The following is a 268565-nucleotide window of genomic DNA, read 5'->3' as shown; positions in this document are numbered from 1 at the left end:
AAAAAAAAAAAGAAGAAGAAGAAGAAGAAGAATACAGGGGCACCTGGTTGACTTAGTCGGTAGAGCATATGACTCTTGGTCTTGGAGTTGTGAGTTTGAGTCCCATGTTGGGTGTAGAGATTTAAAAAAAATTTAAAAATGGGACACCTAGGTGGCTTAGTCGGTTGAGTGTCTGCCTTTGGCTCAAGTCATGATCCCAGGGTCCTGGGATTGAGTCCCGTGTTGGGGGAGCCTGCTCCTCCATCTGCCTGCTATTCCCCCTTCTTGTACTATCTTTCTCTCTGGCAAATGAATAAATGAAATCTTTCAAAATAAATAAATAAATAATAAATACAAATCCTTTATCCCTAAAGAATTCACTCTCAAGGGTAAGAGACCCACACAAATAACACAGATAAAATGTGGGAACTTTTATGTAAAAATATTGTGAAAGGCTTTGAGAATGCTTACAAGGGAGCAGTTAATTATGGGCTATTAGGAAAAAATGGAAGAAGAAATGTGCCGTTCGCACTTGGCTTTAAGAGCAAGATGATAACAAGGGATGGGAAGTGGGTAGAGAGTGGGTATTTCTGGCAGAGACATGAAGGTGTCTGGACTGAAGGTGTGATGGTTGAGTGTTTCAGGGGTACTCAAAAGTAGGGCATTTAAGGAAATTATAGAAAATGAGAATAGGATGGCAGGGGCGTCTGGGTGGCTCAGTCAGTTAAGCATCTGCCTTCAGCTCAGGTCATGATCCCAGGGTCCTAGGATCGAGCCCCAAGTTGGGCTCCCTGCTCAGTGGGGAGCCTGCTTCTCCCTCTCCTTCTGCTGTTCCACCCCTGCTTGTGCTCTCTTGCTTGTGCTCTCTCTCTCTCACTGTATTTTTCAAATAAATAAATAAAATCTTCAAAGAAGAGAGAGAGAGAATAGAATGGCAATTTTTGGTCAGATTTTAAGGAGGTGGAGATTAGAGAAGGTAGTTTAAAGAGAGTCTGAAGCACTCATTTTACAGAATGAGAAAGGGAGTTCACTAAAAACAATGATACCAGCCATCAGTTTTGAACACTGACTATATGCCAGGCGATGACCTGAGTAGACATGGTCCCTGCCCTCAGGGAGCCTCCTCCAGTCTAGTAGAGAAGGCAGACAACAACTAGGTATACTCTAGAAAAGATACAACACTATCATTTGGGCTAAATGCCAATGAAGAAACACATGGTACCATGACAAAGAATAATGGTGAGGGATGAAGGCCAGGCTGGAGAAGGAGAATGACTTCAGACCAAGACTCAAAGGATAGGAAATAGACCATGCCAAGAGCAGAAGGAAGAGCTTCTGCTAAAGCCTCAAAACAAGAGTTTTGCATTTTCCAGGAATTGAAAGGAGGCCAGTGTGTCTGGAACACAGCAAGAACGCGGCATGAGATGACAGTAGGTGTGTGGGTGGAGGCCAGATCACTCGGGGTTTCTTCTAGGCCCCAGGAAGGAATCTGAATTATATTCTTAGAGCAAAGGGAAGTTGAGGACTGGTATTAAGCAGGGGAATAACATGACTGGCTTGGTGTTTAGCATTACTTTAGTCACTAAATGGTGAGTGGATTGTGTCAGGACAGTCAGAAGATGTAGGGAAATTTTAGAAAAATAGTGCTTCTATCAAATGAAATACTGAAGGATTTTAAGAACACAGTGTGGTTTGGTGGAGAAGGTGATGACAGAGGTTTCGGTTTTGTTGACTTAGGGGTAATAACACTAGTTATTTCTACCATGGCTCCAAGTTGGACTAAGACAAGAGTTTCGGCTTCAGTATAGAGAATTCCAGAATTCCAGTGGATACTGTAAGGATATGTAAGGATAAGGAGGGTCAGAGAGGTAATGCCAAGAATTGGGTACACAGGGGCGCCTGAGTGGCTCAGTGGGTTAAGCTTCTGCCTTCAGCTCAGGTCATGATCTCGGGGTCCTGGGATCTAGCCCCACTTCAGGCTCTCTGCTCCGCGGGGGGCCTGCTTCCCTTCCTCTCTCTGCCTGCCTCTCTGCCTACTTGTGATCTCTCTCGCTGTGTCAAGAAAATAAAATATTAAAAAAAAAAGAGTGGGGTACAGAGAAGTCAAGGTACTATCTTTACCCAGACCAAATTTTATAGGGGGATCAAACAGCTCACATCATTCTGTCAAAGATGTTCCACCTGGACTGGAGTTTAGGAGAGATGTCTGACTGAACCGGTACAAGCCAGGTTGTAGCAAACAGCAAGAAGTTAATTAATGTTTACCAAATGAATAAGATTGATGTGGTAATTATCTATCTGACAGGGATAGTTGAAGGTACAGGCATGGATGAAATTACTGAGGGAAGAAAGAGAGAATATGAACAAGAAACAACGAAGGACAACTAGTTTCTGATTGAAATTAATCTGACAGAAACTGAATGGTGCAGCCACAGAAAAATTTGGGTCGGACTCTGAGAAAGCCTAAAGCTGGAATTTTTTTTAAGATTTTATTTTTTTTAAAGATTTTATTTATTTGACAGAGAGATAGAGATCACAAGTAGGCAGAGAGGCAGAGAGAGAGGGGGAAGCAGGCTCCCCGCTGAGCAGAGAGCCAGACACGGGGCTCGATCCCATGAACCTGAGACCATGACTTGAGCCGAAGGCAGAGGCTTAACCCACTGAGCCACCCAGGTGCCCTTTTTTTAAGATTAAAAAGAAAAATTATTTACTTATTTGACAGAGCACAAGCGGGGGGAGTGGCAGGCAGAGAGAGAGGGAGAAGCAGTCACCTCACTGAGCAAGGAGCCTGATGCAGGCAGGGCTCGATCCCAGGACCCTGAGATGACCTGAGCCGAAGGCAGCCACTTAACCAACTGAACCACCCAGGTGCCCCTAAAGCTGGAATTTTTAATAAGAAAGGGAGAATATCTATTAAAGAAAACATTTAATTTCCGTCTCTTATGCCCAAAGAGATTTTAAAGAATAGACAGAGCTTACCAGATAAGTTGGATCCCAAGCATTTTGGGACATGATTTCAGTAGACTGGTATATAAATATTTTCTTATTTTATTTAGTTACTTATTCAGTCATTCTAAGATTTTTTTTATCCATTTGTCAGACAGAGCACAAACTGGAGGAGCATCAGGCAGAGGGAGAAGCAGCCTCCTCACTGAGCAGGGAGCCCAATGTGGGACGCGATCCCAGGACCCCTGGATGTGACCCAAGCCAAAGGCAGACACTCAACCGACTGAGCCACCCAGGCGTCTCTAAACATATTTAAAAAAAAAAAAAAAGACTTTATTTGGGGCACCTGGGTGGCTCAGAGGGTTAAGCCTCTGCCTTCAGCTCAGGTCATGATCTCAGGGTCCTGGGATCGAGCCCCGCATCGGGGCTCTCTGCTCAGCGGGGAGCCTGCTTCTCCCTCTCTCTCTCTGCCTGCCTCTCTGCCTGCTTGTGATCTATCTCTGTCAAATAAATAAATAAAATATTTTTTTTTAAAAAGACTTTATTTATTTGACAGAGAGAAAGAGATCACAAGCAGGCAGAGAGGCTGGCGGGTAGGGGGGGCGGAGGGGAAGCAGGTTCCCTGCTGAGCAGAGAGCCTGATTCGGGGCTTGATCCCAGGACCCTGAGATCATGATCTGAGCCAAAGGCAGAGGCTTAAACCACTAAGCCACCCAGGCACCCCCCTAAACATATTTTAAAATTAATTAATTATTTGAGTAATCTCTGCATCCAACATGGGGCTTGAACTCATGACCCCAAGATCAAGAGTCCTGTGCTCTGCCAACTGACCCAGCCAGAGGCCCCAGTAGATTTTACATAGGTTGTACCAGGACCAAGTAGGAGTTTAGAAGCAATAGGATATTGAATAAAACAGCATTCAATCGTTGGGAAATTGTTTCTTGAACGAAATGGCTAAGTAGGGTCTCTATAAAGAACTGTAATTAAAGGGGAGTGAGAACAAATTCTTTGCTTACAGTTTCAGTGGCTTTAATTAAAATGTATTTATACGGATGAGCCAGGCCATTTCACATGCAGCGTGTATCTAACATATTCAGGTTTAGAGTTCTAGCAAAGAAGTCCAAAGATAGTAGAGTAGATCCGTTATTCCTCTGTTTTTCTAGAGGAGAGGCAGTATAACCCAGTTGTTAAGATTGACAGCATCAGCACTAGACAGACCTGGTTTTGATTCTCGCTCAGCCACTTCCTAGCTCTGTGACCTTATGTAAGTTACTCAACCTCCCTAGGCCTAGTTTTCTCATCAGCACTACATGGAAAAGGAAAGAACCTACTTCAAAGGGTTACTGTGAAAATTAAGTGAAAAAATAAAAGCCTTTATTTTATTACTTTTTTAAAGGAGAGAGAGAATCTGTTTTTTAAAGATTTTATTTATTTATTTGATAGAGAGAGATCACAAGTTGACAGAGAGGCAGGCAGAGAGAGAGAGAGAGAGAAAGGAAGGGAAGCAGGCCCTCTGCTGAGCAGAGAGCCCGATGGATGCAGGGCTCGATCCCAGTATCCTGGGTTCATGACCTGAGCGGAAGGCAGAGGTTTTAAGCCACTGAGCCACCCAGGCGCCCCTGAAAAAATTAAAGCCTTTAAAGGCCATTCCTGGCATATCCCATTGCGGAAAGGCATACCAGAGACAGTATAATATCCAACCCTTATTACATGGCAGCTACTGTACTGAAATGTTTTCAATACATTCTCTAAGGTAATCCTTTGCCATAGATACTATTTCTTATGTGAATTTCACAAATGGGCACACTGAGGTTTAAGGAATTCCATGTAATTGGACAGCAACACAGATTCCCTCATTAGCACAATCCCTACAGGTGTGCACAATTTGATGCAGGGCTCTGCACGCACACACACTCAAGGATATTTACATCCCACTGCTGGCAGCCCCGCATCTCCCCGCACGCCTATCTGGAATTGGTGATTGCCGGAATAGCACAGTGGCGTGAGCGGAAAAGGCGGGCGGAACACCCACCCGACCAGCACGAGTGTGTTCCTGAAAAGCGTGATGTAATGCGAAGAGCACAACTCTTGTCTCTAACTTGCCCTGGACCTTCAAGTAAGTCATTTCACCAAAGTCGTCGGGCCTCAATGTCCTCATCTGCAAAATGAGGGGGGCTGGCTGAGTTCTAGAATCCTGGGAACCTGAGCTGTTCTCAAGACTACCACCTTGTATAGGCAGTTCTATGCAAATACTCTCGCCCCCATGGCAACGGCCACCCAACTCTCCACCGCGCTGGTATGCGCTCTGCTCTAGCCAGCGGTACTATTTCCATGGCAAATTCCTGGGTGATTAGAGGGCTTGAAAGGGGGAGGGAATCTGTCGGTCAGAAATCTTAAAGCCCCTGGCTTTCAAAGGAATTCTGGAATAAATTGTCTGTGGGTGGTGCGTATCTGCTAAATCAGAAAAACGGCATCAGTGTTTAATTCACAAAATCCCCCCTTTTAGCAGGTAGAGGAGCTGTCTTAGCCGAGATGAGATTTACAGGGTCACTTTGCCACTAAGTGTTGAGTCAATCAGTGGAGGAGACTGTGGCCCAGGTTCATTAGCACATCCGCAAGAATGGCAAAGGAACGCTGCCAGACAGTGTTCAGATCAATCTGGGCTTTTGAGAAGTGATTCTAGTATTCATTTCCAAAGTACATAGACTAACAAGACTCTCTTATTATTAGGGACATTATCAGAGCTTCATCTTAGAAGCACCGGGCCTCTGGGGCAAAGAGACAAGTATAAAGGTATGAGAGAGGGAGAACATCTTTTTTCAGGGAAAGCAGGAGACATCCATGAAAAGGCTACCCTATATCTGCCCACTGTCTATTTTCAAGGCTTTGAAAAGTTGTTTTCTGGGTCTGTTGCTGGTAATGGTGATGATGACAATGTTGAATTCATGGGGAGGAGGAGCTCCTGCCTTTTCCTCCTCCACATTACTTCCTTATATTTGAGGCAGAGAGTAGAAGGGAGTACTGTCCTTTTACAACTTGGATGTAAATGAAGTGGATGTTCAATAAAATACCAAGTTAAAATAACTGACTTTCTGAGAGGGTGTGGTTCCAGGGGAAATGCTATGTGCACTTCCCCAGGTTTCCATCTGAGGGCAGCAGTGCGAGCCGAGCCTTTGCTGCCTCAGATACGTAGTGTAAGGGCGTCGAAGAGAGGAAGAGTGCCGAAGTCCACACGGGAGGCGGAGAGCCAGCCCGGTGAGTTCTCAGAAGAGGGTTCTCTGGAGTCAGAGACAGAGTTGTGTCCGTGAAGCTAGGGGACTCCTGGAATGAATGGATGGTCTCTACTGAAGACCGAGCAACACAACTTGCTGAGAGATGCGGGAACTGTGACATTCAGGGCAGATCTGGCGGGCAGCAGCTTAACCTGTGGAGTTGGTACTTGCTGGTTTTTCTCTGGCCGCGAGAGGGCAGAATGTGAAAAGATTTCAGCTTTCTCACCCTCTCAAATTGGCTTATAGGGCCCTGCTGGAATTCTAAATTTCAGAAAGGATAAATCTTTTTTTTTTTTTTTAAGATTTTATTTGTTTATTTGGCAGACAGATCACAAGTAGGCAGAGAGGCAGGCAGAGACGGTGGTGGCGGGGTGGGGGTGGGGGAGCAGGCTCCCCGCGGAGCTGAGAGCCGGATGTGGGGGCTCCATACAGGACCCTGAGATCATGACCTGAGCGGAAGGCAGAGGTTTAACCCACTGAGCCACCCAGGCGCCCCAGAAAGGATAAATCTTGATCTTGCTAACATGCATATTTGGTCAAGCCGTTTCCTTGCTTACACATTTTCAGTGGCTCCAGAATAGCGTCTGAGCTGATGAGAATGGCATACAAAGCTCTTCCTTAATTGTTGTTGGTCTTCCTTTCTAACTCTACCGGTTAGTACCCCACGCCTCCCACCCCTGCCCCCAACCTGAACAGACACAATCCTAGAGGAGTAGTGAAGTGGAAAGGGAAGGGTGTTGGAGCTAACCACAAGCCAGTAAATCAACCCAGACTTTATCATCACTCTCACATTCAACTCCACGAATTCCTTTCTATTCTCTCTCAAATAAACTCTGAGAGCAGAGACCATGTCTACCTTGTTCGTTCTTATATCCTTAGTGACCAGCACTCTTACAGGAGCTCATTAAATATTTATTGGCCCCTCTCTCTCTGCTTGCCTCTCTGACTACTTGTGATCTCTGTCTGTCAAATAAATAAATAAATCTTAAAAAAAATAAGCATTTATTGATCAGAGTCATAAATGAATGAATTCATTTACCTAACTGTTACCATCTTAAGCCACATTACAATCCATCTCTCTCTTGGTCTACGGTAGGAACCCAATTAGTCTCCCCATGTCTCCCTCTGCTCCTTGCAATCTGTTTTATACTCTGCAGAGAGTGATCTTTCTGAGATGCAAATTTGCTTAAAATTTTTCATGGTTCCCATTGCTCCCTTGCTTCCCATTGCTCTTAAAGACCAAAATCCTTAATATGACCCATAATATAAGTGTAACATAGCAGTTTGGGTTTGTGCTAGCTAAGGGATCATAAGAAAGTTCCTAAATCTTGGGTTGCCTGTGTGGCTCAGTGGGTTAAAGGCTCTGCCTTCAGCTCGGGTCATGATCCCAGTGTCCTGGGATCGAGCCCCGCGTCGGGCTCTTTGCTCGGCAGGGAGCCTGCTTCCTCCTCTCTCTCTCTCTGCCTGCCTCTCTGCCTACTTGTGATCTCTGTCTTCCATATAAATAAATAAGTTCTTTTAAGAAAATGCGTGTGATAATTTTTCCTACTTCACTACTAATACACATACAATAGCATAATGTTCAGGTCTATGTTCAACAAATGGTAACTACAATTTTTAGGACCTGAATATTTTAGTCCTTGCCAGCCTCTTACTATCCCCTCTCATTTTTTGGCAGCCTCATTAAGCTACTTTCCGATTCTGGGATGTGTCATGTTCCTTTTTATTTCTACCCTTCTTTCTGGTCCCCAAATTGAGTTTCCTTCCTCTAAGAAAGCTTTCTTGGCACCTGAGCCAAAGGCTGACGCTTACCCGAATGAGCCACCCAGGCACCCTCAGCAAATTTCTATAAGTAGTAAACTCTAAAAATCTTTGTCAGGGCTCCTGGTTGGTCCAGTCAGTTAAGTGTCTAACTCTGGCTCAGGTCATGATCCCAGATCCTGGGTTCGAGCCCTGCATTGAGCTCCCTGCTCTGTGGGGAGCCTGCTTCTCCCTCTTCCTCTGCCTGCCTCTCTCCCTGCTTGTGCTCTCTCTCTGTGTCCAATAAATAAATAAAATCTTAAAAAAAAACAATAGTTCAATAAATACGTTCGATCGATTCCACTGCACTTCCCTTTTCCATGTTCTTCGTATACATTGTTGCTTCTTTCTGTTCTAAACCTGATGTCATGACCGCTATGTCCATAGTACATATTTCCTTCCTGAGAGAAACCTTCCCATCTACAGCCTCTGTGGAAGAGACAGCCTTAAGTAGCCACAGTTCATGTACAGTTCATGGAGGTCCCCCTGCCTTAGCTGACTGGACCCGAATCGGCATCTGAGGCAACAGTGGACAGTCTAGAACCTGGCCAGTAACTTAGAACATGACTGGCACCAACAAAGGAGTAGGCTGATCAGATTCTCTCTCACCGTTAGAAAAAGGAAAGAATGAGATTATTCAGGACAAGAACAAGAGCTAAAAGGATACATCAAGAGAGACTGTGAGATAAACGTTGAGTTCTGAGGGGTTGAGGCAAGCTATAGCTCTGAGGAAATAGGAACGTTGAGGAAGAGAACATCGATACAAAGCAAAGAAGGAGGAACGAGTTAGTACTGGTGAAAGGGGCTTGGGGAAAGAGCAGAATCGCCAAGTCATGCTAAGGATGTAGCTAAGGACAGCCTCAAATGCTGTCTGTTGAGCTGTTTGTTGACCTGGGTTTCCATGGCAAATACCTTTAAAAGAAAATTATTGGGATAAATGGAGTGAGTTGTCCTTTGCAACACAGACTGCCTAATGAATAAATCATCTCTCTGATTTAGGAAATCATCCCAGGCATCCTTCAGGGTTGAATTTCTGGCTCCCTTCTCTGTTCTCTTTCTCTACTTAGAGAAGCATGTGTCACGTTATCTATAATTATTGGTTTGTGTATCTACCATGTGGGTATGATCCTGCAAACTCTTTTTTTTTTAAATTTTATTTATTTATTTGATAGAGAGAGCACAAGCAGGCAGAGCAGCAGGCAGAGGGAGAGGGAGAAGCAGGCTCTACACTGAGCAGGGAGCCCGATGCAAGGCTGAATCCCAGGACTCTGGGATCATGACCCAAGCTGAAGGCAGCTGCCTAACTGACTGAGCAACCCAGATGCCTCTGGCCTGTGAACTCTTTGATGACAAGGTAGCTTGTCTGTTTCTCTGCAACATACTTATCTAGACACGCAATAAGTAAAACCAGGAACTGATCTAAGTACCTTACTTATTTTATTTAATCCTCATGAAAGTCCTCTGAAGTGGATACTATCATCTTCACTCTTTCATGAAGGGGAAAATGAAACAGACACAGCCTCACCAAAAGTGCAAAGTAGAGCATACAGAAGAGATTCAAAATAGGAATTTTTATTTCAAAATCCATGAGCTTAACTCCTATGGCCTTGAGCTAAAGGGTTTTGTGGACAGGGAATAGTATTTACTATGAATATTTGAACATTCCTATATAGGGAACACAGTACTTTCACACGTATTCTATATGAGAATATCAGGAGTCTTTTCACTCTTTGTTAGAAACTAGCCAGCAGTGTAGCCCTGAAATACCGAATACCCAGATTCTTCCTACAGGGTTAGAGAAAGGAAGTATTGGGGTGCCTGTGTGGCTCAGTCATTAGACATCTGCCTTTGGCTGGGGTCATGATCCCAGGGTCCTAGGATTGAGCCCCGTATCAGGCTCCTTGCTCAGCCAGAAGCCTGCTTCTCCCTCTCCCAGTCCCCCTACTTGTGTTCCCTCTCTTGCTGTGTGTGTCTCTCTGCCAAATAAATACATAAAATCTTTTTAAAAAAAGAAGAAGAAGAAGAAAAGAAAAGAAAAATGATATATAAAGGCACATAAGTGGTATTTTGTAAACTCTAGGAACCCTGGGAGATGCTGATACCTGGTAGGCTGGATAGATTCCTAGGCTAATGTGTAAAGAAAGGATTGCATTCAAATATGAGAACCTTTCCTCTGGGGCAAGACAGCCGCTTTCTTAGCTATTCTGAGAACTAAATCTCTTCATAAAACCAACAGCTGAAGGTGTCTATATGGTGCGGTGGGGAGGGTGGGGCGTGGCTATTCCACTTCCTACTATTGTTTTTGAACGAGTCTGAGTTTAGGGAGCTCTTGCAGATGCCTTTATTGGCAGCTTCAGCCAGGGCTCCTCGGTTGCCATGACGACAGGAAGCCCAACCCTGGGGGTTATTCATTGGTGAGTGACAAGAACCCCACGGAAAGGAAAACTCTTCGAGGAAGCCTGGGTTTGTTTGGAGGTGGTGGTAGAGCGAGGTGTTACGTCCTGGTGGAGGGTAAATCCAGATGCCTCCCGGCATGATGCCCAAGCAGCTTCCTCCTTCGCGTATGCACCTCGGAGATCTGAATGCATAACCGGGGGAGAGGCCTGAAGGTGGCAACTGTTCAGCTCGAGAATGTTCTTACGTATTAATGGTGCTGTGTAAGGACAGGAAGAGTCTTTGGTTTTCTCTGAAAGTGAGGGAACAGCAGGAGATGCTCATACCTGAGTAAAATTCACCGGGGAAGAGAGGGATGTTTGTGTTTGGGCTGAATTCCTGGTGACACAACCATATGGCTTTTGCCCACTGGCGTCCTCCAGAAGGTATATTCCTTTCGTAGAGCAGCTAAAGTACATAAAGGACTGTGTTTCCCTCACTGTCACCCTTAATCCCTCCCCCATCAACAGCCAGAATGCTGAGGAACCCCTACCTATCCTTCCAGCCTGAATTCCTGTCCGAGATCAAGGACCTCGACCCTTCTCCCCATCTCTGATTTTGTCCCTCGAGTAGGAGGCTCCAGGGGACCACAGCTGACTCTGCCCGGCACAGAGGGTTGACTCATCCTGCAGGCGTCAGAGCTGTTACCAACAGTTCTGCTGATCTGTATGCAGCTCCAACTCCCTCTCCCGTTCAGAGTTTCGGAGCCGTCTTGTTCGAAAGTAAAGAACAGAACACAGATGGCTGGTAACAGGATCCCACAGAGGCCTCCTTTCCCACTGAGCCCATCCTGCTAATCCTTTTATAGAAAAAGAGAAACTAAATGGTGAATGGAGCAAAAAAGGAGTATCAGCTTCTGCACCCTTCTTTGGGTCTTGGTAGAAGGCCTCTGAGAACAACCTCCAGCTACCGCATTACATTTCCCAGGTATATTCCCTTCCTGGTCCTTCTTTCTTCTTCCATTTCTTTTCCCTTCCTTCCTCCCACTTTCCATCCCAGTTCCCTGTTCTCTGTGGCAGCTTTGAATCTTGTGGAGTGTTTTGCTGAATGCCTTGTGTTTAACCAGGAAATTTGAATCCATATATGTATGAGAAAATGAAATGTACTAGAAGTTCCGAGTGGCTGATTTTACCAGCTTTATCTCTTGGGAATCCCTTTAATTTCTTCTCTTCTGAGGTTAGTATAATGCATTACAAAGAACATGGGGTTTGGAGCCAGAAAGAAGTGGGTTCCAAGCCCTGTCCTGGAAAAAAAAATACATTAAATAAATTTTAGCCATGCCTGGCTGGCTCAGTTGGAAGAGCATGTGACTCTCGATTTCAGAGTTGTGAGTTCAAGCCCCACCTTGGGTGTAGAGATTACAAAAAAACAAAAAACAAAAAATAACAACAACAACCAGAAAAACGGTTTAAGGAAATTTTTTAAAAAGATTTTACTTATATAGGGGCACATGAGTGGCTCAGTGGGTTAAGCCTCTGCTTTTGGCTCAGGTCATGATCTCAGAGTCCTGAGATAGAGCCCCACATCGGGCTCTCTGCTCAGCGAGAAGCCTGCTTCTCTCTCTCTGCCTGCCTCTCTGTGTACTTGTGATCTCTCTCTGTCAAATGAATAAATAAAATCTTTTAAAAAAATATTTTACTTATGTATTTAAAAGACAGCAAGAGAGAGAACAGAAAGGGGGGAGGGGAGAGGGGAAAGCAGGCTTCCCACTGAGTGGGCTGCCTGATGCAAGGCTCCATCCCAGGACCCCAGGACTATGACCCAAACTGAAGGTAGATGCTCAACAACTAAGCCACCCAGGAGCCCTTAAAAATTAAAAAAAAAAAAAAAATCTCCTCTGTCATTTATTTACTAGCTGCGTCCTCTTGGGTAATTCACCTAACCTCTCTGAGCTCCGGATATGGCATCTGAAATTGTATATAGTAGTATCTACATTGCCAGTTGGTTTATAGATTAAATTAGTGGCAAAACACAGTATCCAGAACGTAACAGAGGTGTCCAATACATGTTAAGTCTCCTTCCTCCCATCTCCTGCCGCTATAAGTAGCAGGTCCTTACTTTCAAGAAACTGAAAAAAAAAATTCCCGTTGAGAAAGTTAGCATCCTTGCTCAGGTGCTGCTGATACAATTGAAGAAGGAAAGATAAGTGGGAAGTGTGAGTGTTTTGCAAGACTAGAGGACTGGGGCACCTGGGTGGCTCAGTGGGTTGGGCCTCTGCCCTCAGCTCCAGTCATGGTCTCGGATCCTGGGATCGAGCCTTGCATCGGGCTCCCTGCTCAGCGGGGAGCCTGCTCCCCACCCCCCACCCCCCGCCTTCTTGTGATCTCTCTCCCTCTGTCAAATAAATAAATAAATCTTAAAAAAAAAAAAAAAGACTAGAGGACCAAGACTTTGCAAAAACTAACATGTGACTACTCTAATGTTAGTTTCCCCCAATGTAAGGATTCTCGGTGAAGACTGCTGGCTTCCCCACATTGTCTCTGCAGCATGGTTGACACAAACTTATTTTCCTTGGAAGGTAAGATTCTGGGTTGCTGACTGACTGACTTTAAGTATTAGCCCTCTATAGGTTTCACCAGAACAAAGGATCCTGCTCCTCTTCACTCCAGGAAAGGAGGAGGACTATTTGAAGTTTGTGTAAATTCTTGAGGAAAGTTAAGTAGGGTACCCTTGGCACTGAGACTATCGGAAGTACTTGTACAATCAGATGAAATGCCGCTGTTAAATTTATGTGATTACCGAAGACTCAGCTGACACAGGGCTGTGGTCTGACGTGGTAGCTTTGTTCCACATAATAAACATGTGTAACGTCTATTATACTAATGTGCTGTGCTCTAGTTGAAACGAGGAGGAAGTTGATGACGGGCCAAGACACCGTACCTCATTCTCTCTGACCAGGAGCTCTCTGACAACACGTTTTTCCTGTCTCTCTTTGTAAGTGGTAATTAGGTTCTCAGCTGAGCTGTCAAGAGTCTTGACAGGTTTCACAGGCAGCCACCATCTGACAATTTACAACTGTGGGCTTTTCACAGCTGGCATGTTCCCTCCCAGGGAACCAAAGTTTCTCATCCTAGGCTCCCCCTATCATTCAAAGCAGCTGATCTGGGAGGAGAGCTCGCTTTCTCAGTACCCAATTCCAAAGCAAAATGTTGTGGCCAGGGGTGGTGATGGGGAAAACCTCTGTATTCACTGTTGTTCTCAGTGGGAAGGGCTGACTCTGTGGTCTGGCCGGAGAGTGGGAGTGACTGAAGCCAGAAGCAGCATGGGACTATGGGAATTTTACACGGCTTTTTTTTTTTTTTAAAGATTTTATTTATTTATTTGACAGACAGAGATCACAAGTAGGCAGAGAGGCAGGCAGAGAGAGAGAGGTGGAAGCAGGCTCTCCGCTGAGCAGAGAGCCCGATGTGGGGCTCGATCCCAGGACCCTGGGATCATGATCTGAGCCAAAGGCAGAGGCTTTAACCCACTGAGCCACCCAGGCGCCCCAATAAATAAAATCTTTAAAAAAAATAAATAAAGTCGCTGTTTCTTCTGTTCTTCAGAAGCTCAACTCCTGTACACCCCCAAAAATGGAAAGCCAGGACTTGAACAGATACATCCGTGTTCACAGCAGCAGCATTCACAGTAGCAAAAGGTGGAAACAACCCAAACGTTCATTGGCAGACAAACACCTAAACAAAATGCAGCATGTACATACAATGGAATCTCATTCAGCCTTAAAAAGGAATGAAATAAATGAACCTCAAAGACATTTTGCTAAATGGAATAAGTCACAAAAGGACAGATGCTGTGTGTGTTCTCTTACACAAGGTTCTCAGAGCAGACAAACTCATAAGAGGCAGAAAGTACATGGAGACTAGCAGGGACTGGGTGAGTGGAGGCAGGATGGGAAGTTGTTGTTGAACAGGTACAGAGTTTGAGGTGCTCGGGTGGCTCAGTTGGTTGAGCATCTGATTCTTGGTCTCAGCTCGGGTCCTGCTCTCATGGTTGGGAGTTCAGGCTCCGCATTGGGCTCCACACTGGGGGCCGTGGAGTCTACTTAAAAAATTTCAAGGGACACCTGGGTGGCTCAGTCATTAAGCGTCTGCCTTTGGCTCGGGTCATGATCCCAGGGTCCTGGGATTGAGCCCTGCTTCGGGCTCCCTGCTCAGCAGGAAACCTGCTTCTCCCTCTCCTACTCCCCCTGCTTGTGTTCCTTCTCTCGCTGTGTCTCTGTCAAATAAATAAAATCTTTAAAAAACAATAAAATGGTTAAGTTTGGGGGTGCCTGGGTGGTTCATTCGCTTAAGGGTCTGCCTTTGGCTCGGGTCATGGTCCCACCGTCCTGGGATTGAGCCCCGTGTTAGGCTCCCTGCTCAGCGGGGAGCCTGTTCCTCCCTTTCCCTCTGCTGCTCTCCCTGCTTGTGCATGCACACACTCTCTCTGTCAAATACATCTAAAAATACAATAATAAAATAAAATGGTTAATTTTGTTGTATTTTGCCAGAACCCCATTTGGATCAGAGTGGTTGAGGCAACACAGTGAAAGTCCTGAAGACGAAACTAGAGCATTTATGAGCATGGAACTAACTTTGCCTGAAGCCAGACTTCACTCTGGACTTTTTAGTTTGTGTGAGCCAAAATATTCTCATTTTTCTTAAACTACTTTAGGTCTGATTCTCTGCCACTTGCAACTGAAGAGTCCTAAATAATTCAGGACTGCTTATGTGCTAGTCTTTCTCATTAAGCTATGATCTCAGGGGTAGTAATGGTATTTTATTCAACTGTATATCCACAGAGCCGAGCAAAAGGCACATAACTGACGTAAATGTTTGCTATCTATCAACTCACTATCCCATAAACATTTATTGTGAGTCATCAGTATTGTCAGGAATTCGTTTAGGTGTGGGAGAGGGAAAGAAGAATGAGTGAATAGGGGCCGCCAGCCTGGCTCAGCACGTAGAGCACAAGACTCCTGATCTCAGGGTTGTGAGTTCAAGCCTCATACTGAGCATAGAGCATACTTAAAAAAATAAATAAAATAAAAGAGTGCATGAATAAAAACTGTTATCCTGGAGTATTTGTAAGAACACTCAGCTATTCTGTGGAAGCAACTCCAAAGGCTAGTGTGAGAGAGAACTCTAGGAAAAGACGCACAAGAATGCTGGAGTTCCAGGAGCTGGCTGTCACCCTGGCACTCCATGCCTGGCTGATGGGCATCTTCTGGGCTCCTGCACGTGCCGCATATTTTCAGGATTGGCTAAGGCTTCGGGAATGCCTGGAAGGTGCTCCCTCCCCAAATAGTCTACATACCAGATTTATACCTGGTCCTGTCGAAGGAACCGTTTTTTCTTCTGCTGTGCTTCTCTGCGTTGCTGGAGTTTCAAAAATATATTCTGTAAAGGGGATTTGCTCTGCCCATTTCTCAGAGTCACGGCAAAGATCAGAAGACCTCATCAATCCATGAAAGTGCTATTGTATCCAGGTGATGGTGGTTTTCTTTTACCTGAGCACAGCAAGGGTTAATACATTCGACTCTAGGTACCGTTCCCACGAAACCGTATCACTTGGCCTCAAGAGCAGTTCTAGTCTACTTGTAGTGAACATCTGTTGTTTTGGTCTGTCCAGAATGGCTCCCTCTTCTGGCAAAAAGTTCCTTTGGGGGAATTTCCTTTCCATCTATCCCTTCCATCTACACCAGTTCTATGTGGTTCCTGTGGAGCTGTTCCTCTGAGCCTCTTGCCACAGGGTGGTCCCAGAATCCCAGCTAGGGTGATCAAAATGTCTCATCCTTCGGTGAAGCTACCAGCCCACAAAAGAGCATAGGACACTAGGCCTAAGCTGGGCCACCTAGAGCTGTTCCTTTGTGTTTTATATACTCTCATGAGAGAGTAAGAAGCTTTCCTTTGCCTTTGGGGTCAGTAAACTGGGACAAGGTAAATCTGAACTTCTGTGGCCATTCCTCCCACTCCATTCTGCCCACTGCCCTGGTCCAGCATCCTTCTGTGGCATGAAATAAACTAAGATGGAACTCCATCTTGGAATGATCTATGTGAATTCTGTTTAAACCTCTCATGGAAACGTGTTTATGGTCCACGAGCTCCCAATTCTGATCTGTGCATCCTCATAGAGGGACAGAGTCCCACATTTGGGACAGAGTCTCAAATGCCTTCAATTTCTACATTTGCCATATTGTGACAGTATTGAGAATATTTATGAGGAGGAGAAAGGATGAGCTTCATGATAACCATTTATATGGTGCCATTTGATAACTAGACTAGACCTCTGTCCCCTGCTCGGGGGTTTTGGTAGCAGGTGGGAGACAGCAGGTTGTGTAGGAAACATCACATAGCAGGCAAGTTTAAGTGGATGTATAAACCTGAACTTTGGGACAGGGGCTCCGGTCACTAGTGATCAGAACACAACATATCAGTAAAGGAGGCATCTGATTAAAACCAATATTAGGAACCTTGATTTGGAGCACCTGATTGGCTCAGTCAGAGCATGTGACTCTTGATCTCAGGGTTGTGAATTTAAGGCCCACATTGGGCACGGAGCCGATTTAAAAATAAAAACAGTTCCTTGATTCATTTCCCGTGTGTAGACAGTGGCAACAGCAGCATTCATTGTTGGGGAATATTGAACTAGGTGGCAGCAGTGGAAAGCACCTGAACCACCAGTTTTACTCCCCACAAAACAGAAAATCTTAGAACAAAGTCCAGTCTATAGAGAAATATAGCCAAGCAACTGGGAGCTGGGAACGGTATGTGGAGAGACAGCAAAGGGGGAGTCAGACATGAACAAAATTCTCTTAATTCCTGAGGCACTGGACTTTTCTGGTACAGGGTCTAATAAACCCCCCCTCCCTTTTTCCCCTTAAGCTGATCTAAATAGTCACTTTCGACCCAAAGACTTCTTACTAGCATAGTATTACTACCTAGTAAATATAAGGCTAAAGAAGAGACCCAAAGACAATCCCAGGCCAATAAAATAGCAACTTATTTTATGTTTCGATTGCCAGCTGTTTGTTTCATATCCTATGTGGCACAACTCTGGTAGGAATTAGTACAGTGTCTTTTTTTGTTTTGTTTTTGAATCCTGGCAGATGTCAGCCAGAGAAGGGCATGACAAAATCACCAATTGGTCCTGAGGATAAATTCCAAAAACCTCTCAGTCCACAAACATGCTGCCCAACCCTTCCCACATTCACAGATGTCTCAGACAATCATGATGCACTGATCACGGGGTGCCTGCCAGCGGGTGGTGTTGGAACAGTGGAATGAATATTTACATCCTTACACGTACACAACAAGAGCTAACACTTGAAATAACCTAATGCATACAGTTCAACATGTGTGTCTTGTTTGTTACTTCAAAAAATCTAGCTACATTACCCTTTAAGAGAGATCCTAAGCATCGTCACCTATCAGATTGTGTTCAACCTTCTAATTCTTAATTTCCAGAATTCTCCTAGTGAACATCTGAGTCCTAACCATACCCCTACTTACTAGGTTCATGAAAATTGTATTTGTCTCTCAGATTTTTTTTTCTTTTCATCTCTACCTTTAGTCACAGAAACATGTTTTATAGTTCCGTATAGTACAAAACTGAAGGTAATCAACTAAGTTCTTACTCTACCTCCCACCTAGGGATGACATATTTTTTATTTTTTTAAGATTATATTTGTTCATTTGAGAGAGAGAGAGAGAAACAACCAGGGGGAGAGGGAGAAATAGACTCCCACAAAGCTGGATATCCCAGGACCTGGAGATCATGACCTGAGCTGAAGGTGGGTGCTTAACCATCTGAGCCACCCAGGCACCCCTAGACATTACATATTTATACAATTTGCATTTCAACTTCCATAGGATGGGCAGAAGTACAACACTGATACCACCTCCTCTAGGAAGCCTTCCCTGACTGACTCCCCCACCTGGGGGTTGGATTGGGAGAGCTTTCATGTGCTCCCAAAGCATCCTGAGCTGACTCCTGCATTTGCAATACAATATTTTCTCTGCTTACTCACTTGTTTCTTCCAATAAGATCTGATCCCTTTGGGAAAAAAACTTCCCCACAAAACAGAACTAACACTTTAAATGGGGTAGACACTTTACATTTTTTTTTAAGATTTTTAATTATTTACTTGACAGACATAGATCACAAGTAGGCAGAGAGGCAAGCAGAGAGAGAGGAGGAAGCAGGCTCCTTGCAGAGCAGAGAGCCCGATGTAGGACTTGACCCCAGTGTCCTGGGATCATGACCTGAGCTGAAGGCAGAGGCTTTAACCCACTGAGCCACCCAGGCGCCCCTTTACATGTTATTTTTAATCCTAAATACCCTTGAGGATGATAATGGTTATTTATTTATTTATTTTTAAGGATTTTGTTATTATTTTTTAAAAGATCTTGTTTATTTATTTATTTATTTATCAGAGCGAGAGAGCAGGGGGAGCAGCCGGCAGAGGGAGAAGAAGGTTCCCTGCTGAGCAAGGAGCCTGATGCAGGACTCAATCCCAGGACCCTGGGATCATGACCTGAGCCCAAGGAAGACGCTTAACGGACTGAGACACCCGGGCGTCCCAAGATTTTATTATTTTTAAGCAACCTCTACACCCAATGTGGGGTTTGAACTCACAACCCTGAGATCAAGAGTTGCATACACTCTACTGATTGAGCCAGCCAGGCACCCTTGAGGATGGTGATGTTAACCCCACTTTGCAGATAAGGAAAGGAACGCTCAGCCTGGTTATGACACTGATGCCAGGGAGCTCAGCGATGGACACCAGGAATTGATGGAGGTGGGACCCCATGGTCAAAGCCTGCTGCTATAGGACCGCCACATCCTCTCCTTGTTATCTTCAGGCTTGGACTTCTTTTAGACTCTGGAGCAGCTGCTTTAGGTTATTCATGGCTTGTTGCAGATGCTTAGCTGATAGATACCTGAGACTGAAAGGTTTCTGGGTCAGAGTGTTATTGAGCTGAATTATATTCTACTCTCCTTAGGGTACATTGGCCCAGCATTTATCTATTCCTGTGGGTTAAATTGGACGAATCCGCCGGCTCCACATGCAGGGCACTTTTCAAAGATGTTCACATCTTTGTGATGTGAATGAACTCGATTATGTGGGAGCGCAGAGCTCAAGGAACAACTTTGTACATGATGAGCTTTATTTTCCAGCCTGTGGAAGCCCTACTTATCTGAGACAGCCTTTTGTAGACATGTCTGGGTGAGGTATGACAACTAGGCTTAAACCTGCCTTAGTTGGTTGCCCTGGGGGCCCAAAGTAAAAAATCTATAGATGAATGGATCACCCAGGATGCATGGAATGGGCTGCCAGTAAAGTACTGATTTATTTATTTGTTGACTGTCAGTTTCATGGAGTGCCTCACCCCTGGTTTCTACAGAGAAAATTCTAAGACACATGCTCCTTACTAACTACTCTGTTATACGCTCAGCTTCCATGGTTTCTGCCTTCTACTGTAGGGAGATGGAGGTTTCCATAAATAATCACAATGTAATTGCAAAAAATGTACACGCTAAAGTTGGATGGAGATATTATCATGACCAATGCAGTTCCCTGCATTTTAATAGGAGTCAGGTAAAACATCCGAAAAAGTGTTTCTTCTTTGTTTCTAAATGTGCACTCGCACATGTGTGTGTGCACACACACACACACACACACACTCTTTGGGATTCAAGTTATCTGTGCATGTTATTTGCATCATTCTTATAATTATAGATTTTTGAACTAAAAGGAATCCAGAGATCATTTTAGTCTATTGCGCTTAGATAGGAAACTGAGGTCCAGAAAATTATAAATGAGGGTCTGATTCTGTGCATCATTTGCTAATAGGTAGTTAAGCATTGTTACTTAAATTCTTTTTAAAGATTTTATTTATTTGTGAGAGAAAGAGAGAAAGAGGGAGAGCAGGAGAAGTGGAGGGTCGGAAGGAGAAGCAGACTCCCTGCTGAGCAGGGAGCCTGATGCAGGACTCGATCCCTGGACTCCAGGGTCACGATCTGAGCCGAAGGCAGTCGCTTAACCAACTGAGCCACCCAGGCGCCCTGTTAACTTAAACTTTTTAAAAAAGATTTTGTTTATTCATTTGAGAGAGAGAGAGACAGAGACAGAGAGAGCACAAGCAGGGGGAGAGGCAGAGGCAGAGGGAGAGGGAGAAGTAGATTCTTCGCTGAGCTGGGAGCCTGATGTGGGGTTTGATTCTAGGACGTGGAGATCATGACCTGAGCCAAAGGGAGATGTTTCCCCACCTGAGCCACCCAGGAGCCCCTTTTATTAAATGTTTTTTTGCATGCAGATCTAATCTCTTTAATAGGATTCTTCTTAGGAGGGAAGGGGCAGAGGGAGAGAGTGAGAATCTTAAGCAGGCTCCACATCCAGTGTGGAGCCTGATGCTGGCTTGATCTCAGGACCCTGAGATCATGACCAAGCCAAAATTAGGAGTTGGATGATTAATTGACTGAGCCACTGAGGCATCCCTCTAATAGGATTTTTAGTTCCTAGTATGGGGAAGGATTTGAGAAAGGGAACCAACAAGCAGTGAAAAAAAAAAAAGGCGCTTAAAATTCATATCGAACCAGAACTGTAATTTTAGCTCTCCATGCTGCACAAAATTGCTTAATTTTTTTGCACTTTCTTCCTCTCTGTTGGAAGGAAGAAATGATGACATCATCATCTTCATCATCCTTTTTTCAGGGTTGTTGGTAAGATTAAGGGGATAATGAATGTAAAGCACTGGCTTCATACAATTCTTGGCATAGAGTAATTCTATAAACACTAGTTCCATTTGCCCCTTCTGTATTTTACTTAAGCCTACCATATAGTAGGAATTCAATAAGTATTTGTTAAGTTGAGTTGAACACGACTTGGTCTTTTACTGAGTGACAACACTGAAAAGACCGTTTGATCGGACAGATACCAGATCGGTCAGTGCACCCACCTGCACATTCACAAGCTGCCTTTTCAACCATAGACACATGCATGACAACACATATACAGATATCACATATGGTCAGGCATCTCTTACACACACAGAATATGTGCATGGCATCAAGCTGTTATTGACTGGTGGTGCCAGGAGTAGAATATGATGGAAGGATAATATGGTTTAGATTCATGCACAACTGGGGTCACATTCTAGCTCACCACTTATTAGTTGTGTCACCTTGGTCAAGGGACATAACTCTCTGAACCATAGTTTCCTTACCTATAAATTGGAGGTAATAATAATAGAACCTACTGCACAAATTTGTTGTGAGAATTAAATATGTCAGTGTACAGAAAAAGCTTATTCTTGGTTTTGATACTGCTTAGGTAACTTTTTTATTGAGGTCAAAACAAGGTTGGTACCCATTCTTCACCCCATCCCACAGTTAATGTGCCTTCTTCTTCTTCTTTTTTTAATGTCCATTTAAAAAAATTTTTATTTCAAGTAATTCTACACCCAACATGGGACTTGAACTGAGGACCCCAAGACCAAGAGTGGTGTGCTCTACCAACTGAGCCAGCCAGGTGTCCCTCACCCCACAGCTTTCTGACCCCAATTTGTAGGCTCAAGGAATACCTAAATGAGATCTGAGAAAGCCTTTTGTGGAGGTGTCATGTGAGCTAAATCTTGAAGGATATTAGCCAACTAGAGAAGGCCTTTCAGGCAGAGGAGTGCAGCACCACATCCTGAAGATAGGATGTTAGCAGTTAGCAGAAGAGTAAGTAATAGTTCAGGATGGTGGGAGTATCTGAAATAAAGTTAGAGAGGTATGCAAGGCTCTGTCTGGATTTTATTTGGAGGGTTTTGGGGACCCATGGAAGAGTTTTTCTGGTTTTTGTTTTTGTTTTGCCATGGAAGAGTTTTAAGCAGAGAAATGACACATTCAGCTTTTAGAAATTGCATTTTAGGAAGATTAAAACCATTCACCTCAGTATAGAGAATGGGGCACCCTGGGGTGTGAGGAGAGTAGTTGGAAGGCAATTACAGTACCCCAGATTAGAAACAGTATGAACCACCATAGCAGAGGCAGTGGGGATGAAAAAAGGGGTGAATCAGAGAAATGTTCAGGAGTTAAATCTCAGAAGGTGCAAAATCTGCAATTGTTCTAAGCATTATTTTCCTAACATCGATGAGTGTAATTTTCTTATTTAGATACAATTTCAGAAATTAAATAACTGGTATGTTTTGTGGTATCAACCAATGATACTCTACTGTTGAACAAATTTGACAGGATAAGCCCACCTGTATGTATGTACGGGTGTGTTGTGTGTGTGAAATTTGAAGAATTTGAAGAGGGAGGTCTCTTAGTACCAAATCATAGGTAGATATCTGGAATAATAATTTTTTAAAAAGACAGCCGGAGTCTCTTAAGATATGCTATGTGCTGGGGAATCTGAGAGGAGTGGAGCTACAGTTTACGGTAGAGGTGGTGTTAAGAGGGAAAATGAGGTAGTAGCAGACACAAAATATTATAAAAGGAAACACTACCCATACAAGAGCAAACCTTTAGATTTACCTACCAGTTTATAAGAAATGTGGGCAATGAAGCAAATGTGAAATGACATTGTGAGGATGTAACTGGCAAGTCCAGAATGTGAAAAATTCTACAAAATCTATAATCTGATTTCTTAGACAAATAAACTGCATACAAAAAGGAAAGAAAGAGGGGCTCTTGGGTGGCTCAGTCAGCTGAGCGTCTGACTCTTGGTTTTGGCTCAGGCTGTGATCTCAGGGTTGTGGATCCAGCCCCGAGTCAGGCTCTGTGCTCCGTGTGGAATCTGTTTCAGATTCTCTCTCCCTTGCACTCTCTCTCTCTCTCTCAAATGATTAAATAAAATCTTAAAAAAAAAAAGGAAGAAAAAGGAAGGGGAAGGTGTTGTACATGAAAAGTGATTTAAGAGACATATCTATTAATCAAATGCAAAGTGTAGAACTTCAGATCCTGGTTCAGACAAATAGACTGTAAAATGACATTTTGGAAACGTTAGGCAAAACTGAATATGGATTGGGTATTACATATTAGGAAATTATTGTAAAGGTGTGATAATGGTATTGTGGTTATGTTACAACCAAGGTATTTCGGGTAAAATGTTATGATGGCCTACTAGAGATTTACTTAAAAATACACTTAGGTGGAGGCAGGTGGCACCTGGCTGGCTCAGTCGGTTAAGCTTCTGACTCTTGATTTTGGCTGGGGTCCCCGTATCAGGGTCGTGGGATTGGGTGTTGCATGGAGCTCCACTCTCAGTGAGGTGTTTGCTCCAGATTCTCTCCCTCGTGCCCAGTCCCCACACCCCTGTGGTCACTCTCTCTTCTTTCTTTCACAAACAATTAAATCTTAAAAAAAGTACACAGGGGTGGGGAAGGTTGTGGGAGAATAAGTGAAACAAGAATGATAAAATGTTGATAATAGTTGAAGCTAGGTGATGGACATCTGGGGGTTTATTATTAGATCCCATTCCTTTTGTGTATGTTTGAAATTTTCCATAGAAGATTAAGAATAAATATTATAGGAAAGCCTGAATCTCTTTCCATTCCTAAATGTATGAAATAACTAGAAGAGAACATTCTTTTTTTTTTTAAAGATTTTTAAAAAAATTTATTTGACAGACAGAGATCACAAGTAGGCAGAGAGGCAGGCAGAGAGAGAGAGAGGAGGAACCAGGCTCCCCGCCAAGCAGAGAGTCCAATGCGGGGCTCTATCCCAGGACCCTGGAATCATGACCTGAGCCAAAGGCAGAGGCTTTAACCCACTGAGCCACCCAGGCGCCCCTAGAAGAGAACATTCTTGCTGTAACTTTCAGAAGAAAGGATCAGGATTGGAAAGGCATCATTTAAAGCATAAATGGAGGAAGAGAGGCTCCAAGGACAAGGAGGTAGAAGGAAAAGTGGTTTTGAGTGGTGTTGAAAAGCCAAGGAGGAACACAGTTTTAAGACGGAAGGAGTATAAACGATATCAAATATTGCAGATGTCAAGGAGGATTAAAATGACCCCACTAGGCACAGAAAGTAGACGGTTGTTCTTGACCATTGTAAGATCAGTTTCAGCGGAGGTGAGAAGACAAATTTTCTAAAAAGCTTGTCTTTGAAGGGGAGGAGAGATGAAGATGGTAATCCTTCTTTTCCCTCCAAAGAAACTAGGGCATGTTTTTATGCTGAGGGGAAGTTGCCAGCTGAGAGTAGTTGGCAATACAGGTGAAAAGAGGACTCACTGACAGAGTCCTTTTACTATGAGAAAGCATATTTGGAACAAGTTATATGTATAACCCACTGAAGTGGATATCTTGTTTCACTGATCATAGCCAGTTTACTTCCCTAGTTTACTGTAACTTCCAGTTGTTCTGGAGTACACTTTTACTCATAAGTCTCACACAGCAGATCTCTTCATCTCACTGCTTACCAGTTGAAGAAGCAAGACTTTTTTTTTTTTTTTTGTAACTGCACTTGAGGCACACCTTTTGGTTCCTGAATAAAACTGCTCTTTTTCCTCTAAACAAAAGTCTTCACCACAAAAATTTAGAAGCTCTCTTTCCTGCGTTAGGATTCGTAGGACTCTTCAGTTTATTTGCAGCTCCTGTTTCCAAAACTTACCATCACTCAACCTACTAAAGACATACACTAAAACTTCTCAAGAATTTGTCTCTTTCCTACCATTACCAACATGCGGGGTGGTTTAATCTGTATTCTCCTCTCATTACTGTTCCAGAAGTTCTTACAAGCTTTTAGAATCTCAAAAACTCAACTACGTACTGATGACACTGACCAGTTTCCCTCTGAATTCCACGGAGTAGTTGAACCAAGGTAAGAACTGGATATCCTACATGCCAGGGCAAGCTTCTCATTCGCAGGATTATGGGGAGGGGGGGCGCGGATATTTTGGAAGTGAGGACAGAGGAGAGCTGATAAACTCTTATTTCGCAGATTTCAGGGAGAACTGAATGCACCTGATGCCCACGTGGCAGAAGAGTTAGACCTGCCAAGTGCGGCCAAGCTAGACTGAGGCTGGGACTCAGGCAGGGAACCGGGAGACTCCGCCCAGTACAAGTACTCGCGCGCTCCCGTGAGAGCGCGCACGCGTACGCAGTCGTGTCTCGCGCAGGGTCGGGCCTGTCAGGCGGGAAATCTCGCGAGATCGGAGACTGGGATGACTGTCGGGAGGAGGGGAGTGGTGTTGGGGAAGGGGGGGGAAACCTGGGCAGCGGCCGGGCTCTGTGGCTTCAGGGCTCGGAGAGAGAGAGGGAGAGGGAGGGTGGCAAAGATAGTGAGTCGGTGCCGCCGCCTGTCTGAGGAGAGAGGAGGGGTCCCGCTTGCCTGTGCCCTTCGAGGGCCGAGAGCGCGAGGCACCCGCGAACCTCTGAGGCCTCCCGGCCCCTGGGGACCCCGCCCCGCCGCCGGCCGGCCGGCCCGCGGCCTCTCTTCCCTTTGTGAGCGCCCCCTTCCCAGGGGTGGTGGTGGTGGCGGAGAACTGTGCGTGGGCCCGCCCGCCAAGGGGCCGTGGCGGGGGACGAGAGGGCCTCGGCTGTGTGAGGACGGAAGGCGGCCGAGGCCCGGGTCGGTTCCCCCGAGGCGGCGGCGGCGGCTCCCAGCACTTCCCCGCGCCATCTTAGCTGAGCCCAAGCTCTGAGGGCGCCTCCTCGACCCCGGTCGTCCCCTCGCCCCCTCCCCCCCCCGCCCCTTGTCGCAGAGCTTGGGCTGGGCGGCTTGCTGGGGCTGGGGGGGGGGGCGGCGGTCGGTCGCCAGGCCCCCTCCTCCTTCTCCTCACTCCTAGTCCTCCAGCGTAGCGGCTACCCGAGCGCCGCAGGGGGCTGCCCCTGCCTACTCCGCCCCAGACCTGTCGGCGAAAGGGTAAGGGCACCTCTGCTTTGGGAAAGGGAGACATGGAGGGGGCGGGGAAATTCGGCCCACTCTGGCCTCTCCGAGAAGGGAGGTGGGGGTGGGGTAGGGAGGGAGACAAGGAGGGTCTGTGATTCTGTGGGTGGGGTGAAGAAGCTGGTGAGCTAGGCGCCCTCCAGTTTTGAGGGGCAAGAGCAATTACATTCCTCTTTCCTGAGGGTCACCGGAAGGGGTGGTGGAAGGGGATGTTTCTAGGAAGGTGTGGCTCTCTTGGGGAGACTGGGTTGCTGTGCACCCCGATTTAAAGGCGCGAGGTCCCTTTCCCTTCTGATCCTTCTGCTCCTCCCTTTCCTCCTTTGTAGTGTCTGTATTCTTGGGAAGGGTAGCCTGCTGAGTGGCTTCCACCCCGGCTAAGGAAATCTATACTCGTATAGGGGTGATGGAAGCGTTTCTCTCCCCCTACCCTTCCCCCCTTCCCCATCCTTTAGTCTACTGCAATGCTGCAGAAGTCCAAGGCAGTTTGTTCATACACAGGCCCATGTATACACTGAAGGGAGGGGGAGCTGGAGAGGGAAGTAATGGCGCTTCCCTTGGAAAGGTTACCCTTTTCCCTTTGGTTTTAAATCGATAACAGTACGGGTTTATAGTCTTCCCCTGAGATCTGTCCCTGGGAAGTGTATCTGTTCCTGTTGTTATTGTTGGGAGATACGGCCTCTCGGGAGGGACCCTGCCATGTTTGAACAGTTTTGATGTCTCTCTCGCTCTCTTTTAAACACTAGATTGACATTTTTTTGGGGGGAGGATGTTGGGTTTTTACTAGGATTCAAATAAAATAATTTTGTACACTTTCTTGTCCCTTTTTCTTTCTGTGACTTTAGTTCTTGAAGAATTATGAAAGATTAATGCATACAGACAGGCAGTCTAATGGACATTTCTCCCTGAGCTGTGAATTTTTAGGGTCCATACCATTTTGTATAACATTAGAATTGGAATTTTCTGAAAATGATTAGGTTACAAACCTTTCTGTAGGAATGCTTTTTTTCCTAAGGAAATGAGGGAACAGACACTAATTTGCCTAATTATGCTGTGATAGGATCTGTGTTATGTAGTCAATAAATCACTTTTTCACTTCTTTTGCTTCGTGTCAAATTTGTTTAAAACAAATCATCTTACTGTTTTACAGTAGTACTTGTTGGTTTTGTCCTTAGTAGAGTAGAAGTAAATAAAAATAAAAATTTTAACATTCTGCAAGTGTGTTGCCAAGTGCTTTTTGTGATCAGAGTAGTTTTGAAGTCTGTTCATACTTCTTTAAGTATTTAGATTTACTGATGAAGTGAGTTCAAAATGTTTCATATATGAATGTTCGAAGATTATTATTATTATTTTTTTTTTGCAAAGCAACAAAGACTAATATATGTATAGATACAGACTGTTTTGATATTTTACTAACAAGTTGTATTTGATGTTTAAGCTTTGCTTAGTGGGTGACTTATTTTAAAATACTTCCGAATGTCATGTATACTTAATGTTCATCAGAGCTTTTTTCGTGTGTTTGTTGCATTTTATGAAACCTGTTTCAAGACCGGGATTTAAAGATGTTAGTTTTAGTAGTGTTAGGCATTAATTTCTGTCCTCTCATTTGATGATTTTGATATTTCACTAATATGTTAAGTCAGTTTATTTTTCCTCAGAAAGTAGAATTCTTCTTGCTTGCTTTATTCCCTTTTTATTTTTATCTGAATTCATTTTGACTTAAACAGTACTTCTTATTTGAATCTTTTATTTTGTGGCACAAAGCTGCATGTTGTGGTGTGTAGAGTTTCTCTTTACATGGGAAATTCTGCCATAAAGTCTAATTCTTTATGTTATGGTTTGTTGTTGATAATTCATATATACTAGTATGTATAAACCCAAGCATACTGCTCAGCAAAGAGTGCCTGTTTTTGTCTTGGGAAAGATGCATGCAGAGATTTGTCAATAAAGGCTACAGAGCTTAAGGATGTATAGAGAATATAAGTAAACTACTTGCTGTATTTCAAAATGCATGCTAGAACTAAGAGATACTCTTAAGGACAACTAAGAAGAAACCCTGTTTTCCATAGCTTGTAGGAGTGCTAAAAGTGGTAACATATGTTCTTTATCAGTTAGATAAATTCATTATTTGGGAAGAACTGCCTGAGGGTTATTTCAGCTGACCTTGATGCCACTCTTAGGATACTGAGAGCTGTTAAGTTTGGGTTTGGTTGATTCCAGTTTAGTTTGGTACTTATGTTTCTAAATAGTTCACTACAAAATGGCAGTGTACATCACTTCCTGTTCTTTCACAACTGACTCTTTCTCTGGATTCCCTTTTAATGACTTAACTTTTGGCATTCTGATATCTGATGTGTTAATTTGGTTATAATTCTCATGTTTTATAAATGGAAGAATTCCTAAGAATCAACTGGGTTTAATAGCCTAAGATTATCTTGACAGTAACTAAACTTCCTTGCAAAACTGAAGGATAGTTTCTCAAACATACTTAAACTATGAGAGGTTTTAAAGAAATGTAACAGTGTACAGGACCAAAAATATGAGTGAACTGAATGGAAGATAATTATTGTATTTTCTATAATACAGATTTGGGAAGAACTGTGGATATGGCAATTAATTGATTATGTTTTAATATTAAGTGGGCTTTCTGTATATCAAGGCACATGCATATTTGGTCCCATGTTATGATGCAATTCCATTAATAGAAAAGAAGTTGACCAGAAAGACTAGGTGCTCTTTTAACATTTTAATTAATTAATCAATTGCTTTAAAAGTAGGCTCCACATGGAGCCCAACATGGGGCTTGAACTAATGACCCTGAGATAAAGACCTGAGCCTGAGATCAAGAGTCTGACAGTTAACTAACTGAGGCACCCCAAGACTGGATGCTGTTATCTAAACATAAAGAGTATACTTTATTTTTGGTATGTATTAGCTGTTGTTCAGGTCAGGATCATATATGAAAGAGTCTTTTCTGAAAAGCTTATTTCTGTAGTCGAATCTTGAATAAAATTGAAATCGTTCTGTTAAAGGGAGTGCCAGGTTATGTTTGTCTGCCTTTAGGTTTCTACATTTGTTCATGGCTAGATTATTTTTTTATATTCTTTAAGATTTCAAATTCTAAGATGTAAGTGAAAAAGATATAAACCTGTATTATTTTATTCCATTACATTCCATTTTTAGATTAAAGTATTTTAATATTTACTCAGTGATATTTAAACACAGCTACCCTTTTTTGTTTGTTTGTTTTATTTTTTATGTAAGCTATAGGCTGAAGGAGAGATTTGAACTCATGACCCCAAGATCAAGAGTTGCATACTCTACCGACTAAACCAGCCAGGTGCCTCTAAACACAACTACTTTTTTTTTTTTTTTTAAGACTTGATTTATTTATTTGACAGAGTGGACACAAGCAGATGGAGTGGCGGAGGGAGAGAGGGGAAGCAGGTTCCCCACTAAGCAGGAAACCCTTATTCGGGGCTCCATCCCAGGACCCTGAGACCATGACCCGAGCCAAGGCAGATGTTTTTAACCAACAGAGCCACCCAGGTGCCCCAAATATAACTTCCTTTAATTGGCCTCTAACTTATCTTTAAAGTTGAGAAGGGGCTGATTTTTCCTTTCAATAAACTTATTCAGTATAATAGTGTTATGCAGATTTAGAAGTAGATTAATTAATTCCATTTAAAAAGATATGCACAATTTAGTTTCTTTCTTTCTTTTTTTTTTTTAAAGATTTTATTTATTTATTTGACAGAGATCACAAGTAGGCCGAGAGGCAGGCAGAGAGAGAGAAGGAAGCAGGCTCCCCGTTCAGCAGAGAGCCCGATGTGGGGCTCGATCCCAGGACCCCGGGATCATGACCTGAGCCGAAGGCAGAGGCTTTAACCCACTGAGCCACTCAGGCACCCCCCCCTTTTTTTTAAAAGATTTTATTTATTTATTTATTTGACAGACAGAGATCACAAGTAGGCAGAGAGGCAGGCAGAGAGAGGAAGGGAAGCAGGCTCCCTGCTGAGCAGAGAACCTGATCCCAGGACCCTGGGATCATGACCTGAGCTGAAGGCAGAGGCTTTAACCCACAAAGCCACCCAGGTGCCCCTCTTTTTCTTTTTTAAAGATTTTATTTATTTATTTGACAGGCAGAGATCACAAGCAGGCAGAGAGGCAGGCAGAGAGAGGAAGGGAAGCAGGCTCCCCGTTCAGCAGAGAGCCCGATGTGGGGGCTCGATCCCAGGACCCCGGGATCAAGACCTGAGCCGAAAGCAGAGGCTTTAACCCACTGAGCCACCCAGGCGCCCCCACAATTTAGTTTCTGAGAGAAGCACTGAGAAATAATGGAATGGAACAAAATATTCTGATTTGCAGCCACTAATAATAATAGAACTGGCACTTAATATATCTTAATTTCACCATTTATTAGTTGTGTAACTTCTTTATGTAACTTTTTAAAGACTTTCCTCACCTATAAAGTGAAGATAGTACTTGCTTTATAAGATTGTTAGGTATAAATGGGATGACTCTTAAGTACTTAACATACTGCCTGATACATAGTAAGCTGTCAGTAAGTTGTTGCCAATCACATTAGCACTAGCTACTTAGTAAATGTTTACAAATGAATACAGGGAGTCTAATATTTAAGACTGAAGTACATTCCATACTTTTGATTTGGATTAATATATTTGGAGCTCAAAATATATTTTTGAAAGAAATGATTAGAATTTCTAATCAAGAGTAGCTTACAAAGTTTGTACTTATTGTGGACTACTACATAGTTATTGTGGATAAAGCCTATCTTAAAGAACGAAATTTTCTTTACCTTTGGTTCTTGATTTTTATATTTAAGAGTCAGTTGATGTCACTCTTCTTCTTCCTGGAACTTTTTTCACCTTCCTTGCTTTGAAGGCATCCAAAGTACTCCTGCTCTCCTGGACTTATTTTTATAGGTATCCTTTGTGTGTCCTTACCATGAAGTGCTTTGTATTCCACAATGCGTTAATTAACAAACATTAAGGGATGATCATATGCCAGTAAGACATAATCCCTGCCCTGGAGGAATTCTGTCTTTTCATTTTTTCCACCTCTTGAATATTTTCTTGAAGTAGGTACTTAGGAAAGTAAGAACTCCAATGGTTGTCAGTTCCTCTGACCCAGTGCTTTTCAAACTTTAGGTTGTGACTTATTAATGGCTTGTGAATTCAGTTTAGTAAAAACAATTTTTTTAAATGAAAAATAGTGGGGTGCCTGGGTGGCTTAGTTGTTGGGCGTCTGCCTTCTGCTCGGGTCATGGTCCCAGGATCCTGGGATCAAGCCCTTCATCTGGCTCCCTGCTCCTCGGGAAGCCTGCTTGTAAGTTTCCTCTCTCACTGTGTCTTTCTCCATCAAATAAATAAATAAATAAATAAAATCTTTTTAAAAATGAAAAGTAGTAAGAAATAACAATGTGGTATGTAAGGGTAAGCATTCTAATGAGAAACTTTTTTTTTGTTTTTTTTTTGCTGTATTTTTGTGTGTTCTGGATACACAGTTAAATTTTCTTGAAATTTCTTTTTCAACTCATCCTTTTAACTTGTTGTTTATTTATTTATTTATTTATTATAGTAATCTCTACATCCAGTGTGGGGCCCGAACTCACAGTCCCAAGTCATGCTTTACCACTGAGCCAGCTGGGTGCTGCAGCATCCTTTTTTCTTCGAATGTTTCTGAAGTATGATATTCTTGTTTGTTTTTTTTCTTTTTCTTCCAGTAAGTCTACTTTCAGTCCCTCCGATTCTATTCTGTAGTCTGTTTGGTAGTTATGTTATACATATTTACCTTTTTTAGGCCTCAGCCCTTGTTAGAGTACTGAGGACTCTGTCTGAAAGATCCTGGTTAGAGGGATGCCTGGGTGGCTCAGTCAGTTACGCATCTGTCCTCTGCGCAGGTCATGATCCAGGGTCCTGGGATCAAGTCCTATATCGGGCTCCTTGCTCAGCGGGGAGCTGCTGCAGCCTGTGCTTGTGCTTGATCTCTTGCTCTCTTTCTGACAAATAAAAAAAATCTTAAAAAAAAAAAAAAAAAGGATCTTGGTTAGGGTGCCAGCAATTTTGGGTGTGATGGTAACTTGGGTTTTTTTATATTGGTTTGTATATTCGGGAACCTGTGTTATCATATACCTGGAGTCATATCCTCTGTCTATGAGTACAGTTTCTTAGGAGTCACAGAATTTATTTTTCGGGCACCTGGGTGGCTCAGTTGGTTAAGTGTTGGGCTTTTGATTTCAGCTGAGGTCATGATCTCAGGGTCCTGGGTTGGAGCCCCACTTTGGGCTCCAGGCTCAGTAGGGAATCTTCTTCTCTCCCTTTGTGCCTCCCCCCAGCTCATGCTCACTCACTTGCTCGCTCTGTCTTTCTAAAATCTTAAAAAAAAAAAAACAAAAAACTTTTTTTTTTTTAAGATTTTTAAAAAATTTATTATTTATTTATTTGACAGAAATCACAAGCAGGCAGAGAGGAAGGCAGAGAGAGAGGAGGAAGCAGGCTCCCCGCTGAGCAGAGAGCCCGACGCGGAGCTCAATCCCAAGACGCTGGGATCATGACCTCAGCCAAAGGCAGAGGCTTTAACCCACTGAGCCACCCAGGCGCCCCCCCAAAAATTATTTTTTAAAAAAGGAAAACTTTATTTGAGAAAATGTCTTTTATTTTTATTTGGGCTATATGTGGATTTTAAAAATATTGCAACATATTTTAATAGGATTTATAAGGTGACTGTTTAAATATATTAAATAACTACATTAAGTATATTTTTAAAATTTGTGTGTTCAGTACATGACATCTTACCATATCCTCATATTTTGGTTGATGTTTTGAGTCCAGTTGTAGTAGTTAAGAGTTTCTAGTTCATATTTTTTTTCTTAAGATTTTATTTATTTATTTGACAGAGAGACCGCGAGAGGGAGTACAATTGGGGGGGGGTGGGAGGGGCAGAAGCAGGCTTCCCGAGGAGCAGGGAGCTACGTGGGGCTCAATCCCAGGACCCTGGGACCATGACTTGAGTCGAAGGCAGATGCTTTAATGACTGAGCCACTCAGGAGCCCCTTTAGTTTGTATTTTTGGTGGATTTCTTCAAATTTATTTCCACCGAGATTGAGAATTTCAGAAAAAGTTGATAAATAGCATTTACTAAACAGTTAAGTCAAGGTTTTTCATTTAAATTTAGCGTCACTCAAAATTGAGAGAGCTTTCTTTTTGCTGAAAGCATCCATGTTCTTGATTGTAAAGACTAAAATTATTTATTTACCTGTAACTGTACTTGATAACTGTACTTGATAACCTGAAACTTTACTCTTTATTGTTGCATAGGAACTCTGTATAGTGTGTGTGATAGTATTTGATATGCAGTGTTTGAGTAATCTCACGCTGTGCATATGGTAGATGATGACTGTGATGTATGGACCATCACATTATAGGAGTATGGTATTTGTTTTGTTTTCTGTGGAATTCAAGGGGGTTCTGAGTCCCAGAGGATCAATATAGCATGCTCATTTTCAGGTTCTTTACATTTTGGGTGGGGGAAAGTCATAGGGAGTGGGAGAAAGAAATCTTAAGCTGGCTGTGGCCAGATGCAGGGCTCAGTTTCACAACCCTGAGATGTGCTGAAATCAAGAGTTGAATGAATGCTTACTGAGAAACCCTGGTGTTGCTTAGATTCTTTACTTTGACATATAGTTGTTGGTGCTAATTTTTCTATTATCTAAAAAAGCAGAAATAATTTGAAAATAGAGTAATGAAAAGATCCTTCCTTTTCAGTTTAGGTACTAACAAATATTTTTGTGTATTATGTGTGAATGTTCAATTCTATAAAATAATGCTTTAAAACTTTAGAGTAAAGGGATTTTAGGAAGGAAAAGATGTGAAAATTTTCTGTTTAGGAAAGAAATGTCCTGTAATAAACTTGGTTATTAACAATGGAAAGTATACGGGGCCCCTGGGTGGCTCAGTGGGTTAAGCCTCTGCCTTCGGTTGAGTCATGATCCTCAGGGTCCAGGGATCGAGCCCTTGGGCTCTCTGCTTGGCGGGGAGCCTGCTTCCTCCTTTCTCTCTCTGCCTGCTTGTGATCTTTCTCTCTCTGTCAAATGAATAAATAAAATCTTAAAAAAAAATAGAAAGCATAGAATCTGGATATGTTTTTGTTTACATGACATTTTGCTTGAACTAATTATACATAAACATACAAATGTATAGTAAAGTGATTGGAGAGAACCACTGTTCAAGAATAGCATGGCTTGGAAGAAAATAAAAATACTGACATAATGAATTTTGTTTTTGTAATAATGTATTAGATAATTCCATAAGTTAGAAGAATAATTTTTTTTTAAGATTTTGTTTATTTATTTGACAGAGATCACAAGTAGGCAGAGAGGCAGGCAGAGAGAGAGAGAGAGAGAGAGAGAGAGAGAAGGAGAAGCAGAAGCAGACTCCCTGCTGAGCAGAGAGCCAGACGCAGGGCTCAGTCCTAGGACTCTGGTATCAGGACCTGAGCTGAAGGCAGAGGCTCTAACCCACTGAGCCAACCAGGTGCCCCTAGAAGAATAACTTTTATAAAAGTTTATTACTATAGTGAAAGATGTTATTCCAAAATCCTAAACAATGGATTGTTACCAGATGAATTTTTTCTTTCTCTGGCTGAATACATATAAAGTAGATGCTGTTTACTATTTAATAAGTAAGTAAATAAGGGTGGTGGGGGTTTCTTGGTTTATATTTTACTTTGATTTTGCATTTAGTAGTTTTAGTATTGGAATTGAATTTGATTTTGTGCCAGTAAGGAGGACCAAATGTGATTTTTGAAAAAACATTTTTTTAAATCAACAGGAATGGACCTACTTTGAAAGTTGTATGTTTTGAGAACTTTAGGTAGGAATCAAAAAACTTTTCTTTATCAGATTTGAAATGTAGATATTTTATTTTATTTTTTTTTAAAAATTAGTTTTTTTTGTTTATTTATTTACTTGACAGAGATCACTAGCAGGCAGAGAGGCAGGCAGAGAGAGAGGAGGAAGCAGGCCCCCTGCTGAGCAGAGAGCCCGACGCGGGGCTCGATCCCAGAATCCTGGGACCATGACCTGGGCCGAAGGCGGAGGCTTTAACCCACTGAGCCACCCAGGCGCCCCAAGACAGAGGCTTTAACCCACTGAGCCACATAGGTGCCCTGAAATGTAGATATTTTAATAATGTGTAATTCTTTAAAAATTTTGGATAATTCTGTTGGATAATTCTGTTGGATAATTACCCTTGATATTTTACTCTAAACAGCTAAATTTAACAGGCATCTAGTTAATTTAAAAGTCTTGGAAGTACAGATTTTCATTCAGCCCTCCAGGTGATGGTGTGGAATATATTAGGGTATGAATGGTGAAAGATGCACCTGAAATATGTTTTATGATGGTCTTTGAGGTGGTACATCCAGTCATTAACAATAAAATGATTCTATTTTTGAGATATGAAATGTTCATTAAGTAACAACAACAAAAAAATACTTTTGACAATTTGTTAAGGTGCACTATTATTCTACTAAATTATATTGGATTAAAGTTAAGTGGAATAGTATCCCAAAATTTAGTATCCATTATTTTACTCTATTTGGGTGGCACTGTGATATGAAATTAAAACATTTTTTGAAAGTGTTCTTTTTTTTAATGCTCTTGAAGCATAGTCATTAATATGGAAATCAAATTCAGTTTAATACTTTTGATATACTCAGGTTATAACTTACGTTTTATTGGTGTAACTATGAAAACACCAAATCAAAATACTAATTGATGAAATTTGAATTTAAACTACCAGAATAGGGTGCCTGGCTGACTCAGTCTGTAGAGCATGCAGCTCATATTCTCGGGGTCCTGAGTTCGAGCTCCACCTTGGGCGTGGATCTTACTATAAATAAATAAGTAAGTAAATAGGTTTGGAAGAAAAAATAAAGACTACCAGTTTAGCCAGTAAACTATATAGTTTTAGCTTTATCTTAATCAAAAGGAGATTCAGTAATAACACATGTATTTATTATAGATATTTGAGTCCTAAATTCTAGGCACTCTGCTGATCATAATGACATCTATTTATCATACATTTTGAGTGCTGTTTGCTAAGTATCGTGCCAGGATTCAAAAAAACAAGTAAGGCTTGATCTTTCGTTCAGTTTAGTAGGGATACAGACTTGGAAAGAAGTACATATGATAAAGTAGTGCAAGATTTCTCAACCATGGCAGTATTGACATTTTAGGGAGGATAATTAATTGTTTACATTATACAGTATACATATAGCGTGTCAAGCAAAAAAATGTCCTCTTAAAAGCCACTAACATTTTTGAACTGTTACCATAACACTACCTGATCTCTCCTGACAAATATACAACCAAAGCCAAAATTATTATATTTTGCTTATTTGCTTACAAACCAAGTCATCCTCAACATATCCTTTCCCCTACCTCTAGTATACCCCAACCCCATCAATTTCTCTGTTTTAATCTCTCTCAAATCCATCATATCAGCTCTCCCCCTCAGACTTGTGTAATAACCTTCTAACCAGTCTCTCTACATACAATCTCTTCCCATTTATTCTCCGTATCTCCAGAGTAATCTTTTTTTTTAAAGATTTTATTTATTTATTTATTTGACAGAGATCACAAAGAGGCAGAGAGGCAGACAGAGGTGGGGTGGGGGGAGCAGGCTCCCCGCTGAGCAGAGAGCCCCGTGGGGGCCCCATCCCAGGACTCTGAGATCACGACCTGAGCCAAAGGCAGAGCCTTAAACCACTGAGCCACCCAGGTGCCCTCAGAGTAATCTTTTTAAAACATAATCCTATCACACATTTGCTTTTATATTATTTTCATATCAGTTATGAGCACAGCAAAAATAACCCTTCAGGAAAAAACTGTTAAGGGAGCACCTGGGTGGCTCAGTCGTTCAGCGTCTGCCTTCAGTTCAGGTCATGATCCCAGGGTCCTGGGATCGAGCCCCAAATCCGGCTCCCTTGCTTAGTGGGAGGCCTGATTCTCCCTCCCCCACTCCCCCTGTTCGGGTTCTCTCTCTCACTGTGTGCCTCTCTGTCAAATAAATAAATAAAATCTTAAAAAAAAAAAAAAAGGAAAGAAAGAAAAAGTATAAGAAATGCTAGTAATGTTCTGTGGTGTTCTGCATGGTCGTTACATGACTGTATATATCTACAAAAATTCAACAAGCTTATACTTAATATGCTATATTAATTATGTCTCAATTAGTTAAAAAGAAGGAAATAAGATGACCCCAAAGTTAACTTTTCACCTTCATTTTACCAAATATCCATCCCAAACCACATAAATAACCTATAGTCACAAACCATTAGTAATCACCCTCTTAGATATTGATCTTTCATGCTCTCAGGTATTTAATATCCTTTTCACTTTACTTTTCTTCAAGACCTACATAAAATCTCATTCCCTTAGGGATCATTCCACCTAAATATCACTTAACTCTACCTTCACTTGTGCTACAACAATTCTTGTACTTCCCATAACCTTAGCATTCATTATACCAGTGGGTGTCAATCAGACGTGATTTTGTTCCCCAGGGGACATTTGGCAATTAATGTAGACAGTTTTGATTGTCACAGGGCAGGGAGAGAGTGCTACTGGCATCTAATTGGTAAGGCCAGAAATGCTCCAAAATATCCTACACACAGCACAGATCCCCATAACAATTAATTATGGTTGGTGGGGGATTCTGCTTGTTCTTGCTCTGCAGGGTCTCAGATTGATGGAGGCTCCCTCTTAACACATGATTCCATGATCTCCATGGTAATAGAAAGGAGACTGTTGCTAATAACTTACTGGCTCTTAAAGTGTCTAGAAGAGGGTCCTGTAATTTTGGCTTATTAAATTCATTGGCCAAAGCAAGTCTTACGGTCTTAATAGATTTCACAGAAGGGTTAAGGAAGTGCAGGCTTATTGTGTGTTCTGAAGAGAACTGAAATGTTTCAGCCATAGTAAGTATTTGTTGAATTATATATGTTATATATGTTGAATTATAGCTTATTTAGTCTTTTAAAAACTGAATTATGTTAGGGTGCCTGAGTGGCTCAGTTGTTAAGTGTCTGCCTTAGGCTCCAATCATGGGTCCTGGGATCAAGCCCTGCATCAGGCTCTCTGCTCAGCGGGAAGCCTGCTTCTCCCTCCCCCACTCCCCCTGCTTGTGTGCCCTCTCTCCCTGTGTCTCTCTCTGTCAAATAAATAAATAAAATCTTAAAAAAAAAAAAAAAAAAGAGTTGCATGCTGTATAGACTGAGCCATGAGCCAGCACGGTACCCCAAAAGCTGCTGTTTCGTATTCATTCATTCATTTTTTTTTTTTTTTACCATCTTCTTATATCTGCCTATATCATAATAGAGTTATTATTAGGATTTGAGTGTGAAATTTTTATCAGTTATTTGTTCATGAAATACTAGTGTATGTGATTTTTTTTCTGTTGCTCTTCCTTAGTGAGAATTTCCTTTCAGGTGTAGGAATTGCTAGTCTTGGGGCGTGTTGGTAATTAGAATGAGAGGAAATCTGGCTGTTGGGAATAGAAAAGTCAAAGTAGAAGACTTGAGGCAGGATTTTGTAAGAAAACTTTAGGAAAGATTAAAGGAAACAAATCTGATATGTAAAACTGTCTTCCTGTCTCTGCTGAGGGAAGGAGAGATCTTACCTTTGGGAGGCTAACAGTACTTTGATTTGAAGTTAATGGGCAGAGCCAAGGCTCTCTATGATGGGAAAGGCCTGTGAGAAGTCAGTCAAAAGCATTTCTGTCATACAAACTATCCATGCATCTTGGGACTACGGGTGTCTTTGGGAAGTCATAAGCTTCTGCTTTAAAATCAGAAGGGCCTTAATGGAAAAAAAGTTAAATTATTTAGAACAAGTTATAACTGTACATGATATAAAATTCAGAATATTCAATAAGATATACCATAAAAAGTAAGTTATCCTCCCATGTCTAATCCCTTCCCACACTGTACCCCAATTTCTTGTGTATCCTTTCAGAGGTACTTGGTATTAATATGAATGGTGGATTAGGCATCAAGGGAAGACCCTCCTAATATGTGTGTCTGCAGAAAAGTAGTACACGTTTACAAGCACTTCATCAAAAACTCTAAGGAAAGACATGAAAAATTTATAGTTAATAGTGTCTAGCTGGTTCAGTTGGTAGAGCATGTGACTCTGGATCTTGGGCTTGTAAGTTCGAGGCCCACGTTGGGTATAGAAATTACTTAAAAATAAATCTTAAAAAAAGAAAAATTTATAGTTAGTAAATTAATTGTGTGGTACACATTGAAAATTTAGGATATGTAAATGTTATTGGTATTCTCTTAGTAATTTAGTGTGTGCAAAAACATGCAAAAAATTTTCTAAAAGCATAAATCTACTGGTGATCTTGGTCCTTTCTGAACCTGTTTTCTTTTTTAATATTTTAAGTGCCAAAAATACATTAATTCATTAGGTTGATTTTCAGGGAGCAGGACTTTGAGCTTAGAGAGAGCCTGTTTCCCTGTTTGCAAAATACTGTGTTAAATGCTAGGGGATAAAAGGTGTTCATGAAAGACACATTAGAATTCACAAGGAAAATAAATATTCATTTGTGGTCCTAAGTGTCTTCCTTGTAATGCTTAAGACTATTTATCATCCCCTTCCTTAAAAATTTTATTTTACTGTCCCCTTACTTTAGACGTCTCTTAGCACTTGATACTTTTCTTTATTTATCTCTAGTTCTTTTTCTCTGTCCTCTATTCACTGCCTCTCCCAGCTTCATTACACCCAACCAAGAGGTCTTACATTTCTTGGATATTCATAGATGTATCCTTTTCAACACATATAAAATGAACTCATCTTTTTCATCTCCCCTTGCAAAAGGTTCCCCTTGTTTATCTATTTCAAAGTTAATAATTTGGGGGGGTTTTTTTGTTTGTTATTTTTAGTTAATAACATTTTTTAAAGTCAGCTTTACCAGGACGCCTGGGTGGCTCAGTCGGTTAAGCAAACTTCTGTGTTTGGCTTATGGCATGATCCTAGGGTCTTGGGATCGAGTGCTGCATTGGGCTCCCTGCTCAGCGGGGAGCCTGCTTCTCCCTCTGCCTGCTGCTCCCCCTGCTTGTACTCTCACTCTCTCTCTGACAAATAAATAAAATCTTAAACAACAAAAAAAATAAAGTCTGCTTTTTCAAGGTATAATATACTTGCAGTAAAAGTCACACATTTTTAGTGTTCAGATAACCATCAACTTAGTGAAGATAAAGAACATTTTTCTGTCCTGTGGAAATTCCCTAGGCCCCTTTGCAATCAGCCTGCCTCAGTCTATTCCTAGGCAGCCACTGATGTGATTTCTATTACTCTGAATTAGATTGGTCTTTTCTAGAGTGTCATAGAAATGAAATCATACAGTATGTATTTTTTTGTTTTCTTTCTCTTGGCATAATGTCTGTGATATGTATGTTGCTGCATGTATCAGTAGTTCCTTAGTAATATTCCAGTGTTTGGTTATACCATAATTTATCCATTTACTTGTTGATTGATATTTGAATCATTTCCAGATTTTAGCTATTAATAAGTAAAGCTGTTATGAACATTTGTGTGCAAGCCTTTTGTGGCCATTTGTTTTTATTATGGTTGATAACCTTCTAAAACCTTGCAAGCTAGAAACTTTGGGATTGTTTTTGATTCTTTTAACCTCTTTCCTCACTTGTATTCATCCAGTAGATTATGAAGTCATGGGGTTTCTTCCTTTGGAATATGTTTCATCCCTTATTCTCTTTTCCAAGGACCTTTAATGTTCTTGTGAGAAAGTGCTTTTTATTTTGTGAAGCCTCATTTCTGGAGTAGAAGATGTAAGGGTGATTATGCAGATGGTGCCCTTTCTGAGTAAGGTTTATAGTCAGGTGGGGATGCAGACTGAAATTGGTGAGAGGATGATACTGACTTTGAAGTTTCAATATGGGAAAAAGGGATGTTGCTGTTGGATGCACTCCCATCCCTGTAAACACTGTTTTAGTGGGTTGAGAATAATACTTTAGTTTGTCTCGGTTTTTGTTTTGTTGTATATTCACAGGTATGTATGTTGTGGTAAAAAAGTAAGTTTAATATCATGGATGTTCTCATTGCTATGTAACCTTAAGCAAATTACTTAATATCTGTGGGCCTCAGTTTCATCATCTGTAAAAGGATAATAATATCTGTTATATAGGGTTATTAAGAGGATTGGATGTGTTGTTACATGTGTAGCTCTTAGAATAGTACCTGGCATATTGTGTTATATAAGTATTAGTATTATTACCTTAATTCTCCATTACGTTAAAGGCTGTCTGGGGCCTGTGGGTGGCTCAGTCTGTTAAGTGTACAGCTCTTCATTTTGGCTGGGGTTAATGATATCAGGGTTATGAGATCAAGCCCCGCTTTAGGCTCTGCACTTAGTGTGGAGTCTGCTTGAGATTATCTCTCTCCCCTCTTGCTCTCCCTGCTTGTGTTCTCTCTCTCTCTCTCTCTCAATAAATAAAATCTTTAAAAAAGATAAAGGCTTGGGGCGCCTGGGTGGCTCAGTGTAATTAAAGCCTCTGCCTTTGGCTCAGGTCATGGTCCTGGGGTCCTGGGATCGAGCCCCACATCGGGCTCTCTGCTCTGCGGAGAGCCTGCTTCCTCCTCTCTCTCTGCCTGCCTCTCTACCTACTTGTGGTCTCTGTCAAATAAATAAATAAAATCTTTAAAAAAAAATAAAAAAGATAAAGGCTATCTTTTCCTTTTGCATTTCAGTTCCTCTTACATATCGCTGTGATTTATCTCCTAACACTCCACTCTCCTGTTACCTGTTCAAACCTACAAAGGCACTGTATCATCTGGCAGCTCTTTATGTATCTTTCTTTCAGTTGTGGTAAAATACACAAATGTAAACTATACAAATGAAGTTTTACAAATGTATCTACCTCTCAAATTAAGCTATAAAAAGTTTCTAACATTCCAGAAGTTTCCTTCTTGTCCCTTCCCCCTCAACAACCATCCATCCCACATCTGTTTTGACTTTATCATAGATTACTTTTGCAAACACGTCTTTTTAAAAATTGAAGTATAGTTGATTATAACATTATATTAATTTCAGGTATACAACATAGTGATTTAATATTTGTATAGCAAAATGATCACTATAATCTTTTTTTAAAAAGATTTATTTATTTATTTGACACAGAGAGATAGAGACAGGGAGAGAGGGAGCACAGCAGGGGGAGTGGGGGGAGGGAGTAGCAGGCCTTCTGCCAAGCAGGGAGCCTGATGTGGGCCTCGATCCCATGACCCTGGGATCAGGACCTGAGTGGAAGGCAGACGCCTAATGACTGAGCTACCCAGGCGCCCACAAATAAATCTTAAAAAAAAAAAAAAAAATCCCTCTCCAAAATACGAAACATGGCATTGAGTATAATCTAAGGAGGGACAATAAAATCTCAAATCAGTTTTAAAAATTTTACTCAAGGGGTGTCTGACTGGTTCAGACAGTTTAGTGTCTGACTCTTGTTTTTAGCTCAGGTCATGATCTTAGGGTCCTGAGATCAAGCCATGTTGGGCTCTGTGCTCAGCGGGGAGTCTGCTTCCCTCTTTCTACCCCTCCCCCTGCTAGTGTGTGTGCAAATTCTCTCTCAAATAACTAAATTTTAATTTTTTTTTTTTTTTTTTAACTCAAGAGGTGCCGGGCTGGCTCAGTTAGTAGAGCATGCGACTCTGGATCTTAGGGTCATGAGTTTGAGCCCCATATTGGGGGTAGAGTTTATTTTAAAAGTAAATAGGACTAGGGTGCCTGGGTGGCTCAGTTGGCTAAGCAACTGACTTTAGCTCGGGTCATGTTCCCATGGTCCTGGGATCAAGCCAGGCTCCTTGCTCAGTGGGGAGCCTGCTTCTCTCTACTTGCTACTCTGCCTGCTTGTACTTTCTCTCTGTCAGATAAAGTTCTTGAAAGAAGATAAAGTAAATAGGAGTACCTGCGCTCCTACTGAGCAGCCAACTCTTGATTTCAGCTCATGTCATGATCTCAGGGTCTTGAGTTTGAGCCGCACGTCCCACTTTGCACTGTGCAGGAAGTCTGCTTGAGATTCTTTCCCTCGCCTCTCCCCCTTGCAACCACTTATGTGCTCTCTTTCTCTAATAAATAAATCCTTAAAAATAAGTAAATATTTTATTCAGTTTTTTAAAATTAAACAAGGCTTTGAGATGACAAATGTGTACCTTCAGCTTGCATTAATGGAAGAAACCACACAATGTGTGTATTCAACTTAATTTCCAGTATGTAACCACTCCTTTTCTGATAATCCAACTGTTTTCTCTAAGACTTCTTATAGAATAACTACATCAGTTTTTTCCCTATCAAACCTAGTGGGCATTGTGAATCTTACGTGTGACTATTTTTCCTACCTTATTTTGAACAAAAGCAGGAACAGACAAATTCTCAGTCCCTTTCTTTCATTAGTGAATATGAAAATTTGTTAAGAGGGTAGCTCCATGTTACATGTTCTGACCAACAAAACAAAGAAACACACACCACAAGAGAACACAAGGAACTTTTTGGAGGTGATGGATGTGTTTAGTACCTTGGTTACTGTGATGGTACATAAGCAAGTGTGTGGTTATGTGCAAACTCATCAAAATGTATACACTAAATTTGGACAATTTTTCTTTAAGATTTTTATTTTTAAAGATTTTATATAGAGAGAGCATGAGTTGGGGGGGGCAAGAGCAGAGGGAGAGAATCACAAGCAGACCCCACGCTGAGTGAGAGGCTCCTTCATAGGAATCTCATGACCCTGAGATCATGACCTGAGCTGAAACCCAAGTTGGTTGCTCAACCAACTGTGCCACCCAGGCCCCCTGCCATTTTTTTTTTTTTTTTTTAATTTTAAGATTTGAGAGAGAGCAACATGAGCATACATGAGCAGGGGAATAGGCAGAGGGAGAGGGAGAGAGAATGAATGTGGAGCCCCATGCAAGGCTTGATATCACAACCCTGAGGTCATGACCTGATGAAATCAAGAGACACTTAACCCAATGAGCCACCCATGTGCCCCAAGGCAGGGTTATCTTTCATTCATCTTTTATTATTTTTTTTCATCTTTTATTATTTAAAGAATATTTGTTAAATGAGATGCCAGTTGTTCCTTTATTTGCCTTTCCCATCTAATCATTTCTGAATCCCCAGCATCTAGGTTGGTGCCTAGGAATTGGTGAATTCCTGGTAAATATTGAGTGAATTATGCTTATTTTGGTTTTGATATTGTCTAGTTAAATGAAAGCAAGTGGTTTAAGCTTGATAGAAGAATGCTTGATCTTAACAGTACCTTTCCCCCCATGAGTTACTATGTATATTTGGACATTGGAACATGGAGCATTATTAAACTTTAATGATTTGCTATGATAATTATTTCTTTCAACATAATGATAAAAACTGATATTTATTACATTTTTTATGGATGTTTTGCTTTTTTGTGTGTGATTGTCCTTAAGAGCTGTTACAGTAATTGCTTAGAATAAAATGGATCTCTCATTTGCTAATACTCTGCCATATCATAAAAATTGATTAACTTTGTGGGGCACCTGGGTGGTGCAGTCAGATGAGCATCTGACTCTTGGTTTTTGCTCAGGTCATGATCTCAGGGTCATGGGATTGAGCCCCACAGTTGGCTGTGTGTTTAGTGCAGAGTCAGCTTGGGACTCCCTGTCTCCCTTTGCCTGTCACCCTGCTCTTTCTGTCTCTCTGTCAAATAATTTTTTTATTTATTATTTTTTAAAGGTTTTATTTATTTATTTGACAGAGAGTGCACAAGCAGGGGGAGTGGCAGAAGGAGAAGCAGGCTCTCCACTGAGCAGGGAGCCCGATGTGGGATTCAATCCCAGGAACCTGAGCTGAAGGCAGACACTTAACTGAGCCACTCAGGTGCCCTAATAAATAAAATAAATCTTAAAAAAAAACTCATTAACTGTGGAGGAGTAAGTATTGTGAAGATTTAATATTTCTTCCATTAGATTATAGAAATGAAAGTAAGTGCTGGGATGTCATTTTAATACATAGCTCTCAGAGTTAAGAGGTTGTAAGTTTGGAGATTCACTAGAATTGGGCATTCTTTTTCATATTTTTTTCCAGCTTTTTAATTGATACACTATAATGTGTTTAAATTTTTTTTGTAATAATCTTAAGCTTACAGAAAAGTTGCAAAGTTTGTAGAATGTTCAAATATGCTTTTCAGCCCTAATCTTATATAACCGTAGAATAATTACCAAGACAAGGAAGTTAACATTGGTGTAATATTATGAACTTAACCTTAGTCCTTACTTGAATTTTACCTCTTTTTCCACTAATAACTCTTCTCAGTTTCAGGATCCCACATTATAGTTTGTTATGTGTCTTTGGTCTTCTCTAATCTGTGATGGTACCTTGTCTTTTATGACCTTGACGCTTTTTTTTTTTTTTTTTTAATGTTAACACTTGAGTACTGGTTAGTTATTTTTAATATGTCTCTCAGTTTGGGCAGGTTTAGTGTTTTCTCATGATTAGTTTGAGGATATGTATTTGTTAAGAATACTGCAGAATGATATATATCCCTTCTTAGTGCATTATGTCAGGGATATGACACATGATGTTGATAGGTCTTATTACTGTTAATGTTAACCTGGTTCATTTGCTTAAGTGGTGTTTTCCATATTTCTCCACTGTAATTATTATTTTCCCCTTTGTAATTAATTAATTAATATCCTGAGACTACATTTCATGGTACTTACATCGAAACCCAAGCTGACATGTGTATGTTACATATTAATTAAACTGCAGACTTTATTTGGATTTCACCAACTTTTCCATTAATCTGTTCTCTTTCTGTCACAGTCTCCTCTGGAATGTGTTAGTTTTTCAGTACTTTGTATTCTTACTATTTTTCATACCTTTGATAGTCTGGAGGAGTGTTGACTCCGTATCTTGAAGACTGTCTCCCATCTAGTTTTGTCTGATATTTTTCTCCTGATTAGCCTGAGGTGATGGGTTTTTGGAAAGAATACCATGGATGTGTAGTGTCTTCCCCAGGACATCTGTCAGGAGGTACATGATGTCCACATGACAACACTGATGATATTAGCCTTCCTCACTTGGTTAATGTAGTGTTGCTAGGTTTCACTGCTGTGAAGTTACTGTTTTTCTCTTTTCCTACTGTTTCTTTGGAAGTGAGTCATTAAGTTTAGCCCATATCCTAAATGGGGAAAAGGCTAATGCGATTGTGATTTGCATTTCCTTGATGTCTCTTGTGCTTATTTGTGATCTGTATTTCTTTTTTAGCTAAGTGTCTATTCAAATTATTTGCTCCTTCCCTCCATTTTAAAATTGGGCTGTTTGTTATTATTTAGTTATGAATCTTTATATATTCAGGATTAAGCCCTGTACTAGGTACGTGTTCTGCAAATCTTTTCTCTTGGGCTCATTTTTTATTAATATTATCTTTAAAAGAACAGACATTTTCAATTTTGATGAAGTTTGGCTTATCAGTTTCTTTTATGGGTTGTGCTTTTGGTTTTATATCTAAGAAATCTTTGCATAAACCAAGATCACTAAAAAATTTCTGTTCAGTACTTTCATATAGAAGTTTTAAATTGTGAGGTTTTACATTTAGGCTATTTATTTATTTTTGTTTTGTTTTGTTTTAAGAAACTTTATTTTCCATCAACCTGACTTCCATTTTGTTTGCCTTTGTGGAAGAGCAGCTTTTAAGACCACTCATTGATTGTTCCTACCTGTTCAGTAGCCTGAGCAGTGGGAGCTGCTGAGCAGACTTCAGTGCCAGGCTGAGTATTCCAGTCTTCAGTAGGGAACTGCTGAGTAGGCACAGAGGGCACCTGCATGCCTTCAGACTGGTCTGTGACTTTAGGTTGAGTTGTAGTGAACTCAGGATCTCGAGCCATCCATTCACCCTGAAATTCCTCCTGGGTCACAGTCTTTTCAGCTGTGGCCTGCTTTTCCTTCTCAGTCTCTTCCAGGTCTCTGTAGAAGTAGATACCAGGCTTGACTCCCATGGATGTTAATTGGAAGCGATGCCACACATGCGCAGAACTTCCTGGGCCAGCATCCACATCAGACCATCTGAGTGAGCTCCCTTACTTCAAGGGATGGCAATGTCCACATAGTGCAGAGGAGAGTTGTAACACAGAATGGTTTGGCAGGTTAACATAAGATGCCTCTGTGAGAGTCTGGTGGTCAGCCCTGGGATCAGTAACCACCAAAAGTCTTGGTTCCCAGAAGGCTGCCTGGATCTGGTTAGTGAATGTTTCCAGAGTGAAGCAGCTGGCCATAGGAGTGTCTCCAGTAGCAGCAGCAAACATCAGCTGGCCAGTTCCTGGATGATATGACACTGACATCAGCTGGGTTTTCAGTGGTAACAATGGCATGAGCTGCCAGCAGAAGCTTCTCTCAGGTTCTCTTTAGATTTATGGTATAGATGCCACCACTCTTCCTTTTGTAGATGAACTGTTCTATTTGGAAGTCAACCACCTGATAAGTGGGTTCCTGCTACAAAGAATTTGAGGACATCCCCCTCTTTCATTCACAGGACAAATTGAGTTGTCATTTTGGAGACTCTATGACAGTATCAAATCTTCCAGTCTACCTCTAGGGTATATCTCTCCATTTATTTAGTTTATTTTTTATTTCTGTCATCAGGGCTTTGTAGTTATCAGCATACAAATCTTGTACATATTTGTTAAGTTTATCCCTAAGTATTTGAAGATTTTTGGTGTTATTGTAAATGTTACTTTTTTCCCTCCAAATTTCAATTTTGTTAATAACTGTGAAAAATATAATTGATTTTTGTGTATTGACTTTGTATTTTGCAACCTTGGTAAATTGACTTATTACTAAGTTCAAGTAGCTATTTTATAGATTCTTTGGGATTTTCTAAGTAGACAGTTATGTTTATGATTAAAGACAGTTTTATTTCTTCTTTCTAATGTGAATGCATACCCTTCTCTTCCTCCCCCGGCTCCTTTTTTTTTTTTTTTTTTTTTTTTTTTTTTTTTTTTACTTGGTTTTTTTTATTAATAAAAATTTTTTTTTTTTTTTTTTTTATGTGAATTTTTTCCCTTTTTTTCCCCCCCCCCCCTTTTTTTTTTTTTTTTTTTTTTTTTTTTTGCCTTATTGCACTGGCTAGATCACTCAATATAACCTTGAATAGATGCGGTGAGAATGGATATCCTTGCATTGTTCTGCATCTTATGTGGAAAGTATTTAGTCCTTCATCATTACATATGATATTAACTTTAGGGCTCTTATAGATACTCTTTATCAAGTTAAGGAAGTTCCTTCTACTTTCAGTTTTCTGAGAGTTTTTGTCAGGAATGAATTGAACTTTGTCAAATGCTGCTTTTTTTTTTTTTTTTCCTCTGCTGAAATCATATGATTATGCTTCTTAAGTCTAATATAGTGAGTTATATTGATTGATTTTCACCCCGGGGTTGAACTCCACTTAGTATGATGATACATTATTATTTTCATAAGTTCCTGGGTTCTACTTGCTGATATTTTGTTCAGAGTTTTTGCATTCATATCCATGGGAGATACTGGCCTATAGATTCTTGTTCATGCCTGGTTTTGGTATCATGGTATTGTGGACTTCATAAGTTGGTAAGTGTTTATATGCTAGACAAGTTTATGTAGAACTGATGTCCTTCCTCCCTCCCCCCTCCCCTCCCTCTCTTTCTTCCTTTCTCTCTCTCTCTCTCTCATGTCTCAAGTATCCCAGGATGTAGTTGGACTAGACATGTTGGGTGAAGGAACCAGGAGTTAAATAACACAGTAGATACATACCTGATTTGAAGAGGAACTGCAGCATATGCAACACTGGCAGAGGTGGTGGGACTATTTTACATTAACCAATTCAGGACTACATGAGATAGGTATCATCCAGCATTGGATATAGCCGCAACGGTTTGTGAACTATTCCTATCTGTAACTTTAGGAAACTGGTGTTTTTCCTAGGTCATTTTAATATTACTAGAGTAACAGATAATAAGGATAATAATACACACAACTTCCTACTAAAATCCTGTTGTAGCATAGACACTTAAGTGGTACAACGTTAGAAAACTTCGGAACAGCAGCTCTTGGGGTGCTACAGCCTGGGTGGCTCAGTCATTAAGCATCTGCCTTTGGCTCAGGTCATGATCCCAGTTTCTGGGATTGAGCCCCACTTTGGGCTCCCTGCTCAGCGGGAAGCCTGCTTCTAACTTGCGTGTGTTTTCTCTCTTGCTGTGTCTCTCTCTACCAAATAAATAAATAAAATCTTTAAAAAAAAAAAAAAAAGAAAAGGGAAACCTGGGTGGCTCAGTGGGTTTATAAGCCTCTGCCTTCAGCTCAGGTCATGATCCTAGGGTTCTGGGATTGAGCCCTGCATCGGGCTCTCTGCTCAGCAGGGAGCCTGCTCCCTCTCCCCGCTGCCTGCCTCCCTGCCAGACTCTCTGCCTACTTGTGATCTCTGTCAAATAAATAAAATCTTTAAAAAAATTAAAAAACAAAACAGCTGCTCTTTTTGTATACCCTCCAAAGTGTATCTGGACTTTTCTTCAAATGGTCTTCAGGGGTCAAATTCACCTTCACTACATCTGAGATTCCATTCTGTCCCAAGATGTAAGGAACACAGAGGAAGACATAATCTTTTATTACATAGACACTCTTAATCATGGTGAAAATTGGATGCATTCACCTAAGATTCTTCATTACTTTCTGCCAAATCCACCAGTCTCGTGGCCCAGGTTGTATAGTCTTTCAATTTGATTGCCTTGTAAGCATTGTCAACTGACAACATGTTTGTGAACCTCTTTCTACTGTTTTTTTTATCTGTATCAGTGCCAGAGCCAGGGCATGGATTTTTCTGGGAGACACCAGCAACGTTTACCCCATACAGGTACACTAGAGTCTCTATGCCCCATAAGTACCCACCCATGACAGTTAATGGGTGAACTCCCAGCCTTTCCGCCATTAGGTAATGGCATTGGACTAAATCCAGATTGCAGCCACTTTCAGTAACAATTTTGGGAAAGCTGCTTATCTTCCAAGCCATGTAGGTCAAGATATCTTCTGGATTGGGAATAATAAGCAACTTGCAGTTTAGGCTGTATGATAAATGTAAAGATGTTCCCTTTATGCTGGGCCAAATTAAGAGGGCTTTCTCCTATGAGAGAAATGCTCCATGCATTTTTTAATTAATTTTTATTTTTTATTATTATTTTTTTGCTCCATGCATTTCTCCATGCCCCAAGTGTGATAATAACCAGCTTGGAGTTTGCAGTCATGTTATAGTCTTTGTCAGAGAAAATTTTTGGTACAAGGAAAGGGCTGCCATGTTGGAGATCCATCATATCTCCCTTCAATTTGTCTTCGTGACATCAACAAGAGCAAGTTCATCTGTCAGGTCGTCCATTAAGAGACTGACAGCTCAGGCGTGCCAACAGCATCAGCTCCAACAAACTGTAATTTTATTCTGTGGGGGGGTATGGTCTTCCTTGTAAAGATTCTGAATCAGCTGATCCTTGAGAGTTGCCATATTGGATTTAGAACCATAGGAATTGGGGTACACCTCTGGGCAGGCAGGTGGGCGGGAGGACAGTGTTGGATTCAGACTTGATGGCAGCAGCTTTGGTACCCTACCATATGTTATTTAGAACTCTTTGATTTCCAAATATTTAGGAATACTCTTCTAATTTAATTTCTAATTCTGTGTTGTCAGAGAGTCCATTGTAGTTCTTTCTATTTGTTGAGACTTGTTTTATGGCCCAGTGTATGGTGTAGTTAGGTTAATGTTCCGTAAGCACTTGAAAAGAATGTGTATTCTTTGTCGGATGGAGTGCTTTATAAATGTGAATTAGGTCAAGTTATTTGAGTGTAAGTTTCTGTGTACCTACTGATTTCCTGTTTGCCCAACTATAGAGTAATGTTGAAATATCAACTATAATTATTCATTTGTCTTTTTCTTTTCAGTTTTTCTTGATGTATTTTGAAATTTTATTAGGTACATACACATTTAGAATTGTATATTTTTATTTTTTTTTAAATTTTTTTTTAAGGATTTTATTTGAGTGAGAGGGAGAGGGCATGAGTGGGGCGGGGGGAGGGATAGAGGAAGAGGGAGAAGAAGACTCAATGCTGAGCAGGGACACCCCCTCACCCCTGATGTGGGACTCCATCCCAGGACCCAGGGATCATGATTTGAGTTGAAGGCAGTCGCTTAACCAACTGAGCCACCCAGGTGCTCAGGATCATTATATATTCTTTTTTTTTTTTTTTAAGATTTTATTTATTTATTTGACAGAGATCACAAGTAGGCAGAGAGGCAGGCAGAGAGAGAGCAGGAAGCAGGCTCCCCACTGAGCAAAGAGCCCAACGCAGGGCTCCATCCCAGGACCCTGGGACCACAACCTGAGCCGAAGGCAGAGGCTTTAACCCACTGAGCCACCCAGGCACTCCTCATTATGTATTCTTGAACTGTCTTTTCTCATTATGAAATAATCCCTTTTCATCTTTGGTAACATTTCATCATTCTTTAAACAGTTGTGTTAAAATATGCATAACATAAAATGAACCATTTTAAAGTGTATAGTTCAGTGGCATTAAATGTACTCACAGTGTTGTGTAACCATTGCCCTTATTCATTTCTTTTTTTTTTTTAAAGATTTTATTTATTTATTTGACACAGAGAGAGAGATCACAAGGAGGCAGAGAGGCAGGCAGAGAGAGAAGGGGAAGCAGGCTCCCTGCTGAGCAGAGAGCCTGATGCGGGGCTCCATCCCAGGACCCTGAGATCACGACCTGAGCTGAATGAATGCAGAGGTTTAACCCACTGAGCCACCCAGGCGCCCCAGCCCTTATTCATTTCTTGAACTTTTTTTTTTTAATCCTCCAAAACAGAATCTATGTATTCATTAAAGCACAGCTTCCATCCCAACCCCAACTTCCCTGGGCCTGGTAACCTCTGTTCTTTCTGTCTTTATGAATTTACATTTTCTAGGTAGCTAATATAAGTGGAGTCACACAGTATTTGTCCTTCAGGGTCTGGCTTATTGCACTTAGCATAATGTTTTCATGGCTCATTTGTGTAATTGTGTATCTTAGAATTTTATTCCTTTTTAAAAGGTTGAAAACTCCATTTTGTGTGTGTGTGTGTGTGTGTGTGTGTGTGTGTGTGTGTTTATCTCACATGTTCATTTGTTTGTTCATCTATGTTTTTAAAGATTTATTCGAGAGAGAGAGAGAGATGGTGGGGGTAGAGAGGTAAGGAGAGAGAATCTCAAGCAGACTCGGCACTGAGTGCATAGCCCAAGTGGGGCTCAGTCCCATGACCCCGAGATCATGACTTGAGCTGAAATCAAGAGTCGGATGCCCAACCGAGCTATCCAGGTACCCCTGTTTATTCATCTATTGATAGATTTTGGGTTGTTTCTATCTTTCGGCTCTTGTGAGTGTTGCTGCTATGAATAGTGGTATACAAGTATCTCTTTTGAGCCCCTGCTTTCAATTTTGGGTATGTACTTTCGTATTTTTCTTCTTTTTTTTTTTTTCCTTAAAGATTTTGTTTATTTATTTGAGAAAGAGTGATAGCAAGAGGGAGAGCACAAGCAGGGGTGGGAAGAGAGAGAACCAGGCTCTCCACTCAGCAGGGAGCCAGATGCAGGGCTCTATCCCAGAACCCCGGGATTATGACCTGAGCTGAAGGCAGGCGCTTAACCAACTGAGTCACCCAGGCACCCTACTTTAACATTTCTTATAGTTCACATCTGCTTTTAATGAATTCTCACAGTTTTTGCTTGATAATTATTTAACCTTAATTGAAAGAAACCCTTTGTTTGATAGAATTGTAGATTCATATGCAATTATGAGAAATAATACAGAGAGATCTTATGGACTCGTCACCAGGTTCCCCCAGTGGTAACATCTTGGGTAACTATAGTGTAATAGCCCAAGCAGGAAATTGACATTGATACAGTTCACTTGACCTTATTCAAATTTTACCAGTTTTGCCTAACTCCTTTATGTGTGAGTTTGTTTTTTGAAGATTTTATTCGTTTGATAGAGCATAAGCAGGGGGAGCGGGAGAGACAGAAGCAGGCTCCCCACTGAGCAGAGAGCCCAGTGTGGAGGTCAGTCCCAGGACCTGGGGATCATGACCCAAGCTGAAGGCAGTCACTCAACCCCAGCTGAAGGCGCTCCTCTATGTATATATATTTAGTTCTGTGCAGTTTTATCACATGTGTAGATTCCTATCACAGCTGTCACGATTAATACAAAATAGTTCCATCACAAGGATCACTTGTGCTGCCATTATTGTCACAGCTACCTCTCTCCCTTACCCACCCCAACTTCTGAAATCACTTGTGTTCTTCATCTCTACAGTTTTGACATTTAGAGATTGTGTGGAATTACACAGTTTATACTTTTTGAAATAAGCTTTTTCTCACTTAGGATGATTTGCTTGAGATTCATCTAAGTTGTTAAATGCACCAATGGTTTGTTCTCATTGCAAAGTAGTAGTTTATAGTATGTATGTACCATGTTTTGTTTAACCATTTACCTACTGAAAGATGTTTGGGTGTTTCCCAGTTTTTTTTTACTTCAAATGAAGTACAAGCATACAAATGTTATAGGTTTTGTGTGAATATGTTTTGCTTATCTGGGATAAATATCCAAGAGTTCAGTTGTTGGGTCCTATACCACACATGTTAGTTTTGTAAGAACCTGCCATCCTTTTCTAAAGTGTCGGTAATAGTTTACATTTTTACTAATGAGGGGAGCTTGGGTGGCTCATTCAGTTGAGGCTTGGACTCTTGGTTTCAGCTCCAGTCATGATCTCGGGATTGTGGGATCAAGCCCTGCTTCAGGGTCTATGCTGGGCATGTAGTCTGCTTGAGGCTCTGTCTCTCTGCCTCTTCCTCTGCCTAGCATTTGTGCTCTCTTTCTCTCTCTCTCTCCTGCAAATAAATAAATATCTTTACATTTCTACTAACAATATGTGAGTAATCCAGTTTCTTCATATCTTCAGTAGCATTTTTTTCAATTGTGGGAAATACATGTAGCATAAAATTTATTTTAGCCATTTTTAAGTGTATAGTTCTGTGTGGGGCACCTGGGTGGCTCAGTTGTGAAGTGTCTGCCTTTGGCTCAGGTCATGATCCCAGGGTCCTAGGATTTGAGCCCCAAGTGGGGCTCCCTGCCCAGCGGGGAACCTGCTTTTTCCTGCCCCACTTCCCCTGCTTGTGTTCTCCTCCTCTCTCTCTCTTTCTCTTCATCAAATAAATAAAATATATTTTTTGAGATTTTATTGATTTATTTGACTGACAGAGAGAGTACGCACAAGCAGGGGGAGCAGCAGGCAGAGGGAGAGGGAGGAGCAGGCTCTCTGTAGAGCAGGGAGTCCGACATGGGACTCGATCCCAGGACCCTGGGACCATGAGCTGACGGCAGATGCTTAACCATCTGAGCCACACAGGTGCCCCTAAATAAACTCTTAAGAAAAAAAAAGGTGTAAGTTCTTTGGTATTAAGTGCATTCACATTGTTGTGCCACTTTCTCTACCAGCCATTTCCAAAACTTCTTATCTTTCCCCAGTTAAAATTTTGTATCAATTAAAAAATTATTCCTCATTTCCCCCTCTCCCCAACCCCTTGGAATTATATAATATTTGGAAGGAATCATACAGTATTTGGCCTTTTGTGACTAGCTTATTTCATGGCATTTGGTGTTATAATTGCTTTTTAAAAAAGAATTTTAGCCATTCTGATAGGTGTGTAGAATCACCTTCAATTTTAAAGTAAATTTTTACTGTATCTGGTAGTCTGGATTGATCTTTTTTTTAAGTACATGAGAGATATCATGCCATTATGTTTTTGACTTGCACAATTTCAGATGAGAATTCAGCAGTCATTTTTGATTCTCTGGGAAATATGTCTTCTTTTCTCTGACTAGTCTTAAGACTTATTGATTTTTCAGTAAGTTTACTGTGCTGTACCTTCATCTTCATTTGAAGTTATCGTGGAAGTGTTTATTGAGTTTCTTGAATCTGGGATTACAGTTTCCATCAAAATTAAATTTTTGGTCATTATTCTCATAATTTTTTTTAGCTCACCCTCTCATGTGGTACTCCAATTGCATGTATGTTAGACCACTTAATATTGCTCCACAGTCACTGTGATCCTATATATATTTTTTCTTTTTTTGTCTGTACATTATATGGTTAGTTCTTATTTTCATGTCTCCATATTAATGGATCTTTTAAAAATTTATGTGTTTTCTTCAGCGTCACATATACTGTTAGTCCCATCTAGTACATTTTTAAATTTCTGAATTGTTTTTCATCTTTTGAAGTTCCATTTTGTTCTGTTTTGGTTTTTTTCCTTTTCTCTCCTCATTATGTATATATTCTTTTTTAAATGCTTATAGATATTTAGAATAACTGATGCCTTTTTCTGCTAATTTCCCTTTCATTCTGAGGTCTGTTTTTGTTGATCAGTTTTTCTGCTGGTTATAGATAACATTTCCTGGGATTTTTGGTATGTCTCTTTTTTTTTTTTAATTTGCATTTTTTAAAAGATTTTATTTTTAAGTAATCTTTACACCCAATATGGGACTTAAACTTACAACTCTTGAGATCAGGAATTGCATGCTCCACTGATTGGGCCATCCAGGCACCCCTGGATTTTTTTTTTTTTTTTTTTTTTTTTTTTTTTTGGTAATGGAAGCCTTCATGAATTTGCATGTCATCCTTGCACAGGAGCCATGCTAATCTTCTCTGTGTCATTGTAATTTTAGTATATATGCTGCTGAAGCCAGCAGTTTTTGCATACCTTTGAGTGTAGCATGTTGTCACTTTTTTTGTGTGTGTGCTGAATTTTTTTGTCTTTAAAGAATGTTAAACTTTCTTCTGATGGGCAGTTACTTGTGGATCAGCTTAATCCTTTCAGGGATGTTTTTAAGCTTCATTAAGGTAAATTTAGAATAGTCCTTATACTATGGCTAATTTAGCTTATGATCCTTTTGGGGTTCTCTACTGAGTGCCATAAGTCTTCAACAAGGACTCTCCATTGTGGTTGAGTTAGAACTCAGACATCTTCCGGCCTGTGTGACTTCTGGGAGTTTAGCTCCCTAGTAGTTGTTCTTTGCCTGGCCTTATCGGAGTTTTACGCTATGTATGTGGAACTTAATTTGGCAAAATATTGGAAGGCATTCCCTAAACAGTTCTGGAATTCTTTCTTTAGAAAGTCTACTTTCTCTATTTCAGTTGGCTTGGCCCTCCTATACTCTTATCTTTGTTGTCTCAGATTAGAGAGTGCTATGCTTTACTTGGAATCCCTTTGTCTGTGCTACATTCTGGAGTGTTTCTAGGTAGAAAGCCAGTAACCATAGAACCTACCTTGTTTCACTTCTCTCAGAGATTGTGGTCATGTGTTACCTGAAAAGGAATTTTATATTTTTCTAGTTCTTCAGGTCTTAAGACAGGAAAATAAATCCTGTCCCAGTTACTCTGTCATACTGCTCAGAAGCAGAAGTTGATCCCAAATTTGCATATACCAAGTCTTAAAAAAATTTTGGTTTAAGTTTTTTCATAATATTATAGCCAATATTGTGATAGTCTTCTTCTTCTTCTTCTTTTTAAAGTTTTATTTAAGTAGTCTCTACCCCAACTTGGGGCTCAACTTAGAGCCCTGAGACCAAGGGTCATATCCTCTGACTGACCCAGCCAGGTGCCCCTGGTGATTCTATTCTTTTTTTTTTTTTTTTTTTTTTTTTTTTTTTTTTTGGTGAGACTTTATTTATTCGGCAGAGAGCACAAGTAGAGGGACTGGCAGGCAGAGGGAGAAGCAGGCTCCCCACTGAGCAGGGAGCCCGATGTGGGGCCTGATTGGGATCATGACCCAAGCTGAAGGCAGATGCTTAACCAGCTGAGCCACCCAGGCACCCTGTGAGATACTATTCTTGATTACATTGTGACAGCACATACTTGACATATTTATACTCCTTCTTTTGCCTTTTGGAAGAGTTAGTGGGGTCAGTGGAAGAATATAATCCATACAGAAATAAGTGAATGCAGAATGTGTAATAAAATAGCTGCAAAGTGGTGTGGGGATTTTTTTTTTTTTTAACAGTATCTTGGTGTGTTAGTGGAGTTGATAAGAATTTACACACAAGGGAATAATTGAAGTAGACTTGGAAAGGTAGATAAGATTTATAGGCAGAGATGGTAGGATAGCATTCCATATGGAGAAAATAGCACTAGTATACATGATGCCATTGGTGAAAAATAAGTTAAGAAATGTCTGTTGGACCCAGATGGGGAGAACCCTGAAAAGTCCCCCTAGAGAAGATTGTAGTAGTGGGAAGTTTTGGGTCATTTAAAATTTTTGAGCAGGAGGATTGCGTTATACTTTCGAGGTGCTTTAGAGATCTTAAATGAGTCAAGAGTGCTGTATCCATTATGGTCTTTGTTTGCCTGCGGAAGAGCGACTGTGTGTGTCTTAAGGAGAAGAGAAACTTATTGTAAGGCTACCAAATTGCTCATAGACTCAAAAGAAAGGTCGGAGAGTCAGCCTGGGAGTTCCTGGGATATTGATATCAGGAATGAATTGACAGTCTCTCTCTCTCTTTTTTTTTATTTTTGAGAGAGAGAGAGTGTGTGTGTGAGCGCATGAGCGCTCAAGTACGTGAGGGGATGGGAAACGGAGAGGGAGGGAGAGTCTTAAGCAGGCTCCACACCCAGTGTGGGATCCCGTATGGGACTTTATCTCATAGCCCTGACCTTAGTCAAGAAATTAGTTTTAGATTTAGAGTTTTTAAAGTAAGCCTTTTGTTTTTATTTTTAAAATTTTAGATTTACAGAAAAACTACAGCCAGTATAGAGAGTTCTCATGTACCTTTCACCCAGCTTCCTCTAATATTAATGTTTCAAATAACAATGGATATATTTGTCAAAGCTAAGAAGTTAATATTGATACAAAACTATTAACTAAATTATTGACTTTATTCAGATTTATCCAGACTTTTCCCCTGATGTCCTTTTTCCTATTCCAGGATGCAGTTCAGGATATTACTTTGCATTTAGTAAATTTAGATTTTTAATTCCAATTCTGTTAGTAAGGCTGACCTTAGGTAACCACTCAACCTTTCAGGCCCTTATCATCTATAATGTAAATATTGACTTAAAGGATATCTAAGGTACCTTTTATAATTCTGCTGTTCTGAGTCTGTTTATATGTCACATAGTATGCTCAGTTTTTATTTTGAAAGAGATTTTAAGATCTAATCAATATGTCAGATCTTGTTGACAGTAAAAAAAATTCAATTTTTATCTTGTAACTGTACTTAAGTATTGAAGGAAAACCGTATATTGAGATTCAGGAAAACTTAGAAGAGCTTTTTCTTCTATTTGAACGAAAGAATGACAAAAAGGCAGGGGTTGTTTTGTTTTGACTCATTTTCTCTGCAAATATTAGTTCACAGTTTCAGTTGCGTAATTATTGAAAGGAAATATGTGTATGTTAAATTGTGTTTTTCTGGGGGGGGGATATTAAGGAGAACACAAGGCTTAGAAATGTAATTTAAAGGTGGATCTTACTATAGTGGAATATATAATGGAGATTTTTAAAAAATTAATTATTTCTTTATTTGATAGAGACACAACGAGCGAGGGAACACAAGCAGGGGGAGTGGGAGAGGGAGAGAAGCAGGCTTCCTGTTGAGCAGGGAGCCTGATGCGGTATGGGGCTCACTGAGCGGAAGGCAGACGCTTAATAACTGAACCACCCAGGTGCTCTTGTAATGGAGATAATTGAGAGCAGATATATCCTAAATAGTCCAAGTAGTTTATATTTTGTTGTTTATTATTGCTTCTCAGGTTTAGGCATAATTTGATGTAGATTAAATTGTTTATATTTTAAATTGTTGCCCTTTTTCACTTCCAGTCTAGGTTAAGGAGAATATCCTATTAGAAATAATCTCCATACAGTTGTATTTTATCTCTTAGATTCTCTCTCTCTCTCTTTTTTTAAAGATTTTATTTATTTTTATGTATTTGTCAGAGAGAGGACAAACAGGGGGAGTGGAAGACAGAGGGAGAAGTAGGCTCCCCGCTGAGTAGGGAGGCTGATGCTGGACTCAGTCCCAGTACTCTGAGATAATGACCTGAGCTGAAAGCAGATACTCAACCAACTGAGCCACCCAGGCATCCTTCCTTCAGATTCTCCTCTTCACATTCTCAGAAATGTTGAATACAACCTGCCAGTAGTCTTGGCTTACAAATAATTGACTCTGATTCAATAGTAGGTTCAATTAAATGACTTCATTACTCTTAAGGACTTTGAAGTATAATGTTTGACCATTGTACTAGTCATTTTCTTAAATTATATCTTGTAATTGTGTTAATTCATTATTTAGTCTAGCAACTTTCAACCTTTGGTTTGCAAAAAAAAAAAAAACTTTATGAAAAATTGTAGGTTTGATGAGGGGCCAGAGGTATGCATTTTAAAAGCATACTTGGCAGTTTTTACACAGTTGGTAATATACCATACTTTGAAAAAAACATAAGTGTACATAAAATCTTTTTATTTACTGTCAAAATTCTTGTATTAAAACCATATTTTTCATTGTTTACCTGATTCCTGTATTCACTCTAATATTTCTTGAATGCCTATCGGAGTCGTTGTGTTAGGTACATCAGTTTCAAAGATTAATAAGAGAGCCTCTGCCTTTAAGGAACTCACCTAGTAGTAGGATGAGATAGATCAGTAAACAGTTAAGAACAGTGAGATGAGATAAGTGTTAATTGAATATAAGTAAACCTTACAGAAGCATTACACACACACATAAAAGCAGTTAATTGTGCCTGGAAGAAGAATAAGATTGGGAAGTTTCTCACTGGAGATGATAACCAGAGATAGAAGAAAATAGAGGAGTTTAGACATCATCAAAATAAAAAGCCTCTGCACAGCGAAGGAAACAAACAACAAAACTAAATGGCAACCTACTGAATGGGAGAAGATATTTGCAAATGACATATCTGATAAAGAGTATCCAAAAAATACATAAAAGAACTGATACAACTCAACACCCAAAAAACAAGTAATCCGATTCAAAAATGGGGAGGAGGAGGGGTACCTGGCTGGCTCAATTGGTAGAGCATGTGACTTTTGATTTCAGGTGTCATGAGTTCAAACCCCAGCTTGGCATAGAGCTTACAAAAAAAAAAGAGAAAAGCGGGGCGCCTGGGTGGCTCAGTGGGTTAAAACCTCTGCCTTTGGCTCAGGTCATGATCCCGGGGTCCTGGGATCCAGCCCTGCGTTGGGCTCTCTGCTCGGCAGGGAGCTTGCGTCCCTTCCTCTCTCTGCCTGCCTCTCTGCCTACCTGTGATCTCTGTCTGTCAAATAAATGAATAAAAAATCTTTAAAAAACAAACAAAAAAAGAAATAATGGGCAGAAGACATGTACAGACATTTCTCCAAAGACATACAGATGGCCAGCAGACATAGGAGAAAAGATGCTTCATCAACATCACTTATCATCAGGGAAATGCAGATCAAAACTCTAATGAGATATCACCTCATACCTGTCAGTACAGCTAAAATAAAAAAGACAAGAAATAACAAGTGTTGTCCAGGGTGTGGATTAAGAGGAACCTTTGTGGACTATTGGTGGGAATGCAAACTGGTGCAGCTGGTGTGTAAAACAGTATGGAGGTTACTCAGAAAGTTAAAAAATAGGGTGCCTGGCTGGCTCAGCCAGAGGAGTATACAACTTTTGATCTTGGGGTCTATACACTCCATGTTGGGTGTATAGATTACTTAAGTGAATAAAACTTAAAAAAAAAAAAAGTTAAAAATAGAATTACCCTATGATCCAGTAATTGTACTATTGAGTATTACCCTCAAAATACAAAAACACAAATTGAATGGGATACATGCACCCCTATGTTTATTGCTGCATTATTTGTAATAGCTAGATTATCCATGCTGCCACATGTTCATTGATAGATGAATGAATAAAAAAGAGGTGGTATATATATACAAAATAGAATATTAATAGCTATAAAATGGAATGAAATCTTGTCATTTGCATCAGCATAGATGGAGCTAGAGAGTATAATGCTAAGTGAAATAAGTCAGAGAAAGGCAAATACCATATGATATTACTTATGTGGAATTTAAGAAACAAACATGCAAAGGAAAAAAAAAAATGAGAGAGATAAACCAGAAAACAGACTCTTGACTATAGTAAACAAGCTGATGGTTACCAGAGGGGAGAAGGGTGTGGGGATTTAAGGAGTACACTTATGATGAGCCCTGAGTAAGGTATGAAATTGTTGAATGTTGTACACATGAAACTACTGTAACACTGTACGTTAACTATACTGGAATTAAAAACTTAAATCAAGAAAAATAAGAAAATAAAGTAGAGGAATTTGGCATGAAGTACTTACTGATTATGAGCAATATGTTCTCTATACATATTTCATTTAACCCCCGTAATACCCCGCCGACATAGATATTATCATTTCCCCTATTGTAGAGTTGGGAAGGCTGAGGTCAGAGAGATTAAGTTTCTTCCCTATAAGTTAACTTCCCAGATTTAGTATGTTGTGTAGATCCGGTTTGGAGACTTAGACAATATAATTCTAGAACCTGTGTGTTCAAGGCTCTGTGGTAAAAGGAGTGTGACAATAAACTGAGAGGCCTCTGTTATCAGAGCACAGGAAGTTGGAGTTGAGACTAAAGAGGTAGGTAGAGTCAGATGATGCAGTTCCATAAATGTTAATGATATTGTTTCAACTGAAATACAGTGTAAAGGCATTGAACATCTAGAGAAAATGACATAATCAGATTTGCATTTTGAAAGGTCATTCTGGTTGTAGTAGATTGGATTTGAGAAGGGCCAAGAGTGGATGCAATGACACCATTTAGGAAGTTGTTACAGTAAGGTAGCCCGAGTTAGGTATGGCGGTAGTGTGGATGGAATAAGGAGGGGATTGTGGAGATATAGTAAAGTGGGTCAATTTGAGAAAGTTTTAGGAGGACAAATCTACAAGACATGATGATTGATTGAGTTTTGAGTGAAGGAACGGGAATTGTCAAAAAATAATTCTTAGGTTTCCGAATTGCTGAATTGGATATATTAGGTTGGATACATTCACTTTGTTTTATATAGGACACACAAAAGGTAGATTAGTTTAAATGATTAGATTATGTTGAGTTAGAAGTGCCTTTGAGATATTCAAGTGGAGATGTCAAATATGTAGTTTTATAGTAACTTTGAACTTTCTATGTAAGAAATAAATTGGCTGTCCATTCTTCTGTCTGTAATGACGTAGCTGATTGGTACTTTTCCAGGGCTTTATCACAGTTGTTATCTCTTGAATTACTGTTGTTGTTTTTTAAAATATTTTATTTATTTATTTGACAGAAATCACAAGTAGGCAGAGAGGAGGCAGGCAGAGAGAAAGTGGGGGGAAGCAGGCTCCCCGCTGAGTAGAGAGCCTGATGTGGGGCTCAATCCCAGGACCCTGAGATCATGACCTGAGCCGAAGGCAGAGGCTTAACCCACTGAGCCACCCAGGTGCCCCTTGAATTACTATTAATAAAAAAGAATGTAAATAGAGTTTGTCTTTCAGTTATTTGAGCCATCTAAGTGCCCCTAAGAACAATCTGTTTTGAATATTTAAGTAAATATTTCCTTCCTTTTGTTAATGAAGGAATTATTCTTGGCTTACCTAAAACTACAGTTATCCAAGTTACTATAGGTGTTCGATGGGAATAGTTATACCAGAAGCAAAATGTTTTTTATTTCTTCATCATATTCATTCGATGCTGCACTGCTAAATCACCATAACATTACTTTATGCATTTGGACATATTGGATATTTTAACTATTGTCTTTATATTTTCTTGGAAAACAGAAGATGCAATGACCAGTAATTCTTTAAATAATTTAAAAACTATTCTAAGATTATTACATTTGTTTGTTGAGCTTTGATCAGTAGTTTCCCTTTTTCAGAAAATGTTGCCATTCTTGAAAGTATTGTGGTACTGAACTAACAAGACTAAATAAGCTTTTGATGTAGATTTTATATCTCCTAGGTATTATAATATTGATATTTGTGTTACTGATATTTTCAAAAAGATTTTATGTAAAAAATGATTTTATTTTTAAGTAATCTCTATACCCAGCATGGGACTTGAACTTACAGCCCTGACATCAAGAGTTGCATGCTCCACCAACTGAGCCAGCCAGCTAGGTGCCCCTGTATTACTGATATTTTTAAAGTTCTCTGGAAAAAATGGTTTTAAAAGTAATTCATGTATATATGTAGAACATTTGGAAGTTAAAAGCCATCACTGCTTTTACCACCTAGAGATATTACTGTTTTGGTGTATTTCCTTTACTATTGCTTCTGTGTATTTTTAATGTATAGAGATTGTATAGCATAATAGTTAAGAATGGACATCCTAAGGGCACCTGGGTGGCTCAGTCAGTTAAGCCTTTGGCTTAGGTTATGATCCCAGAGTCCTGGGATCAAGCCCCAAATCAGGCTTCTTGCTGAGTGAGGAGTCTGCTTCTCCCTCTCCCTCTACTCTTCCACTTGCTTGTGCTCTCTCTCTCTCATAAATAAAATCCTTAAAAAAAAAAAAGATTCTCTAGATTCTCAAGATTCTCTAAGAACTTCTAGAATTAAATCCTGTGGGTTCAGATTTTTGTTGCGCCGCTTAAGAGCCATGTGATTTTTTAAAAATATTTGAGTGTCGGTGGAGGAGTCAAGATGGCAGAGAAGTAGCAGCTGAGACTACTTCAGGTTGCGGGAGATCAGCTAGATAGCTTATCTAAAGATTGCAAACACCTACAAATCCAACGGGAGATCGAAGAGAAGAAGAACAGCAATTCTAGAAACAGAAAATCAACCACTTTCTGAAAGGTAGGACTGGCGGAGAAGTGAATCCAAAGGGACGGGAAGATAGACCGCGGGGGGAGGGGCCGGCTCCCGGCAAGCGGCAGAGCAACGGAGCACAAAATCAGGACTTTTAAAAGTCTGTTCCGCTGAGGGACATCGCTCCAGAGGCTTAACTGGGGTGAAGCCCACGCGGGGCCAGTGTGGCCTCAGGTCCCGCAGGGTCACAGAAGGATCGGGGTGTCTGAGTGTCGCAGAGCTTGCAGGTATTAGAACGGGGAAGCCGGCTATAGAGACGGAGCCGAGGAGTGAGCTCACAGCTCGGGCTTACCTTGAACCGGTCGCAGGCTCGGTGAGCTCGGAGCGCGGCTGGAGGCCAGGCAGACAGGAGTAATTGGACGCTGTTCCCTGAGGGCGCACTGAGGAGTGGGACCCCGAGCTCTCGGCTCCTCTGGGCCGGAGACTGGGAGGACGCCATCTTAATTCCCGTCCTCCGGATCTCTACGGAAAGCGCTCAGGGAACAAAAGCTCCCGAAAGCAAACCCGAGCGGATTACTCAGCCCGGCCCCTGGTAAGGGCGGTGCAACTCCGCCTGGGGCAAAGACACTTGAGAATCACTACAATAGGCCCCTCCCCCAGAAGATCAACAAGAAACCCAGCCAGGACCAAGTTCACTTACGAGGAGTGCAGTTTCAATACCAAGGAGAGCAGCGGAATTCCAGAGGAGGAGAAAGCAAAGCACGGAACTCATGGCTTTCTCCCCATGATTCTTTAGCCTTGCAGCTAATTTAATTTTTTTTTCTTTTTCAATTTTTTTTCTCTTCTTCTGCTAAATTTTTTAAAACTTTTACCCTTTTCTTTTTTAACGTTTTTTAACTAGTTTATCTAATATATATATATTTTTTCCTTTTTATATTTTTTTCATTATTGGTTTTCTTTTTTTATTTGTTTCTTTTTTCTTTTTTTTTCTTTCTGAACCTCTTGTTATCCCCTTCCCCCCCCCCCCTCACGATTTGGGATCTCTTCTGATTTGGCTAAAGCATATTTTCCTGGGGTTGTTGCCACCCTTTTAGTATTTTACTTACTCCTTCATATACTCTTATCTGGACAAAATGACAAGGCGGAAAAATTCACCACAAAAAAAAGAACAAGAGGCAGTACCAAAGGCTAAGGACCTAATCAATACAGACATTGGTAATATGTCAGATCTAGAGTTCAGAATGACGATTCTCAAGGTTCTAGCTGGGCTCGAAAAAGGCATGGAAGATATTAGAGAAACCCTCTCGGGAGATATAAACGCCCTTTCTGGAGAAATAAAAGAACTAAAATCTAATCAAGTTGAAATCAAAAAAGCTATTAATGAGGTGCAATCCAAAATGGAGGCTCTCACTGCTAGGATAAATGAGGCAGAAGAAAGAATTAGCGATATAGAAGACCAAATGACAGAATAAAGAAGCTGAACAAAAGAGGGACAAACAACTACTGGACCACGAGGGCAGAATTCGAGAGATAAGTGACACCATAAGACGAAACAACATTAGAATAATTGGGATTCCAGAAGAAGAAGAAAGAGAGAGGGGAGCAGAAGGTATATTGGAGAGAATTATTGGAGAGAATTTCCCCAATATGGCAAAGGGAATAAGCATCAAAATCCAGGAGGTTCAGAGAACCCCCCTCAAAATCAATAAGAATAGGTCCACACCCCGTCACCTAATAGTCAAATTTACAAGTCTTAGTGACAAAGAGAAAATCCTGAAAGCAGCCCGGGAGAAGAAGTCTGTAACATACAATGGTAAAAATATTAGATTGGCAGCAGACTTATCCACAGAGACCTGGCAGGCCAGAAAGAGCTGGCATGATATATTCAGAGCACTAAACGAGAAAAACATGCAGCCAAGAATACTATATCCATCTAGGCTATCATTGAAAATAGAAGGAGAGATTAAAAGCTTCCAGGACAAACAAAAACTGAAAGAATTTGCAAACACCAAGCCAGCTCTACAGGAAATATTGAAAGGGGTCCTCTAAGCAAAGAGAGAGCCTAAAAGTAGTAGATCAGAAAGGAACAGAAACAATATACAATAACAGTCACCTTACAGGCAATACAATGGCACTAAATTCATATCTCTCAATAGTTACCCTGAATGTTAATGGGCTAAATGCCCCAATCAAAAGACACAGGGTATCAGAATGGATAAAAAAACAAAACCCATCTATATGTTGCCTACAAGAAACTCATTTTAAACCTGAAGACACTTTCAGATTTAAAGTGAGGGGGTGGAAAAGAATTTACCATGCTAATGGACATCAGAAGAAAGCAGGAGTGGCAATCCTTATATCAGATCACTTAGATTTTAAACCAAAGACTATAATAAGAGATGAAGATGGACACTATATCATACTCAAAGGATCTGTCCAACAAGAAGATCTAACAATTGTAAATATCTAAGCCCCTAACGTGGGAGCAGCCAACTATATAAACCAATTAATAACAAAATCAAAGAAACACATCGACAATCATACAATAATAGTAGGGGACTTTAACACTCCCCTCACTGAAATGGACAGATCATCCAGGCAAAAGATCAACAAGGAAATAAAGGCCTTAAATGACACACTGGACCAGATGGACATCACAGATATATTCAGAACATTTCATCCCAAAGCAACAGAATACACATTCTTCTCTAGTGCACATGGAACATTCTCCAGAATAGATCACATCCTTGGTTCTAAATCAGGTCTTAACTGTTATCAAAAAATTGGGATCATTCCCTGCATATTTTCAGACCACAATGCTCTGAAGCTAGAACTCAATCGCAAGAGGAAATTTGGAAAGAACCCAAATACATGGCGACTAAACAGCATCCTTCTAAAGAATGAATGGGTCAACCAGGAAATTAAAGAAGAATTGAAAAAATTCATGGAAACAAATGATAATGAAAATACAACAGTTCAAAATCTGTGGGACACAACAAAGGCAGTCCTGAGAGGAAAATATATAGCGGTACAAGCCTTTCTCAAGAAACAAGAAAGGTCTCAGGTACACAACCTAACCCTACACCTAAAGGAGCTGGAGAAAGAACAAGAAAGAAACCCTAAACCCAGCAGGAGAAGAGAAATCATAAAGATCAGAGCAGAAATCAATGAAATAGAAACCAAAAAAACAATAGAACAAATCAACGAAACTAGGAGCTGGTTCTTTGAAAGAATTAATAAGATTGATAAGCCCCTGGCCAGACTTATCAAAAAGAAAAGAGAAAGGACCCAAATAAATAAAATCATGAATGAAAGAGGAGAGATCACAACTAACACCAAAGAAATACAGACAATTATAAGAACATATTATGAGCAACTCTATGCCAACAAATTTGACAATCTGGAAGAAATGGATGCATTCCTAGAGATATATAAACTACCACAACTGAACCAGGAAGAAATAGAAAGCCTGAACAGACCCATAACCAGTAAGGAGATTGAAACAGTCATAAAAAATCTCCAAACGAACAAAAGCCCAGGGCCAGATGGCTTCCCGGGGGAATTATACCAAACATTTAAAGAAGAACTAATTCCTATTCTCCTGAGACTGTTCCAAAAAATAGAAATGGAAGGAAAACTTCCAAACTCATTTTATGAGGCCAGCATCACCTTGATCCCCAAACCAGACAAGGATCCCATCAAAAAAGAGAACTACAGACCAATATCCTTGATGAACACAGATGCAAAAATTCTCACCAAAATACTAGCCAATAGGATTCAACAGTACATTAAAAGGATTATTCACCACGACCAAGTGGGATTTATTCCAGGGCTGCAAGGTTGGTTCAACATCCGCAAATCAATCCATGTGATACAACACATTAATAAAAGAAAGAACAAGAACCATATGATACTCTCCATAGATGCTGAAAAAGCATTTGACAAAGTACAGCATCCCTTCCTGATCAAAACTCTTCAAAGTGTAGGGATAGAGGGCACATACCTCAATATTTTCAAAGCCATCTATGAAAAACCCATCACAAATATCATTCTCAATGGAGAAAAACTGAAAGCTTTTCCACTAAGGTCAGGAACACGGCAGGGATGTCCGTTATCACCACTGCTATTCAACATAGTACTAGAAGTCCTAGCCTCAGCAATCAGACAACAAAAAGAAATTAAAGGCATCCAAATCGGCAAAGAAGAAGTCAAACTATCACTCTTCGCAGATGATATGATACTATATGTAGAAAACCCAAAAGACTCCGCTCCAAAACTGCTAGAACTTGTACAGGAATTCAGTAACGTGTCAGGATATAAATCAATGCACAGAAATCAGTCGCATTTCTCTACACCAACAACAAGACAGAAGAAAGAGAAATTAAGGAGTCCATCCCATTTACAATTGCACCCAAAACTATAAGATACCTAGGAATAAACCTAACCAAAGAGACTAAGAATCTATACACAGAAAACTATAAAGTACTCATGAAAGAAATTGAGGAAGACACAAAGAAATGGAAAAATGTTCCATGCTCCTGGATTGGAAGAATAAATATTGTGAAAATGTCTATGCTACCTAAAGCAATCTACACATTTAATGCAATTCCTATCAAAGTACCATCCATTTTTTTCAAAGAAATGGAACAAATAATCCTAAAATTTATATGGAACCAGAAAAGACCGCGAATAGCCAAAGGAATATTGAAAAAGAAAGCCAGAGTTGGTGGCATCACAATTCCGGACTTCAAGCTCTATTACAAAGCTGTCATCATCAAGACAGCATGGTACTGGCAGAAAAACAGACACATAAATCAATGGAACAGAATAGAGAGCCCAGAAATAGACCCTCAACTCTATGGTCAACTAATCTTTGACAAAGCAGGAAAGAATGTCCAATGGAAAAAAGACAGCCTCTTCAATAAATGGTGTTGGGAAAATTGGACAGCCACATGCAGAAAAATGAAATTGGATCATTTCCTTACACTACACACGAAAATAGACTCAAAATGGATGAAGGACCTCAATGTGAGAAAGGAATCCATCAACATCCTTGAGGAGTACACAGGCAGCAACCTCTTTGACCTCAGCCGCAGCAACATCTTCCTAGGAACATCGCCAAAGGCAAGGGAAGCAAGGGCAAAAATGAACTATTGGGATTTTATCAAGATCAATAGCTTTTGCACAGCAAAGGAAACAGTTCACAAAACCAAAAGACAACTGACAGAATGGGAGAAGATATTTGCAAACGACATATCAGATAAAGGGCTAGTGTCCAAAATCTATAAAGAACTTAGCAAACTCAACACCCAAAGAACAAATAATCCCATCAAGAAATGGGCAGAAGACATGAACAGACATTTCTGCAAAGAAGACATCCAGATGGCCAACAGACACATGAAAAAGTGCTCCATATCACTCGGCATCAGGGAAATACAAATCAAAACCACAATGCGATACCACCTCACACCAGTCAGAATGGCTAAAATTAACAAGTCAGGAAATGACAGATGCTGGCGAGGATGCGGAGAAAGGGGAACCCTCCTACACTGTTGGTGGGAATGCAAGCTGGTGCAACCACTCTGGAAAACAGCATGGAGATTCCTCAAAATGTTGAAAATAGAACTACCCTATGACCCAGCAATTGCACTGCTGGGTATTTACCCTAAAGATACAAACGTAGTGATCCGAAGGGGCACGTGCACCCGAATGTTTATAGCAGCAATGTCTACAATAGCCAAACTATGGAAAGAACCTAGATGTCCATCAACAGACGAATGGATAAAGAAGATGTGGTATATATATATACAATGGAATACTATGCAGCCATCAAAAGAAGTGAAATCTTGCCATTTGCGACAACGTGGATGGAACTAGAGGGTATCATGCTTAGCGAAATAAGTCAATCAGAGAAAGACAACTATCATATGATCTCCCTGATATGAGGGAGAGGAGATGCAACATGGGGGGTTAACGTGGTAGGAGAAGAGTAAATGAAACAAGTTGGGATTGGGAGGGAGACAAACCATAAGTGACTCTTAATCTCACAAAACAAACTGAGGGTTGCTAGGCAGAGGGGGGTTGAGGGGGGTTATGGACATTGGGTAGGGTATGTGCTATGGTGAGTGCTGTGAAGTGTGTAAACGTGGAGATGCACAGACCTGTACCCTTGGGGGGAAAAATATATATATATATGTTTATAAAAAATAAAATTATTAAAAAAAAAAGATTTGAGTGTCAGTAACTAAGAGAGGGAGAGAGAAACAGAGGGAAAGGGAGCCACCCACATGCCCCTTAGCTATGTGATTTTAGCAGATCACTTAATTTCTCTGAATCTTGAGTTTTAAAATCTGTAATATGAGGATAATAAAAGTAAATATTACTATTTGTTGTGTACCAGGTACTTTATTTACTTAATGAAAAATCTGAATCCTCATAACATCTCTACTTAAGAGCTACTTAATAGTGCCTTTAAGGGAATAAATTAAGGGGGTGCCTGGGTGGCTTAGTCGGTTGAGCATCTGATTTTTGATCTCCACTCAGGTTGTGATCTTGGGTCCTGAGATGGAGCCTTGCCTGGGGGCTCTCTGCTCAGCACAGAGTCTGCTTGTTCCTCTCCCTCTGATCTTCCTACACTTGTGTTCTCTCTCTAAAATAAATAAAATATTTTAAAAAAGTAAAATAATAAATTAGGGGCGCCTGAGTGGTAGTCAGTTGGGCAACCATCTCTTGTTTTTGGCTCAGGTCCTCATCTCAGTGTTGTGAGATTAAGCCCGGTTTTGGGGTCCTCACTCACTGACTGAGGAATCTGCTTGAGCCTCTCCTGCCCCTCCCACTCATGCTTGCTCTCTCAAATAAATCTTAAAATAAGAGAGAATAATTAGTTAATGGATATAATGTACATAATATAGTGCTTAGGATATAATAAATGTTATTTATACATATTTTAAAAATTGCATTTGTACAGTTTATTAAAGCTTTTATTGTGGCCCCATTCCCATGCCATTAATATTCTTTAAAACCAGAATTTTTAAAATGACTTAAAAAATTTTGTCAGTTTCATTTACTCATGTCTGTAGTGATAGACCTTGAGATTGTTTCTGGCTATTTTGCTCTTGTAAATAATGCTGTTGTGAACATTTTTGTTTTGATTATTTTTTTAGTTTCTAGAGGTAGAGTTGAGTCAAAGGGCTGGAGGGTTTTTATATTGATGCCTGGTCCTGAATTGCTTTCTAGAAATGTGAGTCAGTGTACATTCTTTTTTGTCATACATTTTTCAAAAATATTTTATTTGTCAGAGAGAGAGGGGAGAGAGAGAGCACAAGCAGGGGGAGCAGCAGATTACCATGTTTTAAATTATAATTGGAATTGATACTTTCTCATTCTTTCAGTGAGCTTTTAGTTATTAAACTATTGGACTTTTAGGTTGTTTCTGGTATTCCCCTTTCCCCAACTTTAAATTTTTGAAATTTTATTATTTTTGTCCTTTAAACATTTTAATGGCCAGGAAATGGTATAGAATAACTGCCAAATCACATAAATTAACTTTTTTGTTAATGTTTGTGATCCCAGAAAGAACACTCTTATTGGTCAATTTAAACTGCGTGGGAGTTTACATAAGTTACTGTCTGGACCCATCTTTCCGTGGTTCAGAGAAAAGGGCAGCTTCCTTATTTGGCATGTTTAGGCTCTTCTATCTCAGGGAGTGGCCTCTGGTCTTGGTCTTGAGTGATAGAGATACTCTAGTAAAAGTCAGTCTGTTTCCCTTGGTGACCTCTGGCAGCTCTTTCAGGTCAGGTTGCACTCAGTCCAGTTTGTCCAACACACTCCTCAGATTTTGCCTGCTGTTTGCAACAATAAAGAAATAATCTCAGGCTGGAATAATTAATACAGGTCTGTTTATTCCTTAAAAGCTCCACACAGGAAGCCTCATCTGCCCAAAGAAGTCCAGAGCACACTTGTTGACAAACTTGCTTTTTTTAAAAAACAAAACAAAACAAAACAAAATAACATTACCGCAGATCTTTCTCTTTCAGCAGCAAAGTATGAAGATGTTTTTTTTAAGATTTTAAAGTAATCGCTACACCAAATATGAGGCTCAAACTTAAACTCTGAGATCAACAGTCATATATATGTTCCACCGACTGAGCCCCACTATGAGCCCCTGGAGCATGAACTCCTTGCTGGGTTTTTCACACTTAGCCTCATAATGATGGGCTGCAACGTTAAGCACAGAACTTTTACCTCCTGCACTTTTGGATCCTCCCAAGTGGGCAGCTTTGTCATGCTGGTGGTAGCCTTGACCTGTAGAGGCACCCTGGCATTGTTGCCCTTTATTTCCTATCTTTTTATTTTGAGAAATACAAAATTATTTGGAAAGTTGCTGGACTTCTATAATGAATTCCCATTGTACTCCTTAAGAAGATTCACCAGTTGTTAACATATATAACATACAACTCTTGCTGTATTACATAGACATTCACTTGATATCCCCTGAAGTGTTTGAATTAGTTGCAGACATGACTGTAAATATTGAAGCATGTATTGCCTGAGAACAAGGACATTATCTCATTATCTCACTAAACACAGTAAAAGTATGACAGGAAATATAACAATATGATACTCTTATCAAATATATGGTGTATATTCAGATTATTCCAGTTTGTCACAATAATGTCTTTTTAAAGATTTATTTATTTATTAGATAGAGAGTGAGTGTGTGTGCAAGCTTGAGTACAGGGGATGGGGGAGGGGCAGAGGGAGAGAGAATCCCAAGCAGACTCCCCACGGAGCGTGGAGCAGGACACAGGGCTGATCTCATGACCCTGAGAGCATGACCTGATCCGAAATCAAATGTCAGATGCTCAGTGACTGAGCCACCCAGGGGCCCCAGTCATGTCTTTTAAGGATGGATTTTCCCCCCCAATTCAGGACCATATATGGGAATTAATTGTCGTATTAAGGTAGGAAATGTTGGGGTTTGGAGCTGATGGCCAAGAAAGAATTCTTGAGATGTATTTGGTGCAAAAAGGTATTTTTGTTTGTTTTGTTTTTAAGATTTTATTTGAGAGAGCATGAGCAGGAGGAGGGGCCAAGGGAGAGGGAGAAGCAGATTCCCCACTGAGCAGGGACCCCAAAGTGTTCCTCAGTCCTAGGACCCCCAATATCATGACCTGAGCCAAAGGCAGATGCTTAACTGATTGAGCCACCCAGGTTCCCCTAAAAGGTGTTTTTTTTAAAAGCACAGGACTGGGACGCCTGGGTGGCTCAGTGGGTTGGGCCGCTGCCTTCGGCTCAGGTCATGATCCTAAGTCCTGGGATCGAGTCCTGCGTCGGGCTCATTGCTTGGCGGGGAGCCCGCTTCTCTCTCTGCCTCTGCCTGCCACTCTACCTGCTTGTAAACACACTCTCTCTCTCTCTCTCTAACAAATAAGATCTTTAAAAAAAAGCTAAAAACTTAAAAAATAAATAAATAAAGCACAGGACCTACGGGCAGAAAGAGCTGTGCTGGGGTCATGAGGACTGGTGGATTATATACTTTCAAGTTGGGAGGGGGTTAGGAGTAGCATAAGTCTCTAAGGAATTTTGGAAGCAGGGTTTCCGGGACTTGAGATGGCTAGATATTGTTAGGAAAAGACCTTATTACTGTCTAATAAAATCCTAGTCATGAGACCCTTCAGATATATATCGGTGGGCCATAGGCTTGGGGAATGATTGCCAACATATATCTTGGATGGGTTATAGAGATAAAGGAAGTTTCAAAAGGAATTTTTATATGTTAAAGAAGACTTACAGGATCTTGGGGATTGGGTTAAGATTGCCTTTTGCCCTTAGGAAAGTATAAACATTGAGGCAGCTGAGCTTCTAGAGGAATGTCACTCTGCCTGTGTCAGGGACTTGTCAGTGGTCTGTAAGTAATAACGAAATTTAATCTTTCTTTTGCCTTTGCTTCCCACATCAGTATGTCTTTAGTCTTCTTTAATCTCTAGAACATCCCTGGTCTTTTTTGTCTTCATGATATTTTGAAGAATTCAGATTAGTTGTTTTGCAACTAATTTCCATTTTGACAGAAAATCATCTTTATTAGATTTTCAAATTTGTTAGTTTGGAATTCTAGATATTTAAATAGTTTGATAGTCTTTTTTCTTCATCCCAAATCTTTGACCCAGTAATAGTTTTAGAAGAATGTTTTTCAGTGTATTCAAGGAATTTTGAAAAATTTAAATGAAAATCTTTCTCCTTTGCAAAGTTGTAACGCTTGCAGATGAAGAAAATGAGTCTATAAATCCTAGCACTCACTTATAACAGCTATTAACAGTTCAGTGTCTTCCTTTCCAAACCTGAGGGAATGAGAGTGTATGTGTGAGAGAGACATTACAAGAATTTCTTGGGGCACCTGGGTGGCTCAGCTGGTTAAGGTTAAGCGTCTGCCTTGGGCTCAGGTCCTGATCCAGGTCGCGCTCCCTGCTCATCAAGGGAGTCTACTTCTTTCTCTCCGTCTGCCCCCCTACCCCCTGGGAGCCCTGGCGGGCTCACTCGCGTGCACTCTCTCTCTCTCTCTCTCTCTCAAATAAATAAATAAATGAATAAACCACTCTGTCTTTTAAAACATGAAAATAACAAAAATAAAAGAATTTCGTATAGGGTACCTGGCTGGCTTAGTCGGCAGAGCATTCAGTCTTGATCTTGTGGTTGTAAGTTCAGCCCCATGTTGTATATGGAGATTATTTAAAATCTTAAAAAAAAAAAAATTTTTGTATTGTAGCACTGTGCTGTAGCTTGCTTTTCCCTCCTTTAATAATGGTTACATTATTAAGCAATGAAAGAATGGAAAAGTAGAAGTGCCATATAATCTATTAAAGGGAAACAACTGGAAAGAGAGGCTCATCTCATCATTCTGCATTTAGATTCTTACCATGTACTGTAAATAATTCTTAATGGTCATATGAATTACTTTTCTAGTTCGTAAAAACTTTGTGGGAATGGAAATATTAGAGAGGTAAGAGCTTGTGGAAAGTTGCAAATTATGAAAATATTAAACCATTTGGAACTAAGTTTCATGTAAATGCTATGGCCAGAAAATGAAATTTTCTTACTCGAATTTTAACATTTGTTTTTAAATAGAAAAAACATTCACCATTCAAAAAAAAAAAAAAAAACTACAAAATAGTGTAAAGTCTCCCTGTCCTTTTTGTGTCTCAGGCTCTTAAGTCCCTTCCTCAGATGCTGGCCACCAGTGCTATCAGGTTCCAATCGTCTTCCCAGAGATAGTTTTTATGTGTATAAGAAAATTTGTACATGTCACAAAATACTTTTGAAATGACCTGATTATTTTAGTCTGACTCCCTCTTACAGTACTAACATTTATACAGTCATACCTTAGAGAAACTGTGGGCTTGGTTCCAGATCACCACAGTGAAGTGAGTATTGCAGTAAAACGAGTCAAATGAAATTTTTGGCTTCCCTGTGCATATACAAGTTATGTTTACACTATATTATAGTCTGTTAAGTATGTAATAATATTACGCCTAAAAATGTATATACCTTAATTTAAAAATACCTATTACTAAAAAAGGCTAACCATTATTTCAGCTTTTAATATTATTGGGTGGAGGGTCTTGCCTCAGTGTTGATGGCTGCTAACTCATCAAGGTGGTGGTCACTGAAGGTTGGGCAGGGGGGCTGTGACATTTTCCCTAAAATAAGACAACGGTGAAGTTTGCCACATTGATGGATTCTTCCTTTCACAAATGATTTCTCTGTTAAATGCAGTGCTGTTTGATAGCATTGTACCTGGAGTAGAAATTTTCCAAAATTATAGAGTCAGTTTTGTCAAACCTTTGCTGCTAGTTTATCAGCTGTATCTGTGGTATATTTTAAATCCTTTGTTATCATTTCAGCAGTCCTCTCAGCATCAATAGGAGTAGATACCATCTCAAGAAACAACTTTCTTTGTTCAGCCATAAGAAAGCAAATCCTTGAGTGCTGGGGTGGTTCAGTGGGTTAAGCCTCTGCCTTCAGCTCAGGTCATGATCTCAGGGTCCTGGGATCGAGTCCCACATTGGGCTCTTCTGCTCAGCAGGTAGCTTGCTTCCCCCTCTCTCTCTGCCTACTTGTGATCTCTCTCTGCCAAATAAATAAAATCTTAAAAAAAAAAAAAAAGGCAAATCCTTGGGGTGCCTGGGTGGCTCAGGTCCGTCAGAGTCCTGCATTGGGCTCCTTGCTTCGAGGGAAGCCTGCTTTTCTCTCTGCCTGCTGCTCCCTCTGCTTGTGCTCTCTCTTACTATCTCTCTGTTTAAAAAAAAAAAAAAATAGGGGCGACTGGGTGGCTTAGTTGGTTGGCTGCCTTCCGCTTAGGTCATGAACTCAGGGTTCTGGGATCAAGCCATGCATTGGGCTCCCTGCTCAATGGGGAGTCTGCTTCTGCCTCTCTTTCTGGTCCACACCTCCTGGCCCGCCCATGCTCATGGGTGCTTTCTTTCTAATAAATAAATAAAATTTAAGAAATAAATAAAATCTTAAAAAAAAAAGAAATTAACTCCTCATCTGTTAAAGTTTTAAGGTGATTATAGCAACTTATTTAGCGCTTCAGGCTCCATTTCTAATTTTAATTCTTTTGCATCTTTAATTCTTTTTCATCACATCTGCCATTACTTCCTCCATTGAAGTCTTGACCCCCCTCCCCCAAATCGTTTATGAGGATTGGAATCTACTTCTTCCAAACCTTGTTAATGTTGATATTACCTCTTTCCATGAATCACAAATGTATCTACAAAGATGAATTCTTTCTTTCTTTCTTTCCAGAAACTTCTCAATTTGCTTAGTTCCATCAGATTAATCACTATCTATGGCAGTTACAGCCTTACGAACTTTTTAATTTTTTTTTTAAGATTTATTTATTTTAGTGAAAGCAAGTGTGTGAGTGGGGGAAGGGGGAGAGGGAGAGAATCTTCAAGCAGACTCTCCAGTGAGTGCAGAGCCTGATGCAGGGCTTGATCCCACGAGAGCGTGAGATCATGACCTGAGTAAACCCAAGAGTTGAGTGCTTAACACAGAGCCACCCAGGCATGCCTGTACAAATTGTATTTTCAAATCTTAAGACTCATAAGTTGAAATTATTCTTTAGTCCATGGGCTGTAGAATGAATGTTGTATTAGCAGATATGAAAACAACATTAATCTCATAGTGTATCTCCATGTACTTGAGTGACCAGATGCCTTGTCAATGAGCAGTAATATTTTGAAAGGATTTTTTTTTCTTTTTCTGAGCAGTAGGTCTCAACAATGGTCTAAAAATGCTCAGTAAACCATATTGTAAGCAGATGTGCTGTCATGTAGGCTTTGTCCCATTTATAGACCACAGGCAGAGTAGATGTAGAATACTTCTCAAAGGCATTAGGCTTTTCGGAACAGTCAGTAAGCTTTGGCTTCAGCCAGTAGTCACCAGCTACATAAGCCTCCAGCGAGAGTTAGCTTGTCTTTTGAAGCTTTGAAGCCAGGCATTGACTTCTCCTCTTTAGCTATGAAAGTCCTAGAAGGCTCTTCTTCTGATATAAGGCTGTTTAATAAACATTGAAAATCTATTGTTTTTAAGTATAGCCACCTTCATTAATTATTTTCACTAGGTCTTCTGAGTAACTTGCTATAAATTTTACATCAGCACTTTCACCTTCTACTCTTAGTGGTTTGGAGACCGCTTCTTTCCTTATATATGAATCAGCTTCTGCCAACTTCAAACTTCTCTTCTGCAGCCTCCCCAACTCTCTCAGACTTCATACAATTGAAAAGAGTTAGGGCCTTGCTCTGGATTCGGCTTTGTGGGAATGTTTTGGCCGGTTTGATCTTCTATCCAAACCACTAAAACTTTCTCCATATCCTGTTAGTATCCAGAATATATAAAGAATTTACACAATTCAACTCAAAAAACCTCCCAGATAATCTGACTTAAAAATGGGCAGAGGAACTTTTTTCCAAGGAAGACATAGAGATGGCCAGTAGACATGTGAAAAGATGCTCAACATTACTTATCATCAAGGAAATGCAAATCAAAACCACAATGAGATATTACCTCACACTCATCAGAATGGCTAGCATCCAAAAGACAAGAAATTGGTGCACCTGGCTGGCTCAGTCGGTGGAACATGTGACTCAGTCTTGGGGTTGTGAGTTTGAGCCCCACATTGAGTTTAGAGATCACTTAAAAAAAAAAAAAAAGACAAGAAATAACAGGTGTTGGTGAGGATGTGGGGAAAAAAGGAACCCTTGTACACTGTTGATGGGAATGTAAAACTGGTGCAACCACTGTGGAAATTCCTCAAAAAATTAAAACTAGGAATACCATATGATCAGTAATTCCACTACTGGGTATTTAGCCAAAAAAAAAAAAAAAAAAAGAAAAAAGAAAACACTAATTATAAAGATACATGCATCCTTGTGCTTACTGCAGCATTATTTACAGTAGGCAAGATACGGAAGCACTCCCAAGTATCCATCAAGAGATGAATGGATAAAGAAGATGTGGCATACATATATAATGGTATATTACTTAGCTGTAGAAAAGAATGAGATCTTGTTATTTGTAACATCATAGATGGACCTAGAGGGTATAATGCTATATGAAATACGTCAGAGAAAGACAAATAACATGATTTCACTTGTACGTGAAATATAGAAATGAATAAACAAGCTGACAAAAAGCAGGAACAAACCCATAAATACAGAGAATAAATTGGCAGTTGCCAGAGAGGAGTTTGTGGTGGAATGGGCAAAATGGGTAAACCAGAGAGTGGGTCATATAGGCTTCCAGTTATGGAATGAATAAGTCATAGGGACAGAGGATATAACATAGGGAATATAGTCAGTGGTATTATAGTAGTTTTCTATGGTGACAGATAGTAGGCAGCTACACTTGTGGTGAGCATAGAATAATGAATAGACTTGTTGAATCAATTATGTTGTGCCCCTGAAACTAATATGTATGTCAACTATACTGAAAAAAAAGGGAACAAGAGCAGTATATCAAAAAACCAACAACCCCAAAAAGGCCTTTCTTCGTATCAGCAATAAAGTGGTTTCCCTTTCTTACCGTTCATGTGTTCACTAGAGTAACACTTTTAATTTCCTTCAAGAACTTTTCCTTTGCTTTCCTTTTCATAACTTGGCTTTTTGTCACAAGAGTTCTCGCTCTTAGCCTTTCTTTGCTTTCGACAAACCTTCCTCATTTAGCTTAATCATTTCTAGCTTTTGATTTAAAATGAGGTATGTGCAGCTTTTTTTCACTTGAACACTTGGAGACCATTGTAGAGTTATTAACATCACGCACAGGTAATCTATGCGAGGATATCTCAGAAATAGGGGTACTTGGGAGACTTACTATTTTTCTTGTGAATCCTTTCTACCTTTCAAAAGTTTTGTTCCCCAAATACATGTATCTTTTTAAAAATTTTTAAGGAGAGATAAGGTAATATTCTTTTAAAGAAAGTCCTTAACTATACAGTCTTATCATTTTATCTGTGTATTCTTGTTCCAGTTAGACTGTGTAAAGGGACAATTTTTCTTTCTCTAAAGGGATTAAATGTTTGACTGAGTTGGCTATTTTCTAAGCCTGAGCCCTCTGATTAACAGATGTAGGGAAAAGGGCTTAATGGTATTGAAGCAGTTGCTTAAGACCAACAATGTCCTTTTTGTGAAAATCTGAAGGTTCTTAAAAGATGGAATAGCATGACCTCATCACTGTTCATCCAAGGAGCATTTCTCAAGTAATACTGAATATGCTCTGATTACCAGTACCCTTCCCCCATCATCTTTCTGTTGCTTTGACTGATGTTATTGTCAGTTATTTGACTTTGTTTTACAAATGTGCAACAGTTGCTTGATTCTGAAAATCATAATTTGATCTGAGTTTTTAAAATAAATTATATTGGATTTTTTACTCTAGTTTCTTTGGGCTTTCTTAGATAAATGTTTTGGGATTGAATAAAATGGTACAAAACCATAAAAATTGTTTATATCTTTTATATTCAACCCTAAATAACCTAGTAAATGATAAGCTTCTTTGGTCTGTTTTTTGTGGAACCAGATACAAAGATGATCTCATTTGCTCTTTATAGGATTGTTACTTTCATTTTACAGATCTTTTAGTAAGAAGGATATAAGTTACTGTAATGATATTTTTACCCTACTAAGAGATTAGATATTTTAAAAATGTAACCTAACAGCCTGTTTGTTTTTTTTAAAGAAGATTGCATGTATAGTCTCATAATATCTTTAAGAACTTACTATAAATATATCTTTTAAACCTGACTTGCAGTTTATCTAGCTGTATTAGTCCTGTATGTTGGGTATTCATGTACCTAGTGCTCATTTTTAGACTACTGGAGAAATTATGGAGTTTTATGATTAGGGTTGCTGTGAAAGCTCCTCTGTGCTGTTCCTTTTCCTGTATTCATGGCAGATTTTTTAAATGACCAAGACTCAAATCCAAGTGCCTTAGTCAGTTTTAACATTGATGACTCTGTTGTAGCAGTATTCTGAATGGGGGCAGGGCAGCCAAGATGGTGCTAAGTTTTAAAATAGAGTACTTTAGGGGCACCTGGGCGGCTCAGTGGGTTAAGCTTCTGCCTTCGGCTCCAGTTGTGATCTCAGGGTCCTGGGATCAAGCCCTGCATCGATCGGGCTTTCTGCTTGGCAGGGAGCCTGCTTCCCCCTCTCTCTCTGTCAGCCTCTCTGTCTACCTTTGATCTCTGTCTGTCGAATAAATAAATAAAATTTAAAAAAATAAAGTACTTTACTTTTGGGAATTTGAAGACGTATAGAAAAGCAGTTATGCAATGGCTACTATAAACTCTAGCCTAACAGTGTAGTGGAATGTTTCAGGAGTTTCTAACATTGCTGGAGTTCTCTTACTTGCATTCATCTGATTTTTCATTTTTTTCTGTCTTCTCACAGCCTAAAGAATACGCAAATGGTGGATATTTTTTCTTTATCTTTTTTTCTGGTTGTGGAAGTTGAACATGTGATTATCTTTGGAATTTTGGAACATAAGGAGAGTATAGACTTTGAATGTTGTCCATAATACAGGCTGTAACTACCCAAATATAATCTATACCACTTTGTTGTATTGCCTTCTTTGTGAAAACTACAGTATGTATAATTTTTGTTTTCATTCTTTTTATTATAAGATCAGACAGATCCAGAAATTTGGCAAACATATAGCTTAATTAATTATAAATAGAATTACATTGTAATCACTATCTAAGGCAAGAAATGGAACTTTGCTAGCCATTCTAGATGTTCTTTCTTATGTCTCAGCCTAATCACAGCCCCTTCTTTTTCCTAAAGTAACTACTATCCTGACATTTTTATAGTAAAAACTTCTGGGAGTTTCTTTATAGTTTCATCATCTAAGTGTGCATTTCTGTACCCATTATTGAGTTTCGAGAGTTCTTTATGGATTTCAGATACAAATGCTTTTTCAGATACAGGATTTGAAAAATTTTTAGCAGCCTTTGGCTTGACTTTCATTCTTTTAAAAGTGTCATTTGCAAGAGTAAAGGTTTTTAATTTTGGTGAAGTCCATATCAATTTTGCCCTTTTTATGGATTACACTTTTGGTGTTGTATCTAGGAACTCCTTGACTAAGGTTGCAATGATTTTTCTCCTGTGTTGTTTTCTAAATGTTGTGTGTTACGTGTTAATTTTTTGCATCGAGATAAATGGACCGTTTTGAGTTAATTTTTCTTTAAGGTATGAGGCAAAGTTCATTTTTATGCATATGGATGTCTAATTACTGTGGTGCCATTTTCAAAAGAGATCTTTTCTCTATTATACCTTTGTCAAAAATCAGTTGACCATATTCGTGAGGGTCTGTTTCTGAACTTCTCCTTTGTTTCATTGGACTGTGTGTCTATCCTTTCATCATTACTACACCATCTTGATTATTGTAGCTTTGTGTTAGGTTTTGAAATCTGTTAGTGTGAGTCCCTCAACTCTATACTGCTTTTTAAAAATTGTTTTGACTAATTTGGTTCTTTGCCTTTTCATGTACATTTTAGAATTCCCTTGTTGATATCTACAGGAAAAAATGTTCTGTTGAATTTTGCCTGACGTATTGAATCTATGAATCAACGAATTTTTGGACCAATTTGGGTAGATGACCTTATAACAGTATTGAATCATATAGTCCATTAACATAGTATATCTCTCCATTTAATTTTTTTCCCTTTCTCTTTTTTCTTTTTTTAAGTAAGGTCTACACCCGGTATGGGGCTTTGACTCATGACCCTGAAGAGTTCCACGCTCTGAGCCAGCTAGGCACCGCATTTATTGTTCTTACTATATAAATTCTATCCAAATATTTTTAGACATATCTAAATATTTTTCTTCTTTCACTGTTCATTTTTTTTAAGATTTTATTTATTTATTTGACAGAGATCACACGTAGGAGAGAGGCAGGCAGAGAGAGAGAGAGAGGGAAGCAGGTTCCCTGCTGAGCAGAGAGTGCTATGTGGGGCTCGATCCCAGGATCCAGGGATCATGACCTGAGCTAAAGACAGAGGCTTTAACCCACTGAGCCACCCAGGCGCCCCTTCTTTTACTGTTTTTATATTCCTTGGGATTTTTTCATGCAGACAGTCATGTCAACAACTAGAGAGTTTTTTTTCTTTCTATTACGTATCTTTTCTTTTTCTTTTCTTTATGGCATGGACTGAACTTCTAGTGTGATGTTGAAGAGGAATGATTAGAATAAACATCCTTACTTAGTTTCTCATCATTAGGGAAAATCTTTTAGCCTTTAATCGTTATGATGTTAGCTGTAGGTTTTTTGTAGATACCCTTAGTGAGATTAATGATGTTCCCCCCCCTTTTTATTTTTTTAAAGATTTTACTTATTTATTTATTTATTTGTGTGAGAGAGAGAGAAGGAGGGAGAGCACACACAGCAGGGGGAGCAGCAGGCAGAGAGAAGAAGGCTCCCTGCTAACCAAGGAGCCCAATCAGAGACTTGATCCCAGGATCATGACTTGAGCTGAAGGTAGACGCTTAACCAACGGAGCCACCAAGGCATCCCAGTGATGTTCCCTTCTAATACTAGTTTTGTTTTTTTTTAACATTTTTATTATAAATGGATGTTGGATTTGTCAAAGTCCTTTTCTGCTTCTGTTGATATGATCATGTGTTTCTTTTTTCTTCAGTTTGTTTAGAATGGTGAATTAAATTCAGGAACTCAGAGCTATTCTTTCAGTGTTCTCAGAGTATGTAGTAATATTTCCCCTTTGAATTCTGTTTTTGCTCATTTGTGTCTATTCTTGTTTTCCTTGGTTAGTTTGGCAGAGATCTTTCAGTTTTGTTGAGTTATTTTAATTACCCAAAGGAACCATCTCTTGGTTTTACTGATTTTCTATATTGGCTTTTTGTTTTCTAATTTCATTGATTTCTAGTCTGTTTCTTTAATATTTCCTTTTTTATATTTATTTTTTGGGTTTTTTAAAAAAGATTTATTCATTTATTTATTTTAGAGAGGTGGGGAGAGGCAGAGGGCGAGAGAATCTCAAGCAGACTCTGAACTAAGCATGGAGCCCTACATGGGGCTTGCTCTTACCACCCTGAGATCACTACCTGAGCCGAAACCAAGAGCCTGTTGCTTAACCAATTGCGCCACTCAGGTGCCCCTTTGTTTGGTTTTATTTGCTTTTCTCTTACTAGGTTTTTTTTTTGTTTGTTTGTTTGTTTTAATGTAAGCTACATGCCCAGTGTGGAGCCCAGTATAGGGCTTGAACTCACAACCCTGAGATCAAGGTCTGAACTGAGATCAAGAGAATTGGACGCTTAACTGACTGAGCCATCCAGGTGCCCCTCTCTAGATTCTTAAGATAGAGGCATAGATTATTTGAAATCTTTTTCCCCGCAATATAGATTTAGTGCCTTAAATTTCTATGTATGCACTGTATTAGTTGTATCCTGCAAATTTAATGTTGTATTTTTACTTTGATTCAATTTGTATTTTTTTAAAGATTTTATTTATTTATTTGACAGAGATCACAAGTAGGCAGAGAGGCAGGCAGAGAGAGAGAGAGAGGAGTAAGCAGGTTCCCTGCCGAGCAGAGAGTGTGATGTGGGGCTTGATCCCAGGACCCTGGGATCATGACCTGAGCTGAAGGCAGAGGCTTTAACCCACTGAGCCACTCAGGTGCCCCTATATTCTTTTTTTAATTCTATTTTTAAGTAATCTCTACAATGAATGTGGGGCCTGAACTCATAATCCTAAAACCAAGAGTTGTATGCTCTTTAGACTGAGCCAGCCAGGTTCCCCAATTTGTATTCTTTCCTAATTTCCCTTTAAACTTTTTTTATTGACTCATGGATTATGTAGAAGTATGTATTTAAGTTCCAAATTTTGTGGGTTTTAAAAAAAGTTATATTTTGGGGGATACCTGGTTGGTTCAGTGGATTAACCGTCTACCTTCAACTCAGGTCATGATCCCAAGAGCTCTTTGTGTTGGGCTCCTTGCTTAGCAGGGAGCCTGCTTCTCCCTCTGCCTGAAGCTCCCCCTGCTTGTTAGAGCTCTCTCTCTCTCTGACAAATAAATAAATAATATCTTTAAAAAAAAGAAGTCATATCTTTGTTGCTAATCTTAAATGTAATTGCACTATGGTCAGATAATGTATTTTGTATGAATAAAAATTTTTTATGCTTGTTAAGATTTGTTTAATGGCCCAGAATGTAATCTGTCTTGGTGTGAATATCAATTCTTGAATTGATGGGTGCTCTTGAGAAGAATGTAGAATCAGGTAGAGTATTCTAGAAATGTCATGAGGTGAACTTGGTTGATAATGTTGTTCTGTTTATTTTCAGACTACTATTTCTTTAAATTTCTGCGAGAGGATTGTGGAGTTTCCTAGTATTATTATAAACTTGTTTTATTTCTCTTTTCTGTTGTACCAATTTTGCTTCATGACTTTGACGCTCTTTTGTCAGGTGAAGATAGATTTGGGATTTGATGAATGGAATAACATCATTTAATGTTTCTCTTTATCCCTTGTGACTTTCTTAGTTCTGAGGTCTATTTTGTCTGATACTAATGTAGCTACCCTAGCTCTCTTTTGTTTAACATTATGCATTTATTTTAAGGTAGGTCTGCTGGTAACAGATTCTCTTAGTTTTGTATCATGTAAGAATCCACCCCCCTCATTCCTGTAGAAGACTTCTGCTAGATAAAGAGTTATGTTCTGCATTGGTAGTTCTTTCCTTTTATAATCTTAAAGATATTATTCCACTTTCTGTGGACTTTTTTTTTTTTTTACACAAAATCTCTTGTCATTCAAATTTAGTTTATCTTTTTCTAACATTGTGAGCAGGTGTGTCTAACCTGATATTCTTTTGAATTTGTCCTGTTTGGGGTTTGTTGAGCTTCTCAAATCTCTAAATTTATGTCTTTTGTTGAATCTGTGAAGTTTTCAGACATTACAAAAAAATTTTTTTTCCTTACCAATTTATTTTTCCTCTCCTCAGTAATACTAGTGGTTTGAAACGTAGACAATTTGATGCTGTCCAACAAGTCACTATGGCTCTAGTGAGTTCTTTCAGTCTTTTTTCTCTCTGTTTTTTAGTTTCATTAATTTCTGTCTTAATGTTTTCTGACTCTTTTTTCTGTCATCTCTGTTGAGCAGTTGAGCCCATGTAATGAGGTTTTTTTGTTTTGTTTTGTTTTGTTTCTTTTTTTTTTTTTTAAGTAAGTAATATGCCCATCGTGCGGTTTGAACTCACTACCCCAAGATCAGGAGTTACATGCTGTACAGACTGTGCCAGCCAGGTGCCCCTCATTTATGATACTGTATTTTTCATTTCTAAATTATTCATATGATTTAATTTTTTTTTTTTATTTCTCTAAGAACTTACGTCTTTTCAGTTGTTTCCAGAGTGTTAACCATTACCTCATTTGTTATGGTTATAATAACTGCTTTAAAGTCTTTGTGTAGGAATGCCTGGGTGGCTCAGTCGTTAAGCACCTGCCTTCAGCTCAGGTCATAATCCTAGATCAAGCCCCTCATGGGGCTCCCTGCTCAGTAGGAAGCCTGCTTCTCCCTCTCCCACACCCTCTGCTTTTGTTCCCTCTCTTGCTGTGTCTCTCTGTGTCAAATAAATAAAATCTTTAAAAAAAAAAAGGGGCACCTGGGTGGCTCATTGGGTTAAGCCTCTGCTTTTGGCTCAGGTCATGATCTCAGGGTCCTGGGATCGAGCTCCACATCAGGCTCTCTGCTTAGCAGGGAGCCTGCTTCCTGTGATTTCTCTCTCTCTGTGTCAAATTAAAAAAAAAAAAAATCTTAAAAAAAAAGTCTTTGTGTGAGAATTCCAACATGAGTCATCTCATAGGCATCTGTGGGTCCTCTCTTCCCTTGATAATTTGTCACATTAACCAGTTTTGTGTGTGTGTGCATGCATCTGCGCGTGTGCATGCGTGTTTTGTTTTTGCATGTAATTTTTGGATTTTATCTTGGACATTGTGAATATTACGTTGTCATTTTTGAGTCTTATTAATATATTGTAGAGAACGTTGATTTGTTGATTTCTTTGTTTTAGTAGACACCACCTGGTTTAAATGGGAAGTTCCATCTCACTTTCTGTGAGTGGTGGTTCCAGTATCAAGTTCTATTTCCAGAACTTTTGCTGCGCTCTTTGGATTTGTCCTGTGCTGTACCTCTCAGTGAAAGGATGAGACTTGGCAGTGGTTTATACTATAGTTTAGTTGTCTTTAGTTTAGCCTTTGCTACACTTCTTTTAGTCTACTTTACACAAGTGCAAATCAGTATTTGTTTTGGTTTATACCAAAGTAAAAGAATTAGGCATCTCTTTTCTAGCTCGCTCTTCTCCATGATTTTCCTCCATTTACTCTTCAATTCCCAATGGACTTTTCCCTGGTTCTTCGAATCAGAAAGATAGATTTTTCTCTAAGCATTTAGACCTGTGCATTATATAGTTCCCCACCACCGGGGCATCGCCTTAAGTGAAATGGGGAAAGAAGAGAGGAGCTTAAAAAAATAATAATGGGAATTCCCCTGATAATTTTTGGACCAACAGGGCACTGTTTTCTGATTTTCTCGCCAAAGAGAGGTTTTCTCACAGTTTTTTTTTTTTTCTGTTGCTGCACAGTGCTGTTCTGTAGCTGAGGAGAGAAAAGAGAAAATAATTGCCTTTCCCCCTGCAATCTCTAGATCACAGGATCTCCTCTTCCTGGTCTTTTGGATAGAAGGAGGGAATTTGGGGGCGGCTAGGTGGCTCAGTGGGTTAAACCTCTGCTTTCAGCTCAGGTCATGATCTCAGGGTCCTGAGATCAAGCCCTGCATTGGGCTCTCTGTTCAGCTGGGAGCCTGCTTCCCCCACCCCTTCTCTGCCTGATGCTCTGCCTACTTGTGATCTCTCTCCCTCTCTCTCTGTGTCAAATAAATAACAAAAAAAAAAAATTTAAAAAAAAGTGTGCATAGTACTACATTAAAAATAATAATAATAAAGGGAATTTCTCCATGGGTTTCCTTGCTGTAATTCAGGCCACTCTTAGGTCAAAGCTGCCAGGAGTTAAAGGAGGAAAATAGAATCCAAAACTCATGGCCGTGCCTATCAAGCTTTAACTCTTCTCTCCAGTAATTTATTTATTTATTTTTAAAAATATTTATTTATTTATTTATTTGACAGACAGAGATCACAAGTAGGCAGAGAGGCAGGCAGAGAGAGAGGAGGAAGCAGGCTCCATGCTGAGCAGAGAGCCCGATGTGGGGCTCTATCCCAGGACTCTGGGATCATGACCTGAGCTGAAGGCAGATGCTTTAACCCCCTAAGCCACCCAGGCTCCCCTCCCCATTAATTCATATTACCTGTTTATGGAGTGCTGACATATATCCTTTGGCCATGTATTTATATGTTGGTGAATTAGCTACTTCCTGAGTGATTTGAATGATAACTATATATTTAAGAAATGTTAATCCTTAATTGTGTTTGCTCTGTAAGTTTCAGTTTTTGTGTGACTCAACTTTTTTTGACATACAAAATTGTAAAATGCATAAATCTTTTGTGAATTAAAAAAAGTGCAGATAGCCTTTTGGTTGTTCTCCCTAGTCAGAATAAATATTCTAGTTCTAAAAATGTTCTTTCTTAATTTTTCTCAAATTTAAAGTACAATGTAAGTAAATTTCTTAAAATTACAAAAACAGTAGCTATAAAAATTCAGAGAATACAAATGTGTAGACTAACAAGTAATGCTTTTCATGGCTATACTTTATCACAGAGAATATTAACTATTTAGTACATATCCTTCTATACCTTGTTCATAAATTTGCACTATATAGAGAGAGTGCACATACAAGAGAGCGTATATATGGTACTTAGATTTTTAAAAAAAGAACTTTACTTATTTGGCACAGAGAGAGCGGGAACAAGCAGGGAGAGCCCCAAGCAGAGGCAGGGGGAGGAGAGGGAGAAGCAGGCTCCTCCCTGAGCAAGGAGCCAGACATGGGGTCTATTCCAGGAACCTGGGATCATGACCTCAGCCGAAGGCAGACACTTAACCTAAGCCACCCAGGCACCATTGGTACTTAGATTTTATATATGTGTATATGGTACTTAGATTTAAGCCATTTAATTTTTTTTAAAGATTTTTATTTATTTATTTGACAGAGATCACAAGTAGGCAGAGAGGCAGGCAGAAAGAGAGAGGGGAGGAAGCAGGCTCCCTGCTGAGCAGAGAGCCCGATATGGGGCTCCATCCCAGGACCCTGGGATCATGACCCGAGCCAAAGGCAGAGGCTTTAATCCACTGAGCCACCCAGGCGCCCCTAAGCCATTTAATTTTTTAAAGTTAATTTCATTGAAGTATACTTTCTGTATAGTGAAATGTATCCATTTTATGTGTTCAGTTGGAGTTTTATGACCCAGTTACATAATATAGTACTTGATACAAGTGTATATACTTACATAATTCACTACCTCAAGATATAGAACTTTCTATTATTTCTAGAAGCTCGTTTGGGCCCCTTTGTCTCCCATACCTGCACCAAGTATCCATGGATCTATTACTTTAGACTAGTTTTGCCTGTTTGAGAATTTATCAGGTGAATCATAAAGTGTGTATTCTTGTTTGTGGCTTCTTTTACTGAGTCAGCATAATGCTTTTGATACTCATTACTCATTTGTGTTCCTATGTGTATCAGTAGTTTATTCGTTTTTATTGAAGTGAATAGTATTTCATTGTGTGAGTATAACACAATTCTGTTACACATTTATTTGTTGATAGACATTTGTATTATTTGTAGTTTTGGACTACTATGAATAAAGCTACTATGTGCGAGTTTTTATGTGCCTGTATTTTCTTTTCTTCGAATAAATGAGACAACTAGTTTAGGAATTGCTCCTTCAAATAGTAAATGTTTATTTTTCTTGATAAGCATCTGCTAAACAGTTCTCCAAAATGGTTGTACCATTTTACAGTCCCACGTAATGATTTCTAATTCCTGACCTTATGCATTTATCATTTCTTATGTTTTCTTTATCTTTGGTACTCATTCCTTAAAGTGGTATTATTATGGGAAATGGTAAGTGCATATATGTATTTGCTAGACTTTTCTCCATAGGGCTTACACTGTTTTTTCATTACTGCTATTAATGGATGAGTGTATGTATATTTCCCTTCACTCCACCATCAGCATGTGGTGAATTTTTGCCTTTCTGATAGGTATAAAATGAAATCTTAGTATAGTTTTAATTTGTATTTCTCTTACTTGGCGTGGTTAGATTTAAGCAATTTCATTTTTTTTAAAGCTTTTATTCATTTATTTGAGAGAGAGCAAGAGAGAGAGAGAGAGAGAGTGAGTGAGAGAAAGAGAGCACAAGCGGGGGTGGGGGGAGTGGGGAGGCAGAGGGAGAAGCAGACTCCTCATTGAGCAGGGAGCCTGACATGGGGTTAGATCCCAGGAACCTGAGATCATGACCCCAGCTGAAGGCAGATGCCTAACCAACTAAGCCATTCAGGCACCCCTAAGCAATTTAATCTTTTGAAGTCATTAACTGAAGTGCAATTTTTTTTTCTGTGAACTATGCATATCTCCTGTATTTATTCTTTGCTATTTTCAGGAACTTTTCAGATATTAAGGGTATCTGATTGTCTTCTTTTTTTTTTTTTTTTAACTTTTTACATATTAGGGATATTAACCCTTTGTAAACATAAGTTTTGAACTTTCCCCCCAAGTTTATCTTCTTTTTGTTTGGAGTATCCTTTTCCATGGCCCCTCATTCCAAGTTTTCTTTTTTGTATTGTTAAATATATATCAGTCTTTGTTGTTGTTTTGGATTTGGATCATAGGAAGTTTCCTCAATCCTTGATTATGGAGGAACTTACTTATTTCTAGTACTTACGTACAGTTTCATTTTTTATAGTTTTATTCAAGTAATTTCTGCACCTAGTGTGGGGCTCAAGCTTATGACCCCAAGATCGAGTCATGTTCTTCTTACTGAGCCAACCAGATGCCCCAGTTTCATTCTTTATGTTTGTATTTCTGACCCATATGTAATTCAGGTGTTCAGTTTAAGGAACAGGTCTCAAATTCATTTTTTCCTCATTTATTTGGGATGTTTCTTAAGCCACTTAGCATGGATTATAATTTTTTATATATTTTTTCTGAATGGGTTATCAATTTTCTCAACATTTATTTCTTCTCCTTTAGTTGTATGCTAAATTCCAAGATAGACATACACGGGTTTGTTTCTGGACTGTCTTTTAGATTATGGATTTGCTTGTCCTATTTTTAGTATTCTAAATGATGCTATAGTTACTTTTTGGTATTTGATAAAGTTAATGTTCAGTTCCCTCATTATTTCTTACTTCTCAGATTTTTCTGGATGATGCTATCCCCTTCTATGAAATAGGTTATTTTCAGTGTACAGATTAGGAAAATGAGGATCCCCATGTTCACAGTTTGTAAATAGTGTTGCCAGGATTCATGTCCAGGCTGTGTCATTCCAGAACCCAGGTTATGAAGCCTGTCAATTATGACAGATAATTTTAAAATTGAGTAATAAGATATAAAGGAACTGATAACAACACCAGGGAATTTAGTGGTTATTTGTGGTACTACTTATGATGCAGATTTGACAAAGGCCATATTTTTTAATGTGAATCAGTTTTATGGGGCAACAGTTATCTGTGTGAAATTCATTACTTTGTCCCATTGTAGTTTTCTTTGGAATGTCTGTTAGAGTTGATTAACACTGGCAAATGGTATCTGAAAGGAAAAGAAATAACTGACTGAATTAAATCTTTTGTGTATTTTCTTACATTTGAATAACATTAATAGATGGGAGTCTTCCTGGTGTTAAAGACATAGTATTGGCACAACTTCAGTTGTGCATGTTTTTGATAGCTTATGTGTTATCTCTTCCGATGGGTGCACTGCATCTGGATTAGATAACTCTTTAAATACAGATACAGAAAGGCTTCTAAGACATAAGATTTGTTTAATTTTTAAAAGTATAAATAGAGTATATATTTACATACTATGGATATTAAGAATCTGCGTTTTCTTAAAGTACCACAAGTGATTGTGATGCTGAACCAGGTTGAGGAACTAGTAGACCACATTTCCTTCTCAGTGAAAAATCAATGCCTGAGATAATACTATCAGAAAATGATCTTGTACTAATTATTCTTAGCAGCTTTTGCTTTTCCTGACTTTTTTTTTCTTCTTTTTCTGCAATAGTTCATGCCAACGTGGCTTCATTCATACAGATGAACCAAGGATTGGGATAGCAGTATAAAATTAGAATCAGAGAACTGATTGCCCAGCAGGATGCCATCAACTAACCGAGCGGGCAGCCTGAAGGACCCTGAAATTGCAGAGCTCTTCTTCAAAGAAGATCCAGAGAAGCTCTTCACAGATCTCAGAGAAATTGGCCATGGAAGCTTTGGAGCAGTGTATTTTGTAAGTGTTAAAGGTTTATACCAGTGACCCGTATTTACTTAGTATCTAGTCCCAACAGGGTAAAAAAAAATAATATAAAGAAACATAGTCCATTTTATAATTACTTGAATAGATAAATGTGTATAATATGAAAGTAGGTAGTTATATTTATTGAGCTGCTTGGATTATTGAAAAAAATGGGGAAATTTTATTTTGCTTTAACTTACATGTGGTTTAGCATTTTAGCACAGTGGTTTGAGGTGTCTAATAACTTGCATTACTATAGAATTAAATGTTGCAGAACACCGACTTCTGTAAAGTCTCATACACAGTTTTAGTGCTTGTGGAAATCTAGAATTATCTTTTGACAGAAGGTTATGTACCAAAGTCTTTTTCTCTTGTGTATGTATATGCATGTGTTGTGCTAAAAGAATCATCAAATTTGCCATTTTAACCATTTTTAACTGTACAGTTTGTGATGTTAATTACACTCACAGTGTTGTACAACCATTACCATTATTTCTAAAACTTTTTCATCACCCCAATAGAAGCTCTGTATTTATTAGCAACAACTCCTCCTTCTCCCTCTACCAAACCTCTGATCTACTTTTTTCTATGAATTTGGCTATTCTAGATTTCATATGAATGAAATGAAATCATACAATATTTGTACTTTTGTGTATAGCTTATATCACTTAGTATGATGTATAGCATAATACTTTACAGGTCAACCATGTTGTAGCATGTATCAGTACTTTTCCTTTTTATAGCTGAATAATATCCCATTTTATGAATATACTATGGTTTGCTTATCCATTCATTTGTTGATGGACACTAGATCATGTCCACCTTTTGGCTATTGTGAATAAATGCTATAATGAACACTGGTGTAAAAATACTCATTTGAGTCACTGTTTTCAAATTTGGGTGCATGTCTAGGAGTGAAAATACAAGATCACACGGTGATTTTATGTTTAACTTTTTGATAAACTGCCAGACTGCACCATTATATGTTTCCATTCCCACTAGCAGTTTACCAGAGTTCTAGCTACTCCATGTCCTTGCAAATGCCTCTTATTTTTGTTATTTTGATTATAGCTATCCTACTCGGTATGAAGTAGTATCTTGATGTTTTGATTTATATTTCCCTATTGGCTAATAATGTTGAGCAGCTTTTCATGTGCTTATTGGCCATTTGTATATCTTCTTTGGAGAAATGCCTATTCAGATCCTTTGCCCATTTTAAAATTCGGGTGGTTTGTCTCCATGTTGAATTGTAAAGGTTCATTATGTATCCTGAATATTAAATCCTTATCGGATGCACAATTTGCAAATATTTTCTCTCATTCTGTAGTTTGTCTTTTCACTTTTTTGATAATGTCCTTTGATGTACTGAAGTATTAAATTTGGATTAAGTCCAATTGGTCTATTTTTTTGTCATTGTTACTTATGCTTTTGGTGTCATGTCTAAGAATTCAGTGTGAAATTCAAGGTCATGAAGATTTATCCCTGTGTTTTCTCCTAAGAGTTTTATGGTCTTAGCTCTTGATTCATTTTGAGTTAATTTTTGTATATGTTGTGAGGTAAAGGTCCAACTTCATTCTTTTGTATGTGGAAATCCAGTTGTTCCAGTGCCCTCTATTAAAAAGACTATTCTTTCCCCCATTGAATTGTCTTGACATATTTGTGCAATCAATTGGTCATATTGTATAGGTTTACTTCTGAAAACTCTCAGTTCTTTTCCACTTGTCTGCATATCCATCTTTATGCTAGTATCATAATGTTTTGATTACTGTAGCTTTGTAGTAAGTTTGAGATCAGGGATAACTTTATTCTTTTTAAAGATAGTTTTTGCTATTTGGGGCCCTTTGCAATTCCATATGAATTTGAGGATTGGCTTTTCCATTTCTGCTGTTGGAATTTTATTAGGAATTGTTTAGATCTGTAGACGGTGCACATAGTGCACTCACTATGAATGCAGATGTCCTTTTAAACATTTATTTAGGTCTTCTTTAATTCTGTTCAGCAATGTTTTATAGTTTTCAGTGTATAAGTGTTACAATTCATTGCTTAAATTTAGTCATCAGTCTGTTATTCTTTTAGATGCTACTGTAAATGTAATTACTTTCTTAATTCCCTCTTTAGATTATTCATTGCTGGTATATAGAAACAGCTGATTTATGTGCATTGGTGGTTTTGTTTTTTTTTTTTGTCCTACAATTTCGCTAATTTTCCTAGCTCTAGTATCTTTCATGTGGATACTTTGGAATTCTGTATAAGATCATGGCACTTACAAGTAAAAATTGTTTTACTTCTTCCTTTCCAATTTGGATGCTTTTTATTTGTTTTTCTTATCTGTTTGCTCTAATTAGAACTTGGATGGTGGTGATGAAAGTGAGCATCCTTGTTCCTGATTTTAGGGAGAAAGCTTTTTTCAGTTTTCGTCATTGAGGATGATATTAGCTGTGGGGTTTTCTTAAATGCCCTTTATCATATTGAGGAAGTTCCTTCTGTTTCTAGTTTTTGTTTTTGTTTTTTAATGAAAGGTTGTTGCACTCTGTTGTATATCTGTTTTTTTTTTTAAGATTTTATTTACTTATTTGACAGACAAAGATCACAAGTAGGCAGAGACAGGCAGAGAGAGAGGTGGAAGCAGGCTCACCGCTGAGCAGAGAGCCCGATGTGGGGCTCGATCCCAGGACCCTGGGATCATGACCTGAGCCGAAGGCCGAGGCTTTAACCCACTAAGCCACCCAGGTGCCCCTGTTATATGTCTTTTTGATATCAATTAAGATGATGATATGGTTTTTCTCCTTTGTTCTGCTAACGTAGTATATTACATTATTGATTTTGTTACATTGAACTGCTCGTGCATTTCTGGAATAAATTCCACTTTGTCATGGTTTATAATTTAATATGCTGTTGGATTTGGTTTGATAGTACTTTGAGGATTTTCATATCAGTGTTCATAAGAGACACTGTAATTTTCTTGGTCTGGTATTGGTGTCAGGCTAATACTGGCCTCATTGAGTTAGGAAGTGTTCTCTTTTATTTTTTGGAAGAGTTGGGGAAGAATTGGTGTTCATTCTTTAACTGTTTGGTAGAATTCACAGGAAAGGCATCTGGTTATGGACTTTGTTTTTGATTACTTTTTCAGTGCTTACTTGTTAAACGTCTGTTGCTATTTTTTATTTTCTTAAGTTACTTTATTTGTGGGTTCTAGGAATTTGTTTCATCTAGGTTATCTAATTTATTGGTATACAGTTGTAAATAGTATTCTCACGCATAACTCTTTTTATTTCTGCAGATTGGTTGTACTATTCCCGCTCATTCCTGGTTTTAGTTTTGGCTCTTCTCTCATTACTTTTTTATTGTTGTAATTAAGTCTGTTTTCTCTTGAGTTTTTTTTTTTTTTTTTTTTTTTTTTAAAGATTTTTCTTTATTTATTTGACAGAGATCACAAGTAGGCAGAGAGTCAGGCAGAGAGAGAGGGGGAAGCAGGCTCCCCGCTGAGCAGAGAGCCCGATGCGGGGCTCGATCCCAGGACCCTGAGATCATGACCTGAGCTGAAGGCAGAGGCTCAACCCACTGAGCCACCCAGGCGCCCCATGTTTTCTCTTGAGTTTTAACTATAATTCTGGTTTGGGATTTTCAGTAAAAGACCCTTAGTAAACTTTGCTTGTTCATATAAAGATGTATTATATCACTTTTAACTGAAAAATGAAAAGCATACAGAAACCAATACTTATAATTATTTTCCCTTCAGATAGCCACTGATACTATTTCATTTATATCTTTTCAGCCTTTCAGTAATGTACATAGATTTAGGATGACTGTTATCTCAATTTAGCCAAGACTCCCGGTGTTAGTGGGGAAAGTCCCATGTCCTAGAAACCCCATAGTCCAGGACAAAATGAAATAATTATTTATCCAACATATATTTGAAATATGTACTGTTTATATACTGTTCACTTGCCATTTAGGTTTTAAAATGAAAATGGTATCATTTGTTTTTTAAAATTTTATAGTCCTTATTTTTCATATTAATAAGTATACATGTATAACAATTATTGTATCAGATTTTATATATCCATTCAATATATCATAATTTGCTTTTCATTCCACATGATTAGATAGTTAGGTTTTTCCAACCCTGCCCCCCCTTTTTCTGAAATAATACTATAATTGAACATCATTATATTTCTTCTAAATAGATATGTTTGCTAGTTTGGAGGGAAAAAAAAGAAAAGGAGAATAAAGTAATGTGAGTAGGCTAGAAAATAATGAAGAATATTTAATAGGAGACTATTGAAGGGAGCCTTGGATTATCAATTATTAAAAAACTGTGACACAGTAGAGGCACCCAGTTGGTTCAGTCAGTGGAGCATGCAACTCTTGATCTCAGGGTTGTGAATTTGAGCCCCACATTGGTGTAGTGTTTATTTAAAATTTTTTTTAAAACTACAGCACAATAATTAAAGCCGTATGGTATTAGTGCCTAACTAGGCAAAGAGAAGAAACAGAATAGAACCAGAAGTGATAGTAATTTAAAGAGGTTTTGGGGGGATTTTGTTTGTTTTTGCTTTTCAAGAGAGAACAGAGCATGAGTAGGAAGAGGCAGAGGGAGAAAGAGAGAGAGAATCTTAAGCAGGCCCCATGCTGAACATGGAGCCGAATGCAGGGCTTGATTTCACAACCCTGAGATTGTGACCTGAGCCAGAATCAAATTGATTGCTTAACCAACTGGGCCACCCAGGCACCCCTGGGAGAAATATTTTATGGTGTGTATCTATTTGGCAGTTTCTTCTACAGGTGAAAGGAGACATCTTTTGGCATAGAACTTATTAAAGGGAGAAAGTAGGTTAATTTTTTTTCATTGTTTAAAAATACACTGCCATAAGCAGGTAAAAGATACATAGAGGTGCGTGGGTGGTTCAGTCAGAAGAGCATGCAACTCTTTATCTGGGGGTCCTGGAGAGTTCAAGCTCTATGTTGGATATGGAGATTACTTAAGTAAAAAATAAAAACTTAAAAAATATACTTCCTGTTGAGAAGTGAAGTTGTAATACTTTATAAACCTGAACAGTTTCATCTTAAGGAAATTGAGCTGAAGATTTTAAATTAAGTACAGATATTTATTTATTTATTTAAAAAATATTTTATTTATTTTTAGAGAGAGAGAGAGCTCATGTGAGAGAGCACGATCTGGGGATAGGGGCAGAAGGAGGAGAAGCGGATTTCCAGCTGAGTAGGGAGCCCAACACAGGGCTGGATCCCAGGACCCTGAGATCATGACCTGAGCCAAAGGTAGATGCTTAACCGACTGAGCCACCTAGGCACCTCAAGTAGAGATATATAAAAACATTTTTAAAAACGACTTTATTTTTCTAGAACAGTTTTAGTTAGGCTCACAGTAAAATTGAAAGGAAGGTACAGAGGGATTTCATATAATCCTTTCCCTCACACATGCATAACCTCCCCCATTATCAGTATCTTCCACCAGAATACAACTGATGAACCTACACTGGCATAGCATAATCACCGTAACATTAGGGTTCACTCTTGATACTGTACATTCTATGGGTATAGTCAAATGTATGGTAAGTACCCATCATCATACAGAGTATTTTTGCTGCCTTGAAGAAAACCTCTGTTTGCAGGTATTTGTGTGGATGTATTTTCACCTCCTTTAAATAAATACCAAGGAGTGCCACTGCTGCATTTTATGGTAAAAATATGTTTAATTTTGTAAGAAACCACCAAACTGTCTTATAAAGGGACTCTACCATTTTGCATTCCCACCAAGACTGAATGAAGAGTTCTTGTTGCTCCATATCCTCATCAGTATCAAAGGGTACTGTCAGTGTTCCAGATTTTGGCCAATCTAATTGTGTCTAGTAGTACCTCATTGTTTTAATACCTGTTTCCCTGTAATACATGGTATGAGCCATCTTTACATATGCTTGTTTCCCATCTGTATATTTTCTTTGTTAAGGTGTCAGGGTGTTAGGCCCATTTGTAAATCAGGTTTTATGTTTCCTAATTGTTGAATTTTAAGAGTCCATTGGGTCCAGGGCTTTGCTTTATTAGGAAATTTTTGATTATTGATCCAATCTACTTGTAAGTAATACTATTCACGTTTTCTATTTCTTCATGGCTTGGTCTTGGTAGGTTTTGTATTTTCAGAATTTACCCTTTTCATCTAATTTGTTGATATAGTTCATAGTACTTTCTTAAAATTCTTTTATTTCTGTAGAATCAGTAGTAATGTCCCCTGTTAATTTCTGATTTTAGTATTTTTTGTTCCTTAGGCCATCTGACTTAAAGGTTCATCAATTTTATTGATCTTTTTGAAAAACCAACTTTTGATTTCATTGATTTTTCCCTGTTATTTTTCTGTTCTCTGTTTTATCTCTGCTTTAATCTTTATTATTTCCTTACTTCTGCTACATTTAGGTTTAGTTTGTTCTTTTTCTAGTTCCTTAAGTGGTTAAGTTAGGTTGTTAATTTGAGAATTTTTTTTTTAATGTAAGTCTTCATAGCTACAAATTTCTGAGCATTTTTTTTACTTGGCCCCATAAGTTTTGATATGTTGTATTTTTATCTTCATTCAACTCTACGTATTCTAATTTCCCTTGTGATTTATTCTTTGATCCATTGTTGTTAGAAATATGTTGTTTAATTTCCCCAACTTTGTGAATTTTCTAGTTTTTTGTTTTTGAGGGAGAGGTAGAGGGAGGGGGAGACGTGGGGCTCGATCTTACAACCCTGAGATCATGACTTGAGTTGAAATCAAGAGTCGGGTGCTTAACTGACTGAGCCACCTAGGCGCCCTTGGTTTTCCTTTTTTGTTACAAATTTCTGACTTTATTGCATTGAGATCAGAGAAGATTCTTTGTATGATATCTGTCTTTTTAAATTAATTGAGACTTGATTTGTGACCTAACATATGTTAGGAAAGTGTCCCATGAACCTTGGAAAGAATATGTATTCTGTTGTTGGGTAGAGTGTTCTGTATATGTATATTAAATCTGGTTGGTTTATTGTGTTAAGTTCTCTATTTCCCTGAGTGTTCTGTTCTTTATGTGTATATTAAATCTAGTTGGTTTATTGTGTTAAGTTCTCTATTTCCTTGCTTATCTTCTCTCTGGTTGTTCTTTCCATTATTAATGGAATATTAAAGTCTCCAACTAGGTAGAGAACTGTTAATATCTTTTCAATTCTGTCAATTTTCACTTCATATATCTTAATGACCTTTTATACCTTTTATTAGGTATTGTAAATGTTTATAATTGTTAAATCTTCTTGCTGTATTGAACTTTTATTAGTATATAATGTCTTTGTCTCATAACCTTTTTTGACTTAAGTCTTTTGATTTGTAAATCTTTGTGAACTCAGTTTTTCATTTTTCTTAAGTATGGATGAAATTGTTGGGATCATAGGGCAGGTATATATTGAGTTTTATGACCAATTCCCAGATTTTTCATGAAGAAGTAAAAATTTTACGCTCCCATCAATAGTATATGGGAATTCTGTTTACTTCATGTTCTTTCCAACATTAGGTGTTAACAGTCATTTTAATTTGAGTCATTCTGGTGGATGTGTAATAGTATTTCAGTAAGGTTTTAATGTATATTTCCCTGATGATTGGTGATAGTATGTTTTCATAGACTTAATGGTCATTCACATATCTTTGGGAAGTGTTTGTTGAGATGTTTTGCACATTTCTTAAAAACTAGGTTGTTTTTCTTTTTGGGTTTTATGAATTCTTTGTAGGTCCTGGATACTTACCAATATTATGTGTTTTGTGAATATTTTCTCCCAGAATTGGAAAATTACATTTATTCTGTAGTTTGTTGGGTATAACGATCAATGCATGTCAAGCTGAGAACATATATTGATTATATTCTTCAGATCTTTTGCATCCTTTCTAATTTCATTTGTTTTTGGTGTGCATGTTATCAGCAACTCAGAGATGTGTTTTCAAATCTCTTCTGATTGTGCATTTATCTGTTTTTCCTTTTATCGCTCTCTTACTTTATGCATTTCTAACCTGTGTTATTAGAAATGTACAAATTTTGGATTATTGTATCTTCTTGGTGAATTGTCCCATTATCAGTACAAAAATTTCACTCTTTATCTTTCATAGTATTTCTTGCTTTAAAATCTACTTTGACGTTAATTAGACATTTTTCTTTGGCAAATGCTTGCCTGCTATTTCTTTTTCCATCTTTTTTCATTTACCATTTCTGGAACCTTATATTTGAAGTGTTTCTTAGGGAGCCTGGGTGGTTTAGTTGGTTAAGTGCCAGCTCTTGATTTTGGCTCAGGTCATGATCTCAGGGTTGTGAGATCGAGCCCTGCTTGAACCACTGGGTTAAGCATGGAGCCTGATTAAGATTGTCTCCCCCTCTTTCGCTGCCCCTCCCCCCAAAATTAAAAAATATGAAATGTTTCTCATCTTTGTTGTCTTTTCCCCCAGAATTTTTCCACCTTTATTGTGATGTGATTGATACATAATAATTGTGTAAGTTTAAGGTGTCCAGTGTGTCAACTTGATACATTTATATATTGCAAAATGATAACCACTGTAATATCATTAACACCTCCTTCCTGTCACCTAATCATTTCCTTTTTATAGTGAGAACATTTAAGATCTACTCTCTTAGGAACTTTCAAGTGTATGATACGGTATTATTAGTTGTAATCACCATGAATTGAATTTCAGAATTTTTTAATCTTATAACTGGAAGTTTATATCCTTTGACCAGTATCTCCCCATTTTCCCCCACTTCCCAACCCCCTGGTAACCACTATTTTCCTCTGTTTCTGAGTGCAACTTCTTTAGATTCTACATAAAAGTGACAATATACATTATTTTTCTTTGTCTTTTTAAGTTTATTTATTTAAGTAATCTGTGTACCCAACATGGGGCTTGAACTCACAACCCTGAGATCAAGAGTCCCATGCTAATCCGACTGAGCCAGCCAGATGCCCTGTATTTGCCTTTTTCTGTCTCACTTATTTTACTTAGCATAATGCCCTCAAGTTTCATCCAAGTTGTTGCATCCAAGTTGTTGGTTCTTCCTCATGGCTGAATTAATATACAGTGTTGTGTGTGTGTGTGTGTGTGTGTGTACACCACATTTTTATCACTCATCCTTTGACAGAATCTTCTGGTTATTTCTGTATCTTGTCTACTGTGAATAAGGCAGTGAATTTGGGGCTGTAGGTATCTCTTCAAGATCTTGAATTCAGTTCTTTTGGGTATGTACCCAGAAGTAGGATTGGCTAGGTCATATGGTAGTTCTATTTTTAATTTTTTAACAAACTTCCTTTTTGGTTTCCATAGTGTTTATACCAATAAGCAGTGCACAAGGTTTCCCTTTTCTGCACACCCTTGCTGATACTTGTTATCACTTGTCTTTTTTTTTTTTTTTAAAGATTTTATTTATTTATTTGAAACAGAGAGAGAGAGATCACAAGTAGGCAGAGAGGCAGGCAGAGAGAGGGAGAAGCAGGCTCCCCACTGAGCAGAGAGCCCGATGCGGGCCTCTATCCCAGGAACTTGAGATCATGACCTGAGCCGAAGGCAGAGGCTTAACCCACTGAGCCACCCAGGCGCCCGTCACTTGTCTTTTTGATAAGAGCCATTCTAACAGATTTGAGGTGATATCTAATTGTAGTTTTGAATTTCCCTGATAGTTAGTTATGTTGAGCACCTTTTCATTTACCTGTTGGTCATTTGTAAGTCTTTTTTTGGAAAATGTCTATTTAGGTACTCTGTCCGTTTTTTTAATTGGGTTAGTTTTTGACTATTTAGTTTTGTGAGCTTGTTAAACATTTTGGATATTAACCCCTATCATGATTTGCAAATGTTTTCTTCCATTCCATTGATTGCTTTTTCATTTTGTTGATTGTTTTGCTGTGCACAGCTTTTTAATTTAGTTTAGTCCCATTTACTTATTTTTGCCTTTGTTTCTTGTGCTTTGCGTGTCCTATCCAAAAAATTGCTGCTAAGAACAAAGGGGCTTTTTCTCTACTTCATCTTTGTTTTAATTGAGTTATTTTGCCCATTAATATTTTATGTAATTACTGTTTATAGGTGGGCATATGTCTATTTTTTTCTATTTGATTTCTGTTTATTCTGTCTGTTCTTTTGTTATTTGTGCTTGCCATCTTTTTTTTTTTTTAAGTGAGCTCTAGGCCCATTGTGGGGCTTGAACTCACCACCCTAAGATTAGGAGTCACATGCTCTATTGATTGAGCCAGCCAGGCACACTTCTTCTTGCTGTCTTTTGAATTAATCAAGAGTTTATTGTTGTTATTATTGTTGTAAATTTAGGTTTTATTTAGGTATGGGGACGTCAACAGATCAGGTAGAAACAGCCACCGGAAAGATGGTTTGTTATACTCAACAGATCCAAGAGAAGGGGGCATGCCAGGCCAGAGGGGGCCATATGGGGAAGCACTGGTATCAGTGAGGAAGCAGACACAGCAAGGGAAAATCATGGGTAAGAGCATTTATTGTGGTTTCTGTAAGAAACAAGTGAGGCAGGATGGGCAAGTTTTAGGATTATCTAGGGGTTTGTTTTGTTTTTTAAAGATTTTATTTATTTATTGGGGGGAGGGGCAAAGGAAGAGGGAGAAGCAGACTCCCCACTGAGCAGGGAGCCCCTATGCAGGACTCCATCTTAGGATCTCAGGGTCCTGAGCTGAAGACAGACACTTAACTGAATGAGACACCCAGGTGCCCCTTGTTTTGTTTTGTTTTAAAGATTTTATTTTTAAGTTGTCTTTGCACCCATCATGGGGCTCAGTTCACAGTCCTGAGATCAAGAGTCACATGCTTTACCAGCTGAGCCAGCCAGGTGCCCCATAATGCCCCTGGCATTATTCATAAGTGCTTTCAGCAGGCTCTAGGATATAGGAGTTGTCCTTAGTTGTCTAGTATTTGGCCCTGTGGTGATTAAAGCAGAGAACAAAGGCCCTAGACTGTGAAGTTATTGGCGGTAAGGGATTGGTGATTTGTATATGAAAGATGTGCTTGTTTGCTCTCTCTAGGAATTAGCTAACTCTGGTAGTGGCAGTCCCTACCTGTTAGCAAGGCTCCAAATATCAAAGCATCATTACAGCAAAAAAAGGCATCATAGGGGTGGTGCCTGGCTGACTCAGTCGGTAGAGCATACAACTCTTGATCTTGGGGTTGTGAATTTGAATCCCATATTAGGTGTGGATCCTACTTAAAAAGAAAAGACATGAATAATTGACATTTTCCCCACCATTAAATAAATATACGTGTGTGTGTGTGTGTGTGTATGCACGCACACGCATGCATTTGCCCCCATATTAACCTTTCGGTTATCCATTCTTTTATTATTCTTTTAATCGTCACCCCACAAATTATATATTCTTTTTTTTTTTAATGGGGCACCTGGGTGACTCAGTCGTTGGGTGTCTGCCTTCGGCTCGGGTTGTGGTCCCGGGATCCTGGGATCCAGCCCCTCGTTGGGCTCCCTGCTCAGTGGGGAACCTGCTTCTCCCTCTCCCACTCCCCCTGCTTGTGTTCTCCCCTCACTGTGTTTCTCTCTGTCAAATAAATAAAACTAAAATAAAATAAAAATAAAGATTTTATTTATTTATTTGAGAGAGAGAGTGTGTGTGAGTGTACATACAAGCAAGGGGAGTGGGAGAGGGAGAAGCATGCTCCCCACTGAGCAGCGACCCTGATGGAGGCCTCAGTCCCAGGACCCTGGAACCATGACCTGAGCTGAAGGCAGATGTGTAACTGACTGAGCCACCTAGGTGCCCCAGATATTATATATTCTTTTTAAAAAATTTTGTTTTATTAACATATAATGTATCATTAGCCCAAGGGGTACACGTCTGTGAGTTGCCAGGTTTACACACTTCACAGCACTCACTGTAGCATATACCTTCCCCAATGTCCATAATCCAACTACCCTCTCCCTACCCCTCTTCCCCTGGCAACCCTCAGTTTGTTTTGTGAGATTAAGAGTCTCTATGGTTTGTCTCCCTCCCAATCCTATCTTGTTTCATTTGTTCTTTCCAAACCCCCAAACCCCTCATGTTCCCTCTCAACTTCCTCATATCAGGGAGATCATATGATAATTGTCTTTCTCTGATTGACCATATTATATATTCTTCGCTTACTATAGTTAACTTAGCACTTGTACCACTTCTCAAACAATTTGAAAACTATACTATTTCAATTGTCTTTCTCCATTTCTTTGTGCAACTTTGCCTTTCTCCCGTGCTTTGTGCAATTTTTCTAAAATGTCCATTTGATTCTTTTTTAACATTTAATTTTTAAAAGATTTTATTTATTTATTTGACAGAGACAGAGAGGGAATACAAGCAGGGGGAGTAGGAGAGAGCGAAGCAGGCTTCCTGCCAAGCAGGGAGCCCAACACTGGGATCATGACCTGAGCTGAAGGCAGTTGTTTAACCGACTGAGCCACCCTGGTGTCCCTATTTTTAAATAAATAAAACCATTACAGGGCTTGATCGCACAATCCTGAGATCATGACCTGAGCTGAAATCAGGTCAGGTGCTTAACCAGCTGAGTCACCCAGGCACCCCTAATTTACATTTTTTTAAGAAAAGATTTTATTTATGTATTTGAGAGAGAGAGCATGTGTGAGATCAAAGAAGGCCAAGGGAGAGGGAGAAAGAATCTGAAGCAGACTCTCCACTCAGTGGGGAGCCTGATGCAGAGCTTGATCTCATGACAGAGAGTTCATGACCAAAACCAAGAGTGGATGCTCAACCAATTGAGCCACCCAGGAGCCCTTGCAGATTTATGAGCTGCTGCTTTTCAGCTCCCTTTTTTGAGATAATGCACTTAAGTCTCAGACATTTTGAAAGCTCCTGTTCCTGGCCTCTGTCTCCTTAGCTTACTTTTCTCCTTGGCTTCTGTTTTTCTGTACCACAAGTTCAGGGATAAAGCTGCAGTAAATTTACAGCTCATTTTATATATTGTTCTTCTCTGAAGCATTCTAGTCTTTCTCAAGCATTCTAGTCTCTAAAACCTGCCTGCATTTGTTACTCTTCAATAGTTTCATGCAGTCATTTTATATATATTGCCTGCTTTTATAGTTGTTTTGGGCAAGTATTAGTAGTGAGGTTTTCTTAGGTTAACCTTTGATGTTATTTGAACTTGCATGGACTTTACTTTTTTTAGATATCTTTAATTAATTAACTTGAAGGATATTATAATTAATATCTTTATATAATTAATTGAAATTATATAATTATATACATAATTATATATTATATAAATTAATATATAATTAATTGAAAGATAGAGTTAGAGAGAGAGCACAAGCAGGAGGAGTGGCAGAGGGAGAAAGAGAAGGAGAAGCAGGCTCCCCACTGAGCAGGGAGCCCCACATGGGGCTTGATCCCAGGACCTGAGACCAAGGCAGATGCTTAACTGATTGAGCCACCTTGCATGGTGCCTCTTGCATGGAATTTTCGTGTATTATTCGTGTATTATTCTGTAAATATGTGTTTTGGAGCAATGGGTATTTCATTGTTAATAATGGAAAGTATAGAATTTCTATAGATTTTTTTCTCTTCTTTAGACCTGCCCCCATGATCTGTCCAGTGGAGAGAGTAATGTTATGATCCTTTTCCTTGCATTAAGGTACTGAGTTAAATCACATATTAGCAAAATACCAGTGATTTAAAATTTTTGAACCTATAAAATTGTATTATCTTCAATCCATAACTTGTCAGTAGTCTTTTTTGAAGTGATTAAAGCAGGTAGGTTTTAAATTAGGGTTGTAGTGGGGACTAAGGATGTATCAGAGAAAAGTGAAAAGGAAAGACAAGCAAGCGCTCTCGAAGACAGTCCCCTACACTATACTAATAAATGTAGATTTGAGATTTTTAAAAAAATTTTTTTATTTATTTGGCAGACAGAGACCACAAAGTAGGCAGAGAGGCAGGCAGAGAGAGAGGAGGAAGCAGGCTCACCACCGAGCAGAGAGCCCGATGCAGGGCTCAATCCCAGGACCCTGGGATCATGACCCGAGCCGAAGGCAGAGGCTTTAACCCACTGAGCCACCCAGGCGCCCCAGAAATGTAGATTTGATTCTTTAGTCTTTAGGGAACCACTGACATGCAAGAGAAATACCGTATTTCCATTTGTGATATAGAAAGTTTATTCTTGCAGCAATGTGGAGGGAAGATTGGCCTTGTCAAAGATCAAAGAAAGGATGCTGATTTTGAAGCTTTTCTGATAATTTAGGAAAGAAATCCTGAGGGGGTGCTGGGGTGGCTCAGTTCGTTGTGTCTGACTCTTAATTTCTGCTCAGTTGTGATCTCATGGATCATGGGATCCAGCCCTGCATGGGACTCTGCTCTCAGCGGGGAGTCTCTCTCTCCTCCCTCTCCCTCTGCTTCTGCATGCATGCACACATGCTCTCTTTTCTAAAATAAATAAATAAATCTTAAAAAAAATACTGAGAGTTTAAACTAGATAGTGTCAGTGAGGGTAGAAAGGTGAATACACATTTTTTTCTTTTTTTGTTAAATAAGCTCCATGCCCCTCTCTGCATGCATCTCTGCCTACTTGTGATCTCTCTCTCTCTCTGTCAAATAAATGAATAAAATCTTTAAAAAAGAAAGAAGCTCCATGCCAATAGGGGTCTTGAACTTCTGAGCCTGAAATCCAGAATCTCACCCTCTTATCAACTGAGCCAGCCAGGCACCCCATGAATACACATTTTTGAACTAAAATTTAAATTGATACAATAAGAGAACTTCTTTTCTGGTAAGATAAGAGGGTGCACGTTGTATTGCCTTCCCCATGGAAGAGAATTACTGTGTATATAGGTGGGTAATTCCCTAGAGCTTAGACCTCCTTATATAATAGTTTCTGGAGTTGTCCTACCCAGGCTGGAGTATTTCAGATACCTGTGGCTGGGAGAGAAGTTTCATAGTCCCCTAAGTAAGGATTGCACAGGAGCAACAAAAGCAAATTGGTCTAAAGCTAGATATCAGGAGCTAGCTTACAAGAGACTCAGTTAAACACAATGTGTGATGCTAGATTGGAAAAAAAATTCTTATTAAAGGAAAGAATTCCTATTAAAGGAAAGATAGTTGGTGAAATTTGAATATGGACTATATTTGCACTAAATAATAGTATATCAGTGCTAAATTTCCTAAATTTGGTAAGGTGCTGTGGTTATTTAAGAGAATGTTTTTCTTATCAGGAGAAATAATGAAGAAGTACTTTAGAATCAAAGTACTTTGGAATGTGTATTCTCAAATCATCTTCAATAATAAGTAATGACAATGAGGTGGTAATATGTATCTTTGAAAGTTTGAAAGCAAGTGTGGCAAAATGTTAACTGAAGATTTATCTATAGTAGGGCCTGGGAAGTTACAGCTTATGGGCCAAATCCAGCCCGTGAACTACTTTTGCTCAACTTCCAAATTAAGAATGGTTTTTCCAGGGGCACCTGGCTGCTTCAGTCAGGTAGAGTATTTGACTCTTGACCTCGGGATTTTAAGTTTGACCCACATATTGGGTGTAGAGATTATTTAAAAATAAAATCTTTAAAAAAAGATTTTCACATTTAGAAAAAAAAAAAAGGAAGAAGAAAATGCAACAGAAAAAGAAATATAGTATGTATTTGGCCCACAGAGCATAATATTTAATATCTTGATCTTTATAGAAAAAGTTTGCAGACTTCTGACCTAGTAGAAGGCATAAGAAAGGTTCACTGAGCTATACTGACTTTACTGTATGTTTGACCTATTTTCATAACAAAATGAGTGAGGAAAACAAGATAAATGTTGTTTTAGGAAGTCAAGAAACCTAGGTTCAGGTTAAGACCACCCATCAGGAACCACTGCATGAAAGCATCAAGGAATCAAGGGCAACTACTCAAAGCAGGTGTTTTCTGCTAATTGTTTTGATGTCTGGAAGACATGTACCAGGTAGATGAGCTAAGTTTGAATGCAGCCGAGAATTAAATATTTTTGCCATAATTCCATTTCTGGGTCACTGACTTTTGTTATTTTGTGGTATCAGATAAACCTGTGTGTGTGTGTGTTGCATGTGTGAGTGTGCACGCATGAATGAATGCTTTGGTTTTTGTTTCCTCTCATCCCTACCCAATGATAGGGCTTACTGTGTGGTGTCTGCCTTTATGGTATATAGAGAGAGGAAGGGCCCTCTCGCCAAATTTTTTTAGATGACTAAAAACAGTTTTTATAACATTTCTGAATTTTCATTAATTGACAGTAAGGATCACCTTAAGTTTTAAAATACTCCAGTTGAGCCAGCTATGCTGGCTCATCAGGCAAGCTCATCAAGCAGGGGTTGGTATAATAAGTATTTGAAAGCAGACCAGAGTCAGATGTCCAAAAGGACTGCTATCTCTAGATTGCCAGGAAGATAAAAATTTCTCTTTTAGTTTCCAGTAGCTTAAGTAGAACCAATATATGAGTAGATGGGTTAGAGAGCACTGGCTTGGGAGCCAGGTAGCTTGCTAACAAATATGACAGAACATGTATGATCTTGGTAGATTCATTTCTTTATTTTTCTTTGTTTTAAAAAATGGGATGTAATATTTACCTCTTTTTCTACTGTAAGATTTTACTAATCATCTTTGTGGCTTGGCAAGTTTTATATTTTCAGTGGTTACAGCACATTGTTTAGTGTTAATAAAAGATATGGGGAGCCTGGGTGGCATAGTCATTTGGGCATTCAGCTCTTGATTTTGGCTCAGGTCATGATCTCAGTGTCGTGAGATTGAGGCAAGCTCTGGGCTCTGCATTAAGCAGAGACTGCTTCAGATTCTCTCTCCTTCTCTCCTGATACCCCAGTGCACTCTCTCTCTCCCCTTCTAAAGTAAATAAATAAATGTTTTTTAAAAAATAAGAGAAAATATATAAATATATAAAAAGATCTAGAAAGACCATTTACATGTAACTAATTGATGGTGATTTCAGATCATTCTTATTGGTTCATTGAAATAGCTCCTGAGTGGATCTTCACAGTTTCCTGGTTTGAAACAGAATGAGTAGCTGTATATATTTCCTTTTAATCCTCTTTTTTTGCTCTCTACAGCATCCAGTTTGTCTTTAGACCTACAGCCAATCTTGACTTCCTTTACTCTCAGGTGGTGAGAATAGATGACATGTAGTATTGTGCTCTTTAATTACTTATAGGTCAAGTATTTTGTTATGTATATATATGAACGCTTTAAAAAAACCATTCTGACTGTTATCATCTTATTATTACCTATGAGAGGAATATCCCATACTCTTTTCAGTTCATTTGTTAATTTTTTTTTTTTTGGAAGATTTTATTTATTTATTTGACAGAGAGACACAGTGAAAGAGGGAACACAAACAGAGAGTGGGAGAGGGAGAAGCAGGCTTCCTCCTGAGCAGGGAGCCTGATGAGGGGCTTGATCCCAGGACCCCAGGATCATGACCTGAGCTGAAAGCAGGCACTTAACGGCTGAGCCACTGATTTGTTGGTATTAATCACTTCCATGAAAAATGTAGAAATCATGTACTCCTCTCTATATCATTTGTTGTTCTTATATATTACATCTGCATACATTAGACTCATTTAAAAAGTTTTTTTTTTTTTTTTAAGTAATCTTTACACCCAATGTAGGGCTTGTACTCAGTCCTGAATTAGAGAGTTGTAAGCTCCACCAGCTAAGCCAGGCAGTGCCCCACATCTGCATATATTATAAATCAAGAATTCAGTGTCATTATTTTTCCTTTAAACAGTCATATGTATTTTAAAGAATCTAAGAGAAAAATATTTTTTAAATTTATCCACATATTTACTGTATTATATACAACACGATAGTTTATTTTGGAAATTCCCAGTTTACAAAAGGACTCCCAGAGCTAATAGGTGAGTTTGCAGGATACAAGAGCAATGTACAGAAACCCATTGTATTTCTGTATGTTGGCAGTGAACAAGTGGAATTTTTTTTGTGCTAAAAGTACTATTTTTTTTTAAAGATTTTATTTATTTTTTTGACAGAGATCACAAGTAGGCAGAGAGGCAGGCAGGCAGAGAGAGAGAGGAGGAAGCAGGCTCCCCGCTGAGCAGAGGGACCGATGCGGGGCTCGATCCCAGGACCCATAGACAATGACCTGAGCCAAAGGCAGAGGCTTTAACCCACTGAGCCACCCAGGCGCCCCTAAAACTACTACTTATAATACTCACAATATGAAATACTTGAGTTTAAATCCAACAAAAAACATGCATGATTTGTATTCTGAAAACCACTAAACATTGAAAAAAAATCAAAGGAGACCTAAATAATTGAAGAGATATATTGTGTTAATGGATTGGAAGACTAAATAATAATATCTCCAAATTGATATAGATTCAGTGCATTCCCAATCAAAATCCCAGCAGGCTTTTAAAATAAATATTGACAAGAATATTCTAAAAATTTTAGGGAAAGTGAAGGAACTAGAATAGTCAAAGCAATTTTGAAAAAGAAAACAAGTTGAAAGAACTCATATCATTTGATTTTAAAAACCTACAGTAATCAAGATGGTATGATACTGTTGAAAGGATAAATATGTAAGTTAATCAAGCAGAACAGAGAGTCCAGAGAGAGACCCATACAAATAGAGTCAACAGATTCTTGGCAAAGGTGCAAAGATAAATCAATGAAGAAAAGGTAGTCTTTTCAACACATGGTGCTAAAGCATCTAGACATCCATATGCACAAAAATAAACTTTGAGGGACACTTGAATGGCTCAGTTGGTAGAGCATGTGACTCTTGATTTTGGGGTTGTGAGTTTGAGCCCCACCTTGGGTATTGAGGTTACTTGGAAATAAAATCTTTAAAAAAAAAAACAGGGGCGCCTGGGTGGCTCAGTGGGTTAAAGTCTCTGCGTTCGGCTCAGGTCATGGTCTCAGGGTCCTGGGATTGAGCCCCACATCAGACTCTCTGCTCAACGGGGAGCCTGCTTCCCCCTCTCTCTCTGCCTGCCTCTCTGCCTACTTGTGATCTCTCTCTCTGTCAAAGAAATCAAATCTTTAAAAAAAAAATTTAAAAAGTTCAAAATTATAAAATAAATAAATAAAATAGGGGCACCTGGGTGGCTCAGCTGGTTAGGCATCTGCCTTTGGCTTGGGTCATGGTGTGGAGGTCCTGGGTATAAGGCCTGGACCCAGCTCCCTGCTTGGTGGGGAACCTGCTTTTCCCTTTCCCTCTGTTGTGTGCACACGCACTCTTACTCTGTCTCAAATGGGTGGATACAATCTTAAAAAAAAAAAAAAAAAAAAAAAGTAAAAAGCAAAAGTAGACTTTGACTAATAGCTTATATAAAAATGAATGCAAAATGGATCATATTGATAAATTTTTTTTAAAGATTTTATTTATTTATTTGACAGACAGAGATCACAAGTAGGCAGAGAGGCAGGCAGAGAGAGAGGAGGAAGCAGGCTCCCCACTGAGCAGAGAGCCCGATGCGGGGCTCGATCCCAGGACCCTGGAATCATGACCTGAGCTGAAGGCAGAGGCTTAACCCACTGAGCCACCCAGGCGCCCCCATATTGATAAATTTAAAGCCTATAAAGCTTCTAGAATAAAATATAGGAGAAAGTCTTTAACACCAGAAGCAGTATCTATAAAAGACAAAATTTATAAATTGAATTATATCAAAATGAAAACTTGTTTTCTAAAAGATACTGTAAAGAGAGGGAAAAAAAGCCACAGACTGGCAGAAAATATATATATATTTTTTTAAAGATTTTATTTATTTATTTGACAGACAGAGATCACAAGTAGGCAGAGAAGCAGGCAGAGAGAGAGGAGGAAGCAGGCTCCCCTTTGAACAGAAAGCCCGACGTGGGGCTCGATCCCAGGACCCTGGGATCATGACCTGAGCCGTAGGCAGAGGCTTAACCCACTGAGCCACCCAGGCGCCCCCAAAAAATATTTTTAAGTCACATATCTGACAAAGGATTTGTATCCAGAAAATACAAAGAACTCTTGGGGCACCTGGATGGCTCAGGTCATGATCTCACGGTCCTGGGATCAAGCCTTGCATCAGGCTCTACACTCAGCTGGAGTCTGCTTGAGGATTCCTTCTTGCCCTCTCCCTCTTCCCCTCCCCGCCCCTGCCCTCACGTGTGCTCTCTATAACATAAAAATAAATTAGAAAAATGAAGAACTCTTCACAGCTCAACAGTAAGAAAATAACCTAATAAACGTTGAACGAAAGGTCTAAACAGACACATCCTGCCAAAATACACATAGTTAATAAACATGTAAAAAGATGTTCAACATTATCAGTTTTTAGGGAAATACAAATTAAGACCACAGTGAGATACCACTGTATGCCTGTTAAAAAGACTTAGAAATAAAGATGAACTGAAAGGAATATAGGCAATGCCAAGTACTGGTAAGTATGTGGAGCAATTAGAAATCTCATTAATTGCTGGTAGGAATATAAAATGGTCTTGTCACTGTGGAAAATGGTTTGGCAGTTTTTAAATGAAGTTAAATATACTGTTATCATATGACCCAGCATCCCCACTCCTAAATATTAATCCAAGAGAAATGAAAACTCAGGTTCACACAAAAAACTAAACATGAATGTTTAATGGTAATGTTATTTATAATTGCCAGAAATTGCAGTCTACTTAAGTGTACATGCCACAAAGAGTGAAGTTTACCTGTTTATTAAATATTCATTAATTTATTTTATTTTTTTTAAGATTTTATTTATTTATTTGACAGACAGAGATCACAAGTAGGCGGAGAGGCAGACAGAGGGAGAGGAAGCAGGCTCCCTGCTGAGCAGAGAGCCTGATGCAGGGCTTAATCCCAGGACCCTGGGATCATGACCTGAGCCGAAGGCAGAGGCCCTAACCCACTGAGCCACCCAGGCGCCCCAAATATTCATTAATTTAAAAAAAATTTTTTTCAAAAGACTTTTTAATTTATTCATTTGAGAGAGACAGAATGAGCAAGAACACAGCAGGGGGAGGGGCAGAGAGAGAAGGCGAAGCAGACTCCCTGCTGAGCAGGGTGTCTTATATAGGGCTCAATCCCAGGACCCTTGGATCATGACCTGAGTTGAAGGCACATGCTTAACTGACTGAGCCACCGAGGTGCCCCAGTTCATTAATTTTCATTAAAAAATAAACAAAACAGGGGCACCTGGGTGGCTCAGTGGGTTAAGGCCTCTGCCTTCGGCTCAGGTTATGATTCCAGGGTCTTGGGATCGAGCCCTGTGTCGGGCTCTCTGCTCAGCGGGGAGTCTGCTTCCCTTCCTCTCTCTCTGCCTGCCTCTCTGCCTACTTGTGATCTCTCTCTGTCATATAAATAAATAAAATCTTAAAAAAGAAATTTTTTAAATAAAAATAAAAAATAAAACCACACACACATACACACACACAAACTATGAGGGGAAAATACAAATGGACTACTGACTATAACAAATGAACCTAACTGTATTATAAATGAATAACATAAACACACAGAAATGGGTAAGAGAGAAAAGAACTAATCTGAAATGATTTTGGAAACGGTGTTTTGGCTGAATAAGGCTGAAGACAAAAAGAACTCTGGTTACTTTGTTACTCATAAGGATATGGTTCAGCAATTCTGAAACTATGTAGTAGATGTGAATAAATAAGTAATAAGTGTGTTGTAGATAATGAGAGCCAGTTTTCTTAACTGTCCAAGAAGGCAGTTACAAATAAGGAAAGGGGGAAGGTTAGATAATAACCCTGTGGTTTTAGATTAGTGTTGTGAAGGTATTAGTAGGCACTTACTTTCTCTCACATAACACAGATGGGGGTGGGGAATATATATATATATATATATATATATATATATATATATATATGAGAAATTCCTTTTGTTAAATGTAGAATGACTAAGGGAAATAATGATTGCAACCAAGATTGTCTGATATATGCTAAAATTAGTAGGTTAAAATTTGAGGAGGAAGAGGATATATGCATAATATCAAGTGTACCCCCAAAGATATTTATTAATTGAAATGGAAAAATCAGTGAAGATGCCTGGCAGACTGCCTTTATCAAGTGATCAAGGTTAATAGCACCAGTGTCGACATCACGTACCCCTCTCTGATGTGACACTGAGGGCATACCATTTTTGTGTTTTTTTTTTTTTATTTTAAAAGTGCTAAATTTAAATCATGAGGAAATAAACTCAAATTGGGTACTCTTCAGAAGTGTCAAAGTCATAAAAGAAAGGCTGAGGAATTGTCACACAGTGGAAGAGACTAAGGTGATGTGATAACCAAGCAATGTAGGATCCTGGAACAGAAAAAAGTTATTAGTGGAAAAATTGGTAACTTCAAATATAGCCTTAATTTAGTTAATAGTTAATAATTTTACCAATGTTAATTTGTTAGTTTTGATAATGGTACTGCATTATGCAAGATATTAACATTAAAGGAAGCTGGGTGAAGGGTATATGGTGAACTGTACTATTTTTGCAACATTTCTGTAAGTCTGTAATTATTTCAAAGTTTAAAAAAAAAAAAGCTCATTAGTAACCAGAAATAGACTTTTTCCCAAAAAAGAAAAAAGGGAAGTGTCTGTTGACTTTTTTTCCTTTAGAGAAATAAGTACTTCGTAAACAAAAGGTTCCAGGAGAAAAAATTGGTAGTTAAAGAAACATGTTTATTGTTTTAAAGATTGTGATTTTAAAAACAAGCCAATGAACTATTATTCTAAAGCTATAAAACATCTAAGAATTCCTTTCTTAATCTGTAGGGGAAAAACTCCACTCACATTCTTTATTTCTTCTTCCTATTAAAATTACCCCCCCACACACAACAAATATTATATAGATGTTTAATATTTTGGCATATTATGGATTTTGTTTGTTTGTTTTTAGTGGGCACCTTTGGAATCAAACCACAATTTAAAATATTTCCCTAGAGGGATGCCTGGGTGGCTTAGTTGGTTGAGCGGCTGCCTTTGGCTCAGGTCATGATCCCAGCGTCCTGGGATTGAGTCCCACACCGGGTTCCTTGCTCAGCAGGGAGCCTGCTTCTCCCTCTGCCTCTGCCTGCCACTCTGTCTGCCTGTGCTCACTCTCTCTGACAAATAAATAAAATCTTTGAAAAAAAAAATATATATATATATATATATTTCCCTAGAGAAAATGTATTTTGAATTCTTAACAAATTGAACTTTTGGTATTAACCCAAAATTCCATTTGTAAATTAGACACAAAAAGAATAAAGAATATAATAAAAACTCCATCTGTAATTTCACTACCCAAGGACAGCTATAATTAACAATTAGGTATATGTCCTTGAAGAATCTTGTTATGTACATATGCTGTATGTGTGCATTTGTTGTTGCTCACATTTGTTTGATTTCCAGATTGGACATAAAATAAAGGAAGAGGGACCTAGAAAACGTTTCAAATTAACCTTTTTTTTGGTGTTACAGTTTTGTCTGATTTTATGTTTGTCCTTTCTCCATTTAAACTAGTGTGGAGAAATACAGAACAGAGGGAAAATATACCTAGAATCTTAGAATTGGGCCAATTAGAAGAACCACACTGAGGGGGCTCCTGGTGGCTCAGTCAGTTTAGCATCTGACCTCAGCTCAGGTCATGATCTCGGGGTCCTGGCTCGAGCCCCACTTTGGGCTCTGCTTGGAGTCTTACTTGTCTCTCTCCCTCTTCCCCTAACCCCACTCATGCTCTCCCTGTGTCTCTCTCTCTCAAATAAATAAAAATCTTAAAAGAAAAGAAACACATTGAGAAAATCCTGACATATAGCCCATTCATTGTGCTGGTAGTATCTTTTAAATTTACTGCTTTTATTGAATGCAGTTTATGTATAGTAAATATACTAATACTTAGTGTATAGTTTGATGAAATTAGATAAATTATGCCCACATAGAATCAAGAAATCGAGATACAGAATGATGGTAGTTGTTGTGGGGAATGGAATGGAAGAGATAGAGGATGGAATGTTACTTGTTTGAATTTACCTTTTGGGTAGTAAGTATTTTATATATTTAAAAATTAAAATTTGGGGCACCTGGGTGGCTCAGTGGGTTAACGCCTCTGCCTTTGGCTCAGGTCATGATCCCAGGGTCCTGGGATCGAGCCCCGCATCGGGCTGTCTGCTCAGAGGGGAGCCTGCTTCCTCCTCTCTCTCTGCCTGCCTCTCTGCCTACTTGTGATCTCTGTCAAATAAATGAATAAAATCTTTAAAAAATTTTTTTTAATTAAAACTTAATCAGTTTATATGGGGTTTATGTCAGAGGCAAATAGGAACAGTGACTCCAACTGTATTCCAGATATAACCACATTGGAGGAAAGAATAGAACTAATACAAGTAACTTTTGTACATAATATTTTAACTGTATACCCTCAGTCTGGGAGAAGGAAACTGCAGACAGATCTTCAACTCTTTAATACATTTGTTTCATATTGGTATAGGTGTGATAATTCTGAAAATATGTGTTAAAGGATTGAGCAATGAATAATATTGGTATTATATAGAGTTAGGATCCTGACTATGAAAGAAGAGAAATATGGATTCAGGGAAGGTAAGGAACAACCCTGTGGGATTCGATAGATTATATCTCCCCCTGCTTATATATATGGTTATATCCTTCCCCCCATATATCTTCTTTCTCTGTCTGTTACAAGATTGTCACTGCAGTGACACCTCAATATCAGTGAGCACACAGATTTTGAATTCCTCACTAAAGGGAACAAGAGCTCCTTGGAGTAATGGCTCATTCTATTTCAGGGACAGGGAACATTAAAAGATAAGCCTTGGAACATCTTGTGCCAGAAAGTTAAAAAGTGCTTTAGGGGGAAAAAAAAAAAAAGAAAAAGAAAAGAAAGGAAGAAAAAAAAAAGTTGGGGTCTGTTAAAAGGACACTATAGCCAGATTGAGGGGCTCCCACTGGCCAAATCCTGGAATATAAGAATCAGTATAAAAATGGTAATGGATTGTATAGCCTATTGAATAAAATAGGAATCCATTTTATCCATGACAGATGACAGATGAATGGATGGATAAAAAGGGAGGGCTTTTTCTCATAATAGAATGCAGACTGTTAAATGTGAAGGGAATGGTGGAGTTGAAAAAAAAAATCAGCATTTTATAATCATCATAGTGAAGATTGGGTCTAGAACATTCAGTGGTTGCTAAATCTAGAGGGAAACTTTGATGAGCAGGATGTTTTCATGGTTTGGAAGTATCTCTTCACAGATTACTTGTTAGATATAAGGTAGGAAACAGTAACTATAACTATATACATTGAAAAAGAACAGACAGTGCCTTGAGGAGGTAATGAAAATTAGTAACCTCAGGGAGGAACAGACAGACATTTTATTCCTATAGATAGATACCCTGAAAAGAACAATATCACCCTTGTAGTATTTTGGCCAAAAATGTATAACCAAAATCTAATACTGAAAGAATGCCAGACAAACACAAATTTAGTAACATTCTATGAAATACCACTGTATAGTCTTCAGTGTCATGTATAGTCTTCAGTGTAATGTAACAGTGTCATGAAAGACAAAGAAAGGTTAAGGAATTGTTCTAGATTAGAGGAGACCAATAAGACATGATAACAAAGTACGTGTGATCCCAAAGGGAGGGAAAAACATGTTTGTAGACATTATATATTTTTATTCTTTTTAGATGTAATCTGCAAGGGTATCTCATTTTAATTTTGTCATTTAATTTTAATGTAACATTACTAATAAGTTTGGATTTTAATAAATTCTAATCAATTTCTAATTTAACTATTTTGTTAATTTATTTTTAATAAATTATTATTTATTATTATTTATTTAATAAATTACTTATTTGATAGAAGGAGAGGGAGTGGCAGTGGCAGGGAGAGGGAGAGGGAGAAGCAGGTTTCCCACTGAGGAGGAAGTGAAGCAGGCCTTGATCCCAGAACCCTGGGATCACGACCTGAGCCGAAGGCAGATGCTGTAATGTAAGTTAGAGTTCCTAGATGGCTTAGTCGGTTAAGTGTCTGCCTGGGATCGAGATCCACATCTGGCTCCCTCCTCAGTGGAGAGCTGCTTCTCCTTCTCCCTCTGCCTGCTGCTGTCCCCACTTGTTCTCTCTCTCTGTCTTTGTCAAATAAATAAATAAAATCTTTTTTTTTTCAAATATTTTATTTATTTATTTGACAGAGATCACAAGTAAGCAGAGAGGCAGGCAGAGAGAAAGTGGGAGGAAGCAGGCTCCTTGCTTATACCAATACCAATACCATATATGAAAATTGAAAATAGATCAAAGATCTAAATGTAACCGTTAAATCTGTAAAACTTCTAGAAGAAAACTAGGGGTAAATCTGCATAACCTTGGTTTTGGCAAAGGATTCTTAGATATCACTCCAAAAACATGAACAACAAAAGAAAAAAATAGGTAAATTAGACTTCATCAAAATAAAAACCTTCCATATTTCAAAACACTGAAAGACAACCTATAGACTAGGAGAAAATATTTTTAGATCACATATCTGATAATGGCTTTGTCTAGAATATATAAAGAACTCTAACAGCTCGATAATGAAAAGACAATTTAAAAATGGGCAAAGGATCTGAATTGACATTTCTCCAAAGAAGATGTACAAATGGCCAAGAAGCACAAGAAAAGATGCTTAACATCATGAGTCATGAATTTAAAAAAACATTATGCTAGATGAAAGAAGCAAACACTAAAGACCACGTGTTATATGGTTCCCTTTATATGAAGTGTCCAGAATGGGTAAATTGGACAGGGAGAGAGAGGGAAGTTGCTGCTTAGGGCTGGAGTGGTGGGGAAAAGGAATAAGAGGGCAATTGCCCAAAGGTATGGGGTTTCTTCTTTTTTTTTTTTTAATAGAGTAAAAAATTTTAATGTAAAATACAAATAAAATTTACCATTTTAACCACTTTTTTAAAAGAATAGTTTGGAGTTTTTGAGGTGATAGGAGTTCTAAAATTGTAGTGATGTTTGCATATATCTTTGTACTAAAAGCTATTAAATTGTACACATTCAAATGTGATTGTATAGAATGTATACTATCTCAGTAAAGCTGTTAAAAGAAAAGAATATTGCTGTTAACACCTATTGATTAAAATCAAGGAGCTCACAGATAAGCAGAGAACATTGTGGAAAAATAAATTCATTGAAAAATGCTCAGGCAGGACTTATGTGGCTAGATCCACTTTATCCATTAGAACAAGTGGTGCAAGTTTCATTAACCAGTCCACTACTAATTGAAATTGATATGTTATTAGTTGTTCCCAGACACAGTGTTTCTTTTTAAAAAGTTTTGTTTTGAGGGACACCTGGGTGGCTCAGAGGGTTAAGCCTCTGCCTTCGGCTCAGGTCATGATCTCCGGGTCCTGGGATCGAGCCCCGCATCAGGCTCTCTCTTGTCAGGGAGCCTGCTTCCCTCTCTCTCTCTGCCTGCCTCTCTGCCTACTTGTGATCTCTGTCAAATAAATAAATAAACAAAATCTTAAAAAAAGAGTTTTGTTTCGAGAGAGCGAGCTTTGGGGAAGTGGCATGGAGGGGCAGAGGAGTAGGAGAGAGAGAGACTCCCATGCAAGCTCCATGGCCAGCACGGAGCCCAACACAGCCTGGCTCGATATCACCCCCCTGAGATCATGCCGTAAGCCAAAGTCAAGAGTTGGAAGCTTAACCAACTGAGCTACCCAGATGCCACTAAGAAGTTTTTTAAAGCAACTGGTAGAGGTATAACTTACATATGTACTATTTTTTTAACAAGTTTATTGAGATACGAGTTACATTCTGTAAGTTCACCAACTTTTAAGTGTACATTTCAATGATTTTTAGTAAATATTATTTATAGTCATCACCATAATCTAATTTTAGAACATTTTAATTTTGGGAAGTCATTAAAGTCTAGACTGAAGATGATTTCTTCCACAGGTAATTTGAGATGGTTCTTACACTTTTACTAACTTACTTTAAATATTTCAGCTATTCTGATGTGTGTTCATGCATGTGTGAATATGTGTGTATATAATAAAAGTTTGGCTCTTCTTTTTCAGAGAGGGTTTTTTTTTTTTTTTTTTTTTTAAGATTTATTTACTTATTTTATGGGCGCCTGGGTGGCTCAGTGGGTTAAGCCTCTGCCCTCGGCTCAGGTCATGATCTCAGGGTCCTGGGATTAAGTCCCGCATCGGGCTCTCTGCTTGGCAGGGAGCCTGCTTCCTCCTCTCTCTCTCTGCCTGCTTCTCTGCCTACTTATGATCTCGCTCTGTCAAGTAAATAAAATCGTTAAAAAAAATTTATTTACTTATTTTAGAGATAGAGCAGGGGGAGAGGGAGAGAGAGAACCCCAAGCTGACTCCCTAAGTGTGGAGTCCACGCGGGGCTGGATCCCACAACCCTGAGATCATGTCCTGAGCCAAAACCCAAGAGTTGATGATTGCTTAACCAACTGCGCCACCCAGTTGCTCCTTTCAAAGAGTTAATGATCGTATTTCTGTTATATTTTTAATCACTTCGTTTTCAGAATTGCCCCAAGAGTGGTAAATAATTATGGTATATTGTAGCAGTATTAATTCTGATTAGCAGTTGTTTACAATAGACATGATTTGTCATGTTGAGGAATTACCTTTCTAATTGAGGTTTTCTAGGAGTTTGACGTTTCCTGCAACTGAGTACCTTTAGTGTTGGCCCCTTCCTGCATTTTCCATTTATTGAGTGCTGTTAACATGTATTTTTCCCCTCTGACTTTTAATAAATAAGGGGCACCTGGATGTCTTAGCCTATCAAGCGTCTGCCTTCTGTTCAGGTCAGGTTGTGAAACCGGGGTCCTGGTGTTCTGGGGTCCAGCCCTTTTGGGCTTCTTGCTCACCTGGGAGTCTGCTTCTCCCTCTCCCTTTGCCCCTCCTCCTGCTAAGCACTTGAGCACTCTCTCTCTGTCTCTCCCCCCTCAAGTAAATAAAATCTTTTTAAAAATGTGGTAGATGTTTTCCTACTATCCAGATCTTTTGCATTTCTTTGATTATAATATATTTTAGCCAAGTGAAAAATTTACTTTAATGCTTTATAATACTTGGTTTTTAAATTGTATTTAGAAATCTTTTGTCTGTATTTTCAAATCAAATTGGTACTATTTTGTACTGTTTGTGAAATTTTAGTTATTGGGTTATACTGCCTTCATAAAATTAATGGGATAACTTTTTGTTACTACTTATATCCTGGAAAGTTCCCCTGGTAAAGCTGTTTTCCACTTACAACTATTTTAAAGACAATTGGAATTCTTTTCAATCTGCCACTGTTGTTTTCCTCACATTTTTTCTTTAGATCGGTTTTAGTAATTTTAACTAGAAAATTGTCCATTTCATTGAGATTTCAAAATTTATTAGCATAGTCTTATATATATATATATATATATATATATATATATTCTAGTCTTGTTTTGTCTCTGTTTATAATACTATTGAAATTTATGGGCGCCTGGGTGGCTCAGTGGGTTAAGCCTCTGCCTTTGGCTCAGGTCATGATCTCAGGATCCTGGGATCGAGCCCCTCATCGGGCTCTCTGCTCAGCAGGGAGCCTGCTTCCCCGTCTCTCTCTGCCTGCCTCTCTGCCTACTTGTAATCTCTGTCTGTTAAATAAATAAATACAGTCTTTAAAGAAAATTTCTATATTTTTTCTCTCAACTAAATCACTGTAAGATAAACCTGCTTTTTCTCTCCAGTGTATGAGCTCCTGGATAATTCGATGTTTCATTATATATTTACTTTTTTTAAAATATGTTTTTAGTAGCACTTTTGGTGTCCTTTTTGATATGACAGCTTATAAATGCTTAAATTCTGAGAGAAATAATTGCCTAGATTTAATCTGTTCATTTTAACAATGGTCTTTGCTTTGTTTTTTTTTTAGGCACGAGATGTGCGCACCAATGAAGTGGTGGCTATCAAGAAAATGTCTTACAGTGGAAAGCAGTCTACTGAGGTAGGTAAAATGTATGCATTCTTATTCACACATTAGAGAAAGACATGCTATTTTTAAGGGGGATAGATGGGAATCCTTTAAAAAATATACATAAAGAAAAGTATACAAATATTAAGGGTATATATAAGTGAATTTTCTTTCAGAAACTAAATATGCTCATTAAAGTGTACCTAAAGCCATAAACAGAACATTAATGGCCTCCCAACTTGTGCCCCTAGCTTTTTATTTTTTAGTATATGTGCTGCTGAAGTGAGCTTACTTTTAAAACTGTGGTTTAATATATTACTTTATCTGTATCATAGGGAAATCATCAGTTTTTAAATAAGTAAACTAGAATAAGATATATGTGACAATAGATTATATTGTATATAGTTTTTTAAAGGTTTAGACATTGTTTAAGGCTTATTTTAAATTTTAATAATCAACAGGCAGTTATATCTAGTCTAAATATAGTGTGTAATAATTTGAAAAACAAATTGATACTACATTGATATTACTTTAGTTTGCTAACATTCTGATTCTCTTCAGATTATATTTATTCTATTGTATAAATTATTTTATGACATGTATTCTTTCTAAATCTAGGATTTTTATACTTTAATTTTTTAAATTAATTATTTTAATTGTGGTAAAATACACACAACAAAATTTATCATCTTAACATCTTTAAATGTACAGTTCAGTGGCATTGAAGCCATTCACATTGTCATGCAGTCATCACCACCATTCTTCTCCAGAACTCATTTCATCTTGCAGAATTGAAATTCTATACCCATTAAGCAATAATTCCCCATTCTCTGCATCCTCCACCCTTGGAAATCACCATTCTCATTTCTGTCTCTATGAATTTGATCACTCTAGGTGTCTCATGTAAGTTAAATCATGTAGTATTTGACCTTTTGTGACTGGCTTATTTCACTTAGCATAATGTCCTCAGAGTTCATCCATGATATGGTATGTGTCAGAATTTCCTTCCTTTTTAAGGCCGTATAGTGTGTGTGTGTGTGTGTGTGTGAACTACCACACTTTGTTTATCCACCCATTTTTCAGTGGATAGTTAGGTTCCTTCCCTCATTTGGTTATTGTGCTGCTATGAACTGGCTATGTAAATATTTCTTTGAATCTCTGCTTTCAGTAATTTCAGGTATATGGCTAAGATGGAATTGCTGAGTTAGTGTTTACTTTTTGAAGATTTTGGTTTTCTGCCTTTTTTGGAAGTTCTGTTTTATGGTAAATTTAATTTTTGCGAAGATTGTATTGTGGGTATGGTAACACTATTATGATTATATTACTCTTTCATCATTTTGATACCTAAAAATTTTTCTAAAAATTCCTGAACCTCTAAAAAACTCCATTTCTTACAAGTTCACTCTAATTTTATTTGCCATTCTATAGCACAGCTGTAGGAATAGCTTTCACAGGCAGACTGTGTTGGAGTCTATTTGATTAGTTACACCTAAAACAAAGTTTCATTTAGTTTATCATCTTTTCACATCCAATTGTTAGTGTCCTTCATGAACGTCCTTTTTACCTTGAAGAGTACAGGCTTTTGCTTTGTTCTGAGTTTGGTCCCAGAGCATTCAAATTTGAAATTTAAAGCCCATGAAATGTTTTTTCAGAATTTTGCATTTTAATATTGTACACATTTTATATAAAACACTGTAAACTTATTTTGCTGTATTTTGTTGAGGACTTGTGAAATATAATAAGAAATAAATGATCTTAAAGTTTAGTACAAAATATTTCTTAAAGTTTTCTATTATGCTGGTAGTTTCTGTGCCTTTAGAAATATGGCCCAAGTTAGTAGAAAAGCTTGAGAAAACTAAAACAACAAAAAACAGATTCCTAATTCCCATCACACATCACTAAGCCTCTAGAATCTTTGAGTATGAATCAAAGGATTTGTAATTTTAGAGTTCCCTGGTTGCTTTTTTTTTTTTTCCTTAAGATTTTATTTATTTATTTGTCAGAAAGAGAGAGCACACAAGCAGGCAGAGTGGCAGGGAGAGGCAGAGAGAGAAGCAGGCTCCCTCCTGAGCAAGGAGCCCGATGTGGGACTTGATCCCAGGACCCTGGGATCATGACCTGAAGTGAAGGCAGCAGCTTAACCCACTGAGCCCACCCAGGCACCCCTCTCTGGTTGCTTCTTAAGAATATCTATGGAGGGGCGCCTGGGTGGCTCAGTGGGTTAAAGCCTCTGCCTTCGGCTCTGGTCATGATCTCAGGGTCCTGGGATCGAGCCCCACATTGGGCTCTCTGCTCCGCGCCCCCCGCTCTCTGCCTACTTGTGATCTCTGTCTGTCAAATAAATAAAACAAATCTTAAAAAAAAAAAAAAAAAAAGAATAACTATGGATATGGCATAAGGTTGTCATGGAATAGCTTACGGCCAGAGACTTACCTGTATTTCCTCAAAGCCATCAGTGAAGAAGTAAAATATATAAGAAAATGTTTTCATACTGCTTGCTTTTTTCTGTGACCTTTCCTATATAATAACAATTGTTTACTAGCATTTAGAAAGTATGCATTTAGGAATTTAAATCTCAAAGTAATTATTTGAGTTTAAAAAACATAACCTTAATATTTGATAGAACATATAAGCCAAAGACACAATAGGTGACCTATATGACATGTAAATTACATGTTAATAAATCTGCACATAATGGGGAAATTGATGGGACACCTGGGTGGCCCAGTTGGTTAAGGTTAAGTGTCTGTCTTCAGCCCAGCTCATGATCTGGGAGTCCTGGGGTTGAGCCTACAGTCAGGCCTCCTGCTCAGTGGGGAGCCTGCTTCTCCCTCTCCCTTTGCCTCTCCCCCACAACTTATACTCTCCCCCTCTCTTTAACTCAAATAAATAAGTAAATCTTTATTTCTTTTATTTAAATTCATTTAATTAATATAATGTAGTATTGGTTTCAGAGGTACAGGCCTATGATTCATCAGTCTTATAAAATACCCAGTGCTCATTATATCACATGGCCCTCCTTAATATCCATCACCCAGTTATCCCATCCTTCTACCCCTTCCCCTCCAGCACCCTTAGTTTGTTTCCTGTGATTAAGAGTCTCTTACAGTTTGTCTCTCTGGTTTCGTCTTGGTTTATTTTTTCTTCTCTTCCCCTATGATCCTCTGTTTTATTTCTTAAATTCTGCGTATCAGTGAGATCATATGATAATTGTCTTTCTCTGATTCTGATTGACTTATTTCACTTAACATAGTATCCTCTAGTTCTATCCACATCATTGTGAATGGCAAGATTTCATTTTTTTTGAAGACAGTATTTATTTATTTGCCAGAGAAAGATCACAGTAGGCAGAGAGGCAGGCAGAGAGAGAGAGGAAGGGAGGCAGGCTCCCTGCTGAGCAGAGAACCCAATGCGGGGCTCGATCCCAGGATCCTGGGATCATTACCTGAGCCGAAGGCAGAGGCTTTAACCCACTGAGCCACCCAGGTGCCCCAAGATTTCATTTTTTGATGGCTGCATAATAGTCCATTGTGTGTGTGTGTGTGTGTGTGTGTGTGTGTGTGTTTACACACCACATCTTCTTTATCCATTCATCTGATGGACATCTGGGTCCATTCCATAATTTGGCTATTGTGAACACTGCTTCCATAAACATTGGTGTGCAGGTGCCCCTTCAGATCACTACACATGTATCTTTGGGGTAAATACCCAGTAGTGCATTTGCTGGGATGTAAGGTAGCTCTATTTTCAACTTTTCGAGGAACCTCCATACTGTTTTGCAGAGTGGCAGCATCAGCTTCCATTCCCATCAACAGTGTAGGAGGGTTCCCCTTTCTCTGCATCTTTGCCAATAGCTGTCGTTTCCTGACATGTTAATTTTAGAGATCCTGACTGGTATGAAGTGGTATTGCATTGTGGTTTTGATTGTATTTCCCTGATACCAAGTGATGTTGAGTATTTTATGTGTCTGTCGGCCATTTGTATGTCTTTGGAGAAATGTCTGTTCATGTCCTCTGCCCATTTCTTGATTGGATTATTTGTTCTTTGGATATTGAGTTTGATTTATAGATTTTGGATACTAACCCTTTATCTGGTAAGACATTTGCAAATATCTTCTCCCATTCTGTAGGTTGTCTTTTGGTTTTGTCCACTGTTTGCTTTGGTGTGCAAAAATCTTGATAAGTCCTAATAGTTTGTTTTTACCTTTGTTTCTCTTGCTTTTGGAGATGTGTCTAGCCAGAAGTTACTGTAGCCAAGGTCAAAGAGGTTGCCGGGCCTGTGTTTTCTTCCAGAATTTTGATGGATTCCTGTCTCACATTTAGGTCTTCCAGCCATTTTGAGTAAAATCTTAAAAAAAAAAAAAAAAAAAAAGTGGGGGTATTGCTTGGGTGGCTCAGTCAGTTAACCATCTGCCTTTGGCTCAAGTCATGATCCCAGAGTCCTGGGATTGAGCCCTGTGTCAGGCTCCCTGCTCAGAGAGGGGTCTGCTTCTCCTTCCCCCTGCTCTTGCTCTCTCTCTCACCCCCTCAATAAGTAAGTACTTACAATAAGTAAAATAGAAAAAAAAAACAAAAAGGGGGAAGTTGAACTAATGGAGAAAAATCACTGTAGTATATAGGTTTCATCAACATGCTTGGTGTGTGATGGTAAAATTTTAATGAGACTCGATGATAAATTTTATCAAACTGAAATATCAAAAGGAAGCCTGCCTCCCTTCCTCTCTCTCTCTGCCTGCCTCTCTGCCTACTGTGATCTCTCTCTGGCAAATAAATAAATAAAGTCTTTAAAAAAAAAGAAATCGTGCCATTCACAGTGATGTGGATAGAACTAGAGGATACTATGTTAAGTGAAATTCATTATTGCCTTGAATAAAATAACTTTATAAATTATGAATTGAGTTTAAACTATATAAATGAAATTACTTTTAAATTTATTAGTTTGCTATTAAGTATTAAAATAAAACAAAGTTGTATGTTTTCATTAACCCTGCTTAAGCTAGTAATTACTTTTTTCTTACATAACTTTCTAAGGAAAAGCAACTGTTCATAATTCTTTTCTTTATTCCCCCCCCCCAACAGAAATGGCAGGATATTATTAAGGAAGTCAAGTTTCTACAAAGAATAAAACATCCCAACAGTATAGAATACAAAGGCTGCTATTTACGTGAGCACACAGCATGGGTAGGTGTTTGCTCTCTCCTTGCTATAATTTTGTTGCTACTGGTTTAGAATGAATTAATTCAAGAATGTCTCAAAATGGTTGTGTAAAGCCATTCAAAAACACCTTGAAATGTTAGTTTCATACTGAGTGAGGAAGAGAAGCTTTTCTTAGAACTCCTTGGCAATAAGAGATAATAGAACTTGTACAGGTTTACTGCAGAGATTTGGCTGACCTTTATGTGCGTGGTAAAATGTTCTCTGACATTTTTTAGTATTATCATTTTTCATATGGTTTATCAAGCATTGTACAATACTATTATTCGAGGATAAAAGTTAGCATATCTTTTTGACATAAATACGTTGTAATCTATTTAACCACACAGATTTGGTGAATTTTGGTGAAATATGTATTGATTATAATTCTTTGGCTGAATAATACTAATGGTAGAAAAGTGAGACACTTTATTACAACAAGTGGAGATTAATTTTCTCTTTTTCCCATTAAAATGACAAGGTAGTATTCCAACAGTGGTATAGGCATAATAACTCTATCTTTAAAGAGTAAGTTTTCAGGGTGCCTGGATGGCTCAGCAGTTAAGTGTCTACCTTCAACTCAGGTCATGATCTCAGGGTCCCGGGATTGAGACCTACATCGGACTCCCTGTTCAGCAGGGAACCTGCTTCTCCCTCTCCTCCCCATTTGTGCTATCTTTCTGTTGCTCTGTCTCTCTCTCTCTCTCTCAAATAAATAAATATATAAAATCTTAAAAAAAAAAAAAAAGAAGAAGAGTAAATTTTCTTTTAACAGAAATGGATAATAATAGGGCCTACTTTATAAGGTGGTTGTGAGGATTAAATTAGTTAATATGTATAAAATATCTAGCACACAGGAAGTCCTCTGTATTTGCTTTAAGGAAGCATTTAAAACTGTAACCTAACCTTTGTACATATAAATCCAGAGGACAGTTTTCCATTTCCTAATAGTTAGAACAATGTAACTATATTCCTTTATAGTTTTAGTTAGTAATTATAGATGAAATATACATCTTGTACAAGTGATTGTGTATTGGCATAAAAGATTAATGTATTATTGACTTTATCATTTAAGAAATTACTAAATACATAAATACTTATTTTTTAAGGTAAATGATGACTAGCTTTATTTTACTTCAGGCTGTCTTCTTAATCTCCTTGGTGAATTTATTTTATCTCAAATAGAATCTTTTTACTAATTTAGTGCTTTTACAATTTTTCTTCCCATGTAGCTGGTAATGGAATATTGTTTAGGATCTGCTTCAGATTTACTGGAAGGTAGGTTTCCTTTAATTATTCAGAAAAAAAAGTATTAGCAAAAATATGAGAATTCTGTAAGATTTTCTTAAATAATGTAAAAACTTTCCAGAAAGAGTAAAAACCTTCGCCTTTTCTAGATTCTCATCATAGTATGCACTGTCCTGTAGTAGCATAAAATAGGTGAATTTTCTTATATTATAACTTACCAAGCATTTTTCTTCATTCTTTGTCGTTTAGCTTAACCTATACCTTCTGTTCAGAATGAAGATGTATGAGAATAAAGGGAAAACTTGTCTTTTGTTATTTTTGTTTTTATAATCAACTAATTGTTGAATGTTAGCTTAGAGGGAAATTGGCTGTGAGCTATATACTTTAACAGTTAGGCACAACTGTAATTCCAGTTATAAATTTCAGTAGCCTTGTTTTATTGTTTTGGGGAGCAAATCTTCTCACTAAATGTTAGTTTTTCAAAATAGCCTGAAATATTAGATGTTTATTTTTTTAAACAAAAATATTCTGTGTAGTAATTATTTTCCCATAAATTCTTACTTTAAGTTCACAAAAAGCCATTACAAGAAGTGGAAATAGCAGCAATTACACATGGTGCTCTCCAGGGATTAGCCTACTTACATTCTCATACCATGATCCATAGGTAAGTGCTTTGACAATTATCATGTATTAACAGCAAATGACTTACTGGGTTTATCAACCATAGAACTTATTAACACTAAAAGTTTTGTTGGTTATAGCCAAATAAAAGCATTTCAGAATCTTATAAACTCAGTTTTTAGGTTGTCCTGCAAACATGCCAGTACATTTGATCTCCTTTTAGAATCAGTTGTTTTTTTTCTATAATGATAAAAGATTTAATTCAAAGTTAAATTTTAATTTTCCTTTTAGGATCAGTTTTATCTTTGTCTACATGTGGTGCTGGGCTTTCTGACATTTCTGCACTTTATAGATTTGTGGTAGGAATATAATTGTAGAATATTTAATTTGGTATATGGAAAAGAAATTAGGAATTATGTAGTCTTACTTTTTTCATGTTACAGATAAAGCAGTGCCCCAGTTTATGACTAATTTTTCTGAAGTTTACAAAGCCAGACTAGTCTAGAACTAGACTTTGGTCTTTTGCATTTCTGGTAATGGATAGGCCAGTTTTGTTCCATTGATCCCATGACATGGACTTAACACTCTGTACTTTTGAGTATTAATCCTTGATGATCCCTAATAATGGATAGTAACGTTAAGAGTAAACTATTTTATAATGCATTTTTAGCATTGATACAGGTTTTGATTATCTTAAAAGGAAACTAGCTTGTGAACCAGGCAGTATATATTAAACTATATAGTAGAGTCATTGTGAGCTAAATGGCTTACCATTTTTTTTAAGACGAGGATAGTAAGGTCCAAGAGAAGTCTACATGCTAACAAATAAGTGAATGGAAGAGTTGGAATTAGAACTTAAGGTCTTATCAGCCTCAAAATACCTCTTCTCATTTAAAAAGCAAATGGAAGGAAAAAGATTTATTTAATATTATATCCATTACAATACTATAGTTAGAATTGACAAGTGCTTAGAAATTTGGTTGGGGTTTTTTTGGTTGGTGTTTTGGTTTTGGGGGTTTTTGTGTTTTTGTTTTTTTTTTGTTTGTTTGTTTGTTTTTTTTTTTTGAAGGGTTAAATGTATGTTATGGTACCAATTGCACATACCATCCTATTATATAAATATCCATAATATTCTTATTTTGCATGGATAATATGTTTGCTAATTTTAAAAAGTAAGCTTGAAAGTAAATTAAAAATAAAACCCATTAGATACTACATTATCCATGTGTTTCAGTTTTATTTCATGTTTAGTTAGGAGAACTATGGTAAGGTTTGGAAATGATAAGAATAACCTTCAAAAAAAAAACAAATTTGGGGTATTAGATCTTTTTTAAGTTTACATGGTACACTCAGAAATCTTAAAATTATGAAGGACTCATCAGCTAATTAAACTATTTTTAAAACCATTATTTGTATCAATAAACAGGAACTCAAGTATAGACTATGCTCTAATTACTTGATTTTATGTCTTTTGTCTTTAGTGCTATTTTGTCTTTTAGAGAAGAAAATTATCACTGTATATTTATATCACTTCTCTATTTTTTGCTTTTGGATCTTAATTCTCATTATCCTAATTTAGAAATTATCCTAGGACTTAATTACTTTGATTTTTCCTTCCCTATTATAAAACTTTTTACTTGATTTTTATCATTTTCAACACAGTCTAATGAACAAAAGAGAAATAATTTTCTGTGTTCCTTAAACCCAGAGATATCAAAGCAGGAAATATCCTTCTGACAGAACCAGGCCAGGTGAAACTTGCTGACTTTGGATCAGCTTCCATGGCATCTCCTGCCAATTCTTTTGTGGGAACGCCATATTGGTAAGAATAATCCTATTTGCTATTGATCCTCGTGATTGAAATAGGAAATGTGTGATTATACTTTTTCAGATGTCTTACCTTTTTCTTGTATTATAATGCCATTGTGGACATTTTAACTTTTTAAGCATGGTTAGTTTCAGATATAGATTTGGAGTGCTGCCCTTACATCTCCTGTTTTTTTCATTTGTCCCCTTGACATTTTCTTCTGTATTATAACCTGCATTATATTTTGGGTGTGGGAGTAAAAAAATTCAATGAAAATCCAAGTGAGGAGAATACAGAAATGCTAAGTGGAAATTTGTGTGTTTTCTTTGTATTTTTATTTACCATATATTAGTACCTTCAGACTAAGAGTACCGGAAGGAAGACTGATGGCTGATATGGAGTTTTCTGGTTTTATTTTTTATTATGGAGAATTTCAAATACACATAAAAGTAGACAAAAGTATAATGAAACCTTGCATATCAGTCACCCAGCCCAGTAACAGTATCTCATGGCCATTCCTGCTGTATGTACTCATTTTTGTCTCCTCCCTGCCCCCGCCATTATTTTTAAGCAAATTCTAGGCATCCCCTGTTTTATCCATAAATAATTTTTGTATTAATGTCAGCAAGTTTGAAGGGAATAATTGTCCAGCTCTTCAACTTCCATATGTTCTTCCATATGAAGAGAATGATGTCTTAGGTCCACTCTATCTTCTTTCCCACCTACCTTTCAAATCTCCCTCTCCTGCTTTATAAAAAATAGGACTCCTTACCCAGCCTGAATATTACAATGATGCAGTGGTCTGGGATATAAAAGCCTCAAAGCAACACCAGAAGAATAATTTGAGAATCTGTAGTAACAGAAATTTTGAAGAGTCAGAACACAAACTCTTGGCAAGGCTTTGTGCCTTTTCAGTCATCTCCATTCCCTTTTCCTCCTTGCTTTTTCTCTCTCCTCAGTTATCTTTCTCCCCTTCTTTTTTTCTAGTGTAAAATTTGTAACTGAGATGGTTGTCATGGGGACACATTAACATATTACTTGCATAGAAAATGAAGTCAGACTTTTTCCAACAGAAAGTGATTCTGATTTGACTGATTGATATGACAGTGAAGACTGGCTTTGCTAATTGGCTTATACAACAGTGTGTTGTTTTTTAATAAATCAAATGAGCTAATTCTGCAGCTCTGTGTTTTAAATATTGTTAAATCACATATAAAGCATAAAAGTATATGCTATGCATTATATCCTTTATAGCTATTAAGTTTATAAAATTTAGATAACTCAGAAATGTACAAGGGGATAAATAATTTTCATAAATTCATTAGAGGCAAACAAATTTAAAAATTTGAAGAATTTCTACTCTTCCATTGCTCTAGATGACCAAAAATTTCTTATGTCCTACTTTAGGTAGACTCCCTTTCCCTTCTATTCAAAGGATTCTGTGAGCAAATATTTCTTAATATTTGCTTAATGGTTCTCCTATTTATAAATTAATGGTGAATACTAGATATTTAGAAGGTCTTGAAAAGTTCTGCAATAAAAAATAAAATTACTTGTTTAATTCTGCCTTAATTAGTAATTTCCCAAACTTACTTCAACATCTGAAAGAATCTTGAGGGGCACCTGGGTGGCTTCATTGGTTAAGTGTCTAAGTTTTTTTATTTCTGCTCAGTCATGGTCTTAGGGTCACGGGATCTAGCGCCATGTCAGGCTCCATGCTTAGCATGGAGCCTGCTTAAGATTCTCTCTCTCCTTCTCCCCCTGTCCCTCCCTCCCCGTTTCCCTCCCTTCCTCCCTCTATTAAAAAGAAAAAAAACAAACATCTTGGAAATACTCTGGTATTGACAATTGAAAATTTACTTTATTTACATATTCATTAATTTGTATATAATGTACTTGGAATGTAGGAACTAGGTACATATTTAGATGTCATTACACTTAAGCTTAAACACACTCACACTCGGGTATATGGTGACCGCCCTACCTAAGTATCAACAATTGTTCTAAGTGTCTTTCTATCTTTAACAACAAATACAAGTCAAATACCATCAAAAATGTTAGACTCTAATTAGAGACATGAATTAATGTTCCATTTTATAACCAAGACACCTGTAAGGTTGATAATTGTGTTATTGTCTTGGTTGTGAGCTGCCCTAGCCACTTTTATCATGGAACACTATTCCTATTTAAAAGGAAGAGTGACAAACTATGGTTATTAAGTGTTGGTTATTTGGCAGATATTTTCTAAAATAAATGAAGTGAGCTTGTCACTGCAGGGAAAACGATTGATAGTATTCTTTGCCAGTGATAAAAATTACATCTTTCAAGCACGAATCAGACTTTGATAGTAACATCCTGAGACCAAAATATTTAAGAATCACTGGCCTGAGGGGGAGTGCCTAGGTGCTTCATTCAGTTAAGAGTCTGACTTTTGATTTTGGTTCAGGTCATGATCTCAGAGTTCTGAGATCAAGCCTCAAGTTGGGCTCCACTCTGGATCTGGAGTCTGCTTAGGATTCTCTCTCTCCCCATCTGCCCCTTCCCTACTCTCTCTCTGTCTCTTAAAAAACAACCACCACAAAAAAAAAAACTATAAAAAAATAACAACAACAACAGAAAACCCCACTGAGTTTAAAAAAAAAAAAAAGTCACTAGCCTAAGGGCTAAGGGTTATACAATATTAGAATATGCAACCCTGCTCTGGGGCATCTTTTCTTTAGGATGCTGCTTAATGATAATGATAGATGGTGAGAATGAGTCTCACAGTATATATGCAGTGGTAAATATTTCCCTAATGACCTGTAGGGCATTTATTTCTCATAAAAATTCTTATCTAAACACGATGTCTAGAATTCACATAGGTGTTCTCTATGTAATTAGAATTTTTTATATGTACATTTTTAAAGAATAGAATACTTTTTTTTTTTTTTTTTTTACTTTAAATGACATTTTATGTTTTAGGATGGCCCCAGAAGTAATTTTAGCCATGGATGAAGGACAGTATGATGGCAAAGTAGATGTATGGTCTCTTGGAATAACGTGTATTGAACTAGGTAAGCATTGTTCTTTATTACTGTGTAGTAAGTTATGATCAGTGTTTTACCTCATTCTCTGTACCAAAGCAAAGCTTTTTATTTTTAATGTCTGTTAGTAAAGGGAGCAATAAATCTATTAAAGTTTTCACTTTGGTTATCTGGTAATTTTTATATATATTAGGTGAGGTGTATTTGCTGTGTTAAATTAGGTCTAAAATAATTTTCCACTGTGGTATTAAGTATTTATGTCTAATATTTAATGGCTTTGTTAAACATCTAAAATATGTCTGTAATTATAAGATTTACTATCTGTAGGTAGTCTCTACAACATTGACGAATTACTTACCTCTACCTAGGATGCTTATTACTTTGAATTAGGTATGAGAATTAGATGTCAAGCTTCATGACATACTGTAACAATTTGATTTTATGCACACATTTTATTCTGTTGCCCATAAAGGGAACTACGCTTAAGTCAGTGGACCATCATAACTTTACTAGCATTCTCAGTGTAAGTGAGCCAGGTAGATAATTGAATTGTCACTGTAATTGAAGATGATGTCCATCTTCTTGCTCTTGGTTCTCCCAAGTTTACCCCTTTCCATCCTATATTCTTTCCTTTTTTTCTTCTTATAAAAATATTCCAGGGGCACCTGGCTGGCTTAGTCTGTAGAGCATGCAACTCTTAAGTTTGAGCCCCATGATGGGTGTAGAGATTACTTACGAATAAAATCTTAAAAAAAAAAAGATTCCATTAAATTTTATTTAAAAGTGGGAAATATTGGGAATATTTAATTGAACCATTCTAGGAGTGACCACAAATCAAAAATAACACATTAAAAAGAGAATCCATGTGAGGGGCGCCTGGGTGGCTCAGTTGTTTGAACATCCAATTCTTAATTTCAATTCAGGTCATGATCTTGAGGTTGTGGGATTGAACCCTGCCTTGGGCTCCAAGCTCTGTACAGAGTCTGGTTGTCCTTCTCCCTCTGCACTGCTTCCTGTTTGTGAAGGCACATGCTCTCTCTCTCTCTCAAATAAATAAATAAAATCTTTTTAAAAAGTAAAATTCATGTGTAATTTGGTTAAATGATTTTCAAATTGAGTTCATCAGTTTTGTAAATAGGGAAATTGAGGTAAAATAAAAATCAAAAGCTTATCCTTATATAGTAGATGAAAATTATAATTTCCATTATAAACCATGCTTTTCTATCTTACAGTCTTCATATTTTTCCAAAATTATATAATCTTTAGGTATGTTGCTTTTATTATAATTCCTACATTAACCATTCCCTTCAAGCTCTATATTATTTATTTAATTTATTTTAAAGTATGACAGCATCAGCAGACAGATTTGTAGATACCATCATGTCATTCTCTTCTGATCTCTTAGTCTCTCTTTGAGGTTTGCAGAATTTTTTTTCCATTTTAAAGTGTTTTAACCTCAATTCTTTTAACCTCAGTTGTTCCTGCAGGTAGATCCTCATTAATTTCTTAAGAAACCTGGGTGTAAATGTAGAGAAGCTGGTTAATATACTCTGGCCATGGGGTATTTTTACATACTTGTGCTGGTTGATGCATACATGTACCGCTTGGTGATAGTGAAATCACCTTAATGGTGCTGTTAGATATTATTAATATATATTAATATTTATTTGATTAGAAAAGTATTCATTAACCAGTTGTACTGCTCAGAAAGAAAACTCCAGTTTCTGTGAAAGGGCTTATTTTTCCAGACTTTCTAGCTTCTCTCTCTTTTCTTTTTTAAGATTTACTTATTTATTTAAGAGAGAGAGGAAGAGAGAGCCTGAGAAGGAGGGGCAAAAAGGGAGGCTGAGCATGGAGCCTGACTTGGGAATTGATTTCATGACCCTGAAAGCACAACCTGAGCCAAAACCAAGAGTCAGAGGCTTAACCAAATTGAAACACCCAGGAACCCCTCTAGTTTCTCTTTATTGTAGCTAATAAAGTAGACTTTCTTCACAATGAGAGTATTTACACTTAAAGCAGTATCAGAAAATGAAACTGCCTTTAGATAATTTTAAATGAGTGAGACATTTAAAGAAATTCTTAGAGTTTTAGTCCTACTTCTGGCATCTTCAGCTTTTATAATCTTTCATAATCACTTTTTAAAATTTTACTTACAAATGTTTTTGAATTATGAAGTGCTAAGTTAGGAACTACATTTTAAGCCTGCTTCTGGATTCAGAGGAAAGGCCTACAGTAAGTAGCACAGGCCAATAAAATTTTCTGCAGATTGAAGTGTTCTGTATCCGCATGGCTTTTGAGCACTTGAAATGTGGCTGTTGCAGTTGAGTAAGTGAATATTGAGTTTTATACTGTTTAAAATAAATTTACATTTGAATAGTTACATGTGGCTAGTGACTACCTTGTTAGACATATATAGATCAAAGGGCGTGATTTTCAATGCAAATTAGACTTGCAGTCTTCAGAAATATATCTGTTATATGCTTTTCAACTTCCAAAATAGTTAAGGATAAATAAAATCTTTAAAAATAAATTAACTAAATAGTTAAGGATAATGAGTTAAAGCAAAGTGTGTTCTTATAGTGCAGGTAGGAGAACAGATGTAAGTCAGTTGTACTGACCTTGGTTTTGGTATGTATAGTTATTAAGAAATATTTTCATACTTTGTTATAAAGATTGAAATAACTTGGTCATGTCTTAATGACCAAGAAATCTTAAAGTACAGGATTTTTCATAGATGAGTTTATGTTTGTTTACAATAAATCTTATGAAAAAGTTCCCTAACTTGTTTTTCAGGCTTTGTGCCTGAATGTACAATTGTGTCTATAAAAGTAAAATTTACCACTTTTTCCTGATTATAAAGTGTATGTTGAGGTCATAAAATTTCAGGGGAAGAAAGCAAAAAGAAATAAATCAAAATAACAATAACTAATTTAGTGGATATGCATGATAAAAAGATGTCGGTTGTGGCATTGGAAACATAAAACATGGAGTTTGGAGAGTAAAAATGTAGAACTTTAGAATGTGTTCATACGAAGTTGTTACCAACTTAAAGTAGACTACTCTATTGTTTTTTTTTTTTAAAGATTTTATTTATTTATTTGACAGAGAGAGATCACAAGTAGACGGAGAGGCAGGCAGAGAGAGAGAGGGAAGCAGGCTCCCCGCCGAGCAGAGAGCCCGATGTGGGACTCAGTCCCAGGACCCTGAGATCATGACCTGAGCCAAAGGCAGCGGCTTAACCCACTGAGCCACCCAGGCGCCCTAGACTACTCTAAATAGAAGTTGTTTTATGTAAGCCTCATGGCAACTACAAAGCAAAAACCTATAGTAGATACACAAAAGAAAAGAATTTAAGCATACTAATATAAAAAATTATCAAATCACAAAAGAGATTAAGAGGAAAGTAACAAAGGAATTACAAACAATTAACAAAATATCAATAAGTACATAACTGTCAATAATTAATTGTAGGGGCGCCTGGGTGGCTCAGTGGGTTAAAGCCTCTGCTTTCAGCTCAGGTCATGATCCCAGGGTCCTGGGATCGAGCCCTGCATCGGGCTCTCTGCTCGGTGGTGAGCCTGCTTCCTCCTCTCTTCTCTGCCTGCCTCTCTGCCTACTTGTGATCTCTGTCTGTTAAATAAATAAAGTCCTTAAATAATAATAATAATTGTAAATGGACTAAGTTCTCCAGTCATAGGTTGGCTGGACAGGACCCATCTATGTAATGCCTATGAAAGACTAATTTCAGATGTTAAGGACACACACAGTCTAAAAGTGAAGGGGGATTATAAAGATATTCCATGTAAAGAGAAACTGAAAGAAGGTGCGGTAGCTATATTCACATCAGACAAAATAGACTTTAAAACAAAGACTATATGGACACCTACCTGGCTTAGTTGGTAGAGCATGTGACTCTTAATCTCAAGATTATTAATTCAAGCCCCATGTTGGGCATGGAGCCTACTAAAAACAAACAAAAAAGTAAAGGGGCACCTGGATGGTACAGTTGGTTAAGCCTTTGACTCTTTTATCTCAGGTTGTGATCACAGGATCGTGAGATCAAGCCCCACATCAGGCTCCATGCTCCCCACCAGAGTCTGTTTAAGTTCTCTCTCCCACCCCCTCTCCCTCTGCCCCCCACTTCCCCCACCTTGTGCTCATGCACTCTCTCTCAAATATATAAATAAATCTTTCTTAAAGAAAATTTAAAAAATATATAAAATGACTGTGGTAAGAGACAAAGAAGGGCATTACATAATGGTATAGAGGTCAGTCCAGCAGCAAGATAGGAGATTTGTAAATATTTATGCACCTAAGACAGGAGCACCTAAATATGTAAGGTGGTTTTGACACACCTAAAGGGAGAAGTAGACAGCAATACAATAAGAGTAGAGGACTGTAAAACCCCACTTTTATCAATGGATAGATCATTCAGACAAAAAATCAACATGGAAACATTGGCCTTAGCACGTTGAAACAGATGGACTTAACAGACATAATATATACAGAACCTTTCATCCAAAAGCAACACAATGCATATTCTTCTGAAGTATACATTGAGCATTTTCCAAAATAGATCAGATGTTAGACCACAGAATAAGTCTTAATAAATTTAAGAAGATTGGAATCCTATTAAGCAACTTTTCCAACAAAGTGGTATGAAAGTTAAAACCAATTATAAGGGGGCGCCTGGGTGGCTCAGTGGGTTAAAGCCTCTGGCCTTCGGCTCAGGTTGTGAGTCCAGAGTCCTGGGATCGAGGCCCGCATCCAGCTCTCTGCTCAGCAGGGAGCTTGCTTCCCTTCCTTTCTCTCTGCCTATCTCTCTGCCTACTTGTGATCTCTCTCTGTCAAATAAATAAATAAAATCTTTAAAAAAAAATTATAAGAATAAAACTGGAAAATCCACAAATATATGGGGATTAAACAACATCCTTCTGTAACAACCAGTGGGTCAAAGAAGAAATCAAAAGAGAAATAAAGATACCTGGAATAAATGAAAATGGAAATACAACATACTAAAATGTATGGGAGGCAGCAAAAGTGGTTCTAAGAGGGCAGTTCATTGAAATAAATGCTTACATTGAGAAATATCTCAAATAATATAATTTCATACTTCAAGGAACTAGAAAAAGAACAAACTAAGGCTAAAGTTAATAAAAGGAAGGAAATAACAAATACCAGAGCAGAAATAAATGAGATACTAAAAAGCCAATAGAAAAGATCAACAAAACTAAGAGCTGGTTTTGTTTTTGTTTTTTTTTAAAGATTTTATTTATTTATTTGACAGACAGAGATCACAAGTAGGCAGAGAGGCAGGCAGAGAGAGAGAGGGAAGCAGGCTCCCTGCTGAGCAGAGAGCCCAATGTGGGGCTCTATCCCAGAACTCTGGGATCATGACCTGAGCTGAAGGCAGAGGCTTTAACCCGCTGAGCCATCCAGGCGCCCCTAAGAGCTGGTTTTTTGAAAAGATAAACAAAACAGAAAACCTTATCTAGATTTACCATGACAAGAGGACTCAAATGAATTCAGAAATGAAAGAGATGTTAAAACTGATAACACAGAAATACAAATTATCACGAGAGACTACTATGAATAATTAGATGTCAACAAATCGGACAACCCTAGAAGAAATGGATAAATTCCTAGAAACATACAACCTACCAAGACTGGATCATGAAGAAATAGAAAATCTGAACAGACTGATTACTAGTAAGAAGATCAAATTAGTAATCAAAACATTCCAACAAACAAGTTCAGGACCAGGTCATTTCACTGGTGAATTCTAACACATAAAGAATTAATACTAACCCTTCTCAAACTCTTCCAAAAAAATACAAGAGGTAGGAACACTTCAAAACTCATTTTATAAGGCCAGCATTACCCTGATACCAAAAGATCATTACCCTGATACCAAAAGGTCACTTTTGAAAAAGAGAAGGACACTAAAAAGAAAATTACAGGCCAATATCCTTGAACATCATCGATCCAGAAAACCCTCAACAAAATATTAGCATACCGAATTCAACAATATAGTCAACCGACCCTTGAACAACATTTGAGTTAGGGAGAATTACCCTCTCATGAGCCATGGAGGTGGCTCAGCATAGAGTGTCAGAGCCCAAGTCGGGTGAAGAGGTGACAATAGGGGGAACTTCCTATCATATAGATTCAGAGTCTAAGGAGGACATCTGTGTTTCGGGGTAGCCTGATACAGTGTTCCTAATCAAAAGGAAGAGAGTTTCTCTCATAAAGACTGATTAGAAGAGCCACATTGCAGAGAGGTGACCCAGTTTAGGTTGGTTTTAGAAACTGAATGGATAAAGAAATGTTCACACTATAGAGTAACTTGGAATGGGGTTTGAAAACTTGAGCAAGGAAAAACTGCAACAAACTTGAGCAAGGAAAGGGAGACATCTGCTTAAGAGAGAATGTGGTAGCAAAGATGGGAGACTGGTTACATACCGGGAGATTTTATCAAATAAGAAAATACTAATTAAGCGTGATAAGAGCAAGGTTCCTCATTGTTAGAAGAGTGTGACAAATAATGGAAAAAGATAAAGCTAGAACTCCATTGTTTCATGAACATGTTGAATGTGCATGTATGTATATAAATTTTTGTGTGTGTTTCCTAACTCTGTCCACTGAAAGGATATAAGAACAGTGATTTCTCAGTAGCAGTGAGCACACCTGTTGCCACAGCTCCTTGGAAAAATGGTGGAAACCTTGGTCTGGAGTGTGGAAATACAAGATAAGCCTGGAAAATCTTAGTGTGCCAGAAAGCAAGGAAGTGATTAAGAAGTGATAGGGCCATGTCAAAAAGCCAATAAAGTGTTCTCATTGCTCAAACATGAGGCATTTTGAACATCAAAATAAAGGATAGTAGCAGATTATAAAATAAAATAGAAATCTGCAAGTCTGTGTAATAGAGAGGAAAATTAAAGTTTTATGGAAAAAACAGGATGTTTATATAGATTCAAAGTATCTTCTCAAAAAATACTAATTACAAAAGGAAACAAAGAAACTTACCATGAAGAAGTCTGACAGGCACAGCTTTAACTGCTATAATGCGAACACCATCAATAATGGAAGCATTCAAAATCATGCACCATCACATAGAATACAATGAGAAAAAGAGAACACTTCCGTGATGCTCCTGCCAAAGATACGTAACCCAAATATAATCATAGGATAAACCCAAATTGGAGGGACATTGAAGAGTCTTGTATAATTCAAAATGACTTCAGCAGTTACCTTAAGAGACCAGAAAAAGAGGAGCAAAAGGCATTTGGCTGATTTAGTAGGGCAAATGACTTTAGATCTTGGGGTTGTGATTGGTTCAAGCCTCACATCAGGCATGGAGTTTACTTAAAAAGAAGGAAAGAACGAAAAGAAAAAGAGGAGCAAATTCAACCCAAAATAACTAGAACAAAGAGAATTTTTAAAAATCAAAGCAGGTGGGGTGCCTGGGTGGCTCAGTCACTTTAAGTATCTGCCTTCTGCTCAAGTCATGATCCCATGGTCCTGTGTTTGTTTAAGCCCTGTGTTTGGCTTCCTGCTCAGTGGGAAGCCTGCTTCTCCCTCTGTCCCTCCCCCATTCTCTTGCGTGTGAATTCTCTCTCAAATAAATAAAAACTTGGAAAAAAAAAAAAACAGGAATCAAATAAAAAACAAAAGAACAATAGAGAAAACCAATGAAACCAAAAACCCCCTAGTTTTCTGAGGTGTGCCTGGATGGCTCAGTCGGTTAAGATTGGGAATTTTTATTTCAGCTCAGATTATGAACTCAAAGTCCTGAGATCAAACCCAGCACTGACTCTGTGCTCAGTGGATAGTTGGTTTGAGATTCTCTGCCTCCCAACACCTCTGTTCTGTCCCCTCCCTGGTGCTCAGGAGCTCCCCCCCACCCCCACTAAAATAAAGAAAGAAATCTTTAAAAAAAAAAAGTTCTCTGAGAAAATAAAATTGATAAACCTCTAGCCAGCTTGATCAGGGAAAAAGAAGATACAAATGACCAATATCAGGAAAGGGAAGTGACATAACTACACATTTTACAGGTATTAAAAGGATTATAGGGAAATATTATGAACAATTTTATGTTAATTTATTAATTTTAGATAAGATGCACACTTTCCTTGATGGAAATGATCAAGGCTTGCTGTTGCTACAGAGGACATCATTGGAACATTTGATTGAAATTTGAATGGGGTTGAGGATTAGATGATAGTCATGTATCAGTATTAATGGCCTGATTTAATTGTGGTTCTTTAGAGGAAAGTTCTTATTTATAGGAAATACAAAAGTATTTAGGGATGGTAGGGCATTAGGCCAGCAACTTAGTGTAAATTGACACACTTGAAAAAGTTTTTTGAGCTCCATATGAAATTTTTTTTTTTTGCGAAATTTGAGACATTAAAATTTTTTAAAATTTAATTTAATTTTTGTGAGATAGGGAAGGGAGGGAGAGGGAGGGAGAAAATGAATCTTTTGCAGGTTCCACACCCAGCACAGAGCCCAACTGAGGCTCAGTCTCCCAACCCTGAGATCATAACCTGAGTTGAAATCAAGAGTTAGGCACTTAACTGACCGAGCCACCCAGGTCTAACTGCCCCCCACAAATATTTTAAACAATGTTTGCATGCCTTTATATAACAGGCACATATTTTAACAGGAATGTTTCTTTCTTCTACAGCGGAAAGGAAGCCTCCTTTATTTAATATGAATGCAATGAGTGCCTTATATCACATAGCCCAAAATGAATCCCCTACACTACAGTCTAATGAATGGTGAGTATTGCTGAGACATATATTACTCAACATTGTATAAATTACTTTTTTATAATGTTATCAAAATGATTTTATTTCAATTAGGTAAAGTATATTTCCTGAAGAGATATTAAATTTGTTTTTCTTACCCTTGTATTTATCTTCTGTTTAATATCTGCTTTTCATAACATATGTAATTCAGTTCAGAAATAAAGGAGAGATGATGCCACATGGAAGCAGAAAGTATTGCTTTTTACAAAAATTCATAATTTATTTTTTCTTTGAACTTTAGGAACACATAATCCTGATTATATAATAAATAATAAATATAATATATAATAGCATAATTTAAACATTGATATTTTATTGGGGAATGGTTTATAATTTATCAAGTATAAAACATAGGTAAAATGGGGGCACCTGGGTGGCTCAGTGGGTTAAAGCCTCTGCCTTCGGCTCAGGTCATGATTCCAGGGTTCTGGGATCGAGCCCCGCATCGGGCTCTCTGCTCAGCAGGGAGCCTGCTTCCCCCCTCTTTCTCTCTGCCAGCCTCTCTGCCTACTTGTGATCTCTATCAAATAAATAAATAAAATCTTAAAAAAAAATACGTAAAGTGATTTATCAGAATCATCAGGTAATTCATAACTTTGGGATGTTCTAATTGTTATTATGATGTTTATATTCAGAATACTGGTATTCTGTCTCCTGGTACTTCCTTGATTTGATTAAATTAAATTAATTTATGTAAAGAAGTTTATGGAGAACAGATTGACAGTTTTAGAAAACTAGGGTTTTTATCAGTGATAGAAAATTTTAGTGTATGTACCTAAGTGTATTTAGGTGTGTCAAACATTTGAAAAATTCTAGAGGCATATCAAGCATACTCAGTATTTTTAAATTGACAAATAGATGTATAAGTTAATGAAACTTAATTTCTTTAACGATTGCATACTTAAGGTGCGTTAGTAGGTCTTCGCTATGTGTTTAGAAATACTTGGAATCCTTTGGCACAGTCTAGCATTATGGTACATATCAGTAATAAATATATTGAACACAAACTGTCTTTACACTGTTTGATATTTGGGGATTCAAAAAAGAATTCTTGCGTATAAGGAACTTAAATCTTATGTGAATATGAAAAACAGACATTGATGGAATAATTGTTACTTACTGCCTTCCTCCCTGAACTCTCATCATTAACGCTGTATAAAATAATATGTTGCAGACTTCTGATGTTTTTTAAAAAGTATCGCTAATTGAGGGCGCCTGGGTGGCTCAGTGGGTTAAAGCCTCTGCCTTCGGCTCAGGTCATGATCTCAGGGTCCTGGGATCGAGCCCCGCATCCCGCTCTCTGCTCCGCAGGGAGCCTGCTTCCTCCTCTCTCTCTCTCTGCCTGACTCTGCCTACTTGTGATCTGTCTGTCAAATAAATAAATAAAATCTTAAAAAAAAAAAAAGTATCCTAATTGATTTTCTGGATTTAATGCAAGTCTTATCCATTTTTTGGAAATAAGTAGGTATAAAACTGTTCCCTCCAAAGTAAATAGATTGATGTTCTGAAAATGCTAGATAGAAGATTACCCAAGGGGCAGACAAGAAAGGGAGATGGCTTAGAGAATAGAAAAGAAAATTGAAAAGAATGTTATCTTCAATTTGAATGCAAAGAAGAAAAAATTGTCTTCCCTAATTTTGCCTCAATATAGAACAAGTTATGGTATTTAAATTATGTGAGAATAGGATTTTTTTAAGTTTTTAATTTAAATCCCAGTTAGTTAACATACAGTGTAATATTAGTTTCAGGTTTACCATACAGTGATTCAACACTTCCATACATCACCCTGTGCTCATCATGACAAGTACACTCCTTAGTCTCCATATTTCCCCCATCGCCCCACGCACCTCCCTTCTTTTAACCATCAGTTTATACTCTGTAGTTAAGGGTTTGTTCCTTGGTTTACCTCTCTCTCTCTCTCTTTTTTTTAACCTTTGCTTGTTTGTTTCTTAAATTATGGGAGCAGAGTTTTTAAATCATCTGTGTGAATTCATCTTAGAAATTGATAAAGATTCATTGGTTGGTTTAGATAGCTTTTCATAGACTTATATCTATAGTATATTGTATTTGCTTTTTTTATCATTCCTTTTCAACTTCCCCTCCTACTAATAGGCAGATGTCTAGATTTGTGGATTTTTTAAATTACATTTTTATTTAAATTCCATTTAGTTAATATACAGTGTAATACTAGTTTCAGGTATAGAATTTAGTGATTCAGCACCTATATATAACACCCAGTGCTCAAAAATGAACGCTTCATGAATTTCCATGTCATCCTTGCACAGGATGCTAATCTCTGTATTTCTTGTGGATTTGTTTTAAAAGGAAATAGCAATATGTTCACTTGATACTTTCCTTTACAATAGGTCTGATTATTTTCGCAACTTTGTAGATTCTTGCCTCCAGAAAATCCCTCAAGATCGCCCTACATCAGAGGAACTTTTAAAGGTTAGTTTTCTAAGTCTCTTTTCTACTTATAAGAAATTATTTTAAAGGATGTATTTTATTTGATTTTGGATCAATATTAAGTATGCTCTACTAACTTTTACTGAAACATTAATTTTATATACTGTTCTCTTTTGGAACTTTTCTTAGATGCAGAGTCTTTTGATTTGTGTTTTCAAAATTAATTAAGTGTTTTACCATGTCTGAATAGAATATATAAATATTCCAAATAGTACCAATTGATTGTTTATATGTGTAAGAATATTCCTGAATTATAACTCCACATTTTAATTTATGTGAAACAATGTCATATTTTAAGGTTAATAAAACATAGTTTAGCTTTGGATTTAATTTTTATGTCTGCCATATTTTATATATTCATCTATATTATATTAAAATAATATGAAAGAAAGAAATGTATATTTATATAAATATTGTGGGAGAAAAGAGCTTTCAAAAGAAACTTAAAAATGGTTGTCATATTTCTCTTTCCTTTTTAGAAATATATTTTTCTAACTTGGCAATGAAAATATTTTAAGAACCATGTAAATTCTGTTTACAGAGTTTGGTTTGACTGCTTAATTTAAATACTTTGGTATATGCTTTCTGTTCTCAAAAATTTTTTATTTCATTTGGAGTTTGGCCATCTTATTAATAGCAGTAATAGTATTGTTGAACTTAATGTAGTTCTTAAAACTAGATAAAGCAATAGTAAGTAGGATTTGACTCTCTCTCCTTGTGCCCCTAAGGAAGATTGGTGATTTTTCACTATAAGATTTAAATAGACTATTTTTACGTGAATGTTTTAGAACTTCAGAGAGTTTCAGTTTATTTTCATGAGTACACATCAGTTAAAGATACGAAGAAATTGAAAAGATCGTGTGTGTGTGTGTGTGTGTGTGTGTGTAGTATTATTTGCAACCACAGTATGTAGAAGAACAGTAGAATTTTAGTAATACTTGTGGGATTCTAGGTAGTGAGCTCGTTCATAGTCTCAGAAATGAAAGCCTGAATAAATAGGTACTCACAATAGATAGCAGCTAAATGTTTAGTATAGCTAGGAATTATATTAGTGATAAATAAGCAAGATCTGTATGTAGAAAACTACCAAACTTAGAAATTTAAGATGTATTATTTTGGGGTAAGAAGATTGAGTATCATAAATGGTGATACATACCAAGCTAAGGCTCAGGAAAAAGAAAAAAATCTGACTGGCTTCTTACACTTGCCTATATAAGCAAAAGAAGCTGTTTTGGTAATAACCCAACCCACCAGGGCCAGATATTTGGTGATTAGATCCCAAGTCTGCCTATAGTATTAATTTTCCTGGTTTATAGCAGGAAATTGAAAATGATAAGGAATTATCTATCAAGTACTTTTTTCCCTTTGGCCTAGTTATATTTCTGTTGCAGTTTATCATAAGAAGAGTTGATAGAAAAAAACTTAAATGTATGAAGCTATCTTGGAATTAAAAATTGGGGACGCCTGGGTGGCTCAGTCAATTAAGCATCTGCCCTCAGCTGAGGTCATGATCCCACGGTCCTGGGATTGAGCCCAGCATCAGGCTCCCTGCTCAGTGGGAAGTCTGCTTCTAGCTCTCTCTCTCTCTCTCAAATAAATAAATAAATAAAAGAATTAAAAATCGGAAATAACTGTCCAGAATTAGAGTAATGGTTAAATGATTTTAGCATAAATATTTGATGAAGTAATCCATAGACATTATGTTTATGAATTTGAAATAATACTTATAAGCTTTGCGCAGTGGCAGTATCGTAGCCAATGAGGTTTATCCGAGGCGCGATTATTGCTAATTGAAATAATACTTATGACAATGATAGTAGAATAAAATATCGTATAGTTAAAATTCTGTAGAGAAGCTTTTTCCTCTTGAGGGAATGGCATCCATAGGCATTCAGAATGGTCAGGCCAATACAGTGTCTAACAAAACTAGGTTGTCCTGAACCCCTGGTAATAGAATCATTTACCTTTATACCAAGAAAGTTGGAAAAACACCCAAATGCACATGTGTTGTGCTCCCAGGTGGACTTTGAGCAGTTTGTGCTGTGACACCCTAGTTCTTATAAGGTCATCTAAAACAAAAAAGACATCAGTGGAGCCTGTGAGGGTTCCTTGTGTGCTAAGTGTGTTCATGACAGGATCAAGTGTGCTTTCCTTATTGAGGAGCAGAAAATTGTTGTGAAAGTGTTGAAGGTACAAGTGCAGAGTCAGAAAGCTAAATAAAAGGATGTTGGGTGGCTTGGTCGGTTAAGCATCCGACTCTTGATCTCAGCTCAGGTTTGATCTCTCAGGGTCATGAGTTCAAGCCCCATGAATTCATGCCCAGCATGGAGGCCACTTGACAAAAAAAAGGAGCTAAGTTAAAAAAAGAAAAAAAAAAGTTTTTTGAATAATTAAAATATCAAAAGGCAAAAGAAAAAATTCTTTAAAGAAATTTTAATTACAAAGGTAAAAGTATTATAAGAATTATAAAAATTATAAATTTATATTCTATAAATTATAAATATATCTAAAAAATTATAAAAGTATTATAAGAATTCAAGTACATCTCAGAACTCAAGGCAAAAGGTGTCTTTCTGCAATCTGTATGCTATGTGTCCACAGAACAAAATTTATACATAGAAAATTTCTGTAAAGAAATAAGTCAAGGGGGCGCCTGGGTGGCTCAGTGGGTTAAAGCCTCTGCCTTCGGCTCAGGTCATGATCCCAGGGTCCTGGGATGGAGCCCCGCATCGGGCTTTCTGCTCCGCAGGGAGCCTGCTTCCTCCTCTCTCTCTCTCTGCTTGCCTCTCTGCCTACTTGTGATCTCTGTCAAATAAATAAATAAAATCTTAAAAAAAAAAAAAAAAAAGAAAGAAAGAAGTCAAGGGGCACCTGGATGGCTCAGTGGGTTAAAGCCTCTGCCTTCGGCTCAGGTCATGATCCCAGGGGTCCCACATCGGGTTCTCTGCTCAGCAGGGAGCCTGCTTCCCTCTCTCTCACTGCCTGCCTCTCTGCCTACTTGTGATCTCTTTGTCAAATAAATAAATAAATAAAATCTTTAAAAAAAAAAAAGTAGTAAGTCAAAATATAATGGATTATTCTGATGGTAGAATTGTTCTATTTTTCTGTATTAGATAAGGTTACATTTATTAAATGTTAGTGGTAAAAATCACTAATAATATAATGTCTTTTAAGTAACTGGTAGTTATAGTGTGTTGTTTATCCAACATCTGAAGGAACTTCTTACAATATCCAAGTTTATGTTACATAATTCACCAGAAATACATTCCTGTTGAAACCTAATACAACCCAGAAGTGAACATACCTTTTCTATGAAATCAGTTCTAAGAATATGTAAACCTTTATTTAGCCCTTATTTAGGTCTCTAATTAGACTTAATTATTAGTGTTTAATTAGACTCTGATTATTTCAATATTGCTTTTTCAGCTGGTCAACAAAGGTACCATATTTCCATAAATGTACAGGGGTAGTTATGTATGCCCAAAGTGTATGTCCGGAGATGACAGTTTGGTAAATACAAGAAGTCAAAACTCTAATAGAATTAGATAGCTATAGATTATATGTGTTATCTATCATGATTACTTAAGATAGTAAGTACACTCTGGGAAAGGGGTACATTTGTACTAATTGAAAAAATAAATAGGCTTCCACTTGACTTTTACTTTCTGTTCTTATCCAGCACATGTTTGTTCTTCGTGAGCGTCCTGAAACAGTGTTAATAGATCTCATTCAAAGGACAAAGGATGCAGTAAGAGAGCTGGACAATCTGCAGTATCGAAAGATGAAGAAACTCCTTTTCCAGGAGGCACATAATGGACCAGCAGTAGAAGCACAGGAAGAAGAGGAGGTAATAAGTTAGAAATGATTCAGATATTGAGCTTTGCTTCTTTATTAGCTTCTTTCCTTGTGCAACTTGTCTTGCCATGAATGTTTTGTATTAGTGCTTCCCAGATTATGTTTTCTTAACACTGGTCCTATAAGGTCCCAGGTGGGAAAAGGGTTTTGCATTCTTTAAACCCAACCCCTTTGTAGTGCTCATTGATACAGTAAAGCTATTCAGAGTCTTTTATTAAAGAAACCTATTCAACTTTAATCCAGTCGCCATCAAATTTTTTGGATACTGAACCCTCTTTTGCCTTGTCTGGTTCCATGGGACATTTGAAATTACACACTGTGGAAGTTGACAGTACTCATTCAGAAGTCTTTAGAGTTACCATGTGTTGTGCTCTGTCAGGGATACTTGATTCTTTTTCGTTCTGTATCACTTCATTCCATCTGCACAGTTCTAAAATACTCGTTTTACAGATGAGTAAAGCAAAGCTCAGAGTGGTTAACTCATCATAGGTTAATATAGTTTCACATTCATGAATCTCACTCTCACATGTTCTTTCCATGTTGCCTTTTAGGGAGTATGGAAATACAGATTTGCAGAAGAAATGTTACAGAACTTCCTTACAAGGAAAGATACATATAGAACTTATTATTTGTGGAACTATCTTTTTTTTTTTTTTAAGATTTTATTTATTTATTTGAGAGCGAGACAGTGAGAGAGAGCATGAGTGAGGAGAAGGTCAGAGGGAGAAGCAGACTCCCCATGGAGCTGGGAGCCCGATGTGGGACTCGATCCCGGTACTCCAGGATCATGACCTGAACTGAAGGCAGTCGTCCAACCAACTGAGCCACCCAGGCGTCCCTGGAACTATCTTTTTTACTCTAAATATTTTCAGTTTTCTTTGCTCCTGTCAGGATTTATTTATTTATTTATTTATTTTAATTGCTTTCCAGGGGCGCCTAGGTGGCTCAGTGGGTTAAAGCCTCTGCCTTTGGCTCAGGTCATGATCTCAGGGTCCTGGGATCAAGCCCCGCATTGGGCTATCTGCTCAGCAGGGAGCCTGCTTGTGATCTCTCTTTCTCTGTCAAATAAGTAAATAAAATATTTAAAAATTATAATAATAATAATAATTGCTTTCCAGTGAGCGATCACTTTGCGTTCTGAGACCAGGAGTAATAGTTACTTACTTTTCTTTTTTAAAAGTGCTACACAATTAATGAACTGTGAAATATAAGACTCTTAATTTACAGTTTTGGTTTTGTTTTTTAGTTCATACAGTAGTCATTAGAAAATTATTTTGAGGGTAATAAGGATAGGGCAGTCAGTTAAGCATCAGCTCTTGGTTTTGGCTCAGGTCATGATCTCAGGATCATGAGACTGAGCCCTGTGTATGGCTCAACAGTTTGTGCAGTCTGCTTGGGATTCTCTGTCCCTCTAGCTAACCACACCCCAGCCACACTCACTCTCTCTTTGAAGTAAATAGATCTTTAAAAAAAAAAAAAAAAAAAAAAAGATGGGCGCCTGGGTGGCTCAGTGGGTTAAAGCCTCTGCCTTTGGCTCAGGTCATGATCTCAGGGTCCTGGGATCGAGGCCCGCATCGGGCTCTCTGCTCAGCAGGGAGCCTGCTTCCTCCTCTCTCTGCCTACTTGTGATCTCTCTCTCTCTCTCTGTCAAATAAATAAATAAAATCTTAAAAAAAAAAAAGAAAATTGAGCTTTTTTAGATATATAAAATATTTCAATAAAGTAAAACTAATAAAATTCTAATGCAGTTAAATATATAATAGCATCTCTTTTAGGCTAGGATGTAAGAAAAATTCATATATATATTTATACTTTATATATATGTATATATGCACCATATGTCTTTATGAAATTCTCCATATCTTACAGAATCTTGGTATGGTAAGACTACTAAAATGTTGGTGCCCAGATACCATGGCTTGCCTGGTTACTTCATAAAAGCATTTTTATGAGTGTGATTAAATGTATAGGCAATATGCAATTTTTAATTTACAAAAAATAGATAGGAATCAATTTTAAATTAATTGATGAAAAAGGGTAGGCCAGAGAATATTTTCTCAAGAAGGAAAATATACTTAGTCTTCCTTAAAAAATAACGACTAAGAGGCACCTGGTAGCTCAGTTGGTTAAGCCTCACACTCTTGATTTGGCTCAGGTCATGATCAAGGTTGTGGAATTAAGATGCTGCCTCGAGCTCTCATGTGGAACCTGCTTGAGATTCTCTCTCTCCCTGTTTTTCTGCCGCTTCCACCCTGCTTGCATGTGCATGCCAGCACTCTCTAACAACAATAACAACTAAAAGTGGTTATTTATAGGATTGAAAAAAGATTGGGGTTTGTTTTAACCATGGGAATTACTGAGAAATGACCAGAATATCTCCATATATATACCTCATGAAATATGTGGTAGAAATGGATTTCAGAAAATGACAAAACAATTTAGAGAAAATGCTATACTTTGGAAATAACCCATAACTGATGAACTAAATTTTTGACACAGTTGGGCTTTTGTTATTTACTTGTTAATTATTTTTATTTGTTTGTTTTTCAGTTGGTAGACTTCCTGGTCTTGGCAAATAGAGGAAATTTCTCATGTTAGACCTCTAAATTTCTTTCTAAAGTTGTGTGCTAAGCAGCATGATAGGTGATTATAATTAGCAATTTCAAAAGAGATACAGATATTTGAACCTGCTTCTCTTTTCCCTTAGGAACAAGATCATGGTGTTGGCCGGACAGGAACAGTGAATAGTGTTGGAAGTAATCAGTCTATTCCCAGCATGTCCATCAGCGCCAGTAGCCAAAGTAGTAGTGTTAACAGTCTTCCAGATGCCTCAGATGACAAGAGTGAGCTGGATATGATGGAAGGAGACCACACAGTGATGTCTAATAGTTCTGTCATCCATTTAAAACCTGTGAGTATTTGCATTTCAGTAAAAAAAAATTTCAACTTTGGTAAATAATTTTCTTCAACTGATTAGTTTGGAGATTCTCTTGGATGTTTCAGAAGTTTGGAACATAATTAGGTAACTTATTTTAAAGTGGCATTAGGCTTATTTTCCCAGTATAATGTCTGCATTTGGGAAACTAATGTTTTAAGAATATAAAAAGGATATTTTAAAAATCATAGAAGAAAGAAATATAGCAACACTGTGTTAATATATAATTTGAAGTTAGTTTCATGAAAAATACAGTATTTAAAAATAGTTAAGTATACACATGAAAGTCATGATAATGGTTGTCTTTTAAGAAAAATGGTTATGAGGGTAATTATCAAAAGTGACTTGTACTGTCCATAATGTTTATATCTTTAAAATAAAACAATGTAATTGCCAATAATTGTAAATTTGGGGTTTAAGAAATAAGGGTTTTGCTACAGTGTTCTTCACACTTCTGAGTGCAAAATTTTTAATTTTCTTGAAAATATTTTGAGGGGCACCTGGGTGGCTCGGTGGGTTGAGCCTCTGCCTTTGGCTCAGGTCATGATCTCAGGGTCCTGGGATCGAGCCCCACATCAGGCTCTCTGCTAGGCGGGGAGCCTGCTTCCTCCTCTCTCTCTCTGCCTGCCTCTCTGCCTACTTGTGATCTCTCTCTCTGTGTCAAATAAATAAATAAAATCTTAAAAAAAAAAAATTTTGAAAGTCAGGTAACTTGTTTTTAGCAACCAATAGGAATACTTCTTTTTTAACTTCAAAGCTTGCAGTATTACCTAAAAACCTACTAGGCACAAGAGCTAACAGGTAGATCTAACCCAAGGGTTAATCAGCAGATGAATAGATAAACTATCAGATATGCATATAAGGGAGTATTATTCAGCTATGAAAAAATAAAATTCTGATACATACTGTAACATGAGTGAATCTTGAGATGTTATGCTAAAAATGTAATGTTATACTAAGTGATATTAAGCCATATGCAAAAGGACAAATACTGCATAATTCCACTTACATGAAATATCAGAAAAGGCAATTCGTAGAGACACAGAATAGATTAGTGGTTACCAGGAACTGAGTAGAGGATAAAATGGAGAATTTTTGTCAGCAGATAAGATTTCTATTTGGGTGATGGAAATGTTTTGGAAATGGTGGTGGTTGTACAACATTGGAAATATAATTAATGCCAATGAATTGTACATTTTAAAATGGTTGAAATCGGGGCACCTGGGTGGCTCAGTGGGTTAAAGCCTCTGCTTTCGGCTCGGGTCGTGATCCCGGGGTCCTGGGATCGAGCCCCGCATTGGGCTCTCTGCTCGGCGGGGAGCCTGCTTTCCTTCCTCTCTCTCTGCCTGCCTCTCTGCCTACTTGTAATCTCTGTCTGTCAAATAAATTAAAAAAAAAATTTTTTTTTAAATGGTTGAAATGGAAAATTTCATATTATATATGTTCTACTACACTCACACAAAAAGTCATTAAGAACGACTTAGTTATATAGTAGTATTCTTCAGGGCAAAATCATGTTTAATTTTTATGTACTTAGGCAATAGAAGCAGCAGTAAAAAAGATTATTCTCATAATTGGTTGTTGCTACTTAATTCATTTCCTCTTCAGTTAATAAACTAAGACATATATAAGGAAAGACCAGTTCTTAAAATTTTTAGTTATTTTTTGATTATTTGGACAAATGATAGAAGAATTAAAAAGGTATTTTTAAGATATATTACTGCTTTGAAAACCTAAGAGCATTAGGATAATTTTTTTTTACTGCTGTTTAAAATTACTAAAGCTTTTCCATTTTCTATATAGTAAGTAGGATATAGATCTAACCTGATAAATTTCCTGATCCTAAATCGGTTTGCTGTTTCATATACTGAGAGAATGATGTTTCCTGATTCTAATTATGTTGAAAATAAAATGCTGGCATTCACAATTTTTGTTCTTTTTAAAATTTTGTCTTTAAGATAAATTGATCAAGTTACCTTTAAATTTTCTTGAAAGTTCAAGTTAGCTGTATTTGTTCAATAGTATTATTTCTTTCTTTGCCTAGGAGGAAGAAAATTACAGAGAAGAGGGAGAGCCTAGAACAAGAGCATCAGATCCACAATCTCCGCCACAAGTGTCTCGTCATAAATCACACTATCGTAATCGAGAACACTTTGCTACTATACGGACGGCATCACTGGTATGTTCTTCCCCTGAATTAGAAATACATTTTTCATATTGGACTGTGGCACCTGTACTGAAGTACAACTATATCTTATTTTTTTTGTATTTGGGGTTTATTTTGCAAAATACTCATTCAACATTTAAGTGCCTCTTACGAGAAGAATATACAGAATATGCTGAGATGTTAAACTAGTGATGTCTTCAAAACATACACAAAGAACCATTGTGTTAGAATATATCAAATACTCAGGAGGGCTGGAAGGTACTAAATAGGAGTTCACATTACTTTTGATTTGGGGCATAAGGGAAATATTTAGGAAACAGATTGTTTAGGCCTGTCTTGGATGGCTCAGTCAGTCAAGGATCTCACTCTTGGTTTCAGCTCAGCTCATCATCTCAGGGTGTTGAGGTCAAGCCGCAAGTGGGGTTCTGCATTCAGCGTGAAGTCTGCCTGAGATTCTTTCCCTCTCTCTCTCTCTCCTTCCCTGTCTGCTCACACTCATGCTGTCTCTCTCTCAAATAAATAAAGTCTTCCCAAAAATAACAAAAAAGAAAACAAATTATTGGAGCTTTTAATAGTTGTTGATTTTAGGCACAGAGAGGAGGATAAATGTTATTTCTATATAAGAATTAACAGTAAAGAAATACTGAAGCTAACCAAAGTGAGGGAGTGAGGAGAAATATTTGGGAAATAACAAGTAATTCAATTTGATGTATTCAAAATGTAGTTCTTCTGGTTTCCCAAAAAAATAATAAAAATGGATTATTGGGGGGTGTGTGACTTGCTCACTTGGTAAAACATATGACCCTTAATCTTAGGGGTGTGAGTTTGAGTCCCACATTGGGTGTAGAGATTACTTTAAAAAAATAGATTATGTATCCATTATTAAGGATGTTATTTTAGCAGGCTGCATACTACTCTGATTAGTCAAAAAAAGTAGGACCAACACATGATAAAGGATACTAGGGATAAAAAGAAATTAAGATACCATAGGAAAAGTAGACTGTTAGAAAATATGACAGGAAGTATAAAAGATATATCTGAGAAAAAAAGTTTCTGAATTACCAACTGCATAAGCTGATTTTATAAATCCCATGCAATGGCCCATGACTCTATATGACATGGGGTCAAGAATGCCATCTCCCATCCTGAGGAATCAGGTCATTTCTGCTATTCTGCAACATGTAAATAACTTTTTGAACAGAGCAAGTGGCAAAGATTGCTTGAAGGTTTTTTCACGACTATTTTAATAAATACCTAAAGAGGTATTATCTAGAGAGACGCCAATTCATGTGACTTTGTGACTTGGCATATATTAAATGTTTCTCAAACACTCTGCCCCAGTTTCTGACTCCCTCAAATTATTTAAGGATACACTTTTTTTTTTTTTTTTTTTTTTTTAAGATTTTAATCACAAGTAGGCAGAGAGGCAGGCAGAGGAAGAGAGAGGAGGAAGCAGGCTCCCTGCTGAGTAGAGAGCCTGATGTGGGGCTCGATCCCAGGACCCTGGGAATACAACCTGAGCCGAAGGCAGAGGCTTTAACCCACTGAGCCACCCAGGCGCCCCACACTTTTTTTTTTTTAAGTATAGTTGACATACAATGTTATTTTAGTTTTAGGTATATAACATAGAGATTGGACAATTCTCTGCATTATCAGTGCTCAGCACAATAAGGGTAGTCATCATCTGTCCCCATACAAAGTTGTTAGTATTATTGACTGTATTCCCTGTGCTATACTTTTCATCTCCATAACTTATTTATTTCATAACTGGAAGTTTGTACCTCTTAATCCACATCATTTATTTCATCCATCCCACCATCCACCAGTTTGTTTTGTGTATTTTAAGAGTTTTGATTTTTGTTTGTTTGTTTGTTCATTTGTATTCTGGATTCCACATGTAAGTGAAATCATAGCATACTTGTTTCGCTCTTTCTGACTTATTTCACTTAGCATAATACCCTCCAAGTTTATCCATGTTGTTGCACATGGCAAGATCTCCTTTTTTATGGCAATATTCCCTTGTGTATATATATACCACATGGGCTTTATCCATTCATTTACTGATGGACCCTTGGGTTGCTTCCATACCTTGACTATTATAAATAATACTTCAGTGAACATATGGGTTCGTGAATCTTTTCAAAATAGTGTTTTCTATTTCTTTTTTCTCTTTCTTCCTCCCACCCTCTCCTGTTTCTTTTCTTCCCTTTTTTTTTTTTTAAAGAGATGGAGTGAGGGGAGGGGCAGAAGGAGAGGGAGAGAGAGAATCTTAAGCAGACTTCTCTGCCCAGCACAGAGCCTGATACAGGGCTTGATCTTAAAACCCTGAGATCATGACCTAAGCTGACTTCAAGAGTTGGATGCTTACCCAATGCAGCAACCCAGGTGCCCAAGTGTTTTCTGTTTCTTTGGGTAAATACCCAGTAGTGGAATAATAGATCATTTGTGTTTGTATTTTTAATTTTTTGAAGAACCTCCATACTGTTTCCCACAGTAGTTACACTGGTTTCTATTCTTACCAACAGTATACAGGGTTCCCTTTTCTTTTTTTTTCTTTAATTTTTTTATTTGACAGAGAGGGGGAAGCAGGCTCCCCGCTGAGCAGAGAGCCCGATGTGGGGCTCAATCCTAGGACCCCGAGATCACGACCTGAGCCGAAGGCAGTGGCTTAACCCACTGAGCCACCCAGGCGCCCCCAGGGTTCCCTTTTCTTAAGGACACTTCTTAAATTACGGATTTAGAAAGTTTAAGATCCATATTCTTAAACCTAGTAATTCTATTTCAGATAAAACATTCAGAGTGTGTGTAGGTTTATGTATAAGATAACTATACTGTAACACTCAGTATAACTACCATGTACCGTAACTCATTCTTTCTTCTGCTTTGGGCTGTTTTCATATAATAAATCGATATTAGGTATTCAATTTGAAGAGTTTTTACAATGGCTTTTGCCTTAGTTATCCATCATCTTAAAAAAAAGAGAGATGTAAAATTTCTAGTCATCACAATAGGTTCCTTTCATACCCCGCCCCCACTTAGTCATTTTCCACTGCCATGAATACCATTTTCTGTCTCTTCACTCTTACTAGTTTTAACTGTTTGGGTTTCATTTAAAGGGAATCATAGAATGTACTTTTTTGTATCTGGCTTATTTTGCTCAACTTAATGTTTTTGAAATTTATCAGTCTTGTGTTCATTAAAGTTCATTCATTTTTTTAAAAGATTTTATTTATTTATTAGAGACAGAGAGGAAACAGGAGCTGGGGAGGAGCAGAGGGAGAGGGAGAAGCGGACTCCCCACTGTGCAGAGAGCCTGATGCAGGGCTTGTTCCCAGCCTGAGCTGAAGGCAGCCCCCCCCTTTTTTTAAGATTTTATTTATTTATTTATTTGACAGAGATCACAAGTAGGCAGAGAGGCAGGAAGAGAGAGGGGGGAAGCAGGCTCCCCACCGAGCAGGGAGCCGGATGTAGGACTCGATCCCAGGACCCTGAGATCATGACCCGAGCTGAAAGCAGAGGCTTTAACCCACTGAAGCACCCAGGCACCCCCGAAGGCAGACCCTTAACCAGCTAAGTCACGCAGCACAGCAAAGTTCATTCTTTTTTATTACTATAAGTAGTTTTCCCTTGTGTGAATGTGTAATTTTTTTACCCATTCTTTATCGATTAACATTTGGTTTGATTACTCTTTGGGCATGTAAGATTGCTATAAACATTCTTGTACAAGTCTTCATGTGAACATGGTATTTTAATTTCTTGTTGATAAATGCTGAAGGTAAAATAACTGAGTTGTAGGGTGTGTGTATGTTTAACCTCCTAAGAATCTTAGTTTTCCAAAATGGGTGTACTATTTACATGCCCATTAGCAGTGTATACGTTTGTTTTGTTTTATTTTGTTTTGTTTTAGCAGTATTTAAGTTTTAATTGGTTTACATTCTCTCCTGCATTTGGTGTTGTCAGTCTTTTTTATTTTAGCCACTCTAGTGGTATGAAATGGAATTTCATAGTATTTGTGTATTTCCCTGGGACTAAAGAGGTAATCATTATAAGCCCCTTTCCACATGCTTATTGTCTATTCTTGTGTCGTCTTTTTTTTTTTTTAAGACTTTATTTATTTATTTGACAGACAGAGATCACAAGTAGGCAGAGAGGCAGGCAGAGAGAGAGGAGGAAGCAGGCTCCCCGCCAGGCAGAGAGCCCGATGTGGGGCTCGATCCCAGGACCCTGGGATCATGACCCAAGCTGAAGGCAGAGGCTTTAACCCACTGAGACACCCAGGCGCCCCTATTCTCCACTTTTTAAGTGGAGTATTGTAGTCAAGTCTGTTGTCTTCTTTCTTTCTTTTTTTTTTTTTTAAGATTTTATTTATTAGAGCACAAGCTGTGGGGGGAGGAGCAGAAAGGGGTATCGAGAAGTAGACAGCCTATTGAGCTGAGAGCCCAACACGGGGTCCATCCCAGGACCCTGAGATTGTGGCCTAAGCTGAAGGCAGACACCTAACTAACTGAGCCACCCAGGTGCCCCATCTTTTGCTTTATTTCTTATTCAGATATTCATCTTTTTAATATTGATTTGTAGGTGTTCCTTATAAAAGTTGGTTATAGTATTCTATCTCATATATACCCTTGCAAATATTTTTTCTTCATGTGTAATTTACCTGTTCTTTTTCCTACTTGATGAAAATTTAAAATTTTTTTAGTTTTAAAATCCAATTATAACCATCTAATTTAAAAAATGGATAAAGCAGGGGGTGCATGGGTGGGTGCCGTTGGTTAAGTGACCAACTCTTGGTTTAAGCTAAAGTCATCATCTCAGGACAGTAGGATTGAGCCCTGCCTTTTGCTTCCCACTCAGCGCTGAGTTTGCTTGGGATTTTTCCTCTCCCTCTGCCCCTTCCCCCACATGTTCTCTATCTCTTCCTCCCTCTCTCTCTAAAATAAATAAAGCTTTAAAAAAAAAAATGCATAGGGGCATCTGGGTGGCTCAGATGGTTAAGCATCTGCCTTCAGCTCAGGTCATGATCCCAGGGTCCTGGGATTGAGCCCTGTGTCGGCCTCCTGCTCAGTGCAGAGCCTGGTTCTCCCTCTCTCTCTGCCATTCCCTCCACTGGCGCTGTCTGGCTCTATGCTCTGTCAAATAAATAAATAAAATCATAAAAAACAAATAATGAATAGTAATAAAATACATAAACTTACACGTTCCTGGGTGGCTCAGTCAGTTAAGTGGCAACTCTTGATTTCAGCTCAGGTTGTGATCTCAGGGTTGTGATATGAGATCAAGCCCCATGTTAGGCTCACGCTGGATGTGGGGCCAGCTTAAGATTCTCTCTCTGCCCCTCCTCCCTTTAAAAAATGGATAAAGGTCTTGAATAGACATTTCTCCAGAAAAGATAAACAAATGACCAACAAGCGCAACAACAGATGCTCAATATCATTAGTTATTAGGGAAATGCAGATCAAAACCACAATGAGGGACCACCTCATACCCACTAGGATGGCTTTTAAAAAAAAAGAAAAATAGGGTCACCTGGGTGGCTCAGAGGGTTAAGCCTCTGCCTTCAGTTGAGGTCATGATCTCAGGGTCCTGGGATCAAGACCCACATCAGGTTCTCTGCTCAGCGGGGAGCCTGCTTCTCCCTCTCTCTGCCTGACTCTCTGCCTACTTGTGATCTCTCTATGTCGAATAAATAAATCTTTAAAAAAGAAAGAAAAATAATAATTATTGGAGGACACGAAAAATGAGAGATCCTGTATGTTTCTGGTAATATGTGTGTAATAATATTGTAATTGTGTTTATGTAATATGATTGTAATATGATTCAGCTTCTGTGGGCAACAGTTGACAGTTCCTCAGAAAGTTAAACATAGAGTATCATATGACTCAGCAATTCCATTCCTAAATATATACCCAAAGAATCAAAAAGTAGTACTCAAACAAGTACATGCACACACATGTTCATAACAGCACTATTCACAATAGCCATATCCATCAGCAGATGAATGATAAATTATGGTATATTGATATAATAGAATATTATTCAGCTATAAAAAGGAATGAAATACTGATACTTGCTACAACATGGATGAACCTTGAAAACATGCTAAATGAAGGAAGCCAGGCATAAAAGATCACATATTATATGGCTATATGAAATATCCAAAAAAGATGTGAATCCATAGAAATGGACAATAAATTGGTGGCTACCAGGAGAGAATGGGGAATAGGATTTTTTTCTGAGATGATAAAAATGTTTTGTAATTAGATTAAGGTGGTAGTTGTACAACATTGTGAATATACTAATTGTTACTGAGTTGTTCACTTTGAAATGATTAATTTGGGATGCCTGGGTGGCTCACTTGGTTAAGGATCTAGCTTGTGATTTCAGCTGAGGTCATGATCCAGCCCCACATCAGGCTCCACACTTAGCAGGGAGTCTGCTTGAGGATTCTCTCCCTCTCTCTTTGCCCCTCCCCGTACTCCCTCACACACTTGTGTCCCGTACTCCCTCACACACTTGTGTCCCATACTCCCTCACACACTTGTGTGCTCTCTCTCTAAAATAAATGTTTTTAAAAAAATGATTAATTTTAGGGATGCCTGGCTGGCTAGGTTGGAAGAGCATGCGACTTGATCTTGGGGTTGTGAGTGAATTTCAGCTCAGTTTAAAAATCAGTTTATACATTTTTGTCTTCCAAATTTTTATTTAAATTCTAGTTAGTTAACATATAGTGTAGTATTTCAGGAGTAGAATTTAGTGATTCGTCACTTACATGTAACATTCAGTGGTCATCATAACAAGCGTTCTCCTTAATGCCCATCACCCACTTAGCCCATCCCCTGCCCGTGTCCTTCCATCAACCCTTAGTTTGTTTACTGTTTTAAGAGTCTCTTATGGTTTGCCTCCCTCTCTCTCTTTTTTTCCCCTTCCCATATATTCGTCTGTTTTTTTCCCAGATTCCACATATGAGTGAAATCATATGGTATTTGTCTTTCTCTGACTTATTTTCCTTAGCGTAATACACTCTGGCTCCATCCACGTTGTTGCAGATGGCAAGATTTCATTCTCTTTGACGGCTGAGTAATATTTGTGTGTGTGTGTGAGAGAGAGAGAGAGAGAGAGAGAGACCGACCTTCTTTACCAATTCATCAGTTGATGGACATTTGGACTCTTGCCATAGTTTGGCTATTACATTTTTTTCTTTATAGCCAGTGCCTTTTGTGTCCTATCCAGGAAATATTTGCTTACACAGTAGTCCATGTCTTCTTTTGCTTTATGATTCTAAGTTTTATGTTGAGGTCAAATCATTCTTTTCAAATTAATTTTTGAATATAGCGTGATATAGGAATTGGGTTTGTTTATTTATTTTTACAGGGAACCAGTTGTTTCAGCAGGATTTATTAAAAAACACTTTCCCTTTTTGAATTAACCTGAATTTTTCGTAGAAAATCCACTTGACTGAGTATGTGTGTGTCTGTTTCTAGATTTTATTCTGTTCCTTTGATCAATTCAGTCTGTCCTTATACCAGTACCACATTGTTTTGATTGCTGAAGTGTATGTCTTTCAACTTTTTCTTCCCCCTCAAGAATGTTTTGGATATTCTTGGCCTTTTATATTCCCATATAAATTTTAGAATCAGCTTGTTTATTTCTTTAAAAGACCTGCTTGATATTTAATTGAAAACTGCTAACTGGGATCTCTTAAATTAATTGCCTGCTTAGTTAATGGCAGAGTGATCTAAAATGCTTTTGAAAAAAATGTTTTACTTTGTTTTGTTCTTTTTGGTCCATTGTTTGTATGTCTAGGTTACAAGGCAAATGCAAGAACACGAGCAGGACTCTGAGCTTAGAGAACAGATGTCTGGCTATAAGAGAATGAGGCGGCAACATCAAAAGCAATTGATGACTCTGGAAAATAAACTAAAGGCTGAGATGGATGAACATCGCCTCAGATTAGACAAAGATCTTGAAACTCAGCGTAACAATTTTGCTGCAGAAATGGAGAAACTTATAAAGAAACATCAGGCTGCTATGGAAAAAGAGGTAGCTGATTCAGTATTATTAATTTGTTCTAGCTTGTAACCATCCCAGAATTAACCAATATAACATTTTGATGTTAGAGTATCTGTTCACCAGAGCCAAGCAGATCAGTTGGAGAGAGAGACGCGTAACATGTATAATGTCAGGTACTGAGTCTGAGAACCAATAGACATGGGATTATTTCCTGATACTTGCTAGATTTATAGTGTCACAGTGGGTAAGTCTTTCATTCATCTGTTCTGGGCCTTAAGGATGCTGGTTATCTGAAGAGTTTGATAAATCACCTATTAGTAACATGGTTCAGGTCTCAAAATCCTTCGTGATTCCCTTTTCTATGTATTTTTTGGAAACTGTCCTTAAATTTATAGCAGCATTTTTATGTCAAAGAATAACTGAAGATTAATATAGAGAGAACGTTAAAGATTGCAAATTAAACATTGGGGAGGGTATGTGCTATGGTGAGTGCTGTGAAGTGTGTAAACCTGGCTATTCACAGACCTGTACCCCTGGGGCTAATAATACATTATACGTTTAAAAAAAAATAAAAAATTATTTTAAAAAGATTATAAATTAAGAGATTCAGATTAGGGTTTATCCCATTAGTTTATTTATAAATAAGGTCATTTTAGTATATGATAAAAGTAAATTTTTTAGGATTCTTGTTATGTGAAACCTTTTCTTATAAAAGTTTTTGATGTCCCATTAGTTTCATTTTATTTTGATAGTCCCATTTGTCAAGTAAAATGTAAGCTTCTCAGTAAATTCACAGAATATCTTCAGATATGTCTAGCTAGTCCACATTAAGGCATTATTTATCATAGCTACCCTGTTCAACCTTCCTCCCCCTGAAAAAAAAAGAACCACTCTCATACAATAGTAGAGAATTTAGCAAAATAATTTATGGTGTAAATAAACATTTGATTTTGAAATAATTAGGTGAAAGAATTATCCTGTTGGTCATTGGGTAGTATTTTTAGTAACTTAAGAGGTAGATACTAATATGTTTAGGAAAGCAATTCATGAAATGGGATGTAGAATATGATTACAAATTTGTTAAAGAAATAGATACGCATAGAAAAAATTAGGAAGGGTATACACCAAAATGTTTATATTGGTTATCTGTGCGTGCTAAAATCATGTAATATTTTTCCTTCTTTGTATTTTACTATACTTCCTAAATGTTCTACAATGATTATACATTGCATATATCATCAGAAATAAAGGGTGCCTGGCTGGCAAGAGTTGGTGGAATATGCAATTCTTGATCTCGGGGTTATAAGTTTGATCCCCATATTGGATATAGATACTACTAAAAAATAAAATCTTTTAAAAAAAAGGAAAACAGTAATGATACATATGTCTAATATTTAATATTTTCATATTTAATATATAAATTAAAGGTCAAGTTTTAAAAATAAACATTATTTCATATTCGAGTCAACCAAGATAAATCATGGTTGAATTATATTTGTAGATAAATATGTGTTTGTTTTTTTTTATTGGGAGGAGAACATACTCCTGATAAATGGAGAAAAAAAAAGGTGAAAACCTTCTGACCCTGTACAAGGTCAACATTTTAAAGACGAGTTCCATTTTATTGGTTCTCTGAAATTCTAATGAAGATGCTGAGTACATCAGAAACCAATATTGTACCATATTTTAACTGCCAAAAATTTAAATAAAAATAGGGTGCTGAGTAATAAGTATTAATAATTTGTTGGTGATTTTTTTGATCATGGGAAAAATGGTATCTGTGGTAATGTGTATTCAAATGCTCCTTTGAATCTACCAACTTAACTAATTTGGTCCATTTTTTAAATTTTCTATAGGCTAAAGTGATGGCCAATGAGGAGAAAAAATTTCAGCAGCATATTCAGGCCCAACAGAAGAAAGAACTGAATAGTTTTTTGGAGTCCCAGAAAAGAGAATATAAACTTCGAAAAGAACAGCTTAAGGAGGTACTTATTTTATAAACATTTTCAAGGCAGTTATCTGCTTATTGTACGTAATGTTGCTCAACTCATAGAACCTTGAAGATAAATTTTCTTTTGTTGTTTGTTACCATGAAACGTGTATCGGTTTGAATGAAGACATTGATGACTGAGATCCTCAATTGAGGAGCTGTAAAAAGAATCATCTCCTGAAAACATAAGTCATTTTATTCATAATAACTTTACTAAGCACTTATTTTTTTTTAAGATTTTATTTATTTGGCAGATCACAATTAGGCAGAGAGAGGTGGGGGGGAAGCAGGTTCCCTGCTGAGCAGAGAGCCCGATGCGGGGCTGGATCCCAGGACCCCGGGATCATGACCTGAGCCAAAGGCAGAGGCTTTAACTCACTGAGTCACCCAGGTGCCCCTACTAAGCACTTATTAAGTAAATGTCTAATTAGAAATAAAAGTATGTGAGCTGTAAAGAAAGAAAAAAGCCACACATTCCTTTCACTAAAAGTAAACCATTCCAGGGGCACCTGGGTGGCTCAGTGGGTTAAAGCCTCTGCCTTCGGCTCAGGTCATGATCCCGGGGTCCTGGGATTGAGCCCTGCATCGGGCTCTCTGCTCGGCAGGGAGCCTGCTTCCCTCTCTCTCTGCCTGCCTCTCTGCCTACTTGTGATCTCTGTCTGTCAAATAAATAAATAAAATCTTTAAAAAAAAAAAAAAGCCATTCCAGGGCACCTGGGTGACTCGGTTGGGTGTATGACTCTTGCTTTCAGCTGGGGTTGTGATCTGGAGTCTTGAGATGGAGCCCTACCTCAGCCTCCATGCACACCAGGGAGTCTGCTTGAGATTCTCTCCCTCTTCTCCTACCCCCACTTGGGTGTATTCTCTCCCTCTATCTAACAAATAAATCTTTAAATAATCCTTTAGGTGTACAACGTTTGTGTGCTTGCATATGTATGTTCATTCAGAATAATGGTTCTCAGTATAGGGGAAGGGACATACTAGACTTTTGGTGGGGTAATTTCCTGGCAGAAGATTTTGAGAAAGATACCAGGTGATTCTCGAGAAACTATACAGAGGGGGCATCTGGGTGGCTCAGTGGGTTAAGCCTCTGCCTTCGGCTCAGGTCATGATCTCAGGGTCCTGGGATCAAGCCCTGCATTGGGCTTTCTGCTCAGTGGGGAACCTGCTTCCCCCACTCTCTGCTGCCTACTTGTAATCTCTCTCTCTCTCTCAAATAAATAAATAAATAAATCTTAAAAAACAAAAACAAACAAAAAAACAGAGGATCATAGGGGAAGGGAGGGAAAAATAAAAATGACCAAAATCAGAGAGGGAGACAAACCATAAGAGACTCTTAATCATAGGAAACAAATCGAGGATTGCTAGAGGGGAAGTGGGGGAGGGTGTAGTAATTGGGTGATAGGCATTAAGGAGGGCATGTGATATAATGAGCACTGAGTGTTATATGCAGCTGATGAATTACTGAACTCTACATCCTGTTACACTATATGTTAACTAATTGAATTTAAATAAAGTAACTAAAAAAATATACCAGGGGATTCTCTGTGTATATGCCTGTGTTATCCTTGTCACTTCCTGTAGTGTATGCATATATACCCTCATTTGGGAACTACTAATTTATGTGGTTTTTATTTTTATGTGTTTGAGTATCTTATGAGCTTAAGTTACAAAGACTTGGTCTCTTTCTTGAATAACAGAGGAAAGACCATAAGGTTAGTAGTCTCTGAAAAATCAACTTAGACTTAGAAAAGATGGCTGATTTGTATGGTCTGCAATATTGATGGCTTTTTAGGTTGAAGATATACTAGTATTAATATCCTAAGATTTGTCTCATTGGGTATATGATGAATGTTCTCATCTTACCCAATATAAATGCATTTTCATGTAGGTAGTTTTTGAGATGATATTTAAAGTACTGTAGAAAAGCACTGGATTTTATTTGTTTGGTGTTTATTAATGCTAAATATATTTTTTAAAGATTTTATTTATTTATTTGATAGAGATCACAAGTAGGCAGAGAGGCAGGCAGAGAGAGAAGGGGAAGGCGGCTCCCTGCTGAGCAGAGAGCCGATGCTGGGCTAGATCCCAGGACGCTGAGACCATGGCCCAAGCCAAAGGCAGAGGCCCAACCCACTGAGCCACGCAGGCACCCTATTAATGCTAAATATTAAATACCACTCATAAAAAAGGTCTCTATTCTCCCATGGTTTTGTTGATTTTCCATTTAGTTTCCAAGTTTTTTATATTATGTATATCCATAATCTTGCCAGAAGCTTGATGTTTAGAATGTTAATAACCAAGTGAAACATAACTGTATTTTTGCCCTAATTTTAATTTACATATGATTTTTACCTGAAAGCACTACCTTCTCTCTCTTCTTGGGAAGGATTTAAAGAAAGATATGTTTTACTTCATTTACCAGTCATTGTGTGCTTTTGAATCATCCTAAGTGTAGCTGTGCTAAGCCAAAAGATATACGTGTTTTCTAATGTACTTTTCCTCTTTACCACTGGTCACTCAAGAAAAAGGAAAACTGTTTCCTGCCTCCTTGAGGTTATTGCCCTGCCTGAGCACTAGAACAGACATAAGTTACATACTTTTACTTAAATTTATTAGATACCAAATTTTACATTAACTGTATTCATGTAGTTAATTTTTATGTATTTTGAACTGAGTTTTTTATGTTGCCAGGAACTGAATGAAAACCAGAGCACCCCCAAAAAAGAAAAACAAGAGTGGCTTTCAAAGCAGAAGGAGAATATACAACATTTCCAAGCAGAAGAAGAGGCTAATCTTCTACGACGACAGAGGCAATACCTAGAGCTGGAATGCCGTCGCTTTAAGAGAAGAATGTTACTTGGACGCCATAACTTAGAGCAGGACCTTGTGAGGGAGGTATGTTTAAATGACAGGGTATCAGAAATATATCTGTCGCATCCCAGCTGCAAGACCTTTGTACTCATAATTCCCTGGCCTAAATCCTTCTTTCCCAGATATTCAATCCATATCGCTTGCTTTCTCCCTTTAAATATTCTTCTTTGCACTTCTTTTTCTTATGCATATACACTTTTGGGGGGGAATCTCTCTCCTCAGCTAGAATGGAAATTATATGAAGCCACAGGTTCTGTTCAGGTCTTTATATCCCTATTATTTGGCCCATAGTAAGCATACAGTGTTAACTATTTAATAAATATTAAATCCATGAATAATGAAGAAAGTATTAACTTTTAAATGAGAAAATTAATTGAATAATTTATGCTTTTTGATCTGAAGTGAGTGCCATGAATTGTGTGTTACCATTTAATACATTGTTATAACTATGTAATTATTAACTGGGAAAATGCAGAAACTCTTACCACAATGAGAATAATTTTTATTATCAGGAACACCTATGAGCATAAATAAATTTATTTCCAAGGTGGCATAAAATAAGCTTCAAGTACAGTGTAACTGTTCAAATTAAGTGATAGTTAAAGAATTTCAAAATAAAACAGTTGAGGGACACCTGGGTAGCACAGTTGGTTAAGCCCCCAACTATGTTTTGGCTCAGGTCATGATCTCAGGGTCATGGGGTTGAGGCCACATGTCAGACTCTGCATGGGGCTCCCTGCTTGGCTGGGCTCAGAGTCTGCTTGAGTTGCCTCCCCTCCCCTGCCTGCTCCCACTTGTGCTCTTGCACGTGCATGCTCACTCACGCACTCTCTCTCTCTCTCTCTCTAAAGTAAATAAATCTTTTTTAAAAGAAGTTTTATCAGTTAGATGAGAATAATTCAAAAGGCTATTAACATGGGGAGATGGGCAGTAGTAGTAAGTATAAACTGATACTGCCCTTTTGGAGCATAATTCAGCAATAGCTTTTTTTTTTAAGATTTTATTTATTTGAGAGAGAGTGAGAGACAGATGCAGACTCCCCACTGAGCAGAGAGCCCAATGTGGGGCTTGATTCTAAGACCCTGAGATCGTGACCTTAGCTGAAGGCAGATGCTTAACTGATTGAGCCACCCACGTGCCCCACAGCAGTAGCTTTTTTATTTATTTTTTTAGAGAGAGAGAGAGGGAGAGCATGAGGAGTGGAGGGGCAGAGGGAGAGGTAGAGAAAATCTCAAGCAGGCCCACACCCAGCGTGGAGCCCAACCCAGGGCTCAATCTCACTACCCCGAGATCATTACCTGAGCTGAAATCAAAAGTTGGACGCTTAACTGAACCACCCAGGTGCCCCAGCAATAGCTTTTTAAAATTTAATATACACATATGTTCTTACCCACCAAATCCACTTTTGGAGCTATTATCTTAAGGAAATAATAACATGATTATATGGTGCATCATGCATGGATATTTACTGCAAATATGTTTAAAGCAAGAGAATGGAAAAATTATGGAATTGTAAAGCAGAAGCTTATATTGAAACTTAAAAGATCTTTATTTACTGATCTGGTTGGGATATATGTCCATTATGTTTTTAGTTGAAGAAAGCATATCACATGCCTATAATGTATTTTGGTATTTAGTTTTAAAACTGTATGTTTTGTATAATAGATGTGTCACAGTAAGCATGAGGGCAATTTTAGGAAGCATTTGTACCAGACTCTTGGCCTCTGGAGCTCTGGAGAAAGAGTTTGCAGAGGCAAAGAGGGCAAGTTCGATTTCTATAGTGTGTGCATGCGTGCGTGTGTGTGTGTGTGTGTGTTACACTTGTTCTTTTTAAAACATTTTTTTAAAAAGATTTTAAACTTATTAGAGCACAAGCAGGGGGAGCAAGAGAGGGAGAAGCAGGCTTCCTGCTGAGCAGGGAGCCTGACATCAGGCTGTATCCCAGGACCTGAGATCATGGCCTGAGCCAAAGGCAGATGCTCAACCAACTGAGCCACCCAGATGCCCCACACTTGTTCTTTTTAATCTGCAATAAAAATTTATCGAGCATGATGTGCTAAGTATTATTCTAAGACCTTCCCATTTATGAACTTATTTCATCCTCACATTAGATCTATGAAATAGCTATATTATCTCCATTTGAGAAGTGATGAAGCTGAAGGGGAAAGTTTAAATAACTAACCCAAGGATTTGCAGGTCATAAATAGCAGAGCTAAGATTTAGGATACAGGCAACCTTGGGGCACTTAGGTGGTACAGTTAAGTGTTCGACTCTTGGTTTGGCTCAGGTCCTGATTGCCATGTTGTGAGATGAAGCCCCAAGTAGGGCTCCATGTTTAGCTCTGCTTGGGACTCTCTCTCCTTCTCCCTCTGCCCCTCTCTACCACAGGTGTGTTCTCTTTCTCTCTCAAATAAATAAATCTTAAAAAAAAAAAAAAAAAAAGGAAATAGAATACAGGCAGCCCAGCTCTACAGTCCATATTCTTTTTTTAACAGTTTCATTCTTTTTATTCATATATATTCATATATACATTTTATTCATTTTAGATTTCTCCAAATAGTTATCCTTTTTTAAAAAATTATTTTTATTAACATATAATGTATTATTTGCCCCAGGGGTACAGGTCTGTGAATCATCAGGCTTACAGTCCATGTCCTTAACCACTACACTATGCTCTTCCTAATAGAATTGAATAGTATACTCTGAAAAAAATTCAAGGAATGGCTTATGAACCCTCTTCAAATATAAAACTAGGAAACAATAAAGACAGGAAAGAGGGAAGCACAGTAAACCTGTTAAGATAGATTCAATAGCTTTTTAACTTGACTGCATAAAGTAGTGTTAGTAAATAGTAAATGAACAGCATAAGAAAATTTGTGCTACTAATTGTCCATTTACTGTAGTAAATATTATAAAACCCTCATACTTACCATGTAACCATTATTGAATCAGAGGATTACATCTATTTCCTAGTTGTTCTGTTTCTCAGGACTTTTTTTTTTCTGGCATCATACAGCAGTATTATACCTTTGTCTTTTGTGTTATGGATTAGGAGTTAAACAAAAGGCAGACTCAAAAGGACTTAGAGCATGCCATGCTACTGCGACAGCATGAATCCATGCAGGAACTGGAGTTCCGTCACCTCAATACCATTCAGAAGATGCGCTGTGAGTTGATCAGATTGCAACATCAAACTGAGCTGACAAACCAGCTGGAATATAACAAGCGAAGAGAAAGGGAACTAAGGCGAAAGCATGTCATGGAGGTTCGACAACAGCCTAAGAGTCTAAAGGTACCTTTAACTAAGTATCTTGATAAAAGGGGAAAGAGTTAAATGGCATCCATGTAAGAGGTCTGGCATAAACAAATCAATAAACTTTATTCTTTTCATTTGAAGAATGGTTAGTTTTAATATAGCTGTAGACTTTTTGCTTATGTATTTCTCAACATTATACCAAAACTTTTAACTGTAGGACATGCCATAAAAAATCAAAATTCTGATTTTTAATGTACTCAAATGTCCAATGCTGTTACTACAGTCGACATGTCAATATGCTAACCTGTTTTCTTCTCTCTGTTCCAAGTAATATAATTTTGGAATCTTATTTACTGTAAGACACTAAGTTCTTAACCAGCACAGAAGCCAATAAATAGAAAATGTCTTTTTACTCCCTTTCCCTTCATTGTACTTATCTTAAGAGGAACAGAGGAATCATCACAGTGTGAGTCTGCTTGCTTGCTTTCTTTGGTAATGTAGGTAAGACCATGGCATAGGTAGTTGGGATATATATATGTATTTTTTTTGTTTGTTTTGTTTTGTTTTAATTAGCACATCAGAGTAGAGCAAGTTGTCATATAGTCCTCCCCCCCAAAAATAAGTAAAGACAAGTGTTGGTGATATATAATACCAAAGGACTTTAAATTTTGTATTTACTTTGAATACAGTAATTCATTCACATAGTATGAACTATGAGGATGCCAAAGTGTATTATAGAGATTTCCCTCACTCTCCAGCTGGTCTAACCCATAGTCAACGAGAGTTAGCAATTCCAAGGTGTTTTCAAATTTTATAACTTGTAATAAATATTTGAAGGAGTATAATCACATTAATCTTAATGAGCAAAAACAAAACCATCCACTGCATCAGCTGTCGTCTAAAGTAGTACATCAATTAATTTGGATATGTCTGCAAATTTTAAACTTCAATTTATATCCAGTAAGGCCCATATCCCATGGTATTTCCTTTTTAAACTTCACCCTACCCCCTTTTGTTTGAGAATTTAACTATAAAATTGTTTCTTGTCTTTAACTGTCCTGGAGTGAAGTGAGATTTATTCACAGAGGTAGTCTGTGTTAAAATCTGGAAACTATACTATATCCAGTTGTAACTCTGAATTCCAACACAACTCACTTCTAATAGACTGTCTTGAATGAAATATATTCAAAATGAAGATGGTTTACCCTTTCCTTGTGAACTGGGATTAAATTTCACTTTTTTGTGTCTTCAAATTAACTAATAAAAATCATTTACAGAGTAGTTTGTGTTGACTCCCCATGTAACCTTTATTAATCATACTTAAAAAATTGGAATTCATAATGATTTTTCAGATTTATCTTTGTGATGAAGGGGGTATATATATATACTGTTTTGACTACAGAAAAGACAATTTCCCCTAAAAGATTTTTAAAACAGTATGTCTGTAAAATTTATTATTGCTTTAAAGTCAGCAGCACCCAGAAGCAAACGAAACTGAAAGCTTGTTAGTTTTCTCTAGTCATACCATAAAACTGATAGGATTGCATTTCTCTAAGATTTGGAATAGGTAGATTGTTTGATGTTTAAGCCTTCCTTTCTGTTTCCTCTTATTGGAACCTTTTTAGTTTGAAAGCTTGTAAACACTAGATTAGATTTTTACACATACTATATCAAAGGTGAGGAGAAAAATAATATTTCACAATCATAGTCAGACTTTGAATGACTTAGAATGCCTCCTTTGATGACCAGTGAGCTCAAGATTTTCTGTAAAGGAAATTGTTCTGTTACTTTAGTAGAGAAGAAAATCATACTGTTCCTCTTAGTTATGTATATCTGTCTACTTGCTCCATTTGAACAGAACAGACTATATTTTAACACCACGTGTCGCATTTTTATATGCCTAAGTCATAATAGTTGTCTTTTCCAGCTTCCTTCAAGACTTCAATGGGGAGTTAGGGGGACTTTAGTTTGAGCACTTGGGTTTCTGTAGAATGGATTGAGTAAACATGTATTGCCTACTCTGCTGTTTCTTCATCTGCCATCCAGATAATCGTGTTTAGTGAGTTTAAATGATAGAAACAACTATAACTTTGTTCTTGTTTTCACTTGGGTTAACTATTGAAAGATATAGTTTATTCTTGATAATAGGTGTTACTCTTTTTGTTGGAAAAAAAATTGCAAGTTCTTTTTTCTTATTAGGCTAATGATACGGAATGATTATACAGTTTTCTTGGTAAAACTTCTAAACGGTTGAATGTTATACAGAGGCAGGAAAGAATGTCTAAATCTCCTTGTTTCATTCCTAGCCAACTTGGAAGAATTTTGTTAACCAAGGACAGTATTTAAGTGTGGTACTACTGAGCATAATTAACCCAAGAGTTTCTCTTTCTAGTTAGACCCTTCACAGGGTTCTAGTGTGACCCTTCACAGAATAAAGTATTAATGACTATGACCTAGTGCCTCAGTTGGTGTAAAATATGGAAAAGGTCTATTTGGTGTTGAATGGTGAATAACTAGTTCCCCAACAAGTGTTTTACTTCGGTAAGATGTGCATTTGTTGCATGCTGAATCGTCCAATCAATGTCTGGCAGTATTTATATTAAGGTAAAATAATTCCAAGTATATGTTCTGCCTTAGTATAGTAAATGAATATATTCTCACAGACTCAATATACTTTATAGAATTATATCTCATCTTATTAAATTTTATGAAAACATGAGTTCATAGAATAACCTGTGATTAACAAAAACCAAAGCCAAAACTCTTCTGTCTCTGAGCTCAATTATTTTATCTCAGAAATATTTATGTAGCTCATGTCTCTTATCACTCCCAAGAAAGTTTTCCTCTCCCTTGCCCCATAACTTTTGTTTGACCTTTAAAAGATGAGTTAACCTGACTGATTTTCACGTTTTTGCTTATGGTATGAAAGAATAAATCATTACTAAGTATGTTTCTATCTAGTTTATTCCCTTAAGGAAAAGATAATTAACGAGTAAATAATATTATTTATTAATACCCTGCTTTTGTATGTAGTATGTAGTTAGTATAGACTTTCAGTATGTAGTTAGAGTTGAGATTGTTATTAGAAGAAATTAAAACAAAGTGTCTCAGATAAGGAACAGAGTAAATATGCTTATTTTCTCCCTCAGAGATCTGATAAAATATTGTCTGTCCTGTAAAATACTTTCATACGTACTTAATACATGAGAAGAAATTTAATTTTCTGTCATCAGTATACATGGTAATTCAAGCTAATTTTAATATTTACTCAAGTCACCAAATTTCTTAACAAAATAAGTATTGTTTGAAGTCCTGTGATAAATGAGGTTATGGATATTTTAATGTTTTAAATTAGAGCTTTTGTTATAAAAATGCATAGAATCCAGTGGTTTGACCCAATAGCCAAGTGCAAAAGTACCTGCAGCCTTATGATCTGACCTTTTTTCTTCTCCTTTTTTCCTTGTAGACTTTATTTTAATGTAAGCCTAAGGTATACCAAATGTCATATGTTAAAAATTATATGTATCTATTTTTTTCTTCCCAGTCTAAAGAGCTCCAAATAAAAAAGCAGTTTCAGGACACCTGCAAAATCCAAACCAGACAGTATAAAGCATTAAGAAATCACCTATTGGAGACAACACCAAAGAGTGAGCACAAGGCTGTTCTGAAACGGCTCAAAGAGGAGCAGACCCGGAAGTTAGCCATCTTGGCTGAGCAGTATGACCACAGCATTAATGAAATGCTCTCCACACAAGCTGTGAGTTTGTTTTATTTAGGCAAAATAAATTTAGTTAGTGATCCTTTTCTTCTACCCAGCAATTAAAATACTAGTTAGAAATGATAGTTCTTCTGCAGCTTGGGATATCATAGTGTTGGTCCATATTCTTCCTTCTCTGAACATTGCTTGGAAGCATGCATGATGTATATAGAATTCTCACTGATACTTTCAGACCTGAAGTGTTTTTTTTTTAAGATTTTATTTATTTATTTGACAGAGATCACAAGGCAGAGAGGCAGGCAGAGAGAGAGAGGAGGAAGCAGGCTCCTCGCTGTGCAGAGAGCCCAATGCGGGGCTTGATCCCCGGACCCTGGGATCATGACCTGAGCTGAAGGCAGAGGCTTTAACCCACTGAGCCACCCAGGTGCCCCAGAAATGTAGATTTGATTCTGAAGTCTTTAGGGAACCACTGACATGCAAGAGAAATATCATATTTCCATTTGTGATATAGAAAATATTTCATATTTGTACTCAAATGTGACCATTTGGAGTCCAAATACAGTACTACTTTTTGCTCACTACCTAACAAAACTGCTGCTCCAATCTTATATATGCTATTGGGATATATGCTAAACACCTGAGAGGCACTGGCGGAGAGCCTATTTAAAACTTCAGGTTCTTTTTTTATTTAATTAAAGATTTATTTATTTGAGAGAGTATGGGGGATGGGGGGTGGGCAGACAGAGGAGGAAAACACCAAACTCCCTGCTGAGCTCAGAGCCCCATGCAGGGCTGGATCCCATAACCCTGAGATCATGACCAGACTCAAAACCAAGAGTCTGACAAAATCGACTAAGCCACCTAGGTACCCCAAAATATTTTCTGTAGAAGTTTTGTAAACATTTTCTGGAAGGGCCAGATTGGGGTGCCTGGGTGGCTCAGTGGGTTGAGCTGCTGTGTTTGGCTCAGGTGATGATCTCAGGGTTCTGAGATCAAGCCCCAGGTCAGGCTCTCTGCTTAGGGGAAACCCTGCTTCTCTCTCTCTCTCTCTCTTTCTCTCTCTCTCTCAAATAAAATCTTTTTAAAAATAAAAAAAATAATAAAATAAAGGGCTAGGTTGTAAATATTTTAGAGTTTGTAGGCCAGGAGGCAAAATCGAAGATATTATGTGGGTACTTACATAGCTATTGCAAATGTAACTATTTCAAAAGTAAAAACCATTCTTGGGGCTCCTGGGTGGTACAGTTGGTTAAGCCTCCAACTCTTGGTTTCAGCTCAGATCGTGATCTTGGGGTCATGAGATCAAGCTCCCTGTCAGGCCCCTTACTCAGTGAGGAGTAGCTTGGGATTCTCTCTCCCTCTCTGTCTTCCTCTCACGCTCTTTCTCTAGGATAAATAAATAAGTCTTTAAAAAAAAAAAAAAAAAAAGAACAGGCAGCCACCCAGATTTGGCCAGTAGGCTGTTTGCCTGTCTTTACGCTATAATTATTCCCATTGGAAAGAAAGCATTCAGTCTTACCTATATCATCTGATCATATTCTAGATTTTTCTTAAGAAAAATGTGGTTATTGGGGCACCTGGATGGCTCAGTGGGTTAAAGCCTCTGCCTTCGGCTCAGGTCATGATCCCAGGGTCCTGGGATCGAGCCCCTCATAGGGCTTTCTGCTCAGCGGAGAGCCTGCTTCCTCCTCTCTCTCTCTCTCTCTCTGCCTGCCTCTCTGCCTGCTTGTGATCTCTGTCTGTCAAATAAATAAAAAAAATTTTTAAATCTTTAAAAAAAAAAAAAAAGTGGTTATTTAGGCATCCTCCAAAGAGCTTCTGATAGCTTTATCTTCCTAATGCCATCAGTGGTTAGTTAGTAGGTCTTCCTCCTTTTTTTTTTTTTTTTTATTAACATAAAATATATTATTTGCCCCAGGGGTAGTCCTTCCTTCTTCAGAGATGTTTACTCCAAGACATGAGAGAGAACAGTTGTGTCTCCTGCAAAAGAGTACTCCGTCTTTTCTCATACCTCCTCTTTTCCATAGGTGAGGAATAGATAACTCACAGTAGTATATATTTTCTTTCTCTTTTTCAGCTACGTTTGGATGAAGCACAGGAAGCAGAGTGCCAGGTTTTGAAGATGCAGCTGCAGCAGGAACTGGAGCTGTTGAATGCATATCAGAGCAAAATCAAGATGCAAGCAGAGGCACAACATGATCGAGAACTTCGAGAGCTTGAACAGAGGGTCTCCCTCCGCAGGGCACTCTTAGAACAAAAGGTATAAGTAATATGAGGAAGGTAATTGTGCCAGTGTTTGCTTTCAGCAGAAGCATTAAGTCTTTTCATATTGACAGGTGACATTGAATTGTTTTCACAATACGGTATCTCCTTACTTTCGGTTTTGGTAGTGTTTTTCTTTTTCTTTAAAATTACTGCTTTACGGTGCCTGGCTGGCTCATTCAGTTAAGCATCTTCCTTTGGCTTAGGTCATGATGCCAGGTTCCTGAGATGGAGCCCCACATCAGGTTTCCTGCTCTGTGGGGAGCCTGCTTCTCCCTCTCCCTCTGCCACTCTCCCTGCCTGTGCTCTCTCAGATCTCAAATAAATAAAATCTTTTTAAAAAATATTTAAAAATTTGGGGCACCTGGGTGGCTCAGTCATTAGGTGTCTGCCTTCAGCTCAGGTCATAATCCCTGGGTCCTGGGATTGAGCCCCACATAGGCCTCCCTGCTCGGCAGGAAGCCTGCTTCTTCCTCTCCCACTCCCCCTGCTTCTGTTCCTTCTCTCGCTGTGTGTGTGTGTGTGTGTGTCTGTCTGTCTGTCAAATAAATAAGTAAATAAATAATTTTTAAAAAAATAAAATTTAAAAATTCAAAAATGAAATTATTGATTCAACAGTGAACCTTACAATTATTGAGTACTAAACATCAAGGGAATATAATTAAGTAGTAATTGCTAGAGGAAGGAATATGGGGTTATGTGAAGACAGTTGAATTGGGAGAGAGTAGCTCCGGCTCCGTGTTCCTCACTTTTATGTACCTAGCTCTACCTAAGGATATTGGAGAAAAACTTGGATAGTGAAGAAAAAGAACATTAGTAGTTGCCTGGGAGAAGTGGGGACAGAGGATCAGGAATATATACTTCACTTGTGCATCCTGGACCTGCAGTTATACAGATTGGTGGAAGATAATTAGAGGACAGAAGACTATTTTCACACAGGTGAAAGATCAGGCTGAAAATGTTACTTGTAGTTGTATCTTCATTTACTTATTACTTATTCTTTGTCAGGTATATGAAAGAATAGAACTAAAATCCCCAAATTCATTTCATCCTTTAAGGTAGTAAACTTGTGTGTGTAAGTATGTGTGTGTTTTGGGGGAAAGGATGATGAGCAGAAGATTTTGAAGAGAGAGGAAAGCATTTGTTGCTAGAACTGTAGTTGACCCTTAAGCAATGTGGGGGTTAGGGGTTGCGACAACCTGTGCAGTTGAAAATTTCATATGGGGTGCTGGGATCTGCCTTTGGCTCAGATCATGATCCCAGAATCCTTGCTCAGCAGGGAGCCTGCCTCTCTCTCTCTCTGTCTCTCTCTCTCTCTCTCTCTGTCTTGCTCCCTCTCTGGCAAATAAATAAATAAAATCTTTAAAGAAAAAAAGAAAATTTGCATGTAGCGTTTTCTTACATGTATGAAAGTGACCAGAAGCCTTACCGATAAAACATAAATATTCTTATCTTACCGATAACATAAATATGTGTTAACCATTAACACATATTTTGTATGTTATGTGTATTATATACTGTATTCTTACAATAAAGTAAGCTAGAGAAAAGAAAATACATATACAGTACCTTACTGTTATCTGTCTGTAGTACTGTACTGGGAAAAATCCACATGTAAGAGGATCCATGTAGTTCAAATTCATGTTGTTCAAGGGTCAGCTGTAGTAGAATATCAGTTGTATCCAGAATTTAGAGCTGTGTTGAAGAATTCCTGACACAGGGATGCCTGGGTGGCTCTGTCAGTTAAGCTTCTGCCTTCGGCTCGGGTCGTGATCCCAGGGTCCTAGGATCAAGTCCCACATCGTCCTCTCTACTCAGTGGGGAGCCTGCTTCTCCCTCTGCCTGCTGCTCTCTCTGCTTGTGCTCTCTCTCTGACAAATTAGTAAGTAAAATCTTAAAAAAAAAAAAAAAAAAAAAAAAAATTCCTGACACAACCGTTTCCCAACAGCTCTTTGGTCCATTGTAAGTGAATACTTGCCTAATGGTCTTGCCTAATGAAAGTTGTTACTGTTTTTGGATAAAAATACAATGCCTTCTTATATTCAAAAAATAGTCTTAAAAAAATCCACTTAACTAAGATGATACTATTTCCCTGGGACAGCTGTCTTTGTTACTAGCTTCTTTGAGAGGTATTTGGCTATAAAAATTACCTTGGTTTTGTTTCTTATTCAGGATGAGAAAGATTGAACACATAAATTTTGAGAAAAATCTATAGTTTATCAGATTTATAAATCTGATTCCAGTTTGAACATTTAAAATTCAGTCTGAAGTTCTGTCGCTTACGCTTCAAAATTACCACTATAAGGAAAACCTCCGTAGTTTTTAGAAATAGTGTCATGAAAGAAATAGTGGTACTATTAAAATATATTTGTATTTTTAGGGATGCCTGGGTGGCTCAGTTGGTTGGACGACTGCTTTCAGCTCAGGTCATGATCTCAGAGTCCTGGGATCGAGTCCCGCATCAGGCTCCCAGCTCCACGGGGAGTCTGCTTCTCCCTCTGACCTTCTCCTCGCTCATGCTCTCTCTCACTGCCTCTCTTTCAAATAAATAAATAAAATCTTAAAAAAAAAAAAAAAATATATATATATATATATATATATTTGTATTTTTAGCTCCACCTAGTGGTTCAGAGTTAAACAGTGCTAATTAATAACTTAGATACAGCTTTATTTCAGTATATGAACCAAAGTCTACATGTTTTACAAAGCCTGGTTTGAAACCGATATCCATAGGTGAAGGTGCAGTAGTACTCTCATATACTATAAATGCATTTTGAAAAGCAATACAGATGTATATATTGAGTTCTGGAATTGTTAAGCATTTGAGACTTTGAGAATTTAGTCTAAGGAAAAGAAATCCAAAATATAGGGGAAATTATGCATATAAACAGTCATTATAACTTTTTTTTTTTTTAGGATTTTATTTATTTATTTGAGAGAGAGCCAGAAATAGTGACAGGGAGCGTGAGTGGGGAGGAGAGGGAGAAGCAGGCTCCCTGCTGAGCAGGTACCCGGCATGGGACTCGATCCCAGGCCGCTGGGATCATGACCTAAGCTTAAGGCAGATGCTAACTATGTGCTAACTATATGCTATAATAGGCACCCCCATTATAACATATTTATCATGATTTAAAACATCTAACCATCAAGGTTAGTAAAGGGGCGGTGAGCAGGCAGGTTAGTAGGTGGATGGATTAAATGGGTGATGGGAATTAAGTGCACTTGTTGTGACAAGTACCAGGTGTTGTTTGTATGTGATGAATTGCTAAATCTTATACCTATAACTAATATTACACTCTGTGTTAACTAACTGGAATTTAAATAAAAACATGGGAGAAATTAAAAGATAAAAGAAAACACCTAACCATCTGAATAGAGATATAATTAAGTAATTATGGCCAAGCCAGTGAAATCTTATTCATTTAAGTGATGGCTACAAAGCCAGTATTAATATGGGAAAATGCTTATGATGTGTTGAATAAAATAAAAAAGACAATTTACAGCAAATTCAAAGAATGTTAGTAGTAGCTGTATTAATACAGTAGATTTGTTCTGTTTTCTGCCTTTTAAAATACTACTTTGATAATGGAAAATGGTTATGATTATTTAGTATTAAAAATAATAAAAGAACAATAGGATGACAAATCTACAGAGCCTTCAGTTGCTGCTTGGTTTTTAGGGCTAATGTTTACATTTCAGTTGAAGCCCAGGTCCGTAAAGCGGTTTGGGTCAGTTGGCAACTACCAAATCCATGTACCCTCCCTATAAAAACTTTGAAAAATTTTAACAGCTATATTTCTACACTTCGTGCTTACTGGTTATACAGAAAAGAAGCAGTCGTCTGAAAATAAATAGAGGTGAAATCTGAGTGAATGTTATAATTCTGTTTGAGGATTATTTTCAGCCTCCAAATGAACCAAAACTGTTCCTTTAGGTTGAGACACCAAATAAGTAAGTCTCAGTTGACTCAAATGAGGTCTTACTACAACTTTTCTCATACTTCATTTACATTAAAAATTCAGCAGCATAACATCACTGTAAATGTTAAATCCCATGTGAGTTTCATACATGCATGAAAAGTATCAGTATCTCCCAAGTATAAATGGGCTTTTTGTTTGTTTTGTTATTTCATTTAGTTTTTCTCTCAGTATTTCGCAGCATCAGCAACATGGTTGGTAATTCTTAAATAAGAATTGACAGTTGGGGGCGCCTGGGTGGCTCAGTGGGTTAAGCCGCTGCCTTCAGCTCAGGTCATGATCTCAGGGTCCTGGGATCGAGTCCCGCATCAGGCTCTCTGCTCAGCAGGGAGCCTGCTTCTCTCTCTCTCTCTCTCTCTCTCTGCCTGCCTCTCTGTCTACTTGTGATCTCTCTCTGTCAAATAAATAAATAAAGTCTTTAAAAAAAAATTAAAAAAAAAAAGAATTGACAGTTGGGACATTTTATAGGTCCTTTCTTTGTTGAACTGAAAATATTCACACAAAAATACATTTTATTTCAAAGGAGATAGGTTGGAAGAGCCTCTCAAAAGTCTTAATTATGGTAACTCTTAATCTACCCAGTGAAGCCACCTTGCTAACTTGCAAAAATAAGTAACATGTTTTAAAAGAAAGGGAAATTGGGGCACTGGGTGGCTCAGTCAGTTGAACTTCGTCCGCCTTAGGCTCCAGTCATGATATCCAGGTCCTGGGATCTAGCCTTGCATAGGGTTCCCTGCTTGGTGGGGAGTCTGCTTCTTCTCCCTCTGCCCCTCCCCCTGCTTCTGCTCTCCCTGTCTCTCTCTCTCTCAAATGAGTATATAAAATCTTTATATATTTTTTAAAGATTTTATTTATTTGACAGAGATCACAAGTAAGCAGAGAGGGAGGCAGAGAGAGAGAAGGGGAAGCAGGCTCCCCGCTGAGCAGAGAGCCTGACGTGGGGCTCGATCCCAGGACCCTGAGATCATGACCTGAGCCGAAGGTGGAGGCTTCAACCCACTGAGCCACCCAGGTGCCCTGAGTATATAAAACCTTAAAAAAGGCGGGGGGGGGGGGGATTAATATAGCCTATCACAAATCTTAGTTTCATTTTTATATTATTGAGAAATGTTCTGAGTTTCTTAAATGACAAAACTGAGCAAACAAAATTGAAGCAATGCTTACTAGATTAAAGGTTGATAAGCATTAATGTGTTTTATATTTTTGTTATGAGTTTCCTTTAGATAATATGCAAAACATTCAGATCAGTTACATACTCAGCACATTCACATCATTTATTAAATCCCTTGAATTAAAACAAATGCTTTTAGTAAATGGACTTTTAAAAGTTTTACATTAAAAATATTTCAAAGATAAATTTGAATTTCTTTGAATCCTTAATCTCTATATGAATCCTAATCCTTAATCTCTACATGAATCCTAATCCCTATATGAATTGGGTATTTTATATGTAGTTATTAAAAATGGAAAATCATTTTACAAATACCCAGCGATTTTTCTTAAAACTTGACAAGTTTAGGGGCACTTGGCTGACTCAGTCATTAGAGCATGTAACTCTTGATGTTGGGGTTGTGAGTTTGAGCTTCACATTCAGTGTAGAGATTACTTAAAAAATAAAATCTTTACCAAAAAAAAAAAAAACTTGACAAGGTTAGGAAAACATAAACAGAAATTAAAATGTCTGTAGTCCCACCACTCAGAAATCACAGTTAACAAATTTGATGTCTTTCTCTCAGAAGCATTCATGTCTAATCTTAAATTCTCCTTCAGCCTTCATATGAAATGTTCAGTTCAAAACTTTGTAACACTTTAGTACTTAGAATGTTCAATAATTTTCTAACTCTTACTGGAATCCATTTTGGCCCCAATACTTCTTATTTTATCATTTTCCCATGCCTTTGCACATGTTACTTTGGCTGAAAATATCTTTTCCTCCCCTTTCTCTTCCTGGTAAACTTGTATTCTTTCACAATCCAGTCTCTACCACCTCTTCTGGGAATACTTTGCCCTCATCTTTCTCCCTTACAAAATGAATCACTCCATCCCTTCTTATTTCTGCTATACCTTGTAAATCTGTTATTACATCTTACCACATTCTGTGGTGATTTTTTTTTTAAAGATTTGATTTATTTGACAGACAGAGGTCACAAGTAGGCAGAGAGGCAGGCAGAGAGAGAGGGGGAAGCAGGCTCCCTGCCAAGCAGAGAGCCGGATGCAGGACTCGATCCCAGGACCCTGGGATCATGACCTGAGCCGAAGGCAGAGGCTTTAACCCACTGAGCCACCCAGGCACCCTCTATGGTGATTTTTTATTTGCATGTGTCTCCCATGCCAAACTTTTTTAAAAAGGACACTCCTGAAAACTTGATGCATAAAAACTAAATGTATTTGTTGAGTTAGATTTCTGCAGAGAGCAATGAATATTGGCTTAAATCTTCAAATACTTTGATAACTGATGTAATGCTCCTTTATAAATTCTCTTTATTTCTTATTTTTTAAAAACTTTTTATCATGGAAATTTGCAAACACACACAGAAGTAGGAGGAATTAGTACAATGAAATCCCCAAGTCCTTACCCAGTGTCAACAGTTATCAATATTTTGCTAATTTTTTCTTATCTCTCCCCCTGCTCCCTACATACAACTTTGCGGTGGAGGCAGGAGGTGTGGGAGGGAGTTTCAGCATACCATCATTTGATTCCAAAATATTTTGGAATCAAATAAGGACTTTCTGACTTTGACATAACCATAATTCCATTGTGATATCTAACAAAATTAATAATGAATTTTTAATATTATCTAATACTCAGTTCATGCTTTAATTTCCCCTTTTATCTCAAAAATGTCTTAAGTTGGTTTATTTGGATAGGGGCCCAAAGTCCAGGCATAGCATTTGGTTAATTACCTTTTAAGTCTTTTAGTCTATAACCACTATCCCCCACGCACACACCATTTTTTTTTGTTGAGGATTGGATCATTATGCTCTGTAGGAATTCTCACATATGGATTTGGCTTATTTCATCCTCGTAGTGTCATTTATTTATTTTTTTTTTAAAGATTTTATTTATTTATTTGACAGGCAGAGATCACAAGTAGGCAGAGAGGCAGGCAGAGAGAGGAAGGGAAGCAGGTTCCCCGCTGTGCAGAGAGCCCGATGCGGGGCTCGATCCCAGGACCCTGGAATCATGACCTGAGCCGAAGGCAGCGGCTTAACCCACTGAGCCACCCAGGTGCCCCTCGTAGTGTCATTTAATGTATTCCTCTCTTCTTCATATTTCATGTAAACTGGTAATTAAGTTTTAAGGCATGATTATATTTAGAATAAACTTTTTATTTCAAAAAAATTTTGCAGGGAATGTTCATAAGGGTTATAGTTTACTTCCTTTTGCATCACATCAAGAGACACACAATGTCTGACTATCCCAATTTAAGTGATATTAATATTGATCAGTGGGTTCAAGTTTTGTCAATCTTATCATCCATAAAGTTCTCCAAATTTGTCTTTCATTTTCTATTTCTTAATATTAAAAAAGTTATATACAGTCAACTATATTTATTTATTTGTAATACTTCCAGTTTTCCAGAACTGATTATGATGGCTATCTAGCTATGAATTTTTAGCTACACAGAATCTCCTAACTTTTCGATGAAAACTTTTTAGTTTTTTGTTTGTTTTCAGGTTTTGGTCTATCTGGAATGTGGTGTAATAGGGTTCCCTTCTCATTTTCTTCTAGGTGTTGGCCAAATGTGCTTGCACTGTTTGTTTCTCCCATTTAATTAATTACTGCTTTTGTCTTGCACTGAAAGCCTCCAAACTGAGGTGCCTGGGTAGCTCAGTCAGTTGAGCGTCTGCCTTCAGCTCAGGTCATCATCTCAGGGTCCTGGGATAGATAGAGCCCTGTGTTGGGCTCCCTGCTCACCAGGGAGTCTCTTTCTCCCTCTCCCTCTGCCCCTCCCCCACTCATGCTCTCTCTAATAAATTAATAAATGCCTACAAACTGAGGTCTTCCTTCTCTTTCTCTTTTACTAATTGCCTATTTCACACTAGTACCATAGTTACTTTAAGATTTATTTTTTTATTTTTTAGAGAGATAGAGCACGACTGGGAGGGAAAGAGGGAGAGAGAATCCTAAGGAGACTTCATATTGAGCGCAGAGCCCAGTACAGGGCTGGATCTCATAACCCTGAGACCACGGCCTAAACCAAAACCCAGGAGTCAAATGCTCAACCGACTGTGCCACCAGGTGCCCCTCATATTTATTAGAGTGATATTATGGGATGTCTGATAAGGCTAGTTCCCCATTTTCCTTTTCATTCAACTTCTTACCTAATAGATTTAGTCGCCATTGATCATAATTGCCTTGATTTATTCAGCAGAGGTCATTACCTTTGCCTCTTTTTTTTTTTTTTTTTTAAAGTAGGCTTTATACCCAGTATGAGGCTTGAACTCATGATCCTGGAATCAAGAGTCACGTGTTCTACCAATCAGCCAGACACCCCTGCCTTTGCAGTCGGTACAGCACGTGACCCTTAATTCAGGGTCGTGAATTCAAACCCCGTGTTGTGTTTGGAGCCTACTTAAAAAAAGAGCTTAATTTTACCTGAAACTAATGTAACAACCAACTACAATCAAATGAAAAATAAAGTCGTCTGATTTAATTTTTAAAAAGAACGTGATCTGATACTTTTTTTAAAGATTTTATTTCTTTTGAGAGAGAGAGAGAGCTCGAGCAAAGCGGAAGGGCAGAGGGAGTGGTAGATGCCCTGCTGAGCCAGGAGCCTGTTCCGGTCTTCTTCCAAGGATCCCAACCTGAGCCAAAGGCAGACATTTAGCCAAGTGAGCCACCCAGGCGCCCCTGATCGTGCACATTTTAAAAATATAAATAAATCATGTACAATTCCTACAGGACATCTGAGTTTTCTAATAGAATTTTTAGAAAGTTTTTATTTATTTTTAAGTAATCTCTGTACCCGATATGGGGCTGGAACTCTTGATTTCAGCTCAGGTCATGACCTCAGGGTTGCGAGATTGAGCCATGTGCTGGGTGTAGACTACTACTTATCTTTCTGTCCCTCTTAAAAAAAAAAAAAAAAGTTGCGTGCGCTTCAGACTGAGCCATCGAGGTGCCCCACCCACTTCAGTTTTTAAATGTACATCCATAAAGTAGAGTAGCCAAAGTGAACCTTTTTTTGATTCACTTCTAAGCTGAGTTATTATTGCTTCCTTAGTTTATAGATCTTGAAAAATACATCAGCTTTCTTTTTGCTTCTTTCCCCAACCCCAAACAGATTGAAGAAGAGATGTTGGCTTTGCAGAATGAACGCACAGAACGAATACGAAGTCTGCTGGAGCGTCAAGCCAGAGAAATTGAAGCTTTTGACTCTGAAAGCATGAGACTAGGTTTTAGTAACATGGTCCTTTCCAATCTCTCCCCTGAGGCATTTAGCCACAGCTACCCGGGAGCTTCTGGTTGGTCTCACAATCCTACTGGGGGTCCAGGACCTCACTGGGGTCATCCCATGGGTGGCCCACCACAAGCTTGGGGCCATCCAATGCAAGGTGGACCCCAGCCATGGGGTCACCCTTCAGGGCCAATGCAAGGGGTACCCCGAGGTAGCAGTATGGGAGTCCGCAATAGCCCTCAGGCTCTGAGGCGGACAGCTTCTGGGGGACGGACAGAGCAGGGCATGAGCAGAAGCACGAGTGTCACTTCACAAATATCCAATGGGTCACACATGTCTTATACATAACTTAATAATTGAGAGTGGCAATTCCGCTGGAGCTGTCTGCCAAAAGAAACTGCCTACAGACATCATCACAGCAGCCTCCTCACTTGGGTACTACAGTGTGGGAGCTGAGTGCATATGGTATATTTCATTCATTTTTGTAAAGCATTCTGGTTTGTGTTTACTAATTGGGATGTCATAGTATTTGGCTGCCGGGTTTTGTTTTGTTTTTTAACTTTTGGAAAAATTTTGAAAAGGGGAATTGATGTGTGTATGTAAAAAGATTGGCTACATTGGGGGTATTTACTGAACATGGGAAAAATAGAATGCAGCATAGTGGCTTGAGTCATCACTTTGGGGCAACTATAGCCTAAGAAATTTGGGAAAGATGGAAAGCCTGTCTGCATACCCCAGATTCTCATGAGCCACTCACAGCAGGCAGCATATGCTGAAACAAGTGATTATGGAAACACACCTGTATCCCCTCATCAGTGTATTTTCTTTATTAAATTGGTCTGACTTCTCAGCCTCATTTAGAGTAAAAAAGTGGAAATCCATGAACACTAAAGGGTTGCATTGACTTTTTCAGAGAGTAGAAAACAACTTAGTTCTTTTTCTGAGTGGTGCATAGGTTTGTCAGTTTTTGTTTATCGTTTTGTCCGTTCAATTGTGCCTTCTTTGTGGCATGGTGAGATGGAGGTGTTCAAGAGATCACTGAGTTGTGTGGGAATTGCATCAACAAACCTGTGAGCCTTCAAAGGGGAGACCAGAGGGTGAGAGAGGCCCTTGAAAGTTCATGCGGTGGGTATGTTCAGCAGCAGAGTGAGGAGATGAAGCCTATATATCCTAATGTTTTGTTGCTTATACTGTGATATCTCATCCTAGCTAAGCTCTGTAACTCCCAAGACCCCAGACAGTACTTTTACTTTATACGAAAACAAAGACATGTAGCCAATACAAGTCAAATGCCAGAGGCATTTGAATGATGCCATATTTGCAAACTGCCATCCATTGGAATTCTCATCACACTACAAAGACATAATTTGATTACCCCCCCTTTGGCTTATGGGATTTCCTGTTTACAAGTAGAATAGCCAATTATTTAAATGTGTAGTTGCCATAGTGAACCAGGAGTCACTGAGCCAATGACTTTACCAGCTGCTGACTAATCCTCATCACCACTGTAGATTTTGCTGCATGTGCAGGTCCTTTTTTTTTTTTTTTTTTTTCCTGGCTGTTTTTGTTGCTGCAATACTTTACAAACTTCTAGTTCCTTGAGACTTAGTGACCATTTGGCATCATGTTAACATCACACAATAGGAAACACCACTTCCATAAGTCTCTAGCCTCAGTGCTAAAGTACTACTGAAAAGGAACTAGCAAGTTTGGCAAATTAAAAAAGAAAAAAAAAAAAAAAGAAAAAAGTTAAGTTATAGTGGTCAGGGAATCTCTTAACAAAAGCTAACTTTTTTTCCCAGAGAGGGGCATATTTTGTTTTGTTTTGTGTTTTGCAATGAAGGATCAACCCAGTGCTAAAAGTCAGATGTTACTTGGTATTCCACAGCCAGTGTGGAAATTGAGTTGAAGGTGGGTAAGGAGCTATGAGTATGACTTGAAGGAAAAAAATGTCCTTTCCAGTGAGATCAGCGTTTCTTACAAGTTATTGTCCTGCCCCCTCCCCAGTTGTCTTGAAGAACCCTTGCTGCTAACTCTGGGTCCTACTTTTCATGTGGTCAGAGGGCTCCAAGTTAGAATTCTGTAAGTCATTCTCAATGGTACTCTTCACCTAGACCTGACTAATGACCAAACAGTAATCTAGCACTGTTGAAATCTTGGTTTTGTCAGCCAAATTTAAGTCTTCCCCACATACATCAGCTTAATCTCCATGAATCCCCTCTAGGTGTTTCTGGCATTTCATTTAAAGGTAACTAGAAGAAAAATTAATATTTTAACGTAAATCTTTTTAAAACCAAGATAACAGTAGAATTCACACTCAGTTGTAGGCAGTGTTTCGGGTAGTACTTGGATACATTGCCCTTTTGGCCATGTTCAAGATTACCAGTTTTTAAGTGAATATAACATGAACTTGTCCTATCTAATGAAAGGGGCTTTTAATTTTCTCAATATCTTTTTATGCATTAAAATATACAGTATTTCTAACAAATTGAGAAATGTACCTGTTTGGAGGAAAATGACAGGAGACGTCTTTAAAATTAAAATTAATTAAATGTCCAAATATGTGATGGAATTTGATACCTTTTAAAAAACTATTCAGGCTGACCCTTCTGTACTACTGGAGGGGTGGATTAGGGGAGCAAATCAATTTTGTATACATAACTCTTTAAAATCCAAAACACTACCAGTGATTCATGTTAAAGTCTACTTGTGGACTTGAGTTAGTCAAATGGAGTTACTGAGTTCATATATACTTGTAATTGTGATTAAATACGGACTCCAAATGTCTATCCACTAGGGCTTTGTATCTTGATATGTGTGGCAACCAGTTTTACATGTAGGTCATGACTATACTGGATTATTCCATTAAGTTAATTTTAATTAAAATATTTATAGTTTGCAAAAATAATTCCAATTAATTGGTTTGTGTGTGTTTGTAAGATCTAACTTCTGAGGAATCTCATATATGGTAGGAATCATCAAGAGTAAAGCTTGTAGCAGAAAAATTTGAAAGGTTTTGAGAGATCCTAGAGAAAGAAGCAGGCACTTTCTGAATCGGTGTACAAATGTCAACATTTGATCAAATTAATACTACCTCCTCCCCAGTGTTGGTGTTCACTTGGTATATATGTATTTAAGAAAATAAAAAGTATGGGAAATTTGTCCAGCATATCAGAAAGTTGCAATGCTATATCTGGTATCCAGAACTTGGCAGTAAAATGTTTCTTGTGTTCACTGTCTCTCCTTTTTTTTAAGTTAGCATTTAAAAAATGCAAAACCTCATACTTTGAAATATATTATTGCTAATTGGGTTCCCTTCCTTTTGCACATACTTTCTCTGTTCTTATTAAACTTTGCTCTAACCCCAAATTACAGTATTTGAAAGTATTTTCATTGATACAGATAATGTTAGCTGGAAAATGTGTTTATATAACTTTTATTTAGCGCTGCCATTCTTTTTAGTCATTTCTGTGCCTACAGATGAATAGTACTGCGTTTCAACCACCCCCACAGGTATAATATGCTTGGTACCCAAGGCCAAGGATTTTTTGATGAATTGAACTTTATAGCATAGTCATGATTTTCAGCTGCCTAGACTTAAGTCAAGACCATTGAGTACACTAAAACTGTCCTTGACACTTCCTCCTATTTTTCCTCATCCTCTATCCAAAAATTGAAAACTCTATGAGTATGTTTTTCAGACCATAAGGCAGACTTTAGTAACTTTCTACTTCTTTAAGTACTAAATGTCTGGCATTTTAAACTTTTATAGAATACATTGTGTTGGACACTGGAATAATACTGTTTATTTTCACCTGTGAAAAATATTGTACTTGAAACACCTCCTTTGCATTTCTCCATGTGTGCCATTCACTAGTGGAAATAAATTGTATTATACCATGATCTACTGGCTTTTTAAAACTGTGTTAAATATGCACATTTTGGTATAGCTATTATCATTTGTATGTATATATTGTATATACATATGAGTGTCTATATGTGTGTGTAGATAGGTGGATGTAATTCATACTGTACATTTCCATCAGGGCGCTTAAGGTTCTGTTATTTTGTTTGTTACTTCAGTCCTCAGTTAAGGCAAGAATGCATGTGTTTCTTAAGAATGAGTATTCTGGGTTGATATTTATGAGAAGGTGGTCATTAGATGCAATCTTTTCTTTTTTACTCCGTTCTTAGCACTTGCGTGGGTGGTAAGAAAGTTAAGTAAATGTGGAACCATAAGTTACAATCCAGTAAAATGTTGCTGGGGAAGGAGCCAGTCAGTGTTTCTGTGAGTTTGTGTTGTGACGCAATAAAAGATAAGTGATGCAGAGAGAAATGAACCGTGGAAGTTCAAAACACTGGTGGTGATTCCTCTGCAAAGATGATGAAAAGAACCAGGAAGTCGCAGTCTCCATGTGCTCAATCTAAACGTGATTTTTAGGAGTGATGCCATTGATCCTCTTACTCTTTTTACTCCACTGACACTAATACTTACAAATTTTGTTAAGGACTGAAACAGCCAAGAAAGGAATTACTGCTAAAGCATCTAAGGTTCTCCTAAACTGTGAGATCAACAGGAAATGGCCACTGGGAGAGAAGGATACGGTATTGGTGTGGGGCTTTCTCCCTTGATCTGCCCTCTCTTGCTTGCTAATAGTAAGTTCTTCGTGCACCTTCCAGCCCTTCTGAGCCACTGCTATTAAGCACAGATTTGGCCCAACACAGCAAGCCTTTCCTGGGAGGTTTATATGGTCCTGCATTCTGTCCCTTGCTCACAATGTGAAGTGTTTAGTGTGTATTCGAGTCAGAAAATAATATATTTAAGGCGTATAAGTGTGAATCTCCTATTAACGGTGGAAGAAGAGGTTCTTGTTTCTTAGATAACTACCTTCTCTAAGGAACAAAGCCAAAACTCGGGCTGTCATCTTTGAGCTGCTTACCAAGATACAGATCGTTATTAAAGAGAAATGAATTCTCTCTGTTTTGTTTTTCCCTCATCTAACGTGACAGTGCCCCCAACCAGGTTGTAGCATTGCCTTTGAGAAGGCACTCACTCACTCCTAGTTAAGAACTGGAAATTTGCCATCCTCATGAAGACTGTGCTGTACACTTAGCAGACTTGCCTCTTGTATGCAGGGACTACTGATTGAAGTCTATTTTGCTGTGTGTGTGGTTATGTTGTCTGCACTTTTATGAAATCACCACAATAGATCTACATTGGAAATGACTATTAATTTGTAAGGAAGTAAGTTTTATTTAAACACTGTCTAGAGCAAGAAAGTGAAGCTGAGAACTCTTCCGTTAATGTACATTTATATTTTCTACTGAATTCTGGTAGCCCCCTTAAAGTCATGTTGACTAATTTTTCCCTCGTTTATATTCAGATTTCCAAAATTTCACTCACACAAGGGAAGAAAACCCATTTGGCTTAATGATAGCTTTCAGATTGTAAGAAATATAAATTAGTATGCACCTTATCTGCCTGTTGTGGGTTTCTTAAACTTGCACTTCCCTCCCACCCACCCAAAAATAGATATCCTTTAAAGAAAATAAAGGCAGAGAATTAAAACTGGGGAGCCACTTACTATGTCACCATCACTGTTAACTTGTTTCCCAGCAATCCTTTTTGAAGTTTCAGAGATATTTTTTTGTGTGTATGTATGTGTCTTTCTGATTGCTTCGGGTTTATTTTTTGAATTTAAATATACGAGAGATTCTTCTTTAATAGAGAAAAAAGTTAATCCTCTCTGAAACAGGATGCCCACTGGGTATACCAACTTGGACATCTGTAGGTAGTTTGCCATGAAAAAGTGGAGAGAAGATGAGACTTCTGAATGAATGAAAAGGGTGTCTTGATGCCCATGGATTCCCCCCAAAGTACGGGTAATTCAGCCTGCACAGTTTCCTTTTCACTCATAGTTTTTTAGCAATTATGAGTGAAAAATCATGTAATTATCTGTAAATATGTAGCTAACAAATTGACCTAGTTTCTGTATTTTTTTGTTTTTGTACTAAAGTTTATAAGTCTGTGCCAGCTAGAGAGGAGTTGATGTCATTGCCAGTTGTGGTCCTAGCATTTAATCCTGAAACCATCCTAGGGGACATTTTTAGAATTAATGCTTAAATGTTGTTAAACAGGGGGAAATAAAGCTTAATCATTGGTCAGGTTTTACATCTTTTGAAGCAAAGTCATTTTATTTAATATAATGATTACATGTTTTCAATCATGAATGAGGTAGGGAGCCTCCCTCCCCCAGTGGCCATGTTTACAGACGTGTGTTTTGTCTATAAAGTGCAAGAGTTTTAATGTTTATGTAAATTATGCAGGTGATAACATTATGGCTTGGAACTGTTTATTGGGCTCTGTAGCTGAATTTTCAAAGGAAATGAATTATGCTAACTGCTGGCACATTGATCCCGTTTCCGAGGCATTTTTCCTGTTTCCAGAATTACATATGTTCCTTTGTCATTATCCCCACTAAACCTTTCTCTGAAATGCCTTGTAGCCTAAGGTGTGAAAGGCTGGTAAACACAGACGAGGGAAATGCATTTTTAAAAATCCGTGAGCCCTCTTGTGTGTGCATTCAGTACTCCTGTGTTTCAGTGGCAACCCTGAGGTCAGTGGAGTTTTAGAAATGAGATACCGCTGTTAACAAAAGTGTGTGTTCTTTGCTTTTGCATGGCTTGGCTTAGCTTCAAAGATGTATTAGGGCCACTTGAAAGCATGAAGACCAGTCTTGTGGGAACAGGTTTCTCTCAGTGGCACATTTTGCTTCTTCTGAGCCCTCAAATACATTGCCTCAGCATGAACATTATTGTTATTATAAATTGCACATGGTCATGGAGTGAATTATGTGATTTAAAGATGTAACTGCTTAATGTTTTCAGATTCTGGCTGGTCCATGTGACTGTTTGGCACATATCAAACAGGGATCCTGAAACCCTTCTAACCCCCTTTTTGTCATAGACAACTATGTTTAGTTTATTAAGATGTTGGCTGCCCCTGGTGTGTTGCCAGATAGCTCTTTTTTGGTGCCCATTCCAAATGTGCTTCCTTGTGTTTCATAATATCAAAAAAACACCACCCCTTCTCCCCAACATTTTATGTGTTACACCTTTTATTCCACATTAAATGGGAATTGTGCCTACTTAGAGTGCCCCACCAATTAGTTACATATATATGTTCTAAAATAATCCAAGCCAGAGATACAAGGTGGAAAAATTAAAAAAAATCCACTTGAGGCCAGTAATTTATCTGACAAGATATATTTTACCACATTATCTTGACACTTGATATATGAGCCTAATAGGAGTTGCAGGTGGTTTCATAGGGCAAAATCCAAGTGGAGAGGATATGTGGGATTATTAGAAGACAATTTTGTTCTGATTTTACCTTTCCTTTTATGATCCTTCTCTGCTAGTTTAGAATAGGTTAATTCTCCAAATTTATTTAGTTTTGTTTTTTATCTTTTAGAGATTTTTACAAAAGCAATGGTCTGATGTAAATAACATTTTAAAGTAATAGTGCACATAACTTTCCCAGACAATTCCAACCAGATAATTTTGTAAATGCTTTAGAGTTTTTTAAATTAACACTTGTGTTGCTAAATCCTATTTATGTAAGTCTGCTAAAATTTTTAACCCATTTAAAACTTAAGACATTTAAATAATGGATGGGTTACTCTGAGCAATCTAGCTTTCAGAACCCCCTTGTTTTAGTATATGAAAAAGATAGCCTAATGCGCATTAATGAGGTTGGAGAGACTTTGAGAAATATGTATAGTGTATATTTTAAAACAGCTTTGCTTGTATTGTGAAGATTTAAAAACAAACTTGAGATTTTTAACGTTAACTATTAACACAGTTTTAACATAAGTTATCCCACTGGGTTTAAGAGCATCTTGAATGTATAATCCTTTTTGTAACCCAGGTTGGTTTCTGCTTTCACCAGTCATCCAAACATATTATTTATGTTTTTAGTTTTATATACTCATTTCCCTGTTTTCCTCAACCAGCATGATTTTTTTGCACATGTATTGTAGAAATTTTTAAAAAGAAAAGTTAATACATTGTTTTCTCTGAATTTTCTTCACTTCTCTCTTCCTTTCTACTAACTCCTTACCTTAAAGGCCATATCGCTCCATTTGCATTATTTGTGCAAATGCCAGGGTTGGTTTTTATTTTTATTTTTGCTATTTACCTAAAGGAAAAAAAAAAAGAAAAATGCTTCAGTCAATTGCTTTTTTATTTAAAAAAGAAAAAAGAAAAGAAAAAAAGCTGTAACCTTATCATTTCTGAGTAGACCATTGAGAGATGAATGCACACCTGTACTAGCCCAGGACCAGCTTTGGTGGCTGAGGGGAATATTTTAACTAAGCAAGAAGTTCTTTTCTAAAAGTGGTATGTATTATTCACAATCTCTTTCAGTTATTCCCACAAGTCAGGGGTCCAGATAAAATGAGGGTTATCAGCTAACTGATACGTTATCATTGAGGTTCATCAATGAATTTGTACATTTCTAGTTCCCTTTGGTGAAGGGAAAAATGATGATTTTGCAAGACCTAGATTTTGGCTTGGTTTCTTGCCTCCTTTTTTGGCAGCCTTCATCTTCTCATCTCCCAAAGCCCTTGAGCCTGTAGGGTTTTTGTGGTACACAAAGGACTTGTGGTCTTTTAAAACTAGGACTGATATTTTGGTGTGAGAGATTATCGTGTTGAAAGTGATGTTCTGCCACTTTACCAATGACTAATTTTAAATACACACAGTCCTCTCAATTTTCGGACCAAACAGACGCCCACAGTGGAGGCTTATCAAGGGTTGCAATGGGGAAGAAGCCTCTCCCTCACCGTCAGCACGAGCTGGTAAAGGTGACTGTACAGATGTGCATCTTGCTTTTGGTAGAAATGGTCCGCAGCACTAACTGGTAAGGCGTATTGTACAGTATATTGTCAGTATTCTTCTGGTTCAACATACCTTATAGTTCATATATAACCTGTATTAATTGTATAGATTGTGCATTTAAAGCTGTTACCAAGTTGTCAGAACATAAGAGCGAAAACAAGGTCATATGTAATATTTTGTTTGTAAGTATCCTTTGTATCATAGCAAAGGAAATGTTTAAAAAAATCAACTGTAATAAAGTAATTTTAGTACACAGAGTGTCTGTTCAGCTTTTTTAAGTAATTTTATTTCAGTGGTAAAGTATATTTCAATTAAGTGACTGTTGGATAGTCTCGGGCGCTATGCTGGACGTTGGCATTATTACAGAAGTGTGTAAGGTACGGGTAAGAGTAAGGTCCCTGATGTGAACATGAACCCTCTAGCCTAATTGCCTCAAACTTTGCCCAGAAAATGAAGTGGCCTGTTGTGTTGCAGGTGTGAGGTGATTCTGCTTTAGGTTCTAATGGTCTGATGCAAGTTCTTCAGTTTTATACAGACCAGTGTTCTAGTCTGTAGAACTCCAGCTTCTTCCGCGCACATGGACACGTGAATGTATGCAGTTCCTGAACTTTGTAAAAACTTCACAAGGTGGGCTCACCTTTTGATGATTTGAAAATCATCATACTTTCTGCCCCTGTATGGGACAAATATCTAATCTAGGCCCGTTGCTTAAAACACAGTTAAAGTGACTATTTTTGTAAGAAGGCTAATTTGGGGAGAGGGAGTTTAATGTTTGTTTTTTTTTTAAGATTTTATTTATTTATTTGACAGACAGAGAACACAAGTAGGCAGAGAAGCAGGCAGAGAGAGAGAGAGAAGCAGGCTCTGCACTGAGCAGAGAGCCCGATGCGGGGCTCGATCCCAGGACCCTGGGATCATGACCTGAGCCAAAGGCAGAGGCTTTAACCACTGAGCCACCCAGGCGCCCCGAGTTTAATGTTTTTTTAATTGGGAAAGTTTTTAAGTGTCATTTTGAAAAAAGTATTGCCTGTTTTATTGAATAGAATATTTTCTGGAAAAGCACTTTTAACTTTTTAACATAGCTTTTTAACTCCTAGTGTGGTGATACTGAGCTATTTTGAGATCAACATGTTATGTAGTGTAATTTGCTTGGGTTAAGCAGGCAGGTGGGAGAGCCAAGATTAGATCCCACATTGCCTATCACCAGCCTTTCCAACATCCTACCTTGAATTTGCAGCAACTCAGAAAAGTTTTAAGAAACAAGATTTCTTTCAGCTTTGTTCCCTACATTTGGGCTCTTCAGACTATCATGGAAGGAAAGTATGGTAAAACTTGTACTTCTAAGCCTGTATCCCCTATCAACAACCCAAAACAAATGTTTAATTTGTCATTGTCTAAATGCATCAAAGATGCTTGGAGTTAAATTAGGGGTCAAAGCCTATCCTGACTGTAAAAAATTTGAATATAAATAAAAGTTTGCCACAGCATTTGGTAGCTCCACAGCCCCAGCGGTGATAAACCCGTGCTATCACTTACATCTCAGAGAAGCAGCTGCAGGACAGTGTTTTCCTATATGTGTTGTAGAGTGACTTTAATTGCTACTATGTCTGCAAATACGTGTTCTTAATAGTAGAGGGAGACAGAGTTGAAGAGGGCGTTGGGACTATGCAATAAACAGCTTCCATTTTTAGATTAATGTACATGGCTTCCCCACAGAGGTGAGTACTAGAGCAGCTTGGAAGACAAATTCTTTCCCCTTTTGTTACCATCCTTTGCATTATGAAGTCTAAAATGGGCATTATTTACTGTCATCCCAGCCAGTGATTGGATTAGGAGAAGGCAAAGTATGGCATAAACAACACTGGTTTGGGTTCTGGTCTTTAGCTGCATCACTAATAATGGTGAGATTTGAAAGCCATGTCTTCTCTGACCATCATTTATAAGAACTAGGAAAATGGGTTTTGGCCAGCAGAACAGATGAACCAGTGTGAACCCTCTTAGCTACAATAAGGTTATTGAGTATGTGTATGTGTACACGTGTTTGAGAAGGGGGTGGGGCGAGTCTGCCCTCAACTGGACAACCAGGACCCAGCTCATGTAGGCCCTTCCCAAATTTGCAGTGGAATGACTGGAACTTCTTGGCCTTAGAAGAATTGGAGAATACATTTTGATCTGAAAGCAGATGCCACCTTATCTTTGAGTTTCAGTTGATGAACTAAGTAGACTTAGAGAATGGGATCTCACCTACTTTTACTATTTCATTATATCCTAACAGATATCCTAAATTAAGGCCTATTGGGACACCTGGGTGACTCAGTGAGTCAAGCGTCCTCTTAATTGCAGCTTGGGTCATGATCTCTGGGTCCTGAGATTGAGCCCCATGTTGGGTTCCCCACTCAGTGGGGAGTCTCTCTCCTTCCTCTATACCCCCTCCACTACCACCCCCACACTCTTCACTCTCTAAAATAATTTTTTTTTTTTTTTAAATTAGGGTCTGGGGCACCTGGGTGGCTCAGTGGGTTAAAGCCTCTGCCTTTGGCTCAGGTCATGATCTCAGGGTCCTGGGATCGAGCCCCGCATCGGGCTCTCTGCTCAGCAAGGAGCCTGCTTCTCCCTCTCCCTGCCTGCCTCTCTGTGATCTCTTGTGATCTCTCTCTCTCTCTCTGTCAAATAAATAAATAATCTTTTAAAAATTAGGGCCTATTTATAGTCTCAGTCTTTTCATATGGAACAACTTCTAAAATAACTTTCCCAAAGACACACAGGTCACAGATAAAGTAGAAACTGGAACCCACATCTCCAAGCTACTTCAGTACTCTGTATTCAATGCCCAAATTACTAATTGCTCAGTGGAAAATATCTCTATGTGGGTACCACTGATGATCAGGGAATTTTGAGCCTGCTGGGAAATTATTAGCCCAGAACAGGAGGCCTGGTTGTTGATTAAACAGAGCTGCCACTGGTTAGCGTGGGGAGACACAAAGCTAGATGTACAGAAGTGAAGCAACAGCCGGTGAAGAGAGAATGTACAGCGAGGCTCTGTTCACTCTGCAGGTAGGTGAGCATGTATGGCTCAGTACACAGAGGACTTCAGAAGACAAACAGTGCCTTTGTTTTCTGGAGATTTAAAAAATAATGACATTCCGCTGTTGCAGGGAGACTGCGATTTATTATTCAGAAGCAAACAAGTTGGAGAGAAGTTTTTGTTCAACCACACTAGTGGTAAGTACTAGGGTATTACCTCATTACACAGGAAGGCTGGAGGTGGAGGGGCTAGAGACATTTATTTTTGGTAGTGTCTTTTAAGAGTTTTCCTTCAAACTCTTAGTTCTTCCTGGACATTTTAAAACATCCTCTGGTCACTTTGGCAAGGTTATTCTCATTAAAATCTTTTTTTTTTTTTTTAAGATTTTATTTATTGGGGTGCCTAGGTGGCTCAATTTTCATTAAAATCTTATGTCATTTCCCAACTCCCAGAATCTGGATCAGGTCTGTGATCTCCTTGATCCTCAAGCCAACCAAAAGTCTTTACAACACACCAAGCTCATCTGCATTATTTTGGTTCACCCCAAATGAGAAGAGACCTTCTACCTAATCTAGGCCACCCTTGGGGTGCCTGGCTGGCTCAGTCAGGAGAGTATGGGACTCTTGGCATAGAGCTTACTTGAAAAAAGAAAACTCATTTAGGACACCCTTATTTCCTGGCATACGTCCACACCGTGATGTGTGCCAAACAGTAGTCTAGCTTGCGTGTCCCACCAGTGACGTGGGAATTCCTGCTTCCTGAGGTGTTCACTCCGTCTCCAGGCACTCCCTGTGTATAACTTTTCAATCTTGTCTCTGCCAGTGAGGAGAACTAGGGAAGATTTCTGATGCCATCCTTCGTGGGTTGTGAAAGAATCACAAATACTCATTGGCATTGTTACCAAATTCTACCCAAGTGGCCAATTGTATCTGCTTATTTAAGCAGGGAGAGGAATTCATGCTAAGGTTCATTTCTAAAGGAAGATACCTGGGCATTACCAGGGATGGCTGACTGACAGAAGATCTCCAGTCTGGCTGGAAGATAAGTAGAGAGGAGCTTCTGACTCTGGGGTAATTTTGAGGTTAACTATAAAGCCAAACTGATACTTCCTGTGTTAAGGCTTTTTTTTTTTTTTTTTAACAGTACTCAAGTCGTAGGAAGGATACCTTCACTCGAAACAGAGATGGTATCTCCTCAAAGTGAGGATTTGGGGCTTCATTCTGCATACTGTCGTCTCTGGCCAAGCCACCCTAGAAACCTATGTATAAAGAACATAAAATACTCTCTTAGGAGAATGAAGTTATAGCAAGCACAGTGTTAGGTCTTAGAGATCAGAAGCCTTCAGAGGCAGTCCTTTGCTTCCTGCATTCTGATCCAGTGGGGGGAGACAGAGGACTCCATCATACCTCCTCCAAGCCATTGTGTTTTGGGGGCTGCTGCTGCTTTTGTCTCTTAAGACTTGAAGGTGGTTAGAAATACTGAAGAGACCCAAAGGAAGGCAAGCAAGTGAATGAAGCCTGTGAGGATCGCTTAAGGCTCTTAAGAGACCTGGAAAACCAACTCAGTGGTACTTCTTTGGGTGGTCTTAGTTTTATTTTGTTGTTTCTTGTTTCCTCAAACGCATAACTTGGTATTTTGTTCAAAGGTGACAAATTGTCTCAGAATAGTGTGCCTGGGGTTCTTCCCACTGGTTTTGTCTGATCAGCTGTTCACCAAAGCTGAGTGAATATGGGCGATTCCTTCAGTTAGACTGAAAGTCAGGGTCACCCAAACCTACTTGAACAGGAACTGCACATTCTTGGCAAATTTTGCTGAAAAAGCAATAATGGAAAGATGAGAAAGAAGTGGCTTCCTGAGACAGGTTATAAGCATAGGGGGGCGCAGGGGACACAGAGGAGAAATACCTTAGGGTCTAGGTACTAGGGCTGTGGGTCCAAGGCAATGAATGAAGCTGGGGCTGTCACTGAAAGAAAAATGTTACATGTATATACCCATGCCCCACCCCTCCAGGCTTGCTTTCTTATAAAAAAGGAAAAGAAAACCAACCACAATTTCTCCAAAAGCTATTACCTTAAAAAACCAGAGTCCCATGGTATCTGGCCTAGAACAATAATCCAGAGCTCAGCCCTTGGGGCCCCATAAGCCCCAACAGGTTAAAACCTACTGGGCTGCTCTCCATTTTGCAGTCAGTTCTGAATGATCCTGGGGTCCTACATGGGGGGTGGGGCAGCTGCAGCACCCTAATTAACTGAAATCCTTACTATACCAGATGCTGGGGGGGGGGTGGCCAGATGTAAGGAATTCTTCCTCAGCAAGCCCTCTACAGGGGCTGTGAACTAGCAGCGGAATGGCTTTAGATTTCAGTTCCTCGTTACTTCTGCTCAGAAAGGGTGAAGGACTATCAGATGGGGAACGTGGAGGAGGGGAGCAAGAAATGAAGGAGGTAAGTGACTTTTTTCATGACAGGATAATGTGCCTCAGATATAATTGAGTGTCCTCTGCACCTCAGGTGAGATTTTAGGATAGTTCAGAGTTTCTTCCAATTTGACCTAGAACACAGCTGGACTAAGATGATCCAAGTCTGAAATTATGATCCCTGGAATTCCTCATACTGAGCTATAGGATGGGGCTTTTGATAAACCTCTCTCCTCTTTAAAATTGGTTTGCTGTCTTGAGGCTAGGAGGGGGCTTCCTGTCAAAACAGGTGTCTTCTTTCTTGATAACAAATTAAAATAAAACTTCGGGGCTAAGTTCACAGCCACACAAAGAACTAGATGTCCTATGATATTGTTTAATGGCCTAATTTAAACCAGGATGTGGGGATCAATCTGTAGCATGTTTTGCTTTACTCTGATCTTCAGGATTATTCCTCATAAAACCAAACACCATAAAACCCGCCAGCGAGTGGCCAGCTCCAGGAAAAAGCTTTTTCTACATCGACACAGATGGCCTTTTGAATAAATGGAGCAGAAAAAGCGTGGTAATGTGAAATATTCGTAAATCACTGAGTAAGCACTAGCCAACCTCTTGGAACTTTTGTTTTCTCTGGTCCCAGATGTCTCTCCAGGCCCTGGACGGGAAGAGGCCGGTAGTAGTGTCAGAAAAGAAGGCAACGAACCAGAAAACACCAACGATAGCAGGTTTATAGTCTTCACCACCTAGAAGAAGCCTGCATCGCAGGAGAAAAACACCTCTGGCTGGGACTTTCTGGAGTAATCCCCAGGAATGGTGCTGGAGGGAGCAGCCAGCGTGCCTGAGAGGCTGGCAGGCCCTGTGTTCGAGGACTCCCTCTTCCTAAAATCATCCTGAAGATCTCCCTAGGCTTGAAGTCCTAGCCTGAAGGCCCAGATCAGCCCAACAGACACCTGCAGGACTCGTCTGGAAGACGGGACCTCAGCCTTCCAGATGACAGACACATGCTCTCTGTACCTCGTCGTCCTCGCCAGCCCAGTCTCAGCACAGCACTTGCTGCCTCGGCCGCCTTTCCCACACTCACGCAAGACTGACGGAGCCCTTCGGCTCTGAAGTCAGCAGAGTGCCACAGCCACAGAGCCAAAGGAGGGAAGTGGTACTGAGACACAAACATCCTGTCCTCATGACACTGAGTGGCTCCGGCTCAAGAATCAGGGTCAGAGAGCAGATGATTTATGTGAGACAGAGCTTTCCAATGACGCACATACACCCATTCTTTCTAGAGCCCTTGCTAGTCACAGAGCATTTTCTCAAGAGTCCATAGACTCAAAGGGGGCTCTTCTTTGGCTTATGAGGTCGGTGACGGGACAGCAGGACAGTGACAGCCCAGCTGCGGACCAGAAAGAGCTGGAATGTGTTGCGCAAACGTGGGGCAGGAGTGTTCTCAGGGTAAGTGAGCACCAGCTTGCTGGAAGTTCCTTCTTCCACAGACCAGTCCAAGAGAGGGGCCGAATCAGCCACAAAGGCCCCGAGTGCAGGCCCCCTTCTGTCCTCGCAGCTGGTTCAGGACTCTGCGTGCCCGGCTCTGTTCTCAGGCAGGCCCTCACCTCGTGTATGATCGCTTCCAGCTAAAGATCTCCTCCAGATTGGAAGAGGGAGAGGCCTCTCTCTTCTGCAGGGTCCCCCAGCGACGCCGGCCCCCCAGGAATGAAGCCCGGTGCCTGCTCAGCCCTTTCATTCTCTCTTCCGTTCTGAAGAACTCCGTCAAGGCCCGGAAGTACTCCAAGGTGACCTCGTGGCTCCAGGCTGGCAAGGGCTCCTGGCGCAGGAAGCCGCAGTGGCCTCCATGGTGACTGAGCAGGAGGAAAAAGTAGGGGTTGCTGTGAAAGAGTTCCGCGGGCAGAAAGTGGTCCGGGGGCCCGCACACGGGGTCGTCGGCACTGGAGATACACAGCACAGGCACCGCGGCCTCGTCCACATCCCGGAGGGGGTCGTTGTGGTCCCAGTAGGTGTCCCAGCTGATGGGGAAACTCTTGGTGTGGCAGAACAGGGTCTCCTCAAACTCTCGCAGGGAGCGGCTCCTGAACAGCCTGTGGGTGTCCACGGCGTCCTGCAGGGCCGAGGCATACCTGGCAGCACGACGAGGGGCAGGGAGGGTAGGAAAGAGAGGGAAGCATGAGGAAATGAACTGACAACAGGCGTGCCAGAGGGGCAGGCCACAGGCCAGATTCTGGCCCCAGAGACATCCTTTGGCCATATGACACTTTTTTAAACTTCCATTTCACTGTCATCATTTAAAGATTTTATTAAGTGAACTCTATGCCCAGTGCAGGGCTTGAACTCACAACCCTGAGATCGTCACATGCTCTTCAGACTGAGCGGGCCCGGTGCCCCACTGTCATCATTGAAAACCTGGAGATGTCACATAAAGTGCAGATATTTGGGTTCTCTAAGGAAAGGGAAAGGTCTGGCAACATGGGCAGGCATTCAGGGCATTTCTTCCCTCGTGCTGTGTCACAGTTCCTACCAGGCCTGCATTCATGGCATTAGCCTGCCTCACCCTGGGGGCAGCAAGTGACTTCACAGTAGCTGATCCACTGTGACAGCTCTCCTCCTGACCTCAACTCCTGACCCTCTGTAGGCAACCTGCTCTGAACCGTCATCTCCTGAAGCCCTGCTAGAACCCCCTGGTTCAAACTATCCAAACCAGCAGGTGACACCCCCCCTCCGCTGTTAACATCTTTCTTCAGGTTATATTAGTCTATTTTTTACAAGCTAACATGCTGTCCAGATAAAGGCAAACCTTGAGCAGTGGTACAGGTATTCCTAGAAAGGGCTGAGGAAGCGGCCAGGTGTATAATTATTTTACAGGGTAAGTTCCCACATGGGAGCCTGAGAGCCACTGCTCTGGGGAAGAGGGGCATTTCTGCTGTTTCCACCTCCGTGGAGAGAGCCTGGCACCCTGACTCGGAGGCCGGGATGGGCAGCTCAGCGCTTTGGGCATATCAATCCAGACGTAGCCAGTTGAATCTGGATGTGTGTCTCCAGCAAACATCCAAAGAGGCTTGCCCTGAGTTTTCCATCCCGAACTTCTATAGGCAGGGCAGATGCCAAAGGCCCAGATTTCCTCTCCGCTTCCCTCCCCTTATCCTCCAGCAGGTGCCCCGAGTCAGCACTGGGTGGGGGCGGGGGGAGGGCCGATGTTATTTGGGAATGGAAACTGGCAATCAAGCCCAAGGAGAACACCTTGCCTCGGAGGCCCAGAAGTTCTGGTCTGCCATGACAGCTCCTGGGGCCATTGTTGAGCTCAGGGTTTGGCCTTCTCAGAACAAAACAGGGCAAGGAGAGGAAGAGAAATTACCATTGCTATCACTTTTTGAGCACCTACCCAGTGTTAGGATTTGAACTGAAGTGAGTCTGCCTGCACACCCCAGGTCTTTCTGCCACACCACACTTTCTGCTTGAATGTCTTTGACCCCATTTTGCCACCTCCTAGGAAGGCAGCAGTGCAAGCTGAGTCCTGATCATTCTCTGTGGGAATGTCCCTTGGCCTCTTCAGTGCCAAAGCCTCACCTGTCACCCTAGGGGTGGACTGCTCTCCTTTTGGAGATTTTTTTAAAAGTATGTTGACATATTCTTTACATTTTTGGATCCATATCGAGGAATATGCAAATCCAGAGAATGTTAGTAAATCACATACCACCAAATTTCTGATTCCTGTCACTTCTAGGCACAGACTAATAAGACTAATAAGGAAACATTCCGGGCAGACAATCAGTCCTAATTGCTTCCAGAACACTCTGCTGATTCGACAAGCTGTGGGTTAAGTGGTAAACGTGTGCCGCTGCCTCGGCTTACAGGTGGGGCAGGTAGGTGCTCAGTTGCTAGGACACCCTGGGGCTAACACAAGGCCATGGGGCCCCAGGGCAGGTGTCCCTGTTCTACCATAATGATGCTGAGTCCGCCCATGGCCTTTAAACCTGTTTCCCTGGTTCTGTCTAGTGGGTTTGGATAGCTTCGGAAAGCGTGTGCGGAGAGCCCTGCCCAAATTGCCCTAAACCTATGTGATTCGCTACCAGGCAGGTCTGTTTCTTCGTCAGCCCAAGACCCCTACGCCCTCCTCTTCCTTGCCGGTCTTCGGCCTCCGTCACCCACCTGCTGAGGGCCATCTTCTGGAGGAGCAGGAAGCCCCGCTCGTAGGGCCAGGGCAGGCCGGCCTCAAACCACTCGCGGCAGCGCAGCACCGGCGAGATGCAGGCGGCGCCGGTCACATAGCTGGACGAGCCGCACTCGCCCAGGTAGGACAGCAGGAGCGCGGATCCCGAGCCCTCGCTCACCGCGAACAGAGGGGCCGCCGGGTGTCGGAAGCGGATGTAAGTGACAGCCTCCTTGAGGTCGGACGGGTCCCCGAAAGGCTGCAGCCGGGGGCTGACCAGCGGGCAGCCGTGGTGGCCGCGGCGGTGGAAGATGACCGGGTAGTAGCCGCGCTCCAGGGCGAGCAGGCAGAGGCCGAGCACGTTGCGAGTGAGGCGCCCCCACGCATTGGGGATTACCAGCAGCACCGCGGGATGGCCTCCCGCGTTGGTGACCCGCCGGCCCCGGGGACAAGGTCCCACGACCCAGTCCAGGGCCACCAGCCCGTCGTCCGCTAACTGCAGGTACTCCCGGGCCAGCTCAGGCCCCGGCCCCACGGGCAGCACGAAGTGGCAGAGGGTCTGCAGGTGGGGCCCGCAGAGCCAGGAGCGCGGGCGCGGCACCAGCGCTGCCGAGCGTCGCAAGGCGCTCAGCAAGCACTGAGCCAGCGCCGACGGTTTACAGATGAGCCTGCACCCGCCGGGCAGTGGCTCCCGCCCGTCGCTGAACTGGTCTGCGGCACCTCCGCCGCCCGTCTCCTCCTCGTGGTCCTGGCCGCCGGCCGCCGGCACAGTCCTCGCTCCGACGGCGCGCCGCAGCCGCGGGGCCAGCACGCCAAGCAGGGCGAGCGCGGCTACCAGCAGGGCGAGGGCGGCGTCCCACGGCGGCATGGCGAGGTAGCAGAGCCCCCGGCGGCTGGAGGGCGGCAGGCGGCGGGGCCGTCCCCTCTGCGAGCTCCCCACTCTGCGGGCGACTCCGCCCGGCCGCCGGCGGCTGCCCAGGGCTCTCCAGCGCGGGGGTGGGGGTGGGCGGTGGGCGCTCCGGATTGGCCGTGGCCCCGCAGAGGCAGCCAGTTCGGGCCCGGCTCCCCTCGCCCGCCCCCAATCCCGCCCCAGGCCCTTTGTACAGAGATTGCGACAAGCTGGAGCAGAAGGTGAAAGGAGCCTAGGCCACAAAAAGGGAGCGAGGACGCGCGGGCGAGCCGGAAGGGAGTGGGGAGGGCAGCGAGCCGAGGAGTGGGGTGTTGGCGGCAGAGAGTGGGGACACTCGGAGACCGAGGATCGGGGCACGGGATAAGCATCAAAGACCCCCCCCCCACGACCCCTCCCGTCGGCCCCGCTTAGTGTGTAGCTGCTGGGGGGAGACGATGAGTCGCTGCGCCCTCAGGGGCCGGAGCTGAGAAGTAGCAAAAGGAAGAAGTGAATAAACCCCAGCACCGGGCGCGGGCTCTCTGGCTCCCGCTGGGCCGCTGCAGCTGCAGCCGGAGCAACTAGCCGCTCCTTCCCTTCGCAGGCTCGGACGTGCTCTCTGACCTCGGTGTTTGTCTCGGCCCTGCGGGCGCCCTCAACTACACTAGAGCCCCGCCGGGCGGGGGGTCCGGCTCCGGGCCAGCGGGGTTGGGCCGGCGTCCCGTCCGACAGCGGATTTGATGCCGGCGCGCTACCCCCCGCCCCCGCCAACACCCCGGGAGCATGGGGCTCCCAGGAGCCTAGCTGCAGCTAATGGAAACCCTCAACACCGCTCCCTGAGCGGGGCTTCCCCAGAAGCAGCATCCCCAAGCTGGGGGAAAAGATGCAGTCAGAAGTCCTGCTCCGGGATGCCTGTCAGTCTGCGATGGGGCGGTGGCAGGGGCTGGGTTGCAGTCCCTTCATCATTTCAGTAGCTAGCAATTACAGGGGAACGAGGGAGGGATGGGTAAATAACCCTCTTGTAAGTCACGTTCTTTATTTCGAAATAACCCGTTTTTGCTCTACTTCGAAGTTTGAGGCTGGGCATCTCAACCTTCACCCTCCACCCAAGTTCCCGTTTTTCCTCAATCCTCAGCCAGGCCAAGGTGAAGGGCTCTGGGAAGAGGGTAGCCGAACCGGCTCTCCCTTCTCCCCTCTGCGTCTTCCACCTCACGGTGACAAATGTCTTCCTAAGCACACGCCGGCCATCGCTGAACAAACGACAAGAGAGGAGGCGGGCGTGGGGGAGCAAAGCGGCCCCAGGCCCGGCTTCGGCTTCTTGGGACTTCTGGGACTGGGGCGGGTAGAGGCCCGAGACCCTCCGAAACTCCTCTGGCTAGGTTCGGGCCCTCTTTTCGAGGGCACGGGTGGGATGGACTGAAGGTGAAGCTCTAGAGCGGGGACTCTCTTCCTCTCGCAGCTCGGACTTCTTGATTCTGCCCCTCATCTAGTTGCAGGTCATACTGACGTGTCTGAAGCGGGTTTGCGGGAGGAGCGTACCTCCGGAGCCACTCGCTTCACTGGGATCCCATTTCCCGCCCTTCGCCCAGCTCCATGATCCCACCCAGGCTGCAGGCCGCGGAGACGCGATGGGACGAAAGCGCGGGCGAAGGAGGGATTCCCCGCGGGTCTGGCAGCACAGTCCACTCGGGCCGGGGAACCTACACAAAACTTTTCCGGCTTCGAGTTTAGGGCGCGTGCGCGCCAAGTCCGCGGTTGTGGGCGGGCCTTGGCGGGGCGGAGGCGGGGCGAGAGTAGCTCGCAGCTGCGGGGGAGGGGCGAGGCGGGGGGGGGGCGCGAGCCTGGAGCGGCGGGGCGCGCGTCCTGGGGGTGGGGGCGGGACGACGAGCGCGCGCGCCCGGGTTCTACGTGGGCATAGGGGCGGTACGGGGGGCGACGCAGGGGCACGCGCTCCCTGGCTTGCCCGGCGGCCGCCAGCTTCCCGGGCGGGCAGGGATGGCGCCTCCTCCGCCTTCCCCCCAGCTGCTTCTCCTGGCAGCCCTTGCGGGGCTCCTAGGTCCTAGTGAGGTAAGGCGACGCGCTCCCGAGCAGGCTTCGGCCTGGGATCCCAAAGCGCTTTGCCGAAAGTTCGTCCTGGAAGGAGGGGCGCGTGGAGGGGACTAAGAGTAACCCCCTCCACCCCCGGCGGGCTGGGCCTGGGAGGGGAGGGCAGGGCCCACGCCAAGCCCAGTGTCCCAGCTCTTCTGGGCCTTGGACCCACAGGTGGTGGCCGAGCCGGAGGAGGAAGTGGGAGCCCATTGTCCCGAGGGCCTGTGGCCTCTGCCGCCACAGGTAGGAGCCTGATGGTGGGGTGGGAGAGAGGGGTGTGGAGGAGCAACCCGGCCCTGCTCTGGCCGGGCTGCGCCCTCCACAGTCATCCTCTGAGGACCTCTGCCTATTCCTCTGGCTGTCAGTTGCCAATGTCTCCCTCCCAGCCGGCGGTATGGGGCCTGCTGTCCCTTTCCCTCCCCCCGCACGGAGTCCCCCAGCTGCTCTAAGTCCTCTTTCCCCTCCGTGCACAGGTGTCACCGAGAGTGACTTACGCGAGGAGGAGCCGATGGCAGGTACGTACAGGCGGGAGCCCTCCTTGGTGGGAGCCCGTGAGCTCCTTGCAGGCTTGCTCCTCGTTTTCTGCTTTCCAGTTCCATTCCCCACCAAGACCGTGTTCTCAGTCCCTAGACAGGGAACCGTGGGCCTCTGCCCTGTCAGTGCTGTGTCAGGAATGCTGTCGAGTAGCTACCTAGCTATCTGCCCCTCGGCAGGAGGCTGCAAGGGGAACTCTGACCAAAAAGAAACGATCCATGCCGTCACTCTTCTGTGTGACTGTGGGAACTCTCCTGACTTCTCTGGGCCCATTTTTTCTTTCTTTCTTTTTTTCTTTTCTTTTCTCTTCTTTTTCTTTAAGATTTTATTTGACAGAGCTTACAAGTAGGCAGAGAGAGGCAGGCAGAGAGGGAGAAGCAGGCTCCCCACTGAGCAGAGACCCCCCCCCCCCCCCCCCAAGAGGGGGCTTGATCCCAGGACTCTGAGGTCATGACTTGAGCAGAAGGCAGAGGCCTTAACCCACTGAGCCACTCAGGTGCCTCTGGGACCCAGTTTTCTTAAGAGGGGATGTGAGTAATGTCCCTGCTCCCGAGGCCTAAATGAATTGTGTGTGATGGTACTTGGGGGCAGTAGGAAGCTGTATGTGTGTGCCCAGGGTTACCAGGCACCAAAACCTGGGTTCACCTTGCATGGCCAACTCTGTTTTCATTGACAGTGGTCAGATAGCTTCCCTGACCCTTTGGTTTTTCCTTTTGAAACATCTTTAATTTTTATTTATTTATTTATTTATTTGACAGCGAGAGGGAACACAAGGAGGGGAAGTGGGAGAGAGAGAAGCAGGCCTTCCACCAAGCAAGGAGCCTGATAATGGGGCTCAATCCCAGAATCCTGGGATCATGACCTGAGCCAAAGGCAGATACTTAATGACTGAGCCACTCAGGTGCCCCACATCTAACTCTTTTTTGAACCTTGTAAGAGCTCCAGGCCAAGAAACCTCATGCCACCTACCTGATTCCTTCCCTCAAACACCCTTTCATTAAATCCTTCCACTGTTCAGAAACGTCAGTGGCTTTTTTTTCTGATGCCTCTCCCCACCTGCCACCCCCAGCTTTTCGGGCCCTGCCTAAATAAGCCTCATCTGACATCCCCAGATCTTTGGTTCCCCCTCTGTTTGTGTTGGTTTGCTCAACACACGTGAGTTCCAGCCTCATTGCCACTGCTCTACCTTTGCTGCTGCTTGTTCTCCACACCAGCCTCTCCTCACCTGAAGCTGAAGTGGGTAGCGCCCAGCCCTCCTGTCATCCATCCCATCCACCTCCAAAGCCCAGCGCGAGAGTCCGCTTTCTCGAGACCATGCCCGATCACGCCAGCCCTTATTCATCACCTTCTCCAAATTCATGTAATGCTTACAACTTAGCTCTTATAACTGAGCCACTACTCACTTTGAGTTTTATTAGTTTGCTCTTTCATCTGCGTTGGTTCTGTTGCCCTGAGTTTCCTTTACGTTCCCCGCAGAGTCCAGGAGTTGGCTTCTGGCATCTCCTATAACATCTGAGCGTCAGGCCAGCTCAATCAAAGAATTAATAGTAGTTGAAGTGTTTCTGTCGTGGGATCATGCACCTGTTGCCTGAGTGTCCTGTATTTGGATGTTTGGCGGGGAGATTGAATATATAGATAGAATCAGTAAATAGAAGACCTGGTCTCCATGTGGGGGATGCTTCTAGTCTAGACCGGGGACCTGTGGAGCCATTGTTGCAGGCGCAGAGGAATAACAGCTAAACAGTGGGGCCTGACAGCATTAACCAGGCTTGCTGTCAGGGAAGCTGTGAGCTTCGAGGGGTGGCACCTGATGGGGAGGAGGGGTGAGAGGAACACTCAGAGGCGGGAGGGAATGCTTGCCAGCACCCAGGGCTCTTTGTCCTTTCCTGAACCCTGCAGGTGGGTCATCCGGCCACCCCCAGGATCCCTTTAAGCTGGCCCCCAGAATGGGAGACCTTGGGTTTCTCAGAGTGCCCTGGGCCTGGAGTGGTGTCTCCATGCTTTTTTCTCTAGGCCGAGGATGTCCGCTTCTTCTACCACCCCTGCACACATCCTTGGCTGAAGCTCCAGCTTGCCCTCCTGGCCCACGTTTGTGTGGCCCAGCCCTCACTGGCCGCTGACGCTAGCCTTACTCAGGAGCGGGTAAGTGGTTATGAAAGGTGGTTGTCTGCCTTTGGCAGAGGCGGTAGCCCCATGTGCAGGGGAAGGAAAATGCAGAGACTTCCTCCTGCTTGCTCCCCACCTTCATCTAAGCTCTGCTTTCCTAGCCCCTGGTGTTGGCAGCATGGGGCGTGGTGCTGGAGATGGCGTGGATAGAGCCGGCCCGGGCTACCCACTTGCTGAAGAGGAGGTGGCGGCGGAGGCAGAGGAAGAAGGCGGCATGGCTCTGCTCTGATGGGCTTTCTGGGTCCTTGGTGCCAAGGCCAGGTAGAGGGAGGCTGTGCTGGAGAGGGTGTGTGCAGGTGAGGGGTGCTGGGCTTGGTTGGTGGTGGGGTCCTTGGGTTACCTGGGCAGGGTAAAAGGTGACTGCTATTTCTGTCCCCAGGCTTCAGCTTTGGCCTTTACTCTGTGGAGCTGGCGGCCCCCTGGTGCAGAGGAGGCAACTAGAGGGCCCAGGCACCTGTCTCCTGGTGGTGCCAAGAGGCGGGGGCTGCGGGCTGCCCTTGGTCTCCAGCCCACCCCCTCAGGCCTGAGGTTCTCCTCTGCTTCCCCGCAGAGCCAGGGGCCCCGGCAGCCAATGTTGGCTGCCCGGGGTGAGGCGCCATCTGTGCCCACTCCCCCGGTGCTGCCTGAGGGGCTTGGAGGCAATGCCAGCTCCAGGCTAGAGGCTCCAGTGCCCAAAGGGCAGAGCAGCTCAGGGAGCTGCACGTGTCCAGGGGAGGCTTCCCCAGCCCCTCGGGCGGCGGCGCCTCCGCGGGTGGCCCGGGGCCCCACCCCGCGCACGGAGGAGGCCGCTTGGGCTGCCATGGCCCTGACTTTCCTGTTGGTGCTGCTCACTCTGGCCACGCTCTGCACTCGGTTGCATCGAAACTTCCGACGTGGGGAGAGCATCTACTGGGAGCCCACGGCCGACAGCCAGGACACGGTGGCCGGTGAGCACTTGCCCGTCTTGCCTGCCCAGGTCTGCCCTGGCCCCACTGCGGTGCTCTGACCGGTCCCCGCCCTGCCCGTAGCTGTGCTCAAAAGGAGGCTGCTCATGCCCCCGCGCCGGGTCAAGCGCTCCCGCCGGAGACCCCTGCTCCCACCCACGCCGGACAGCGGCCCAGATGGGGACAGCTCCGACTGACCTGCCCTGGCCCTGCCACCGTGGCAGGTTTGCTTTGTCGCCCGGGAGGCCGCGACCTCTGCCACGTGGACCCTGCGCAGGGTCGCCCCCTGGTGGCCAGGCGGAGCAGACCCGCCTCAGCACTGCTAAGGGGCTCGTCCCTGTGGTGTGTTCCACTCTTCCGGTGAGGAAAGGGGCCCTTTCCGCCTCCCTTGCCTGTATTTCTAATTAAATTATTTTGGTAGAGTCTGGGATTGAACTTGTGCGTCAGCCACACAGACACTTCCAACCCAGGACGCCAGCCGAGGCCATTCAGATTTTGTTTGAAGTGGGCGTTCACAACAGCAAGTTAGGCACCTCTTCCCCATAGCTGGCCTTAGCCATAGTTTTAGGAGCCTGATAAGAGCCCGACCTGCTGCCATGGTGGGGAGTGGGGAGGTGGCCCTAGTTAGGGAAGCCTTATTTCCCAGCTCCTTTTCTAGAACACAAAGGCTGTCATTCTGAGTTTCAGGGCTGGAGCAGCTGGAATCTTCATTTGCTTCATGTTCTCAACAGGTTGGACTTTCTCCCTCACGTCTGCCAGCTCCTCAGTCCCCCCACCCCTGGGGCCATTTTTTAGCGTCAGCAACAGCACATGGTCACTTATTTATTTTTGATACAAATGTACATGACACACGTCTTGACAGCCCACCTACCACCACACAGGTAGAGCCTGGCCCCTGGGACAGAGGCAGGACAGGGAGGAGAGCCGGTAGGCACTGCCATCTGCCTCTCCAGCCTTCCCAGGCCGCAGCCCAGATTCCAGATACCCAGATACTGCAGGGTAGGTGCTGGCCTCTCAGAGGTTATGGGAAGGGGGCTCTCAGCTGAGTCAGGGACCCCGGGGAGCCAGCCCCGGGCTCAGATGCTCAGTTCTCTGCCCCAGCCAGCACATCTCCCTCCACAAGGGAGGTGGAGGCGAGATACAGGGAAGTGGTTTTTGTTAAGTTCATAGAGAAAGGGATATGAATCAGGGAGACAGATGAGGGGAGGCAACGGGTTGGACCCCAGCTGGTTACCAGCAGTCCCTGGCCCCAATAATGGGGAATGGGGAAGGGTGGCTGACCCCTGACACTGGTCCTGCTGCTCTGGTCCCCTCACCCTTCACAGAACTCCAGATGGGCCAGGCCTCCGGAACGGCACTGCCGCCCCGCACACACACAGGCACACAGGGACACTCAGTTACCACAATGTTAAAATTAAGGAGTGGAAGAGGAGAAAGAAAAAAAAAGTTTCCAGTGTTTGCTGCTAGGGACCCTGGGAACACAGGCTGGGGCCTGTGTTCTGGACAGGGGCCGTTTGGCATTAAAGGAGAGCAGCAGGGGGGCTGGTGGCTACAGGGCGGGGACATCCAGAGATTATGTACAAAGGAGAGGATGCCCCCGCTCAGCCCCCAATAGGGCTGAACTGGCTCATGGGGTGGGGTGCCTGGAGGGGGAATGGCCCCACTTGGAGTGTCCCCACCCCACCCTTGGCTGAGGGTGCCCCGAGGGCTAGGGTCTGGGAGTGATGCCTTACAGGCCCCTGCACGCTGAGGGAGGGGGGGAAGAGGGGAATGCTATGTACAGGGGGAGGTGCATGGAATGTGGGGGACAGAAGCTCCTGCCACCCCACCTCCCCATCCTTAGGGGCTTGAGGGGGGCGGGCACCAGGGCGCCTGGCTGCCAGGGGAGAGTGGCAGCACTAAGGGCACTTGCGCCAGCGGCTCTGTTGGGGTGGGGGTTAGTGTCTGGAGTGGCCCAGCTCCCATGGCCAGTGAGGTCCCAGGGTGCAGGTGAGGGTGCAGGGAGAATGGTCACTGCTTCTTTTCTCGGGTGGTGATGGTGACCAGCTGCTTGGCAGCCTTGGCAATGTCGTAGGCGCACTGGATCACCTGCTGAGTCAGCAGCTGGAAGTCCACGGGGGCGCCCGGCTCCGGGGGCACGGTCTTCCGGCATTCACTCTGCAGCCGGTAGGCGCTGGCATTGAGCAGCCGCAGTGAGCTACGCACAGGCTCCAGGGCTGGCCTCTGGAGGGGAGGAGGGAGCTGGGCCTTGGACTTCAAACCATGAGCCATGAACGTGGCCCATGGTGTGTCGTCCTCTGCACCCAGATAGGATTCCCATTCCCTGCACCTGTCCCACCCAGAGACCCTCCGATCCTGCTCCTCTTTCCAGCCCCTGTACCTTTGGGAAGAGAGAGGCCATCTCGGTCACAGCCAAATGGATCTTCTCTGAGCAGGGCACAAAGCTTTGTGGGGAGGGGAGGGTAAAAATTAGGGTTCGCAGGGACAATGGAACACCAGCGGGACCCCTCCCCTCCGCAACACCCAGGGACCCCTAGGAGCCTCACGTCCCACCCCCGTACCTGTCATGCTTGAATTCTTGGGCAGCCCGTAACAATTCCTGAATGTTCTTGGTGACCTGTTCCGTCTTTAGGATGACATCCTCTGTGCTGGGAAGCCCAGGGTCAAGGTCTCCATCCAGGCTTTCCAACTCTGGGTGGAAGTCATCTTCCTTGCCCAGCTCAAGAAACCTCTTCCCTTCCATTCTGAGGCCAGGGTGAGAAAGAGACATGCCAGTGGTAAGGCTGCCTGCCAGCACCCTCACAGACATGCCAGGGCCCACTCAGCCTTCTTCCCGGGGTGCCTCACCCAAGTAGTGGGTCCCCACTTTGCGTGTTCTCATAGTCGCTGTCGGCACCGCTGCCGTGGCGGGAAAGCTTGCTCTGGAGGATCGGGGAAAGGGCAGTAGATGACCTACACAGTCACAGACCCACACAGCCCATCGCTTTCCAGGTGCACACCTCACTCGGCCCGTCCCTTGCAACGGGGATGGGCACGTTACCGTGTGACGGCTTCCTTCCTGGGAGCAGGACAGGAGCGGGGAGGAGGGAGTGAAGGGCACGGCGGAGGCCGATACCCCCTTCCGGATCTGAAACCCAGGAGGGCTGGAGTCAGTTTTTCCTCCCTGCCCCCCCACCCCGCCTTCCAGCTTCCCAGCAGCGAGGGTCCTCCCCGTGCCCAGCCATCGTCAACGCAAAGGCCACACCTGCTGGGGCTCACAACCCATTTGCAGACATGGACCCCCGTGCCCCAGGCCCTGCTTACCCGGTAAAGGCCAGCAGGGACGTGTACTGAATAGATGGCGTCGTCCTCCAGCTCCTGGGAGATGGCACGGGAGGCATCACGGAGGGCCCCATGGCAGCTCCCGCCCTGTCTCCCCCAGTCCTTGACACCCACGAGCAACTCACAGTGCTGTGGAAAGGCTGGAGCCGGGTGGTGAGCTCATCCCCAGGTGGGCCCCCAAAGGGCTTCAGGGCGGAGCCTGGTTCATACATGGAGAAGGCCTGGCGGTCCCTGCGGTGGGCACTCCCACCAGGCCCCATCGATGTGTGTTCTGCCCGTTCGCTGGGCAGCGGGGCTGTGGGCACCGGCCCCGGCGGCTGCCGGATCTGCAAGTTCTCTGCCTGCAGCTTGTGGATCTGAGAGTGCACAGGGTGTCAGAACCTCCAGGGGCTCCAGGCAGCACCCCACCTCTGGGAGCGGGGATCCTCCAAGCAGGACGCTGGGAGCCCCCCTCCCCCACCAGCGCTGCCGCCCCTACCTCCCTCTGCAGCCTCCGGAGCTCATCGCTCAGGCTGCTGTTGACCTTCATGAGCTGTTGCACCTTCGCCTCGGAGGTGGCCAGAGCCTTCTTCAGCTCCAGATACTCCTGCAGGGTCACGGCCCCGTCAGAGAGGTCTGAGGAGTCCATGCTCTGCAGGGTGAGACAGAGGCTCATCAGCCCTCAGGGCAGGGCGTAAATGCCCACAGAAGGCTCTTCTCAAGGCCGTAACCAGCCCACTTATCCCCGAAGCCCCAGGCTCTAAGGGGACAGAGCTGGGCCTTGGTGGAGTCCCGGGGTGGGGCAGTGCTCAGACCCGGGCACGGTTGTTCCTAGTGGCACCAGCGCCGCGCAGGGGTTCCTGGTCCGTGTCCTCGTCCGAGGCCACACTGTCGTAGTCGTGCTGGTCGTCGAGGTCACTCTGGCTCCTTGCAGAGAGCTCGAGGTTGTCTGAGGACACAGTCCCATCACTCAGGATCCAGCCACACAACCCTCCACCACGCCACCCCAAAAGGGAGCCATGAAAGAGAATATTCCGAAAAGTGCCCACTGCCCGCTGCCCTATCCACGCCCTTCCCACCTGTGGGGCTGCTCAGGCTCTTGCCCTGCTGTCTCCGCTTGGCCTCGCTGAGAATGTCTATGATCAGGGTGGCAAACTCTCGGGCATTAAAGCGGGCCAACTTCTGCCGCCCCTACAAGCCAGAAAGAACCCAGCTGGCAAGACGGGCCCCCTTCTAGGTGACAGGGCAGGGGGAACCAAGCTGCAAGGGAGTCCCCTTTTACCTGGCTCATGGCCAGAGCAGGGGGTCAGGGATAACACTGATTCTGGGTGCTTTGGGGAGCTCCTGAGGCTGGGATCCTCCCCCCACCCCTTGGAAGTTGCTCAGCAAGTGGCTCAAAACCAGCCTCATTCCCATTTCCCAAGCCCAGCACCGGCAGAGCCCTGAGGGAGACCTAGGCCGGGAGAGGAGAGCAGGCCCAGGCTGCAGCCCAGGCGGCAGCCACGGAGCAAGGGCAGGGCCCACAGAGCTGGCAAACCCCGGAGGGGAGGAGATAGCCCCAGGCCCCCCATCCAGCCCCCTCACCTGATTCCGTGTGGCTGAGTATTCGGGGTTCACAGGCAGGAAGGGCACGGCACTGCGCTCCGTCACCAGGGTGCTGTGGTTCTGGGTGGCCAGCCACACTGCGGGGGAAGGGCAGGGAGCACGTCAGCCAGAGTGTCCTTGCGGCCAGGCCCACGGGGCAGAGGTGAGGAAGTGCTGAGCACAGCCTTCCTTGCCCCTCCCCAAGCCCACCAAGTGCTGGTGTGCAATACAGGGGTGGTCTTCAGACAACGGAAGCAGGGTCCAGTCAGGGCAAGGCTGGGCAAGGCTGGGTGAGGCCAGCGAGGCCGATGACGAGCAGAACAAGGCAACTCCTTCTTGCCAGGCCCAGCCCAGAGTTTGGGCTGGAATCTGGCTGTGGCCCGGAAGGAGTGGTATAGGGGGGCGGAGTGGGACTGGGGAGTGAGCCAAAGTGGGAGGCAGCCAGAGCCGAGATGAGCCCCAGTCCAGAGGTGGGGGTGGAGAAACAGGCCGCTCACAGCCAGCAGGGGCGGCTCTGTGGAGCTGCTGAGCGAACCAACCCCAAGCAGCCCCTCTCAGTCCCCAGGAAAGGACCAGAGAACCACAACAGGGCCTAGCCCTTCCCCAGCAGGCGGGCAGGTACCCTCATCTCGTCTACCCATGCATGACCTCTGATGCCCACTCGGCTCACCAGCGTCATTTTCTCTTCTATCCACCTCGTCGTACACGTCCATGGCAAGTTCCTCAAAAAGCCGGTTGCTGAGCTAGAGACAAAGAGGGGGACAGAGGCTTTGTCAGATCAGTTGGTCCCCAGTACTGACAAGGCCAGCTCAAGCAAGAGGTCTTAAGATGTGGGGAATGGCTTGTGTTCCATGTGCTGCCCAATCCCTGTAGTCTCAGAACTGGAAACTGGGGCAGGGGTCTCTCTGTCACGCTCCACAGTGGGAGAGGACAGGAGGGAGACCAGATCAGATCGGTCAGAGGTGAAGCCAGGGCTCTGGAGCCTGCAGAGGGCAGAGCCAGGGTCGAAGACAAAAGCCAGGGAGGTAGGGGGAAGGGAGCCAGGAAGGCTAGAGTGAGGGGCAGGCACAAGACTTGGAAAAGGATACCAGGTCAGAGGAAGGAGGGGGAGTGACGGCAGGGGTGGAGGGTCAGAGATGCGGACAGCTCCTAGTGTTAGAGCCTGTCTATCCAACGGGACTCACCGCCTGCAGCTTCTTCTTGGCGGCTTTGGCCAATTCGGACAGGTCTAGACTGTGGATAGAGGGAGATGGGAACGGGCAGACATGAGAGGTGGCCAGTCCCCTGCCAGTGACTCCCAAACATGCAGGGACCCAGGGAAGACAACATTCTAGATGCTGTACACCAAACACCGCCCCCAGCCCAACCTCCAGAGCCTGCCCCCACGGCAGGCACCATATACCTCTGAGACATGCACTTTTGCCGAGATCTAAGTCCAGAGAGAGGCAGCAGAGGAAAGAACAGGACAGAGGCAGCAATTACCCGAGAGCAGGGCGACAAGCGCACACCCATGGACAGTATGCACACCACGGAACTCGTCTCCCCCCACCCTAACCTGCTCCTACACCCGCCTGCTCTGTCCCTCCGAGCCCCACTCACCCACACCAGCGTCTGCTCCCGGTGGCAGGGGGCACTGGAGAGCCCCTCACCCTCAAGCCCCAGGGCAGCTGTCCCCGGGTTCCACCATCAGTCCCTCATCCCTGGGCCTTCGAATCAGTTTCTTCACCCATCTTCCCACTTCCAAACTCGCCCCCACAATCCCTGTTTCCAGCCAGCAGCCGGGGGATCGGACCACTCTACCCCCAGCCTTAAAACAACTCAATGACCAAAGATACGTACGGCATACTTCAGCCGCACTCCAACAAAAAGCTCACTTAAAAAATACGCTCCGTGCTTAGCATGCATTTCACTTAATCCTCTCAACAGCCCCAAAAAGGTAGGCACTGCTGAACTCCTTTCCAGGGGGTAAACGAAGACTCAGAGAGGGTTCAGTAGCCTGTCTGAAGTCAAACACCCAACACATGGCAGAGCTGACTCCACACACTGTCTCCTCTTGCTGGGGCTCACAGGGTGGGCCGTTCTCTCGTCTGTTTCTATTCCCGTCCCGTTCCTGGGATTCCCTGCTCCTTGCACGGTGCTCCAGCTGCCCCGACTGCCCGCGGTGCCCAGCACGGCTTTGCTCCTTTATACCATCTCTGCCTTTACTTCTCTCGCTGCCCCCCCTGCCCCCGAACTAGAGCTGTCTGACTAGGCAGCTTCACTCTCTAGACTGTAAGCTCCTTAAAGGCAAAGATCTTGTCCGAGTCACCTGTGTCTCAGGGCCAAGAACAGCGGCCAGCACCAGGAAGGTGTTCTGTCACCATTTCCCTGAGTACACGCCCAGATATGTTTTAACACACACACCAGAAGCATCCAGGTACACACACGGTGCAGAATAAGACCAGAGAAGTAGGAGGGAGTCTTGGCGTCTCATAACAGAGAAGGTCTGGGTTCACTGATCCAAGGTTCCTAGGCCTGACCATCCCTGTTTGACCACGCTAGCCACTGGAGAGGGAGGGGAGCCTCCTCTCTCTGAGATCCAGGCCTGCGGGCAAAGCCTGGCAAGACTTGGCCAGCAGCGGTGGCCAGCAGGTGGCGCCAGCAACCATCTTGTGAGCCAAGGGAGTGTTCCCCACAGCCTAGGCGCCAGAGGCTTTGCTGATCACAGACAGAAACACCTCAGTGGTGCTGTGCCCTGTCCCCAGCCCCACTCAATTTCTGAGTACACCACAGAGACCTGGTCAATAGTCCCAAAGTGAGTCAAATCCCTGGAGCCCATATCTTTTTGTCTAAAGATTCTCTAGTGGGGTGAGTGCCACTGGAAGCAGAAGGCAGCAATCCACCACTCCCAGGGGCGTTGCTGGTACTCAAGCCTGTGCGGGAGAGCCGTGGGCTCAGGCTGTGCTGGTCACGCGCCAAGCTGGCATTTGTCACCTGCCTTGGGGCCCAGCATCGGGGAATGAAGACTGGACAGAAATGCTTCTACTGCCAGCCCCCGGATGGTGGGGGACCCTAAAGCCTGGGGAGAGGGAGGGGTGGAGGCACTGAGGCCCAGACACCCAAAGGATATCTGACAGCCTCTGGGAAGGGGCATCAGGTGGGGACTCACCTGTCAGCCATCTGTGGGATGATGTAATGCCCATTCTTGTGATCTGAACAAAAATAAAAATGCCAAGTCACTGGTGCGGGGTAGCCTTCGCAGCTGGGAGCCCACTTCATTGCCATGATTGGGGCATGGCACCCAGAAGTGTCAGGGGACAGGGAGGAGGGCAGGCCACCCCCAAGCGCCCTGGGAGCAGACTGAAGTTAGGCCCACCCCCACTCCCCATCCCAGCGTGTAGGAGCCCAGAGCCTGCATCAATTTCACAGGAGCCAGTTGCCTAGCAACACTGTTCCCCAGCCGGCTTTGTCACCATGGCACCTGCTGCTGGGGTGTGTCTGGGTCCCACCTGCCTGGCCCAGCCAGTCCCGCCCCGAGCTCCGCTCACCCGGCTTGCGTCCACAGAGATAGAAGGCCAACCGGTCAGTGAGCTCATACTGGCACTCGACTAGCCTTTCCGCCAGCTCATGGTGCCCCGCCTGCCTGTGGGGAGGGGGCATGCCTCAGCCCTGCAGCGGCCGTCCACCACGCCCACCCAGCCCAGCCTCACCCACCACCCAGCCCTCACCTGGCATAGTCGATGGGTGTGCGGCCATTGACATCGGGGGAGCCAGGATCAGCCCCATACACTACAAGCAGCTCAGCCTGCAGGGTCTGGCCCGCCTTGGCAGCCACGTGCAAAGGTGTGGTGCCCTTCTCTGGATGGAAGAAGTTGGCCTGGGCGCCCAGGGACAGCAAGCGCAGACACGTCTCCAAGTTGCCTGTCCGCACACTCGAGTGCAGTTGCTGCGAAAGGAGAAGAGTGTGCAGCAGACGTGTGCGTGGGGCCCCTCCCCTCCTCCAGCCATACCACATAAGGCAGCTGCTGGGCCTCCCACGGGCTCCCAGGGGTCCAGCTGGAGTTGGGCTGTGAGGGAGGACAGAGGTCGGCCCAGCTGTCAGTCACATCCACCTGTGCCGTGAGCACTGCTTGACACAGATGGTGTCCGTCAGGGAGATGCTGGGATTTGTTTCCCATTTTACAGACAAGCAAACTAAGGCTCGGAGCAACTAAGAAACAGCCCCAAGTTCTGCCAGCTTTTGGATGGCAGCTGGTGGGGTTTTAGCCCTGGGGTGTCCATGGAGGAGCTGAGGGGCTCAGCTGCATGCCGCTTGACCATGCAGTCTTGTCTCCCTGCTGTGCCCACTCTTCTTGCCTGACCCCTACGCCTCTGGGGCCTCAGGCTCGGTGGTGACGAAGGAGCGGGCCCTCAGGGTGTCGCAGGTGTCAAGAGAGGAGGCCCGCCCATCCCCCGGGGGCCCCTCCAACCTTGCTGAGGTCTTTGGCAGTGACCCCATCGTCGTCCCGGCAGGGAAGCTTGTGCACGAACGCCAGCATCTGGTACTTGGCCCTGATGAACTCTGACTTGATGGGGCTGGGCGGGCACACGGGGCGCATCGGGGAGAGCGGGAGAGGCTAGTCACCCGGCCACCCTTGGATCCACGTCCCAGGCCGCGCAGCCCCTGCCACCAGCCCTCCAGCCCAACTCACTGGACTTTGTCCTGGGGGTTGGCTTTGCGCCTGCCGCTCTGCACTTGCGCGGGATCCAGCAGGGAGTGCTCCCAGATGGAGTTGGCCCCGTTGCTGGCGAGCGTGTGCACCATCTGCAGGGAAGAGGCGCCAAGTGCGGGTGCCCGCTGAGCGCCAGCTACCAGGGGGCGGGGGGGTATGCGCTGGCCACAGCCAGCATAGCCCGAGACAGGACTGAGGGGGCCTCCCGTGTGCCTGCTGCCAGCACCCTGCCACTCCACCCGGTTGGGCCGCCTGAGCACGTGGGTCCCGTGTAGCACTTCGGGTCGCCCGGCAAGCATGCCACGGCTCAGAGAAGTTAAGTGACCTGCTTGGTGCTACATGGTCAAGCTAAGACGTGGCAGGGCGGGGGAGAGGGCCCTGGCCTGGGAGACCCCAGTCTTAGCACCTGTGTCTGCCAGGCCAGAACAGGCTGGGTTCTGCCCTCTGGGAGCTGCTGGATCCAGGGTGGTGTGCACGGGGGCGCATGCGCCGGGGGACCAGCTGGACGGCCACGTACCTGCAGCAGTGTTGGAGGCCAGGCGCTGTGGCGCAGGTGCTTGACGACGGAGATGTGGCGGCCCAGGCTCCGGTGCACGCTGCAGCACTCGTCGCACACCAGCACGCCCCTGCTGATGGAGGCCCAGCCGGGGTCTGCGGGGTGGGAGCTGGATCAGCCAAGCCCAGATCAGGGCCAGTGTCTCCTGTGCCCCTGCTGTGGGCTCACGCCAGGCTAACGCAGTCCCTCACTCAGCTTCCCAAAGCCCAGGGAGCAGAGGACCATCGGGACACACAGGTTACCTACCCATGAGGAAGCCTAGCTAGGTGTAGGAGGGATTTCCCCTAAGGTGCACAGCAGGTGACTGACAGCTGTGCCTGGGCCTGTCTGGGGGGAGAGGGTCCCCAGGCCGACTCAATGGGCATGGCTTCCTGTCCTGCAGCCTTTCCCAGGGAACAAGACAGCTGGCCCAGACCTCCCTCACGTGGGACCTCCTAGACAGCCCTAGGCATACCTCCTGGGTCTGGGCAGGGCCCCATCCCTCCTGCACCCAGGCTTCTGTGGGACCCACAGGCTCTCCGACCTGACCCATCCCACCATTCTACGGGGTCCTGCCTCCACCCTCTTCTTAGCTAGGAAGAGGCCTCTTCATGCTGAGCCTTCTACTATCATCTCTCATGGGCTGAGCAGGAGCCCCTCTTAAATAGGGCCGGAGAGGGTAAAGGAACTAATGCTGGATACCCACCACGTACAAGCTGGACCTGTACACACATCGTCTCTCACCACTGTCAGGCAAGGCAGGAAATGCTATCCTTGCTTTCCCAATTAGAAACAGCAGCTCAGAGAGGTTAGAGCGCTTGCTCAAGGTCACACAGCTAACGAGTGGAATTGCTGGGACGTGGACCCAGGCTCTGAGATGCCAGACACTGGGCCATGTTCACACCCAGTACTCTCCTTTTGCTCTTGCCCCTAAGGGGGAAGCCCCAAGTGGGCAAGGGCCCTGGAGGCCACTCTCCACTCCATGGGGAGAAGCAAACTTTGGAGATAAGAAGGAGGGGCCAGGAGAGGGTGGGAGCTCCTGGGGTCCTTTTCAAGGGCAGAGGAGATGCCACCCATCCAGGGCCCCTTGGGAAGGGGGGAGGAGACGGCTGTATACAGCTCAGACTGTGGAAAGGTCATGGGGGAGAAAGCAGCCATTGTGTGCCTCAAGAGAGCGGGGGCAGGGAGCCTCTCTCCCAGGACACTGTGCTCTGCCCAGGCCCCCTGCCCCAATGTCAGGAAGTCCTGTTTGTTTGGGGGGAGTGAGGGACTGGCTCTCTGCATGCCTGGCAGTGCTCAGGGAATCCTGAGGTGGGCATGGGCCCCCCAGGGGAGGGTCAGACTTGGGGTAATGAGAAACTCTCCAACCAGAAGGCAATTCTCAGACCCTTCCCTTCAAGGACTTCCATAGAAGTGCCCAAGAGAATCGTAAGGAGACTGAGTCAGGGAGCAGCCTGAGTTCTGCCTACAGCAAGTATCCCCTCCATGAGGACAGGGAGGAAATAAGAAGTGAAAGAGGGGATTCAGCTATTTGGGTCTGGGCTTCTTTAAGTGTCCCACAAAATACAGGGCAGCAAGGTGCCTGCCATATACTTTTCTGGGAGTTTTGGTCCCAGGGACCCATTGCCTGTGCCAACAGGGGGAGCCCTAGGACACTCTGTTGGCTTTACCCAAACAGGGAGGGGCCCCAGTGAGGCACAGGGAAAACTCCCTCCCCCCATTCCCAAGCACCACTGGGTGAGGGGTCTGTCCGCCAGCCACCTCAGGCAGCTCAAGCAGGAAGCTGGAAATGACGCAGCCTAAATTCCTCTTGTTGAAATGGTGGGGTTTCCTGTAAGTGGGGAGCCGCCCAGGCCAGGATCATAAATGGGCCGCCCTAAGGCCTCCACCCCAGGCCCCCGGTCTGACCGGAGAAGCCAGGCCCGAGAGGACTGCACAGATCTCCAGAGCCAGGCCAGACATGGTGAGCCTCTGAATACGGCAGTGACCAAGAGATTCGGATTTGGGGAATTGGGTCCCAGGCTCTGTTTGGCACTCACCCAGCCTGGAGGAGGGGTCCTACCTCTCCTCCAGAGTGACCTGAAATAGGAAGGTTGAGCTGGGGACACTGTCCTGGCAGGGGGAACACTGGGGCCAGCTCAGTTCTTCATTACACAGATGAAAAGCCCACCCTAACCCTACTACCGACTTCTTAAATGCCCAAGGGGCTTTGGGCCTACTCAAGCTGGAGCCGCTAAACCTCACTTAGGCCAGTTCCTCAGGCCAGAAGGGTTTCTGTAAGTCAAATGACTACTGTGGTTTAAGGTTAAGGGACCCTTGCCCCCAAGAGGCCCCTTAGGTCAAACTTGGGGTAGAAAGGACAGGGACATAAGGTGTTTTGTTTTTAGTAGGCTCCATGCCCAACGGCCCGATATGGGGCTTGAACTCTCAACATCAAGAGTCAACCGCTCTACTGACTGAGCTAGCCAAGCGCCCCCAGGGAACATCTGGTTTAGGAGACAGTGGTAACCTCCTCAGCATCCTGCCAACCTTCCCCCAGGGCTTCTGCCTCAGGACAGGGGGCCTGGAATATATGGGCAAGCGGTAGGAGGGGTCCTAGGAGGGATCCTGGGATGACATTAACCACGAAGGCCTCTGCTAAGGTGAACTCAAGTCACCACCCAAAGCCATGACCGGCCTCTAGGGGCAGCAGGTCTGCTATAAAGGCCTGGGTCTCCTGAGCAGAGCCTCCCTAAACAAGAGGGAGAAGCCCACCATCTTGAAAGCAGGCAAGAGTAATCCATGGGGATAAAGGTCAGGATGGCTGTTACCTCTGGGGGGCAGTGTTGACTGGGAGGGGGCAGAAGAAAGGCCCAGAGAGCGACAGGAATGCTCTACCTCTTGACTGGAGTGGTAGTTACACGGCTTAGCGGCTTAAACCGTAAGGTGCAAGAACTCGGCTGTACGTAACTTCAATCTCAATAAAAGTGGAAGAAAGCCCCCATTCACTCCCACCCTGCAATCCATATAAGCCTGTGGGTTTCCAAATGTCCCTAGCCAGTAGCATCCTTGCTCACCCAAGAGCCTATAGGACAGGCACCCCAAGGTCTTCACTCCTGTGACCTGGGCTGCCAAGGTGGGAGAGTTGAGATGGAGACCCTGGGATGAGGAACAGGTCTGTGGGCTAGGCCGGGACCATGTGGCAGAGGGAGTGGAGGGGAAGGAAGCAGGGAGAACACATTCTCCAGAGTTCCTGGACTCCTGCCCCTCCCTTGGACTCCCAGGACAGGCAGGTACACACGTGGCACCTGGCAAGGGGGCACCAGCAGCCACAGCGGTCATGGCATGTCCAGCCGCCTTACAAAATACACCTGTCACCTGTATGCCCGGGCCTGGAAATGGAGGGAGGACATCTGCGGTCAGCCTGAACCTCACCTTTCACCTCTACAGCCTCCCCCCATTAACCAGCCACAAAAAGGCCACGGCCCCACTCCTAGGGCTGGAAGCCCTTTCACAGCGAGAGAAGCCTATGACCAGGTAAGAGGCAGAGGCCAGTGGGGTCCCAACTGTTGACTACCCTCAAGCCCCGTACCTGGGCTGCTCTGGTTCCCACACGGAGAAAGCCACTCCTTGCATCAGACAGGGGGGAATGGGGTAGCCCCAAGTGGCCAGCTGGGGTCCTAACAAGCATCCAAACACTCAGGGAGTGCCTGGTATGTCATGTGCCAGACACCATGCAAGGCGCTGAGGTAGGGTGAGGGCCAAGACTTTGTCAGTACCCTACCTACCTCACTGTCCCCACCACCTGCCTCTCCTGGAGCTGTGTCCTGGATCAGGGGGCCCTAACCCTTACCCTAACTTGTACCTGGCGCACCTGTGCCCCTGTGCGACAGTGACTGCAGGCCGGAATCAAGCAGTCCAAGACATCCGATAACACACCACTCCTCCCTGAACCCACTCGGCCTCCAGAGACTTTAAACAGTCAAACGTGGTAGAGAAAGGACAGCTGCCTTGCTGATTCTGCCCTATGTCCCTTTAGCTGAGTATCAGAAGCACAAACTTGAAGATGGGATGGTCTTCAAAAACCATTCTACTCCAACTTCTTTGCCTCACAATTGAGGAAACTGAGGCCCAGAATGAGGAAAGTCTTGCCATGGGTCACAGTGAGGGCCTAGGATGAGTGTCTGCTGAGCACCTTCCTCCCAGTCCTTCTGGATCTTCCACCCTCACCCCCATGCTATGCCCACCCCCCAGAGGTATGGAATAGCCTGGGACAGGCAGAGAGGGCAAGCTCGAATCTGAGCCCTCCTACCCCCAGACCTGCCTGCAGCTGGGAGAAGGGGATCACAGTCTCCGGCTCATTAGGGTAAGGATCCATCAGCCCCGGTAGCTTCTTCATGGCCCTCCAGATCGTGACATGCCCTGAGAGGAGCCCCGGGACACAGCCACCCAGAGTACCCTGCCTCTGCCAGGCACCCACAGTTACCCAATATTCCTCATGCTAGAATACCAGAGCATCTATGGTTCTCAACCTGTTGGGGTCCTGGGCCTGTCCAAAGGGTGGCTGGAAGTTAGAGCCCATGGAACTTCCCACTCTCACACTTAATTGTGCTCTTAGTCCCCCTGGAGTTCAGAGACACCCAGAGCCTGACCAGAGGTCTCCCAGCGAGATAGCTCCTTTTTTAAAAAAGAGGATGGACAAGAGCAAGGGCTTCCTTCCCCAGGCCAGCTGCGGAGCCCCATCACTGGCAGTGTCCTCCCACAACAGCAGGTAGCAGCAGCCTCTCAGGTCACTGCTCCTCACTTCCTCAGCAGCTCAGGGGGCTTTCACATCAGCCTGGACCTGACCGTGCTGGGAAGAAGGGAAACACCACAGTAAATACAGCCAGGAAGCCAGCCCGGTCCTGGGAATCCAGACAACCCAGGGGTACTGCTTCCTGCCTATCTCTGGCCAGAGGGGGCCACAGGGGCAGGAGGGGTCAGTGTCCAAGCTGGGACAATGCTCAGCCCACCTTCTCAAGCAGCCCTTCACAGGGCACGGGGACAGCTAAGTCTAGTTGCTCACAGTCACCAGGCAGCCTGGGGATGCCTCCGAGGAAGATGCCCAGGCTGTACTGGCCCGCAACACCAGGCCCTGCAAGGAGCCCCGGCCTTGGTAACCAGGGGCAGGGAGTCCTCGGAGCAGCTACACCTCGTCTGCTCAGGAGGAAACGCTATCCAGGCCCCTCCTGGTCCATCTGCCCAGCTCTCTTGCCCCTTGACCTCCGCCACCTCAGCGGGCGCGCAGACCATGCGAGCAGCAGGTGCAAGACGCGGGGGTGGCACTGAGATGACACAAAACCACACTCGCCCCCACCTCCTAAACCTTGCTGGCCTCCGCCACAGCCCTCCTGCCACCCCAGGCTGGCGCTTCCGTCGGGATACAGAGACAGAAGGGGGGGCAGCTAGCTGCCTGCCTCCCTCAGACTGAGGGGTGGGAGGTGGCGCCGAGAATGTCCTTCCTCGCTCGTCCACGGACGCAAAGGAACCGAGGCCCCCCAGCCGGCCCTCCCGCCAAGGACACGGCTCCGCAGTGGCCCGGGCGGGGGCCCAGGCCGGAGGCCGCAGCCCCCCGGCCCCGCCCCACCCTCCGGCCCCGCACGGCGCTCCCGCCAGGCCCCAGCCCCGCGGCCTCGCCGCACGGTCCCGCCCCCGGCCCGGCCCCGCTTACCCGGGGCGCTGCAGTCCGCACACACCTCCGCCCGCGGCCCCTTCCGGGACATCCTCAGCGGCGACGCGGCCGCAGCCCTCTGGGCCAGCGTGGGGGGCGCGGGCGGCGGGCCCGGGCGGCGGCGGCCCCTGCTGCCCGGCCCGGCTCCGGCAAGGCCCCGGCTAGGCTCCGCGCACCCGGCCAACCGTCCGCCCCCGGGGCTGGCCCGGAACCCGCCGTGCCCGCCTGCCCGCTCGCCCTCCGGCGCCCTCCGCCCCGCGCCGCCCCGCGCCGCCCCGCGCCGCCCCGCCGCCGCTCGCCGCTCGCTCTCTCCGCCCCCTGCGCGGCTCGGGGCCGCTCCTGCAGGAAGCCGCGCAGGCCCTGCCCACCGGGGGAGGGGCGGCCTGCACACCCGCCCCGCCGCCGGGCCCTGCGGGCCGCGCCTCCCGGAGAAAGGAAGCCGGCAGCGCGGGCGGGAGGGGGCGGGGGCGCTTAAAGGGGCAGCGGCCGCAGCTAGGCAGACCCGAGAGTGCGGCGTCGCCTGAGGCCCTGGGCTCGGCTCCCGCGCTCCCCGGCCTCTCGGCAGTTGTGAGTTATCCTCACAGCCCCATCCCCTTCGCTTTCCAGGTGGAGGGCGGCCCGGTGACTCAAGTCCGGGGACAGTGACCCTTGGGGAACACGGAAGAGAGTAAGGAGCTGGAGGCCCAGGCCCCCTTCCTCGTCAAAGGGCTGTGGTTTGGGGTACCCGCCTATGTCTGGCGGAGGTGAGGTGTACGACCTGGTCCCCCGTGTATCCACATCTAAGTGTCCAGGTGTGCGTGTGGTCACGCCCTTGCTGATTACGCACAACGCCAACAATATGGACGCCCAGGTGTTCCCCTGCCTCCCAGCTAAAAATACATCTATACCTCATCCATGCTTCCATCCCGAGAGAAAAGAATCTGGGTAGTTTTTAAAGACCTCCCGAGGAGTGACCACTGTGCCTGTGTGCCGCAATAACCACTCTGCATCCGCCTTGTCTCTCTCCACGGTGTTTCTGGGCCACCGCAGCTTTGTGTGTCCAAGGCGCGTGCACACAACATACAGGGATCTTTTCTTACGGTGGCCTTTCTTCCTAGACTTCACACGGAGACGGCGTAGGTGGGGGGACAGGAAGCGGAGGCGCAGGCCGCACGTGGGTGCACCCCTGCACTGAGCATGCTCCCCCATACACGTGTGCCCTGCGTGCACCCAGCCCCCATCCCTGCAGCCGCAAAATGCCAGAGCACTTGGCTTGTAGGGAGAGGGCAGGGGTGGCCCAAACCAGGCCTGGGGGTCCGGTGACGGTGACTGAATGAAGCGAAAATTCCGTGAGGGGCAGGGAGACCTCAGTAACAAGGGGGATGGGGGGTGGGGTGTAGATGGGAGGGGAGTCCTTGGGCAGGGGTTTGGGAATTGGTCGGTTTCATCCCAGCGGTGCCGGAGCAGCAGTGACTTGTGGGTGGGCCGACTGCTTCCCTGGGGGAGACAAGTAATGCATATGAGTCACACCACCCGAAATACAAGCAAAGCTGCCTCCATCGCCTTTAGCTGCAGCCCAGATTGACAAGTTTGTTTGAAATCGAGATCCACGGGGTATATTTATAATCGCACCTTTAAAATCTTTTTGTAGGCCTCCCCTCCCCCCACAGCCAGCCGCTCAGCTGGCGGGGCTTCTGCGAGCAAAGATACCTCGCGGTGGGGGTGGGGGGCGCCGGCGGCGGGGGCGGGGAGCACCACCTGCCGCACCATGCTGCTGCCGCACCAAGTAGTCAGTCTGTGGGCTTGGTGGCCCCGGGCTGGGCGACGAAAAGGAGCGGCCACCGGCGCACAAGCCACGAGCGGTGGCCGCCCGTTCACACCCGATCTCCCAGCTATGGAATTTCATTTATTAAATGTCGAGGCAGCCACTGGCAGCCCCATCGCTTGGCTGTCTTTGTTTCTCTGCTGTGTGGGCGCGTCTCGAGCACGTGGCAGCTGGAGCGCGCAGACCGGAGGAAGAGCGACCTGGGTTTGGTATAGGGCCGCCTGGCAAAGAGGCCAGGCTGCTAAGGGCCTAAGTCCCCCAGTCCAGGCTGAGCTACTCCTCTCCCAGAGCCCCAACACTTTCCAGGGGTAAGGGTGATTCCCCCTGTTGCCCCATCCCGCCCGCCAGCTCCACCTCCCGGCCGGCCCGGAGACTACCTGGGAGTGGCCCAGGCAAAGAGCCACACTTTCCAAACTTTATTCCGGAAGCCCCCAGCCCCGCCGCTGCGGAGCTTCTGGGCCTTGGTCTGGGGATAAAAGGGCTGCAGGATTTCCCTTTGGAGACGTCGCCTCCTCAGGAAGCAGGACAGTAAAAGAGAAATCTCAGACAAGGTTCTACGATTTAATGAGGAAATGTACAGGCATTCTCCCGGCCACTCGTAGCCGTCCCCCCCCCCCTCCAACCCCCTCCCCAACTCCGGCTGCAGCCACAAGACTCTGCTGACCCCTCGTGGTAGAGGTGGGCAGCGGTCCCGGGTTGCCGGAGACGCCAGCTGGCTCCTCCCCGGCTGGAGAAAGGGGCGAGGCAGTCCACTCCTCCCTTATCCTTTCCCGCCTGGGCCTGGCACCGCAGGGTGTGGAGGAGGAAGGAGAGAAGACCACACAAAGAAACCTGAGAGAGGCGCAGAGAGTTTGCAAGCTTTTGCTAGCACCTCCCACGCAAACACTTCTTGGATTGTTCTAAGTAGGGCTGGTATGGAATCCTTAATTCCTGTCCTGTTCTAAGGTGGACGAGAAGGCACTGTGCCCAGTTCTGCCACCTGTCTCAGTCCGCTTGCGGGCGGGGTGCGCCATTTCCCAGGGCAGTTACTATCCTTAGTTCACCCTAGTAGGTAGTGTTTAGAGTCTCATTTAGAGGTGAGTGGTCTGCGAAAGCAGAAAATTTAAGCAATTTGTTTACGGTCAGGTGGTTAGTAAGGAGGAATTCGAACTCGGCTGTAAGATCCCAATCCCTCCTCCCTCCGCCCTCCAGGGACTGGGCCACGCCTCTTGGTCTTTCCAGCCCTTGGAATAGGCAGCCTCTTTTACCAATGCATCGGCTGGGCCTCTTCTGGAATGACCTCTCTGCCCCGGGGTTATGCAGGAAGGAGCCAGTCTCTTGGAATCAGTCACTTCCTCTCCTGAGGGGACCACACTGAGTGTAGGTGGGAAGCTGCCACCTGCTGCTTTTTCTGCCCAGCCCCACTCTGGTCCTTGCAGAGGACAGCAAATGGGGGGGGGGGGGAGAGGACTGCCCTTCTAGCCTTAACAGTCATTCCCTTTCGAATGTCAAGTGTGGAAGATGGAATGTCATTTTCTAAGAGGGCAGGGACGACTCCTACATAATATCTCAAGTGCCAGACCCCTGGTTGCTCCAAAGACCTTTGGTACTAATGTCCCGCACCTTTCTCAGGATTCCCCCCTTCAGTAACTCCTTGGACTCTGGATTGCTCCTCATGTTCCACTGGGAACCCAATTCAATCCTGAAGGCCACACCTTCCCGCGCCCTCTAAGCCTTGAGCAAGGCCTGCAGCCCCTTTCCTGCCTAGCAAAAGGCAAAACGCCCGTGGGTGGGGGTGCGTCCCGGCCCACCGGCGTCAGGACATTGTCCCGCTGGGCCTGACTTCTTCCCCACCCGCTCACAGGACCAGGGGCGACAGTGCCGGACCCTCTCCGGCCACCCGCCACCCGTAGTTCTATGAGGCGGACTACATGCCCCATGATGCCACGGGGCCGAGCTACAGCAAGCTCTGCCCCGGGCACCCGGGTCCCCCCCCTTCTCTCCCCCGCATCCCCGCATCACTCGCCGGCCGCTCGGGCTGAGGGCCGGGCAATGCAGCTGCGGGGAGCCGGGGGCGGCGGGCGCGCGTCCCTGCGGCGGCGTCCCCGGGGTTCGCGCCCCGTGCGCCCCCGCGCCCGCTGCGGGCGCCTGCTCCCTTTGCCGAGCGGCTTCTTTGTGTGCGGGGGTGTGGGAGGTGAGGCGCGAGTCCGCGCCGCGCCGCCGAGCGCCCGCTCCCTCTCCGGGCGGGTGGGGGCCTCTCAGCGCCGCCCGCCACCGCCTCGCGAGGACGCCCGCGGCCCGCGCCGCCCGCACAGCGCCGGGCGCGTCGCCCCCGCCCGCCGGCGCCGCTTGCACATGCCCGAGCCGCAGCCCCGCGAGCAGGCAGCGCCGGCCCCCCGCCCCGCGGCCCCGGGTCCCGGCTCCGGCGCCGTCCCCCCTCCCCGGCCGGGCGCCGCGGCCCTGGCATGAGGAGCGGGCGATGATCCCGGCCAACGCCTCCGCCAGGAAGGGGCCCGAGGGCAAGTACCCGCTGCACTACCTCGTGTGGCACAACCGCCACCGCGAGCTGGAGAAGGAGGTCCGCGCCGGCCAGGTACGAGCGCCGTCTGGGCGCCGCGGGGACCCCCACGGCCTGGCACGCCCGCCGGGTGTGGGGAGGGGGCGCGGCGCGGGCTGTCCCGCCTCCCCGGCGAGTTTGCAGCGCTTCTTTGTTCGTGGCCTCGGCTTTTGTGCTTGTTGACCGGGAGAGGGTGATGGGAGCGGTCCCCACCCGCTTCCCTCCGGCTCGGACGGACGGCCCGCACGTGCTCCGGGACCCTCTCAGGCTGGGGTCGGGGACGCCGTGCCCCTCCTCAGCCGAGGCGGAGGGCTGCGGGGAGGGGCTGCCGGCTCTGGTCTGCGCTCCATGTGGTGCCAGAGTCCGCCTAGCAGCCAAGTGGCGACACCTCCCGCGTGAGTGTGCGGAGGTGGGCAAGGCCTGCGTGGGGCGGGGGTCACAGGTCAAGGAGCAGAGAATAGGCTGTGACACTCCCGGGCATCCCAGCCCCACCCAGTGCCCTCTACCCTCACGGGTGAGCGCTGCATCTGTTTGCTCGGATTGGCCAGAGCCCCAGGATCCCTCAGACCCCGGCGGCGGCTCTGGAATGCGGAGTGGAGAAAGAGAGACCCCCCGCCACCACCTTCTAGAGGGAAGCCCTGAAGGGCCTTGTCCAGGTGCTGAAAGGAGCTCTCCTGCCCTCTGGTGCTGGGGCCTGGCTTCCAGGCGCCGAGGAAGCTAGGGACCAATGGGCACAGGAAGGATTTGAGGTTCTGCACACAGAGCGGGCTCCTTGGCCCCTGCCAGTCAGTGAGAACGGGTGGGTCAGCCACCTTCGGCTGGGCGGTGGCCTCCCAGAGGACGGGGTAAGGGATGGGGTCTTCTGGTCATTCCTCAGGACCAAGGCAGGCACAGTTCACAGGTAGTTCCCAACTCTGCCTTGGTTCCCCAGGCCACATATGGGCATTTGGGGTGTGGGCAACTCAACCGCCAGGGTAGGAGAGTCAGAGCCAGAGCTGGGCCCAGCCTGCCCTGGTTTGTCTCAGGCTGCAAGCCCGCAGACTTGGCCCAGATCTCAGACTCTGGGTGCATGGGAGTGGTTCAGTTCAGGAGTTGTCCCCTTGGGGAACATGCCTTTTGAGGGCCACTTCCTGAGTCACAGGAAGTTCAGTTGGAGGAGCTGTCTGCTTCCCAAAGGACAAGTGAGGTGGAGAGCAAGGTGAGGGTCAGAGAGTGAAGTCCACCCTTGAGCCCTCAGAGCAGCAAAGCCTCCACCTCCACAGAGCAGTCCTAGAAAATGTTGGGGTGACCTGAGCCTCCATGCCTGGTTGGGGTGTCTACTTTGCATTCTACCTCTGCTTAAACAAGGGCACTCCAAGTTGCTCCTCAGACCATGCCTCTGTTTATCTATCATAAAGGAAGTGGTTTGCCACCATAGAGCCCTGACAAAGGAAGCAAGGACTGAGCGGCAGGTCCTGGGGGACGAAGACAAACAAACCAGGCACATTGCCTGCTCTCAGGGAGACCTGGTTCTGGCGGTGTGAGCATGAACAGGGAAATACAGGACGAGGTGCTGGGCGCTAGGACACTCCAGTCTCCTCTGACTCTTTCCCGTTTTCTTCCCCCTGAGGGCAAAAGAAGATAGGCTTCTGACACAGGTTCCAGCTGGAAGGATTTAAATCTGATCCCAGAGGAACTTCTTGATGGGGTGATTGATGATTGGTCCAAGGATTGTTGGGCAGAAGGCGAGCGGCTAAATCTCCAAAAGGTTTCAGTCCCGCTCCCTTGTCTGAGGGGTGGCGGGTTCTTTTCTTGCTGAGACTGGAGAGAGGCGAAATGCCCTAGAAGAAAAGACTCTCACGTAGGCCTCTCTGACTGCCAGTACTCAAGTCAGCCATCTTGCTGGAGTGAAAGTGGGGTGGGGAGCCCAGGAACCCGCTGCCTGTGGGGGTGCTTTGGGGCTGCTGAGTGGGTTCCTCTTTCTCCTCCAGCTGCCACAGAAACTAGGCACTAGATTCAGCCCTATCTTCACCCTCTCTGGGGGGGGCAGACAGGAATATAGGGTACTGGTTGAAGTTAACCCTTGTTCAGCCACAAAGGAGTCAGGGCAGTTCTCTCCCTTGTTCCGGGGGTGCCAAGAAGGGGAATGCCAGTCAGTCCTGGTGAGAGAGGCTCCTGGATGTGTCTCTGCTCTAGGACTGACCCAGAGTGACCCTTGCTTCCAGAAAGTGCATTATTCAGTCCTCAGGGCATGGGGGCCCCAAGGGGCCCCACCCAGCCCTTTCCTGCCAGGGATGGACCTGGGGGCACCCACCTAACATCATAATGAAAGCCCGTAGACCCTAGGCATCCCAGCTAGGTCCCCGTAACCCCCACTATCCCAGAACACATCCCGGCTTTCCTCAAGCACACAGCAGCTGGGTTTCCCTAGTCTTTACTTGGCATAGCTGCCTCTTCTGCGCTCCAAGAAAGCCCCACAGAGGCCCTCCCAGGGACAGGCTTGGCATCGCTGGCAGGCTGGGGGGCGGTGGCATGGCAGGCTTCAGAGCAGGTTCAGTGGCTTTGCTCTGTGTCCCCCAACCCCACAGCTCTTCTTTGAGCCTGGAAGCAGGGAGTGGTGGGGAGGTGTGAGGTGCTCATCAGGGGTTTTGGTGAAGACAAGGGTCCATGGCCACCCCCAGCCGGAACCCAGCAGGGTGATGGTTGCTGGGTGTCCTGCTTCCCGTCACATGCACGCCTGGCCAGGTTGCAAGGGGGCAGGGGGCTGTAGGCCAGTTTCCCTTTGGCTGACGAGGCCCTGAGGTTGGCTCAGCCGGCTGTGTTCTTGAGTCACAAGTCCCTGGTGTTCCCCAGGAGGTGGGAGGTGGAGGTTAGGCTGCAAAGCTCCCTGTGGGAGGGCCAAGGGGAGCAGGGTTCCTCTCCTGGCAACGGGCACTCTGGAGGGGGCCAGACTGTGTTCCCAAGGAAACATTTTCTTTCCTCCTGGGGCTGGCTCCATCATGGTCTGCCCCCTGCCCCCCGCCAAGCCCCCTCCCCGATCTCCTCAGTTCATCCTCCTGACATAGAGGCCAGCGAGATGGATTGTGGGGGCCCAAATGCTTGGACAGAGGCTACCCCACCCGAGGTACCTGGTGTGTCCCAGAGCACCTGTGACCCCCTCTCCCCCTAAAGTAGGCAGTCCCACAGCTGACGAGTAGAAAAGCTCAAGCGGGGGAACCACAAAGCCCAGAGAGCCAGCATCAACATGTCCGGGAAGCAGGGGAGGGGCGGCGTAGAAGGAGGGTCTGTGGGTGCCCCCCTCAGCCACCCAGCTCAGCTCAAGGAAGCATCCCACCTCCCTGACCCTTCCCACCTACCTGGTGGGAAAGCTGGGAAGCAGTGACCACCCCAGCCTCTGGTGGTCCTCCTTGGGGCTTGGGGAGGCCGAGGAGCAGGGGAAGGAGACCAAGTCCGTGCATGCAGAAGGCTCTGTGCTCAGGGCCCCTTCACCTTTTCTTCCAGCAGTGCATCCTTGTCAGAGTCCATCTAACCAAAGGCTTCTACTAATTTGGAACAAATTTGAAAAATACACTGCTAGCAGCCCGTGGGCTCAGGAGTTATGCACTGGACAAGTCTGCTGGCCCCAGGCTGTGTAGGATGCGTCAGTAGACACCCGCAGGTCCGGAGGGCAGCGAGTACGCAGGTGTTGGTACACCTCAGCCAGTACAGGGGCCCTAAGCGTAGAGGCAAAAGGAGTAGGACTGGGTCTTCCTAGGACACCTCTTCATGTGTGTGCGTGTCTAGGTGGGGGCCTGAGTGGAAGCAGGGCATCCCTCTGCCCAGGGAGCCCCAGCCCCTAAGCTCAGGGGAACCCCCTGCCCCCGCTTTTGTCCAGTGGAGACCGGCTGGGGTGCAGAGTTTCCTTCTCGAAGTGGGGAGGGCGGGGTGTTAGGTTTCCTGGGAACTCTCTTCATTCCAGCAATGAAATAGCTGCAGGCCTTTGCTGGAGAAAGTAATGAATTCTCCCACCTGGGCCTCGGCAAGGTGTCACTTCCACTGTAGGCCCTGCTGGGGGCAGGGTGGGGGAGCTTCTTAGGGGGAGAGGTCGGCTGGGTGGGTGCAGGGCCCACACCAGCCCTGGCAAACAGCAGGGCCTTGGGGACCCTGGGCAGAGCCCCTGAGGAGTGGAGGGAGGGAGGGGCAGCCTGGCCCAGATAGCAGTACCAGCCTCTCTCAGGGACACGAGGTGAGGCACCTGAGCAGGGAGGGTGGCAGGCAGCATCTGGGACTCTGGGGCTGGGCGGGGTGTCCTGCACGCTCCCCGGGGCCTTGTTAGCAGCAGCCGGGCAGTGGCGTCTGGGGCAGGGCTAGTGGGACTCCGAAATGGCTCGGCTGCAGTCTCATGGGAGGACTCCTCCTGACTTCCCCAGCTTGGGAGCTGTGGCTCCTCCACTCCCACCCTAGGACTCAGGGCCCACCTAGGTTGGACGCCCAGGGCCTCAGCCCATCCCATAATAGGGAAAGAGTAAATAGTGCTCTCCCTCCTGTGTGGGGAGCTGGTGTAGAGGAGAATGGGGGGTGGGTAGCGCCTTGATCTCTAAGCCAGAGCTCACAGGGCCACTCGGGCCAGGCACACTACCTTTCCCCACCCCACTCCCCCCGCCCGAGGTTCCTAATATATTTAAAAATGAAGAAATGAGGCCGCCTGGCTGGCTCCGTGGATAGAGCTTGTGACTCTTCATCTTAGGGTCATGAGTTCAAGCCCACGGTGGGCGTGGAGCCTTCTTACAAAATTAAACAATGAAGAAATGCCAGCACAGGGTTATGAGAATTATACAAATTACTTAAATTATTTAAAATATTTTGTTTTTGACAATGGAGTTCATTCTCATGTCTTAAAACATATTTAGCTGTTATTAGAGGCTTGTCAGGAAAAAGCGGTAGTCCTTACTCCAGCTCTCCCCACCCTTCTCATTCCCTGGAGGCGACCGACCACTTCGGACTCTAGACTGTTCTGTTATTTACCTCTGTAATTATAAACAATATACGTCTACGACTATTTATTTGTTTGTCAATTCTACATGTTACTACTTTCCCCTCCGCAGGCCTCTTAAATATAGTCATTTATGCATTTGTCGAACAAATACCTATGAGGTACGAGTTACATGGCAGGCACTATCTAGGGCCTGGGGATGTGGCATTGAACAAAACACACAGGGACCCTCCCTCCACAGGGCTTACAGTCTAGGAGAGGGAGACAATGAAAAAATGAGCAAGCAATCTAATGTGGGAAGAGGACTAAAGCAGGATTAGCGGCGACAGAGAGATACACAGCAAGTGTCATTTAAGACGGGTTGTAAGGGCAGACCTTTGGAGAAGGTGACATTTGAGCAGCCACCTGAATGGAGTGAGAGAGAGCACTGTAGCCACCTAGGGTATCGACAGAGTGGCGTTCGGAGGAGAGATGGGAGAGCACAGGAGTTCAAAGACTTCAAGGCTGTTGGCTGTTGGACTGCATTCCAAACAAGATGGGACACCTTGAGAAGGTTTTGAGCTAAAGGGTGTCGGGACCCGAGGACCATGGCACAGGATGATGGAGGCAACAGTGGGTCGTGTGGAGATCAGACCTAAGAAGCCAAGAGAGGAGTGAAGAGACCAATGAGGAGGCCACCAGGTGAGAGAGAGGGTGGCTGTCACCGGGATGGTAGTAGCCTCAAGGTGATGAAAACAGAAAAGTCTGGATCTGTTTTGAAGGTAGAGCCCATGAGATCAGGTCTATGCTGATGGATTAAATACAGAAAGTGAGAGAAAAGGAAGAGAGAAAGATAGTTACAAAAGTTTTGTTTTTACCAAAAAAGGGGGTGAACGGAGGTAATATTTCCTATGAGGGGAGAAATTTGGGGCAGGTGCAGCTGTCCAGGAATGGCTGGAGTGAAGGCGAGGGAAAGAGGAGAAGTCGCGGGAAGTCGGGATGTCCCATTTTGTCTCATGAATTCAGTTATCTTTTCAGATATTTCTGGGGATGTCAATTACTCTTTTCCCTCCAGAAACTTTTCTCCTGTTTCCTGCATTGACAGTGTTTCCTCTGGGTTTTTAGCATCTATTTGCACGTTTTTGGTATCTTTCATGTTAGTGGCTTTCTTCAAATGTCCAGTCACCCTTGGCTGTTGGGGCCTATTTAAGAATGGGGGAGTGGAGGGACGCCCGGGTGGCAGAGCGTCTGACCTGGTTTCAGCTCAGGTCACAATCTCGGGGTTGTGAGATTGAGCCCCATGTCTGGCTCCACGCTCAGTGCAGAATCTGCTTGGGATTCTCTGCCCTTCTCCCTCTGCCCCTCCCACTTACACACTCTCTCTTAAATAAATAAATCTAAAAAAAAAAAAAAAAAGAATGGTGATGTGGAACTTATTGATGCGTGGGTGGTACTACTATGTAACGATTGGCTGGCAAGCTGGCCTGCTTATTGTAGGATCCCCAGATGTCTGTACCAGAGGTCTTTGGTGCCTCTAGTGTCTCCAAAGAAGAATTCTCCAATCTCCTGCTATGCATGTCATGGGCAGTGGTGTGGAGGCAGGAAAGGGACTGGGCTTTCACCGTTCACTACTTTTTAGCCCCATGACCTCATCTTCAGGCCAGTGTCCCCAAATCCAGTGCATCTCAGGCTCTGTTTCTATGGAGAATGAATTCCCAGCATACTGTGGAAGGGAAGGGGGCCGTCTCCCAGCTTTACAAGATTGGGGAGAGGGCCAGGGGTTCTGAATTTTAACCAGCTCTGGGTTAAAAGCTCTGGGCCTTACTCACACCTCTGCCACCCTCACTGCTTGCGTGTTCTGGACATTTTAAGCGTGATCTGGCCTGACACTCCCTGGGGTTCCCCTATGTGAATGCTTGGCTTCTAGGACCCTCTGCTCCCCTAAGTCAGTTGCAAGGCCCCAGCCACTTTCCACGTTAAGATGTGTTAACATTTCTCATCTGCTAATATCTCTTCTCTTTACTTTTGTGGGTTTTAAATATTTTATTGACATTCTTATACCTACTCACAAATTTTCCTTTTGGGGCACTCTTCATTCCTTTGTACAGATCTAAGTTTCCATTTGTTAACATTTTCCTTCCACTTGAATTACTTCCTTTAACATTTCTAGCATGTCTTCTGGTGATAAATTCTCTTAGCTTTTTCTGTTTGTCCATAAAAGTCTTCATTTCCCCTTTACTTTTCAAGGATATTTTTCCACAGGTAAAGAATTCTAAGTCAACATTTTTCCCCCCAACCTTAAACATTTCTTCCTGTTGTTTTTTAGCTTGCATGGTTTCCCTTGAGAAGTATTCCGTATGTCCTGTGTTCTTCATAGTTTATCTCATTTCTCAAAAGGATTTTAAGATTTTCTTTTTTACTACTAGTTTCCAGCACTTGATTATGACAGGCCTTGGTGTAGTCTTCTGGGTGTTTGCTTTGCCTGGGATTCATTGAGTTTTCTTGGTTCTGTGCGTTTATCATTGTGTTAGTTTGTGCAAAAAATTACCACACACTGGGTGGGTTAAAACAACAAAATTTTATTTTCTCATTGTTTTGGAGGGTGGAAGTCCAAACTCAAGGAGTCAGGAGGGCCCCACTCCTTCCAAAGGCTCCAGGGGAGAATCCTACCTCGCCTCTTTCAGCTTCCAGTGTCTCCAAGCATTTCAAGCATTATTTTTTTTCCAAATACAAATATACTATTTTATTCTAAAGGACTATTTCTGTAGTTTCTGTAAGGGGAAAACCCAAAAGTGGTTAAAAAACAAAAAAGAACAGATAGGATAATTTGGATGTTTTGCTTGTTTGATGTATTTTTTTATCTCCCCTGGAAATAAAAATGCAATTTTACATTATTTTAATAAAATTTTAAAAAGCAAATAGTCTGACACACAGACGATTTCATTCTCTGACTCCTCTCCACATGGAACTTCTCCTCCCTTCGTGGATCTCCCCAAAGACATCTATTTGGAAATAAGACCCACCTGAATAGTCCAGGCTAATCTCCTCTTGAGATCCTTAACTTAATTTCAAATCAAAGACACGTGTTCCAGGGTGCCTGGTTGGCTCAGTTGGCTAAACGCCCGGCTCTTGGTTTCTGCTCAGGTCATGATCTCAGGGTTGTGAGACTGAGCCCTGTGTCAGGCTTCACACTCAGTGCAAAGTCTGCTTGTCCCTCTCCCTCTGCCCATCCACCCTACCCCTCATGTACATGCATGTGCACACTCTCTCTCAAATAAATAAAATCTTGGGGTGCCTGGGTGGTTCAGTCGTTAAGTGGCTGCCTTCAGCTCAGGTCATGATCACAGGGTTCTGGGATCAAGCCCTGACTGTGGCTCCTTGCTCGGTGGGAAGGCTGCCTCTCCCTCTCCCACTCCCTTTGCTTGGGTTCCCTCTCTCACTGTCTCTCTCTGTCAAATAAATAAATAAAATATTAAATAATTAAATAAATAAATAAAATCTTAAAAAAAACCCAGAAACACCCATGTTCCAAAGAAGATCATAATCATAGGTTCTTGGGGTTAGGGTACAAATATTTTGGGGGGACACCACCATTCAACCCCCTACAGTAATTAAAAAAAAGCTGGAGGGGTGCCTGGGTTGCTCAGCGGGTTAAAGCCTCTGCCTTCGGCTCAGGTCATGGTCCCAGGGTCCTGGGATTGAACCCCACCTCGGGCTCTCTGCTCAGCAGGGAGTCTGCTTCCCTCCCCCCGCCCCCGCCTGCCTCTCTGCCTACTTGTGATCTCTGTCTGTTAAATAAATAAATATTTTTTAAAAAACGGGAAAAATGTTTAATGTTATCTCTTTAAATTTCAATTTCTCTTTAAATTTATCTCTTTAAATATAAATTTAAATTTTTTAAAGATTTTATTTATTTATTCAAGAGACAGCACGAGCAAGGGAGAGAGAGAGAGAGAGGAGAGAGAGAGAGAGAGAGAGAGGAGAGAGAGAGAGAGAGAGAGACCGAGACCGTGAGAATGAGCTGGGAGAGGGGCACCTGGGTGGCTCAGTGGGTTAAAGCCTCTGCCTTCGGCTCAGGTCATGGTCTCAGGGTCCTGGGATCGAGCCCTGCATCGGGCTCTCTGCTCAGCAGGGAGCCTGCTTCCTCCTCTCTCTGCCTGCCTCTCTGCCTGCTTGTGATCTGTCAAATAAATAAATAAAATCTTTAAAAAAAAAAAAAAGAATGAGCTGGGGGAGGGGCAGAGGGAGAAGCAGACTCCCTGCTGAGGGGAGAATCTGATGTGGGGCTCAATCCCAGGACCCTGGGATCGTGACCTGAGCTAAAGGCAGACACTTAACTGACTGAGCCACCCAGGTGCCCCTAAATTTAAAATTTTAAAGAGATAATGTTATCTATTTAAATTTCCTATTTCTCCTACTTCCTTATCCTATCCTTTTGGGACTCCAATTACACATATGTTAGGATGCCTTATAGTGTCTCACAGATTGTTGAGGATCTTTGAATGTTCTTCAGTGCTTTTTGCCTCCTCTGTGCTCTATTTCTGTTCTGTGTGCTATAGTTGTTATATCTTCAAGGTCACTAATTTTTTTCTATTCTGTAGTGTCTATTGTTAGTTCCATACAATGAATTTTTCATTTCAGATATTATACTAATCTCTAATTCTTTCCCCATGAACATTGTGTTCATGTGTTTCTGTAAACTCACAAGCACATTGAGCCATTCATCATCTTTATCATTTTTTTTAAAAGATTTTATTTATTTATTTGACAGAGAGAGATCGGAAGTAGGCAGAGGGAGAGGGGATGCAGGCTCCTTGCTGAGCAGAGAGCCCGATGTGGGGCTCGATCCCAGGACCCTGAGACCATGACCTGAGCCGAAGGCAGAGGCTTAACCCATTGAGCCACCCATGCACCCCTATCATTTTTTTTTTTTTAAGATTTATTTATTTGAGAGAGTGAGAGTGCATGTGGGGGTGGGAGGGACAGGAGAGGGAGAGAGAGTCTCGAGCAGACTCCATGTGGAGCAGGAAGCCTGACTGGGGTGTGTAATCTCACAACTCTGAGATCGTGACCTGAGCCAAAACCAAAAGTCCAACACTTAACTGACTGGGCCACCAAGGTGCCCCATTTTTATCATTTCTGAGTATCTCGTGATTATGAGTCATAGTTTCCTTCTTCTTTGCATGTCTAGTAATTTTTTCCCTCATAGTTTGTAACTGGGCATTAGATGTTGCAGACGTTGTCATGTTAAGCATGTGGATTTTATTTTCTTCCTTTAAAGAGTGTTGGGCTTTGTTCTGACCAACTAAGCTAGGTTACTTGTAAATCAGTTTGATCCTTGTGAGATTACTTTTAATCTTTATTAGATCAGATTTAGATGAGCCTCTTCTCTCAGGATGGTTTAGCCCTCCTACTAAGGCATCCCCATTCTTGGGTGTCTGTGCAAGGCCCTGGGCGAACCGCAAGGACTCTCCACTCTAGCAGGCTGGAGCTTGAATGTCTCCCTGCTCTGAGACATGAGAACTGCTCAGAATTTACCACCCTATTGCTCCTTTTCTGTCCAGCATTGCTGAGTTTCACTCTCCGCAGGGGAGTTTAGTATTCAGCAAAGACTCAGAGAAGCCCCGTGCAGATTTCTGGAGCTCGTTGTTTGCACAGCTCACTCCTTCCTAGAACTCTGTCCTGCAACTTCTGGCTAACTCAGCCTCTCTCCGTCTCCTCAACACCTCAGCAAGACTACCATGCTCTGCTAGAGATGCCCCTGCCTGAACTGCTCTCTAGAATGTTCCTCCAGGTAGAAATCTAAGCAATCATAGGGCCTGCCTTGTTTGTTTCTCTTACTCCAGGGATCACAGTCCTGGACTACCTGCGGCCTACTGTCTGAAAACAATTATTTCATGTATTTTGAAGCAGCAGTTTCCTCTGTTTATGGGAGGATGATTTCAGCTTATCTCATCATGGTTGCAGTAGAAGCCTTTTGACTGGCATTTTAATCAAGTTTGGGGAAGGAGAGGAGGAGTTATGTGATGTGGTCATTGATTGTATTTACCTAGAGACCTCAGACTTCTGAAAGATATTTAAATACTTATGTTTCACAGACATGTGTTCATCACCCGACAAAAATCTCATACAGTTAATCATGCTATTCACAAAGCAATAATAGGATTTGTAAGAAAATAAAAAAGTTAATACATAGTGTTTCACAGGCAAAGGCCATGGGTCTGAAGTGGTACTATGAACATACTCTTTCATTCTCATCGATCTATTACAGCTGCTGTTAAACCTCACTCCATGATACACCAGAGATCTAAACTGATAGCCCACCCTGAAGCTGTGGTCTTGGCCCTGTAGGCTGGGTCCTGCCTCAAGTGCCCTCCTTGGCCAACGGCCTGTCTAGGCTACCCTTGAACCCAAGGCTTACTCTTCCCAGGCAGCCCACTTGGGAGCCTTGGAAGAGTGAACCCAGTCAGGGGAGCTCGGTGGACCGGAAAGGGGGAAGGTCCTCCCTTTCTCACAGCTGCTTCCTGCCCTGTCCCGCAGGCCTCTTTTCACCCGCCTGATCCCCCGCGCCTTGTGTCTGTCTCTTCCATTGCCTGATGAGGTGGGCAAGGCTGTGGGCGGCTGGGTGGCTGGTGCCTGCCTGGAAGCTGGGCTCGGAAGTGACTGGGGATCCATCTTTGCCTCCTTCTCCAGGTGGACATCGAGCAGCTGGATCCCCGCGGGCGGACCCCCCTGCACCTGGCCACCACACTGGGACACCTCGAGTGTGCCCGTGTGCTGCTCGCACACGGCGCAGATGTGGGCAGGGAGAACCGCAGTGGCTGGACAGGTGGGCGCCCCTGCTCACCCCAGCCCCATGGCCAGGGTCTCCCAGCTTCACGTCCTCCTCCTCGGTGAGCCGAGGCGGGGGACCCCTGGGCAGGGTTCTGCCCCATGACATTGCGTCTTTGTCCCCCAGTGCTTCAGGAGGCTGTGAGCACCCGGGACCTGGAGCTGGTGCAGCTGGTGCTGCGGTACCGGGACTACCAGCGCGTGGTGAAGCGCTTGGCGGGCATCCCTGTGCTCCTGGAGAAGCTGCGCAAGGTGAGGGCCCGCCGCTTGGCCTCCCCGCCGCGGCCCTCGAGCCCTGTCTCTGGCACAGGCTGAGGCACTGTCCTTCTCATTCTCCAGGCCCAGGACTTCTACGTGGAGATGAAATGGGAGTTCACTAGCTGGGGTAAGGGGGCAGAGGGAGGCCTCTCCTGGCATTTGCCTGCCTTAGGACTTTTGCACCTGCTGCTCCCCCCAGGCGGGGAGCTCTCTTGCCATTGCTCTTCCTGGGGCTCCTTCTCATTGTTGAGTTCCCAGCTCAGTGCCACCTCCCTAGCTAGGCCTCAGATGCTGTTGGGATTCCATTATTATCACGTTCTTTACTTTATAATTATTTGCTCATTTGTTTGTTACTTGTCACTCCTTGCTCGAAGGTAAGCTCCCAGAGGGCATGGGTCCTGTCTTCTTCAATGTTGTATCCTCAGTGACGAGAATAGTGCCTGGTACACAGTAGGTGGTTAACAAATATTTATTGGAGGATGGGATGCAAGATGGAGTGAGTGAATTAGTGAATGGTGGCTCCTAGGGACTTGCTGGTGGCCAGGACTTGCCTGTCTCCGGCTGCAGGTTGCTCACGTCGGAGTGACTGGTCTACATTCATGTAGGGGGCACTGGGGAGTTCTCTTCTCCTTTCCTGGCCACACTGCTGACCCTGACCCCTGTGCCCCAAGGTGGCCCAGTTTGGGTGGGCCAGGCAAGCTGAAGCCACCTCTGACCTTCTCTTCCACCTAGTGCCCTTGGTGTCCAAGATCTGCCCCAGCGACACATACAAAGTGTGGAAGAGTGGGCAGAACCTACGGGTCGATACCACGCTCTTGGGCTTTGACCACATGACGTGGCAGCGAGGGAACCGCAGCTTCGTCTTCAGGGGCCAAGGTCAGGCAGGCAGGAGGTGTGAGCAATGTGGGAAGGCTGGGGACACCCCTCTGCCCCCCTCCAACACCCTGTGCTGTTCTGTGGCTGGCAGACACAAGCGCCGTGGTCATGGAGATAGACCATGACCGCCGGGTGGTGTACACGGAGACCCTGGCCCTGGCCGGGCAGGACCGTGAGCTGCTGCTCGCTGCCGCCCAGCCCACTGAGGAGCAGGTGCTCAGCCGGCTCACAGCCCCCGTCGTCACCACACAGCTTGACACCAAGAACATCTCCTTCGAGAGGTGAGTGGGCACAGCCTTTGGACCCTTGAGCCAGCCTGCTGGGGGCGCCCTCACCTGGATGACTCTGCTTCCCCAGGAACAAGACTGGCATCCTGGGCTGGCGCAGCGAGAAGACAGAGATGGTAAACGGGTATGAAGCCAAGGTGAGGCCGCCGCTCCCTGATCCCAGAGCCCCCCTAATGCTGGCCTACAGCGAACTGGGAGGGTTGTCCTGACTACCCTTTCTCAGCTTTGGAGGTGCAGAGGCAATGCTGTGTGGAGGAAAGGGCACTAGACTAAGAGGCCAGAGTTTACTGAGGACTTACTACATTCACATTCAAGGCACTGTCCCCATGTTTATTTGTACGTATGTATGAATACGTGTGCGTGCACATGTGCGAGCATACACACCCACACATACACCCTTGTTTAATCTCAGCAGCCCTTTTGGGAAGGTGCTATTATTATTCCTGTTTTACAGATGTTTACTGAACCTTTCCCACAGTGTCCCAGTCCCTCTTGGCCATGACTGTGGAGTAGGGTATTGGCCCACTGTCTGACGAGGAAACAGGCTTGGAGTGGTTACAGGATCTATAAAGGGTAGCACAGCTCTATCTGTGGCAGAGCTGAGGTTCAGACCTTGGCTACCTGACACCCAAAGCCAGGCCTTCACTCCTGAGGAGACTGTGTTGGTCCCTCTGGGGCCCCTGTCAACTCCGTGGGGTCATGGTTTCCTCCTGGAAGGCTTCCCTGGCCTGCTAGGCTGGGCTAAGGCCTCTGCTTTTGGTTCCCACAGCCCTGTGCTTCCCCCATGAGAGGGTCTCATACTACGTTATAACTGTCCCTTTTCTTGTCTTTCCAACTAGTGTATGAACCCCAAAAGGGTGGGGATTATCTGCAGTCATGTTCATTCAGCACTGTACCCTTGATGCATGTCTCAGAGCCTGGCACATAAAGGCTCCTCACAAAATGTTTGTTGAATGAATAAGAGAATGGATGAATGACTTCATATATTTACTTGTCCAAAGGCTGGGAGATTGGAGCAAACAGCCGGCCCCCAGTGGGCCCTCCCTCCCTTGCAGGAAGTGTTCATAATGCCCTAGGGGCAGGGGCTAGGGTACCGGAATTGTCTTTGAGCCCTTTCCTCATCTGTCCCTAGGTGTATGGGGCATCCAACGTGGAGCTCATCACCCGGACGCGGACGGAGCATCTTTCAGAACAGCACAAGGGCAAGGTCAAAGGTAATGAGGCAGAGGTGGAGGGGGAGAGGTGTGAGAGAGCCATGCCACTCGAGTCCCTCCATCAGTATTCCCTGTGACATCCCAGCCAAGGCGAGGATCACTATTCACACAAACACGGTTGAGTTTCAAGTGCCAAGTGCTAATAATTGAGAGTGACTGCCTAGAGTGCAGCTAGAAGATTCTGGGCAGCATCTGAGCTCACTGGGAGGGAACGTGACAACTGGTAACTGCTGTCTCTGCATTGGGTTTGGGGTGGAAGTGTCACGTGTGCTCTTCATGGGCCGTCCCCGCGTCATAGTACATACCCTAAGCAGTAAGCCCGGGGGCCTGCCACTGCTCCTCTGTGCCTCCTGATACCACACGTGACTCTTGGGCATCAGCGAGTCTACCTAGAGTAGAAGGACGGTTCCTACCTCACAGGGGAACCGGATGAGGTCATTAAAACGGAAGTGCCTGAGGGAAAACACACACAGACACCCGCACATCCCATCACTGCTCACCAGAGGCAGGTGTTTCTTGTCCAATGTCACCAACCTGAACCCTTTTGGAAGCTTCTCCTGAGGCCCAGGCCTATTTTTATTCCCACTGTGCCATAGTGGTCCTGGTCCCTGTCCCCTGGAGTCCTCAGTCACCTTCAGATGCAGGTGCCGAGCGTTTGGTGTGGCTGAATAGTCCTCCCCACCCACCAGGAACCAGCCTACTCCTGAGGTCTCGGGGGCTGGCACTGCGGAGGGTCGCAGTGTCCTCTGAGACGCCACATTTCTTGTAGGCTGTAAGACACCTCTGCAGTCCTTCCTGGGAATTGCTGAGCAGCATGGGGGTCCCCAAAATGGGGTGAGTGCATGCCAGGGGTGCCCTTGTGTAGAAGGGTGTGGCTGTGGCTCAGGAGGCAGCCTGGGAGGCGCCCTGCCAAGCACAGCCTATGAGGGTCCACATTCCACCCTGCCCAGGGTCATGTGAGCTGCACGGTGGGCGGTTTGGGGGAGGGGTAAGGCTCTGGGGCTCAGGATCGCAAATGGTTGGCCTAGCATCAGAGACTGAGAAGGGCTCATGGGCTCCTCCTCATGTGGTGCAGACCCTGATCACTCAGACTCTGAGCCAAGCCAACCCCACTGCCATCACTGCAGAAGAGTACTTCAACCCCAACTTTGAGCTTGGCAACCGGGACATGGGCCGTCCCATGGAACTCACCACCAAGACCCAGAAGTGAGGCCCCCTGATGGTGCTGGGGAGGGGTGGGCCGGGCAGGGCCGGGCGGGGTCTCCAGAAGGTACTGGGAGGCCATGGATTCTACTATGCCCCTCACCCCTTGGGATCTGGGGGGGGCAGGTTCAAGGCCAAGCTGTGGCTGTGTGAGGAGCATCCCCTGTCCCTGTGTGAGCAGGTGGCCCCTATCATTGACCTCATGGCTGTCAGTAATGCACTTTTCGCCAAGCTCCGGGATTTCATTACCCTCCGCCTGCCGCCTGGTTTCCCAGTCAAGATTGGTGAGACCCCACGCCCATTTCCTCTAAGCCGCTAGTGTGTGTGTGGGGGGGTCTGTGTGGGCGGTGGGTCGGGCTTAGATAAGATAAAGTTTGGGGGTGCCTAAGGTGTGAGAAGCCAGGTAGTGGCACCCGATTGTTTCTCTATCCTCAGAAATCCCAATCTTCCACATTCTCAACGCTCGCATCACCTTCGGGAACCTCAATGGCTGTGATGAGCCTGTGCCGTCCGTGCGAGGCAGCCCCAGCAGTGAGACCCCTTCCCCAGGCAGCGACTCGTCCAGCGTCAGCAGCTCCAGTTCCACCAGTGAGACCCTCCCCATCTGCGCGTCTGCCCTCACGTCCCTCCCCACCAAGCTCTGGCCGGCTCCCTTTCCGGGCCGTCGGCCAGAGGGGGCGCAGCGGCCGCGCTCTGACCCCCAGCCTGGTGCCCTCAGCCTCGTGTCGCGGCTGCGAGATCTCCCCCGCATTGTTCGAGGCCCCACGCGGCTACAGTGTGCTGGGCGGCCAGCGGGAGGCGGCGACCCGCGACGACGACGATGACCTGCTGCAGTTCGCCATCCAGCAGAGCCTGCTAGAGGCGGGCAGTGAGTATGACCAGGTGCGTCCCCGCCGCGCCGCACCGCACCGCGCCGCCCCACCAGACTGCGGACCGCAGTGCCAACCTAGCCAACGGGTCCCCGTCGCTCCCTCCAGGTCACTATCTGGGAGGCGCTAACCAACAGCAAGCCGGGCACTCACCCCATGTCCTACGAGGCTCGCCGACAGGACAGGTCAGTGCCCTCTAGTCCTGACCCAGCAATCCTCCCCCGAAATAACACACGCACAGAGTCCCTCAGGACCCTGTTGCAGTGGGCAAGGATACCAATGGCTGGGCAGCCCCTCAAGGCCCCAAGAAACTGTGGTTCCCTCTGTAAGGCCGCTACTGGTTTGCAGAAGGCTTCTACCCCCACCCTTTCCTCACTGTGAGCAGCACTCCCAAAGCGGCCTCAAGGCCCTCAGCCCCCTACCTGGCAGGATGTTAGAGCTGGCATTCACATGCGCTGGTCCGGTGTCCACCGGGAGGATGGGCTTGGAGGGGATGAGCTCTGTCACAGCCGGGCCAGAGCCAGGGAGGTGATGCAGGACTCATCGCCGCCACAGGATGGGGACGAGGCCTCCTCTGTCCTGGGGCCGCCACGCTGTCTCCCGGCCCCGCTTATGGGCAGGTACGCCCCGGGACCCTCGACGTATCTTACCCGCCCCCAGGAGCGCCCCGCCGACGCCGCAGCGCCAGCCCGGCCTCCCCGCCTCGGTGCCCAGCCCCCGGCCCAGCCCGCGCCCAGGCCCGGGCGGCCACGTGTTCCGGAGCTACGACGAGCAGCTGCGGCTGGCCATGGAGCTGTCTGCGCAGGAGCAGGAGGAGCGGCGGCGGCGCGCGCGCCAGGAGGAGGAGGAGCTGGAGCGTATCCTACGGCTCTCGCTGACCGAGCAGTAGCGCCCTCTGCAGGGCCCATCGGCGCTGCCCCGCGTAACCCGCCCGGGAGCCGGACTCGCCCGGGCCCGAGTGCCCGCCCGGCTGCGGCCATAGACTGGAGCCGAGGCCTGCGGGCCGGAGAGGCGCCCCTGGCACAGGACCGGGAGGGCCTCGGCGCGTCCGCGGGATGCCTGTCGCGGCCAGGGCCTGGGAGGCAGCTCGCACGCCCCGGTCCCCCTGCTTTGCTGTATCCTGATGCCCACCACTCTATCTTGGGCTCAGACTTGTCCGAGGGGGTCAGGCCGTCCTGAAGGGGAGCCGGGTCCTCAGAGGAGCAGTGTCCCCCAACCCTCGCTCCTTCTGGCCAGTCCTCCTTTTCTGCTCACAGAACCCACTGTAGGACACTGTCCGTGAAGCCTTTGCATCTCCGCTCTTCACCCCAGGGGGGCAGCTGAGCTCCCCACGTGCTGTGTTGCTGCTTTGTCCCAGACACAAACCAGCACGTCAAGGGCCCAGCTCCTCCTTCACCCCGGCATTTCAGCGTCAAGTGCACTTAGCGGGGTGCCCGGCTTCCCCAGCCCCCCCCCACCCTCCCGGGTCTCAGGGTGGTCCCAGTTTCTCCTTGGGTGGCCAGAGGTTGGCGTCCCCATCCCCAAGGCACGCTTTTGTGATCAGGGAGGGTGCCCAAGGTGGGCCCCCGGGCCTGGGCAAGGCCTGGTTCCTTCATGATGTCTTGGCAAATGGGGGACAATATTTGTGCTGGGGGCAAGCACTAGACCCTGTCCCCTGGCCCTGCTTATGGGCAGGTGCACCCTGAAGCCCTCTCACTGGCTCAGGGCCCTGGCACCACCACCCACCCCTTCCCACCAGCTGCTGCTAGCCCTCTGTGGTCGTGTGTCCCACCTGCCCCCAGCCAGGGGCTGACTCTCAAACCCTTCATCCAATGGTGCTAACCCCCGGCTCTCCCCTGCCCCACCCCACCCACCCAGAGAAGCACAGACCCCCGCTAGGGGCAGGGGCCCACTGCACACCCTTGTCCACCTTCTCTCAGGCTGGCCTTCCTGGCTCAGCCAGTGAGGCTCAGGAGGGACACAAAAGGGATAGAAGAAAAGAACAAAGAGAAACTGTTCCTCTCACCTCCTTCCCTGATGTCAGGGGCACCAGACTGACTCTGAGGCACAAATAAAAGAGGCTTCAAACCCGAGGCTTTTCCTAGCTGGCTTTACTGGGGGAAGAACGCCCACCTATGGGTTGAGGGGGGTTCCTTCTGAACCTCAGGGTGGGGAGGGCTCTGAGGTAAAAGAATGCCTGTTGGGTCCTGAGCCTTTGTCAGCACCCCCGCAAGCCTGGGGATACAGCATTTGCAGAGGCCGTGGGTCTTGGCCCCCTCACCCGCAAGCAGGCAGGAGGCACAGACCGAGCACTTAGTAAAATATTTCATTCAGTAAATCTTGTTTTCCTCCTAGAGCCGAGGCCACATCAGAGGGCTGGGGGCAGTTGTTGCGGGGGCGGGGGGAAGAGGGGTGTGAACCTGCTTCCATGCCAGTTTTCTGGTTAGTTCTCTGGTGGGGGTGCACTGCGGAAGCCGCCCTCTCCCCTGCGGGTGAAAAGAAGGAAGACAGCCCTCTGCCACAGACTGCTGGGTATAACTGCTGGGTTCGGCCCTGCGGCCAATGGGTTGTGTATGTCTGTAGATCTGGGGTGCGCCCATCCGTTTTACCACTTCGGGTAGTGGCATCAAGTGAGCCGATTAGAGGGAGAAGCGTTATAACTTTCCCCATTTGGTCTGGCGAGACCCGTTGCACGGCTACCCCTTTGAGGTCAAGCCCAAGCTCCCCGATATCCCCAACAATAGCGCTAATACTAAGCACTTCCCCTGCCCTAGGCGGGAGACAGAAGGGACACCGCCTCGCCGTGCAGCACCGTTGCTGAGGTCCCCGTCACCCCGGGCCTCCCAAGGCCAGCTCCTGCTGAGTCCCGGACGAGGCACGTAGCCAGGCGGGTGCCAGGCAGACGAGAGTCTCGGCGACGCTCCGTTTGTCCGGGACTCCCGCGAGGGGATGGAGTTCCCTTTCCAGTCCAGCCACCGGACCCCGCCCATAGGGGCGGGGTCCGGGGTTCCGGACAGAAAGCCGGGGCGGGGCCGAGTCCTGCTCCCAGCCCGGCTTTGCTCCCCAGGCTCGGAGCTGCCCTCAGCGCGCCGCGCTAGTCCGTGCCGTCCACCAGCTCGCACAGCATGTTCTCCAGAGCCGTGATGCGCTGCTCCTGAGCCTGCACCTGCTCGCGAAGGGCTTTGATCTCATCCAGCAGCGTCTCCAGAGTGTGCTGCTGCCGGCGCGCGGAGGACAGAAGAGGCTGTGTCAGGAAGGGGTTGGGAGGGGGGATATGTAGACCGGGCCGGGGCCGGAGCCGAGCCGGATCTTACCGACAAGGGGGCGTCGCTGGCCGACTGGCTGCGGCGGGGACCGGAGGGAGGGCGCACGTCCAGTATATTGCGCTTGGTGACCCGGAGCTCGCGGTGCTTGGGAGGCACGTAACCGTCCCTCAGAGAGATGAGCACGGGTTCGGCGTCCTGGCCGGATAGCCATTCGTCCGCTTCTAGGGCCGGCTCGGGGCCCGGAGTATCTGGGTACAGGTCGTCCTGAAACAGGTCTGACTGCGGGGGTGGGGGGACAGGAAGACTAGTGTTCGCAGAGGGCCGGGCCTGCTCCTTTCCTTCCGCCTTGGAGCCCTCTCTTCCCAACCTCTCCGCGCCCCCTTACCTTGCGGGGCACAGTCATGATGATGGGCTCACATTTTCTTTCGTGCAACTTGTAGAACCTATAAGGGAGTGGGCTTCAGCATTCCCGCCGGCTCCCACCCCCTTTTCTGCAGGGGACCAAGGGGTTGGAGACCAACACTTGCTGAGCCTGTACCATGCACTTCAAAACACATTATGGGTCCAGCTGGTAAAACATCTCTGATGGGGTGTTTATCATCATTTTACAGTTGAGGAAACTGAAGTTTAGAGAATGTTAACGCTGGGGCTGGCGCCGGAAACAAGCCTGGTTGACCCTCCCTCTCCCCGATCAAACCCCCTTCCCCGCAAAATACCCCCACTCCTTCCCAAAGATCACACTATGGGAGAAGCCCCTGTGTCTTCTCCGATGGCAAGTGGGGACAGACATGCGAGCGAGAAGGGTAACGGCTGCTGACCGGGCGATCTCACACTTGCTGACGTCCAGCCCTCGCTTGGGCATGAAACCCATGCCCCTCTGAGGCTCCTTGCTGCTGAACGTGTTCAGGTAATGCACGAAAGGTGGTTCGTCGGTAATCTCAAAGTACCGAATGCTGCTGTCGCCCTGCAAAACCAATCAGTTCAGAAACATTCTCAGGTGGGACCCTCAATATCTCTGTCCCGTCCCTGTCCTCCCCTGCCGTCCAGGCACCTTGCCGCATAGGTAGACGATGCTGGAGTCGGGGTCGTAGAAGGGCAGTAGGACCCCGTTGCTTGTGTCCATCTCCTGCAGCGCTACTGGCTCCTCAAAGTTGTTCTGCCCGAGCACAGGAGGCGTGACCAGCCCTGTCCCGGCCACCGTGCCACTGCTGGATTCCCCTGAAGCCCCTTGACCCTTCCTACCCGCTCCAAGCCCCGCACGTGCCCAAGGCAGTTCTGGCGAACGGAGCTGTGGGTCCCGCCCATGGACACATCAGTCCCAGGGCTGCCACACATACAGCCCCTGCGCCGCCGCCGCATGCAGTCACTGCAAACCACCCCCAGGGACTCGGCATCACCAGATGGGGGTGCCAGCGTGGGCTCCTTCAGGCGACGCAGCACAACTGGGCAGAGGGGTGGGTGTGGGGATGGCAGGCGCTGCAAAGGGGCCAGCAGCCTCCAGCCCAGTCCAGGTGGGCATGCCCTGCGGGTGGGGGGCGCCTGGCCCCTCTCCCGTGATGCCAGTCCCCAGGGCACACACCCCAAGCTTCCAGCTGCGTTACCGGGTCCCACAGGCCCAGCTCTCGCTGGCTCATGCGGGTGAAGCCTGTGGTGAAGATATGACCCTGGCGCGTGAAGACGGCCCGCATGGGCCTCATTCCCTCGTGGGCCGCAAACCTCTCCTGGGGTGGGGGGAGACAGGGAGAGGCGTCACCCAGCTGCCTGCGCCTAACTACTCAGCTTCCTGGGGGGCCCCGGCTGGCCCCAGGCCTGGAGAGCGTCTGCGACCGTTGGGAGCGGGAGGTGCGCGCCTCTCGGCGGGTCCCGAGCCCTTTAAGCGCCCTCAGAGGCGGATCCCGAGAGCAGAGGAAGTCGGCCGGCTCCCCGCGGCCGCAGAGGGGTTTTTCCCAGCGAGGCCCCGGCCTGGGAGGGCGCTCCGGGCTGGCCCCGCGGAGGAGCGCGCGCGCGCCTAGCGCGGCCTGGCCTACCGGGTCCCAGAGCGCGAGTTGCCGCTCACTCATCCTGCTGAAGCCGGTGCTGAGTAGCTTCCCGTCCGCCGTGAAGACGGCCCGCAGCGGGCGGGCGCCCTCGTGAGGCCGGGCTCGCTCCTGCTCGCGGGGTTAGTGGGTTAGAGCGCTCGCGGCCCGGACAGGCACGGACCCCGTGCACCCGCACCCCGAGTCCGAGTCAGGGCGGGGAGGCAGGGGCCGCCGCCCTCAGGGAAACGAGCTAGGCCTAACAAGGAGCGAGGGTTGTCCCCTCTCCCCCTCGCCCAGCGGGTCGACTCGGGCAGGAAGGGGCCTACCCGGAGGGAGAGCCGGTGGCGGGCCCCAGACCCTGCAAAATGGGGCGGGGTGCCGGCCGAGAGAAGAGGGGTCCGGGATGTTTCATGCAGGTTCTGGTGGAAGGACCGAGCTTGCAGCGTCTCCGCTGCTCAATTCCAACCCGAAGAGCACTGTCCTGAGCTTGTGAGGTGCCGGGGAACCTCACAGGGGAACTGCTCTGAGCTTGTGAGGTGCTAGGGAACGCAGGGAACAGGAGCGGACAGAAGACTGTGGGCCGGCTCGTGGGCTTCGTTAGGGCTGGAAGCAGGGGTTGCAGACACTGGGAGGAGGGTACTGCCTCAGGTTAGGGTGGAGGAGGCGAGAGCCAGGACTAGGGACTCAAAGGATCAAGGGTACTGGGGCCTGACATTTGGTTCCTGGGGTGGAGGCTGGGGAACAGCAAAGCCAGGCACTCACCGCCACCACCTGGCCCTTGCGGGGGTCGATAATGCGCAGGGTCTTGTCCTTGCAGGTGGTGGCTAGCAGGCTGCCGTTGCTGTTCCAGCACACGCTGTGGATGACATCTGGGTGCATGTCGTCTAGACTCAGGAGCACCTCCCCTGTGCCCACATTCCAGATGATGATCACATTGTCACCACCTGCCCAAAGCGGCCAGTCACGGTTACTTGGGTCCTGCCTGTGCCATCCTCCCCCACCACATCTGCAGTAGGGACCCCTCCCTAGGCCCCCAGACCTGCACTGAGCAGGACATTCCGGGCCGTGGGGTGCCAGGAGAGGATGCCCACACGTTTGGAGTGTCCCTCAAGTGTAATGATGGGTTCCGTAATGTTGCGCACTGGGGTGTAGTCTGGAACTTGCCACACCTGGGAGGGAGGAAAAGGCATGGGGTGAGTGGGATGAGGAACCTGCTTTGTCTCTCTCTTCTCCCCAACATTGCCCCCTCCCCACCCCGAACCCTACTGGCTCTCTTGAGTGGTAATGGTCAAATACAAGATGTAGGTAAGATGTAATGATGCCTGCCCTGGGCAGAAGCAGCTGGGAGCCAGGAGGAGACACTGACAGCTCTCCAGGGACCTTTCTCTACACCCCAGCCAGGAGACTTCAGAACACTGCCCCTTGCTCTTCAGGCCTCAAGTTGGCCATGGCTATAATTAGCCTTAAGAAGTGCATCCTGGGAGGGGGTGGGCATGTGGCTAAATATAGCCTGGGAGCTGGGCAGGGCTGGGCAGGGCCCTGGGACCCAGCACCCCTTTTACCACCTCCCCTAGCGCAGGTGAGGCAGACCTCCCCCCTTCCCCTGCCCAGCTGCTCCGCAGCATCCACCTGGTTCCTACCATGACTGTGGTGTCATCTGAGGCACTGGCAATGACGTTGTCATTGTGTGGGCACCAATCGATGTCCAGCACAGGGGCAGTGTGCCCGGTGACCAGCGGGTAGTTCTTATCCACTCGTCCTGTCTGGAGGGGTCAGAGAGGGAGCTCTGGGGTCAATTTCCTGTGTGCTTTTAGGGGGTGGGCCATGGACCTGTTTACATCTCAATATTCTATCACCTAGTTTCTCTTTGCGAACCCCTTTCAGAACCTCCAACCCCATGCAACTATTTCCTATATTCCACTGAAGGCAGACAGAGTGGAAGCCATTTAATATCAGGGAATCAGACACAGAGAGGTGATGACTTAGCCAAGGACACGCAGCAAGATACTGGGGGAGCCGAGACCTGAACTCTCAGTCCAGTGCTCTTGCAAAAACACCTACTTGGAGGAGGCTGCTGTTGGGCCTGTCCTCCCCAGCTAGAATGTCTATAGGAAGCCCCTGGTAGAAGAGGTCAAGGTGAAGTAGGTCATAGGCAATGCAATGGCCAACAGTCCTTTCCTAGCCAACCTTGGCAGATCTCCCCCCGTCACTAGCTTGACCTTAGAACCACCAGCAGCAGCCACTCCTGGTGCCTGCTATCTCCCAACCTGAGCTGGGGCTCACCTACTTTTGGTTGTTATGGGCTTTTTATGGGGGGCTCTGAGACCTTTGCAGAGACTGGCATCAGCCCAGAGCGGGCAGTAGGGGAGGGGGTGGCCATGTGGCACCGGAATGGCAGTTGTCCTGGGTGAGGAGGTGGCTGCAGTTGAAATTTGAGCCCCTGGGGATGGTGTCCTTGGGTGATGTCTGCATTGTCCTGGAATGAGTCACTGGCTATTGTCAGGCCTCTTCCTGACCCTGCCACCTGCGGGGTCTCCCTTCACAGGGTATAGGGGCCAGATCAAGGTCATGACTTGGGGTGGCCATCCTGGGAGTGGAGATTTCCAAGGGGCTTGAGGTTACTCAGCAAAGGGGGAGGTAATTGCCCAGCCCCCATCCCTGGGGTTGGGAGGGCTCTGGCCTTAGGTGTGATGTACCCCTGCCCTTTGTTCTCATTCTGTCTTGCTATAAGAACCACAGTGGGGAGGTGACCAGGACTCTTTGGAAAGAGCTTGACCCTGTCCTCAGCCTGGTGCTCTGGGGTGTGATTTAATCAAATGGTCACCATGCACTGGGGAGAAAGATCATGAGGGGGTTGTGGCATCAGGAGAGACAGGAACAGAATCTGGGTCAGGCCCTGGCTCCACCGCTTCCCAGCTATCTCCATAACACTCTTCTGGTCCCTGCTGGTGACAAGGGTGCTGCTCAGAAAAGGGGACCGGCTGTGCGTGTGTGCAGGTCACTGTGCTGCTGCTGTTCTGGGCAGGGTGAGGGAGCCTCCGAGTTGGTCCCCAAGGACTTGGGGAACAGGGAGCAGCTGATGGACACAAACTTCCCTCCCAACTGAAGGAGGGATCCCCTGGGGCCACAGCTAGTGTGTCTTCCCACCTGCTTTCTTCCTTGAATCCCTCACCTTGGCCAGAGGCAGGACAATGAAGGCACCTCCACCTCCCGCCTCCACAATAATGGCCAGGAATTTGGGGTTGACGGCACAGAAGGAGCTGTCCCATGTGACCTTGGACACACGGATATCCTCGTAGGATTGGTCAGCCTTTGCCGCCTGCCCAAACACATGGCGGAACTTGCTCTGCCGAACCACACGCCGGCTCATGGCTGTGGGTAGAAATGGAGGATCTCAGTTCCGGGAATGCCTTTGGTCCTTAGTCCTGTAAACTGGGGGAGGGAAAAGAGCAGGGAGGGGGTGGTGAGTGAGAAAGGTTATCTGGCTATGAATCAGGTCCTAGAACAGGGAGCTTGCTTCCAGGTGATGAAAGTATGTGAAAGGTCTTTGCCACCTATAAAATGTTGCTTAATTCATGGGGCTGGGATTTGGTACCTGACTTCTTTGAGACCCAGGCAGGGGACAGTGGAGTTTGCCTGGTACTGAAAGCTTTCTGGAAGTTGAAGTGGTTTGGGGAGGAGCCTCAGTGCAGGCTGCCCTCCTGATGGCTAGCCTTGGATGAGCATCTCTTCAGGAAGTGGTTTCTCTCCTAACTGCACCTTGCCCAGAATCAGAGGCCGTGGTTTTGGGATCTTGGCTCAACGCCAGCTATGGGGCTAAGACTGCAGCCCCTCATGATCCTGAACTCTGCATCTGTAACGTAGTTTGGGCAGACGGGCTTTTGTCTTTTTCTAAAATTTTGCCAAGGGGAAGTTCCTCCGGCCAGCTAACCTGAATCTTTCCTGCTACTGTTTTCATCAATTTCATCCCATCCTGTTGGGGGACACAGTGTAAGGTGGATCTCTCCACTCCCTTTTCACCGGCCTCTCCAAGAAGTCCTAACCATTGTCTGGCTTTTGCCTACCATACTTCCGTTCCATTTCTCCTATGGGTGCTCTTTCCTGCTGAACTCTCCTGGGGTGGGGTCCTCAATCCCCGCGCTACAGCCAGATTTGCAGGAGTGGGGAGGGTGAGTGCCTTTTCTTCAGCCAGGGTCTGTGCTATGCTCTTCCCCAGGGGACTCACCGGGCTTTTCCAAAGCCCTATCCAGTGACTCCTGCCCCTCCCCAGCCCCGGGCATCCCTGTGCCCTTCACGCCGCTTCTGCAGCCCCAGGCCTGAGGCCCGGGCCTCCCGGCACCCTCCTCCGGCCTTCTGCCCCGGCACTGCGTTCTTAGGAGAAGAGGTGTTGGTGCCGTGCAGGCGCGCGGGCCGCTGTCCGGCCAAATATAGACACCAAGTCCGCCCCGCCCGGGACCGAATTTGGCGGCGCGGGGGAGGGGGCGCAGATCTCTGCCCTCTCTAGAGACCCCGCCCGCTGCGGTGGCTGCGGTGGCGGCGTGGGATGGGGGGGTACCTGGTCCTGAGTGGGCCGAGGGGCGCTCACGCTGCGACTCCTCTGCGGAGGGGTCTACGGGTGCGCTGGGGGCCGAGGGAGTCAGGGAGCCGGAACTGCCTCTCCGGGTGTCCGCGGCGTCTGGGGCCCGGTGTTCCTCTGCGCGCTCGGGCCGCTGCTTGCGGCTCTCCGGGGCCCGGCGTCGCTGCAGTCCCAGCTGCCGCTGCCATCAACCTGCGGGGGCGGGGCCTATGACGGGGGGCGGGGCCTATGACGGGGGGGCGGGACCACAGGTGCCCCGCCCCTCCAGCGGCGGGAAAGTCGAGCGCCGCTGACTCTGCGCCGCCAGCCCGCAGGGCTCAAAGAACTGTCAAAAGTAATAGAGGGTGTCCCGGCGGGTTGTGCGCACGCCTTCCCCACCCTCCGTGCCTCCGGGGTGGGCTGGGCAGACCCAGGTTCTCAGATCCAGGTTCTCAGACCCAGGTTTCCAGACCCAGGCTGGGCGCGGAGAGGGAGAGCCGGCAGCCACGCAAGATCAGGTGCCTTCGCGCCGCATTCCTGCTGCAATCGCACTCCCAATTTAGCCTGTCCCCGCTGGAGGGCCGGGGCGGCGGGACTGCACGCACGTCCAGACCCTCCTGGGGAGAGGTCCCAGAAGATGCTTCTAGGGAGTCTTCCCAGCCCTTGGGTGAGGGTCTAGGCTCGCCCTGGACGGCTCGAGGGTACCCGACAGGGGGCTGTGAATGTCCCTGTTCTTGTTATTAATGGCTATGGCGACCACTTGAGAACCTAAAACGTTGGCACTGTAGCTAGGCATTTCACCCGATAGAGAGGATTCCATGGAGGAGGGCGCAAAGCAGACTAAAGACTCGGTGGGGAAGTGAATCTACCTTGAACGCGTGGGAACACCAGGTTCAAGGAGCAGCAGCTGCCACAGGCTTTTGGCAATCAAATTTTGTTTTATTTATTTACTTTAAAAAAGACTTTGAGAGGGAGAATGCGAGCATGAGGTGGGGGGCGGGGAGAGGGACAAAGAGGAGGAAGGAGTAGCAGACTCCCCACTGAGAGGGCAGCCGGGTGCAGGGCTCCATCAGGCTCAGCCTGAACTGAGATCATGACTTGAGCCGAAGTCAGATGCTTAACCAACAGAGGCATCCAGGCATCCTCCCCACAACCCATCTCCCTTCTTCCACCATTATCCAATGCTTCTCTTCTAACAGCAAGAGAGGGTTAAAAGCTTTTACTTCTTTAGAAAGTCATGCCCCATTTCTAGAAATCAGTGAGCTGAGAGGGCTTGTGCTGAAAGTTTGTGAGCTCTACCTCACTAATGTCCAGAGAGGTCAGCCACCCAAGAAATCTAGTCCTTGCTGGGGCAGGTCACAGCAGTTGTCCCAGAGCAGTCACTCTGTACCACACATGGCAGAGGAATTTTGGTCCCTTTGCTTATTCATTCTCCTAACAATTCAGGTAGTGGCTTTGGCAAGAGCTTCTTTGACCAGGCAAGTTCCCAGCTTGGTCACTTTATTGGAGCCACAAAGTCTGAAATAATCTTTGGTTATTCCATTTCCCACTCAGCCTTTATTTTGTGGGAGGAAGAAAGTTGTATTTTTCTCCCCCAGAGCCTTTTATTTTATTTTATTTTATTTTTTATTTATTTGACACAGAGAGAGAGAGAGTCACAAGTAGACAGAGAGACAGGCAGGGAGAAAGGAGGAAGAAGGCTCCCCTTTCTTTCGAGCAGAGAGCCCGATGCCGGGCTCGATCCCAGACCCTGAGATCATGACCTGAGCCGAAGTCAGAGGCTTTAACCCACTGAGCCACCCCTGAGCCGAAGTCAGAGGCTTTAACTCACTAAGCCACCCAGGCACTCCCCCCACCCCCCGCCACGAGCTAGCGCTTAAGCATGAGGGAGATCAAGGAGAATTGCTCCATGTGCCTCCCACTGCTCATCAGTGTTCTCTTCCAATCCCTCCACCTGCTCTAGCACCATCTTTCCCCCTTTTTTTTGCACTTGATCAAATACACATTTCATCTTCAAAATAAAAATTTATTTAATCTGTAACAAGAACGTTGAATCTGCACATTTGCGCACAAGTTCACATTTAAAAACAGCAGAGCACATCAGTAATAAAAAAAATCTATGATACAAGTGGAACATCCCAACCACCAGGAAGATTAAGGAAGGAGATGAGACCACTCTTTATATTCTGCTTCAAATGCCTCAAAAAGGTCCCAGAGATTCCAGGGAGCACCTGCTTTATTTGATAAAATGTGAGCATAAAAGTTTGGACTGGCCTGGGGCAAAGGTAACAGTCAGTGGGAGAGTCTTTTGGACTTGTTTTCTACATTTAGAACAAGTCCTACAAAATAAAATAGAAAAAAAAAAAAATAAAAGGCACCTTAAGCTATGCCAGGCAAACCAAAATCCGAAAAAACCACAAAAACCAAACAATTCCCTGTGGGCCTGTTTGCGGAGAATCATTTCAGGGCCAGTTACCCAGTTTCCAGATTGGGTCATCTGCTTGAATGAAGCCCTGGGTATTAGCTCTGCATGTGTACAGAGGACAAAGCCACCAGTGTTGCTGTGAGGACCCAGAGGGCAGCACTAGTTATATACCCCCTGAGGCATCTTCAAGCCAGTGAGGGATGATTCCAGTTTAGAAATCCTGTCTTAGGTCTCTGGGGCACTGAGAAAATGATGCTGGTTTTCTTTCATAGCAGGAGCCAGGGCCAGTCACCCTTCACTTCCAGGCTGGGAAAGTACACAAGCACCTTGCATTAGCTCTCCATGGCATCGAGGGACCCCAGAGGCCTGGGACAGGGGTTAGGAGTGTGCAGCTTCCTGCTTTGGTGACAGGCTGTTTCCTAATCTGGGTGTCAGATGAGTTGAGGCAGCAAATATATTTATGCCTAATACATGCCTTGATCTTTTAAGTCTGGGAGGGAAAACAAAGTCCAAGATACCTTCAAGTTGGGACTGGTGCTGAAAGAGCTAAAATTTCATCTACCATCAAAAAGCAAAACAAACTGAGACAAAAAGGACACTAGCCATTCACCGTTACAACCATCACTGTAAGACACACCATCACTGACTGAGGAAAGGGCTAATTCCACACAGACTGTTGAAAGGGAGTACAGGACACAGAGGGAAGTCAGCTCCGGGTCCATCCCCCCCATTCCCCTGTGAGTCAGGGCTGACCACAGAGGCCTCGCTCTGTGAGAGGACTCACAGGACAGCCAGGGCCACGTGCCTGGAGGAAGGGAGGAGGGGCTGTCAAGAGGATGCATGTTTTAATTATCACAATGTAAACAAAGTATCCACAAATAGTTGTCAAAAAGAGCCAAAGAATGGCTTTATTTAAAAATTTTAAAATGTCCTTAAAAAGTGACCCTCTTTGCATAATGCTTTCGTAAAAGAAAAAAAGAAAACTCCCACAGAAACTTCTCTACCAAACATGCCTAGATCACTTTAAAACTGAAATCCTCAGATGGAACAGATGAAGATTTTTGTGAGTGGCTATGTCTGAGAAACTTCAGGTCTATCCAAAAGTCTGTGTCTGGGGCCCTTGAGCAAGAGGGGACTTCAGAGCCTGGGCTTTCATTCTCAAGGCGGTCCTTGGAGCTCTTTGTAGTTCCCCAGATGAGACAGGGTTGGGATACAGGTACAGAACCAGGAAAATGCTACCTCAAGAGCTTGAAGAAGCTAGGGTGCTAAGAATGATCCCAAACATTAAGACTCTGAAGGGCAACCAAAATGAGGAGAGATGATTATTACTATAATACAGTACTAGAGGTCTACTATAGTATATACTACTCCTAAGTGTTTCTAAAATCAAGAAAGGGTTGAAGTCTCTCTCCTTCCTACTCACCAGGTAACCCTCCAGATTACAGCTCAAAAGTTGCATGCTCCTGGGGCTTCTACCCCATGCACCAAAACATTACTTTTTAAAGTATTTTTGCACAGGTGTGCGTGTATCTGTGTATGCACACACACACACACACACACACACACACACACCCTCTCCTCCAGGGTAACTGAGAGTCAGACTACGGTGGTTTTCAAAATAAAGATAAAGAGAGGCACTGAGCAAGAGGTCAAGCCTTTTCCTACTCATCTCTGTCAAACCACCAGACCTGCAGTTCTGGGTCTGAGCTTTCCATGAACAGAAAAGGGAAATAGGCCACCTGAGATTATCAAAAAGTCTGAGGACAAGAAAGTCTGAGAAGTCCTTGATGGCTCATCATGTGCTTCCCCTGGACATTGCTCAGCTATGCAAATAACACAAGAACCCTCAGTTGTGGGGGGGTTTGAGAGGCTGGCAGGAACCCCACAGCATGGGTGAATTACAGACCCTGAATGCAGGATGTTTCTTGAGGCAGGTAAATTAAACGAGAACCAAGAATGTTACTTAAAAGAAGGAAGCGAGAGCAAGACTATTTCCTTTTTCTTTAAAAAAAGTTTTCTTCACAGCATTAGAAGATCTCCCCACAGCTGCTGTTACTTAATGCAGGGATGGTGAGCACGAACCACCGCTGCAGGGGAGGAGCGAGAGCAGTGTAATACTGTCCATCCTGCTTATAATTCTCTGTGTGAGGGATGTCACCATTTCAAAGGGTTAATGAGAGGACACCACTCTCTTCACCTCAGCGCAAATCGTCCTCTCCTTGCCCCCGCCACAATTTCCTGTCTTTTCCCTCTTGTATTGGCGGTGGTGGAACTGGCTCAACAAGGCAGGGCTGTTTAGCAGGCTGAGCCCTGGAAATTCATAACTCTGTCTTGCAAGCCTCCTCGCACTGCTACACACCAACTAACAAAAACACTTGACAACACATTAAACATCCAGGAACCACAAAGCCGTGTGTGTGGAGGATACATTCGAACATTCAAGGAAACTATTTAAAGACAGCACAGGTACGTATAATTACTACATCATAAAGACACTTAGAGCAGGAGGTTTCTGTCCAATCCACCACCTGGCAGCGAAGTGAGACCTGACCAACTTCCACACAGCACCCAGATTCACGGCTCCCCTGGAGCACCTATGAATGGCCTCCGGCCACCTTTTCTCTCCCCTGGAGGTCACCCCACTATCTGCCCCCCACCAAACTCTGGCCTCTGACAATCCCCTTGACAGTCTGGGTATCTGTCTTTCCTCTCAGTGCTGTGATGAGCCAAAAACCAAACCCCAAGTCTGTACTTGGTCAACCTCTCAGCCACGTGGACATCAACCAAAGCAAACAGGAAGCAAATTTGCAAACCTCTTCAGTTTTGATGAGCTGCAGAAGGTATTTCATTCCAGGCTAAATGCTTTCTGTAAGAAGCCCAAATAGGCTTGTTTATGGCAAGTGCTCCTGTGTTAAGGAGCTCCACAATAGCAATGAAGCAAAAGCATCCTAAATGGAGTCAATAGTGGGTGCCTGCCCTTGGTGGGGGGCCTGCCTGCCCATGAACCCTTCAGCCCAATCCATCGGAAGCTTCCGCCCTGGGCAGCGGTATCACTCACATACACTCCCTGGCTGTGGTTCAGCTCCTGGCAAACAACCTGCTCTGGGATTTCAGTCTCAAAGAGAAATCAGCTTTCAGTCAAACTGTGATCTAATGGGAGCCTTTAGGGGTTTCTCTGAGGAAGAAGTTACTAACACATAATTTGGCAGGAGCTGGCGATCAGAAGTCTCCATCTTAACAATTAAAACCACCATCGATATACTCTGCAGATTCCTACCAACACCCATCAGTTTTATTTCTGTGGTGTCTGTTTTCTCCAGTTGCAGCTTTATCCTTCTTAAAAAGATTAAATCAAAAAGATCCTACGACATCAACAACAAAACACTGTAAGAAAGTGACATTATGTACATAAATACTGTGTATAAACTAGAGAAATGACAAATCTTCCAGGAAAAAAAAAAACAACCCATGTCAAGTGTTAACAGCGATAACATCGGTAAGAAAACTTCGCGTTCAATGGAGGTTATACATAGGTAATGTAACAATTCAAATATCATCTATGAAATTTTTAAAAAAGGGCAGCACTGGGAGAAACAGCATGAGGGAGAAAAGCAAATTGGAAAAATATATGGCCATTAAACTCAGAAGGCCCACAGAATTATTCAAGTAATGGAAGTGTTAAAACCCTACGTACGTATTCATTTTACAAGAACACACTGACTTTCAATTGCTGTTTTTCAAACTTGTCCCTGTTCTGTTTTAGTTGAAAGGATGTTGCAGAGCACATTTCCTGACAGGGAGGGCCAGGGTGACCGCCCATGTGGAGGAAGATACTAACCCGGAAGATACCGGGCAGCAGCCTCTGCAGACTTCGCCTCCTCCTCCTCATATGCTTTCCTCGACACAGATCTCTCAGATTTCATCTGGGGTTCACTTTTAATTTAAAAATCATGTGCTGGGTCGGGGGGACCTATTTACTTGGTAAGTTTACAAAGCCAGCCATTATCCTGCCTTTCGGTAATGATGGACTCAGGAATCCAGAAGAAGTGGCTTCTGGAAGACCCTCCCCCCCCCGCAACTTTGAGAGCAAAGCAGAACCTGCCCGCCTTGGGAACTCTCAGTGGGCCCAAGGCTGAGAGTCCGTGGACTTGCAGCGGCCCTTCAGCTCAATCCCATGCATCAGGTCTGAAGCCCAAACCATCATCACACAGGCCCAGGGGAGCATTTCCGATTTCCAGCTTCATCCCCACCCTCCCCAGCTACTTCCTTCCTCAAGCAAGTAAGCAAGCATGCTTTTTCTCGGAGGGCAAATGAGGAGCAGGTGGGAGCTGACTGAAAAACAGCAATTTGCCTTTGATAAAGGTGCTCTTTGAAAATGAGTATTTTTTGAGGTTTGAGTTTTCTAAAAATAAAAAAATGCTAAAATGGTCTTGCTGTCTGAATCAATCTCTCTTTTCCTCTTTCACGCACACATACACAGAGGGGGGAAAAAAACCAACCCAAACCCTGCATGCGCCAGGAACAGTAAAATGACCAAAATATTATAAAATTAACCCATAAAGTGCATGTTCCTTACATATTACACCTGCCCCTTTTACAGACATTTCTTTCAGAAAGTCACATGTGTAGGCTCAGAATCACATGGTATTATAGAAGGGGTTGGTTGTCCGTTTTTTATCATTTGCTTTTTTAAGTCTCCTAAGGGGGTGAGTTCGGCCGTGCTGCTGACGGGGCGCCACAGCCAGCCCTGGAGCTGGGCCTGCACACTGCAGTCCCTGGGGTTGTGGCAAAGGAAGGCCTCCTTCAGAACTAGTCAATTCGGGTCCTGCCCTGGGGAGCAAACACTGCTGACTGTAACCAAATTCTTTGGCATACTGTACGATGGGCTTCTCCACTGGCTTGCTCTGCGCGATACACTCTGTTGTTTTGAGCTGTTCTATAAAATACTTGGTGGGCTCTAGGTTCTGGGGGGCATCTGGGTTTTCTGAGGGCTCCTGGGCCTCCATGGCGTGCATGCCTGTGTCCGTTCTGTTGAAGGGCTGAAGCAGCTTGAGATGAGGGGGATCAGAGGAGAGAGGCTCTCTCTCCGATAAACAGTCTTTACAGAGGTCCAAGTAACCTAACTTGGCGAGGGAAGCTGAATGCCTCATTTGGGATGGTTTGGTAAGCCCTCCCTGGCAAATCGCTCGGGACTCGATTTCTTTAGTGCGCTCTTTCACCACACCGGGGCTATGGCTGAGACCCTTTATGCTGTCACCACTAGAGCTGTGTGGGAGTTGACAGGCTACAGGAAGTGGGTCCGGTTTTTCTTGTAACTCCTCAATATTGTCACCGAGTTGGCTTAGGTCTTCTCTAGTTAACTGGGAGTCCTCGTATGGCACTTCGTTGCCACTGGAAAAGGGGCCCTCCTGACTTTCTTCCCAGCTACCCTGCTCTGAAGAGGGCTCGTTGTCTGTGGTGCTGCTTTGCTCTGTGAAGCCTTCCAGATGAACTACAGTCTGGGGATGTGCGTGATCCAAGTTGGCAGATGGTACATGGGTTGTGCGACTGACAAAAGGTGCTCCTGTTTCCGGGGCTGTCGACAGGCTGTCGTCCCAGGCTTCAGGGCTGCTCAGGGTGGAGGTCAGGTCAGTGGGACTGTCGTGCTCAGGAGGGGAAGAATGAGGCAGAGGTAGCACGTTGGGGTGCAGAGGAGCCTGGGTGGGGCCCAGAGTCCTGTTCAGATTTTCATCCAGTGCACAGAGGATGGGGACCGAGTCCTCTACTTTCGCTTTCCTCAGTCCCTGCTCCCCACTCTTTATGCTGGTGGCTCTTTCACCCCCTGGCCCAGGATGACTGGGGGATGGAACCACGTGGGGATACTCAATGATTTCCACCTTCTTGGGAAGGGAGAGAGGGGCTGCCTGTGTCTCAGATCCCTGGCATGAAACCACAGTCCTCTGCTCCTTCAGGACTCCTTCCTGCTTTGTTCTAGTGTCTGACCCTGGGCGCTCTTGAAACTGCAGCAGCTCAGGTGCTGGACCAATGGCTACTTGCTCAGACTGGGGTAGTGAGCCAGCTTCCGACCCACTGCACTTCCCTTTGCCCTTGTTAATCTCTGGTTCCTTGGGGACAAAACAAAGTTCAAGGCTAGCTTCATCATTCTTCCCTTTTGGTGCTAGGTCTGCCACAGAGAAATCATTCTTGGAATTCTTGCGAATGGACAATGAGGCACAACCAGGCGCGGCACCATGGTGCTCTTGCTCCTGTCGCAAGCGCTCTTCAAACTCCAAGGTGGCTCGCCTCACGGACCCAGGGTACCACTTGGCACCTGGGTGCATTCCAGGGCCCCAAAGTTCTTGTTCCTCCTCAGCTGGTTCCTCGTCTTCCAGCTCTGCAGTGGATGAGTGTGTGGTTAGGCAGCCTTCTAGGTCCCACTTCCCTGAGTCTTTGGCTAGTTCAGGCTGGGCTGTGTAGGAAGCCTCACTATGCTCCAGATTTCCAGGTTTGTTCTCCAGGGCCTGGGCTCTCTCAAGTGGCAGCTCATGGATGGTATGCTTCTTTGGTGTATGGCATGGGTTAGACAGGATGTCTCCTTTCAGTTGAATCTGTCCGACTCCTTGACTGATGGATTCAATCTCAGTAACGATTTCTTTGACTGAAATTGCATTTTCTGAGTGAGATTGCATGAAGATGTCTGGGCTGACCAGTTCTGAGATTGCCTAGGGAGAAAACAGTGAGATGGTTATGGCAAACCATGGTCTAATAAAAAATGCCAGATGTTTTGTTTACTAATCATCTAATCTGGGAGAACCTTCTGGCTATGAGGACACAAATCGTCGAGTGCCTGGGACTCTCCTTTGTCCATCTGTGTTGTCACAAAAGGAAAAAAAAAAAAACCAAACAGATTCATCAAAGGAAGACATACAAAATTTGTTACAGCTTGTATCACTGTCTACTAAACTTTTGTTCTGTTTACTCAAAACAGAATTCCAACCCTTGCTCCAAAAATGCAGAGTGGATAGTCTTGGAGGTTCCTATAAATCTTTTTTTTTTTTTTAAAGATTTTATCTATTTATTTGATAGAGAGAGAGATCACAAGTAGGCAGAGAGGCAGGTAGAGAGAGAGGGGAGGAAGCAGGCTCCCCATTGAGCAGAGAGCCCAATGCAGGGCTCGATCCCAGTACGCTGGGACCATGACCTGAGCCGAAGGCAGAGGCTTTAACCCACTGAGACACTCAGGCGCTCCCCCCCTTTTTTTTTTTAAATTTAAGATTTTATTTGAGAGAGAGAGAGAGAGAGTGCACACAGGAAAATGGGGAAGGGGAGGGGCAGAGGGAGAAGCAGACTTCCCACTGAGCAAGGAGCGGGATGCAGGGCTTGATCTCAGGACCCTGAGATGACACCCAACAGAATGAGCACCCAGGTGCCCCAATCCTTACTTTCCTAACACCATTAGCCTTCAGAATTTGGGCTATACTGGGGTAGATGAGATTTTTCTTCTCTGGCCTATCAACTCCCAGTTTGATTCCAACCTAGTTCAAGGGGAAGTTCAAGGGAAGAGTTCCACTCAAGGACTTAGTGACCACCTTAAATATGCCCAGTGTTAGGGCAAGATGAATGAGGTTATCATCTGATGTCGGATTTGGAGACTCACTGCTCTCTTCTCTCCTCTGTCCTGCCAGCTTTCATCCTTACCCTCCCACTCTTGGCATTCTCTTGGCAGTAGCATTCCAGCATGTGAGGGCACTCTGTACCTGATCACACGATTTCCAGATTTCACATGGCTCCTTCTGGGAAAGGTTTACTTGGCTTATGGAGCCACATGCCTAAGCAAACTTAGAAACTGTGACTCTCTGATGTATTACTGTTCTACCAGTTACAAATTCCTAGATGCGTTCAGGACGAGGCAAAAGAAAATTAGCCAATATAAAACAAAGTCCTATTGTTAAAAAAAAAAAAAAAGGTAAGAATTTCAAAATCTGAAAATGGCTTTTGGATATCTCTTAAAGTGGCATTTGACAACCATCAATCTACTTTAATATTTTGTTCATTTATTTACTTATTTAGATTTTATTTATTTATTTTGAGAGACAGAGAGTACGAGCAGAGGGGAGGGGCAGAGGGAGAGAGAGAGAAGCAGACTCCCTGCTGAGCTGGGACCCCCCCCCCCCCGCCCCAGGACCCTGAGATCATAACCTGAGCCTAAGGCAGACACTTAACTGACTGAGCCCCGCAGATGCCCCTACTTTAACATTTTTATAAGCCTTCAAAGTGTAATATTTCCCTAGGAATTGTTCTGATCTTTCTCCTTCAAAAGAAAGTCAGAGCTAATACAAACCGACAAGGTCAGTTACACCTTTAAGAGAAATCTGCTGGGACATTAGGCAGAAATAAACTAGCCAAGACTGGGAGAGAAGCCCAGCGGGCCCAGTGTGTGCACAGGTTGTGGAGAGAGTACTCATATGACGAGGGACTTTGCAGAAAAGCTATTTCTGTCAGAGCTGCTATACCCACTGGTCCAAGCATTCTGATTTCCCAGTCAAAATGAAGCAAAGACATAACCTTTGGGGAGAGAAGAGGGAAGCAGAGGCAATGACTGCCCTAGGGTAGTTAGAGAGAAAAGGTAAGTCATGGCCAAGGTGGTAGATATAACCAGACAAGTAACAGGAAATGCAAAAATGGAGTCACCTACCCTGAAATCATTAAGTAAATCTGTCACCATTTACTTCCTAACTACTATATTATACTGATCTAAAATACCATTGTTTTTAAGATGCATCCCGATTTCAGAAATATCAAAATGAGAATAAGAGTGAGTCTTAGAATTGGTGATACACAGTTCTTTCCCTGGTCTGAAATGGCTCCTAAGTGCTCATATGCCACAGAGAAGAATCTTCA

The 268565-nt window shown here is 43.0% G+C and overlaps 7 protein-coding genes, 2 non-coding genes and 2 pseudogenes across 28 annotated transcripts in view; 4 read left to right on the top strand and 7 right to left on the bottom strand.

Moving 5' to 3' along the window:
• The first annotated feature begins 25619 nt into the window (after positions 1-25619).
• TAOK1 (TAO kinase 1) lies at positions 25620-186600 on the top strand. Of its 3 annotated transcripts, XM_032848450.1 has the most exons (21): positions 25620-26263; positions 85739-85799; positions 91969-92190; positions 122087-122158; positions 127204-127305; positions 128550-128595; positions 129133-129229; positions 130895-131008; positions 133955-134046; positions 142709-142802; positions 145199-145280; positions 148978-149145; positions 151861-152064; positions 154133-154267; positions 162059-162295; positions 164122-164250; positions 166950-167153; positions 170182-170421; positions 173930-174142; positions 176181-176363; positions 185631-186600. In XM_032848450.1, the coding sequence occupies exons 3-21, from the start codon at positions 92059-92061 to the stop codon at positions 186090-186092; spliced, it is 3006 nt and encodes a 1001-aa protein (XP_032704341.1). In that variant the 5' UTR covers positions 25620-26263; positions 85739-85799; positions 91969-92058; the 3' UTR covers positions 186093-186600. The 3 variants fall into 3 exon arrangements, with proteins under 3 accessions (XP_032704341.1, XP_032704340.1, XP_032704343.1); XM_032848449.1 differs by lacking the exon at positions 85739-85799; XM_032848452.1 differs by lacking the exons at positions 25620-26263; positions 85739-85799; positions 91969-92190; ... (3 more) ...; positions 129133-129229; positions 130895-131008 and having other exon boundaries at positions 133957-134046; positions 145225-145280.
• LOC116861691 lies at positions 47052-47908 on the bottom strand (annotated as a pseudogene).
• On the bottom strand, positions 49817-50912 carry LOC116861678 (annotated as a pseudogene).
• LOC116861700 lies at positions 56051-56157 on the bottom strand. Its single transcript, XR_004381530.1, has one exon. It is a non-coding gene; the product is annotated as a U6 spliceosomal RNA (small nuclear RNA).
• Positions 147028-147161, top strand: LOC116861696. The gene has a single exon (XR_004381527.1). It is a non-coding gene; the product is annotated as a U4 spliceosomal RNA (small nuclear RNA).
• Positions 186601-201627: 15027 nt separating the features above from the next.
• ABHD15 (abhydrolase domain containing 15) lies at positions 201628-205524 on the bottom strand. The gene is made up of 2 exons (XM_032848432.1): positions 204238-205524; positions 201628-202211 (listed from the first exon to the last, which is right to left on the bottom strand). The coding sequence occupies exons 1-2, from the start codon at positions 205104-205106 to the stop codon at positions 201686-201688; spliced, it is 1395 nt and encodes a 464-aa protein (XP_032704323.1). The 5' UTR covers positions 205107-205524; the 3' UTR covers positions 201628-201685.
• Positions 205124-211257, top strand: TP53I13 (tumor protein p53 inducible protein 13; the record flags this gene model as incomplete). The annotated part of the gene is given in 9 exon segments (XM_032848469.1): positions 205124-205369; positions 206615-206952; positions 206954-207191; positions 207387-207455; positions 207686-207727; positions 209760-209888; positions 210014-210208; positions 210292-210838; positions 210920-211257. Coding segments are annotated over 9 exon segments (1917 nt in total), but the record flags the coding sequence as incomplete, so codon positions are not given.
• A 966-nt stretch (positions 211258-212223) lies between these two features.
• GIT1 (GIT ArfGAP 1) lies at positions 212224-226903 on the bottom strand. Of its 2 annotated transcripts, XM_032848448.1 has the most exons (21): positions 226635-226903; positions 220928-221061; positions 220390-220502; positions 220168-220273; positions 219427-219644; positions 219247-219341; positions 218868-218910; positions 217122-217148; positions 216904-216952; positions 216390-216462; positions 215720-215817; positions 215215-215326; positions 214951-215084; positions 214635-214787; positions 214282-214512; positions 214139-214192; positions 213876-213962; positions 213683-213756; positions 213397-213579; positions 213216-213279; positions 212224-213058 (listed from the first exon to the last, which is right to left on the bottom strand). In XM_032848448.1, exons 1-21 carry the CDS (start codon positions 226684-226686, stop codon positions 212846-212848), a joined length of 2313 nt encoding a protein of 770 aa, XP_032704339.1. In that variant the 5' UTR covers positions 226687-226903; the 3' UTR covers positions 212224-212845. The 2 variants fall into 2 exon arrangements, with proteins under 2 accessions (XP_032704339.1, XP_032704338.1); XM_032848447.1 differs by lacking the exon at positions 217122-217148 and having other exon boundaries at positions 226635-226786.
• A 3909-nt stretch (positions 226904-230812) lies between these two features.
• On the top strand, positions 230813-249514 carry ANKRD13B (ankyrin repeat domain 13B). 4 transcript variants are annotated; one of them, XM_032848433.1, is made up of 15 exons: positions 230813-231010; positions 242598-242733; positions 242863-242987; positions 243075-243120; positions 243726-243869; positions 243961-244150; positions 244227-244293; positions 245289-245370; positions 246140-246204; positions 246446-246576; positions 246700-246857; positions 247009-247161; positions 247292-247455; positions 247551-247627; positions 248063-249514. In XM_032848433.1, exons 1-15 carry the CDS (start codon positions 230897-230899, stop codon positions 248619-248621), a joined length of 2211 nt encoding a protein of 736 aa, XP_032704324.1. In that variant the 5' UTR covers positions 230813-230896; the 3' UTR covers positions 248622-249514. The 4 variants fall into 4 exon arrangements, with proteins under 4 accessions (XP_032704324.1, XP_032704325.1, XP_032704326.1 ...); XM_032848434.1 differs by having other exon boundaries at positions 230814-231010; positions 247998-248435; XM_032848435.1 differs by having other exon boundaries at positions 230815-231010; positions 248103-248434.
• CORO6 (coronin 6) lies at positions 249509-257473 on the bottom strand. Of its 10 annotated transcripts, XR_004381525.1 has the most exons (13): positions 257261-257473; positions 255878-256137; positions 254346-254468; positions 253745-253874; positions 253468-253649; positions 252715-252834; positions 252289-252408; positions 251739-251843; positions 251506-251651; positions 251073-251130; positions 250736-250966; positions 250437-250638; positions 249509-250402 (listed from the first exon to the last, which is right to left on the bottom strand). XR_004381525.1 is itself a non-coding variant. In XM_032848437.1 (12 exons), exons 2-12 carry the CDS (start codon positions 256073-256075, stop codon positions 250516-250518), a joined length of 1536 nt encoding a protein of 511 aa, XP_032704328.1. In that variant the 5' UTR covers positions 256076-256137; positions 257261-257473; the 3' UTR covers positions 249509-250515. The 10 variants fall into 10 exon arrangements, 9 of the variants coding, with proteins under 9 accessions (XP_032704328.1, XP_032704330.1, XP_032704331.1 ...); XM_032848437.1 differs by having other exon boundaries at positions 249509-250638; XM_032848439.1 differs by having other exon boundaries at positions 249509-250635.
• Positions 257474-264142: 6669 nt separating this feature from the next.
• The window catches only part of SSH2 (slingshot protein phosphatase 2), a 239099-nt gene continuing 234676 nt past the window's right edge, over positions 264143-268565 (bottom strand). For 3 of the 5 annotated variants that reach the window (XM_032848455.1, XM_032848454.1, XM_032848459.1), the window contains one exon: positions 264143-266386. In XM_032848455.1, the coding sequence (XP_032704346.1) occupies positions 264323-266386 (2064 nt within the window). In that variant the 3' untranslated portion in view covers positions 264143-264322. The remainder of the gene's footprint in view (positions 266387-268565) is intronic. The other 2 variants (XM_032848457.1, XM_032848456.1) reach the window with 1 other exon arrangement.

The sequence above is a fragment of the Lontra canadensis genome, unplaced genomic scaffold (assembly GCF_010015895.1).
Source record: "Lontra canadensis isolate GAN:19392208 unplaced genomic scaffold, GSC_riverotter_1.0 scaffold204, whole genome shotgun sequence".
NCBI classification, from domain to species: domain Eukaryota; kingdom Metazoa; phylum Chordata; class Mammalia; order Carnivora; family Mustelidae; genus Lontra; species Lontra canadensis.
Note: the sequence above shows the minus strand (reverse complement) of the source record. Positions and strands in the feature narration are given on the sequence as shown.

Coding starts and splice junctions, on each gene's coding strand:
- TAOK1 (XM_032848449.1), top strand. CDS start 92,059: ATGCCATCAACTAACCGAGCGGGCAGCCTGAAGGACCCTGAAATTGCA. Junction 128,596..129,132: donor TGCTTCAGATTTACTGGAAG/GTAGGTTTCCTT, acceptor TCTTACTTTAAG/TTCACAAAAAGCCATTACAA. Junction 162,296..164,121: donor AGGCTGCTATGGAAAAAGAG/GTAGCTGATTCA, acceptor AATTTTCTATAG/GCTAAAGTGATGGCCAATGA.
- ANKRD13B (XM_032848433.1), top strand. CDS start 230,897: ATGATCCCGGCCAACGCCTCCGCCAGGAAGGGGCCCGAGGGCAAGTAC. Junction 245,371..246,139: donor GCACAAGGGCAAGGTCAAAG/GTAATGAGGCAG, acceptor CATTTCTTGTAG/GCTGTAAGACACCTCTGCAG. Junction 247,162..247,291: donor CAGCAGCTCCAGTTCCACCA/GTGAGACCCTCC, acceptor TGGTGCCCTCAG/CCTCGTGTCGCGGCTGCGAG.
- CORO6 (XM_032848437.1), bottom strand. CDS start 256,075: ATGAGCCGGCGTGTGGTTCGGCAGAGCAAGTTCCGCCATGTGTTTGGG. Junction 252,409..252,714: donor AACTCGCGCTCTGGGACCCG/GTAGGCCAGGCC, acceptor CCCCCACCCCAG/GAGAGGTTTGCGGCCCACGA. Junction 250,967..251,072: donor TCATGACTGTGCCCCGCAAG/GTAAGGGGGCGC, acceptor CCACCCCCGCAG/TCAGACCTGTTTCAGGACGA.
- ABHD15 (XM_032848432.1), bottom strand. CDS start 205,106: ATGCCGCCGTGGGACGCCGCCCTCGCCCTGCTGGTAGCCGCGCTCGCC. Junction 202,212..204,237: donor CAGAAGATGGCCCTCAGCAG/GTGGGTGACGGA, acceptor TCGTGCTGCCAG/GTATGCCTCGGCCCTGCAGG.
- GIT1 (XM_032848448.1), bottom strand. CDS start 226,686: ATGTCCCGGAAGGGGCCGCGGGCGGAGGTGTGTGCGGACTGCAGCGCC. Junction 214,193..214,281: donor TCCAGCCTTTCCACAGCACT/GTGAGTTGCTCG, acceptor GCCATCTCCCAG/GAGCTGGAGGACGACGCCAT. Junction 213,580..213,682: donor AGTGGGGACCCACTACTTGG/GTGAGGCACCCC, acceptor CCCTGGCCTCAG/AATGGAAGGGAAGAGGTTTC.